Genomic DNA, 288,358 nt, shown 5'->3' with positions numbered 1-288,358 from the left:
ATAACTATATATACACATACACTACAAAGTGTGTCTGTATCATTGGAATTTTGCTTTAATCAGTTTAATGTCAATGCCCACTCTTTATTAACCTTGAGGTTGGGAATAATGTTTTCCTTGAACCAGTTGATTAGCATATGCTGGATGGTTTGGAGGATGCGGGTGTACAAATCACGCTCCTGTATTGTAGATGAGTATCCAAACATGTCGGGTTGGCTAATGATGCATAGCTCAAGTCTGTAGAGCAAAAGGGTCTCAGCATCTGCCCCATCCGCTGTCGTTCTCATGAATTAAAAAAACATTTACTGTGTTGCAAAATGTTACCAATTTGACCGTGCTCTGTTTCAGACCCAGCTGTCCAGTTGCGGCAAACGGTATGAGGTTAAATATCCCCAATAATAAGAAACTTCATAGCAATGCAACACAGTTTACACAAATATGGAGAAGTGCTTATGGGGATTAGAATTTGGATTTGTGTTTTAATTTCAGGGCACAATTAAAATACTTGGCAAAGTGTCTTAGACTCAAGCCTATTTAGAAGAAAAAGTATTTAATTCATGTTTTGTTTTGTTTTGTTTTGTTTTTCCCTGCGTGGTGCTATTGTTCTCCAGTGTGACATATTCTAGCAGCATGGATTGATAAAATCTTGCCAGAGCATTTTGTTGTAACTCTACTTTGCCAATAAACACAGCCAGACTCAGAAAAATGTTGCTATTTTTCAGTTTTAGATTGCAGGAAACATTTTTTTATTTGCCCGTGACACATTACCAGGATAGAGTCTAAACTGATGAGAATAAAAATAACTACTCACAAAATGAAATAAAAGTAACTTGTTTATTTATGTGAAAGCTATTATTACACCACATGTGAAGCAAATCGTTTTCAAAGCTTTTCTTTCAACTGAGGAAATAGAAAAATAATAATATTTGCAGAGATGATTTGGAAACAGTACAAATTACATTGCAATCCACAAACTATGTATCAAGAACCTGAACAGTTAGGAATAATAGTCATTGAACAACAAAACTGATGTTTGTAGACAGTTACCCATATGTAATGGATTGGCTGCCCTGGAATTTTTAGTTTTCACTTGGCCCCTGTGGCAACCTTTAACAGGTGCTTTCAAATTATGACTATGTTGCTTTTTCCTATTTGGCTCCTGGTCGGGCTATGTTCAGAGGTGTTGTAAAATTGAGAATTTCCCTATCGTTTGTTTTGTTTTGTTTTGTTTCAAAGACATAGGAGATCCTAAAAAGAGATGGTTTGTTTCCAAGTATATATTCCTTCTCAGTGGTAATCATGATAACAATGACATTGTCATATGCCGGGGACGCTTCCAAGTGTGAACATATATTGTTTATTTAATGCTCAGAAATATGCTATGAAGTAGCTACTATTATCACCTCCCCTTTAAATATGAGGAAGCTGAGAAACAGAGTGCTTAAGTAACTTGCCAAATACCAGAATGTAATGGCAGGTTGGGGAGTTAAGCCCAGAATATCTAGCTCCCCTCTGTATGCTCTTAACCACTCTGCTGTACCAAGGGATGTAAGCAGTGCTGGGGAGGGGGGATTCTATACTGTGTAAAGGTAACTATTAGATTAAATAAATAAATAAATAAATAAATAAATAAATAAATAAATAAATAAATGTGTGTGTGTGTGTGTATACACACACATACATATATTGTCTGCCACAAAATGAATGTGAGTTTATGCAAAATAGGTGTGTGTGTGTGAGAGAGGAAAGAGATCAGTGCAATGGAGAAGGGAAAGACAAATGGGAAGAAGAAACACACCGACAATCCAGACGACATAAGAGCCCAGTGATTTGTTTTGAAGGGTAGTGTGGACAAGTCCAGGAGCAAGGCTTAGGGAATGTGGAGGAAGTCTTGAATCTGAAATGTCCTGTGGGGTTTCCAGCCCTTCCTGTACTGTTGTCTTCATTGGCTTTTGGTTTCCTGAGGGCTTCATACCTTTGGGATTAGGATACAATGTGTCTGATTGCCTTCCCCATAGAATGAGCAGTTGAACAGTCCTCTTTAGAGGCTAGATGGACAGAGGGGTGGTGACGGAGAATCTGCTGTGATGTAGACTGGTTTGACATGTGTATTTGAAGGATTTACAGATAGTAAGGAAAGTCAACAGAATGAGGAGAGGTGTGATATTCTGCAAATAAAAGATGTGCTGGAGGGGCACCTGGGCGGCTCAGTCGGTTGAGCCTCCAATTTCGGTTTAGGTCATGACCTCATGGTTCACAGTTCGTAGGTTCCAGCCCTGCGTCAGGCTCTGTGCTGACAGCTCAGAGGCTGGAGCCTGCTTCGGATTCTGTGTCTCCTTCTCTCTCTGCCCCTCCCCTGTTCGTGCTGTGTCTCTCTCTCAAAAATAAATAAACACTAAAAAAATTAAAAAAAAAATAAAAAGATGTACGCAAGATAGGCAAGGAGAGCAACTGTGGGACGAAAGGGTGCTGCTCCTCTTTAGGTAAACATTTCAAGCTTCAATATTTCTATCATTTTTGTTGTGCATACTTTCCATTACTTCTATAAATATCTCAGTTATGTAAATGGACACCAGGCACAACCCCTAGCCCTGCCCTTTCAGGATAAAAAGTAAACTTTCCTGTAAACTCAGAGATGTACTTCAATCCAAAGCTAAAAAAAGAAAAAAATTAAAAAAAAAAAAAAAAGGAAATGAGAAAGAGGTCAATGAATCATAGAAACAAATAGACAAATGGGGAAACCAGTCTGCACAGCAAGGTACGTCAAGAGCAGTACAAGGTAGACAAAAGCTTCTGAGAATCAGCAGGAGGGGAGATAGATGATGGCATGAGAAGAGGACCCAGTATGGTCTCTGTACAGCCTGGTCTGTAAGCAATTTTCTGCATACAGTAGGAGGAATTATCCACATATAATTTAGATTGGTATAGTTTTTACTACAGGCACTGTGTAAATGTTTGTTTAATTATTGCCATAACAGAAACTTCTGTTTTATTAAAATAAACAGTTTTTTTCTTGCAGAAGGCTAAAAATCATTTGGATATGGTTAAAGAAATTATGGGGCATTTATATAATACATTATAATGCTATTAAACTTTGCAAATTTTATATTTAATATAAATTTTGTTTATAAACACCATTAAAATGCCATTGAGGATCTGTATTTATTTTCTTGTGGGATGCCCATGATACTACGACCCTGTCCTGATTTATGATTAATTACTATGAAGTGTCAGGTGCTACTGAAGTGTAGCAAGGAGCAGTACTCTTCCCCTGTGGGCTGGGCTACCATCCAGAAATCAGTCCGTTCTGAACTTCAAAGTGTTGGTTTAGGGGAAGTGCTTGATCCCAGATCCCTGTGACCTCAGTGAAGAATTCTAAAACAATAGCTCTTCAGACTCGTCTCCATTCTACTTAGTTTTTTACCGCTGACCCCTGTAGCTCCAAGCTCCTGAGGAGATTGCAGGAAGACCATCTTCCAGCTCCTCACCTTTAAAAAAAAAAAAAGTTTATTTACTGATTTTGAGAGTGTACACACAGGTCGGGGAGGGGCAGATATCGACTCAGAAGGAGAGAGAGCGAATCCAAGGCAGGCTCTGCACTGTCAGTGTGGAGTCCAGTGCGGAGCTCAGACTCAGGAACCCTGAGATCACTGCCTGAGCCAAAGTCAGGTGCTTTACTGACTGAGCCACCCAGGCGCCCCGAGCTCCTCACTTTAGAAGCTGCCCCTGCCGGCTGCCTCAGCAGATCAAATGAGAAAGGCTTTGACTTATCTTCTAGATCTGAGCACCCTAAGAAACAGACCAAGATAAATAAAAACACACTGAAAACAGACTAGAAATATGAGAAAAGACACCAAACAGAACATACATTCAGTCCTATAGAGTTAGAGCAGGATGCAGAGCAACTGAATGACGCGTTTAGGTCAAACATGACAACCATCCAAATGGCGTGTGGAAAAAATGAACTGAGAAAATGTGCAGCATGTGGATTTTGTAAAATTCAAATTTATCTCAACAGATAATTAGAAAAAAATGTTACTTTAAAAATGAACTTGGCAAAAAATTCAGTGACTTGGGATATAAAATTGCAGAATGCTAAGCGAGATTAAGTCAGTCAGAGAAACAAATACTTTATAATTTCACTCATGTGCAACTTAAGAAACAAATTAGATGAACATAGGGGAAGGAAAGAAGAAAGAAACGGAGGCAAACCATAAGAGACTAGTAACTCTAGCAAACAAACTGAGGGTTGCTGGAGGGGAGGTAGGTAGGGGATGGGCTGGATGGGTGATAGATATTGAGGAGGGCACTTGTTATGAGCAGTGGGTGTTATCTGTAAGTGATGAATCACTAAATTCTATGCTGAAACCAACATTGCACTATACATTAACCAATTAGAATTTAAATAAAAACTTGAAACATAAAAAAATAAAATAAATTTTACAAAACCAAATAAAATTGCAGCATGGGTTTATGTCATACCTGATGAAATGTGTTCACTAAGTTCTTAGGAGTGTTGGAAATTTTTATCATAGTATGACATTATTTTTAATTTATTACGTATTATTCTGCTTGAGTTAAATAAATTACATAAACTATTTGCATCAAATTATAATGAGTTAATTTACCTTACTGCATTCAGTGTGTGTGTGTGTGTGTGTGTGTGTGTATAAGCTATGTCTTTCACACTGACAGAAAGAGCTCATGTTTGTGAAGGTGTGAAAAACTTGCAAAAGCACATTAAAAAAGATGAGAACTGTGGACTATTTCAAACTAAGGTGTATTTCAAAGATGTAGAAAAAACAATTCTCAGTCTTTTCTTATATCCTAAATAGACCTCCTGTGAGAGTGTACATTTTGTTTTAAGAATAGGGATTCCACAATTCTATAAACATTATTTATGTTCAATTTTAGGAATGAAAACAATGCAGAAAATGCAAATGGTAAATAATTACTTGAAAATCCTCCATTGAGAAATACTTACCCTGGACTCAGCTGAATATATTTTCAGACACTTCTCTGCATCTATGCAGATGGAAACACTGAGAACTAGGCAGGAAAGATATTCAAATGAAAATTATGTACTATACAAAATGTTTAATACAAAGCCACCAAATTTAGTTTTGCTTTAATTTGTAAGAGAGAAACAGCACAAGTGAAACCAAACTAACTGTTGAATTTCAAATAAAACTTTCTTCATTTTAATGGATTATATTTCCTTGACTATTCCTCTAAGGCAAATTGAAAAGATTACAGAACACATTTATACATTGTAGTCATTTTTTACACACCATGTTTCAAATTTGCAAAGTACTATTTTCCCCCTTCTGTGAACAGTAAACAAATTATTCCTCTATGGTTGATTCCCACCTACTCTCTCCTCATGTTTGAATGTTGATAACATTTTCATTTTAATAAGGTTTATGTATTTCTATTATATAGAATGTTAACAGTTTTCCTCTGAGTTGTGAATATTAATTCTAGATGTAGACTCACTGTATCTTATTGTCATACTTTTTCTCTTCCTGATTTATTTATTTTATTTATCACTAGATTGTCTGGATTTTGAGAAAAAGATTTCTCTCTTCTTCTCTTATTTATTTTTTGAAGAAGAACTCAGGAATGTTGTGTCTTGTTTAGGAATGTCTGTTTCTTGCCTTCAGAGTTGAACCATTCCTTAAGTGAGTGTTTTCTTAAGTCACACTTTATTTTTACTCTGAACTTTGCAGATGGCTCTGTTTTTTGTTTGTTTTTTTAATATATTGAATGTGGAAAAATGAAGGAAAGCACATTCAGGAAGTTAGAAAGCAGGGGGCATAGTTGATTCCATGTAAATCTTAAATGCAGATTTGAGGGTTTGTTATTTCTTTATTTCTGTGCATTGAAAAAAATGAGAGGAATGATGTTTTAACCATTCACTTGTGGCCTCTTTTTACTTCTGTTTAGGAGTCTGGGATCAGCCAATAAATAAATGTTCCTTTATTTGGCTTTTTAAGTGAATCACTTGGCTTCCCTCTATATCAATGGGGGAAATGATTCCAAGACCTTGAAATTGATAAGTTACTACTACTCCACTGTTAAAATCCTTCTGGCTTTGGGAACTTAATGATTCAGTCTTGAACTTTTAGCATTTTAGGTGCTGCTAGAGTATGTTTTGTTGCACTTAGCTCCCCACGTTCCTTAGACTGGCTAACACTCCCCACACTGCACCCCCTTCAGTGAAGTCTTTAAACTCTTAAAAACTGGTTTATCTTCATAGAGCAACTTTGTATACTTCCTGGCAAGGCAAGAAGAATCCTTTCATCTATTTTCCTATCTCATGACTTGGAACGTATGCTACTAAAACATTAGAGACAAGGAAAAAAGGAAACATTTTTTCTGTGTCATTAGAGACACAGAAAAAAGGAAAAGAGAAATTGGGGGGGGGGGAAGAAAGAAAGACTGGAAAAGAGAGAACACAGATAAGTGGTTTCTCAAGCAATGGGTGTGTTCTCCACAGACAACGCACAGCAGCACCGACCGCGTCCACAGACCGCACATGCTTGCTGCACTTAGCAGTGACAAGGCCCTGTGGTATTATTGGCTGTTTGTTACACCAGCAACAAAGCCATATTCCCAGGTCCCTCATTCGACACAAGGAAAACAGTGAAATGCAGTAAAAGCTAATTAAACTTCCCTTAATTGGAATGTGGGCAAACTAATGTTTATTTAGATTTAGTTCCAGAAATTAATAATGCAAACAAGATTACAAAGAAAGTATTTAAAACTTCTTCAGAGAATACACTGTTTTCAAACAACTAAATATGATAAAATAATTTATTTAAAAATAATTGATGTGTTAAATTGAACTTTTTCTCATCTGGTGATTATACAATCACCCTATGGACAGCTACTATGCACAACTTTATTTATTTTGTGTTTAATTGATAAACATTAAATCTTAAAAAAAGTCCCCAAACCCTGAATTTGTAAAGATTTCATGATTTTGAATCTTTATTAGTTCAGACTGGCTTTTTACCCATTTATTCATTTATTCCATTTAATAAATATTTCTTTAACATCTGCTGTGCACAAGCCTCTGTAACAGATTATATAAATTTTAATTAAAGCCTGATTTTATTATACATACAGGTTTTCTTTGTAAAAATAATGAAGAAACTTAAAAACTGCATACCTGGAATTATAGGGAGACAATATGTACAGATATATAGAATGGATTTCCAGCTGCATAGACTAAAGTCTAATAGGCTTCCTGCACTCTCATATACACTCCACATTTCTACATTAATTCTTCACTTGGTAGGACTATAGACATGAATTATCATCTGCACCAAAGTAGATTTTGTTCTTGGAGACTGGTCATGACAAACAAATCCTGAAGAGATTCATGTAGAAATCCCAATTGTCTTTACTGAGTCAAAAGAGATTTATTTACTTGTTTTATATAATTTAATGTTTGTTTATTTTTGAGAGAGACAGAGTGCGAGCAGGGGAGGGTCAGAGAAAGAGGGAGACATAGAATCTGAGGCAGGCTCCAGGCTCTGAGCTGTCAGTACAGAGCCTGACTCGAACCATGAGATCATGACCTGAGCTGAAGTCGGACACTTAACCAACTGAGCCACCCAGGCGCCCCTTAAGACATTTATTTTTAATACCAGAAATATGACTAACTGTGGCTAAATTTTCCTAGACATTTTATTTTGTTTTCATTAGTTTGTACAAGACTGATTGAGAATATTATAGAAGAACCTTAAATATTTAGTTATGTGCTTTGATTTTTTCATAAATGTTATGTTATATGAAGAAATATAGTGCACAAACTATTTTTTTCCCCATAAAACAGTTGTAGTAGATAAAAGCATCTATCACAGTCTACTTTGAATCATTAAGGAAACCAGCCCCACAGTTTCTATTGTTCAAAATATACTTGGGCACCTGGGTGGCTCAGTCGGTTGGGTGGCCAGCTTTCGCTTGGATCATGATCTTGCAGTCCGTAAGTTCGAGTTCTGTGTTGGGCTCTGTGCTGAGAGCTCAGAGCCTGGAGCCTGCTTTGGATTCTGTGTCCCCCCCGCCGCCCCCAACTCTCTGCTCCTCCCCCACTGAGGCTCTTGTCTCTCTCTGTGTCTCAAAAATAAATGTTAAAAAAAATTAAAAATGAAACAAATAAAAAACCAAAATACACTTAAACTTCAAAGAAAACAACACCTGAAAGTAATATAATACTGTACGTTAACTATACTGCGATTAAAATACAACAAGATAAAAACTTCAAAGAAAATATAATTCAACTACTGTGTGAGATTGAGGGAATAATTTTGTTGTGTAGGAGGACTTCAGACTGATTGGAAAAATACTGTCATCAATCATAGACCTAGAGGTCTACCTATGTACATGGACATTTCCCTCCCTTTCTTTTGTTTGTGTTTACAGTCCTTTTGCATGTGTCCAAAAGGGGGATTTCATTTTTTTCCATATTAATTTGTTTGAATTGAATCATTTGAACTAAAAATGGGATTGAGAGAGATATATTATTCACACACCCTTGATGAAACATAGTCATCAAGTGGGGATTTGATGGTAAGTGAAACTGAAGGGCTGAGATATGGGAAAAACTAGCTCTGTGCTAAATATGTCATCCTTCTTATACAGATGAGAAAACCAAGGCATAATTGTATGTAAGTAATTGGCCTATATCGATACTGAAAGTAGGTAGTTGAGTGAAGTTTTGAAACCAAATAACAGTGCTCTAAAATCCAATGATAATCCTGATGTATGCTCCTACATTAAGTAGATGAGGAAAATAAGTTAAGGGGATGTGTCTTATTAGTCCACATAAAAATAATGAAAAAGGCGGGGCACCTGGGTGGCTCAGTTAGTTGAGCGTCCGACTTCGGCTCAGGTCATGATCTCGCAGTCCGTGAGTTCGAGCCCCGCGTTGGGCTCTGTGCTGACAGCTCAGAGCCTGGAGCCTGCTTCGGATTCTGTGTCTCCCTCTCTATATGCCCCTCCCCCGCTCATGCTCTGTCTCTCTCTCTCTCTCTCTCTGTCAAAAATAAACATTAAAAAAATTAATAATAATGAAAAAAGTAATTAATAATAATAATCGTTAAGAATTCATGGAAAAGACAGGACGAGGACGAGGGCGAGGCCTGCTGGGCACCGAGGATGCCACATTTAAGGAAGCACTTACTTTTGGGTTGATGCCGATGCTGCACTCAGACACCCCTGAGAGAGAATGCCTCTGTAACTTTTAAATGACTGTATTTTCATTTTTAAAATGAGAAAGACACTGTTGTTCAGTTTTGGTGACAGCCACCAAGAAAACTGAATACCTAGTAAGCACCTGTTATATGCTTTTTTGTATGTGCACATTTGTAAAATCTCCAAATAAACCCTATGGATTTAGAGTGCATTCCATGACCTGAGAATGACCACATGATGAGCTATATGCTAAGAAAAGCCCTAGGAAGACACCTTTTTTTCCCCTCCCAGCAATAATGAAAAAAAAAAATAAATAAAAGTTAGGGAAAGTAAAAGCAAGCACAAAGTGCAGCCAAAACTATGGATAGGATCCTGGTAATTAAATATGCTGATATGTTTTTATCCACTCAAGTGCATTATGTAGAGTTGACTGTATTTTCTAAAGGAAGAAGTGACTAGTTGTTAGTGGGTGATGGATGATGTAGGAGGGATGCAAAGGAGTCCCTTCAAAGAGAAGTAGAGGGAATCTTTTAGGGGTCATGGTGCTCTTTTCCTCAGACTGTCCCTAAATATAAAGGTAAACTAAATATATAACCATGACAGAAAAACAAACAGATCTTTAGAGCCAAACATGAGTGCACTAAAAAATACCTGAGGAAAGTTAAACTAAAGCCTTGGAGAAGATTCTACTCATACAGTCTTCTTGGAATATGACTATAAAGCAAAACATTTCAGGTTCACCCAAACATGAAACAATTCTACTTTGTTCCACACAATATTCTCTGACTAGAAACTGTCATGTCAAGTAGATTAGTGAGTATCTTAGCCTGGTACCATGATGTTGAAATATTATGTGTTATAGCATATTTATGTAGTGTGTATTACTGTATCAAAAAGACCTTGTACCATAAAAAAACAGAGAAGTTGTCTGAAAAGTGGCATAATTTGAAAGTCCTTATGGCAAAACTCTTTAGCTAAATAGTTGTTATGAGAGAAAAACATGTGCATCTAGAATGTGGCCTCTTTTTTCCATGTCTACTACTATTCCTATGGTCCAAGTCACCATTTGGACCATTTTTCTGTACTATTTCTAAAGTGGTCTCCTTTGCCTGCTAGGGTATCCTCACTGGGGAATCCACAGTGAACCTATTAAAGTTAAGCCTGATCATTTACAACATTCTCCAATGGCTTTCCATTTCCATAACATCCATCTCTTGTGATATAGAAGTTCTTAAATAGCCTACAGGTTCTTCATTAATGCTAGTTCTCTTTCCTCGTTTCATTCCACTCCACCACTCCTGTGGTCTCTCCACACTGGCTTCTTGCTCTTACTCAACTCCTCAACTCGTTTTCAGCATGACAGCCCTTGCATGAGTCATTCTCTCTGGCTGAAAATCTCCTCCCCGCAAACTCACACGGGTTGCTTTCTCATTTCCTGCACATCCCCACTCAAGTGTTACTTTATCGAAGAAGTCTTTTCTGACAACATTTCCCAAATACGGCCTCCAGCTCCACTCGAGGAATTCTTTATCACCCTGTCCCTGCTTTATTTTTTTTCCAGAAACATTTATAACCACCGGACTTAATAAATAACATATTATCAGTTAATTTTCTATCTTCCTCTACTACAATGTGAGATATCAGCAGAGTTTTTTCTGTTTTGTTCATTGTTGAGTTCCCAAAGCCTGAAACATGGCATTGCCCAAAGTAAGAGTACAACAGATGAGTGTTGAGATAGGACTGGCTTTGGGTTTTTAATAGATACTGTTTTCCAGTAAGCAAAAAAGGATCCAAATGGTAAGATAAATGATGTTGAGAGTTGAGGAAAAAGGTTCCTGGTTATGTGGTCTCTGTTTTCAAGAGTCTTTGAGACTCAAATGAATAGAGACTGCCTTGTGGGTTCATTTTTCACCTAAATCTTTCCAATACAGGTTTAATTCATGTAAACCGCTTTCAACAAATGGAACCTGACAAATCTATTTTGTGTTCAGTTTTCTCACTTAATATTAAAAGCTTTTCCTACAAATACACCTATTAGTTCTAGAGATGCCTAGGAGGTAGTAAATCACATTGATTCACTAATGTCTTTTTTGTTTTTTAGAAGATGCTATTCCATAATCAAAAATAAGAAAAAGAGTAGTAGGGAAATAGCACATGGCCACTTGTAAATACTCAGCCTCCCTATTATGAAATAATGGCTCCTCAATTTCCATGTTCTTATCCAGGAGATAGGTACAGTCCTGGGGGATATGTACTTTCAGAATGCTTAACTGTTCCAGGAGGGTCTGCATAGATGGGTCAATGATTATTTTTCTCATCAAACGTAAGGTTAGTGGAAATTACCTTAGTACACAGGATAATTTTTAGTGTACAAGGCCATTAGAGGATACTATTTTTACCTGTCTTTTTAGGTTTTTGTGGTCATACACTGGCAGAATGTTAATTAGTGAATGATACTCTGGCTCAGTATAAAGTAGGAGTAGACCTTTTTAAAGCCAGTAGTGCTGACTTTAATAGGTATCATTTAAAAAATTTCCAAAAAAAATACAGCTTCGGCGTATCACTAAGAAAACAGTTGCTTGTAACACACAGGCAAGTATAAAATGCATAATTTATAGGAGTAGTTTCATTCATTCAGTATAAGAAATTGTGGTTACGAGTTCCTTATTCATATCAGTAAGGTTGTGTTTTATATCTTTAAAAGAGAAGGAAGGCAAGCAGGCAGAAAGGAAGGAGAAATATTTCAAGTGATGTATTGGTTTAGCTAAGATTTGTGATCGTTAATTTATAGCTAAAAATCAGGTTATTTATATGCTTATTGTGATGATTAAGATCATGATAATTATTACTTATATCACAAGAATAAGTAAGACATTTGATTATTCACAGAAATTAGTAAAATATATAGCACCTAGTCAAAATGTAAATGAAAGTATAATCAGAAAAAATCACTGTATCAGTGACCATGGGTTTACCAAATATTATTATTATGTGAAGATATTATATGTCAGAAATGAGCCCATGTGTATGCTGCTAAAAGTTTGCTGCAGAAAAACCTTGGCCTATATGTTTTTTTTAATAAAATGTGAATATTTGGTTGAGATAGTGAAAATTAATATTAAACTGTATAGGAATAATTATAGAGCATACAATTAAAATCCCTTTGGCATACTAAGAAATATATGACATAAAAACCTCACAAAAAGTTTGTTAAAAACTTACAAATTATTGTTATAAATATATTGTCATTCAATTTTGCACAAGCACCATAGATATCCGTTAAAACCGCATTTGCAAATATTAACAGAGACGCAAAATGAAAGTAGCTTAAATACAATGGAAGTTTGTTTTTCTTAACACATAGCATATAATCTAGAGCGGGCCAACCCAAGGCTGGTTAGTATGGGGTTCCATACAAACACCATCGTGCCTGATTACTTGTCTTTGGGTTCTGCCATCTGAAGCTTGTAGATTCCATTCACAAGATGTTTTTGCAGTCAAGGAATAACTGTGCTTAGTTATTAGTACTTATGGGTTTGTTTGAACACATCTTAGCAACTTGGTAGGACTCTAAGCTTCTTCTGACCTAAAACAAGTTGCCTCATCATTGCTGTCTTTGAACTTCTTGGTACTAAATCTACTCTTACCATGTTGACCTTTGAAGCAAAGTTATTGAAAATTATACAACTAGTGAGTTCCTACTATTGTAAGAACTAGTGTTATTTTACTTAAAAGGTGTTTGAAAAACTAAATAGGTGTTTTTCACCTCTAGCTGGTACCTCTCCAGCTAGAGGTAATCAAATAGATTATATAAATGTGTTTTACTCATATTAACCATGGCTTTTTCAGTCTCCACTGAGGCCATCAAAAGAATAAATTCACTTAGAAGAGATTGTTGGACTCCTTGAAAATAAGTTGATAGTTGAGTAGTTTTGTGTGCCTAGTTTGCTCCAGCCACTATGCCTTCTACGTTTTGTTGAAATTTAAAGAGCCGTGGTAGTCACCTCAGAAACTAAGAGATGAAAAGACTGTGGAAATACCACCTCCTTCCCCATTTCCTGAGCCAGAAAAACTCTCATGAGAAAGCACAATGACTCATTTAAAATGAATCAATGACATTTGCCATTGTCTAGTTAGTTTTTGCACAGTAACACCACACTATTTAGTACCAAGTAAGGGTTCTTTCTTATATTCAGTGATCTGTGAGTCAGCTAAGAGGGCTATGCTGAGTGTTGCATGTCTGGGATCAGCTGGAGCAGCTCTGCTTCAGACTCTGGGGCTGTGGGTTGGCTGGAGCAACTCCATCTTACGTCACCATTCTGGGACCCAGGCTGATGGGGCAGCCACTTCACAGAGCATGTTCTTCTCATTCCAACAACAGAGGTACAAGTGGGAAAGTTCAGCTGCACCAATATACTTCACGTCTCTGTTGTTTCATATTGCGAATATCTCATTGACCAAAGCAAGATGCATGGACAGCAACAAGTCCAGTGGTGGGAAGAACATCCTGTCTATGATAAATCTATGGCCAGGGTGTGGATTTATTATACAACTAAAGGAAGTGAACACCGGCATAAATAATTCCATCTACCACACGTATCTATCCTTTCTTTAATTTTGTCTTTGGATTATTTATTGTTACTTAATATTCTTTATATAGTTAGAGTTACAGTTTAGTCTTCCAAAAAAACTAAATGATTTATTGTTAGTTAATACTGGCACAAAAATAAACACATAAATTATCAATGGAGCAGGATAAACAGCACAGAAATAAACCCACACCTATATGGTCAATTAATCTACAACAAAGGAGGCAGGATATACAATGGGGAAAAGACAGTCTTTAAATAATAAGTGATTTTAGGAAAACTGTATAGCTACACGCAAAAGAATGAACTGGACCACTTCCTTACACCATATACAAAAATAAATCATTCTTGATAGCACTTCCAAATCACGGAATGTGTAATGCCTTTTAAGTAACGATCTTCTGGGTTTTGACTACTTTGGATGGAAGTCCCTTGATAATGAGCTATACATTTCCTGGCATTCTTCAACATAGCATACTAAATATAATAAGACCTTTTAAATAAGTGAAGGTCATTATTATTAATATCAGTTACTGTTCTGTGCTCTAATACCTTTCTCATAACTAAGCCTGTGCATTTTGAGTTATGACTTATTTTTGCAGATTTTTTTTCTATTTTTAGCCATTTGAAATCATTTGTAATTAAGTATATAATATTGGAGTAAATGTGACAATTTATTCAATATTTATAAACTTGAAAACCAAATACCTTAACTGTATGTACTTTTATTTGTGATGAGAATAAGTAGTCTCTAAATGAAGGCCAATGGATCTTCATATAATGAAATTACATAAGTTTTAGTGTATATACTTGGTAATTTATAATTTCACGGTTAAGAGTCCATTTTAAATGTTTCCTGGATGCATTCCAAATAATGAAGGTATTGCTTTATTATTCTTTCTTGCTTTGCCTGGCAGAAAATAGTGTCCCTTGATATTATATTGCATACTTGTATGATATTCTGATTCCCACTAGAGCTTGGATAGTGGCTTAAAAGTGGCGAGTTACAATGATATCCATAATTCTCAACATTTTTTAGTCTTATAACCTCTTTGATGTGAACTAGGGTATTTGATAAACCAAGTTAAATTTTACAGTTTTTTTTTCCTTTGTAACACAGAACCTATTTATTATTACTGGAGAAGCGATTTCCATTTAGGTTACAGAATATGTTTAATTCTTTAATTCACATCAGGCATCTCATGGAACATTAACATCTAGGGGAAAACTAAGCACCTTCATTTCAGTGCATCAGTTGTCTAATGAGTGAGGACATTTTTGATATATTGATTTGCAGCTCTTTTCAGTATAAATTAATCTGTTCATGCACTCACCGTGATGATGACACTAGAGGAGCATTTGATTTATATTTACGTTATACTTCTCATGGTGCTTTGAAAGAAAAGCATAGGCACAGCCACGCTGTTAAAATTATAATGGCGATGATTATGCTGCTGCTAATTGTGATAATAATGATGATAATAATAAATAATTATTACTTACTGTATCCTAGGTGATTTTCAAAGCGTTTTACGTGCATTGTGACATTTATTTCTGATACCAAGGCCATGAGGTGTTATTATACCTTCATTTTGTAGTACCTACTAGGCACATTATTCATATCCTCATCTTTTAGATAAGAAATTTGAAGACGAAAAATACATTTTCAAGTCACCCAAAGTCATGCCACAAATGGTGAAGCTATAGTCTGAAGCAGGATATTTCTGTTTTCACAGCTCATGCCCTCAGCGAGCATAGAATACTGCCTCCTAAAGGCATTTTATTTTTTGCGAGACAACAAAATTAACTATGACTCAATTCCTTTGATGGTTTTTACCATTACCAAGGATATATTCCTAATCATTTTTATAAGCCTTAGGTTAAAATTAGCTTCTAATATATTTTATAGCATCATATTTACAGTATAATTGGGTTGATGTTTTATTATCTCTTTTCCATTTCAAAAATAATAAAACATGGCCTTTATAAAAAGAAATATTATGAAAATAATTGAAGTGTAGATGTATATTAATGTAATATTTATAAGGATGTATCTGGTCACTCACACCTGAAGGAGCTTCAATCAATCTGGACCACTTTTATAGACCACATATCTTTGTGACCTCCATGGAATAGGGATGTTAACATTTAAGGTCTGCCAAAAACTAGAGTGGCATATACATAAGGTTTCATATACTTCTCTATATTCTAGGTATTCTGTACTTCCTATCAGGTTTTGGTACTCTATTATTGATTTTATTTGTGCTGATTTTTATTTTTTTTTTATTAGAGAGCGAGAGCATGTGCATGGGTAGGGTAGGGATAGAGGGCAAGAGAGAGAATCTTAAGCAGGCTCCACACTCAGCAGGGAGCCCAATGTGCGGCTCCATCTCACGCCCCTGGGGATCATGACCTGAGCTGAAATCAAGAGTTGGATGCCCAAAAGACTGAGTCACTGAGGCACCCCATCTGTGTACTGATTTTAAATATTTCTACCACAAAATGGTTTAGATAAGCCTTAACTTTATAGAAGAATTAAACCAACTTTGTAGTAGTTTGTGTGGGAAAAAAAAAACAATGAAGATGTATAATGCTACCACAAAATCTTAAAGTCGACTGAAGAGAACTCTTTAGCATGAAGGCTGAAGTTTTTAAACCAATGATAGTTTTTTTTTTTTTTTTTTTTTTTTCCTGGAAAAAGGTAACCTATCTTTGCTGAAACAATTGTGGCTCTGCATCTCTATTAAAGTTAATTTCTTAAGATACTTAATTTTAGTTTGAAAACACATTCACAAGAAAGAGACAATTTTCAAGTTGTTTTTAATTTTGAGGGCGTCGGCATAGCCATTTTGCAAAAGCTTGGTTGCTTAGACCCAATCAGTGATCATTTAATGAGTTAATTATCACTAAGGTTGTTTGGTAAAATGACTCCCTAATGATTATTACAGTTTACAACCCAGCTATACACAGTGTTCTAACATCCTAGCAATGTGCATTCTTCTAACAAATTTGCTGTATTCTCAAGTTTTTTTTCTCAGTACAAAAATGTCAGTAATTATGAGAAAGTTTTTAGTCCTTGTTAGCAAAGCAGTTTAAATGGAAGTTGAACTTTATGTTGTCAGGATAAGGAATTAGTATATAAATCTTAGCTAACATTTTCTTCACTGCCTCACAGAACTTAAATTATAGTTCAAGGCATGTCTTCTGCAAGAACCTGGGTCATCTCTCTTCATTCTTCTTAGATATTGTCAACGACGATTGCTAAAAGAAACTTGTGTGTTTCTTTTGTTTCTAATGTGCAATAAATAAGTAACATGGGGTTTATAATTTTTGTTTCCACATATTTTAGGACACTTGTGATAAACATTCAACTTGAAGAATGTGAAGAAACTATATGAATCATTTTAGTCTATCAGGTTGAACTAAGAGATATTTAAATACATAGTATCATCCAGAGTGTTCTGGAAAACATGAGATTTTTTCAAATTCCATCTACTTTGTGCTTAGCTTTATTAACAATCGTATCACTTTTGTTATATAGCCACTTGATTATTTTTTAATTTTAAAATTGCCAGTTGATTATGGAGGCCTCAGAATATTTTTCCCTTTGATTAAATAAATTCTTAGTTACAATGATTTTGGCCTTAATAATATTAAAATGCATACTAATTGCAGTAATTTTTACTAGAAATCATCCTTCTAATGCTAATTATGAGAAGTTTGTCTGTAACAACATTTCTTTTAAATAAACACAGCAGAGAATCAACGACCAGCAATTTTCCTAAAAATATTCTTTTGTCTTGATCACGATCATCATCTCATCACAATGCATTATGTTGCTCGTCAATTAATAGGGTGGGTTTTTTTTTTAAATTTTTTTTCAACGTTTATTTATTTTTGGGACAGAGAGAGACAGAGCATGAATGGGGGAGGGGCAGAGAGAGAGGGAGACACAGAATCGGAAACAGGCTCCAGGCTCAGAGCCATCAGCCCAGAGCCTGACGCGGGGCTCGAACTCCCGGACCGCGAGATCGTAACCTGGCTGAAGTCGGACGCTTAACCGACTGCGCCACCCAGGCGCCCCTAGGGTGGGTTTTTAATTTACAGACAGATCTCATGTATTATTGTATCATTTGACCTGTACCTCAACTGTGTGGGATTGAATGGACAGGCATTCCTTATTTTCTACAGATGAGAACCTGGCTTCAGAGCAGTTGAGTGGTTTGGATCTGGGAATACAGAAATAAGAGGTAGAAAGACAGCCTGAGCATGTCTAATGGTAATTGCCACGATTGAGCGTTTTACATGTCCTGTTAAGACAGGCATATCCACGTGAAGAAATTAGTCTGCTCAATGTTACATAGTTAGCATGTGGCAGATCCAGGGTGCAAGTTCAGGGGTGTGTAATGCTGTGCAGATTCCCTTCCCATTAAGTCACGTAGACTATAACTTTCAGGCATGTATATTCCTAAGTAAATAAAATGTGCACTCTACTCCCAAATCATTATGCTTTGGAATAATTGCAGTTACAGGGATAGAATCCCTGAAAATTAGTCGAGGTTGGTTTAATCACCCTTACTCACAAGTTTTTTTTTTTTTTTTTTTTTTAATTTTTTAATGTTTATTTTTGAGACAGAGACAGAGAATGAACGGGGGAGGGTCAGAGAGAGAGGGAGACACAGAATCCAAAGCAGGCTCCCGGCTCTGAGCTGTCAGCACAGAGCCCGACGCGGGGCTTGAACTCACAGACCGTGAGATCATGACCCAAGCCAAAGTCGGACGCTCAACCGACTGAGCCACCCAGGCGCCCCATAAAAAGTCATTGTGAATAGTGAAAATGGGAAAAAAATAACTGGAGGCAGTGAAAAGGAATTAGAGTTCTCGGCTATGAAAAGCGACGTGTAGTATATACTATGCTGTGCTCACCCGGCATTCACATCTGGTTACTTTTATCTGGTTGCATTACCACTAGAATAGGCTGCTCTGGAGGAATTATCTTCAAAAAACAAACAATGTGTTTTGAAAGAAATGGAGACTTACTGCCTTAGAATGCTATTTATAGGAAAAGTAGATTCACGTGGAACACAAGAAAACTATCACTGTCATATTCTGTCACAGGAATACAGGGAAGCTGATCAACAAGGGACCGTCATAATCTATGTCCTTACAGAAAGGGAAACAGACATACACTCATACTTCATGGCAGCCCAGGACTTGGGTGATGAGTCATCCACAGGGACAGCTAAAAAATTTTGGATCTACCTGGTGATGCCTAAGAAAATATAGTTTATTGAATTTGTTCCTCCTGGTGAAGTGGTAGTGGCAACTTCATGTTAACTTAAAAAAATAATTTTCACCAGGGAACATCAAAGAGGATGATTCAGATCCTAAAAAGGATCTTCTTGATGAGGCAGCTAATAATCTAGGCAACAACCTGAGGTGGGTTTCCGGGTTTGTAAAGATAAAAATGTCGTTGGGCAGTTAGTCAAGTCAAGAAATCAAGAGTATTTAAGACAGTGATCAATAAATCAAAAGGGTAATAACATATAAAAATCAGTTGTGTTTTTCTACATTAACAATGAACAAACTGAAAAGGAAATTAAGAAAAAAATCCTATTTTCGATAGTATAAAAAAATAATAAAGTACTTAACCCAGAGGCAAAGACTTGTACACTGAAACGAAAACTATTGCTGAAAAAAATTAAAGAAGACCTAGAGAAATGGTAAGATATCCTGTTCATAAGTTGGAAGATTTAATATTTTAAAAATGTCCATGTTACCCAAAGTGTTCTATACATTTAATGCAATACCTATCTAAATCCCAATGGAATTTTTGTGGAAATAGAAAAAAAATCATAAAATCCATATGGAATCTCAACTCACAAATAGCCACAAAATTCTTGAGAAGGAAAAACAAAGTTGCAATCCTCATATTTCCTAATTTCAAAAGTCTTGCAAAGCAACAGTAATCAAAACAGTATGGTACTAGCAAAAAGGCAGAGACATACAGATGAGTCGGACAGAATAGAGAGCCTAGAAATAAACTTTCATATATATGGTCAAGTAATCTTTGACAAGAGCTCCAAGATCATTCAATAGGATAAGGATGGTCTCTTCAACATACTGTGCTTAGAAAACTATCCACATGTAAATAAATAAATAAATAAATAAATAAATAAATAAATAAATAAATAAAATAAAGTTGAATCCTTACCTTATACCATATACAAAAACTAAAAATGGATTAAAGACTTAAACATAAGTCCTGAAACTTTGAAACCCCTAGAAGAAAATGGAAGAGAAACCTTCATAACATTGGTATTGGCAATAATTTCTGGGCTATGGCACTGATAATAAAAACAAAGTAATTACACAAATGGGACTACATCAAACTAAAACAAAGAAACCTGTGTGGCAATGGAAATAAGAGAGTAAATAACAGAGTGAAATAATAACCTGTGCAAAGGTAGAAAATATTTGTGGCCGTATTATCTGATAAGAGATTAATACCCATAACATATAAAGAACTTCAAACTTAATGACAAACCAATTTAAAACAAACTAGTTTAAAAATATGATAAGGACTTGATTAGACATATATTCAAAGAAGATATACAAATGGCCAAAAGGCATATGAAAATGTTCATTAACATCAAAGTCATCAGGGAAATTCTGATTAAAGCCAAAGTGAGATATCACTTTAAATTTGTGAGATTGGCCATTACCAGGAAAATACAGAAAATAACAAGTGTTGGTAAGGATGTGGAGAAATTAGGATCCTCATGCACTGTTGATGGGAATGTAAAATAGAGCAGAAACTATAGAAAACAGTATAGAAGTTACTCAGAAAATTAAAAATAGAATTAACATATGATCCAGCAATTCCAATTCTGGGCATATATCCAAAAGAATTGAAAACAGGATCTGAAAGAGAGATGTTCATTGCAGCATTATTCACAGTAGGCAAGAGGTGAAAACAACTTACATGCTCATCAACAGATGAATGCATACAGAAAATGTAGTAAATGCGTATAATGGAATATTATTCAGCTATGAAAAAAGAAAATCCTATTATATGCTGCAACATAGATGAACTTGTGGAGGATTATGCTTAATGAAATAAGCTAGGCATGAAAAGACTCATACTTCATGATTGCATTTACATGCTGTGTCTGAAGTAGTCAAACTCTTAGAAAGTAGAATGGTAGTTGACAGTGGTAGGAGGAAGAAAGAAAAGGAAATCTGTATTCCATGGTAAGACAGTTTCAGTTTTTCAAGGTTAGAAAGCTCTAGATATCAGTTATACAACAAGGTACATATGGTTAATACTACTGTGCTTTACACTTAAAATTGTTCAGAGGGTAAATTTTATGTGTTTTTTTACCACAACAAAAAAATAAAATAAAACAATCAAATACATAAGGATTAAAAAGGGAGAAAAAATTTAAAGAACAAATCAGAGAGTAAGGAGAGTATTGTGAGAGAACTCAGAATCCCAAATTTGCCAATAAGCAAATTCAGGCAAAAATTTAGCCTCAGTGATTATTGTTAGTAACAATACCAGCATTTACCAACTAGTAGATCTTATTATCCCTTCTTGGAATAACATCATCAGGATGCCAACCTATGATTCTAAACCCAGCAAATAAAATAAAAATGAAAATAAAGATAAATAAAAATGAAAAATAAAAATGAAATTTAAATACAAATAAAAGTGAAGTTAAATGAAAATGAAAAAACAAAAAATGAAAATGAGAAAAAACATTAAAGATTAAAAGGAAATAAGGACATTATCAGAAAGCAAACAAACAAGATAACAAAAAAGAAACCTGTGAGATTGTTGAAAATAGCTTAATACTAACGTAAATTCTACCTAATTTTCAAAAGTTATGTAGAGATTTAGGAACAACCAAAAAAAAGGCAAATAAATGGGTAAATCTAAATTCATATTTAATCCATAAAGTATTATGATTATTTACTGTAAAACAATCAGGCTTCTGGGTGCCTCAGTTGAGCGACCGACTCTTGATTTTGTCTTAGGTCATGATCTCAGGGTTTGTGAGATTGAAGGACCACATCGGGCTCAGTGTTCACAACACTGATACAACTCCATCTCTCTCTCTTTGCCCTTGCCCCACTCATTCTCTCTCTCGAAAAATAAATTAAAAAAAAATAAAGCAACATATTATAAATACTATAAAACTGTCATGATTAAATAAAACAATGTTATTAATACTGTTAACATAATTATTATATTAATGCTAATATTTCCACAATATTATTCCAATGTTGGAATAATGCTATTTCATATAGTATTTGCAACTTTTAAAATATTTTCGCTCAGCTGAAATTTTCTTCCTGTTAACCCATGTTTTCTGCCTTTCCCACAAGATTATTTCACGTATGTATTAGACTTATTTTAAGTTTTATAATTGATCATTCAAACATCTTAGTCATGTGTGGTTTTGGATTTGTTGGCTGGTCCCTCTTGTCAATGGGTTATATAGTGTCACATTTTTCACGTGAGAATGTCTTATTTTTTTATTGAATAGCAGACATCATGTGTAAAAACTACTGAAGTAAATACTATACTATTTACTATACTATACTATACTATACTATACTATACTATACTATACTATACTATTTACTGAAGTAAATACTATATTCTCTTCAAAAATATTGCCTGTGTCCTCTTTTTTCTTTTTTTTAAGGATTACTTTTGAGAGAGAGAGAGAGAGAGAGAGAGAGAGAGAATGAGAATGAATGGTAAAGGGGCAGAAAGAGGGAAGAAGACAAAGCAGGCTCCAGGCTCTGAGCTGTCAGCACAGAGCCCAACTCAGGGTTCAAACTCAGAAACCATGAGGTCATGACCTGAGCCAAAGTGGGAAGCTCAACTGAGGGAGCCACCCAGGCACCCCTCCTGTGTCGTCTTTCATGCTAGTGGAGACCAAGTGGTGGTTTGAGCCTATCAAACCTCTGGTTCTACTGGTCTGAACTTTTCTGTTGCTTTACTTAGAGTCAGTTCGCTATGGTCTGAAACTTGTTTGAGGACAGAATCACAAACTTCCCTTTAGCATATTTGGCACCTAAGAGCATGCCATTCTGTCTCAGTTTTCCTGCCCTGCCCTTAACCATCTGGAGGAACAATGGGCCTTCACCAAATGGATACAAATCTCAAAATTAATTTGCCTTTCCCCAACATCAGCCAAGCGCTGCCTCATGATGACTTTCAGCACTTGACTTTGTCTATTGCTTCGCTTAGTTCTCCTCTGCCTTCTGCCTTCAGCGGGCCCCAAATGCCTATATTTGAGTGGCAGGGAAGGGGATAGTCTTTTGGGATATGTTTCTCTATTTTTAAGCTATGATGTTGTTTTCTATTTTTTATGAATGTTCTAAGTTACTTTTTCCTACTTTTTTCTCTTCTTTTGAATGATTGTTGTTTATTATTTTAGTCTATTACCATTTATTAGTTTAATAGTAATACATTATTTTAATATTATTTTAGTGAATTTTCTATAAATTCTCTCATGGGTCCTTTACTTCTTAGTAACTAATATTAATATTTTTATGACTATTTATGCAGTTTATGGTTCTTAAAACACTTAAATCCACTTCCCCATGTTGCAACTTTTATAGTATTATCAACATAATTATTAGTGTTTATATAGTCAATATTCATATCATAAGAATTTTTTTAAATAGTAACAACTGGAATATTTATATTCATAACATTATTTTATTTTGTCAATTTTTATAACTTTTTTTTCTTTCAGTTAAATTGTTTAGATATCAATTTATTCATATATTTGTCTTCTCTTGCCCTTTATGTCTTCCTGAAGCTCCAAATACTCTTTTCCTTCATCCTGATAGACAGATTTTAATGTTTCTGTCAGTGTTAATCTACTTGGACCATCTCACAGATTTTTGTTAAAACTTTGAAGATTATTATTTCATTGTTGAACTGTGTATGTTGTTGATGGCATATGGCTAGATTTAATTCTATTGTCTTTTAAAAATTTATTCCTTTACAAATTTTCTACTTTACTCTATTTTGAGATGCTTGGCAATTGTGTGTGTGTGTGTGTGTGTGTGTGTGTGTATGAAAGAGAGAGCACACGCACATGTGTGTGCATTATTCTGTGTGGGCTTTTCGTTATTATCATTGTATTTATTTGCTTTAAGTTTATTTATTTATTTTGATAGAGAGAATATGCAAGCAGGGGAGTGGAAGAGAGAGAGGGAGAGAGAGAATCCCAGGCAAGTCCTGCACCGGCATTGCAGAATCTGATGTGGGGCTCGGACTCACAAAGTGTGAGATCGTGGCCCCAGCGAAAACCAAGAATCAGACACTTAACCAATTGAGTCATCCAGTCGCCCCCTCATTGTTATCATTTTAGATATTGCTTCTTCCCATTTTCTTCTTTTGCTTTTCTCAGACTTCGGTTATACACATGCCGTGGCTTCATACCACCCGTTATACTTTCTTACATGGTTTTATTTCTACAGTCTTTATTTTATTTGTTTTTTTGGTGGTCTTCCCTCCAGCTTGCACTCCAATTGTGTATAATCAATCTACTGTTGAAGCCATCAATGGGATTCTTAATTTCAGTTATTGTGTGTTTTATTTCTATACTTTCATATTGCTAATTAAAGGTTCCAGTCCACTGAAATTCTCCACCTCTTATTGCTTCAAAAATATTAAATGTCAGAAGGATTTGTTTTGTTTTTGCCTATGTTTTATGACTCTATTTATTACCTAGACCTCGTATAGATCTGTTTGTACTATCTTCAGTTTCTGTTGGATTTTTTCCTGTTATTATCTTTCTTCCCTTTATGACTGGTTGTTTTTGCATAAGTGGCAGGCATTATTAAAATTTTTAGTAAATTATAAAAATCTGAATGATTTTGTCACTTTTCAGACTGGTTCTTTTTCTATTTGGCTAGAAGCTATGCTAGGGATAATAATATTTCCATATCACTTTAATTTTATTAAAGATTTCTTGATTTGAGGGCCCGAAATTTTTGAGTTCACTCTTGCTCCTAGCATTTCTCCACTCACATTTCTAAATCAGTATCTGGGAGTTTTACCCAGACTACCATTTCCTAGTAAGCCCCGAAATCTAATTTGCATATAAGTCTGTGAATCTGCCAAAAGCTTCCATTAGGTTTTTAGTGTCTAATCAGTCACTCTGGGAATCTACAAATGACTCCATAACATGACTCCAATATTAATATCACCTTTTTGAATTTCCTCTTCTAGATCTTGTATCTAGAAATCTTAAATTCATTGATATTCTCTGATTCTTTCAGAAACAAAATTTTAGGGGCAGCTACATGGCTCAGTCAGTAAAGCACGTGACTTTTGATCTCGGGGTTGTGAGTTCAAGCCCCATGTCGAGTATAGAGCTTACTAAAAAATAAAAACAAAACACAAAAATTTAAGTAAAACTATTTCGTCTGATTTCATTTCTAACAGTCTGCAAGAGGGTTGGCTAAAATGATAGGACTAACATGACTATACTAGTCCTTCCATTGGAATATTTTGAGCAATAAAGTCCCATGATTGAATTATATTTTTAAAGTTTAGATAAATATAGCCGCAGGATGGACTTTATTTAGGGTAAGAGCAGAAAGGAGAAGTACAAGCAGGAAGCTGTGTAGTAATTCAAGCAAGAGATGATGGTGGACCAAGGTGGTCATAGTGGGATTTTGAAAAGTAGGCAGATTGGTATGTAATAGCTTTAATTAGGTATTGACCTGCATTTCGATCAATATGAGTCTTCCAGGTTTTTTCCTTGCTGTTTTATTCTACTGAAATAAAGAAAATGACACATTCCATAAGGTTCAGTTTTGTCACCTACAAAATAAAAAAGTAATATTAGATCACATGAATATTTTCATTGTCAGTTCTTAATGTACGTATATTCTTATTCTAGGAATTTAAATATTTTAAAATATAAAGCTAATTCTGATGCTTAAAATGTTCAAATTAGTGACTAAATAATACTTTGTAACATCCTAAATGACTCCTTTTATAATGAGCCCTAATTATATTACTTTCAGAAGTGAAAAATGGGTTAATCTTACTCAATTCTGAGTTTGTGGTACCTCTTAAATGTTATCAACTATATAAAGTGATAAAGGCTATCATTGATCTTGCACTTCACATGTTGAAAATATTTTATAAAATTATTTATCTCAGGTCCTTCTGTTTCCAGTGAAATCAGATCCTTTCTGTCCCTGGAGCCAGTGGAATGTTTACCTTGATTTTATCATAATGTGTGATGGCAGGTTTGGGAGTGGCGGGTATGGATGATTCAGGAGACAGAGCCAGTTGGGTTGATGGAGGTGGTGGTGATTTAGGAATGGATTTCATCATGGGACTAAACACCATACTAAATTAAAGCAGAAGTACAGCTACATATATTTTATTCACATCATTAGCTTGGGGCATTATACACTATTGGCAATGATATATAATACCTCAACACTCTAGACTGGTGATAGGTTGAATAGTTACTATTATAAGAGTATGACAAATTATGCAGTCAATCTCATTGATTCCCAAGAATAGCATATCAATCAAATATATTAGAGAGTTTGTCATATAGTTAAGATAATAATTTATTGCAGTGTTACCCAAACTTGAGGTGCTACCTGATGTACAGAATATGAAATACAAATACACAAAGAGAAAATATGGAAGTTTTAAATATGACACAAAAGGATTATTAATTCTCAATATTCTACATAGCCCCATTTCATACATACGTACCTACATGCAAAATACGTTAAAGTGATTTTTCTAGTTATTGGGAAATAATAGTAAAATGTGACATATAAGAGTATAGTTTGGCCAGGTGAATTCTATAACTGGTAAACATACAGATGGAAAGAATAAGTTAAAGTATTATTACTTCTTAATTTTATTCGTCATAGATTACAGTGGAATTTAAAGTTCTTTCAGTAATCCTCCAGGCTTTCCAAGCCATATTATAATACCCCTGGGAATTTCAGCTTTGTAAACATCTGGCACATAGCATACGCAGCCAGATAGAGCAGCAACAATTTTAATTGGTTTTTTCAATGAGCATCTTCTCATGTAAAATACTAGGATATGTTTTCAGTCATGTTGATTGGGAATAATCTTTAGAAAACTCAGATATTATAGCATTTGTAATTATGTAATTATGTAGAAGACAAGGAAATGGAACTCCACTTAATTAGCCAAATACACATCAGTACATTGGACGATGCGTATCATTAATATTTTTATATTTAGTATTCATATTCTGTTTGCTGATGTCCATGAAGCTACTCAAAAATTAAATACACAGTTCTCTGACTATTGCACTCGTTTCTTTGTTTCTGTCTGTCATTTTTACCTAAAGTATTATACCACATGCATTTATACTTCTGTATAGAACTAATTTGCTTAGAGTTAGCTGACACAATATCTGTTTAATGAAGTGAATATTATACTTACAGAGAGAGAGAGCTGTCTTGTGTTTCTTCCTCTTACAAGGACATTACTCCTATCAGATTAAAGCTCCACCTTTATGATCTCATTTAACCTTAATTACCTCCTTAAAACCCTATCTCCAAATGCAGTCACATATGGGATTAGATCTTCAACTTGTGAATTTGGGGGGACACAATTCAGTTCATAACAGAAACTGACTCTCAATTTTAATAAGAAAAGTGACAAGAAAGGGGAAAATATATCTTCTGTGTTAGTGTTAAAAAAATTACTATTTTTGTTAAATGAACCACACTTTCATAGGATAAAGATATGAAACAACTTTGGTTTTTTTTCCTTCCAGTTTCTTCAATCCTCTCTGAATGTTAGTTATTCCTCGCGTTAAAAAACAAACACATTTCACAGTTTTCCAAGTTAAACGTTAGTTTAGTCAAAAGAACAGTCTCCTTTAAGAAATTAAGGTATCTAGTCCAGTGAAATAATCACAGTTTTCAAATTCTTTTAAGTGAAAGCTTCTTCCCTATCCTATTTCAGCTTTGTTTCAGGTTTAGACATCCACAGTGGGATGTTTGGCCTCCTCACCTTTCTCTTTCCCTCTCTAAGCTTTCCTTATTTTGTAAAACTCCAGGAAATATATACTTGCAAAAAGATTCCTTGAAACTCCTGCCATTGGCTTAAGGGGAACAGGAGCCCCTGCCACATACACACACATTTCCCAGTGTCCCTCCAGCCTCCACTCATCATCTCTGCACTTGTCATCTTTGTCAAAAATATAAAAATATATTCAAAGACATACACATATATATTCTGGTTAATTTCCTTCCCACTGACTACTACAACTGTTGACATGACCTAAGAGTGGTGATCATTAGTTCTGGGAGAAAATCTTTATCTTTTAGCATATCCCTGGTGGCCTTGAAACTTACTTTAAGATGTGGGGGTGTCTGATGCCAATATAATGATGCTAGCTAGCTCTTATAGCTCATTTTAACCCTAGGGTTACATGTACATTTCTGATAAGTTTAAGTGTGGAATAATAAGGAGCAAACCTTTCTTATGAACTGTGTACATTAGAAAGGATATGCTACAGTACAAAAGTCACTTTTATATTTTTCTTATGTGCACTATTCAGATGCTTACTAATGGAGAGATTGGCAAAGAGATTGGCTCATATGCCTCCCAGAAAGTGTCAAGTTTCTATCATAATACAGTTTGCTTTTATGTATAGGAAAAAACTAGAATGCACACCGAAATTAAGTTTTAATATCATCACCCTTATAACAAAGGGCAATATTGTTATCTTAGAAAAACACTAGATGGTGATCCCAAATCAGCATCTTTAAATTTTCACACACATATATTACATGTAAAATACATATTAGATTTGCAAGTCTTTCCGAATACAAATAATAACAAACTCTATTGTGGCATATCGAGTCCCCCCACCCCCACCTCTGTAGGCACACCCTTCTAATGCACTTTTGCATTTCCTCCCATTAAGAGGTAGAATTTATGTTCCCAACTCTTGAATATGGGTTAGCCTGGTTAGCCACCTTTGCCAATGGAATTCAGAAGATTTTATGGTACCTGTTCTTAACTTACTCTTCAAAAACATTTGCTTGCTTGGACACATTTTTTCAAGTCTTGCAACAAGCTTATTTCCTGGACTAATTTGATGAATAATGAGAGAACGTTGGCCACATCATTCCTGTTACTCAAGCGAACAGCCAGCAACTGCCAGACCGGGGGTAAGACCATCTGAAATCAGCCAGTGCCCAGTTGACTATCTGGTTGGCTATCCAGTTGACTATAGAGTCGTGTCAAGGCTGATTGAGATCTCTACACCCAATCCCCACCTTCCCCCCAAAATTGAGATTTTGATTTTTTAAGCCTGGAGTATAGAAATGACATGTATTTTTTTCTCTCCCCCAGGCCCTAAAGATCTCCAGATATTTCTAATTTTAAGGATCAGCCAGGTTTTTGATGCACTAGCACAGACTTCCTTCAAAGAAACTGACTCTTACTTAGTATCTTTGTTTCCTCTGCTTAGTATCCTTGTTTTTATGCTTGTCAACGTGGAAAACTTCTAGTTTTCCCTCCAAAGCATGATAAAATATCACCTTCTTTGAAAACTCCTTTAAGTTCCTCAATAACTTCATTATTATTTTTTTCTACAGTGAGACTTTAGCTTGAAGAGTTTTCTTTTTCTGTATTATCCCACCATAATGTAATTTTTAACATATATCTTTCCCCTTAGCACATTGCAAAAACATTGAAGAATAAGGTATACATGCCTTTTTATTGCCATTTTCTGGCATAGAATAATAAATATATGTTAAGCCTTGTTATAAGTTCCAGTCCCTAATTGGCTTTAAATAGAGTGTTTATTGAAAAGAGTTAAATGAAGGAAGGGTAGAAGGGAAAAGGGAAGGAGGAAAAGGAAGGAGAGGAATAGTGGTTGACTTCTCACCCTCTACTTAGAACTGTTCCTTCTCAGTCATCTTATTTCTAAGATTTAAGCATATATAAACATGCATTTCCAAGAGAAGTGACCAAAGAAAAAAGCAGCTTAATATCTTATTTCAGAAGTAGCAAAATATCATGATTATTTTTTATCTATATTATAATTGGCATGATGTTTTCCATTTTATGTGGAGAGAAACAAAATTTTACTGCTCTCTATTTGTAATTTATCTGATGCCCAACTTATGTATGCCTTAGGTACAGTCATTTATATTCAGTTAGAGGGGTTAATGAATGGAAAAGCCATGCATGTTATGAGATTTTGATGAGTTTGTTGTTATTTTTTTCAATGAGAAATTTGTGGGGAAAAAGATACAAATGGAGCATAACAATAACACATTAAAGAATTGAGCCTTGGGTCCACAGTTTTAACTTGTGTGTCTCTGTTAAACTAAAACTGCCGGAGTTCCAGGCAGTAAAAGTTTTGAACTACTGAAGGAAGAACTTCATAAACAAAACCCATAGGGAAGAGATGGGGCAGGTTAGTCGCTATAGATCAAATTGTTTTGATTTCTTCTCAATCTCAAAATAGAACTCATGTTAAAGACATGGTATTACGAGTACCTCGTGTGCATATTGGTACAAAATATGAGTTTGAAATAACTAGGATTCTTTCTGGAGGTTGGCCTTAAAAACTCACATAAAAATCATTCTGAAATACTTAATTTTTCAGCATCATTGCCAAGTGACTCAAGAGGCTTCATTTGATACAACTAAAAACACCTACAAATGCTAACTGCTGTGTCATATCTTTAAAAAAATTTTTTTTCTTTACATTTATTTATTTTTGAGAGACAGAAACAGAGCACAAGTTAGGGATGGGCAGAGAGGAGACACAGAATCCAAAGCAGGCTCCAGGCTTCAAGTTGTCCACACAGAGCCAGATACAGGGCTCAAACTCACGAACTCTGAGGTCATGACCTGAGCCGAAGTCGGATGATAACCTACTGAGCCACCCAGGTGCCCCATGCTGTGTCATATCTTTTGTTTTTTAATTTTATTTTGTATTTTTAAAAATTTACTTCCAAATTAGTTAGCATATAGTTCAACAATGATTTCCGGAGTAGATTCCTTAGTGCCCCTTACCCATTTAGCCCATCCCCCCTCCCACAACTCCTCTAGTAACCCTCAGTTTGTTCTCCATATTTATGAGTCTCTTCTGTTTTGTCCCTGTGTGTTGTGTATGTGTATATATATATATATATATATATATATATATATATATATACACACACACATATATATATACACGTATATATATATACGTATATACGTGTATATATATACGTATATACGTACATATATACGTATATACGTATATATATATACACGCAACACACACACCACATCTTCTTTATCCATTCATCCATCGATGGACATTTGGGCTCTTTCCATACTTTGGGTATTGTTGATAGTGCTGCTATAAACATGGGGGTGAATGTGTCCCTTCGAGACAGCACACGTGTATCCCTTGGATCAGTGCCTAGTAGTGCAATTGCTGGGTCATAGAGTAGTTCTATTTTTAGTTTTTTGAGGAACTTCCATACTGTTTTCCAGAGTGGCTGTACCAGCTTGCACTGTCACCAACAATGAAAAAGAGATCTTCTTTCTCCGCATCCTTGCCAACATCTGTTGTTGCCTGAGTTGTTAATGCTAGCCATTGTGACAGGTGTAAGGTGGTATCTCATTGTGGTTTTGATTTGAATTTCCCTGATGATGAGTGTTGTTGAGCATTTTTTCATGTGTTGGTTGGCCATCTGGATGTCTTCTTTGGAGAAGTGTCTATTCGTGTCTTTTGCCCATTTCCTCACTGGATTATTTGTTTTTTTGGGTGCTGAGTTTAAGTTCTTTATAGATTTTGTATACTAACCCTTTATCTGATATGTCATTTGCAAATATCTTCTCCCATTCTGTCGGTTGCCTTTTAGTTTTTTGCTGATTGTTTCCTTCACTGGGCAGAAGCTTCTTATTTTGATGAGGTCCCAGTAGTTCATTTTTGCTTTTGTTTCCCTTGCCTCTGGAGACGTGTTGAGTAAGAAGTTGCTGCAGCCAAGATCAAAGAAGTTTTTGCCTGCTTTCTCCTCAAGGATTTTTTTTTAATTTTTTTTTCAACGTTTATTTATTTTTGGGACAGAGAGAGACAGAGCATGAATGGGGGAGGGGCAGAGAGAGAGGGAGACACAGAATCGGAAACAGGCTCCAGGCTCCGAGCCATCAGCCCAGAGCCTGACGCGGGGCTCGAACTCCGGGACTGCGAGATCGTGACCTGGCTGAAGTCAGACGCTTAACCGACTGCGCCACCCAGGCGCCCCTCTCCTCAAGGATTTTGATGGCTTCCTATTTTACTTTGAGGTCTTTCATCCACTTTGAGTTTATTTTTGTGTAAGGGGTAAGAAAGTGGCCCAGGTTCATTTTTTGCATGTTGCTGTCTAGTTTTCCCAGCACCACGTGCTGAAGAGATTGTCTTTATGCTATTGGATATTCTTTCCTGCTTTGTCAAAGATTAGTTGCCCATGTGTTTATGGGTCCATTTCTGGGTTCTGTATTCTATTCCATTGATCTGAGTGTTCTTGTGCCAGTACCATACTGTCTTGATGATTATTGCTTTGTATTATAGCTTGAAGTCTGGGATTGTGATGCCTCCTACTTTGGTTTTCTTTTTCAAGATTGCTTTGGCTATTCGGGGTCTTTTCTGGTTCCATACAAATTTTAGGATTATTTGTTCTAGCTCTGTGAAGAATGCTGGTGTTACTTTGATAAGGATTGCATTGAATATGTAGATTGCTTTGGGTAGTATCGACATTTTAACAATATCTGTTCTTCCTATCCAGGAGCATGGAATCTTTTTCCATTTTTTTTGTGTCTTCTTCTATTTCTTTCATAAGCTTTCTATAGTTTTCAGTGTATAGATTTTTCACCTCTTTGGTTAGATTTATTCCTAGGTATTTTATGGTGTTTTGTACAACTGTAAATGGGATTGATTGCTTGATTTCTCTTTCCGTCACTTCATTGTTGGTGTATAGGAATGCGACTTACTTTTGTGCATTGATTTTATATCCTGCAACTTTGCTGAATTCATGAATCAGTTCTAGCAGTTTTTTGGTTGAATCTTGTGAGTTTTCCATATAGAGTATGATTTCATCTGTGAAGAGTGAAAGTTTGACCTTCTCCTGGCCGGTTTGGATGCCTTTTATTTCTTTGCATTGTCTGATTGCAGAGGCTAAGACTTCCAATAATATGTTGAATAACAGTGGCGAGAGTGGACATCTCTTTCTTGTTCCTGACCTTAGGGGGAAAACTCTCACCTTTTCTCCATTGAGGATGATATTAGCATTGAGTCGTCATATATGGCATTTATGATCTCAAGGTATGCTCCTTCTATCCCTACTTTCTTGAGGGTTTTTATCAAGAAAGGATGCTGTATTTTGTCAAATGCTTTCTCTGCATCTATCGAGAAGATCATATGGTTCTTGTCCTTTCTTTTATTGATTTGATGAATCACATTAATTGTTTTGCAAATATTGAACCAACCCTGCATCCCAGGTATAAATCCCACTTCGTCGTGGTGAATAATATTTTTCAAGTATTGTTGGATCCGGTTGGCTAATATCTTGTTGAGGATTTTTACATCCATGTTCATCAGGGAAATTGGTCTATAGTTCTCCTTTTAGTGGGGTCACCGTCTGGTTTTGGAATCAAGGTAATTCTGGCTTCGTAGAAAGAGTTTGGAAGTTTTCCTCCCATTCCTATTTTTGGGAACAGTTTCAAGAGAATAGGTACTAACTCTTCCTTAGATGTTTGGTAGAATTCCCCTGGAAAGCCATCTGGTGCTGGACTCTTGTTTTTTGGGAGATTTTTGATTACTAATTCGATTTCCTTACTGGTTATGGGTCTGTTCAAATTGTCTATTTCTTCCTGTTTCAATTTTGGTAGTGTATATGTTTCTAGGAATTTGTCCATTTCTTCCACATTGCCCATTTTATTGGCATATAATTGCTCATAATGTTCTGTTATTATTGTTTTCATTTCTGCTGTGTTGGTTGTGATCTCTCCTCTTTCATCTTGATTTATTTGGGTCATTTCCTTTTTCTTTTTGATCAAATTGGCTAGTAGTTTCTCAATTTTGTTAATTCTTTCAAAGAACCAGCTTCTAGTTTCATTGATCTGTTCTACTGTTTTTGTGGTTTCGAAAGCATCAATTTCTGCTCTAATCTTTATTATTTCCTGTCTTCTGTTTTTTGGGGGGTTTTATTTGCTGTTCTTTTTCCAACTCCTTAAGGCGTAAGGTTAGGTTGTGTATCTGAGATCTTTCTTCCTTCTTTAGGAAGGCCTCGATTGCTATATGTTTTCCTCTTATGACAGCCTTTGGTGCGTCCCAGAGCTTTTGGGTTGTGGTGTTATCATTGTCATTAACTTCCATATACTTTTTAATTTCCTTTTTAACTGCTTGGTTAGACCATTCATTCTTTAGTAGGATTTTCTTCAGTCTCCAAGTATTTGTTACCTTTCCAAATTTTTTCTTGTGGTTGATTTCAAGTTTCATAGCGTTGTGGTTTGAAAATATGCACGGTGTTGGGGCGCCTGGGTGGCGCAGTCGGTTAAGCGTCCGACTTCAGCCAGGTCACGATCTCGCGGTCCATGAGTTCGAGCCCCGCGTCGGGCTCTGGGCTGATGGCTCAGAGCCTGGAGCCTGTTTCCGATTCTGTGTCTCCGTCTCTCTCTGCCCCTCTCCTGTTCATGCTCTGTCTTTCTCTGTCCCAAAAATAAATTTAAAAAAGTTGAAAAAAAAATGTTTTTTAAAAATTTTAAAAAAATTAAAAAAAATATGCACGGTGTGATCTTGATCTTTTTGTACTTACTTAAGGCTGATTTGTGTCCTAGTATATGGTCTATTTTGGAGAACATTCCATGTGCACTGGAGAAGAATGTATATTCTGCTGCTTTAGGATGAAATGTTCTGAATATATCTGTTAAGTCCATCTGGTCCTGTGTGTCATTCAAAGTCATTTTTTCCTTCTTGATTTTTTGATTGGATGCTCTGTCCATTGCTGTGAGTGGGGTGTTGAAGTCTCCTACTATTATGCTATTACTATCAATGAGTTTCCTTATGTTTGTGATTAATTAATTTATATATTTGAGTGCTGTCATATTTGGCGCATAAATATTTACAGTTGTTAGGTCTTCTTGGTGGATAGAGCCCTTGATTACGATATAATGCCCTTCTGCGTCTCTTGATACAGTCTTTATTTTAAAGTCTAGATTGTTTGATATGAGTATGGCTACTCCGGCTTTCTTTTGTTGACCATTAGCATGATAGATGGTTCTCCATCCCCTTATTTTCAATCTGAAGGTGTCTTTAGGTCTAAAGTGGGTCTGTTGTAAACAACATATAGATGGATCTTGTTTTCTTATCCATTTTGTTACCCTATGTCTTTTGATTGAAGCATTGAGTCCACTGACTTTTAGAGTGAGTACTGAAAGATATGAATTTATTGCCATTATGTTGCTTGTAGAGTTGGAGTTTCTGGTGGTGTTCTCTGGTCCTTTCCAATCTTTGTTGCTTTTGGTATTTATATATATATATATATATATATATATATATATATATATATATATATTTTTTTTTTTTTTTTTTTTTTTTTTTTGTTTGTTTCCATCTTCTTTCCTCTCAGAGAATCCCCCTTAAGATTTCTTGTAGGTCTGGTTTCATGGTCATAAACTCCTCTAATTTTTGTCTGGGACACTTTTTATCTCTCCTTCTATTTTGAATGACAGCCTTACTGGATAAAGAATTCTTGGCTGCATATTTTTCTCATTCAAAACACTGAATATATCCTGCCACTCCTTTCTGGCCTGCCAAGTTTCTGTGGCTGGGTCTGATGCAAACCTGATCTGTCTTCCCTTGTATGTTAGGGACTTTTTTTCCCTTGCTGCTTTCATGATTCTCTCTTTGCCTGAGTATTTTGTAAATTTGACTATGATATGCCTTGTTGATGATCAGTTTTTGCTGAATCTAATGGGGGTCCTCTGTGCTTCCTGGATTTTGATGTCTGTGTCTTTCCCCAGGTTAGAAAGTTTTCTGCTATGATTTGCTCACATAACCCTTCTACCCCTATTTCTCTCTCTTCCTCTTCTGGGACCCCTATGATTCTGATGTTGTTCCTTTTTAATGAGTCACTGATTTCTCTAATTCTTAAATCATGCTCTTTTGCTTTAATCTCCCTCTTTTTTTCTGCTTCATTATTCTCTATAAGTTTGTCCTCTGTATCGCTGATTCTCTGTTCCGCCTCATCCGTCCTTGCTGCCACAGCATCCATCCGTGATTGCAGCTCAGTTATAGCATTTTTAATTTCATTCTGGCTATTTTTTACCTCTTTTATCTCTGCAGAAAGGGATTCTAATTTATTTTCGACTCCAGCTAGTATTCTTATTATCATGATTCTAAATTCTGGTTCAGACATCTTGCTTGTATCTGTGTTGGTTAAATCCCTGGCAGTCGTTTCTTCGTGCTCTTTCTTTTGGGGTGAATTCCTTCATTTTGTCATTTTGAAGGGAGAAAAGGATTTAATGAAGTAGAAAAATTGAAATTAAAAAAATTAAAATTAAAAAATATATCAAAATTAAATATTAAATATACAGATACACAAATCAAATAGATGATGCTAGATCCTAGGTGTGTTTTGGTCTGGGTGTTGAAAAAAGTTTGACAGATTAGAGAGAAAAAGCGGGGGGAAGAAAAAAAAAAGAAATCGTTTGAGAATTTAAAAAAATGAATACAGTGAAGTAGACTAAAATGAGATGATGGAGGTAAAATAGAATTTGAAAAAATATACAGAAAAGTAAAGAATATAGTAGAAAAAAACTAAAGAAAAATATTTTTAATAAAAATTAAAAATAAATATGCATTTTTTCTTTTTCTGTATGCTGTGTCATATCTTAAGAATTGTCTTATGATCATGACTATGAATTCATCATCTATTCTTCATTGATAGCCTTACTACTAAAAGGTCATTGTCATGCCCCAATGACAGATAAGAGTATTTGATCTAATAATCACTAGCCTGTTATTCCCTACTGTGTAAGTTGGAGTTAAAAGCCTACTTTTGATGGACAACCTTGGGAAGATGGATGAGTGCTCCTCATTCATGAATGAGCAGAGAGCCCTGATGATGATTGTAGGCAAAGTAGACAGAGATCAGTAAGATGGAAATTTGGTGTGGTTCTACTTTGATGTGATTCCTTGCTTGTTTGAAGAACAAAATACTACTTAAACTTGCTGCTTGTAGACAGTAGTCACACAATCAGGAACCCAATTGTAGTCAAATCACAGTGTAAAGAGATCTGTCACATTTCATTGATCACAGCCAGCTTGAGGTAGAATGCCATGATCTTGTCAATATACTGTATATTGGTAAATTAGGATAGAAGAGAGTGTTTCTACTTTTTTCATTCTCTAAACCAGTATACGTGCACCATTTCCTTTTCTACAAGCCTATCCTTGATTTAGTAATTGATCCATAGAGATAGATCAGAAATGATTTATATAAATTATTTTCTCTTACAGTAAATTCCTTTGGTGACTTAGAAAATTAATATCTTACATTGTAAATAAAACCTTAATTGATTCTAAAAGGTAAAAATTGTATGCATTCTCTGTGTGTAATACAACTAATATTTCATTTAATAAGACAAAGAAAAGCCAAGAAAGAAAAACCCAAAGACTTTAAGCTTCATTTTCAGTGTTTTTTTCCTCAATAATTTTTGGCCATTAATGAAAAAAATACCACTGGAAAAAAATTTAGGATAAGTAAATAAAATTATTAAAATATATGAAATATAAGCATATATTCACTTGGAAAAATCTCCTATAACTCTAAATGTTTTGATTATTATAAAGAACAATTTAAAATACATTTTAAATAATTTAATCAAATACCTTAAAAACAGCAAGGACATAATCTAAAGGTGATATTTATAAATTATATAAAAGCAGGAATTAATGGATTAAAAAGATTAAAATAGTTGCAACTGTAAAGGAAACTCTAAAACTCAATTGCAGAGATTAATAAAGTAATTGTGAATATGATGTGAGGTAGGTTTGTTATAATCCATGTACAGACAATGGATGATCTCCTAGTTAAAAGGATATGTTTTTTTTTAATTAAAAAATATGTTTTTAAATGTTTGTGTTTGAGTGGAAGAGAGAGAGAGAGAGATACAGAGCTCGGGTGGGGAAGGGGCACAGAGAGAGAGGGAGACACAGAATCCGAAGCAGGCTCCAGGCTCTGATCTGTCAGCACAGAGCCCAATGCGGGGCTTGAACTCACCAGCCATGAGATCACAACCTGAGCTAAGTCAGATGCTTAACCGAATGAACCACTCAGATGCCCCAAAGGTGTGTTCTATTTAATGTCCAGTGAACAACCTTTAACGTTCACAAGGTTTCTAGCCATTGTCTCATTTGCAGGTTAAGCTTGAACTGTCACTAAGGCATCCAGTTTATGAAGACTTTGGGGTAAATACAGACTAACCTTAACATAGAATATAGTTCTCACCAATGCCTCAAGCCTCTGCAAACACATGACCTATTGTGTTTAGAGTAACTTATGACCTATTATTCCTGGAACATTGTGTTTATCTGTGACCATTTCTGCTGACACTGATGATCATGATAATCGGATATTTATTAAGTTAATTACAGAATTATGTTGTATAATATGATTAACATAGCTAAATAAGTACTAAATAAGTACTATATAATTAAATAAGATAATTAACTTGATAAAATTATTATGCTTAATTAAATCAATACTTAAGCTACACAATAATAGTCTTCTTTATAATGATATCCCCTATTTTTAAAATTACTTTTAAACTGCTGCTCTAAAAGCTAAATCATCACTTTGTGCCAGACTCAGAAAACTCTTCTGTGGTGGGAAGTTTATATACTGCAAAACAATCTTATTTTTCCATGCCCTAGGAATTCAAGAATTCCTTATTATTAAAATAAGAAATAACTAAATTCTATGCTTTTCTACTCAAAAAGGTAAAAGATGAACCAATCAATAATATGAAGAAAGCTAAAAGGGAAGAAATTTGTAAACATTTTAAAGCATCTTAGAATCATCAATTGAAATTCAAATATCTGGGACACCTGGGTGGCTCATTTGGTTAGGCATCCAACTTGAGCTCAGGTCACGATCCCATGGTTCGTGGGTTTGAGCCCACCCGTTGGGCTCTGTGCTGACAGCTCATAGCCTGGAACCTGCTTTGATTCTGTGTCTCCCTCTCTCTCTGCCCCTCCTCAGCTCATGCTCTGCGTCTCTCTCTCCCTCAAAAATAAATAAACATTAAAAAAACTGAAGAAAAAAAAGAAATTAAAACATCTGACAGAGACAGGTAAAAGGAAAATATCTCTTTTATTCAATAAACGATATTTGTATGGAATCTGCAATTAGAAATACAGTGTGACTGTTATTTGAGTCACTAGATGTACCTACAAATATTGAAATTAAACTTCTATATATTTAATAATTAAGTTTCTGATCACATAAAATGGCTTTCTTTCAGATAGTTATGAATTAAAGCTCATATTTAACAGTTCAAGTGATATTACACTCTGGTGGGACAAAAAAGATATTTATGAATGATGCTACGATTTTTATCTCAGGAGAATGTATGGATTATGATATAATTAAGAGTCAGGTTTTTTTAAAACACACTTTTTTTTAAAAGCAGTTTTAGGATCACAAAAAAATTGAGAAGAAGATACAGAGATTCCCACGTACCTTCCGCCCCTACACAAGCATAGCCTCTTGCATTATCAACATCTTCTACAAGAGTAGTACATGTCTTACAATTGTTGAACTTACAATGACACATCCTAATCATCCAAAGTCCACAGTTTACATTAAGTTTCACTCTTGGTGTTGTACAGTTGATGGGTTTGAACAAATTTATAATGGCATGTATCCACCATTTAGAGCATGTTCACTTTCCTAAAAATCCTCTATGCTCTATTCTTTCTCTCTCCTCCTTAACTCATGGAAAATACTAATGTTTTTCATGTCTCCATTATTCTGCCTTTTCTAGGATGTTATATATCTGGACTCATAGCATATATAATTCCATACTGGCTATTTGCAATTAGTAATATGTTGTTAAGATTCCTCCATACCTTTTCATGGCTTGATAGATCATTTCTTTGTAACACTGAACAATATTCCATTGTCTAGATGTACCACAGTTTATTTACCCATTCACCTACGGAACAACATCTTGGTTGCTTTCCAGTTTGAGCAATTATGAATAAAGTTGCTGTGAACATCTGTGTGTAGCTATTTGTGCCAACATATGTTTTCAACTCTTTTGGGTAAATACCAAAAAGTGTGATTTGGATTGTATAATTAGAGTATGTTTAGTAAGAGTCTGTTTTTAAAAATGATTTTTATTAACATTTACAGGATGTTTACGAGTTGTAGTTTACTTATATAGACAAAGCCATTGATTATTATAAGCTAAGATACTATTATGTAATGCCTACTTTGAAGCCTGAGACTGAAATTAGACATTTCTTATTAGGAAAGTGAGGCCACATTTCAAAGTCTCGGTGTAGTCTGACCCAGAATATAACATGGGTCTTGGATAGGTCTAACAAGAATGGCTTCAGTTCCATAGTAAGGCTTCTTGGAGATCAGATTGTCAGGAGGAAGACAAGATCCTGATACAGGCTCATCAGGGACCATGAAAGGAAGCAGAATAGAAACTTTAACAGTAGGAACAAAAATCATTCAACATGATGGAGAAACCTAATAGACACTACATCTTAAGAACTAAGTAAAAATAGTCTTTCAGGAGAGTTTCAAAAGATGGGAAAGAAAAGTTGCAGAATAATAGGTCACAGCCCCTTTCCTTCTTCCTGTCTCAAGTAAGCATTAACCCTAGAAATTTAGAGATATTGAATTTACCATTGAGTTTGAGTAGACTCAGCTTCGTGGAATGGAATGATAAAGGAACTAGAGGGTCAGGCAAAGCTCAGTGAATGCATGCCAGTTGAGCTGTGACTGGAAATTAAAGCATTTAACCTTGCATTTTATGTAGAATAAAATATATAAAAATCTCTGTATTTAGCCTACTGGATGAAGTTGTTACTGTTAATATAGTTGTCAATGATCTATTGGACCATGTCTTATATGCCTTTGCTGGTAACCAAAATTGTCCGTTTCCCATTGACAGAATGGATTTCTATTACTATTTTAATGTCATCTCTTTAAAGAACATGGAACTTTGAGTTTATTAGCATGCTTAGAACAGTTTCTGTTGATGTTTTCTTATGAAGTCAAATGGTACATAAATTTAGAAGTTAGGGCGAACCTGTTCTGTATGACCTAATTTCTTCCCTGTGATGACTGTGGCACTAAAATATACGCATGTGAAAGAGCTAGTGTCTCGGAGTAATAGAGTATTGCAAATAAAGTGTTTTGGTGATAGTGCCTCCTGCAATCAGTTTCCTATAAGTGTTAAGCAAAATTAACAACAAGGGGATGTTGGTACTTCATACGGGGTTGATATTCCTGTTTAGTGTAAAAATCCTCAGTTTCTCAAACTGTGCTTGTAACATCAGGCAGAAGCTTGGGTAATGAGGATTTCTTACCATAGTTCCCTTTAGACAAACAGAAATGCTCTTCTGGATGAGTAATCGATGGTCAGGACTACTGGTTTTAAAATGACATATCCCACTTGCTTAAAATCCCTGACATGAATGGAAGTAACTGTGCATGATACCAAAGGGGGGAAAAAAAACACCGAATTATTACCAGCAGATGGGTAAAGTTACTACTATTTAACCAGAAATATTAATGGATATCTAGAAGTATGTTATAGGTGGAATTATATTGCAAGATAAACAAATCTGATTGAATATCAGAATAGGTAGGACAAGGGACTATTGAGAAATATGTAAATAGGACACAGTGCTACATTAGTACCACATGCTCAGAGCAGCAGAGGCTCATGGCATCTTCTAGTGTGGAACAAACTGAAGGAATGCTACAGTGACAGAATTGAGCAGCCCACAAAGGCTCAAATATTTACTCTCTTCTTTTTTTTTTTAATGTTTATTTATTTATTTATTTATTTATTTATTTATTTATTTATTTAGAGAGACAGAGACAGAGACAGAGACAGAGCACAAGCAGGGGAGGAGCAGAGAGAGAGGGAGACATAGAATGTGAAGCAGGTTCCAGGCTCCAAACTGTCAGCACAGAGGCCGACGCGGGGCTCGAACTCACAAACCGTGAGATCATGACCTGAGCCGAAGCCGGACCTCAACCAACTGAGCCACCCAGGGGCCCCAATTACTCTCTTCTTTAAACACAGTTTGCCAACTACATACAGACTCATTTTCATACAGTGACCTTGTATCCAAGAATTTTGCTAAATTTATTCATCAGTAGTCATAGTTTTTCTGTAGAGAATTTTGGCTTCTCTCTGTAACACTGATGTCATCTTATGATATTGACAGCTTTACTCTTTGGGTTGAAATTTGCATACTTTTATTTCTTTTTCTTGTTTAACTCTGTAGTTCCTCTAATTGAATTTTGGAGGAGTGATAGTGAATACTCAGGTCCTGTTTTTGAATTTATGGTAGGATAGTTCAGTATTTGGCCAGTAAGTATAAAGTTAGATGTAAGGGTTTTTTTTCTGTTAATGATACATATCTGAATAACAATTTACTTCTCTTGTTCCTACTGAGATGAGAATTTTATTCATTTAAATATGAATACACAGATGCATACATACATGTACATATGATATATCTCCAAGGCATACTGGTTTGTAAAAATACACTGGTTATAATATACAGAGTTTTAATGAAAAATTAGTCTAAATATGATGTACACATTCATGCATGAACATGTATACATACATCTGAATACATTTGTAAGGTATATAAGGGATCTGTGTGGAAGGAGATACAAGAAAATATGTTAGTGGTTATGCCTCTTAAGTGGGATTGAAAATCTTAGTGTGAAGTTAATTTTTCATTTTATACCCTTTTATATGTATGCATGTTATGTGCTGTTCTTTTATTTTTTTCATAAAAATGATTATAATCAGATGTTAAGCCTTTTTGTTAAAAAGTACATGGCCAAACACTATATGTCTCAAGATTATAACTATAAATGAAAACAGATGGACTCTCTTGTTTTGAGCCATAGTAGGTCAAGGTTCTTTGCTGATGGGTAAACCTGAAATGTTCATAAAACTGATGTTGGTGTGTGCAAACTTTTTTCATTAATTTTTGTTTTCAAATATTTTTAAAAGTTCATTTATTTATTTTGAGAGCAACAGAAAGCGTGCATGTGCACACGCAGGAGAGAGGCAAAGAGAGAGAGGGAGAGAGAATCCCAAGGAGGCTCTGTGTTGTTATCGCAGAGGACACAGGCCTCGATCTCACAAACCATGAGATCACAAACTGAACTGATATCAAGACCCAGACACAGAACCAAATGAGCCACCCAGGTGCCACTTTTTTCATTAATTTTTATATAAAGTCTTACAGAGTTTTTATAATATGCCAGCAACTCTTATGGGTGCTTTACACATTATAATTCTTATTCATGGATAAATATTGAAAAGAAACTTCCTCTCAATACTCAGAATGTCTTCTTGCCTGCATTGGAATATGGAAGAATATTTTTATTTCTATATTTTCAAACTATATTTAAAATTATTTTCATTATTAACTTTTAAATTAAGTAAAATTTTAGGAAGTATTGGTTTACTATTATAATTAATATGAATAGTCAATAGGCATATTTCATTTATGCAGATATTTTATGATTTCCATCTTCTAAGTGAGAGGAAGAGTGTGATGGTTGCTTTGCATTGGGGATTTATTTTTAAACTTTGGAATTTGAAGCCATCCGATTTTAGGTTCTAATTGGTCTTGAGTAGATTATGCTGTTATTTGTCGTGGTGGTTATGTGTGTCCACAGGCACCGATTATTTTAGGTCCAATTATCATAGTTGTTCAGAATCTATAAAAAGCGTAGGGTTTTGAGATTGCTTCCTTTTGAGGCAGTTTGCTATGTCTTAGAGAATACCACCATCCATATTTCTCTGGCCCCAACAAAAACAAGATTCACTAAGTAGAGGATATGGATTGATCATTTTAAATACATTTTCAGTTGGTGGGAGGGGTGGAGTGAAATCATTCACTGTGGCTGCCAGTTACTAGGTCAGCTTTCTAATGTATTAAACAGATGCAGCTAAAGCATCCTTTATATAAGCAACTCTCTCATCTAAATTGCACCATGTGATTATAGGTATTTTACGAATGTGTGTATACACACACATATGCTTATACATATATATACATACATGTCATGTGTAAGAAAAAATATTAACCCATTACAACTAGCCAAACTGTCAGATGTTGAAAGTTATGATTTAACAAATAGACTCCAGTTCAGGCTTTTCCTGAAGCTCAGTGAGGTGCCATAGAAAATGTGGAAATATCATGGCCATAGGAAATAGCTCAAACTAATGAGTTCTCTGTCCTTTCATTTTGCCTGAATATTTAAAATTATTTATTCTGTGGAAATGCAAATGTTGTTCTACCACCTGCTTATATCTGCTTTTCTTTAATCTGAGTTGCCGCTGGGTTATTACCACAGAGCTTTACTTGATAATAACCTAGACTTTTTTTGGAGAAAGTGACTTGTACTGGCATTCCTGGAAAAGCCTTTTCCTCTCCTACTTGTCATGTCTTACTGTTGCAAAGCATGTTTTGTTTGATCTTAATTATTGCTTCAGGCAAAACAGGTGGACTCCCTTCCTTGTTTTGAGCCACAGCAGATCAAGGTTCTCCGATGATGGGTAACCCTGAAGCCTTCATAAAGCAGAGGTTGTTGTGTGCAAACTTTTCTCATTTTGCACCTGTCGTTTTTCATCATGGTTCATCATAGCTACCTCATGCTGTGTAGCCACATGGCCATCAAATGACACTTACATTACAAATATGAACACAGTTTGAGGTCTTACCTGCATTTATGGAGAGAGGATGTTTGAGGGAAAACTGAAAAGAAAAACGATTGATTTCGTAACACATGTAAAACTGTTCCGTAGACTTTTATCCTTGTCTCAATATTTAAAATCTTAACCATATGGATGCCGATTTTTAAATATATTTGGGAAAGGAATTTTGACAAGTAATAGTTGGAAGAGTGTATAAAGAATGATTTGGTGACCCGCATCAGTTGCCATTAGGTAGTCTATCCATCTTCTCCGCTGAAAAATAATAAAAAGAAAATAAATGAAAACAAAACAAAAAGTACTTAGGTGACTCAGTAGAAAATTTTATATATCATATTATGTATACTCATGTTCTTTAGAAATCAAAATATTTGTCACACTGTTTCATGCAACTCTATATGGAATTTTTAATATACTTTGGATGGAAGGTTACGAACAATTTGACACATTTCTGTATTTTTCGCATTTTCCACAAAGGCCATATCTTAACTGTCATAACCAAATCTATATTTAAAATCAGGATTATTAGCTTGGATATTTTGTATAGTTCGCTTAAAACACAACAAAGTAGAAAATTAAATGTACATGTACACACATGCAAAAATTGGTAATATGTGTGCCCAACTGTAACAAGGAACAGTTCCAGATAGTTGGGCACTACATAATTTATTTCTTCCATTCAATTTCTCTGGGTTTCCTACATTTTCTATTATAAATATATATTATATAAAATAAGAAAAATAAGTTTATTTGAAAAAGATAAATTTAAACTCAGAGAAATGTGACAAAAGGAATAATGTGAAGTTAATTCAGACTCCGTTAAAGCCAAGAAAATAAATGTAAGATAATCATTTTTGCAGGGAAGTAATTGATCTGTGCGTTTAATTGTTTGAGATTCCTACACACATAAAAGAAGATTGCTATCAAAAGTATAGCCTCAGGGCGCCTGAGTGGCTAAATTGGTTGAGCGTTTGACTCGATTTAGGTTCAGGTCACAATCTCACAGTTCTGTAGGTTTGAGCCCCAATAGGGCTCTGAGTTAACAGTGGAGCCTGCTTGGAATTCTCTTTCTTCCTCTCTCTCTGTTCCTACCTGACTTGTGCTCACTGACTCAGACTATCTGTCTCTCATTCTCTCTCTCTCAAGATAAATAGATAAACATTAAAAAAAAAGTATAGCCTCAAAATTGCAAACAAATTAGAGGTAAAATATAAGAGTCGGGGGCATGAGATCCTGTAAAGAAAAATGATATAAATTTTATGCAGTGAATTCTACTTTAGTATTTTAGATGGTCTCAAATAGAGGAACACAGAAGTTCTAAAAAAAAAAATGCATGTCCTGAGTGAAGTCTATACAATTTTTAATGATTAGACAAAAACGACGGGAAGAAGGACATGTAAATTAAGACATGTAAAAGAAAGGAATATATGTTATTACATAATATCCAGGACCTGTGCTAAATATATTATGAAAATTTATTAAAAATGGACTCACAGACAAAACAATGTAGTGAGTTGGCATTATAGTTCATAAACTGTTTTTCTCTGAGGCTACTAATTAATCAACCTCAGTAAGTTCTGAATGCTTCAATAATGAGAAATCAAGACTTGTAATAATACTAAAATGTAGTCCTAACTCAGAGCTTTCATAAATCTATCACTTTTTAAAAATTTTTAATTATTTTTTAAGTTTATTTTTGAGAGAGAAAGAGACAGAGCATGAGTGGGCAAAGGGCAGAGAGAGAGAGAGAGGGAGCTGCAGAATCCAAAGCAGGCTCCAGTCTCGGAGTTGTCAGCATAGAGCCCAACGCGAGGCTTGAACTCACAGACCATGAGATCGCGCATGACCTGAGCTGAAGCCGGATGCTTAACCAACTGAGCCACCCAGGTGCCTCTCACTTTCCATTCTGTATCTAAAGAAATCCACAGAATCATTTTGTGATAATTCAATTGTATTTTTTCAAGTGAATGCTACAGTCATTGTAATTCATGTTTGATATTAGTAACTTATGCCTAAAATGCAGAGCAGATGTGGATTCATATTGGAGGTTAGTTTCTTATGGTTCTTTTCTTTATGCACTTTTGATCATTGCTAGTATGAGCATGAAAGATATATATCTACTGTATTAATTGGACCATGAGTTTAGAAACTTTGCCATCATAACCATACTCAACATTCCCTTGATGTTCCCAATTCTCTTACACAAGCTGTGCTTAGTAAAAGTTTGTTAAATTGAAGAAACTGAAAATCATTTTTTAGAAAACGAGTTTATAAACACCTGCGTTCACCTTAACAGAGCAAATATTTTAGTTATAAGACCCAGTGACTGCAAAAAAGTACTTAATGGTTTTAAATATTCACATTGCATAGCTGTATGGAATGGCTTATGCACCAGCTTCTGTGTCACAAAGAGCATTAAGAACACCAGATGCAATTAAAAATAAACTACCTGCTGTTGCAGTTGAATTGCCACCAGAAGTAAAAGTGTTTAAGCAGTTTTAGCAATGCAGGTGTACATGTATAATGATGCTCTCTCAGAGCTCTTCTTCAGGAATTATCCAGTTTGAATGGAAAGCAGTAAAATTCCATAGGTAGCAGACTTTTTCTTTTTGCTTAATTTGAATTTTATTTTCAGAGTATTTTTTAAGTGGTGTTATATGGAAGAGTTGACAATTTATACAGCTGTCTGTAGTTTAACATATGTTCTAATTTCTGAGCTGTATAAAATCCCTGCTTTCTCCATGGATTTCCTCTACCAGTAAGGATAGAAGTCAGCTTTATTTTTTTATTTTATTTTTTTTACTTTTTAATATGAAATTTATTGACAAATTGGTTTCCATACAACACCCAGTGCTCATCCCAAAAGGTGCCCTCCTCAATACCCATCACCCACCCTCTCCTCCCTCCCACCCCCCATCAACCCTCAGTTTGCTCTCAGTTTTTAACAGTCTCTTATGCTTTGGCTCTCTCCCACTCTAACCTCTTTTTTTTTTTTCCCTTCCCCTCCCCTATGGGTTCCTGTTGAGTTTCTCAGGATCCACATAAGAGTGAAACCATATGGTATCTGTCTTTCTCTGTATGGCTTATTTCACTTAGCATCACACTCTCCAGTTCCATCCACGTTGCTACAAAAGGCCATATTTCATTTTTTCTCATTGCCACGTAATATTCCATTGTGTATATAAACCACAATTTCTTTATCCATTCATCAGTTGATGGACATTTAGGCTCTTTCCATAATTTGGCTATTGTTGAGAGTGCTGCTATGAACATTGGGGTACAAGTGGCCCTATGCATCAGTACTCCTGTATCCCTTGGATAAATTCCTAGCAGGGCTATTGCTGGGTCATAGGGTAGGTCTATTTTTAATATTCTGAGGACCTCCACACTGCTTTCCAGAGCGGCTGCACCAATTTGCATTCCCACCAACAGGGCAAGAGGGTTCCCGTTTCTCCACATCCTCTCCAGCATCTAGAGTCTCCTGATTTGTTCATTTTGGCCACTCTGACTGGTGTGAGGTGATACCTGAGTGTGGTTTTGATCTGTATTTCCCTGATAAGGAGCGATGCTGAACATCTTTTCATGTGCCTGTTGGCCATCCAGATGTCTTCTTTAGAGAAGTGTCTATGCATGTTTTCTGCCCATTTCTTCACTGGGTTATTTGTTTTTCGGGTGTGGAGTTTGGTGAGCTCTTTATAGATTTTGGATACTAGCCCTTTGTCCGATATGTCGTTTGCGAATATCTTTTCCCATTCCGTTGGTTGCCTTTTAGTTTTGTTGGTTGTTTCCTTTGCTGTGCAGAAGCTTTTTATCTTCATAAGGTCCCAGTAATTCACTTTTGCTTTTAATTCCCTTGCCTTTGGGGATGTGTCGAGTAAGAGATTGCTACGGCTGAGGTCAGAGAGGTCTTTTCCTGCTTTCTGCTCTAAGGTTTTGATGGTTTCCTGTCTCACATTTGGAAGTCAGCTTTAAATAGAAAAATTAGGGGCGCTTGGGTGGCGCAGTCGGTTAAGCGTCCGACTTCGGCCAGGTCACGATCTCACGGTCCGTGAGTTCGAGCCCCTCGTCGGGCTCTGGGCTGATGGCTCAGAGCCCGGAGCCTGCTTCCGACTCTGTGTCTCCCTCTCTCTCTCTGCCCCTCCCCCGTTCATGCTCTGTCTCTCTCTGTCCCAAAAATAAATAAACGTTGAAAAAAAAATTAAAAAAAAAAAAGGAAAATTATACTCCAAGAATACAATTGAAATCAATTTCATCTGTGACTTGGATAGTTTTTATTTTTAAGTTAAAGTACAGTAAATCATTATGCATATTAATTGACTTAATTCACTGAATCTATTTGTTTTTCTGGAATTGATATTTGCTTTTATATAGGATGTTTCACTATCTTTATATAGAAAGCAAACAAAACAAAAGCAACAACAATAAGAAAACAGAGACTAAATACATGTATTGAAGATAGTCTTAATAGACTGTGGATTCTTATTAGGTTTCAGTCAATAAATTTGGGAATGTAGGTCAAACACTTAATATCCCCTTCTTTTCATTTTCATATTTTTTGTAAATTTGTTCTAATACATTCTGTTACTTTATAAATATTACATTTAAAAATAAGAGTGATATTTCATATTTTTTCTATAATTGATGCCTCAAATCTTTCTATATTTAAGACAGATTATCCACTGCTGTGACACAAATGCTTGTAAAGTCAGCCATTCGTTATTATCATTATTTGTTCTAGCGATAGAATTGTGGAAGTTGGAACTTGAAATCTAGTAGTTCATTTATGAAAACATAAGAGTAGAAGAGAGTTGACCAGAAACCTACAAAAAGAAGGTTATTGAATAAAAAATAGCTCAAGACATCTCTATCTGAGTTATTATGTTACATACTCCAGAAAAATTCCATTTTGAATTACAGTGCTCAGCATATACATTTATATACTTTATTTTCATAGTTCTATCAGTATTTGGTTATAAATTTCAGAGGTATATTATGTTATATATTTATAGGTACATAAAGGTAGATATTTGTCCTTGAATTATTCATTTTTCCTCTCTTCATATCCCATTGAAATCTTTTATATTTGTTTTTCAGCTGATACTGCTTTGTTCTTTTTCTTAATTGTCTGATTTTTCTGCCTCTGTTCACATAAGAAAAGATTTAAGTCTTTTTTCTGCCTTTTTTTTGGAAAGGAAAGATTTTCTAACATCTGTAATCGATTAAAAAATATTTGTGAGTCTTTGTTTTCAAAGAATTGTGTTAGGCTTACCTTTACTGTGTTCGCTAAATGTATATTTATGCATATTTATGGGTAAACCTCATTTTTAAATCATTTGTGTTCTTTATAATAATTTATTGACTGTTGTATATTTTCTGCATATGAGTAAATTACACGTTTTACTTACTGTACGTTTCCTCCAACACCTTATCTTCAAAGATATTTTTATTAAGCATCCTATACCTATTTAGTTATCTTAAATATTTAACCAATATTTACATATGTTTTTCATTAATATTTAAAAGTAATTAATAAGTGCACTTTCCCAATGAAGGAAATAATCTTGTTATCAGAACTTGGCTTCTGTTTTAAACTTTCTTTCTACCTCAAACTACTTAATAAAAAATAATTAAAGTTTTAATGCCAAATTGATATTTTAAAATTATTAATCAACAATTATTTACCCTTTCCTGAGTCACCTGGGTGGCTTTATCAGTTGAGAATCCGACTCTTGATTTCAGCTCAGGTTATGATCTTATGATTCATGAATTTGAGCCCTACACAGGGCTCTGTGCTGACAATGCGGAGCCTGCTTGGGATTCTCTCTCTCCCTCTCCCTCTCTGCCCCTCCCATCTTATGCACATGTGTGCACATAAAAATAAACTTAAAAAAATTATGTAGCTTTTAAATCAAGCTTTATTTGTTTTTGTTTCTACCCTTGTTTTAAATCTCAAACCTATCTAATTATCTATTGATCTACCTACCTAACTACATACTACATTTTCAAGAAATTATTTCGGAAATGGTTGTTGCATAGTAACATTTCTGAGTCTTGGCCTGTAAGAAAATGACAATATTTTGCTCCCTTTGACTTGATTTATATTTTGTCCGGATAGCGAATTCCATTTTTCTCCCAAATTTTTATGACCTTACTTCATTATAGTCTAGAATTGTGCTTATTGATGAAAAGTTGTCGGAAATCTAATTCTATTTGTGTGTAGATAAATAATTTGGTGTCTGTTTGTTTTGGTCCTCAACTCCTATAATTTTCTTGAAATTTCTTTTTCTATTAGAGGTTCTACATTTCACTAGATTATGCCTTTTTTTTTTCTTTAGTTTTGGATTTTGTGATACTGTATCTTTATTTCTTCACCATTACTACGGCATTTTCACTTTGGAGAACATTTAGTTTCCAATCTCTTTGTGTCTTTGCTCTGCCTTCTGGGATGGTCCTGGGGCCAGTGGGCCATGTCAATTCTCTTCTTTCCCACCTTGAAATTTTTTTCATGAATATTTATCTGTAAAAACAGAACAAAACAAAGCTAAACAAAACAAAATCCTGAAAATATAACTCCCACTCCTTTTAGTAAAGTTCATGTATCTACATTTGTCTTTCCTTAATTTTTATGTAAGATAAATAGCATATTCAATAAGTTTAAAATTCTTTTTCCATTTCCCTCACCCCTCAAAGGGAATTATTTTCCTAAATTTATATAAATTCTTCCAGTCAGTATTTATTTTTTTACTAATTCTATGTTTCACAACCAATTCATTATATTACATATTAATGTTGTAATATATATACCTGTATATATTTTTGGAAAATTACCATTTTTAAGATTATCTATTCAAAACCTGTCCATATTGATAAACATATATTTTATATGTAACATTTTATATTTTTACAAATTATATTTTTAACTTCCAAAAGTATGTATGCTATTTTATATCATACTCTTTATTTATATAGATGTGATATCATTTTAAGGATGCCTATTTTGCATGTTTTGGTAACCTATTACCGTCTAAAGTAAACCATTCACACAATTAGTGGTTTAAAACAATATTTTTGTCTTCATCAGTTTGCAGTTTGAGCAGGGCTTAGCAGGAACAGCTTCTCTTTGTTCTAGTTGGCTTCTTTTTAATTTTTTTTTTTACTAGATTGCTCAAAGGTTGGAAGCTAAGTCACCTCAAAGTTTGTTAACACATATGGCAATTGATGCTGTCCGTCATCAGAGACCTTGGTAGGGGCTATCTATCTGGATACCTTAATATGACCTCCCCATGAGGCTTAAGCTTCCTTAAGACATGATGTCTAGGTTCCAAAACAACAAGCATCCTAAAAGAGAGGAAGCCCAGTTGAAGCTGAATTGTCTTTCTAACCTGTCCTCACATACAACTCAGTGTCACTGTCACTTCTGCTATATCTTTTCATAATTCAGTTTTCCAAAGCCTTCTACCTGATAGGGAAAAGCTAAGATTCTGGAAGAGAAGGTTGAACTGAAATATTACTATGACCATTATAAAAAATATAATCTTCCACAGTTTGTCTTTTCAACCAAACGGCTCTGATCCCTCCCACATACTAAATACAATCCCCTTGTAGCCCCACTCCCCCCCCCCCCCCCCCCCCCCCCCCCCCCCCGCCATCTCATCCTGTCAGATAATCAGGCTCAGGTTGAGAGTCACTACCTTATCTGATTCAGCTGCTGGTGTGGATGAATTTGTTGGTTTGTGCTGCATCAATTGCAGCTCCGTTGGTTTTCTCTCGTTCTGGAATTCTGTGAACTAATAAGGCAAATTATCTGTTCCCTATATTCAGCATTCAGTACAGAGGCAAACGTAAGATAAGGGCAGTAGACCCTTCCACTCAGAAAGGGGGAAATGGGAGGCGCACAGTAGTCATTCATCCCATCAGTTCTGCAAACCAAACAGTGCCCTTTGCCAGCTGCTTGTTCCCCAATCATAAGTCAGTCTTAATTCTGGTGGATGATTCTCCATTGCTTTTTGCTCTGTCTTCTGAGCTTGGGTTTTTACCTCACGAAGTCATCCTCCCTTTCCTGTAAGAAAATATTTATGTTTACAACTGAGTGGTTTTCTCAGCCTGCTTCTACCCATGGTACTTCAAGGGTCAAACTGCCTCTTTTCATTTTTACTGCCTTTGTCCCTTTCAGTACAAGCTGATAATAATCTGTTTTAAAACTTTGTGGATTTAGGGGTGCCTGGGTGGCTCAGTCAGTTAGGCATCCAGCTCTTGATTTCAGCTCGGGTCATGATCCCAGGGTCGTAGTATCAAGCCCTAAGTCGGGCTCTGCATGGAGCAGGGAGCCTGCTTGAAATTCTGTCTCTGTCTCTCTCTCTCTACCCCTCTCCCCTGCTCGTGTATGTGCATGCTCATTCCCTCTCTCTCTCTCTCTCTCTCTCTGTCTCTCTCAAATAAAAAACAAAGAATACATCAAAGTCAAAATCAGGAGTCTGATGCTTAACTGACTGAGCCACCCAGGCACCCTTATCTACTCATATTGTTGAACAGCTTATTAAATATCTTTTAAAAGTCACTGAGAGGAATCAGTGGAGCTCCAGAGTTGTAAAATAAGAGTGATTCATTTTGAATACTGTAATGCAGTGGAAATCAGCAAGAGAATGAATTATTGTTTATAGTGTAATTGGTATTAGGTCCGTATACTTTATGCTGATATATACTTTTCCTGATGCTATCTGATATAATTCAGTAAGACCATTGGCATATCTCTGGGGAGTCCAAGGCACAATGTTTAAGTAAGCCTAGGTTACCTGGTTAATGGCAGAGCTATGTAGGACAAGGTGTTCGATCTAGAGCCTAGATGACAACTTTGCCATTTCTGTAAGTGCCAGGATGTAAGGGATATTTAAAAAATCCGAGATGCATGGAGAGGCACTAAGGATGAAACAGTGCATTTGAATAGACTGATAGGTGATCAATATTTTAACTATCTAAGACATTTGTATTCAAAATTAATACAGAGGTTCAGATGATGTGATAGCTTCAGCACGAGAAATCAATTCTCTCTTTCTTGACACTAAAACCTTTAGGAGCAATCTCTTCTTCATACCAGTAGCAAACAACACTACTTCATGCTGTATCATATTTTATTTTCCCAGCAAAATTCCTCATGGGTGGTAATTAATATGTAGGATAGGTAAGGTTTTTCAGTTTGTTTTGGGGTACAGTTACCCCAAGGTTTATTTTCTTGCAATCCGCTTTCTACAAAAATGATATACATTTTATACTATGACTAAAAATGTGTATAGAAAAGCAACAGAAGAAGAAAACATCCTCTTTTTACTAACTGGTAATGTTTGAGCTCTGGAAGAGAGAAAGGTGAATAATAAGTTAGATATACTGAACTTGAGGGACAGGTGTTTTTCTGTGTCAAGATTGAAATGTAAGTTGCAAGCATAATTCTGGTTTACTGCACATGTGTAACGAATTTTTAAGGAACAAGAAGTTTATTATGTCAAGGACACCATGAGTCAATGGTTTTAGGGGATTTAATAATAACCATGAAAAATCTGCACTATGATATATTGGCTGTGACATATCTTACAAAGTGTCATGTAGAACTTGCTGAATTGTATCATTGAAGGCTGCAATCCTTAGAGCAGAGAAAGTTCTTTAAATGTAGGTCATTGTGTTCTTTTGTATAATCAGATGGAAGTCGCCAAAGAGCTTTTTATGACGCTCAAACAAGGAAAATGAAGGCCATATTATTAATTCATTTTAAGATACATCCCATAACCGTTACAGCATAAATGACCCTGTTATCTAAATGCTAGCTAATGAAGAGTAAACCTTCAGAGGTCTAAAGGTTCAGTTGTTTATAATAACATATCTGATGTGAAAAAGTGAGCTATTCAGACTAATGCTTGGATTTCTATTTTATCCATTCTAGAAAGTAGTGTGGTCTGAACAAACGAGGTGTGAATGCTGTTGATAGTATTGTGGTGACAGGGGCAGTGGTGATGGCAGTGGTAAAAATAAAAACCACCATTTACCGTGCATTTCGTATGTGCCAATTAAAGATACTTAACGTTGCCTTTAAGAATGTCTGGTGAAGGTAGGGTATGAGTCCGAAGAGACCAGAAGCACACAGAGATTTGTTGGCAGTGTCAGCTTCTTTTTCGAAAGCAAGTTATCAGTGCTTTCAATACCGGCAAGTGACCAAGAACCGTGAGCTTTGGCTGGGCAGAAGACGTTGCTGCTTGACACAGGTTCCAACAGGCCTGGCAGAGCTGGAATATATATAGTAGTGATTTACAGGGCCTCAGATGCACTCCTGATTTTCTTCTCCATTTATTTGTTAAATTACAAAGTCGTGCTGGAAGGAACCTAAAAAGTCTAAGCAGAAAGTATATGAAAAGAGCAATAGTAGTTTTTGCTTTTTGCTTTTGTTTTGTTTTTTTTTTTTCACTGCCAAGGACCCAAAAATTACAGTTCAGGACCCACCAGAGGAAGAGTTTTCATGGAACATATCAAGGTTTCCATGTAAAAAAAAATTGTTTTGTTTTGTTTTGATTCCACATATAAGGGAGATCACGTAGTATTTGTCTTTCTGTCTGGCTTATTTTTCTTGTTTTATTTAGCATAATGCCCTCAAGGTCCATCCAATGTTGTTGCAGGATTTCCTTCTTTCTAATGGATTGTGTATGTGTGTGTGTGTCTATATGTATACATACAGACACACACACACACACACACACACAGAGGGGGAGAATGGTCATTGCCAGGGTTTTATTGCTCTTTATTTTTTCTATCAGTACCTATAGCCTTTTTTCACATGTACTGACTTGTAAGTCAAATGCACTTGAAACCATTTTTATCCACAAATGGGGTTGTATTAATGCCAACTAGACTACCTAGTCTCCTGACCCTTCACTAAAATGATAAAAGTCCTTTTATACCTTGAAAAAAATACAAAAAAATAGGAAAATTACCGACACTTTTATAATTTCACCTATCTGAAAGAAGAAATAGAAAGAAAGTAAGTGAGGTGGAAAAAAGAGTAGATGGGGAAGGAGAGAAAAGCGTCAGAAAACGTGAATGGGAGCCTAAAGAGAAAACCCAAAGATTGCATTAGCCTAGGAGGCACACTTGTGTATTTGTATGTATTCTAGACAGTTCTACAAGCAGGATGGGAAAAACAAAGAATTTGATGTGGTATGATAGATAAAAGAGACATTGAAAAAGACTCGTGCCCAAACAGTTTTTCAGGCTAAAGTTCCCCTACTAGAAGTCATTTATTTAATTCTCTGGGAAGCTTTATGCTGTATCTACTATGAGATGCAATCTACAATGAATAGAATAATTTGGCCCTGTTTTCCAGGGCTTTGTATAATAAAGGCTTCCCTGCTGTCCGCGTTATCACATTAACTTGGATTTGTTCATTTATTCATTATCTGCCAACTGGGAGAGTCTAAGAAAAAGAAAGCAAGTGTGTTTTATTGCTGTGGAAGTCCAGATAAGTTCCATACCTTGAGGTTCTGCCTTAAAGAGGTGATGCCCAGGAGGTGAGGGCAGGAATTTCCACGCACTTTCATAGCCCTGAATGCTTCACAGGGCTGAGGGACAGGGTCTGCAGTAGGCAATTGCAGACACGATGCAGACATTCCAAGACAAAGATGGCTAGCTGAGAATTTGGGCTCTTGGCAGCCCTGATGATGAATATCATGGAAGTCTATAGACATTGTTTTCCTAGAATTAATTTTAACACTTTTGTAGAGGTCGCTCTAAATAGCGAGAGAGTTCCTGGATTGGGGCAGATATAAATTCTTTAGACAGTTTGCTATCTTTGTCTGGCCCAGGCTTTGCTGTAATTTAATGCAGTTATATGCAATTACTTTCCCCCCTTTCATATCAAGTTCTAAAAGCATTATCCCTAAATGGAACTATTTCTTCTCCTGTCTGTGGTTGCAAAAGAATGTGGTTTCAGTATCCCTCCAACTCTGGTGCTAATCAGATACACCTCAAGTATAAATCTATTCTAAGAAGTTGCAGTTACGGCAAAAGAAAATCTTAGTTTGAAATAACCATTTGAAAGTAACCTTGCAAGGATGCTATGGTAAACAAGAAGATTTCTGGATCAGTGCCTCTTTCCCGCATTAAAAAGAATCCAGCCATGATAGAATCTGCAAAACCATGAAAATATGACATGTAGTTTTGAATATATGCCTCTTTACATAACAACCAACAACAATAAATTCATTATGTTGTTACAAACCATTGCAAAGTAGAAATACATGAATTAATTTAGTGTATTATAAATATCAGCTTATGTCTTCAAAAATGTCTGTCATTAGGTTTTAGAAGTATTTAGGCCTATTCTTTTTCCACATTGCCTCCATAAACTTTCTTAAACTCACCCTTCCATGTCTCAGCAACTCCTTCCTTCTAGTGTATGCTTAATCTGTAGTAGAGTCTTCCTAAAAATTCAAGTCAGAGGGAGACAGCCCTCTCTTAAAGATCTAGGATGGTTCGTTATGCGTTCAGATCAAGCACCAACATCTCACCACGGTTTACTGGCTACATGGTTATTCAAGACATCTCCCAGTTTAGTCTGTCCAGGGTCATCTCTCGCCTTATAGATGCTCAACGCATCTTCACCTGTCCTTCTTCCATTTGCCTTTGTTATAAAATGGAAACCTCTATCTACATCAGCTAATGCAAATAGACACTGTAAGTGGAGGGTATCGAGAGAATGGTTCTGTGTTCAACCTAAGTTAAACTGCACTTTGGACTTGGCCAGAATATCCACTGCAAACCTAAAACAAATGAAATGCACAAATTCCTTCCTACACACACACAGAGAAGCATATATATTATTAAAGAAAGGAAAGTAGGTATGTATGTTGTATTCACACAGACTGGCCACTGTGTGGACAGAGACCTCTCTCTATTCACTCATCTTAGTAAAATGCCTGATCACAGAAGGCCCTCAGTGAAAACTTGTTGAATGAGTGAATATAAAAAATTAATGCCAAAAATTGTAGCTCAGTAGATGAGTCTATGACTTACATTTAGTTATGTCAGCATACTCCTCAATGTGTTGTGAAAAGTCCACCTTTCACTATTAATTTTCCTTCTCTCAGTTGGGTTGATTTTATACATTTCTAAGTGGCAAAATGTAAACATTAAAAATACAGAAAACTTCCAACTAACAGCCAGCCTACTAGTTATTTTTCTCAATTTCAAAGTATTCTATTCTTGTCAAATATGTGGTTAAAAATGACAATGAAGCGAGTGCATTTCATATGCTGAATATGAAAATATTACATTGCATGGGCATTGATTTATGAAAGGCATGCTAAATATTTGATATAAAATTGTATCCTACAAATATATATCATTTCAAAGCCACGAAGTATTCTGAACCCCCTTGCCTTACATTATTTGCAATCATATGAAATCCACTTTGTGTAAGTTCCTTTGTTCCTGATGGGAAAGGGCACCGTTTATTTATTAAATTCAAAGATTTTGCCATTCATTTTGGCCTAGAGAAGAGGTCCAGAAAAATCCAGTAATAAAATATTCTTTTTTGATTGTGAATTTTGTCACAGTATATCACATTTATTTAAGTGTTCATTTCTTTTGTTGTGATTCAACCCTTTCATTCTATGTGTGCTATCTTTCTTTGGGGGCATCCCATGACCATGCCCAAAACCTGTCCATCCCTTTTAAGTCTATCAGGATAACTGAACTATCTTACTCAAAGATAGTTGAGTGGACTTTTAGAAGAACCTTTCACATACCCAATTCCTAAGGCTCTTGACCAAAAATCTCATTTTTTTAAAGTAGCAGAACAGATGCTTGACACATATGTGTTCAATACATTTTATGAATGAGGGCAAATGATGATGGTAAAGAGCCTGGGGTGAGATAGATCAGCAGCTGAAAATCAACTTGTTACATTTTAGCTGTGTGCCCTTAAAATTGCTCTCATCTTAAAATGGACACAATTTATTGGGTCATTTGAGCATTATAAAAGATAATGGGTGGTGCATTCACTTTCGAATGTCCCTTCACTGTAAAGAGAGCTTTCCTACCATTCTTCCTTTCTAATCGTATATTCTAATAAACTTTTTCCTGCTGTTCCAACAACAACAAAAAAGATAATGCGCAAAATCCATAGGTTGTCTTATTATTAAAGCACATAATATATGAGATGCATTTAGAACACTGGTACATAGTAGGTTTCATAAATGTTTACTATTTAATAACAAATAGTAAGTTATTACTATTTATTTAATAATAAAAATTTAATAATAAAAATTTAAAATAATAAAATAAAAAAATAATAAATTTAAATAGTAAATTTAATAATAAATAGTAGTGTTATCCACTTTATGTATATATTCAAACCACCTCTTAGGCAACTTTTTTGTTTTCTAAATCATTTATAATGCAAATGATTTGAGAGAGACATGGGATTGTTGAGACCAATAAGACCATGAGAAACCTTTCAGGTCATAGCACGTGAACAGGCACAGACCAGCATTGAACCAAAATGGCTTTGGCTTCAAAGCGTTGCTGCGACTTCTGCTTTGTCTGAACTCCCTGATCATGTCCTGAGCTAAAGACCACAGCTTCTGGATGTCTGGCTGAGCTCCATTTCCAACCTTCATTGATACAAAAACATTTTAGAACTTTTATGTCTATAGTCTAATATATTAAGGCTAGCCCTTTCTCATCATTGGTAGGCACAGATGCCAGGTGCTCATGGGAAACTTCGACAGGAGTAAACTACAACCTGAGTATAAAGGCCAGTTTAGCAGACTAGCTGATCTGCCAAAATTAGAAACCGTAAGAAGAATTTGAGTCTTAACTCCGTTCTAGGAAGTTAGTACCTGCCTAGGAAGAAGTACCTGATGTGTTTTGTATTAAGTCTTGGTGATATTATGTAACATTTCTTAGCCTCAGTTTTTCATCTGAAAGTGTGTGTGTTTCCTTAAAGCTCTAAACTATATAACATTCCGATTATAACATGCCATAAAATCAAACCTCAAATCCAACATAGATAATACAAAAGAAATAATGCAGAAATGTGGAAGAAACAAACAAAAAACCTTGTAATGTACTCATACAATAATGTTCACACTGGATAGGTACAGGGTACTTTGAAATGGGAGAAGATTGTGGGATGAGAAAAGCTGTGGAGAAAAGCCTTTTGGCTGGTGAAACACGAAAGGACCAGATATGAATGTGTCAAAATGCTTTTAACTGTTTCCCTTTAAACAGCACCTCTGGCCTTATTTCTTTGAAATCACCAGAAAGAGAAACTATTCTCTCAAGTTGATTGCAATGCCTGAGGGAAAGTTGGAGAAAGATCTAAAATCTTGACCATGAGCCCCAAGGAATATACATTTTTAATCAAGGGTGAGGTGTTGGTAATGTTACTGCTACTTGAATGCCAAGGTATTTAAGTTTTAAAGCAAAAATATCCCTGGAGACCCGCTGACAGCATCTAGCCCTGATGCTGATCACTTATATGGTTTGTGACTAAGGCTTTTCATCGGTAAACAGAGCCTAAAGTAACATCCTGGGGGGAGACCCCCGCAATAGTCACCTGTGATTAATTGGCTACAAAATGTCACCCTCACACTTTTTAAATAGAGGGGAAAAACATTCTTTTAAGAAGGAAAGCTCTCCTGAAAGGAAACTATGCACAGAGGGTGGTTTACTTATTTAATTGCCACATTCGTGATGACCTGGTTTTTCTGCTTTAGCTGAAAAATTAAAAGGAGCCACAGGTTTGTTTGTTAAAATATTCTTATGCAGCCTTGTTTAAAGATAAATGATATGGAAAATGTTTTTTTCCTGACAATGTTCTCTACTTTTGTTTCAGACGGGAAAGGAGTGAATACTAGGTTAGTAGCACCTGAATTCTTAAGGGGGAAGAATTTACTATATAGTTTGGCATATTTTTATGCCGGTGTGTCTGTGTGTGTGTGTGTGTGTGTGTCTGTGTGTGTGTGTGTGTACACACACACACACTTATTGGAGGCATCCAAAAATTTGACTGATAAACTTGATATTCAAATTCATTTTATAGATTTATTCAGACACTATATTTCCAAGAGGTATACATTTCGAACCTTCTGTCTTCAAATGAAGAGTAAAGAAATAAATCCAAGGTAGCATTATGTCTGCCATATAAAATCATCAATAAAATATCATTCTACTCTCTTCAGATTCTTTAAGAAAATTTTAGATTTCCTTTTAATTTGATGGACTCATGAAAACATTGTAAAATAAGTTGACATACCAGTATTATTGGTATCACATGTCTTTACTAATGATCAGCAGATTCCATAAAAGGCTACATCCCAGTTTAATACTGTTGCTATGGCTGAAGGATGGTTGTTTCTATCAGGATTATTTGGCTTAAGATGTTATGATTATTATAGTAATTGTTGTTCTTTTGTGCTTGCGATTTTTATACATGTTAATTTTTAAATCTAGATTCTGTCCAGCACCCAGCCCAAATAATCAAAACTAGTTCTACAAGAAGGTGACATTGGAAGTGGAGAAGATAAGTCCAAAATATTTGTGAAATACCATACAAACAGATGAACATCTTTTCCAACTCAAGAAAATGCTTTAAATTCTCTAGTCCTATTTTCCTCTCTAAAACATAGGGATATTAACACCTATATTACAGGATTACCATTAATTACCAAAAATAAAAGCTGAAACAAAGAAAATATCAAAAGCAAAACCAAAACAAAGCAAAACAAAAACCAGAAAAAAAGCACATTTGTTGTTAAGTGAGTAAAAATTACATCTGCAGATATAAAGCTGTAAGAGAAAGAAATTGCATAGACAAAATAGAGAATTGCAAATAATAACCTCACTTACAATAAGATGAAATGGTCTCATGATCCAGCCTTCCTATATGTATAGTTAACTAAGACAGAAATTATAGCTCATTTTCCCATAAACCTATACTTTAGGGATATTAAAAGTGTGGTGTCAAAATGGAGTGTCTCTTGTTCAGATGGGGGCCCCAAATCTGGGGTGATGATGAGTGGAAGCTGGTGCAGGGGAGGTGAAATGATTCACCTGAGGCAGAAAGAAGGAGACAGAAGTTTATTGAATATGTCTGGCGGGGGCAGTGGGTAGGACGTAGGAGGAAAGGTTGTCTGCAGCTAGGCAGAGGGTGAGGGCTGCTTTTAAAGGGGGAAGATGAGGAGGTGTGACGACATAGGAATTCCCTCTTTTTTGGTAACAGAACCTGGTTGTAAGTAGCCCATTGGTCCGTTAGGACCTATGGGTATTTTGAGATGGCCCACCTGATGTGCCCATCTGTTTCTGGCCAGGAGGTCCTGTGGGCCCTTTGTATATTCCATTGCTCAAGCCTATTTGCCTAAAAGCAGTCTCTACAAGAAGTACAACAATTTTTTATGATAATGAGATATTTTCACAGTCTTCATTTTAGAGACTGAAACAAACAAACAGAGGCCCCAAGTGGGATCACTTTGAGCCAGTCCAAATCACCAAACCAGGATTTAATATCTAACCTATTTGCAGTTTCAGCCTTCCCCAGAAAGGTAATCTTAACCAGGTCAGCTAAGGAACTTTCTAAGCTGCCTCAGTAAGGTACTCTGTCCTGTGTGCTTTCTCCATCACACCGAGAAAGATGAGATAATCCACCCAATACTTGCCCCTGCCCTTCCTCTGAGGATGATCCTGCCTAAATTACTGTCCTTCTTTTTGCTAATAATTTTCTTGCTCCATCCTCCTTCCTATAAAAACTTTCCATTTTGTGCAACTCCTCTTCCCTCTACTTGCTAGATGGGGTTTGCTGATTCGTGAATTGTTTAATAAAGACATTAGATCTTCAACTTCAAATTTACTCAGTTGAATTTTTTTTAATGGACTGACACACACACACACACACAATTTAAAACTTGCTCTAAACCATAAATAGCACACTTACTAATCTCAAAAGGTACACATTTCAGTATTTTCAAACTAATTGTTTCTCAATATAGTATATCTTTTTAAAAAGCCTATGGATTTTTCATAACTTCCCACTGTTTTATGGTTAAAGAGTCTAATTCTGTCACTTAAATGTGATTTGTCATAGTTAAATTTGGCTAAATAATTGACTATAAACTGAGTACCATGTGCTTGAAATTAAGCAGACTCAGTATTACTTTAGGATCTAGAAAACACTTGCATGTAAATACATTCTAATCTCTAAGAGAAGCCTTCAATAAATAAGCTGCATGTTTTATCAGTATCTGAATGCTTGCTTTTTCTACATAAAAGTAATTGTATATACATTGGCAAGTTCCATTTTTGCCATAATGTTGCTAAATACGTAGTTTTCTTCCTTGAGATTATCCTCTTAAAAAGCAAAGGTTATATCTAAATTTAAAACAAATCCCTTCATTTTAGACCAAATTAAAAATAACAAGTGAAATTCTTCAACATATCTTATAGCCTACCCTCTGAAGGGCTATGTACTTTGAGAATGTTTTATGCAAAGAGTTAAGTTTTGTTGCTTTTATACATGCAAGAGTAACCAACTCAGGATTATTGTGAATAATTATGAATCATTTACTCACAGATCAAGTCTTAAATATTTTCAAAGAACCAAAAGTAAGATAGAAAATAAGATTTTATCGTATTCTTCTAATGATAAATTAGGGAAGCCAGTGATGGATGAATGAGTTTGAATATATTGTTATTATTTCTAGCAAATAGGAAGCAGCATTTGGCCAATGGCTTATCAAATGTAAACAAATCCAGGAATAAGAGAAAACACCTTTGTATCTCTTGCATGTAAAAAATTGCTGAAGCAATAAAAATGATAAGCAGAAACCTGCACCTACAAATGCATTTGTTATTTTTTCTTGTCCAAGAATAGAGAAATCACAATAAATATTATGAAATTAGTACTACCATCATGGTACATACCATGTCTTGAGTGTCCGTGACATTAGCCACTGGGTTTGAACCTTTACGTCCATCTCATTGACTTGACACTACTCATATGTTGCTAAGAAGGATTTCTGGTGAGAAATATCTGGTATCATTTTAGGTATCATGATAACTATATAAAATCATAAAATTCAGAGGCAAAATGTCTTGGGTACTATTATTTCAAATTTTCTATTTTATTGGTGATGAAACTGAGACCTGCAGAGATGATAGGTCTTTCCAGAGTAAAATGTCTACAAAATGAGAGATTCTAGTCAGAGCTCATTTCTTCCGATGCCTGGGTCTATTTCTTTTTTCAACACATTTTTCTTAATTATATTGAAATAGAGACTCATGGTATATGCATCTATGATATTGTGATTCATAACAAGAAATAAGTATTTGGTCTTGGTCCGTTTCCAACAGAGAACTGCTAAAACCCTTGGAATAGCCTATGATGAGAGCTATAAAGGTGTTTTCATTATGTGAATGTTAATGAGATGACTTTGGGACCTCACCTAAAGATGGGGGGGGGTTGGTTGCTGGGAGAACGAACCAAGTGATTAGAGGGTTAGAACTTTCAGTCCCAACCTCCTACCTCCAGGGGGAGGAGACGGGCTGGAGGTTGAATCATCAATTTCCAAAGGACCTGGGTTTAGTCAATCATGCCTACGTGATGAAACCTCCATAAAATCCCAAAATGATGGTATTCAGAGAGCGTCCATGGAGGTGCTGGGAGAGTGGCACACCAAGAGAGAGCGTGGATGCTCTGTATCCCTTTCCCCATAGCTTGCCCTAAGCATCTCTTCCATCTGGCTGTTCATCTGTATTCTTTTATGGTTTGTAATAAAGCAGTAAATTGAAGTGTTCCCCTGAGTTCTGTGAGCTGCCCCAGCAAATTAATCAAACCCAAGGAAGGGTTTGTGGGAACATCTTGTTTACAGCCAGCTTGTCTGGAAGACAGATAACAACCTGAGCTTGAGACTGGCATCTGGGGACAAAGAGGGGGTCATAGGAACCTCCACTCTAAGTGGTCAGTCAGAAGCACAGGCAACAATCTGTACTTGAGAATGGCATTTGATCTGGAGTTGAGGGACAGTCTTGTAGGACTGAACCCTTAAACTGTGGAATCTGACTGTGTATCCAGGTAGATAGTGATTAGAATTCAGGTAAATTGTAGGACACCCAACTGGTGTCATAAAAAAAAATCAGTTGGTGTGGGGAAAAACCTCCACACGTTTGGTGACCAGAAGTGTCAACAGTGTTTTGTGTGTCAACAGTGCTCTCTTCAGAGCTTGAAGAGTGAGATAGACTGAGCGTGTGTGTGAGTGTGCCTCTGTATCTGTGTGAACAGGAATAAACATTCTCACTCCTCAGTAAGAAGCTCTGTGGTGGATGTTAAGGGGCAGAAATTCTCAAAGATGCCTATGACTGAAGACACAAGGGGGTAGCAGGCGTCAAGAATGACTTCTTGTTGCTCCAGCTCTAATGTGGTTTCGCAGTAACTGCTAAGTCCACCCAGATCATTCAGTGTGGATGAAGTTTGAGACAGACAGAATAGTTTGACAATGGATGCTTCTTTAAATTTTCTGATTGGTGAATGGAGACATTTTATTTTAAGACAAAATATAGTCACACTGGTACTTCCACTCAAGACTACAGAGATTTTATTTAACCTCAATCTTGTGACTCTATTCCCTTTTCTCTACACCAAAACCTCCAATTCTCAGTGACCTCAGTAATTACTAGCATAAATTACTTATTTATCCCACAATACACATATGGCAGTGCCAGTGTGAAAATATCAACATTACCACCAACAGGAGAATTCCTGAGAAGAGCTGAAGATTTTTCCTTTAGTTATTTTATCCTTGGGGCACATCCCATTAGATGATGGAATTACTACTATACTGTAAACTCTTAAACTAATGTGAAATAGTCTCACTCTGTGTGGTTATGCCACTAATTTCATACACAGGCTCATTTGTTTAATTTAATTTTCAATAGGGACTGATTTTTTATTTAATTTTGCTGCATAACTGTAGAAAGTATTTACAAGGTTCTGAACTCAAATCTACAAACTACAGTATATGTTTAGAGTGTTAGTTTCTGTCTCTATCTCCCCAGTCCTGGTTCTTTATTCTTCCTCCAATAGGTAACCATTGTTTTTAAATTAAATTTTTGATTTTTTTCTATTAAAAAATAAGCCAATAGGTGCATATATTCATACCCCTTTCTCTCTTTTAGATACACAGTTGTGAATTATATACACTTTTCTCTGACTTTTTTATTTAATATATCCTAGTACAATAATTTAATGAAAGTTTATAGAGAGATTCCTTACTTTAAAAATACTTTATTTTGAGAGAGAAAGAGAGAGAGGAAGCAGGGGAGGGTCAGAGAGAGAGAGAGAGAGAGAGAGAGAGAGAGAGAGAGAGAGAGGGAATCCCAAGCAGGCACCAATCTTAGTGTGAAGCCTGACGCAGGGCTCGATCTCAGTACCCTGAGATCACGACCTGAGCTTGTATCAAGAGTCAGGCACTTAAGTGACAGCCACCCAGGTACCCCATGAGATTCCTTATTGTTGTTTGTTTTAAACAACAGCTTTACTCAGATACAGTTCATATTTTATAAAATCTATTCTTTTATAATGTGTACTTCAGTGGCTTTTCCATATTTAACATCGTTATGCAACCATCACTATTTAATCTCAGAATATTTTCATCATCCCAAAAAGAAATCCATATCCATTAGCAGTCACTCTCTGTATCCCCAAAGCCCCAGTACCTGGCAACCACTAATGTGCTTTTTGTCTCTATGAATTTAATTTGCCCATTTTGAGCATTTAATATAAATTGAATGATGTGTTTTATTGTGACTGGCTTCTTTAATAATCTCTTTGAAGTTCATCTATGTTGTAGCATGTGTCAGTGCCACATTCTTTTTTACTTCCAAATAGTATTCCACTGTATGCCTAAACCACGTTTTGTTTATCCATTCATCACTTGATCGGCATTTAGGTTTCTAATTTTCAGTTATTCTGAATAATACTGCTGTGACACAATGTGCAAATTTATGGGTGGACCTACACTTTCAATTCTCTGGGTATATAGCTAGGGGAGTAGATTTGCTGGATGTTTGACATTTTGAGAAACTGCTAAATGTTTTTACAAAATGGCTGCACAATTTTATAAGTTATAACATTTCAATTTCCCTGCATTTGTTGCTAACACTTGTTATTTTATTTGCCCTTCTGATTATGCCCATCCTAGTGAAATGGTACCCCAGTGTGGTTTTAAATTACATTTAGCTAATAATTAACGATGTTAAACATCTTTGCATGTGCCTTTTGGCCATTCATTGTATTATTTGGAGAAATCTCTATTCAACTCTTTTGATCATTTTATAAAGCAAGTTACGTGTCTTTTTATTATTGAGTAGTAAAATTTCTCTCTCTATATTGAATGCAATGCCCTTGTTAGATGTTTTATTTAAAAATATTTTCTCCCATTCTAGGAGTTACCTTTTCATTTTCTTGATCAAATTTTATAGCTTCACCTCCTACATTTAGCTCTGATATCCAGTCAGCATTAATTTTATTGTACTGTGTGAGGTAGGGGTCCAACTTTGATATTTTGCATGTGTATGCCCATTTGCACCATTTGTTGCAAGACTACTCTTTAACAGTTTTTTAAAAGCTCACTTAGCCTAAGAAATATCCTGAAATGTCTCTGGTGGAATTAGAACTAAACCCATTACTGAGCATAGACTGACATGACAAGTATACTTCTTCCTGATCTGTAGTATTAATTAATTTATTTTTTTACATTTATTTATTTTTGAGAGAGAGAAAGAGACAGAGCACAAGTGGGGGAGGGGCAGAGAGAGAAGGAGACACAGAATCCGAAGCTGGCTCCAGGCTCCAAGCTGACAGCACAGAGCCCGATGCACCGGGCTTGAACTCACAAACCTTGAGATCATGACCCGAGCTGAAGTTGGACGCTCTACTGCCAAAGCACCCAGGTGCCCCTGTAGTACTAATTTATTTTTTAATTTTTGTTATCATGTAAACATACTGTTTTTAATTAAAAATTTTTAATGTTTATTTGTGTGTGTGTGTGTGTGAGAGAGAGAGAGAGAGAGAGAGAGAGAGAGTGCACACATGAGCATGGGAGGGGCAGAGAGCGAGAGGGAGACATAGAATCAGAAGCAGCCTCCAGGCTTTGGGCTGTCAGCACAGAGCTCAACGCAGGGCTGGAACCCATGAACTGTGAGATCGTGACCTGAGGCAAAGTGGGACCCTTAACCGACTGAGCCATCCAGGCCCTGATGATAAGTGTACTCTTTAATCGCCATGACCTATTTTACCCATGCCCCAGAATACCCATAATTTGAGGTTAAATCAGACAGTAGGTGTATATGAAAGGTTTTGCTAAAATATCTCCTGAACACATTGCTACCAAATAAGGCAACTTACTAAATTTGCTTAAAATGTCTCTGATTCCAGAGATATAATTACACACTTTTTTGGAAATTGCAGAGTCACCTTTAAAAACAAGTACACTGTGTTTTTTTCTAAAACCACCTTGATGAGTGGAATACACATTACACAGAAGATTTTAGCATGACAATATAAAATAAACATGATATCCATTTGCCATCTGGTGTGTTGTAAATATATTGTTGTTTACCCTTTTCCAAACCCCTAAATGAACTTCATAATTGCCTCATTATCTGTAATATGTCACACCTCCGTGGCCCTTCTGGTGATGATAATGCATAGCTTCCCAAACAACACAAAAAGCAAAATAAAGAGATAGGTGAAGTCATCTCGTGAACCTGTATGCGTTTGTATATAAAGAAAGATGTCTCTTGAAATAACACTGCGCTGAGGTTCCAGTGCAGCTGTAAGTAATATAACTAATGTCATCTGCTTCAAACCTAAAAGTGCATCACTGAGCATACTTTGCTAAAAATCAAATCAGAGACAGAGCAGAGTTTAGTAATAAAAGATGATTGGTATGTGTCTCCAATGCAATCTTCTTCTATCTGCTGGCCTTAATTCTACCCTCCTGTCTTTTAGAATGTATATGTAAGTGCATGATAAAATGCAGATGATTATTGAGAGAACCACTTTAGCCGTATATTCTCTATGCTTTATGATAGCTGGTAGCTAAATAATAATCTCTTCAATCACATATGCTTGGCAAGAACTTTATATACAACATACTAACTCTCTAATGGACATAGATGCTATTTTGGTGCTTGGAGTCACATATACTCCTAATGAAAACTTTTTGATGATCCCTCAACTAGTTTGTTCCTGATTTCATTAAGATTCTTTTCAGTTAGTAAACATTTAACAGCAGATGTACGTAATGTGCACAGGAATCTTGAAAGAACTCATGATGAGAACTTTTTCCACACTGACTATTTATACAAAGCTCCACAATAACGAGGCGGGGATTACAGGCATTTACCCGTGCATGGATTTATTGTTTGTTCAATACAATTTGTGTGAGTCCATTAGGGATCTTGGGATAAAGACACTTAGTTTTGATCCAGTTTTCTCCTTTATACCTCACTGCTTCCATCATATTTTACTGAAATTTTCTCTTCTGTCATGATTTTTTTAAATCCCCTATCACCTTTGGCCTAGGACCACATCACATCATACCTTTTTTACCAAATTAGTTTCCTAGTAGTTCTTCATGGCTCTAGTTTCTACACTGAAGAGCAAAAGGGAAAGAATCATGTCTTTAGAAAGTTTGTATTCTGGGGCGCCTGGGTGGCGCAGTCGGTTAAGCGTCCGACTTCAGCCAGATCACGATCTCGCGGTCCGGGAGTTCGAGCCCCGCATCAGGCTCTGGGCTGATGGCTCAGAGCCTGGAGCCTGTTTCCGATGCTGTGTCTCCCTCTCTCTCTGCCCCTCGCCCGTTCATGCTCTGTCTCTCTCTGTCCCAAAAATAAATAAACGTTGAAAAAAAATTAAAAAAAAAAGAAAGTTTGTATTTTAAGGTATGGAAGAAGTCACTTGAAAGGGAAAGATAAAAAAGCAAGAGAATGAGAGAATTTTTTTCCAAAGGAAAATATGTGTGTGTGTGTATACATGCATATATGTGTACATGTATATATATGTCAATCAAAAGTAGACAAATCATAAGTGTCCAGCTCAGTGGAATTCTATAGAGTAAGTAAAGCCATATCTGTAATACCTGGACCAAGAGATAATTACTAGTGTGATTTCTGAAGCCATTTCAAAGTATAGTTTGGTGTGGCTCTTTTTGCTCAGGCTTCTCTTTCTGCCCAGCCTTATATTTGTACGATTTGTCGATATTACCATGTGAAGTTGTGGTCCATTTGTTTTAATTTCTGAATAGTATTTCATTAGATATACCATACGTTTTGCAGTATACTGCTGATGGGCATTTTGGATTATTTATGGTTTTCAGATATTAGTAAAAGTCCTGCTATGAATACTTGTATTTTTTTAGATGAGAAAACATATATACCCATTCTCCTGGGTATATATTTACCTGATGTGAAATGCTTTGATCATGAAGCACATTCAGTTTTAGAATATGCCAATTTTACAAAGTGGTTTTAACAGGAGTACATCATTTTCATCATATCATAGATAACATTGGGTATTTTCTTCTTTTTTACATTAGCCATTCTTGTGGATATGTGTTAGTATCCTGCTATACCTTGGTATCTCATTGTGTCTTTAATATTCATTTTACTTAAAAGTTAATAGATTTGATTATTTTTCCTTAAGTTTATTAACCATTTGGATATTCAGTCATATAAAGTATCTGTTGTAGTAGTTAGCTTTATTCTCTGTTTAAGCATCTTTTATTATTGGTTAATAAAAATCATTTACACTTGGCAGGATATGTGTTGTATCTCACTGTGTGACTTGTCTACCATGACAGATTCATGAAAAAGTGAGAAAATATTTGAATAGGCATTTCTCTAAAGGCACACAAATGGCCAATAAGCACGTGAAAGATTGCTCAACATTGGTAATTATTAGAGAAACGGAAATTAAAAATTAAAACACCAAAACACCTCATACCCACTTGGAATGCTAAAAAAAAAAAAAAAACATAAAAAAGCCAATAAGAAATGTTGAGGATGTTGAGAAAGTGGAATATATTGCTGGTGATAATTAAAATGGTGAGGCTGCTTTGGGAAACTATTTTGCCTTTTCCTCACAGTATGAAGCAGAGTTACCAAATGATCCAGCAGTATAAACCCAAGAGAAGTGAGAGCATATGTCCCACAAAAACTTATCCATTAATGTTTACAGTAGTATTACTCATAATAGCCAAAAGGTGGAAACAGCCCAAATGTCCATCAAGTGAGGAATGATAAACCAAATGTGGCATAGATAGAGGTGGCTGGGTGGCTCAGTTGGTTAAGCCTCTGACTCTTGATTTCACCTCAGGTGAAAAGGAGTTCTCATGGTTCCTGAAAAGGAGTCTCTCTGTGGGCTCCGCCCTGACAGCATGGAGCCTGCTTGGGATCCTCTCTCCCTCCCCTTCCCCACTCTTTTTCTCCCCACCCCTCTCAAAATAAATAAACATTAAATAAATGTGGCATAGATATGCAATGAGTATTATTTAGCAATAAAAAAAGAATAAAGTATTGGTACATGCTAAAGTGTGGATGAACCTTGAAAACTTTATGCTAATTTACAGAAGCCGGTCATTAAAGGCCACATTTGTATGATTTCAATTATATGAAATGTCCAGGATAGGCAAATTCACAAAACAGAATCTAGATTAGTGGTTGCCAGGCACATAGCAATGAAAGCAGTGGAGGTCACGTCTAATGAATATGGGATATCTTCTGGATGATGTAAATGCTCTAAAATCATATAGTTGTGATGTTTTTAAAACTCTGGAAAAAAAACAAAAAAACACTTAAGTTGTACACTTTTAAAAGGAATTTTATGATATGTGTCTTATTTCTCAATAAACCTATTTTAAAAAACAACAAACTGGAAATAACCTAAATAACATTAGTGGGAGAATGAATAATTATCGTGATATAACCATATGATGGTATATTTAAACAAGGAATATGCTGGACTTATGTATACTAACAACAATGGATTTCAAAAACAAGGTTGAGAGGAGAATGTAAGTAAGAAACAGATGAGAGTGACAAACACTAAATTCAGGCTTATGGATTTGACTTTTAGGATTAAGTGAAAGAGATTGAGACATGGCACCCAGGAATCTTCACCTGTGTTAGTAATGTTTTTAATTCTTAAAATTATTATGGCTACCTGAGATTTTATTGTAATTTTCTTTATGGCTCTTCTTATATTTAAATATTTTACAATCGAACAGTATAGTGATATTGGAGGACAGGGGACTTAATGGTAAAAATTAAAATCAATTAAATTCAGGGTAACATGTAAAATTATGTTCTTTTGGACTCATTAAGTAGAGCAATTTTCTACACATAAATAATAGCGGTCGATTAACTTTGAGAGCAAAAAAACCTGTAGCTTCATTAACATGAGGATTAAAGTTGAAGACAGTATCTTGCCTAGTACTTTTAAATGTGTCCAGTTGTCTCAGATTTTTAAGGCTGGTACATCAGCCAAGAAGTCCTAGGCAGATAATAGTAACACGTTTTCCAGATAATTGCCCGTGAAAATTCTGTACTTGCTTTGGCTCAGTGATTCTCTACCCTGGCTGCACATTAGAAGCACCTGGGGAAATGTAAAAAAAAAAAAAAAATGTGCCGCTCAAGCCTCACCTGCAGATATTCTGATTTAATTATTTCTGGGAGGAACCTGGGCATCGGCTGCTTTGGAAAGCACTCCAGGCTGTTCTAATGTGAGACTAGGTTTGAGAGCCATTGCTCTAGACCTTGTGCTCTGTACTTATTTCCTGTTCTCTCTCTGATCTGTTGCTCCAAATCCAACTCTTTCTCTTTCTTGGATCATTGGTATTGAGGGCCCTTTTGGATTCCCTCTGGCATGGGTCTTTCTTCTGTCTACATGGTTACTTGATGTCAGCATTCCCCACAGCTGTGAGAGAAAGGCTTTCCTACATCTTGTTTTCTCCAGCCTATCGCTCACCACTCTAGCCACAAAGGGAGTAGTTTTGCAAATGTGCTAATGAATTGCCATGTTGAGAAAGAAAGAGAGAGAGAGAGAGAGAGAGGGAGGGAGGGAGGGAGGGAGGGAGGAAGGAAGGAAGGAAGGAAGGAAGGAAGGAAGGAAGGAAGGAAGGAAGGAAGGAAGGAAGGAAGGGAGAGAGAGAGAAGGAGGGAGGAAGGAAGGAAAGGGAGGAAGGGAGAAAGAAAAAGAAAGAAAGAAAGAAAGAAAGAAAGAAAGAAAGAAAGAAAGAAAGAAAGAAAGAAAGAAAGAAAGAAAGAAAGAGAAAGAAGGAAAGAAAGAGAGAGGGAGGGAGGAAGAGAGAGAGGAAGGAAGGAAAAGAGAAAGAAAGAAGGAAGGAAGGAAGAGGAAGGGAGGAAGGAAGGATCAAATAACTCATTAAAATTGGCTTAGATATAAAATAAGGATTAAAGTTTTACTGGAAGAATATACAAGAATATACAAGACAATATTCTTTGACTGCCACACAGCCAGGCAGTGGTCTTACTAACCTGACAGCATTTCTGATGACTCAAACATTAAGAGACATGATCCTTTTGGCCAGTAATTACTGTACTGTTATTTAATGCAACCTTCAGCTGTTTCCAAGATTTTGGATGCTATTTTCCAGTTTACTGGGTGGCCAGGTTGTGTGGCAATGATTAAAAAATAGATAAGTAAGGGGCGCCTGGGTGGCTCAATTGGTTAAGCATCCAACTCTTGATTATGGCTCAGGTCATGATCTCACAGTTTGTGAGGTCAACTCCCCACATCAGGCTCCTCACTGATATCATGAAGCCTGCTTGGGATTCTTTCTCTCTCTCTCTCTCTCTCTCTCTCTCTCTCTCTCTCTCTGCCTTCCTCTGTGCATGTGCATGCTCTAAACATTAAAAAAAGAGATAAATGAAATTCAGGGAAAACAATTCAAGGTTTCTGAGAATAGACACTGTGCATGTCAGGCTCAAGTGGTACAACATTTACTTATAGCAAGAAGAGAGAGAGGAGGAGTACACAGCCACTTTTCAGTGCTTTGGTCGTTTCAGTGCTTTGGTCGATGGAAAGCAGATCCACTTTGCAGCCAACTGGGGTAATGTAGCTGCACACAGCTCTGCTAGTGCTGCAGTAGAATGACATTGACTCCTCTCTCATAAGGTCTGAAATCCGGAAAGCCTGTGGCATGCCCGAGGGTCACAGATATGCACACGCTTAAGCAGAGCAAGTAGTATACACCACATCTGCAACAGCGAGAGATATTCCCTCACAAAGTGATGAGCCCTGCAAGGCTATGACGGGGTCTTTTCTCCCAGGAAGGAAATGTTCCAGGCCTAAGGTCACTCTTACACGACCATGTTGGAGGCAGGAAGCTGTACATGAGTGCCTTTCCTGAAAGATGGTCATGTTTAAAACACAATAGCCTGGTGCTTAATTTTCTAGGGCTGCTATAACAAAGTAAAACAAACTGGATGACTTAAAATGATAGAAAAATATTTTCCTACAGTTCTAGAAGCTGGGAGCCTCAAAGCGAGGCGTCAACAGGGTAGGTTCCTTCTGAGGGTTGTGGCTGAGGATCTATTCCATAGTTCTCTCCCAGCTTCTGGTAGCTTCAGGTATTCCATGCTTTGAGATGCCATTGTCCCTCTCGTTTCACATTGTCTTCCCCCTGTATGTGTGTCTGTGTCCAAATTTCTACTTTTAATAAGGGCAGACTTATAAGGGTCATACTAGATCAGAACTCACTCTAATGATGTAATTTTAACTTGATTAGCTCCGTAAAGACACTCTATTCAAATAAGGTAATATTCTGAGGTACTGGTGGTTAAGACTCAAATGTATCTGGGATTTTTTGATGGGGGGAGGGGATGAGATACAATTCAACTCATAAAACCTGTATGTTGTATTTATTTCTGAGAGAGAGCGGACAAGCAGGGTAGGGGCAAAGAGAGAGGGGGACAGAGGATCCAAAGTGGGCTCTGCACTGGGAGCAGTGAGTTCAATGTGGGGCTCGAACTTATGAAGTATGAGATCATGACTTGAGTCAAAGTCCATTGCTCAACCCATTGAACCACCCAGGTGCCCCTGATATTTGGAATTTTTAATGTTTACAATTACCTATCCTACAATTTTCATAAGCAATCTATCTTTAAGTAGTGCAGAATTCAGCCTGGTTCTCAACCAGAATCAATACTGAGATTCAGCAACAGTGGAAACAAGTACAAGGATGCTTTTTTGTTTTTGTTTTTCTGTAAACCAGTATTTCCCATTAATCTAAACAACAGGTAGATGTCTTAAAAACTGTTATCCACCATACTCTCTTATGATCCCAACAAATGTTTGAAGGCTTAGGAAAATCAGACTCTCTCTGATATTTAAATATGACCATATGTATTGCTTCTTTAGTCCATACAGACTTGCTTACAAAAAGAAGAGTGCTTTTTAGCCTGTGCTTGAGTTGGCCAGTAAATCACTCGAGGCTGTTTTGAATGGTAACCTTATAGGTTCTTCAAAAGCTATTAAATTGGCCCAACTATTGAAACATTTTGGAGCCATGAGTACACGACTACATGAATGCTCAATTACTTGGTGACTTAGCTGCTCCTTATCTCTGCTTCCATATATATCTATTGATGGTAACTTTTAGGTCAAAAATTTGTCAGTGATACAGTCGACTGTGGATGGGACGTTAAGTCCACGTAATACCAAGAGTGGCAATTCCTGTGAACACAACTCCTTACAGAGAGGATGGGGCTGAAAGCTGCCAGTGATGTAAGGCACTTAGGATTTCCTGGAGACGACAATGTCAGTTGATAAGGCTTGTTGAGAATATTCAAGATGATGGACTATCTCAGAAAGAGCTAAATTATACCACAAGAACCTAGAATTAACTCTATAGTCCTGAGTGAATGAAAGAATAAGGTTGTGAAACACAATCAAGGGTACCTGGGTGGCTCCGTCAGTTAAGCATCCAACTCTTGGTTTCAGCTCACGCCGTGATGTCATGGTTCATGAGACTGAGCCGCATATTAGGCTCTGTGCTGATAGCGTGGGAGCCTGCTTGGGATTCTTTCCTCTCTCTCTCTGCCCCTCCTCCCCTTGCACATGCTTTCTCTCTCAAAATAAATAAACATTTAAAAAAATAAAATAATAAAACACAGTTATATACAAACTGACTTAGTATTAAATAGAACTTACTATAGAGATTAACTTCTCTGTCTTTCTATTAGCTGAAACACTGTCCTTATTGGCAGCTTGCCCTATGTAAAATTTTCAATTGGATCTTGAAGGACAAATGTCAATAATTTAGTGAGATGATTTTAATCATTTTCCAGTAATGCCTTTCACAAATACAGATAAATTATTTAAGGATCAAACATTATCCATTTTGAGATGTTAACCAAACCAGAATATAATCTAGGTTTTTGATGCTAGAGTTCCTGGAAGGAGTTCTTAGATAACTATCCTTCAAGCAATTTTAAAAAATCATTATACAAAGGCAAAATATCTTTTTGGATAACCTAAATAACTTCTAACTTTAATAAAAACCTATATTTCTACCCTGGTCTTTCTTTGGTTGCTTATGAAGTCCTCAGGCCCTGGATAAAAGGAATTTCTACTTTGTTTACACTTCCAATTTTCTACATGGTTTCAGCACTTGATTGAGGATGTGAGTGGAAACATCAAATTTAAGCAAACCACACAAATTTTGGCTCTGTCATTTAGCCTTGGGGCTGTGGATATGTTTCTTAGCTTCTTTAACTGTATGCACAATAAATGGGAGTAATAATGTTAATTCAAAGATTTTTTTGAGGATTAAATAATATATTCCTGAAATCAGCAAAGTGCTTAATAAGAATAGGTCTTTAATGAGTATGACCCCTTTGTGATTTACTTGTTTCCTTCTTTCCCTTTTACAGCCAGTCTACTTTGCCGTCTCTATTGATGATCCACAGGAACTCTCCCACTTAATTAATGTTTCTTTAATCCTTATTTTCAAAAATCGTAAAAGTCATAGTCAGTGCCAGGGTGTTAAACTATTCCTACTTAAGATATTTTTCTTCAGCTAAAAATCAGCTAAAAAGTCAACAGTCCCTGCATTCCATTTCTTTAGAAGCAGGAGAATGGTTTATTAGGCCCTCTAATTACTAAGTTCCCCCAACATTAATCTTGGCCATTCTTGGCCTCTGAACATTTCTATACAAAATGGATAGCCTCAATGACACCTACAACAAACCCACCCCAAATTTGCTGTCGAACTTATTTTAATAATGTATTATCCTGTGTCATTTCCTGTTAATATTCTCTGTTTGCTAAACTTTTTTTTTATATCAGAGAAAAAGGGTGAATCTTTTAAAAACTCTATAATGCCATTCTTACCAGTGGCAAACCTCTATTTGATGACAATGTACAAAACACTTTCATAATCATTATGACCATTTATTCTCACAACAATCCTCCAGCACAGGTATCATTATTTCCATTTTCAATCTCCTGAGTGTGAATTTCAAATAAATTATCACTGATTACACAACGGGCAACCAAAAGAGCTGTCATTCAGTGTAATCCAAGATCAAGTCAAAATTTACACTCTCAGCTTCATAACACAATGTTCATCGATCTGATTCAAATCCCTACAACTGTGCTTTGAAACAGAATTTCTTAGGCTAAATTCAGTAAGATTTTATCGGTTCTCTCCCCTTAATCTTTCATTAGCTGCCAAAGTTGATCAAGTCATTTCACAAAACTTACTTGAATAGTATCAGGCCAGGCTCCACTTCAATGTTTCCATTACTCCAACTTCTAGTCTTCTTCCTACTAACTGCAGGCCCTCCAATGCCTCTTTAACAACTCTCGGTAGTATTTTATTCTGGAGATTTTATTTGCCTGTAGAGTATCATTTCTCAGACCACGTTAATGGCTCTCAAGTCTTTGTCTCAAGTTCTACCTCCTCCCCAAATGCAGGACTCCATGGCTATAATAGGCTGAATAATGGCCCCAAGGATGTTCACATGCTAATAATCCTCAGAACCCGTGCATAGGTTACCTGATATGGCAGAAAAAACTTCGCAGATGTGATTAAGTTAAGGATATTGAGGTGAAAAGAGTATCCTATATTATTCAAGTGGGCTTATGTAATTATAGAGTTCTTATAGAAAAAGAAGCAGAAGGATCAGAGTGAACAGGAGTAGGAGATATGACAACAGAAATAACAGATTGGATTCAACAAGGAAGGGACCATGAGCCAAGGGTTCTCAAGATGACCTCTAGAAGTTGAGAAAGTTACAAAAACATTCTCATAGTCAGCAGAAGGAGCCAGTCTTGCTAACACCTTGAATTTAACCCAATGAGATTGATTGATTTCTGACCTCAAGAACTGTAAGATAATAAATGTGTTTTAAGATACCAAGGTTGTAGAAATATGTTACAAAACAATAGGAAACTGATGTGGTACCTAATCTTGAAGATAATTTCCATCCAGATGATAATTGATAGTTCTAAAATGAAACTTGTGTCTCAAAAACCAAATGTTATATTCAATTCTCTCTTACTAAAGAACACAAAAAGTTCCCCAAGTCTTGCTGCCTTTTTCTTCATCATGCCATTTTCTTTCATTGTCTTGTCTCATGACCCTCATTCAGGCACTAATCAGCTTCTGCTGGAACTACTCTTAACAGAGAATTCTTGTCTGATTCCTCTTCACCAAGCTTTTTCTACTTCAGTCTAACAAGTACATTTACATCAACTATCTTTAGGTTCCACATTTATCTCCTGCTCTCAAATTTTCAAAGCCTACTCATCACTTATCAAGTAAATTACAGATTGTTTAAGTGGCTATTCAAGAATCTCTTTATTTTCCAGTACTCATTTACATATATCCATTCTCTGAAAGGAAAAAATCATCCCTCTTCTGTTTCAAGGCATATAATATTTTTGCATCATATGTGTTACATAATACTTTGTATATCATATCTGTGTTACATAATACTGTGAACTACTGTTTTAAGTATGAAACTGTGAAAATACACGCTAAATTGTAAGACTTTGAAAAAGGAAAAGCAAGACTGTCTTAATAATCTTGGATTTCCCATGCTTCATTCTATAGCATATTGACTGGAATAATATTGAATAATACTGATTGAGCCAAAGAATAATAAAAAAATTAAGGACAAAGTATGGTTATTTAATAAGTATCGACATAATTAATTAATTTTTTGAGAGAAAACCAAAACATTGGAGCTGTGCAAAAAGGACAAGAAGTTTTTGTAATACTTTTCTATATCAAGAAATTATGCCTACTAAACATGAAGGAATGAGTAGAAGGAATGAGTAGATAAAAAATTTTAATATGTGTTGTGTAGTGTTTTATCAGTTTATATACATATATATATATATATATATATATATATGTATGTGAGTTTGTGTGTATACACACACACACGCACAAACTCACGTACATATAATACCAGGTACTGTGCTAAGTACTGTAGAATAAAAAATAAACAAAAAAACCTGTATTTAAGTCAATACTCTGAAGGATCTTATAGTCTAGTGATTGGGGTTCCTGGTTTCAGGAAGCCATCTAAACTAAAGCCATCTAAACTAAACAGCTCCAATTAAAATGATTAATAGTATTTCCCTTCTGTTATACTACACACACACACACACACACACACACACACACACACACATACACACCCCCGTATGAACACAAACACGTACACACACACATTTTTATTTATCATTTAAGGCATATATATCTCATTTTCACAAGATCCAAGTTTCCCATAACATTTTAGTGCTAAAATTGAGATTTTAAAAATGCTTAGTTTGATAGAGTTAAGTTCTAAACCAAGTAAAGCCAAAATAGGACAAAAATATAGAATGATAAGATCACTAGTTGATCTACATGTAACCTGACCTTTCATGCAGGAATTCCTTACATATTTCCACTAAGAATTTGCACAGTCTGTTCTTGAGGACTTCATAAGGGAGGGCACTCAGCCTCCCTGATAACAGTCCATGCCATCCTTAAAAAATACTGAGCTTCCAGATCATACCCTTTGGTAAATTTGGACTCCTTTTATTTAGAGTAAGAGAAGACTCGGATCAATAATGTCAGTATCTTTGAAAAATTATGAGCCTGTCTGGTCCAAGCATTAAAAACTGAAGACTGATGTGTAATATTTATGCATGTAATCTCAACCCACGGGTGTGGAAATGCCTGCTGTAGGAAAATTGATTATGTCCTTTCACAAAGGAGGCCTGACAGCCATAGTCTTTCTCTTCTTTAACCATCTACAAACTCAATATTTCATCCCTTTCCTTACATAAGACTATTTAAAATAACCTTTTTATTTAAATTTGTAGAGATGTTATTCATAGTTTTATATAGCTGGGGTATTGGAATCATATGATCAAAAATATACCTCCTGAATAGCAGGGTCACAGATTTTTCTCATATTATGTTAAGGGTTATAAATACAATGCATCTTTATGTATTTTTTTCTATAAATGATCCCATATTTCTTATAAAACCTTAATCTACATATTAGCTGGGAAATGAAAAGAAATATGTTTGTCCAATTTAGTGAACCCATTCCACCATGATAATTTTTGCAGGCTTTTAGGGATGAATCAGTTTCTCAGGTTTCTCCTATATCTTTTTCTCCCTACTCCAGTCCCAAATGGGAGTAGTCCTAAATGGCCTTATGTCAATGGAATTGAAGTGGTCCCTTGCCCTACTCTGACATCTGTATTCAAGTTTACAGTGACTGGTATCTGTCCAGGTGGGACTGTATTGATCACCCTCCTGAAATTTCTGGTGGTGTCTAATAATGAAAATCATGACTAGCATAATGAATAATGTGTTTCCTCTCTGCCAACCCAGGTAAATTTCCTTTGTATGTGTGGCACTCCCTTACCCGTGTAAACCTCCAGAAATTTGGCTCACAGTTGGAATGGGTAAGGCACATGGGTCCCGTCACCTTCTTCCTCTACCTCATTTTCAAAAGTAATTTTATTTTCACAGATCAATTTTAAAAGGTTTTGATAGGCAGTTAGAGAGAAAGAAAACAATGCCCGTAATCTCATTACACATTGATGATTGTAGATAATATTTTGCTCTATTTCTATATGCGGAAGCAATGCAGAACATCTTGGTGATTAAGTAAATAAATACTTGTTCCACACCAGCGTGGTCACCAGGCTCTGTTTTGTGTGGTAGGAATTTGTCAGTCAGTTACAATGACAATAGCAACAGCGACAGCATCCCCCATCCTTTGGGGGAGTCTACATTCTAGTGATCATCTTTAATGTTCAAATGTGCACTTGGTTTAAAAAATCTCCAATAAGAATTTTCATGTTATTATCTCATTTTATAACAACTATTTTATTTTAATACATGCATTGCATTCCATATAAGGGATATAGGTTAGATTTTTAAAAATCACCTGCTTTCTATCCAATATTGAATGTTATGCATGTCTTTCATAATAAGAAATTGCATTATAAATAACTTGCATATTTGTTCATGAAGTTATTTTATTCTAGATTTGACCCCAAGTTATTACCAGAAGTCGAATTCACTGGGACTAAATGAATATACATTTTGAAGCTCCGACATATTTTGGTAACTTGCTTATTCAAATGTCTCTGTTCGTGTTTCTAATAGCAGCACACGAGGGTGTCCATATCTTTACACTGTTCCGGATAGAGTATTATATAATTTTTCTCCAGTTACCGTAGCTGCAAACTGCTGTGCCAGTATATTCTCTCTCTTCTGCATTTCTATTTTCTCTGTTGAGATCATCATGTCTCCTATTATTTTTTGTTTCATTTAAAATGGCTTATAATTTTTCTTTGTCTAATTAGCTACGGAAGTTGTCTTATTATAAATTTTAAGCTCTAAGGACATACAATGTTAATTGTACACATTTTTGCAGGTTGCTATTTTTCTTTCATTACGACTACCTCTTGATGTGGGGAGATTTATTCTTATTTTTTGTTATGGAGGTACAGTCGACATAGAATGTTATGTTAGTTTCAGGTGTACAACATGGTGATTTGACAGTTCTGTACGTTGCTCAGTGCTCAGCATGGCGAATGTACTCATCTTGTGTCACCATACAGTGTTACTACAGTATAATATATACATATGTTCTATGATTATGGCTGTCACATATATACATATATATGTATATATTTATATATAGTCAATATATTGACTCTATTCCCTATGCTGTCCTTTTCATCTCCATGACTATTTTAGAACTGAAAATTTGTAACTTTCTTAATCTCCCTTTCCTACTATGGAAATAGATAAATGGGAGTTTTATTGTTATTATCATTGTTATCACCAGAACTACCACTAGCACAGGTGGTGTTTTCATGTAGTCAAGTCTGCCAATCTCCCGGGGTGCTGATTTCTAGGCTGGGATGTCATATTTTCTGTTTATGTTCACTGAATATTCTCGGCGTTGAAGCTTTTAAAAATGTATTACATTTATACTAAATCGGGAATCAGCATCAGTGTTAGTATGAGGTATGACTCGAAGAAGTTTTTTTCCCCTTTTCACAATCTAACCAATTCTCCCGGTACTTTTAATTTACTACTTTCTAACTCATCAATTAATATGGCTCTTCTCATGACAAAATTGTTATCTAGTGTAAAGATAGCCCTTTGGAAGCAGACACAAGTCATGTTTTAATATTGCGTATGCTCCTAACGGAATTTTTTTTCTCTGAGTATTTTATTGTCATTGATCCTTTAGTAATAAGTGAGTAAAAGGACACTGTCCAACCATCATGTGAGTTAATGAGCCCTGACAGTTAAGAGTGGAGGTGCCATAACAGCTTTAATAACCCTCACATCTATATCTTAGTATATAAAGAAGACAATTATAAAACATTGAAAGGGTGAGATGTAATCAATTGCATGTAACCATTGAACTCAATGCCAATTTATTTTATTTGTTCATAAATTTTTGTTTAGTGTTTATTTTGAGAGAGAGAGACCAAGTGGGGGAGGAACAGGGAGGGAGAGAGAATCCCAAGCAGGCTCTGTGCTGACAGCCTAGTACAGGGCTCCATCTTGAGAACCGTGAGATCATGACCTGAGCCAAAATCAAGAGTCTGAGGCTTAACCGACTGAGCCACCCAGGGGCCCATTGTTCATAAATTTCTGTAGCTTTTTCCATTCCCAAAGTCTCTTTAGTATCCTTCTTATCACTTGTAATAAAGATTCCCATTCCTTGTGTGACATATGACTGCTGACAGATTTCAGGCCCCACCACTCCCCTTTTCTGTCTGGGCAATATGAAAGAAAGAAAGACTGAGTGTCCCCTCCTAGTAGAAGTAGGAATGCTAAGCCAACCCAGCCCCATCTCAGAAACTAACCAAGCTTGGGTCCCTAGTCACCATAACACGTAACAACACCCCAAGCCAGTTGCCCCTCCCTTGTCTCAAGCCGCGTTTGGACGTGCTTGGGAAAAAAACATTGTCTCTTCCTTCCTTCCTTCCTTTCCTCCCTCCCTGCCTTCCTCTTTCTTTTCTTTCCTTTTCTTTTTTTTCCTTCTCTTTTTCTTTCTTTCTTTCTTTCTTTCTTTCTTTCTTTCTTTCTTTCTTTCTTTCTTTCTTTCTTTCTTTCTTTCCTCCTTCCTTCCTCCCTTCCTCCCTCCCTTTTTCTTTCTTTCTTTTCTTTCTTTCTTTCTTTCTTTCTTTCTTTCTTTCTTTCTTTCTTTCTTTCTTTCTTTCTTTCTTTCTTTCTTTCTTTCTTAATGAGAGAGAGCACACAAGCAGGAGAAAGGGGCAGAGGGAGAGAGAAAGAGAATCTTAAGAAGGCTCCACGGTCAGCATGGAGCCTTATGTGGGGGGTCAATCCCATAATCCTGGGATCATGACCTGAGCTGAAATCAAGAGTCTGACACTCAACAGGCTGAGACATTCAGACACCCTGAAAACATTTTCTTCTCCTCTTAGTGCATGTGTGACATTATCAGTCTCAAAATCCAAGCCAATTTTGGGGTCCATCCTGCCTCTGTGCAGGGAGTACAACACACTCAATTTGATTTCTATTAATAATAACATAGGTTCAATTATGACCCATCGGTCGATATTGCTGATTACTAAATGTAAATCATCACTTTTCCAAGCAGTTGGACTGCTTTCCTTTTTTAAAATTTAAAATGATTTTATTTATTTTGTCTTATTTGTTCTTTTCAGAAGGAGAAAAAGTCTGAGAAATCATTTGGATATTTCTTCTTTTGTACAAGGAAGAGAAGAGTAATAACAAAAATAATAGCAAATAGACATTAATGAGGAGAGAAAATGAGGATTTAAGTGACCCATACACACACTCATACATATGCAGAGAAATCAATACATAAGATGAACTTAGATAATTGCAAAGAATTATTAGTGGTTTTAAAAAAAAGAGAGATTGACAATAATGCGTATTTCATAGAGCCTTTGGGCAAAGAAGGGCACAATAAGAAGAGGCAGCAAAAACATTTTACAGTTGGAATTAAAAAGTCTGGGCATATTACCTGAAGCTAAGCTGGAAATACTTAGCTTTTTTTTTTTTAATTTTTCCTTCTTTTCTTGTTTTTTTCTTCCTTCTTTATTTTCACATGTGTGGCTTTATTCTATGAGTGGCCTGAGTCCACTTACTGGAAAATGCAACAAAATGGTAAGGTTTGCGGTCTTGCTACAATTTCTCTCAAAACTGTGTCTATACTAAGGGATAAGAAATTTCAAAATTTAGAACTGAACCTTAAAACAGCATTTTATTGTCACTTACCATAACACCCTTAGAAAGATGGATGTAATTTCAGTTCAAATCCCAAGACCAATATTCGGAAGCAGAGATCTGAAAATAACCAATCTGATTTCACCCATTCTCTCCTCTTTGAAATTCAAGTATTAGTTCAAGTGTTCTTAGATGCATGTTTCTAGTCCTCATCTTCTATTCAGCCCCAGCCAACATCTTTAACATTTTGTACCGCCTTATGTCCCTTGGAGGAATCGTAGATGTAACTGTATAAATAGACGAACAGTAATTATGTAAGTAAAGAACATCATAACTTGGTCCCTTACTTTTCTTGGTGCCAGTACTTCACATCAGTTAATTTTTAATTGCAAAAGGAGACAGTCTCTTTTTCCTTCTCTTTCTACTCTTCTAAATCTGTTTCCATTAGTTCTAAGGAATAAAGTACTCATGCCTATGGACATATGACTCAAAGCTTAGGTGAAACCCCATGTCCGAAAGCTTTGTTTAGTGTTTGCTTAAAGATTGTAGTTCCTAGGTGTTAAATCAATATATCATACACCTGAAACCAATATTACACTCTATGTTAACTGTAATTTAAATAAGAACTTTAAAAAAGGCTGTGGTTCCTGAAATGTAAATGTGATTGTCTGATTGGTTTAGAAAACTAAGAGGTTGAAGAGAGGTTGGGGTAGGAGATAAATGGGAGAAACCAGTGACTTTATATTAAAATTAATTTTGTCTGGTTACACAGTGGCTTTGCTCTTCAGCCAGGCTGAACTTGACTGATTCCCCTCTACTGTAGAGATCAGATAGTTCTTCATTACGCAAGTTCAAGAAGACTGGTTTGTTGTAACCTTATGTCAGGCATTGTCTATATATGTTTGAATCTTCATATATTATAAAGATGAGATATTGATATATGGATATATAGATATATATTCTAAAAATATTGTTCTATTATTTTCAAATATTTTATGAAGTAAAGTTGTGAAGTTGTCCAGTGGTTTCCACAAGAGAAGATAGTTTTTATTATTGAAAAGTTACTTTTCAAGTTTTGCTTTCTTTTTTAGACCAAATGTAAGATATGGGGAGAGAAGAGGATTGTATTTTCAAACTGTCACTTAGATACTAGTTTGGGAATTGCTGATTTTGTAAAAGAAAAAGTTTGGTTAAATAGTCACATGCTCTGCTTTAGAACATGTTGGAGCCTTAACCTGGGGATTTGAAAAATAATTTTACCAAGGGAAACAAAAGCAAAAATGAACTATTGGGACTTCATCAAGATAAAAATCTTCTGCACAGCAAAGGCAATAATCAACTAAACTAAAAGGCAACCTAAGGAATTGGAGAATATATTTGCAAATGACGTATCAGATGAAGACTTAGTATCTGTAAGTCAAAACCATGATGAGATACCACCTCACACCTGACAGAATGGCTAAAATTAACAACTTCAGAAAATAACATATATTGGCAAGGGTGTGGAGAAAGGGGAACCATCTTACACTGTTGGTGAGAATGCAAACTGGTGTAGCTACTCTAGAAAACAGTATGGATGTTCCTTAAAAAGTTAAAAATAGCACTACCCTCTGATCCATCGATTGCATTACTAGGTATTTATGCAAAAGACACAAAAATACTGATTCAAAGGGGCACATGCATCCTGATGTTTATAGCAGCACTATAAACAATAGCCAAATTATGGAAAAAGCCAGAATGTCCATTGACTGATGAATGAATAAAGAGGATGTGATGTATATTTAATGGAATATTACTCAGCCATCAAAAAGAATGAAATCTTACCACTTGCATTGATATGGGTGGAGCTAGAGAGTGTTATGCCTAGTGAAATAAGTCAGTGAGAGAAAGACATATACCATATGATTTCACTCATATGTGGAAATTAAGAAACAAAGCAAATGAACCTAGGGGACGAGAACAAAAAATGAGAGGCAAGCAAACCATCCGAGTCTCTTAACTATAGAGAACGAACTGAGGGTTGACGGAGTGGAGGGGGGTGGGGGATGGGCTAAATGGATGATGGGCATTAAGGAGGGCATTTGTTGTGATAAGCACTGGGTGTTGTATGTAAGTGATGAATCACTAAGTTCTACTCCTGAAACCAGTTATTACCCTATATGTTAACTCATTAGAATTTAAATAAAAATTTGAAACAAACAATAAAAATTAAAATAAAATTTTATTACTAGTTAAAAAAGTAAGAAAAAATAATTTTACCAGTCTTACCTTGGGACCCTCATTAATTTTCCTTCTCACTACACAATGAGAATTGTTATACCTATACTCTCTCTCCCTCTTTCTAAGAGAAAGAGAAGGGAAGAGAGGGAGGGAGAGAGAGAACCTTAAGCAGGCTCCATGCTCAGTGCTGAGCCTGATGCAGGGCTTGATCTCATGAGCTATGAGAGCTACAGTTAATGTTTGGAGCAGTGGGTAAGATATTTTGGGGTTATTAAAATATTCAAACTCTCATGATGTAGTTTCTAAGAATTGAACTAAAGAATATAGTGAAGGAAAGAAAACTAACAGGGAATATAAACATAATGTTTCTCATATTAAAAAATATTTTTCACTCAAATCACCTGAAATTTAGAATATTGTCATGACATGAAGAAATGAAGCCTCTAAAATTTCACATATGCTACTTAAAATCTACACAAATATCACCCTTTTAGGATAAAGACAGGAAGAGATAAAAAATAAAGAGAATGGCTTGTGAATATGATAGGATTTTAATAAAATCTTTTAACTTTTTCTATATAGTAGTGTTGGTACAATAGTATAGTAGTGTTTGCAAAAGTAAGTTCTTGTATTACTATAATTATGTAAATGAAAAAAATCGTGTCACTCATTTCATTTTGGTGACTGGGAAAGTTATATTAGTGAGGGGTTGTTCCCTGAAGTGACAGGTTTAGGATATTTCTGACCAGCAGGATTGGTTTTCCTTAAGCTCAAAAATTCATGCATGTCCAAATACAGATGTAGTTAAGCATGTGATTAAGAGTGAGCAAGTGGGGCGCCTGGGTGGCGCGGTCGGTTAAGCGTCCGACTTCAGTCAGGTCACGATCTCGCGGTCCGTGAGTTCGAGCCCCGCATCAGGCTCTGGGCTGATGGCTCAGAGCCTGGAGCCTGTTTCCGATTCTGTGTCTCCCTCTCTCTCTGCCCCTCCCCCGTTCATGCTCTGTCTCTCTCTGTCCCAAAAATAAATAAACGTTGAAAAAAAAATTAAAAAAAAAAAAAAGAGTGAGCAAGTGAAAGCATTTCCTTTAAGAAATTGCTCTTTCAGAGGCAGTTGGTTTATGTAAACTTAATCTGGGATGGCAGAACCCTGAGGAGTAACTGATGAGGTAAAGAAAGCTCCAGAACCCTTAGCAATATTCCACCCCCAACTGCCATCTAGAGTAAAGGATGATTGGAAATGGGGGCCCCCATGATGTCTTAGAGGATTGGAAGAGAACTGTGGTCATCCACATATCTGAGCACCATGAACAGACTAGCTACAGGATCAGTGCACCCTGCCGTAAAAAGCCAGCTGCAATGAAACACTTTTGAATGGAGAAGCATCTGGAGGTTGAAGATATCAGAGAAGCTTCCCGCTGGTCTGGAAGTCAGTACTGGGGCATCCTTTCTTGGGCAGAGATGGGGGTGGATTGAGATATGCTTTCAATGAGGAGGAAGAGAGTATGGAAGGAAGACTAAATCACTTAAGTGGAGAAAGGCTAAAGTTATTTTCCTTTCAGAGGAGATCAGTTATGCCTGAGGAAACAAAACCTACAAATAACCAAAGCACTCCCTGGTAGGGGCCTTACGCCCACCACCATTTTTGCGAGGTAACTTTGCCGTGCATTCACTATCTACCTGAGTGATGGCTGCTGTCTTCTATGTTGGTTTATTTTCTGTCTCACCTTTGCTTATCTGTGATGATCTGGAAAGTGGACAGTAGCATGAGAAATCACCTAATCTTAAGAAAGAGGAAAATGCAACCCAGAAAATTATTGCCTAAAGTGAGATTAGAATTTCTTGACTTTTAAAAGACTGGGCTGGAGCAAACCTAGATATCAAGAAAAATTCTCTTCAGTAAGAGCTGATATGATAAAACCTGAAATTATGTATCATGGGGAATAAGTTGTAGGTAGGTTGGTGGTTGGTAGACATAAGGTATACATTTTATTCTAGTTTTGGATCATATCAAGATCATGAGGCTATTTTCTCAGGGGGGAAAACATGTCCTACCTAACAAGTCTCTCTATTAGATGGGGAATGTGATGGAGTAAGGGGAATGGCAAAAGAAAGACATTGATTTGGAGGGGGAGGGGCACTTGCTTGCTGGGCGCAGAGAGGACTGAGTAGTTAACTGTCAGCGGCAAAAATAACTGCCATCCTGGGAGGTGAAAGTGTGGGGAGGGGGACAGAATGGAGCACACATCAGAGCTCCGTGGGCAAAAGCTGCTCTCATGAGGAAGCCACACTGTTTCTGACCCAATCTAAAGAGTGGCCTGGTGAACAAGGCGCTCTGTGCTTTTGGTTCCTACCAGTGATGGCTGGGAATAAAGAAGGTTAGAACAAAAGAAAACATCTTGCTTCCCTGCCAATTCCAGGCTTTCACCAAAGCTGAGGTCTGCATTTGCAAGTCTCTAGCACTGTGCCTGAGAATTTCTAACTATTCAATACCTGTGTGTGTGTGAAAACATAAAATTTTGTTCTCCATTTTTTTCTTCTCAGTTAACCTGGCTATAAGATGATTCCTGTGCTATAGCTGCTGGAGGTAGCCTGATCAAAAAACACCGCAATTGTGGAGATGATTGATTCTTCTTTTTATCACCTGTAATACCCCTATCTTTCCTCCATGTAACCATTAAAGGGAGCAGTTGTGTACAAAATGTATTATACACAGGTCCCACGCAGAGGAGTTAGAGGGAGGATTTAATACACAAGAAAAGAGGTTCCTGGTGTCCTGAGGGGAAGTTCCCTCCCTGCTGGCTACGTGAGTGGGCTAATCTTCAGCCCCCAAATGAGGCCTATATGGAAAAGGATGACATCGAGCAAAGGGCATAGGTGGAAACTCCCTCCCTACAACACATCATCTGCTACTCTCAGCTCAAAGGTTTAAAGAGAGCAAGAAGATTTACTTCAGATGGTCCGTGTCCCTGTCACCATCCCCATCTCCATTTCTGACAGGAGTGTACAGGGAGGTGAAAAGAAGGTGGCTGTCATTGGGAAACAAGGTAAGGGCTTGAGGATTAAGAGGACAGCTTTGAACTGGGCTCAGCAAGCTCACTGCGTCCAATAGAGGTCCTGCCATGTCTTCAGTGGCCAAGTAAAACTCTCAGCTTGCTGTTCTCTGGTTTCCTAGGATACTGGAGTTTTCTCGTGAATTACTGAGGATAATGCAATTTAACCTAAGGAAGAAACATTTGTAGGAACTTATCAAGGTTATGGTGAAACTGGGTTTTACTATTTCCTGTTCTTTACTAGGACCATGTGTGCAAAAGGGACATGCTGTTAAGCAGAAGATATTAAGAAAAGTGGAGGAGAGAGAAAGATACTAGAATGCTTGACAAAGAGAATCAGAAGGCCTGTAGATTACATGGGGGCAGGGGATAAGAAAATATGGCTATGATTTCAAGTGGCACTCTGGATAGATAAATTCTTCAGATAAAAATCTGGGTATCAGAAAGCATGCTGGGATAAACACGGTGAAATGTCACTCAAGAATTAAGTGTAGAGCATCCCCTTGCTTCCCAAACCGTCTTTCAACATGGCCACTTCCTATACATACAATGGCTATGGGGCTTGGGGAAAGTCACTCTAGTTGCTGGTTAGGTTAAATTCTGAAAAATATTCCACCAAAAACAAAAAAGTAGCATGAAGATCAAACATAAAGAGTAAAATAAAATAGAAGAACTTGTTACATAGTGTATACAACCTCACCACTTTTGTAGTCATTATACTTTAGAAACTGAGGATGTCTGAAATTTAACCTAAGAATTTCTTTTAAGTGTGTATCAGCTGAGGATTTTCCCCATTTGTTCTCTGGGTCCTGTCTTGAGAGAACCATTTCTACTCTCACTGTTCCAGGGGCACCTGGACAGAAGTAAATAATAAGGGAACAGATAGTAATTTAACAAGGAGTTAGAACAGTGATGTTCAGGTACAGATGCCCAGGAATCACTCTGTCTGTAACGGAACAGCAAAAATGACAGAAACCACTAAGATAAGTAATGATCAAACAGGAGAAAGAAGGTTCAGAGGACAAAGAAAAGAGAAAGGAAGGGGTGGGATTTCTAGGAAAGAGCATAGCCCCCTCCAGAGGAGAGGTAGGGTTCTAAGGACAGAGCTGAGCTGTCACAGGCTGAAACAGAGGGTGACTGTCAGGCCTTCATGACCTCCTGACGGAAGGGTACTGGGTCTGGTGTGCTGAGCTGAGTCAGGTTGGCCTCTGCTAACACCTTGATAGGAGAAAAGAAAGCAAGCACTATGTCCAAATGGCATTCCTATAGATGAGAAAATCAAAGTAAAAGACATGTTTTCTTTCTCCTCAGAGAATACATACATAGGAAATTAAATGGTAGTGAATGAATAATGCTAAAGGCTAGAAAAAGTTGTAGAGAAGCAAAGAGAGGCCGAGAGCTGAGCCCACCGCAGAGGAGATGCCCACCATTGCTGGATAATTTGTAAGTCCCTCCTAAGTGGGAAATCTAAGCCTACCTAGAAATCTGATTTCAGCCCAGGTGGTGGCTCCTGCCCCTGATTAGAATGCTTATCCCAGCTCAGAGATGTTCCTGGAAAAGTAATGAGGCACTGGCTTCCATACAGATTTTTATATCCAGGAAGAAAATAAAATTAATGGCATACAGAAACTTATAACGACTCAAGGCAATTATTTCTGAGAATATTTAGTCTCAATATTTCTTAAGATCTCAGAATTAAATCAGGTATCCTGGAAATTTCAACTGTCATTGAGTGGGGAGTTATCTTGTTTTAAAAGCTGCTACCCATGTGGAACTCAGGTGTATATGGAAATACATGCAATTGATTGCTTAATCTTAACATTTTTGTCCCAGCTCTCACAGTTCAAGTGTTGTGAGAAACAGTTATTGATTGTAGAAGCCAAAGGACTGGACAGTGTCTTCTCTTTCTATGAGTACTTGACTCTGCAGCGATCTTGAACCCCCTTGAAAGAAAAGGACTTCTCAATTTTCTTGTGCCTCTTGCCAAGAATCTCTGAGGATTTCTGAGATTGATCACTTAGATATTTGCCTGCTTTATGCGTCTTTCCATGTTTACATCCTTAAAGTAATTGAGGCTTAGAGACCAGAATGTGCCTGGCACTCAAGAGCGTGGAAAAGGCAGCCTTGAGTTACAGACTGGCAGAGACTGGCAAAGAACGGAAGGCTCCCCTACCTTGTGGTGTCCCACTGCCTTTGCCCCCAAAGATGAGATTGCCTTTGCTATCAAAAGAAGCAGAAGGGGCTTAGATTTGATATTTCCAAGTCGTGTCTTCGGTTGTCTGGAACCAGGAAGAAAGATGTGTAGTCCCTTCCTTGGGAACAAGGCCATAACGTCCCTAGATGGGAAGAGGGCGACCAAGATGCCTCGGGGTGGGAAGGTCACGGAGCATCCCCCAGCATAATTAGGCTCAGGACTTGAGGTTGTAAACAGGACGTCTTTGAAACAGGTAACTGAGACAGTTGGAAAAGGGGGAAATTTACCTATCTCTAACAGTAGAAATTGTCTGTTACTGGCTTCTGCAGGAACCAAAACTCTTACATGTTACGGATACCTGAGTACTGGTCACAGTAAGAAAGGATCAGATTTGTTAGAGTTCTGCTATTAACCAACCTGCTCTAAAACTGGTTTTCTTAGTAAAATGTTTTATCTTTGCAGATTTTGGAAACAGGGCCGAGAATGGGAATCTGATTTTCTGGCAAAAAACCCTAATCTATAATAAGAGGCTATGTTACCTTAGCCCAACAGAGGTCTATATCCTGAAATCATAAAGGTTCAGAAGACCAGAATACAAGCCCAGTGTTCAGGTCAAGAGAACAAGATCCTTGGAATCAGACACACTGGAATAAAAATTGAAATTCTTTCACTTATTATTAGATCTTATATGATTTCCTTGCTTTCCTATACCTCACTGTTCTCATTTGCAAAACAGGGATAATGAGAGATACAAGTACTTGTAACTGTAAAATGTATCACATATGTACCTAAAATACTTCACTCAGTGTACTGCATACAGTACATTTTCTTTTTTTTTTTTATTAATTTTTTTTTATTTTTGAGAGACAGACCACAAGTGTGGGAGGGGCAGAAAGAGAGTGAGACACAGAACCCAAAGCAGGCTCCAAGCTCCAAGCTCCAAGCTGTCAGCACAGCCCCCCACAGGGTATGAACCGACAAATCGTGAGATCGTGACCTGAGCTGAAGTCAGACACTTAACTGACTGAGCCACCCAGGCGCCCCCGTACAGTACATTTTCTAAACTGTAGCTATTTTATTAGTAGTCCTAAAATGCTCTTCAGAGTATTATTTCCAGAAATGGTTATTATAGGTCATAATTCTTTGATAATGTAAGATGAGATTTTAGGTGGCAAACGGGAATGGTGAGAGATATGGGAACAATCTCTCAGGTGAAACCTGACTGAAGAATCTGGTAATGGTGGGACTTGAGGAAATAGATTCAAGTCTGAAGGCTCTTTGTATGATTGCAGAATCCTATTTTGGAGGATACGTACAGGAACAGAGGAACTTACAAGTAGTCAAATTTTAGTATCCTGTAAAGGAATTCAACAGAATTTGTGATGTGGATGAGCATAATCATTAACATTTTAATTTAGATATGCACTTTACAAATTATAAATAAAATCAGCATGCTCGTAGTTTATGCACACACTTCTAATTCACTGAATATAACATAGATAATATTAAGGGAATTCACTATTATTCATATGAATGACTTTAATGCCTGTATAATATACATACTGTTTAGTGCCTTCTATATACAGTCACCCTCCTAGAACAACACAATCATGGTCCCTGTTCTCAAAGAGCTTACATTCTGTTGTAGAAGACTGACTATACAATTAGTTAAGAAGTAGTCTTTGTTATTAAGGAAATAAAAATCTATTTGGTCATCAGTGGCCCCTTTTCTTACTCAAGTGTATGCTGACTTCCCATTCTCCCTTTGTCCTATTATTTCCTTCATAATCTACTCTGACAAACAATTGATACATTACTCTCTTTTTTGGTAACTTCTAAATATCCCAAGCAAAAAGTTGATCTTGTGTGTGTGTATATATATGCATATATGTTAAACATTGCATATATGCATATATGAATTAGAAAACAAGTATATATGTATATATATATTATACATACATTAAACATATATATGAAACTATATACAACTCACTTGCTGTGTGGGTGTGCGTATCTAGGTTGGTTGAAGACAAGAGATTTTCCTTAGATTCAACTTCCCATTCTAAGAGCTTAACTGTTTTATTCACAATAATAGTTTTTTATTGTTGAATGAAAGCTTTGCGATTCATTATAAATGATCAAATAAAATACAATAATGTTCTGATGTGATAGTATGTAAGTTTTACCTATCTCTACACTTTTAAAAGGTTTTGTGAAGCCAGCTAAAAAAATAAAGCCAGCTAAAAAAATGGTTAGAAAAAAATATATTTTAAAGCAAGAGAGAATATCTCTTATGAACTCAGTAGAGAGCAGAATGCCGTGTCCGCTGCCCAAGGACTTCTTCAAATTTGTTATCTACCTATAAGGTCACACAAAACCAGTTTTAAAAAATCTTGATCTGATATATGCCTATAAAGAAGAAAGGATGACAGTCCTCAGCAGTCACAGCAATAACTTAATTTACTTAAGGGAGAGAGATAAATGACAGGTGGAAAAAATTTCTGTCAAGCTGGGGAGACCTTGAGATAAAAGTGAAACTTTTTTTTTTTGGAATCAAAGGTCAGATCCTTAGTAGTTTTAAGAAGCCCTCCTTGATGGTTTCATTTCTAGGTGTCAAAATGAAATTGGGTGACTCTGGAATTTCCTCTCAGTTTTAATGAAATCAGAATCTCAAATAGAGGAGGCAAAAAGACCAAGAAGTTTGAAAACTGCTAAGCATTAGGTTCAAATTATGGATAATTTTAAAATAAGTTAAATACCTTTGTCTTTACTTTGACGACCTATTGCCAATATTGGGAAATTTCTACAGTCCTTGAACGTATACTAGATTTGGTTAAACTATGTGAAATTATTACAGCATGTTTATTCACTCTAAGCTTGTCATTGGCTATTATGTGTCATTGTGTACCATTCTGGGTCTTAATATTTTAGTGGAATGGAGTAATCATTCAAATCTCAAAAATAATTATGCACTGTGATCAATGTCATGAAGGTTAAACACAGAACACTGTGGACAACAGAATGGGAATAAATGTGTTACTGATTTCAGGAAAATTCTTTTTAAGAAAATGAACCTCAACAAAAATGGATAATATAGCTGGAGCACAGGCAAGAGATTGTTAGGGACCATCTTGGCTCACACTTGTAGGCCATGAAAAGGATTTTATTTTTTATATAATAAATCAGGCAGAATTTTAAGCAGTGCTTTGACTTTTTGACCATGTTTTAATAAAATCTTTATGCATAAAAAAACTAAGACAAACAGGGTAAAAGTCTCATTTGAAGCTCAAGAATTTTACAAAGGAAAACGACACATTAAGCAAAATGAATAATCTGTAAATTACCTCTAATTAAAAACAAAACAAAACAAAAAACTTTGGCTTCTGAATATGTCCATTTCTGCCTATTGAATTTAAACCTCTATAGTGAATAGTAAGAGGTAAAACTAGAGATGCACAATCATCCCAGAAAATAAACGTTGCAGGGAGTAGGAGAGCATAGCGGGAGATCTCCAAGAGTTACAGTCCTGAAATATTAATTATCCAGATAAAATAGACATTCCTTTTTTTCAGTTATTGGTATTTCATTACAGTATTATTTGGAAGAAAAAAAAAGACTTTGGAAACCTATGTTTCTCAACAGAACTAGTAGGCGACTCTCAGTCCTACAACCCCCTCTCAAGTGGGCCATCCAGTGTAGCTTTCAGGCTTCAAGCACTCAAGGGACATTTAAAGATAGTTGGTCATTGGGGCGCCAGGATGGCTCAGTTGGTTGAGCGTCCGACTTCAGCTCAGATCATGATCTTGCAGTTTGTAAGTTGGAGCCCCGTGCGGGGCCTCCATGCTGACAGTTCAGAGCCTTGACCTGCTTTGGATTCTCTGTCTCCCTCTCTGTCTGTCCCTACCACTGCTCACTCTCTCAAAAATAAACATTAAAATCTTTAAAATAGTCACATACTTGACCATTAAGTAAACCTCAACAAAACCAAAGGATTGGTATCATCAAAACACAACAAAATTTGGGAGCGACAACTAAAATCATATGCAATATGTATTATAGAAGCATTTTTAACATTAAGTACTTCTAAATGATTCCTAAGTCAAAATATAATGGGGAATTTAAATATTTTGAATTGACTCACAATAAAAACACTGTCAATTGTGGGATATAGCTAAAGCAAATAAATAGGGAAACTTTTAACTTTAAATATGTAAAAAAAAGTTTAATAATCAGTGAGTTGAGTTTCAACTTAAGGAAAAGAGCAATAGAGCAAATCCAAAAAAATGTAATGTAGAATAGACATTCTTGAAAGTCTTAATCTGTGTCCATAGGATATTGTCATTCCTATTATTTTCTTTCTTTTGAATTTCCATATCATATATTACAATCATAATGTGTTTAATCCATTTCTAATTAAAGGCCATCACTAAAACAGTGAAAGTGTGTTATTAGGAAATGTGAGAGCAGACAAAATTGAACTATCTTAGGCCTTTAACGAAATCACATTTAACTATACCTGTGCTTTGTCACCATATTTCCCTTCTATTACATATGTACTCTTAGTAGCCAGAGAAGAATGCCATGTTTGCAGAACTTGGGGAGTTTCTTATCTACCTTCCCCTTTTGCCCTTACTTTCTTTTTCCCATAAATATTCTGCCCTACCACCAGATCCATTGCCGGGTATAAGGATGTATTTCCACAGGTCAGCCACATTTTCTCAAACAGTTCAGTTAAAATTTCAAATACATGCTTGGAAGATTATAAAATTACATTAGGTATGTGGTTATAGTTTTAATAACATAAAGGAATCAGAAAATAATCATTACCGGCCGCCTGGGTGGCTTAGTTGGTTAAGTGTTCGATTCTTGATTTTGACCTAGATCATGATCTCACACTTAGTGAGTTTGAGCCCCACTTGGACCTGTCAGCGTGAAGCCTGCTTGGGATTCTCTCTCTCTCTCTCTCTCTCTCTCTCTCTCTCTCTCTCTCCCTCTCTCTCTCTCTCTGCCATTCCTGCACTCTCCCTATCTCAAAATGAATAAACTTTAAAAAATAAAAAATAAAAGTATTGTCTCACTTCTAAAAAATAATCATCTTTTTAAAAAAATATCTTGAGAGAGAGAGAGAGAGAGAGAGAGAGAGAGAGAGAGAGAGAGAGAATGAGCGGGGGAGGGGCACACAGAGAGAACGAGGATCAGAAGTGGGCTATGTGCTGACAGCAGAGAGCCAAATGCCAGATACCAGGCTCAAACTCACGAGCTATGAGATCATGACCTGAGCTGAAGTCAGACCCTTAACCAAGTGAGCCATGCACACCCAGTCATCATTACCTTTCAAGACTATACTTTAATACCTATGATAACAACTTTTTTTTGTTGACCAACTGCCATGAGTCAACCTGTGGCATTATGATTTTAATTAACTTTGTGATGTAATACTGCCATTTTTTCCATAAGCAAATGGAGGTCAGGGACTTTATTTTACTTGTCAAACTAGTTATACAGCCTAGATTTGAAGCTAGGTTTGTCTTCTTTCATTGTACCGTTCATCATACCTTTAACTTTCAATTTGGATTACACAATTCCTTTGGATTCCACTCTATTTCCATCCAGCTTATGTCTTTAACTCCATGCCTTTTCTTATTCTCTTATTCATTTTCATCATTGACTGTTTTCTGTTTCTAGACATAGGCATGAGAAGGTCTCCTACACTTAAGCATGCTCTGGCCATGATTTTCATTGTAACTTATGAAACTGTTGCTCTGATTCTTTGCCCATCTCTAACTAGACATAGTCATAGAACTGTATATACCATTAAATAAATGTATCCCCAAAATGTGTTACATAGACCACTACTACTCCAATGAAGTGTTCCTTAAAAATGAGATGTGAAAATTAAATAAGTTTAAAAAATTCTGCTTTATATATACCTTTCTTCATGTCAGTTTATCTCCAGTAAACATTGGCATATTAGATTGTTATAGACATCATATAGTAAAATATTTCACCCATCTTAAAGAAAACTTTGATCATAGAGAAATGTTGCTTATTTGAAAAAAAAAAGTTTCCTAGATTTCTCTCTCTGCTCTCCTTACTGGTACCCCTTGGCAGTATGCTCAGAGTTTATTGAGCTCACATTACTACATGGGTTGGAGAAGGTTAGAAATAGTTATCTGAAAGACATATGTCTTTTTTTATGTGTGTAACCATGGGAAATTAAACATTTAACCTTCATTAGATTTCTATGCATTCACAACCTATTCACCTAGTTAATACAAGTATTTTAGATGTCACAAATGATCTTCAAGTTGCTTTCCCATTTATTTTATCTTTATTTTTTTTCAGTTTACTTTGAGAAAGAGAAGTGGAGGCAGGGGCAGAGAGAGAGAGTGAGAGAGTCAATCTTAAGCAGGCTCCAGGCTATTGGCCAAGAGTCAGATGAGCCATGCAGGTGCCCCTTCCATGATCCTAAATGTGTGTTTTCTGAAGGGGTAGAAAATTGAGGGTTATTTTTGAAATGCGTATGTTATGCTCAAGTTGCTACACAGGAAACATGAAAAATTACAAAATGAACAAGGGGCAGTTATCTCTCTCAAACATATTTGATTTATGACACAAGAGTAATCTGTCCTGGGAGCATTATCAAAATAATTATAATCTTTTTATATTTTTCTTTCGACAATAGCAAAAAAAATGACTCAAAAATCAATAAACAACTAGACCAGCAATCTAGGTGTTGATTGATTTAGAAACTATTTATCTCTACATAATCCTACGCAAACAATTATTGCCTAAATATATGCAAACTCAAATCCAAGATTCCACCAAGAGAATTATTGATTTCTCTGAAAAAAGAGAATATGTGCGGCAGGGCATGACCAACTAGATGTACTTCTTCTGAGCAATTGACAGGTCATGACCCTTCTCTGTGGAGATCTGTGCGAAGCATTCATGTAAATTCTATTGCATTTGTGACTGGTCACCCATAGAAAATAATTATATATGTCTGAATGTGAAGTGATCTCATTATCCTATTAAACATGGCTTGAGAATAAACCATAACTAGTGAAGTTTACTCTACAGCAAGATGCACAAAAATACGCAGGAAGGCTTTTTCACAGTGTTTGAGAGAGAAATATAAATAGTTGAATCTTGCATGAGAAATAATTCACCCAGTCTACAGAAAGGCTCAAGACAAGATACACTTAGACAGTAATGTTTAAGTACTTACTCTTTGGAAACAATGGTCAAAAAGAAATACACTTATTCCAAGAGAAAGGAAAAGACAAAGTTCTCTTAGTGGGTTGAAGTGGGCCTATAGCTGCTTTTAGCCATGTATGTTTAATCCAAGAGAAATGTTCACAAGGGTCTAGAGTAGAGAAACACTGGAGGCAGGGAGGCAGTCTAAGAGGCCAGTAGAGACCACAGCATCTCTTACTATTGTTACAATAAAGGTAACTTTGTATAATCTCTTCCTTGATTTGTACTAAATGTTCTGTTGTTAATTGTATACCATTCATAGGTAGAAACAAAATGGTCAGTGATTGATTTGAGCCAGAGGAGCTCATTTCCGCATATTTGGATTCAGTAGGTCTTCATAATTCATGCATATATTCATATGAATTATTCATATATGTATATAATTTCTTTATATGATATTGATAGTTTGATATAGTATATACTGAGTAATTATTTGAAATAATAGCAAAGTTGCCTGATATAAATGTTATGTTTTTAAGTCTATTATTTGATCACCCTTATAAAAAGATCTTAAAATTGATCCTACATTTTTTTTTAATTAGGCAATATCCTGTATAGTTTTCTCACTACATAAATAGCAATTATTTTATTTATCACTCATGTTATCATCCATGTAGTATTTTTACCTCCTCCTTTTCATATACTCATTAAAAATTTTTTTGCTACTTGCACACAAGATAGCATCTGGTGCTGGGAATTTCCCTTAATCAACTCTCTGCCTAATAGAAGAAATAAAATGTTCATAAATATTTATTTTACAGTATGATAAGTGACATAAAAAATTAATGCACATAGTGCAACTGAAGCAAAATAGATGAATGTCTAAATAAGACAGGGTAAAGTTTTCTAGAAAGCTATAAGCTATATGGAAACCTTAAGCTATAGCTTCAAGCTATAGCTTGAAGCGTAGATAGGAGGTAATGTTATGGAGAGAGAAAACCAGCAAAAGGGTCTGAGACAGCACAGAACGCTTGTTGAAGAAAGGAAGACTCAAGAGTGGCATGCTTGAGAACTGGAAGATACAGCCCTCTGACCAAAGAACAGAGGGGTGAATGATAAGAGAGCGTTACTGTAAGCTCCATAGCACTATGAGAGTTGCAGGTTGAAATCCGTGAAGGAAAAATATAGAAAGCATTTTGTTTGGCTTCATTTCAGCCAAACATTTTTCAAAATTTCCTCTATAACTGAAGTGTTTAGTCCAGGTCGGTCCCCAAGCCTTAACCATATCTGTGTGTTCACATGTGTTTCCTCTGCAGTACTTTTTCACCTCCGTCCACATTTTCATAATCAAATAAATACATACAGAGCAGGGATGCACAAATAAGGCCCATTGGCTCATTTCACTCTACAGTGCTCACTGATTTTTCTGTTTTGTTTCTATAATGAATTTAAGGCTGAAAATCAGGAGACCCTGTCTCTAATTCCAGCCAATTAGAATCTCTAATTCTCCAGCCAAGGCTGGAGACCTTGAGACAAAGTGTCTTCTTTTTGACATTATATAAATATGAACAGGTGGTTATCCAAGGTGTTTGCATTGCAGTCCTTTGTTAAAATAACACACTGCAATCTAATATGTAAAACAGATGAAGCTCAACATCTCTGGTCAAAGCAGCATGGGAAGGTCATAAGCTTTGGGTATCACTTCTGCACTGGATTACTCTTGAGTCACTTTCTCAGGATACATAAAACTCAGATACACACAGATGGAAAACCCTTCGAGCCAACTGCTTCCCAGATTGTTTATTCACCTCCAGTCTGACAGCTCCAGTTAATATTTAATTCTATGTTCTCCATGTCCACAAACTCTTCTCTATTGACTGTGGTCTACAGCACATGTTCTCTCTAGAAAGGACCTCAGGTACCACTGTTTCACCATTGTTTTGCAATGAAAGGAAGTTACATGGCCAAGGTTATAAAAATTATTTTAATATATGTACTTCTCCACGTAAGAGGCTCCACATAGTAGAAGGGAATCAATATTAAGGATTCCTGGTGGAGGAGTAGTCACTCCTGTAATGTTTCTCTGGTTTTTTCTTTTTTTTTTTCTCCATAAAGTTCTCACCTGTTATTCCCCTGATTCTTTGATGTCTGGTATAAATCTTGCACGTCTCCAATGGCACATCCCACAGACAAGTTTCCATAGTTTCTCCATTTGAAACAGATCATTCCCAAATTTGTTAATTATCAAAATCATTACTCAAGTGAATGAAATGTCTTATTTTCCACAGCTTTAACTGCATTGGATATTGTAAAGATATTTAACATTGATTAATCTTATGTGTATAATATTATTTCAGTGCTCTTTTAATTTGCTTTCACATATGACTATTAAAAATGAACAGATTTTCTTACATTTATTGACTATTTAGGCTTTCTCTTTTGTAATTTACTATTCATGTTCTTGGGCTGATTCATCAATACCTTTTGCTTTTTTAAATAAGTATTTTGGATATTTGATTTTGTTATCATTTGCATTGTGGCATTATTTTCGTTTGTATTTATGTCCATGTTATAAGAAAGCAAATTAGTAATTTTAATGTAATTAGATTATGTTCTTATAATGTCTTTTAAAAGTTATATTTGCTTTTCCCATTTTGATGTGGAATAGTCTATTTACCATCTGATGAGATAATTTGTTATATATATATATATATATATATATATATATATATATATAAAATTATATGGTATCACATCTGTTTATGTTTTTGTTATATTCTTTTATCTATTAGTTTAACTGCAGTGTTGAACAGTGTTTATTCATCAATTTTTATTATAAATCTTGATATCTCATAAGGAATTCTCCCCATCCATTCTGAATTTCATGAAAAACCCTGACAAGATTTGAACTGAAATTGTGTTGATTTTACCTAGATTAATTTTTAAAAGAATTGTTATTGTTTAGATACTGAATCTTCTCAATCAGCATGTAACTTCTGCTTATGCATAGGGCTTCTTTATGTTTTTGTTTTGCCTTGTTTTTTAATAATGCTTTGTAATTTTTTCCAGAAGTTCAGAAACATGTTAAAAAAATTTCATTTCTAGGTACCTTAGAGTTATTGTTGCTTTTAGGAAAGGGAATTTTTTTTCTAGTATAACTTAAAATGCTTACATTAATTAATATAATCAGATATTTGATCTGCTATTATATTTTGATATTAATAGACTTTCCAATGTTGAAAGTAATACATTTTGTTTTACATTATTTTTAATTTTTATTTAAAAAATACAGTAATTTCCCAGAAGTTTTCTTCAGACTATCAGTAAACCTCAGAGGCACCTACTCTAACTACAATACTAATTTTTATCATCATATTATCATCATATATTAGCTTTTCTATAGTTAAAAGTATAAATAATCTCTGTGGTTTATTCTGTTTTTCTTCTTTTGTTCAACACGATCCTTTTGGGATTCATCCATTTTATAATATGCATCAGGAGACTTTTTTTTTTAAATTCCAATGTAATTAACATACAGTGTTATATCAGTTTCAAGTGTACAATATAGTGATTCAACAATTCTATACATTATTCAGTGCCCATCGTGACAAGTGTGCTCTTAATTTCCTTCACCTAATTCCTCCATTCCCAGTACTCATCTCCTCTCTGGTGACCACCAGTTTGTTCCCTATATTCAAAAGTGTGTTCTGGGGCTTGTCTCTTTTTTTCTTTGTTTGGTTTATTAAATTCTGCCTATGAATGAAATTATATGGTATTTGTCTTTCTCTGATTGATTTTATTGCATTTACCATTATACCCTCTAGATCCATCCACAATGTTCCAAATGGCAAGATTTCATTCTAGTAGCACAAGTTTCTCATCAGCTCATCAGTCAGTTTTTTACATTTAGCCATTCTGATGGGTGTGTTGTATAATCTCATTGTAATTTTAATTTTCTTTTCCCTGCTGATAAAGATGTTGAATACCTTTTAGTATGCTTATTGATCATTTAGATATATTTATTTGTAAAGTGGTTTTATAAAATTTTGCCCCCTTTTTAAGTTGTAGTTTCTATCTCTTTTCTTGATGTCTAAAGTTCTTCATATACTCTGGATACAAGTCATTTTCAGATGTATTTATCTAGAATATCTTCACAAATTTTGTGGATTGTCATAATTTTATTATTTTCATCCCCAAACATTTTTTAATATCCATTAGAATTTTACTTTGTCGTATGGATTATTTAGTAGTTGCTTAATTAACAAATATTTGGGTGTTTTCTAATTACCTATCATTATTGAGTGTTAATATATTTCTACAAAGGTTGGAAACTATATATTTTATTATTCCTGAACTGGAATTTCTTGAAAATTGCTTTGTGACATACAATATATTTTGTTCAGTGTGTTGTGACTATATGAAAAGAATGTGTATTTTACAGTTATGTTTGTGGTATTCTATATATATCAAATAAGTCCACTTACTTAACAATGTTAATTTTTTTAAATTTACACTTTTCTCCCCTACCGTAAGAAGCATGTTAAATCCCTTTCATCATGATTTTTATTTTGTCTTATTTTTTTATGTTAATTTTTACTTTACATAATTGAAAACTATGCTGTGTGCCTCCAAACTTAGTCATATTGTTCTATTAACTATTTTATTATGGTAAAATATTCTGCTTTATCATTCATAATATTTCTTACCTTAAAGTCTCCCTCACCTGACATTAACAAAGACACCCTGATCTGCTTTTGGTATCTATTTTTCCGTCATTGTACTTTTCTTTATCATTTTGGTTTTGTATTTAAAATGTGTTTTTGAGGACTATTCATATTTTGGCCATTAAAACCTACTTAACGCAATGTTAACATAGTTATATTACCTTATCTTTAGTTTTTGCATGGTATTTTTAGTTTTTGCATGGTATTTTAAAAAATTTTATTTAATTTTCAACCTATCTTTTTAAAGTTGTTTCTTATAAGTAGGATGTCAGGTTTCCCTTCTCTCTCCCTTTCTCTTTATCCCACCCTATCTCTGTCTTTTAGTTGGTCACTTAACTCATTCATATTTAATGTTATTATTCATACAGTTGGGTTTAAGTCTATCATCTTGCTATTTGTTTTCTATTTGTCACATCTGTCCTTCACTCCTTGATTCCTTCTTTCTTAAACTTTTTAATTTTTTTTTTTTATTTTTTTCAACGTTTATTTATTTTTGGGACAGAGAGAGAGAGAGAGAGCATGAGTGGGGGAGGGGCAGAGAGAGAGGGAGACACAGAATCGGAAACAGGCTCCAGGCTCTGAGCCATCAGCCCAGAGCCTGATGCGGGGCTCAAACTCACGGACCGTGAGATCGTGACCTGGCTGAAGTCGGACGCTTAACCGACTGCGCCACCCAGGCACCCCGATTCCTTCTTTCTTATATTCTTATATATTTCCTAGATTCAGGTTTTTATTTAAATTCCAGTTAGTTAACATATAGTGTAGTACTGGTTTCAGGAGTAGAATTTAGTGATTCACCATTTCATATAACATGCAGTGCTTATCACAAGTGTTCTCCTTAATGTCCATCACCCATTTAGCCCATTCCCCACCCACCTCCCCCAGCAACCCTTAGTTCTCTATTTAAGAGTCTGTTTTATGGTTTGCCTCTATTTTTTCCCTATGTTCATCCTTTTCATTTCTGAAATTCCACATGTGAGTTAAATCATACGGTGTTTGTCTTTACCTTGTGATCTAGTAATTATACACCAAGATATTTACCCAAAGGATTAGAAGGGATACATGCACCTTGATGTTTATAGCCGCAACATAAACAATAGCCACGTTATGGGAAGAGCCCAAATGTCCATCTGCTGATGAATGGATAAAGAAGATGTGTGGTGTGTGTGTGTGTGTGTGTGTGTAAACATTTCAGTCATAAAGAAGAATGAAATCTTGCCATTTGCAACAGTGTGGATGGAGCTAGAAGGTATTATGCTACACAAAATAAGTCAGAGAAAGACAAATACCATATGTATTCTTTTATATTAATCAAGTTGCTTTTAGTATTCTATTTGACCATCTCTATTAGCATTTTGGTAATATCTTCATCATTTATTAGTGGTTTATCATATTATTTCAAAATTTGTTAATTTATTGCTGACATCCTAACTACTAGTTTTATCTCATCCCAAACAATAAAAGAAGTTTGTAACAATTGAAATTCATTTATCCCTTTTAAAAATCCCAACTGAATGTGGTAGAAACCTTCAAATATATTGTCATTATGGTTGCTGCATGTATTCTTTTTTATTCAGTTCTCTGCCATTTCTTAAAGTGTAGATTCTAATACTATCTTATTGCATAGATATGAATTCTCATCCAGAATTAGCATTTCTCAACCTAATGAACTGCATTCAATGTTCTCAAAGTTCAACTTACTGACTGCAAGTTTTCTTGACTTTGTTTTCTTATTTTTATTTATTTAGAGAGAGCATGTATACATGAATGGGGGAGGGCAGAGAGAGAGAGGGAGAGAGAGAGAATGCCAAGCAGGCTCCACACTGACATGGGACTCGAACTTATGAACTATGAGATCATGACCTGAGACGAAATCAAGAGTCTGAACACTTAACTCACTGAGCCACCCAGGTGCCTATTGACTTTGTTTTCTTGAGAATATCTTTGTTCACTTTCATGCTTAAAGGAAATATTTCCATCAAGTATGTGTAATACATTGGCAAATTATTTCCCTTAATCTTAATATTTTCAATGTGTTATATTATGGTATATATAGTACTTAAGTGTGAGGAATAAGGTTAGGAATTCCCTGACCTTGCATTGATGGGTTAACAAGGCATAAAGAATTAGAAAGCCATAGGATGAACACACCCAAGTTTGGGTAAACAAGGTTAGGTAAACAGGGCAAAGGCCCCCAGTATAGGACAAAGATATAGGAATAGAAAAGCCTCAGGATGAAAGCATCAAAAATGAGGTAAACAAGATTAAGTATTCGGGGTGGAAATGTCTCCCCAACTTAGCACAAAAGCAGAAAGCTGCTTTCACAGGAAGAAAGGACAAAAACAAGAAAACAGGACTTGAGATCACAGCAGGGCAAAGTTGCCCAGAGTGGAGCTAATTAACAAAAGAAAGGTGCCTTGTTGACCCTGAGGTAGCATGCTCTGTCTTTCTTGTCCCCTAGGCAATGTTAGGTAAACAGAGGTAGTGCCTCTTGGCTGCCATAAACAACCTTCTGCCCAGTACTAGAATTTTGTTTTGTATTGACCCCAAACCCTAACACTGCATACCGCATATCTTCAAAACCCCCTTTCTCCCACACCCATGAGTTAATGATCATGGTTTCATTGTCATTTTGTGCACATCCATCACGCTTGTAAGCCTTCTGATCCTAATAAAAATGGAGCAGGAACCTTTACTTGGGACTCTTGTCTTCTCCCAGATGTTAGCCTCTCTTGCATGTCAATCCTATATCTGCTCTCTTGCTGGACAAGAGAGAACTCCAGACCCAGAGTCTCCGACACTTAAGAAATTGTTTTTTTAATTGTATCCCCATTTTCTAATATATGTACTTTTGTATATGTAGTATAAATTCTAAATTCAATTACATTTGATTGGCAGTGATATGAAGAAAGGTAAAGGTGAAAAAACTGAAGGAAAGAGTTGATATATAAAATATATGTTAAAGATGTGAAACATTTCTTAAATTCATATAAAACATCAGTTAGCAATCTTTGTTGAAAAATATTTTCTTTGTGGCAAGTAGGATTATATCATAAGCAAGCTATAGAATAAGTAGGCAATTGAAATCATTTTGGAAATTTACTCTATAATTATCCTCAAGAAATTTAAACCAGCCCCTGTTCATTTCTTTTTTAAACATATAATTTAATAACGTATAAATTATAGTATGTCACCATAAAAATTAACTGAAATGCATTATCTGAATATTATGAGTGAACAAAATTTGAAGTAGGATAACAATTAAGAAGCAGACATAAATTCCTTTTCAGACACATTAACATGTATTGATTTATTTTCATCTTTACTGACTATATTTATGTTCTCTGGTAAAAATTTTCTCTTTAGTGATGGAAGGTGTCAGATATTGCTACAGAAATTTATGGCAAAGATAGGAAGGTTTAACTAAATGTCATTTTAATCAAGGGAACAGTTTATGTTTAATCAAATTGGATTATTAAACTCACCCATACAGAAATAATTTGGTGTGTGTGGGGGGGGGCGGGAGAGTTATGTAAATTGTATGTAGTATTTCTAAAATACTTCTTAGTAGACTCTAAATAGTAAAATTATTCATTATATGTATTTTGAATTATTCATTGGAATTGTTCATTCTGAAGTTTTGTCTGAAGTTGGAAAAAATGGGGACAAGACTCAACATTAAGAAAAATCACCATTAACTAAAAGTCATTGAAAGAAAGCATAAATGTAAAGACAGGATTTCAAAGCAGTGAGTTTCAGTTCTAGGTCTTCAACTATCCCTATTGCTGATTCCTATCACTTTGTTGTTGTTGTTGGCTTGCTGGGTTTTGTTTTTACCAGTTATCATACTTCAAGGGATTTTTTTAAGTTTATTTATTTACTTTGGGGGGTGATGGGCAGAGAGAGAGGGAGAGAGAGAATCCAAAGAAGGCGCCAAGCTCAGTGCAAAGCCCAATAAGAGCTCTATCCCAGGAATTGTGAAATCGTGAGCTGAGCCAGTATCAAGAGTTAGACGCTTAACTGACAGAGCCACCCAGGTGCCCCTTCAAGGGATATTTTTTTTAACAGACATTTAATGTTTGGTTAGTCCCCCTTTCATCCATATTTCTCACTGTATTTTCTTAATTTTCAGGATAGATTTCTATCACCTTTAAGATCCTCTCTACCTCTCTACAAAATTGTTCATTTCTCATTCTTATACCCTGCTATGACACCACTACTTCCTTTCTTCACTAGCTGATAACAACTCATCCTCCAAAACTCAATCCACAAGCCATCTCTTCTGTCTCTGCCACTCTTACTGGACAATACTTGCTGTGTCTGTGCATCCTGTTCACAGCTCTGTCACAGCTCTGTGAAACTGTCTGAAGAGTTCCAATACCTGTTTGTCTTTCAATTAGTAAGTGAGCAATTTTAGTGTAGGAATTGTGATTATTTATTATAGGAATTTTGAGATATGTATCAATATTTCCAGCTTTTAGGGCATTATTAGTGGATTCCTTAATTTTTTTTTCTTAAATTGACAGCTTTGTTAAGATATAATTCACATGCCACAAAATTCAAACATAGATAAAGCGAATCTCGGTGGCTTTTAGTATATTTACAGGTTTATAAAAACTATCATCACAATCTAATTACAGAACATTACCATCCCCCCCAAAAGAAACCTCATACCCATTAGCATTCATTATCTATTTCTCCCTACTTCTGGGTCCAGGTAATGGATAATCCAATTTCTGTGTCTATGTATAGTAGTCCTCCCCCCGACCCCGCCTCTTACCCATGATTTTGTTTTCCACAGACTCAGTTACCTTCCAGAAGCAGATAATGATCCTCCTTGTGACACATTGTTAGCAGGTCAGTAGAAGCCTAACCCTACATCATAATGTCTGTGTTATTCACCTCACTTCATCTCATCACATGGGCATTTTATCATCTTACATCATCACAAGAAAAGGAAGGGCGAATACAGCACAATAGGATATTTTGAGAGAGACCACATTTACTAAGTTTTATTATAGTATATTCACATATTATGTATATAGTATATATATTGTTCTATTTTACTATTAGTTACTGTTGTTAATCTCATACTGTGCCTAATTTATAAATTAAACTTTACCATAGGTAGGTGCATGTCGGAAAAGACGTAATATATATAGGGTTTGGTAAACGCAGTTACATATTCACTTTGAACTGTCTTGATGGTGTTTTTTGAGATGCAAAAGTTTTTAATTTTATGAATTACAATTTATTTTCTTTTATCATTGGTGCTTTTGGTGTCACATTAAGACATTTAAGAAATGTGTTTTTAATGTTTATTTTTGAGAGAGACAGAAAGAGCATGAGCGGGGGAGGAGCAGAGAGAGAGGGAGACACAGAATCTGAAGCAGGTTCCAGGCTCAGCTCTCAGCCCAGAGCCCTACATGGGGCTCAAACTCATGAACCCTGAGATCATAACCTGAGTTGAAGTCAGACGCTTAACTAAGTAAGCCACCCATGCGCCCCTGATTTTTCTTTAGTGATCTTGCATGTTTTAACCTTGAAGCCCTTTATTTGAATTAGTAAAATTTTTTAGTTGTTTTGTTTTTCTATATACAAGGTGATATTCTCAATGGAAAGAAATAGTTTTAATCTTTGCTTTTATCTGGATGCTTTTTATTACTTGTTTGTGCGTCATTCTTTTGCTACAGCCTCTTGTACGGTATCAAATAGAAAAGACAAGAAGACCTGCATCTTTGTCTTCTTCCTGATCTTGTACACAATTAGGTATCATGTTAGCTGTGGGTTAGTTTGTGTGTTAGTCTGTTGTTGTAGAAGCTCTTTATCAGGCTGAGGGAGTTCCTTCCTATTCCTGCTTTTTCTAGTGTGTTTACTTGGAAGTGTGTTACTTTCATCTAGTGATTTTTCTTCATTTCTTGAGATGATCATGTGGGGTTTTTTGTGCTTATTCTCCTTATATAGTATATTATATTGACTAATTTGAGGATGTCTATACCAAGCTTTCATTCTGGAGATAAATCACACTGTGTAATGTTGTATAAGACTTTTCATACTGTGCTGGTTTGGTTTCTAGTTTGCAGTTTTATTTGTTTTTCTGAGAATTCCTAATCTATATTTATAAAGAATATTGGTCCGCAGTTTTGTTTTGCTTCATTTTTGTGATGTCTTGTTTAGGTATCAGAAGAATAATGGCCTCACACCATGAATTGGGAACTATTTCTACTTTATTTATTTGGATAGTTTCTGAAGAATCGGTGTTAATTCTTTTTTAAAGTTTGATAGAATTCACCAGTTAAGCTGTTTCCAATAAACACAGATCATTTAAAAAAAAGTTAATAATCTGTGAAGCATGCCACAGCCCAACCTGTTATATCACTGTGTTCAGCATCTTCAACTACTGAATGAAGTGACAGATTGGCTGTCGGACTGTCTTCAGTATGTTCCCAGCAAGCGAGTGCTAGAAAAATTACTTGGGTATGAATGGGTCAGAAGAGTTTCAGGCCTTTGTGTTATTAATATGCGGCATTGTGCCCTTAGACATACTGGGACCTTAGGGCATAACTGGGGGCTCGTGGTCGCTAAAGCTGAGGGAATATTCTAGTGTGAATACTGGGGACCAATCATGTTGTAAAGATGACCCACCAGGAATGTGGACAGCCACACAAATTACAGTGTGCAAAAAAACACGTGACATCTGCTCTGCTCTACGACCGCAATACACATATAGATGTAAGAGTTGTGAGAACCGTATCAAAGAGAAATTAGTTTCTTATTTATTAAGAAGTAGATGTATCGTTCAGGGATGACACATGTTAGGGGGCTCTAATTAATGAAGTTGAGAATCAAAAGAACAACTTGGCTGGAAAGGATACTGTAAATATAAGGTGAAGGAGGTCAGTAACATCACGGGCAGGAATGTACTGAGGCAAGATGTAGAGCAGTGTGATTAGGAAATTATGTATGTTGTCAGAGAAAGGAAGTCTGCTTAAAGCACAGAGGATTACTCAATACCCTGATTAAGTCGTTCCCTATTTGCATCAAGGAGGAAAGTTCAAGACTTTTCCTATTTGATTGAAGGAGGATGGACTCCCCAAAATTCATTCTCCTATTTGCCATACACATGAGGCAGCGGTCCTGGTCATTTCAGAGACAATTTTGTCTCATTTGAAAATGAAAGAGTGTACAAGCCAAGGTCTTCAGGACATGAAGAAATCTGAAAACAGTATTTCTATACAATAGATAATTGAATTTCAAAACATACAAATCTGTGGTCAGAATATGAGCTTCTCAGAAACTTCTTTGTTTGTGGTTTAACTGTCAGCTCAGATTTGTAGAGCATTCTTCTTTGATAACATGCTCTTATTTGAATTTTTCTATTCATTCAAACCCTTTTGGTCGTAGAATTGAAATGAGCCTCTATTATGAAAATGAAGTGTCATAATTTTTAATCAGTATGGATCACCTCTGGGGCACATCTAATGAAAGACTATGAAAGGGACGGGAAGGATAACAAAAGAGCAATCGTAAAAATCCAGATAATGTTTTTAGGGCTGCAGTTTAAGCTTTGAATACTCACAATAACCTTTTGATACCTGTCATTCCATATTCCACAAGCATTTGCCTTTGCAAGAGAAGTCAAATTTGCAGCCTTGGCAGTTGAGATAATGGCACGTCAGTAACCAATTAGTTCTACTTATTAATCCTTGTTAGGCAATCCACAATCTAGTGAATGTAGCAGCCACAGTGGTGGTAGGAGTAGTAGTAATAGAAGATAATAGCAAAACTTTCAAGTGATCGCTGAGGGGAAACACAAAGAGAACAGTATATTATCAGTTACTCAGCACCATGTTTCCCTCATACTAAATGGAGAAACACTGTAGTATTTTTATTAAAATAGGAACAAAGAATAGTCACCTAGATGAGTGGTATAAAGCATGGACTTTACAGTCATAAAGGATAAAGTCACACAGGATAAAACTTTAGTACTGTAGCTTTAGAATTTAAAGTTTCTTCAGTGGCCTAATAAACTGTATTTTAAAATGCCTCCTTGGGACACTTGGGTGGGTCAGTCAGTTAAGCGTCTGACTTCAGCTCAGGTCACCATCTCGGGGTTCGTGAGTTCGCAGCCCCTGGTTGAGCTCTGTGCTGACAGCTCGGAGCCTGGAGGTTGCTTTGGATTCTGTGTCTCCCTCTCTCTCTGCCCCTCACCCACTCACACTCTCTCTCTCAAAAATAAATAAACACTTAAAAAAAAATTCAAATGCCTCCTTCACAGATTCGTTATGTGGATTAAGTGACAAATTCACAGAAAGTGCTTAGAAAAGTGACCGATATGGGCTAAATAGGAACTAAATAGGAACTGTTAATGCCATTATGACTGCTCAGATAACTTTAATGAAACAGTCACACTGTCAAATATTACTTAAAATAACGAAAATGATGTTTTATCTTAAATAATTGTAAGATTAAAGTATTAACTTGTAAACTTAGAAATGTCTTGACACAGAGCGTTCAACCCATGGTAGACACTTTATAAATAAAACCAGTATCATTCTTAAATCCGGACCTAATGCCTATTAGATTTTTGGTTGCTTAATTTTTTCCTTAAGTACACATACACACAAAAATTTCAAATCATTTAAGTCATATTTCTGTCATTTAAGCAGGTTAAATTTTCATTCATACCTGTAAGGCAAGAATGTTGCCATGTCATTAAATTCTTATAAGTATGTTCTATGAGGTTTATATAGTATTTTATTTTACATATGTAATATGATACACTTAATAGTTTAAAATGAATATGGCTTATTTATTTATTTATTTTGAAAGAGAGAGCTTGAGTGGGGGAGGGGAGAGAGAGAGAAAGAGAGAATTCCAAGCAAGCTCTGTGCTGTCATCACAGAGCCTGACATGGAGCTTGAACTCATGAACCATGAGATCATGACCAGAGCTGAGATCAAGAGTCCCAGGATGAACTGACTGAGCCACCCAGGCACCCCAAAATGCTCATGGTTTTCAAGAGTGTTTGGGGGGCGCCTGGGTGGCGCAGTCGGTCAAGCGTCCGACTTCAGCCAGTCACGATCTCGCGGTCCGCGAGTTCGAGCCCCGCGTCGGGCTCTGGGCTGATGGCTCAGAGCCTGGAGCCTGTTTCCGATTCTGTGTCTCCCTCTCTCTCTGCCCCTCCCCCGTTCATGCTCTGTCTTTCTCTGTCCCAAAAATAAATAAATGTTGAAAAAAAAAATATTTATTTAAAGAGTGTTTGGACAAAGGAAGTACTCAAGAATTAGCAAAAATATATGGAAAATCTTTATATCTATCTATGTCTATATCTATATCTATATCTATCTATCTATCTATCTATCTAATCTTTTTTTAAGTTTATTTATTTTGAGAGAGAGAGAGAGAGAGAGAGCTCTCACGAGCAGGAGAGGGCCAGAGAGAATTCCAAACAGGCTCCACGCTGTCAGCACGGAGCCAATGTGGGGCTTGAACTCATGAACTGTGAGATCATGACCTGAGCCAAAATCAAGAATCAGATGCTTAACAGACTGAGCCAGGCACCCCTAGAAAATTTTAAATGAGTATCAAAGAAGAACAAAGTGTGGCAATTAGAGCATGAGCCTGAAGAGGATCAAATAGATAAAAAAGAAACTAACCCTTTTTTTCATGAATGATGCAAAGAAAAGCTATTTTTAAAAAAATCTGTGACTACTGAATTTTCAACAGCAGGGAAAATCACAGTATAAGAATACACCGTTATAGTCCAATATGTCATATTAATATCAACAATAAAATCTTATATGAAATATTAACAAAAACAGTACAGCAACATAAGAAAAAATAGTATATTGTAGCCATATGGAATTTGTAGCCACAATTCAACAGTTGTTAAACATTTAGAATCTGCATATATTTTTTGCATTATTTTTTGGTCAAAAGTTAAAAAATGATTTCAACAGGTAACAAGCAGACTTGAGAAAATTTAATACTTTTGATGAAATGTTTACTAAAGTAAAAATACATGTATATATAATGATTTCTGCGACATTTGTTATGCTGAAACATCTGATATGCTCATTATTTGATTACTTGCAAGTGACGTAGTAGTTGACACATGCAAACACCTTGCATTTCTCTCGAGCAGCAGATAAATGGTTATTACTGCGTATCATTGTTCTGGGTCATATAACCAACATAGAACAAGGAAATGGATGACATAAAAATCTGAAATTAATCAAGTAAGTCAATATTTATCAGTGATCATTGTAGAATAACTGGAACACTCACGTGAACTAACAAAACATTATTATGAATAATATGAAAAAATCATTAGTACAATATTAAAATTTTATAATTTTCTTATATAAAAGAAATAACAGCATATTTGCAATGGAAATTTGTTAAATATCTCCCTGTGTTATAAAAACTTTCAGTTCTCCTAAATGTGAATCATGTAAATATGGATGACCGTACTTTGATTTTTGATGGAAAGATTCATTGTTAAAATATTTCACTACTCTAATAGGCAAATTTACTCTTATTGTGGTTTCCTTTGACAGATAACCTGATTATAAAGTCCAGTATGGTTCTGAAAAAGACGAATATTTAGAGAAAAGTAGTTACATACAAGGGAGGAGTGCAACCATAGTGGTCTATGATATAATTTAAAAATATAAACGATATCGGTATAGATGCATCGTAAAAGAGGACAATTAAAGAAAGAGCATAGAAATCCTACTTGGACAAACATACTGAATTTTAATATGAAATTTTCCTGACATTTCAATTTAGAAAGATATTCAACCAGCTAGGTTGGGTCAATATTAGTATAAAAGTATTTTCTAAAAAAATAAAAGATTTGCATTAATCAAATTATTAATATATGGAAATTAAATTGGATAAAATACTTATTATTACATTGGGATGATAAAGAACTTTCTCAGCAAGAATACAAGAATCTTTAAACAGACGGATTGGTACATTTGACTACATAAAAATAAAAACAAATATGAGGACTCTATTTCTGGGATGTAGACATACATTACCTTATTCCTCCTCAAAAATAAAAGAAACACATGGACAGAGACCTGCTCCCAGAATGAGAACATGAAGGGTTCTACGGACCACTTCCCTATGACACTGGTGATGAAAATTTATATATACATGGATCATATCATGTATATATATATATATATATATATATATATATATATATATATATAAAACAACAATTATACATAATTAGAATCTAAAATTACATGTAAACATAATCAAAGTTATCTATACAAATATGTATAATTTTATATAGTCTTACATGTTTACAATATAAACAATATATATAGACAATATATATAATATGTATATAACTAATAGATTATATTTATATAATTTATGTATATATAAAGGCATTTGTAATATATATATAACAAGTTTGTGTGTGTATATGTATGTGCATTTGTACCCTCCGAAAATGCTCCAAAGAGCATACATCAAGTGAATAAATATCTACTCAGGAATATGTATGAAAATCCAGCAAGAAAAGCAAGACTTTGTAGTATCTGGACTAAGCTCAGCAAGACTTCATTCTATTCCAGACTGTTACAGCCAAGAGCAGGAACACAGGCACTCTCTCTCCCTATTCCCTGTCAGGGAAAAATCTTCGCATGAGGATATTTCTCATTTAGCATTTTTCATTCTGTCCCCAGCTGCCTGTGGCCTAGGCTACAATAAATGAGTGCAGTTGAGAGGCAGAGGTTACCTTCTTCTACTCGAGACCCATCTCTATAACAGAGGCTCTATCTTGAACTTGAAACCACTGAGAATATACTCTTGCCCTGGCTGGTTAGTTAGGGTCCCACACCAGGTGAAGCAATCCAAAAAGAATTCAGGCTACTGCCCCTTTCCTCCCAGTGTTCATTCCTAGACTGAATGTGTCAGTCAGAGGCCTGCCATTGTGCCCCTCCCTAGAACCTTGGTCTAGAAATTTTGCATGGAGAGAGAAGCATACAGTACAATGCATAGCTCCTAATCTCTTTGCAAAGGAGCTCAGTTCATTAATGAAAGAGCATGAAAAAGCTAATGTCTGAGGGTGTTCTCAAAAACAGTAGAGACTGTGGTAGGCAGTGGCAATTGAGAAATCTGTAGATTCAGTGAACTGACAAACTACATGTGAAATACATGTTAAATTACAGGGTGGCTACTTTGTTGAAAAGAGCTAGACAGGGGAGAGGATACGAAATATGTTAGACACATAAAAAGCAAGATTTAAAGTGGCAGATATAAATCTAGCTATGTTAACAATAACATAAAATACTAATGAATTAAACAATTCAACAAAAGGCAGAGATTGTCAGATTAGGGGGAAAAAACAAGATCCAAATAAACGCTGTCCATAGGAGACATACTTTAGACATACTTTTTAAGACAAAAAGATTGAACATAAAAGGGTAAAAAAGATATATTATGAAAACAACAATCATAAGAAAGCTGGAATGGAGATACTGATGTTAGACAAAATAAACTTTGAAAGTAAAAAAAAAACATTAAAAGATACAGCGGCTTATTTTATAAAGATAATAGGAAGATAAAATAGTTATTCGTTCTTCACAATAAGCACAATACAGCTTATTTGTTCCTAACAACAAGCACCAAAATACATGAAACCAGTCTGAAAGAAATGGAGAAATATAAAATTCAACAACAGCAATAGGATATGTAAGTAGCCCATTTTCAATTGTGTATACGCCCTAGATTGAAGATTCAACAAGGAAATAGGAGTGTTGAACAATACTATCAACCAACTATAACCAGAGCATGGAACCTTTTCCATAATAAATGACATGCCGAGCCACAAAACAACTTCGATAAATCAAAAAGGATAGAAATAGTAATAGTCTATTTTCCTTTTTTAAAAACTTTTTAAATAATCTTTATTTTTGAGAGAGAGAGAGAGAGAGAGAGAGAGAGAGAGGAACAGAGAGAGAGATGGAGACACAGAATCTGAAGCAAGGCTCCAGGCTCTGAGCTGTCAGCGCAGAGCCCAATGCAGGGCTCGAAGTCATGAACCATGAGATCATGAGCTGAGCTGAAGTTGGACACTTAACCTACTGAGCCACCCAGGCGCTCTAGTGATAGTCTATTTTCTGGCTATATAATGTCAAAAGGTGATATAATTAGAAATAAATAACCAGGAAAAAAACTTAGAAACTCCAAAGTATGTGGGATATTAAATACAGTCTGAAGTCACAAGTGAGTCAAAGAGGATATGAAGAGGGAAATCAGGGGCGCCTGGGTGGCTCAGTTGGTTAAGCATACAGTTTTTGATTTTGGCTCAGGTAATGATCTCACAATTCATGAGATTGATCTCTGCATCAGGCTCTGCGATAACAGTGTAGAGCCTACTTGGGATTCTCTTTCTCCCTCTCTCTCAAAATAAGTAAATAAACTTTAATTTTAAAAAAGAAGGAAATTAGAAAATACTTTGAAATGAAACTTTAAGGGGGGGATGGGCTAAATGGGTAAAGGGCACCAAGGAATCTACTCCTGACATCATTGTTGCACTATATGCTAATTTGGATGTAAATTAAAAAAAAAAAAAAGAAAGAAAGGAAACTTTGAACACTGAAACTCAAGACAAAACATAAAATGTATGGGATAAAACTAAATGAGTACTTAAAGTGAAATTTATAGCTGCAAATGCCTATATTAAAAAGAAAAAGAAATAAACACTATTTCAAATAAGTACTTAAGCTTCTACCTTAAGAGAATGAGAACAGGAAAGCAAAATAAACCTAAATCAGGAAGAAGGGAAAAAATGTAAATATTAGAGTGGTAATTAATGAAATAAAAAAATAGGAAAAAAAATCAGTGACTGTATCCAAATTACCGAGAAAAATGAGAGAAGTCTCAACTGTCAAGTATTGGATACAGAAGAGACATTATAGGGAAATAAAAAGGATTATACAGGCATACTATGAATAATTATATGCCAACAAATTACTTAACTTAGATGAAATGGACAAATTCCTAGAAAGATAAATTTCTCTAAGTCTCTCAATAATAAGAAATAACACAATAAGAAATAAATAATGTGAATAGACCTATAACATGTGAAGAGATTAAAGTAATAGTAAAAATTTTTTTATGATTTGCTATTTGTTTTTTGTTATTAATAATAAAATAATTTTGAAAACTGCTGAATTCCATCAAACTTTTAAATAAGAATGAATACCAGTTTCACAAACTCTTTCAAAACAAGAGGAGGAAATACTTTCCAAATCATTTTGTAAAGCCAATTTTACTCTGATACCAAAACCATCAAAGAGATCACAAGAAAACTACAAATATTTCTTATAAATACAGATGCAAAGATCCTCAACAAAATGTTAGCAAACTAAATCCAGTAACATGTTAAAAAATTATATGCCATGGCCAACTAAAATTTATTCCAAGAATGGTAATCATTTAATGTAATATGTCATATCAATAGAATAAAAACAAAAATTACGTGATCATATGAATAGATATAGAAAAAGCATTGGACAAAAAAATCTAACACATTTTCATGATAAAAACTCAACAAACTAGATGGAAAATTCCTCAATCTGCTAAAAAATCTATGAATGACCCAGAATTAACATTATGCCTAATTATAATAGAATGGATACTCTCGCCCTAAGACCAGGAGCAAGACAAGGATGTCAGCTCTTATCTCTTCAAGTCAACATTGCACTTGAATTTCTAGCTAGAGCAATTGGCAAGAAAAAGAAAGAGAAATCCAGCTAATGTTATACTTAATAGTGAAAGGTTGAATGTTTCCTCCTATAATTGGGAACAGGGCCAGAATGACTGTTAAATATTCACCAAAGTGCTAGAAGTTCTATCTATCCAGTGCAAACAGTCAATAAAAAGGAAATAAAAGGCATGCAAATTAAAAAGTATAAAATTGTTCCTATTTGCAGATAACATGATTGTGTACATAGGAAATCCCAAGAAATCTACAAAACTATTCTTAGAACTAGTGAGTTCATAAAGTTTTTAGGATATAAGATAAACATATAAAATCAATTTTATTTCTCTGTAAGGGTGATGGACATAAGGACACTTAATTTAAAAATATACCATTTAGAGTTACTAAAAAAATAAAATTATTAGGTATAGCTAATGAAATTTGTATAAGATTTATATGTTGAAAACTAAAAATTCAAATTAAAGGAATTGAAAAAGGAACACCTAGCAGAGCCAGAATTTTATTGCCGTAACCTCTATTACATATGTGAACAGATAAAGTTTACTTGTCCAGTTTGTGGATTTTTTTTGATTCACTGCATATTTTAAATAAAAGCACAACGTGAAGACAAGCATATCTTATAGTTCAGATTTTCTTCCAGGTAGAATTGTTCACTCAATTTCATACACTACTACTAAGCAACCTCACGGAGGATCAGTGGGATGGCCCCGTATCAAGTTGCTTGTCTCCCTCTGTGGCAAGGATGGGACTCCAGCAGTGTGGACACACACAGGCCACCAGATGGTATTTGTTGGTCCTATAGCAACCCAGTAGGAAAAAATCCACCAGGAGGCAGGATGCTGGGATTCCAGAACAAATCTGAGTAAATCTGGAAAACTGGTAAATGAATGTGCCATCTTGGGGTCCATTCTACTTGTTCTTAAGGCCAAGATAGTGTATCAGTTTTCTCCTAAATCCTCTTCCATTTTGGCAAATGAACATTTAAAGACCCACGGGATCATCATAAAGCATCTGGTTTACATTAAGACTCTTATTTACCCAACACCAGTAGTGATGAATACTGTTATCTCAAACATTACATGTAATAACATCAAATGCTAAAAACAAAGAAATGAGGGAAGGTCCAAATAGAGCGATATAACCTGCTCATGTATTAAAGACTTGATATAGATAAGATGTTAATTAGCCCCAAAATAATAATAAAAAGCTTCGACAAAATTGCTTTCACAAACCCGGCAATATTTTTTTAGTTAGATAACTTTTCTAAAATATCCTCACAACAGGGAATGTTTTTAAAATATGAAATGTGCCAACACTCATATTTGACTACTCTAAAATTTGTCACGTAAGAGGAATTTCCCACTCTCACCTTCCATTGTTTCTATATTTTTTGTCTAAGGTAGAACTAAGTCAATATTTCCCATGCACTGTAATGGAGTCCATCTGATATGAATATATCAAGTATTTCAATTAGAAATCATTGATAGAGCTAAGGCATGAATACTAGATGACAATATTAAGAAGAAAATTTTAGCAAAAATTGGGAAGCTTTGCCAGAATTACATATGTATATTTTCAAAATATAACAAAACTCTAATATATACACAAATCCACATATAAATTCTAGCATATAACATAAAAACTGTATGCTATTGTTTTAAAAGCTAGGCTAAAACTGTTAGAAATCATATTTAGGTACCAGGAACAATATAAAACAGATACTATTGTGTCAAATTTCAAGATCTAGTTGAATATGATATATATACTCTGCTTTGACAAATACTTATGGCAAAGAGGCAATTTCTGTCAAAATTTTCATAGTTTTTCTATTAATAAGATAATAATTTTTTATTTTCCATCAGTTACGATCTGTTTTAAGACACACAAACAAAAGATTTAAAGGGTCATTTACATTTATTGACATTATTTACATTTATAAGTCCTACCTGATGGATTTGAATTTTTGAAAAATTATGATACTAACTTCACAGGCTATGTAAAATATTATGTTGTATTCTAATATATAAAATTGAAATTATTCCTTTAAAATATTATTAAAATAAGATGAAAAAATCATTGATATAAATTGAAATAATATTTAAAATACAATAAAAATATGGTACAGCAGGATCTGTTATAATATAAAGATGTGAGTGCATACTGTGTTCTTTATTATTTTTATACTCTCCATCATTATATTTGCAACATTAGATTATCTAAATTTAAACTAATTGCAGACTGTTTAAAGAATGCTAAATAGCAATAATTGTTCGTCAAAATCAGTCAGTTCACCAGAGAGACTCAAATAAAGGAAATTGTCAAACTTAATCTGCTTATAAAACCATATCAATGACCATCCTAACAATATTTGTAATGAAGCAATATTTTTGTGTGTTAAATTTCATTTTCATTATTTGGTACATTTTTATCTAAGTATATTTGTTGTATATGAAAAAATATGAGAATATTTGAAATTTTACTAGTCACCTTATAGTTTTTAGTCTCAGATTTTGTTGCATGACTGAGAACTACTTGTTTTGTCCTCAAATATATTTATAGTGGTTATATTTTTGTTTAATTAATTAATTAATTAATTATTAAATCAGGCTCCACACCAGACATGAGGCTGGAACTCACGACCCTGAGATCAAGAGTCACATGCTCTACTGACTGAGCCAGCCAGATGCCCCTATTTATATGTCTTAAAAGTGTATTCAGTAATTTTTGAAATGACACTAACATTATGCAATGATAACAAAAAATATTTCTAGAGGGTAAGATTGCAATTTAGAATTGTTAGGCTCACAATCAGGGAAGACCTGGGTTCCAAATGGTGTCACAAAGGATACTAAGCTCTGGTTCATCTTTTCTAACATGAAGCCATTAATACCTATTTTTTAGGGGTGCTTAAAAATTAAATATGTTTTTGGACCATTTACCAGAATCATAGTAATGAGTCAAAAATTCTAGCTCTTTTGGTATTATTTAAATTGTAGTTGAAAAAATATGTGACAAAACATAAGATATACAGTGTTTAAGATGGAGTAGAGTAAATCCCAAAACTAGTAAAACTGATTCATGAAATCCAAACAGGGAACTGGACGTAGCGTTCAGTAAGGACACAAGTCCTCCAGAGCATCAGGAACCTTTCAATTGTGAGTAGTCTCTTTTTCCTAGTTTCTTCTTCCCATTGTCTCTTACTGTGGTCCAAATCTTCTTCTCATTGTAGACAGTTTGGCCCCAAGGAACCTTGTGATTTATATCTATATCTACTACCATTAAAAAGAAGCTGTTTTCATGCTTTTTGGGGAGAAAAACATTGGTCCTGCCTGATTCATTTTTCCACACTGAGCATGTTTAATTGTAGCTTAGGAAGACTCTTTGAACATCACTATGGATGTCTGGGGTGGTGAGCGTGGGTAGGCAGAAAGATTGCCATTAGAAAAAAAGATTGATATTCACACAGTCCTACAACCGCTCCTTAAAGCTCAATGATGTCACACAGGTAGTCATATAAGGAGAATATAGCAAATATAGCAACATTCCTCTAATTGGTATATAGTGAAATGTTTTTTTCCAGGAAAATAAGCTATCCAATTGAGGATGTGTTGATTATTCATGTTTTATATCCTTCAGTCAAAATTAAACATTACTTTTATATTGCAGACATCTTCTCTTTCCAGTATGATAAAATCTTAGAGACTCAAGTTATTAAGTTCCTTAGATACAAACCGTCTTAACACAAGAGGGAAGTTTACTGATGATACTACAGCTTTTCTGATGTTGTTTTTTTCTTTTTTCATGTTTTTTTCCACACACAGCTTACAACTTGTCATTTCACTGTCACTTCTAATTTCCATCATCCATTCCTACAGACCTGATCTTTTCTTTGTTATTTTCTGAGGCACAGAAGTCTACGTAACACATACAGAGATCATGATAGGATGGCAACTATCTAGCAGTACTCTGGAAATACTTCAGTATTATTTGGATTTATGTCGACAGAGAGACTAAAGGTTTGTGAAAAACTGACCTTGAAAGTTACTGACAGACAGTAACTTTCATCAGCCTCACATTTTGGAAGTCAGTGATGTATTTCTTTTTCTTCATCTGATAGAGATACAGAGCTGACTATCAAATGAGTCAATCACCAAATCGGTGAGCAGAGGGGTTTTGATGGAGGAAAGGTGATAATTAATCACTTTTTCAAAGCGAGCAATTTACGGTAACCTTTGTTACATTTTACTCAATTTGGTGCAAAAGATTCCACCATGACTCCACTACCCCTCTCAAATAAAGTCTTTCTGGAAAAAAATCAGGCTTTAGCCTTACATTTAAAAAGAAATTTTGAAAAATAAGGTAATGGTAAACTTCCAGTACTGTTATTTTTCTGAAGTTTTCTGTGTGACCATATGATGAGAATCTCAGATATAGTAATAGATGAAGAGAAAACACAATAAAGTTTATTTAATATGTTCACTCTAAACTTTATTTTCATGCCAAGTAAAGAGAGCAGTTTACTTGGCCAAAAATGTCACCACTATACTCTTTTCTGTAATTTGATTTGATAATAGAATTACTTACTTCGTTTATTCATTGTAAACATAATGTATGCCAGGCCATGGATTAGGTTTATTAAGCATTTCATAAGAAAATTACAAATTACTCAGGTTTAGCAATCCCTGGGCAGTAATAGGCATTTAAATAAATAAAGTCAATGATCTGTGATGAAACGGAGACAAGCAAAGTAAGGAGTCATTAACCCTACCTGGGATTTTCTCAGAAAATACATTTGGGCTTATATCATGAAAAGTAGAGGTGATCATAGGGCATATAGAAATGGGAATGTTTAGAAATTATGGATGAGAATATAAAGAAGTGGAAGATGATTTTTTTGTGCAATTATGACTAACTTAATGCATCCCAAATTTATCATTCATGAGAGGATGTGTTGGTTGAAGAGGTTAGATATTTAGGCTGGGACCAGAGAAAAAAGGGTTTTTACATAGCACTTAAGTCTTTGGATATAAGCTTTGAATCACCTGAGTACTGTAACAAGACTTAAGGGGAGATGTAATACAACACATTGGATATTATTTTATCTTAAGTAAGGACATAATATTCTTAATGAAATGACTGATTTTGATTTTCCAGAATAAAAATGTTTTTGCCTGTTGATCTCCCTCATGTTAAACATTACTGAGTCATTAACTCTCTTATTGCTTTATATTTTTTATTCAAATTAATAGAAAATAAATCACAAGTGAAAATGGAGAAATTATGACCACCGTAACCTTTTAAAACTAAATATGAATAATTTTTACTGCTTTTTATTGTTGCCAGTTTCCCAAATGACACGTTGTCTTGTTAATTTTGTTTTTATACACTTAGAGGAGAACTCAGAAGTTTTTGTTATTTATGCGATCATTTGTTTATTGCCTTTTTAATGGCACCCCCAAAGGTTGCTTAAACTTTTACCCAACATCAGTTCCACAATATATGGAATTTAATGAACAAAAGGAAAGTTTTAGTACTTTCTTTCTCTTGTTTTGAAGAGTCTAGAGATAGTATGGCAGGGTCTTCTGAGTTTCTACTCATTGGCTAGCCTTAGAAGTTCAATTTTGATTATTAAATTATATTGTGGTTCTCACTGTTTGAAAACCACCGAATAGCAGTGGGCCAGATGTTGTTGCCTGATTAGATACTGAGATATTTTAATTACCAGCTGTAGCATCATAAACCTGCTCTTTTAATACTTCACTTTAAGTTTCCCATCTGCTATTAGCATCTGGTCAGTTCTGTCTACGTTGTCATTTTATTTCCTTTCTTCTTGGACACCCCACACATTTCATGGCTTAAATGGAAATTCTCTATCAGTCTTTATGACCAACCAGATACACCATTATGTTTTACTTAAAAATACACATTATGTAAGTAATAATTGTGGCCATACTCATGTTTTTGTAGAGTTTTCCTTTTTCAACACAAACATAAATGAATCAGTAATATATTACACTTAATAGCACAATATTCAGTAAAGAAACTGTAATTAATCTGACCAATTAAAACAGGGATCCACCTTGCCCTTTTTGAAGGGACGTGTTCATAAAATCACCTTGCCAAAATGTACTTTCACCTTTGTCATATTTTAAGAAATGGGTTTAGAGAGTGCAGTGAAAAGCGATTTTATAATTTGGGTATAAAATCCTGAAAGATAGGAAAAAATATACAGTCATTGGTACTGGATGCCAGAACTGTAATGACTACATCCAATATGGTGTTACTGGGGCCTTGCACAAAGAGACCCCATCATTAATTACTCTTTCCCATCATCTTTTCAAGTCTTGCCTGCTCTGTGGAAATATATGACCTATACCAACCCACATGTCTGTCTCTTTACTAAAATGCTACTGCATCTGTTTCAATAAAACATTGATTTTAATAATTCAAATTAGGGTGTTACTTAACCAATTACGTTAGAAGTCCATTTACAGATGATATCTTCGTTTTACTTATTTGTGTGTCTACTTCACAAAATGATAAACAACTTCTGAATTCATTCATTCAAAAGTATTTTATTGTGTGCCCACTGCATGCCAGTGAAGCCCCCGGAAAACAAAGTGAGCAGCTACATAGTTTATATTCAAATGGACGATGGAAAAGAATTTTTCCAAATAACGTGTCATCAAAATACAGATCATGATATAAAACCTAGGAATTCATAAGACAGCACCTTCGACAGGTGTAAACACACTTTGTAGAATTTTTTGAAGAAAATTCCTTAAGTGTGTGAGGAAAACTGCTGTTTGAGGCTCTAGCACTTGCATGAATTTTGGCAATAGCAAAAGGAGCAACAACAAGAAAAAGAGTTGCTAATGACAAAGTATGAAAGTTGGATTTTGAGCAATTTCTTTTTTTTAATTTTTCTTAATGTTTATTATTTTTGAGAGACAAAGAGACAGAGCATGAGCAGGGGAGGGGCAGAGAGAGAGGGAGACACAGAATCTGAAGCAGGCTCCAGGCTCTGAGCTGTCAGCACAGAGCCCCATGGGGGGTTTGAACCAGGAACTGTAAGATCATGACCTGAGCCGAAGTTGGACGCCTGATCCACTGAGACATCCAGGCACCCCTGATTTTGAGCAATTTCACTTGAGTTGCAATGAATATGTTAATAAAGTGATCACATCAGGATGGACCGGCAAGTATTTCAGAAATATGTCAACAGGTAATGATAAATGAGAAAAACAATTTCATCAGAACTGAAAATTTTTTGCCAGTCATTATTTTTGAAATCTCCCTTTCTTTTTTTTTTTTAAAATTTTTTTTTTCAACATTTATTTATTTTTGGGACAGAGAGAGACAGAGTATGAATGGGGGAGGGGCAGAGAGAGAGGGAGACACAGAATCGGAAACAGGCTCCAGGCTCAGAGCCATCAGCCCAGAGCCTGACGCGGGGCTCGAACTCACGGACCGTGAGATCGTGACCTGGCTGAAGTCGGACGCTTAAGCGACTGCGCCACCCAGGCACCCCTCCCTTTCTTTTTTTTAAATCAAGGACGGGTTTATTCGTTTATCCATTCATCATTTCTTGATTTTAATTGTGGTGAATATAAAAGACAGAAGCCAAATACTAATGTACTTTACTTGCTAAATTATGGATTTAAGATTATAATCTGTGAATTAGGAAGGTTACTTGATTAATCCAGATATTGATTTTAGGAAGGTATCCTTTTAGCATTAGAAATATATGAAGAAAGAATAATGACTATAATGTTCAGTGAGAGGTAAAAATGCAAAAAAAAAACATATGAAAAACACATTCAAGTAACTATAATTGAATTTTGATATTTATCAGGAACTCTTACTAGATTTTATTTAGCTTTTTAGGAAAGTACTAAACATTCTTCTCATTAAAATAGGCCATTTCACACTAGTTGTTGCTTAGAAAGTTCTTGCTACTTTCTACTTTCTTCAACAATGTGTTCTTTAAAAAAATGTGCTGTTTTTATTTTGTTGGTGAAAAATCCACGGTAATCAAACAAAAAACAAAGCTACATTCCAATACTCAAAAATTGATATGACATCAATTATAGATGGGATGATTTTTATAAGTTTTGCAAAATGTGCCCTGTATCAATCTCTTCTATGAAAGTAAATAAATTTGCAAATGCTTAAATTCTCTATTAATAGCCATTACATTTTATCAAGATACTGTGAAATCACTTTTGTGGATCATTTGAATAAATTGAATAAAAATAAATAAGAAACAGTGCAATGTCTGATAATGAGTTCTTTAATCTAAAGTACCTATTATTATTCCTAGGACTAAAATTACTATGTATTTTTATTACATTCCCAGGAACTAAAGGTGATTTGCAAATATAATTTCAAAAAGAAGCAATTTCAATATCAGAAGGTTGTAAGGAAAACAAAAGAGAGATTTGGCTATGTGTAAATATTCTAAGCACAGATAACAAACAGGACCAGCACTCACACATCTAAGAAATCAAACACAGGCTGTTGATGCTACTGCTTTAATTCATAGTGAGCATTATTTTAAGGGCTATTTATTATTATTATTTTTGCACTTGGTTCTTGAATTTCCTATGATTAAGCCAAAACTTACTTCAAGTGGGTGTTTCATAAGTATTTTTATAGGTAGGCGAAGAAATTATTCTTGACTGTCCCATTATATCCTACATGTTCCTTGCAAAACTGAAGAAGGCAGGGAGCTGCTGCTTTTTGAGAGTTCATTAACTCTCAGTGTTACTAGGGATTCAAAAGAGACTTCAGGTAGTTTACCAATTAATCTTCAGGGAATCTGGCACAAGCTGGAAACTAGTGGGATCTGCTGAGATTTGCTGAGGACCTGTGTGGAGGAGACCTCATGTGACAGACAAATATCACAGTTCTTTTAGCTCCGTTTGTAAAAATGGTAACATTTGTTTGTGTGGCATAGGCACACCAAGAGGTTGGTGCTTTTGATTTAGACATTCAGCAAAACAAACTAAAAAATTCAAAAGGCTTGAAGTTATAGAATCCAGGTCAAACTTTTAAAACAACCAGACCTCCTGTCTTGAGTCAATATTTACTTAGCTCTCTTTGCTTTTTTAAAAGGAAGTCGGAATTATGTTTTAAACATTTATTTTGGCAGATTTAAATGTTAATTTTTTAATGTTTATTCATTTTTGAGAGAGAGAGAGAGAGACTGAGACAGAGCACCAGCAGGGGAGGGGCAGAGAGAGAGGGAGACACAGAATCCGAAGCAGGCTCCAGGCTCTGAGCTGTTAGCACAGAGCCCAATGCGGGCTCCAGCACAGAACCGCGAGATCATGACCTGAGCCGAAGTCAGACGCTCAACCAACTGAGCCACCCAGGCATCCATATTTAAATGTTAAAGGAAAAATTTTTCTTAAGACTTACTTGATCCCTTGTGGATCTTCATATCAAAAAAAAGGTGGGGGAACATCTCTTACAGTAATGAAATCATGCAACACTTCCTTAATTTCCTTATAAGAGGTACTTCTTGAGTAGTTATTGTCAGAGGAGAGTTTTCTCTTTGCAATTTTTAGTCATACCCTTGAGAAAAGCTCCCAGAAGGGTATAACTCACAGTTTACAGGGAAAAATATCCAATTGTATGTGTGCGTGTGTGTATGCTTGTTTTCCTTGTCATTCTCCATTACTCACTCCCTTGAGAGACAACAGTGGAATTGGTTCGCTGAAAGCTACACGGCAGCAAAACAAGGGCCTTATCACAACTGCCTTTATCCTCTATAAGGCTGTGGGGAACTCTCATTCAATGGCTTTTGACCATAGACCCCAACTTCCATCTGAGAAAAATATTTTCCCTCCAGTCACATTGTATTCAGTTTTTAAGTTGCCCAAATAGAAAGGACTAGAACTACATAGACTTTGTTTATCAGAAAAACATGGCTTTGCAACACACAGGTTAAGTGTCAGTAGAACAGTAAGCGGACTGGCTGGTCACAGCTGTCATTAGAAAAAGAGACACTAATGGTGTCACATGAGAAGTTACCATCATTGGGTCTGTGGCTTGATAAGAGTGAGTGCTCCAAATAAACTTTCGAAAGTGATTTTATTTTTGCAACGAATGCATTTTTAAAAAAATGATGAAACAAAATGGTGGTGCATGTGGTACCATGTTTCTTCAGGAAGGTAGCAAAGAATTCAGAATAATACTAATGACAATAATAATTTACACATCTAAAGCAGTAGGTGGTAGTCTACAAGAGATAGTTTAGAGATGCTAGTGTCTAGTATTCTATTGAAATTTTAGCATTATCCATGTTTCAAAAAAGGGTAAAAGTTTATGAAACTTTTAGCACTAAAATGTGATAAATTTGCTATGTGTCATATGTATCACCACTTACCTTCCTAATTCCATCTTTATTTAATGTTAAATACCTTTCCCTGGCTGACTTAAAGGTATAGATCAGATTTATTTTTATAATAATTGCATGATATTACATTGAATGTTGTACTACAATTTATCCAGTTCATGACCTGTCCAGTTTTCTATGATTGCATAGTAACTGCATTGAGAAATTGGGGCCTTCTGTACATGGAGAGATAAATTGCTCAACATTTAAAGTGGCCCTGGCTTTTAGTAACAATAGAAAGGACAATTGACATGCTTCTTGGAGTCACATCATCAAAGAAGTGTCTATTACTGGTTGACATTTTTAGATCAAAACTGTTTGAAGTCATTGGTTTACACATTACTCATTATTCTTTTGTCCTTAACATGGTCTCTAGATATCACAAGTGTGGACACAAAGATCAAGAAGCAAATATATTGACTCTTTCATTCAACTACTAGATAATTAATGGAATACACATGTATATACACAAATGTCTGCATGTATAAATTTTTAAATCAAATGCTCTCAGTCAAGGATAAGAACTTATGAAAACAAAAGATACCTTTCATTTTATTTTCCCATTAAATACAAATTCACCATTAATCATGTGTCTTATGTTCAATAGCCCACCAGTTATATGAATTAGATCTTACTAATATTCAATGTACAATGGAAGGGGCTGGCCCTTTTCTGAGAACAAGATGTAAAAAATGATGTAAATATAAACCTGTATGAGTAACTGCTTATCTTGTGCATTGAAGTATTCCCAGTCTGAACCCATTTCCTAGCACATGAATCAGAATAGTCTAAAAGATCGCTAGTTTATACTTTATGATTGTTATCCTCTATGAAACATCCAACACGAGGACTTTGCCATGCCTATTATTGCCTCACAGAAAAGTTGGTCTCAGTGTAGAGGAAAATTCAACTATTAGTTTTGGTGCGTAGTAGAAATGGTTTTCTGAAAGCCAGGCCACTTTTTATTTATAAAAACAATGATGCTTTGAATGGGAAAAGGGGTATTTTATGTGTATTTCCCAGGACAGAATCCTAGAATTTGCTGGCGCTCAAAGAAAGGTGAGATGGGGCACCTGGGTGGTCAGTTAAATACCCAACTCTTGATTTTGGCTCAGGTCATGATCTCATGGTTTGTGAGTTTGAGCCCTGCATCAGGCTCTAGACTCTGTGCTAACAGTGCAGAGCCTGCCTGGGATTCTCTTCTTTCCCTCTCTCTCTCTCTCTCTCTCTCTGCCCCTCCCTCATGTGAGCTCTATGTCTCAAAAATAAGTAACGAAACTTTAAAGAAATAAAAAAGGGGGGCAAATAGGAGGTAGATTATTAATGACAAAATATAGTATTGATGTGGGCAGGATTGTGATTCTCAGAATGCTATAGGGAAAATAGACAAGAGTTGATAGTGTTAAGAAATGTGGCGATCCAAAGATCACCAATAAACTGAATGAAGTCTGTGGTAGATTTGAGTGTTTGGACCTTGAGTCCAGGGGCCGTAAGAGAGACCACTGAACTGATATCGGTGAACCATGGTAATCAGTGCATCATGCCCAAAGGCCAGAAGTTTGAGCTACACCACATTGCAAGGAAGTTACTAGCAGTCAAAGAAAGACCAAGCAGCCTTTCCTGAAGGAAGGCCAGTGAGGCCTGGCCAGTGAGGCCAGGGTACCACTGCTAGCTGCACCAGTGAACTGTGAAGACTTAACACCAGGTTAGTGCTCTGAGCTATTTATTGACAACCTGGTATATCCATTTCGAATCGTAAGCTGGAGGGTAGGTTGATATCCAGAGCTTGTAGTCAAATTTTCTGTGTTTAGCAGCTATTTTTTCACATGGAATATTGGGGCAATGAAAACACAAAAGCAATTGCTTTTTAGCAAACACGGTGTTCTTCAGGCAAGATGCATACCTTATGAAGCAACTCTTCTATATGCTTGTTTCAGTCAGAACAGACGGTGAACCCTCTCTTCACAGATGTCTTTATAACTGTTTGTGGTTTTATTTTTGTCTTTCCACAAAATGTTATGCAAAAAGCAAGACAAAATAATATCAAGGAGTTATATATATATATACATATATATATATATATATATATATAATCTTAAAACTGTGAAGAAACCAAAGATTCAGGAACTTATTAGATACGCTGCCTCAACAAAGTGTTCCTACATTTATCTGAGCAGCTGCCTCTAACACCCCTCAGCACACAGCTCCCTGAAGCAGTGGGTTTAGGATTATGAAAACCTAGACCTTGGAAGCCATGATTGTACATTAACAAATTTTTTTCAGTGTATTTATTTATTTTGAGAGAGTCAGAGACAGCGCAGGTGGGGGAGGGGCAGAGAGAGAAGAGACAAAGGATCCCAAGCAGGCTCTGCGCTTTCAACACGGGGCCTGACCAGGGACCGAACTCATGAAGCCTTGTGATCATGACCTGAGCTGAAACCTAGAGTAAGATGCATAACTGGCTGAGCCACCCAGGTGCCCCACCAAGATTGTACTTTTTAAATTTTGGTATGTAGGGGCGCCTGGGTGGCTCAGTCGGTTAAGCGTCCGACTTCAGCCAGGTCACGATCTCGCGGTCCGTGAGTTCGAGCCCCGCGTCAGGCTCTGGGCTGATGGCTCAGAGCCTGGAGCCTGTTTCCGGTTCTGTGTCTCCCTCTCTCTCTGCCCCTCCCCCGTTCATGCTCTCTCTCTGTCCCCAAAATAAATAAACGTTGAAAAAAAAATTTAAATTTTGGTATGTTACTGGGAATATTCTACAATATTAATGAAACATTGTAAAGGAAAACCCATCCAACCAACATTTTGTAGGTAGAGCTACTCACTTATTTGCCCCACTTTGTCTCTCAGGATACTGAGTGCCTTAGCTTGTCTTTTCCCAGGAAAGCAGAATCTGAGACAGGCTGATATAGAAGTAAGCTTACTCTGCAAAGTTTTCTCAAGAAATAAAAACAAAGGACTAGGAATGATTAAACTAGTAAAGAGGAAAAGCCAATATCAGGGTGCATTTTCCAAGGTTACCTCTGTGAATAACTGTGCCCAATCTTGCCAGATATTCTAAGGATAGTTTGATAGTCTTCTAAGAAGATAGTTGAAATGGTCTGTGCAAGAGAGTGAAAGGGGGGTATTTAAAGGAGTCCTATCTCTTATTATTTATGCAAGGAAGTTCTCTCCCATATCCTTTGCGCCACCACTTCCAGACTGGGTGAGTTTAGAGTTTCCAGAGGCATCCCATTCTGCTGGATCAGAAAGCACAGAACCAGAAAGCGAGTTGTGTGGAACAGCTGAAGAAGAAGCAGACGTGTTCGAGTTGTAGGAAGCTGGTTGCCGCAGCCATGGCCAAAGTAAAGAGTGGGCTGTGAGAAATTTGAGATAGGGCATGAGATGTGTCCAATACATCACCTAACACTGTCTGTGAGAGAGATTCAATTCAAATTACTCCTCTCAGTAAGCCTGAAAAGTTTCATTTTAACCCAAGTCTAGATAAAGATTGAGGAAGACTAATGCACAACATGAAGTGCACTGTTTACTTAAAATAATAGGAATGTGACATGCATTTATGTAGCTGTCTCAGGGCTTACTCTGAGTGACAAATCTTAACACGTGCTCTGACTGTTTTTTGCTAGGTTGTGTTTGGTATTTTAATGTATGTAAGGGTCATGTGAGTAGTCTTCTGGATAACTAATGCAAAGTTGGAGTGAAGTAGTTAAAAGAGATATCATGAAAGAATCTTCCAATTACCTTCTTATATTCCTCACTGCCACCGAATGATAAATGACCCTTTTAATTGCCGGGGATTGTGGTGCATTTGATCCCGAAAATAGCCAATCAAATGAGCTTTATTTATTTATTATTTTTTTTTTTAATTTTTTTTTTCAACGTTTATTTATTTTTGGGACAGAGAGAGACAGAGCATGAACGGGGGAGGGGCAGAGAGAGAGGGAGACACAGAATCGGAAGCAGGCTCCAGGCTCCGAGCCATCAGCCCAGAGCCCGACGCGGGGCTCCAACTCACGGACCGCGAGATCGTGACCTGGCTGAAGTCGGACGCTTAACCGACTGCGCCACCCAGGCGCCCCCAAATGAGCTTTTTTTAAACCAATCCTAGTCACCCCCTTTTTAAATCACTTCTGAGGCAACGTGGGTCTTACACACGGAAGGAATGGAAGTATTGAGGCAGATCTAAATCTGATTGATTGGAGCATTTGTGAGGGAATCAAGAGTCAACCGCATTGGTCTCAGCAAGCTGGCTTTGTATGAGAACTGTATGCCTTCTATGTTTCTTTTCTTTAAATCCGAATTTCATCAGCCCTTGCCATGGGCAGAGTTGTTGCTCCTTTCCAACGAGTCGGTAATTTGCTGTGATATATCCTGAGATTCTCTAACTTGGGAGTTTTGTTTCTTTCCATGTTTATCCAACAAGTTTCCTACTCTTTACATTTGTTCACTAGGTGGTCTTTGTCCCCATTACAGACATTTACTTCACATAGCACAGCAAATTTCTTGTTTCTTCAGTGTGGAGCATTTGTTATTATTTTACTAGGTATCTATATACTCAGTTCGTGTTAGAAATGCAAAATTACATAATTTATTGAGTATTTTCTAGTGCATGCCCACAGGTAACATTCCTCTAATACTAATTGATTTCAGACATAAATATTAGATATAAACAGAAAAGTAATGAGAAGTGTCCAGATGATAACTCATATGAAGCTTTTAGCTCATTACACACACACACACACACACACACACACACACACACTTGTTTAATTAATTAATTAATTAATTAACTTCAGCAAAGTCTGGCAGAAACTACAAATCCCTTTGCCTTAGGTTAGGACTGAAACCTCATTTAAGTTTATGATATGGATGATTTTCTACCTTGGTCACTGTGGTTCTTAATTAATCAATGATGCACTTGATCATTATAAGTTTATTTTTCCCCAACAAAATATGAGTTTCTAAATAGGTCACTTTCAGTTATTGAAGCCAAGTATTTTTATAGTTCACACTTTATAGTGATAGCCATTAGTGTTTCTAAGGTTAAAGGTCTTTCTATTGCTACTTAATAATGTCAAACACGTGAATAATTTGGGGATTATAAGAAGTAAGATTTTCTAAAAGTAATTATCTGCTGTAAAGCTCCTGTTTAAAAAATGCCTTTCTCTATCCTGTAGTAGCTCAGATTAAAAAAGGAAAAACTTCATTGACAAATATTGACTAGAGTCCTTTCCCAATAATAGTTGTTTTATATATTAGCTTTCATTTTAAGTTTAGCCTACTATAAAATATTAGAAGATAAGAAATATGCCTCAATATTTACAATTAAAGATAAGATTAGTGATTTTACTGTAAAGAAAGTATTCCATATAAATGAATGAATTCCAGTCTAAATGAAGCCCACATTACTTGATGTTAGCAATTAGTTCTAACTGATGGATGTGTGTTAAATAACATTAATTGATACATTTAATTTAAAACTTCCATAATTCTATTTTGTAAAAATAATTAATTTTTCAAACTGGTTTTAGTATTATTTTCTATTTTGAATTAGACATTCCTTATTATCTTTGTTTTCTTACAATTCCTATATTCTTTAAGAATGATCTTTTGGGACTACATGGAATTATGATATTCTTTTTCATTCTACATCTACATCCATAACTCTGAATCTATAGTTGATAATTTAGAAATTAATTAAAAAAGTCTCTTAATTAACTCAAAGATCAAAGGATAAATATTAATGAAATTTAAACATATTTATGGCTTACTGAAATTTGACAACTTTTTAAATTTATTTTTTTAATGTTTATTTTTGAGAGAGAGAAAGAGAGAGCACAAGTGGGGAAGGGGCAGAGAGAGAGAGGGAGACACAAAATCTGAAGCAGCTCTGGGCTCTGAGTTGTCAGCATAGAGCCTAATGTGGTGCTCGAACTCACAGACCATGAGATCATGACCTGAGCTGAAGCCAGAGGCTTAACTGACTGAGCCACCCAGGCACACCGAAATTTGACAATTTTTAAAATTAAGATTTCTCACAAGGTTTAATAGATTACTTAGTACAGTAATGCTCCATAAAAAAATGAAATGTATGCCAAGTTACTCAAATTTTTTTGACAAGGGGGCTCCCATCTTTAAGGAATGGATCATATATTTATTGCTTTTCAGAATATACATTGGGTAATACTTCCCTGGAAAAATATATGACAAATAAAGAAGCATAGATATTCACCTTTTTGCATTTTACAAAGCACAGATAATCCATGGCAAACTTGTATGTTACTTTGATATGACTTGATCACAAAAAGAATAAAAACTGCCACATGTAAAAACATGAAAAAGATTTTATGCATATGCAATCTTTGGTACCAACACAGTGATCTAAAATGTTTTGCATTGAAACATCATTTTAAAAATATGTCCCACTTCTGTCCCTCAAGAAGATAAGGATTTGGTTACCCCACAAAGGCCTTCTGAATGAAATTCTTTATTTTATTAAGCTTATGGAACAGTTAGGACACACGCAGTTGTCAATGGCAAAAGCTTCCATTCGAACATCAGAGAACGGAAACAATATCCTTGCGCATCTCATCTCTGGACCTTCTCATGTTCTGCTTAGCAATAACAAAACCTTTCTTGCCTATTGTAAAGGGGTTGCCTGGCTGCCGGGGCTGTTTGTTCCAAGACTCTCTCTTATACATTATCCTTCATGTTTATATCTGAGAGGTGCATGGACTAGAGACTACACCTATCCTGCCCTAACCATGTTCCTTTCAGTGCAAATTCTAGTGTGTGACCACTGTGTGCTGAGATGAATAATCATAGGCACCTATTTATCAGTATCGGAGTCTCCTTTTAAAACCACTCCCTTAAAACTTTTAACAAGCTTCACATCTCCCCGATTTGAGACAATGATGTGTGCTAGAAAACAAAACTAGAAAGATTATCTGATTATAACATTTGAACCTCCAGTCAGGCCTGTGAATTCTGTTATGCAAATAAGCCCCGCCCATGCACTGTACTGTAGCATACCATTCATAATCTCTCTCTTTTTATAAAAGTTTATTTATTTTTCAGAGAGAACACAAGCGGGGAGAGGGCAGAGAGAGAAGGAGAGAAAGACAATCCCAAGGAGGCTCTGCGCTGACAGGGCAGAGCCCAGTGTGGGGCTTGATCCAACACACTGCTAGATGAAGACCTGAGGCTAAATCAAGAGTCCTAACCTACTACTGAGCCACCCAGGCTTCCCCCAAATCTCTCTTAATTCAATACTGTGGATGGGTGTTGCTGCTGACACAGAACCTGCCTTCCGTACACATCCCTGAAGTTATTTTCTCTCTTATCCCTCTCTTCTTCCTTCCCACCCCTCCCTCCCCTCACCCCTCCTCTTTTTAATAGTCAGGTTGAAGCTTTTCAATAACCCTGTGGGTTTGTAGATAGGAGATGATGTCAAATTTCCCTTAGGCTCTGATTGTATTGCCTAACAAATATCCTACCTACCAAAAGCAATCTCGTATAACTTTGCCCTAAGTTTAGTTTTATAGATAGAATTTGGCTTCTCCAACATTTTCTAAAATGTTTAGAATTTGGTCATTCTTTGTTTCAGTCCATAGGCAAAGGAGTTGCTTTCAGCAAAGCTCTATTTTTTTTTTTTTTTCCTGCTTTCAGATGAGCTGATGTCAGAAAAACTTGTATCTTTCAGGACCTTCCTTAAAACTGCAGCATTAGTCAACACACTCAGACATTAGGACATTTTTCTGCCCCAACCCTAATTTTGCAGGCTTATTATAGACAAAATCTGAGTGCTATGTACAGTGATCACAGATTCACAGCTACTTTACCAACACATAAGGATTGCCATCTTGCGTTGTTGAGGAGGGAGAGGCGGGGTCTTTACTACCCTTTGTTCTGCCTCCTTAATTCAGTTAATTTGAATTTCAGGATCTGATACTGTCAATCTTTAATTCCCTGAACTAAATTCTGAATCAATTCAGATACTTTTGCTTGCAAGTTGTGTGGCTCACATAAATAGAGATTTTTTAGTCCTAAGAAACTTAGTAACTTAGTCCTTAGTAACTCCTACACAAAGCCCTGACATTCACTCTTATTGCATTGGTGAAAATCACATTTCCAGCCCCTAAATAAATCACTTTGGCCATGAAAATGGAATTTGTTGACAGACTTAGCCAAATTCACATGGACTAGAATGAGGCGCTTGAGGACACTCAGTTTTTAGATGGAGTCCTGATGAAAATTAGTTACGTCTTGAGAAGGGGAAAGGGCACTTGGAAGCTTAGAATTCAACCAACAGATGTAACTATCCCTATAAATCATTCTGAATCTTATAGATGTTTTTAAATAATATTTGCCTCTTTTCTTTAACATTTAGCTTATGTTTCATACCAGTATTATTAAAAATTAATTCCCTACGGAAACTAGTGACAATAAATGGCCATAGTAAGAACAGATTGTAAGTATTATGTAGCTGCCATACCAAAACTTTTTCTTTAAAAGAAGGGCCACGTTTTCTAGAGACCACGCCAAATAAATTGGCAATTAATTTGTTTTATCTTCTTTTGTATAAGATCTTTGAACTATAGTGTATTTGTAACATGAATAAAACAGAGTACAGTTTTGAACTCATTGAGCTTAGAAAGTGCCTCAAGACCCATCAGGGACCTATTTGTGAAAAGATAGTTATCCCGAAGGAGGTCACTAAGTTGTCATGGCTATAGCTATGAATCCCAGCAACAATTTGGAAGAGAGCACTGACTTTGAAACAAGAGATCTGCGTTCAAAACTCCCAATCCTTATTTTATAATATAAAAACAAGTGTGGCTTAAAACATATTGAATTACGCTACTATAGTTATTAATACTTGGCAAGCAGAGTTGTAAAGACTAATGATAAAACATAGATAAACTTAGCAAACAAACCTGATATGTAAGAAGGTCCTCAAACACTAAGAGCGGTTCAGTTACTTACTTTTGCTAAATACTACTTTTTGTTAATATTAAAAATAAAAAGGGCTAATGGCATCTAAGTAATTCACTGTTTTTCTTATTGCTTCATTGTTTTTTATATATGATTTTTCCAAATCATATAAAAGCTGCTTTTATTGTGTCTGAATCCTCACTCTCATCTGCTACTATGGTGATGGTAGAGAACAAATAACTACCCAATTTAGTCACATTTAAAAACTCTTTTTTGTGGAGAATTTCAAGTTATCATGCATGATACTGCCTTTATAATAGTATTAAATACCCTTACCGTAGCAACCTTGGGTTTTATTAACAACTCATTCATGACTCAACTATCACATTACATTCATACTTTTTATTTTACACCTCAGTATACATATTTTTTTTCAGAACTTAAAACCTCTGTCAGTTTTATATCTCCAGTTCATACCCTAGGGGGAGCCAAAAGATAGTTGCTGCGATCCCAGTGCAGAAGGTTCCCTGTATCACTTCTGCGTGCCTCAGAAAATCACAGAAAAGATAGATTTGCTTTGTCAAAGAAGTCATCTTTGTTTCTGCTTCCAGGCTCAGGAAACTACTCTTCAACAGGCTAGCTCGAGGAACCACTATTATAATAAAACTCCAGAAATAATGAGTAGATTCTTCAAGGTCACTGTTCTTCCTCATGTTTATGTTAACTCTCTTATGGCTTGTGTTTGCTTATTTATTCATTCAAAAGATTTTTATTAAGTGTCTACTCTTTGCCCGAGTATAGGCTAAGTGCTGGAGATACAGTGTTGTTCACACACACCTGATAACTAGTCTTATTGAATTCATGTATGTCAATAGCATCAATCACTTCAAAGAGGCTTTTTGGTATATGAATTTGATTTAATAGCCTGAAAATTTTTAGGAGTTTGACGTTCTGTTAGTTTTTCATGGATCCTTAATATAAATTCTAAAATACTTGCTTTCATTTGTGTAAATGTGGTTAATGAAACATTAATAGGTTTCGTCTTGATAAACACCAATGTATTCAACTAGATGGGCTTCTGATTCTCTATCGGTCGGTTGTTTAGAACCTCCCTCCTAACTCTCATGACAGCACTCGAGTTCCTCCACCAAAACAGCCCTTATATATTCCATGAATATGAAATGACTTAGTTTTGCAAACCTTGAGAGCAATTACTTTCATGTTTTAAAAATACATAAATATGTGAAGGAGCGTTGCATAAAAAAGGATGATTCTGGATCTTCAAAGAAGAAGATATTCAGAGCAGTGGTAATAGCCACCAGAAGGGACTATGTAAATATACATAAGGGTTTTCATAGGTTGAAATCTTTGATTTGTTTCTCTTTCCAGTGTATTTGTTTGATGACCTCAGAAAGTAGGAACTTAAGTCATGTAATCTAGGAGGTGTTTGCTGCATTTTATTTAATTTTTTAATGCTTATTTATTTTTGAGAGAGAGAAAGAGACAGAGAGATAGAAAGTGAGTTGGGGGAGGGGCAGTGAGAGAGGGAGACACAGAATCTGAAGCAGGCTCCAGGCTCTGAGCTGTCAGCTCAGAGGCTGACATAGGGCTCGAACCCACGGACCACAAGATCCAAATCTGACGCTCAACCAACTGAGCCACCCAGGCACCCCTGCCATGTACTATTTAAAAAACAGTGTTGACTTTGTGCTGTGAGAGTCACTGAGTCAAGACCATGCAACTATGCCAATGACGTTTCAATATCTTCCAGGACGTTCTGCCTGAAAAAAAAAAAAGCAGATTTCTGAGGAAGAAACTTGTGTTCTAAAAGTAAGATCAAATGCAATTGGCAGATTCAGTCCTAGTTACTTTTTTGTTTTAAAATGAAGAAGGTATGTTGTTGGTTGAGAACAATGGGTTGCTTGGAAGAAGTGGTAGAACTGACAGGTAAGGTAAGAGGTCATGACTAAAGGAAGCTCCATAATGATAAAATAGTGTATATCTGTTGTTTTGTTTCTATATTAATCATTACCTGCCATAAATTCTCTTCTTTGTTGAATAGTATATTCCTATACCATCCATTCATACAGTTGAGTGGATTTGAGGGGATCATGTCTCTTAACCAAATTAAACCAATTATTTTTTATTCTTGTTTCTATTTGTGCAGTGGGCATTTTTCAGACACTGTCAGTGATCATCTATGGCCATGTGGTCTGGAAAAAAAAAAGTAGTGAGGAAAGAGAGAAGAATAAAGTGGGCGTGCACAGAAAGAAGGAGTCAGGTGATAGAAAGCAAGTTCTCTGCAGACTTGGAGCCATTTCTCATGCCCAGCTATCTTAATTTCTGTAAGACATTTTGATGTCCTTCTAACACTTTCCGAGTTTTTAATATTCTATTTCAAGAGTCTTTGGATCACTTATCATAAGATGTTAAACTTTATATTCACATTATGGAGTGACTTCTTTCAAAATAGGGGGATAACGTTTTTTTATAGCCCTTAATGTTAGTCCTATATAAATATATTCAACTGATCAGAAAATTGTCATGTGATAGTACTTTCAGGCTATAATTTATCCGCATTTTAAGTGAGCAATATGGTCCAGCTGATGATGGTTGGTCTTTAGGAGTTGGTATGATACTATTGTAATATTTCTGTGTGAAATACTTACAAATATGAAACCTCTGAAATCTTAAACAAGATCAGATTTCATGTGGAAATTTTATTGATAGTAGAAAGGTCATTAGAAAATGTAAAAAAAAAGTCTTGTTTTAACCATGTATATATGTTGTTTGTTCAACTGTTCAGTTATACTGACTGTTAACCAAATCCCATAGTAAACGTTCCCTGAATGATTTAAGCCTCCGGTGATTTCAAAATAATACTAAAGCAATACCCATGTGTGAGTGCTGTGGCAAAATCAATTCTCACAAAGCTCCCTGTTCAGTCACATAGGGTTCTGAAACCTTTAGACAAAAGGTAATGGATGTTTCATTTCCTGTGGGTCAGGTTTAGAGGTCAGCAGTATGAAAAACTGTGGGAGGCACATTCAGCAATAGTTTTTCTTTTCTCTTTTAATGTTCAAAAGCAAGTATGGGAGCCACCTACACAACAGGCTTTGTTCATAGGTATTTGATTTGGATCCTTGCTGTGAAGCAACACATTGACTAGCTGTGTGCTGGGGTAGAAAAATTGAGCTTGAGGTTGTGGTGAGCTGTGATTAGAACTGACCACTGAAAATCCAGGTAAACATGAAGGAGAAATTTCCAGTCATTGGTATGAATGCAGATAAGGAGAGAGTGACCCTGTGCAGGCAAAGATAAGATATTTGAGGCCTCTAACCCTAACATTAAATCTGGTGTATGTGCTGGTTAAAGGTTTACTTACAGTTATAAGTAATTTCTGTAGCTGAGATGAATCCAAAGGTTAGTGCTTTCCTGATGTAAGTCTGTAGATTTTCTGACTTAATGGAGTAAGATCACTACAACTGAATTGTGGAGACCACCACACTTTGGCACATCTCCATGAGATAGGAGGTAGAAAATGGTAGCTGGGTCCAACCACCTACATGCTGTTTGTAATTTTGTATCTTTTAGGTGCTTTAAGAGTGAGCCAGAATGAAAACAAATCTGAAACAAAACCAAATTGTCATTCTTCCCTATCCTGTTATACATACTGACTCTGTAGATCTGGCCAAATGCAGAAGTCGGTCAACAGGTTTTATTTTTCTGTTACACACATACATACACACACACACAGAGGCATACAGTACAAATGTACACACACAATTCTCATTGTAATGGCTTTGGAAAGAGGTAGAGGAAAGTATTGCATGTTCCATACTCACCGTCATCCCTTATCTATCAGAAAGAAAATGAAGTAAGTGGGTTTCACTTGAAATCCTTAGATGTGTAACAGAGAGGAGTCTAGGCCACTGGATTGTGCTCACATAGATGTCCTTGGAATTCAAGGTCAAATAGTCTATAAATCACATATAGACCTTCCTTTCTGGCATCAGGAGCACAAAGTGTTCACAGCAGACTCACAAGTAATCATTGCAAAATAATAAGTAAAATCCTTCTTTGCAGCATGTAAGTTAACTTGTTGATTCTTTATTTATTCAAGAAAGACCTACATAAAATGTTAAATAGGTCCAAGTAGTAATAGAGTTAAAATATATATTGAGTACTTAACATCATGTCCTGCTCTAAGTACTTTTTGGTGATTAACTCATTTAGTTACTATGATCCCCAATTTACAAATGAGGAAATTAAGGTCCTAGAGAACACATTTCTTACTTTGATTGCAAAGTTAGAAGTCATTAGAGAAAAGATTTTGACCTGGTGACTTATACAAGCTTCATTACTGTAAAAAGCTTGAACCAGAATTTAACCCAAGGATGTCTGTCTTCAAGGTATGAACTCTTAGGCAGTATTTGATTCTGTCCTTAAATACATATCTTGTTTTCAAGCAAGATATTTTATCTCCCTTTTACAGATAAGGAAACCTGAATCCTAAGAAATTATGTCTTTTTTGTTGTTGTTGGTAAGTTCTTAAATGGTAAAAATGGATTTAAACCCATGTTTGTCTGATTCCAAAGAAAACAGCAGACCTCTGTTAGTTGGGCTAACCAATATAACATACTTATGCTTGTTTAATTATTAAGATACTGTGGGATTTTCCTCAACTTCCTCCTGAAACATGCATGTAATAGTGAACTAATGCAGATAGGTCAGAAAGGTATAGAGGAAAATCACTGCTTAAGCAAAAATGGCACACACCTTGAGTTTAACCATAATAAGTTTAATCACGATGTTAGCGATTTCCTGAAAGACTTCCATATAATGACAGGAAAGAAGAAAAATGATTTGTTCCACTTGATATTATGATGTAACATAAAAAAAAAACAACATAGATTAAAGCTGTGTGGAACTGGAGCAAAATAGGCAAAGAAATCAATGTAAACAAAAAAAAAAATAAGCCTACAAGATTGAAGTCACATTATTTATGGTGCTTTGATATCCAATAAGGCTGACATTGAAATTAATGAAACTCATACAACCTAATAAATGATATGAATTAGTTCATAGGACTAAAAATAACTAATAAGCATATTAAAAGGATCTTATAATTAAGTAAATACAAAATAAATCAGATGACATTTTCTGCTCTCAGATGTGCATATATTTACATGTTTTGTAGTAACAGTGAGCATAAGAGGGAATAGTCATTCTTATATACTGTTGGTCAGAGTGTGCATTATTACAGTTATTTATAAAAGACATTTAGAAAACATCTAACTGAAAAATTCACAATTTCCTTTGATCAACAGTTTCACTTCTAGAGATATTAATACTTATACATATTTGTGATGCATGCTATGAGAGATGAATGAAGTTGCTAACCATAGTGCTTTGAAAACATTTTATGGAGACAAAAAAACATCTTTTTTTTTAATTTTTTTTTTAACATTTATTTTTATTTTTGAGACAGATAGAGAGACAGAGCATGAACGGGGGAGGGGCAGAGAGAGAGGGAGACACAGAATCGGAAACAGGCTCCAGGCTCTGAGCTATCAGCCCAGAGCCCGACGCGGGGCTCGAACTCACGGACCGCGAGATCGTGACCTGGCTGAAGTCGGACGCTTAACCGACTGCGCCACCCAGGCGCCCCGAAAAAAATTTTTATTTCACTTTACTATTTGATTGCATTAGGCAATGCATATATATATTTTTTTTTTCCCTCAATATTTGGAATGTGTATGCGTGTATACCAGGGAAGAGGCAAATGTTAAGTACACAAAAGAGCAGAATTAAAACATCTCAGGAGAAACTCCAGGAAATAGATGAGAATGGATGGATAGGGTACCATCTTAAATATTTTTCATGAATTTTTTAAAGTTCAAAGCAGGACAAAGGGACTAAGAGTTTCTGGTTTGGTATATAAGAACCTTGGAAGTCGATGATCTGTTCTAAACAAACTGAAAAATCGGCAACTCCTCTTAGGTCCCTAAGAGAAGTGAGGTCACAGACAAACAGCTGCTTCCAACTTGGAGAAAACGTCAGGTGAATATAATTACTACTTGCAGGAGTAAAGACCGCATTAGCAGAAACATGAGCAGGAACCAGTGTTATGATTAAAAAAGTCTGAACTCTAACTGGAGATTTCACTGTGGGCATCTTTGAGAGGTAAAAACTCAAGGGAAACTAAGTCATAGAGGGTCTCCAGCCTGAGTTTCATCTCCAAGAAGTAGACCTCACAGTGAATACTAGAGAAAAATTTGTTTCTGTGGTAGGTAGAGGGATAAAGGATAATAAATTAGACAAAGTTATTTCCCAAATATCTATTCAAATAGGTACTATCTTTTGTCATTATATTTTTTCTGGATTTTCACAAGATATTACTCTGAAACTGTTAATATTAATTAATCAATGACATATTTTAAAGAATAACCAGAATTTCAGACATATGACACAGATATATTCCTATTTTGCACTTAAATCATGTTTCTTTCAGCCTTTTACATTAAAAATAAGCCATGAATCTAGGAGCACCTGCATGGCTCAGTCTGTTGAACATCCGACTTCGGCTCAGGTCATGATCTTATGGTTTGTGAGTTCAAGCCTCCATCAGTCTCCTTCCTCCGCTCATGCTCTGTCTCTCTCTCTTAAAAATAAATACAAACATTAAAAAAATATGCCATGAATCTTATTAATATAGCAAATACAAGTAGTTCCAAATAGAACAAATTCATCTTTGATCAGGTTTGAATCTCAAATATTTCAGGACTATTTTTATCTGGCATTATGGGTGAGAACATGACTAGCCAGTAAGGAGAAAAGAATTTTGAAACAGATGCTTTGTGTTAGAAGTATAGATTTTCTATTCACATAGTTTTCATTTAACATGTTAAGAATCTGACCTCATATACTAATTCACGGGCATGGAAAAATAGAACTTGATGAGATAAAAAGAAAAAACACAAATTTAATATAAATAGTGTATCCCCATCTATGTGCAAATTATAATCCTATTACTTAAGTAGCTCTGGCATTATAAATTTTATTTAATGCAAAATGCAACATTGAGTCTAAGAGATTAAAATATTATTTTTAAAAACATTTAATTATTGCATTCCTTAATATTCCATGAATAAATTGCTTCAAATATTGAAAATTAAGGAAATATTTACTGATTAAATAAAAAGGGATGTTATCTTTATGCACCTCAGAGGACACTTATAATAATGATTTCCCCATAGCTGTGCTAAAAATTGTAATGGATGTGCAATAAAGTTAATAGATCATGATATTGCTATTCTTATTATTATTTACAATTTTACTGATATTTTATCATTTTATTGTTGAACTACTGCTAACAGGCCTAAATTAATACCTAGAGATTCAAATTAGAAAATGTTATGGCAGATTGTTTTTCTTTTATTATTTAATTTTTCTTCTTTTCTCTTAATCATTAAGTGGTGGTAATTTTTGGTGTGGGAGGCCATATTAAATAAAATAGTTGGTAATACAAGCTTTTATTCTCTTGAAAGATGCAGGAATTATCCAATTTTGTTTGAGCTAACTATCAAAGAAAAAAGAAACTGCATATAAATGGTTAAGGCCCCCAAAATATTTGAGTTTATCATCGGTATACTTATATGAAATAAATCTAACAAGAATGAGAGGAAAAAAAAGTTTGTAAATGAGCTAGAATGCATTTGCCATGGCATAAAATTCTCTGTCAGGGTCTATTTACTAACTTTTCTATGCCCCTAGCTTGTAATGTAAATGACTGTCTTGGGACACAAATGCAACTAAAAATATAACATTTGAGACTTCAAATCACTTTCCTCCTTTCATATATAAATGTGATTTCTCATTGCTTGTTGATGTGCCCATGTGCAAGAATCATTTATTCACTTACTCATTGCTTACTTGTTCATCTATCAAACATTGGGAGGCAGCTCCTGGGTACCAGGCATTAGAGCAGGGTCTGGGAATGCAAAGAGAAAAAGTTGCTATTTATTAAGATAGAGTGATAACCAGAGCTTTAAATATAGTGGTGGATAACTAGACATGGCATCACAGGAGCTCCAAAGCAAGTATTTGTATAAGGCAAGGATATGAAGGAAAGTATCTTCTAGGGGGTAGTGCTTAAGGTGAATCTTAAAGGATGGCAAAGAATGCTGGAAGCAGCAGAAGGTGGGAGGGCCAATCTACTTAGCATTCAGCATAAGAAGGTAAAGGCCATATAGGCCCATAATAGCATAGTGTGTACAAATACAAATTAATTTAAAGCCATTATTGTTTTAGTATAAAGTATAAGGCAATATGTATTTTTACACATATATACATACATATATTTTATAGTGTGTGTGTGTGTGTGTGTGTGTGTGTGTGTGTGTTACCTTCCATCAGGGTATTTTATAACCACTCTGGTTAAAAGCAATACATTTGGTGGTTTTTTCATAGCATTAGCCTATTTGACTATTAATTAATAGTAATTTGTTTCAGTTAATACCTGAGATTATCTTATTTATTCACACATCAATCTATTTATTGTGTCTATTGATAGCAAATGAAACATGAAAGTAAATTTTTAAAGAGATGATCCCTTTATGTTTTGCTCCCTACTCTATCCAAAGCCTCTAGAATAAGGTCTGGTGCATAAGGGGATTTGATGAATGTCACTGACTTCATGTCATGTTGGTTTTCTAGCAGAGAAATGGGGAGGAGGGAAAGGTGAAAGAGAAAACAAAGGTTGAAAATTTGGTGCCCCTTTGGAGTTCAAAGATAACTCTGTTTGGATATTGTTGCATATAATGTATATTTTGGCTATACCATGTTTTGTTGACTTTATACATTAAGGATAATGTATTTATCATCTATGTTTTAAATATTTTTCTAGAATGCTAATTTTTAAAAGTCATGTTTATGGTATATTTGTTTTGCAGAATTTTTTCCCTCCATTTGTTTCTTTCACTTAGTATTATGCATTTAAGTTTCCTTCATGTCTTTTCAAGGTTTGGTAGCTCTTTTTTACATTTTTTTTAGGCCTGAATAATATTCCATTGTTTGGATGTACCACGGTTTGTTTATCCATTCACCTGCTGAAAGGTTGCTTTTGAGTCTGGGCAGTTATGAATAAAGTTGCTGTAAGTATCCATGTGTAGGTTTTGTGTAGATATAAATTTTCAACTCCTTTAGATAAATACCAAGAAGTGCAATTCCTAGATCATACGGTCAAAAGGATGCACAGAAACCACCAAACTGTCTGTATTATCTTACAATCCCACCAGCAATGAATGAGAATTTCTGTTCCTCCACATCCTCCCCAGCCATTGTTGTTGTCAGTGTTTCAGATATTGGATATTCAAATAGATGTGTAGTGTAATCACACTGTTGTTTTAATCCGTATAAAGTTTTGATTTAGCTGATAGCAGCAACAACAAAAAGAGCCTGCTGTAATTTTGAGAACCATTTTGTTGAATGCTGTGGTCAATTGGGGGAAAATTGTTAGCATAATAATACTGGGTTTTCCACTCTATGAATAGGGAATATCCATCCATTAATGTAAATCATCTTCAATTTCTCTCAGTAATATTTTAGAGTTTTTAGCGTGGAAGTCTTACATTCCTTTTGTTAAACTTATTTTCATATGTGTTACTTTTTGTGTGATTTTGAATTTTCAAATGTATGTTGCTAGTATTTAGGATAAGAAAACTTTTGTTGTTGTTGTTAATTTGGTCCTGAAATCTGAATACTCTCACTTATTTGTTCTACAAGTTATTTGTTATGTAGGTGGGCATGTGTGTTATGTGTGCATATGTGTGTGAATTCCTAGGATTTGGTTTTCTAAATATAGGATATCATGTCTGATGTGAATAAAGAGTGACTTATATCTTCCTTTCAAATGGTATGCTTTTAATTTTTTTTAAACAGATTTTTTTTTTCTTCATTGAACAGAACTATCAAAGGTGTTTGGAAGGACTTTGAGCACATGTGTTGGAATTGAATTAATATAACATGAGAGATACTTTAAACGGTGGTGGCAAAAAAAAAAAGAGAAACAATTACAGTTGCAGTAAGTGACATTAACACTCTGTCATTTTAATCCAAATTGGATTTTCAAAGGTCTTTTAAATGAGCTGTCTACTTAATGGATCTTGATAAAAAATTTCCAAAGGGAATATACACTCAATAAAAACATTTTTAGGTATTTTTACATTTCATGTTCCATTCCTAATCATCCAAGTAGATAAATAATAAGTAGAAGGAGAGGATGAGGGCATGTGTGCTCACTGAAGGTATTCAATCTTCTTCATATCTCCATGAGTCTGGAGGATAGGGGTGGATGTTCTCAGCGCCACAGCTTGTACAGTAGAAGAGAGACATAATGATGGTAGTTTGAGAGCTCGGTAATGATGCTCATACCAGCATGCAGAGCAGCGGCTAGGACATAAGGGTGGCAATTGCTAGTCACATTTGATTTCCACCTTATGTATACTCTGATCCTGAGGTCAAATTTTTGTCTCCACAAAAACTTAAACCACATGAAGAAAAGTTATATCAGATATTTTTCAAGAACAAAGAACTAATCAAAGGATTTCTGTGTCCATGGTAAATCCCTGTTAAAACATATATAATATTCTTTGTATCTTTATGACGATTCCCCCTTTATATGCATGCATAGTATAAGTAGTTATAGTAAGTCATGATAAGCTGAATTTTGTGATAATTTAGAAAATGACATCAAACAACTGCTTATATCATGGATGTCCGTGTCTAATAGGAAACAGATGTCTAGCTGGGCAAAAAATAGATAAATAAATTCTTAATTCAGGTTTTACTTTGGCTCTCCCTCCCCATCCCCTTAAAGGTAATGTTTTTCAATTGAATTGAAAAGGACTAAACAGATAGGTTATCAGGACTTGCTCAGTGAGCACCCAGGGACCCACTGCAAAGGTGGCCCAGAGGACTACAATCTCATGCACAGCACCTACTGTGCCAGCTCTGACACTTGTCCCAGTGTCAGCCAATTCACAGGATGGCAGACGACAAATCACTCAGCAAGCGCAATATTCATGGCTTTTCGGTAAGGTAGATGTTCATATTTTGACTTTAATAAATCAAAAACGAGGGTAAGAATGGTAAAATAGTGCACTGTTACACAAAATGAGAGAGAGAGAGAGAAAACAGGGGAAGGGAGGAAGGAAGGGAGGTAGGAAGGGAAGAAGAGAGAGAGAATGGAGCTTTGCATCAAACAACAATGACAGTATTTGATGCAGAAAAGATTATGACTAATTCAATCCCACAATCCTAGTGTACCAACCAAAAACAAAAGAGAGAACAGGGTTGAGAAAGGAAGAAAGGAAGAATGGAAGGAAGAAAGGAATGAAGGAAGGAAAAGAGTCATAGTCAGTAATATGATAGATTGCCCAGCCTGTAAACATGACTAACAGGAGAGTTTCACCTAAAACAATCTAATTCCAAAATATATATGCAATTCAAAGCATCAAGCTCTAGGCTTGATGAAATGCTTCCAGAACTGCATTTCTTTAAGAAATATTGCTAAGTTTAATTTTCACCACTGCCTCAGAACTTATTTGGTCTCTCTAAATTAGTCCCACAACTGCTTTCATATTCCCTTCCACATTAATCATATTTAATGATGGCCATGCTATATACATGCATTTTTATTTAACTAAAAAAAAATTCCAATAATACTTTCTACTCTTGTGGTGTAACTGAGACTTCAAAAAAAAAAAAAAAGAAAAAAAATAGATGACCCATGCAAACCTCTCACAGAATGTCTACTGAGTTATTCACATGAGAATCAATATACACAAAATGGTAGTTTCTCTGTGGAAAATAAAAACATGGGCCATGTCCTTTATTTCTATTAACAAACACCCTAATTTTATATAAATATACTCCCCTCTGTTCACCAGGAATCATGTCTTTTCTTTGATCATGTATTTTCAGCCGCTAGATTTTTACAAACCCAGAAATGTTATTGTAGGTTTTTAAGAGGCTATTCCTAGCATAATAATGGCATATTATCAGACTGGCAACTTACACTGGCCCGGGTTTCTCCAAGTCTAGAAACTAACCTTCAGGATAAGAGTGTCAGGAAGTATCAGACTAACACATTCAGAAGTTGATTTACTGACTGCATTGTCTAGGTGCTGAGATAGAAATAAAATGAATGAAATTTGCTTGAGCTTTAGGTGGTAATTTGCCTAGGCTCTGTCCGAATAAACCTGACTTAAAAACCATATGAGTTATCGGAATTAGCAGCCTTCTAAAAGAGCATGTTCAGAAGCTAAACACTCTACTTGGCAACGTGGAATAGATTGACTTGTGTAAGACTACGTAGTCCTAGATTTCTGAAATCTAGACCTATTCCTTTCTTAAAGAACTGAATGCAGTCATGGGTGTTGACTTCATTTGCTAACACAGATGACACTGAAGAGGGTTTATTGATTCCAACCCTTCTTTATCACTTCTTTGCCAGTGGAATCTTTCATGATGACATAATTAGCCTAATTTTCCTGTCATTCTTTCTTTATTTAACTCTAGCGTGTATTCTGTTACTAATCCATTGTAACTTGCTGGAGCAAAGAGCTCAGAAGTAGGTTTTCTAGGTCCTATTGTCACCTGAACACTTGTCAGTTTTGAGAACTTAGACACTCCTTCTGTTGTGTCAGCTGCAAGAAATAAATTTTACTATGTATTTACCAATTTGGGATGCAATTTATATTGTTTATGGACAAGAATAACTGTTCAAATTTTGTTCTCAGAACACGTTCACAATTTTAAAAATTATTGAGAGCCCCATGAGGTTTTGTTTATATATATTATGTCTATTATTTACTATAGTCAAAACTGGAAGAAAATTTAAGTATTTGTAATACTTTAAATAACATTATAAACATTATCTATTAATATAAATAACAATTTTTATGAAATATGCTTTAAAAATAAGAAAATTAATAGAGTGGCATTGTTTGATATTTCTTCAATGATCTTTCTTTATTATTTCCACTTCTGCATTCAGTCTGTTGTGATATATAAAGCATCTAGCTTTTGGAAAGTTTATCTATACAGTTGTGGAAGAATGAAAGTAAAAATAGAAGAGTTTTGTCTTATATTTTTGTCTGTATAATTATGTCTGTATAATTATGAAAAACAGATCTGATCTCATTAACACCTTACAAGGGGTCCAAGCCACACTTTGAGAACCACTGAATTGTAGTGTCATCAAATGGAACTTGAAAACTAATAGACATAGAAATATTATCCAGGGAGCCTGGGTACCTCAGTCGGTTGAGTGTCCCATTTTGGCTCAGGTCCTGATCTCATGATTTGGGGGTTCAACCTTTGCGTCTGGCTCACTGCTATCAGCATGGAGCCTACTTTGGATCCTCTGTCCCCTTCTTTCTGTCCCTCCTCTGCTGGCACTCTGTCAAAAGTAAATAAACATTTTTTAAAAAAAGAATATTCTCTAAGTTTGCTTATAATGCTGAAATGGAAGAACTAAAATGAAGAATGTAAACTAAAAAAAATTAACCACACTCATCATTAACTTGATTGACTTTCCATTAGATAAATAATGAAAAACTCTCTGGGTTAAAGAACAGATACCCAAAGATCTCTTTGTGAGCAAAGATACAAGAAGATGATCCTACAAAAAGGTAGTTTTATGATTTTGGTGAACAATTAAAAACTTAAATAAATAAACCATTCTATTAAAGAATTTTTTTTTTAAAGTGTCCAATAAGGAGGCCGAATCTGAGATTCCAACTGGAAGTCCATAATAATTTCAAAGAGGCCAGATGAAGGTGTGAATCAAAGTAAGAGACATAAGAGTGAGTCCTGCAGAGATATCTATTTTGAGAAAATGTGATTAGGAGCATTGTAGGAGGCTAAGACCTTGGAAAATTTTCTAGAAGTGCTAGATTAGAGCGGGAAAGGCTCTGATGTATTGACACTTGAATAGGTAGATTGATGAAATTAACAGAATTAGACACAAAACAATCATTTAACAAAATGCTTTAGAAATTTCTAAAGTGTTATTTTCTTTTTATATTTTTGAAAGCAGGCAGACTAATAATTACATTTGCCAACAACACCACTTTTTAAAAATAAAAACTAGAATGTCATGCCAACTGGCATGATATTCTCAGTGAAAATAAAATTCAAAGAAATGAAGAAAAATTTATCTTCTTAACATGTAATTATTAGCCAGAGGAATCTGTTTGTTCTGTTTTATCCATCTGTCCCAAGTTGATAGAAAATTATTCATTAAACTCCAGAATAAGACTATTGTATTTTAATACCAGAAAGATTTGGCCTTTGATTATTGTCATTGGTATTCAGAAGAAGATTTTGACTAATTCCGTATTTGTCCACAAACATCACAAAAACAAATAATGGGTTTCCTTCAGATAACAAAATGTGTCTAGGAGTATTTCAGAAAGGCTAGAGTTCCTATAAAGCATTAAAATATTCCCAGATAACAACATTTGGCTGCCTACAAAAGATCAGATGTCCTACAATTTATTCTATGGTGAGAAATCTGATTGGCGTTTAAATATTACTGAGAAGAGCTATGTTAGTTTGAGGGTTCTTGTTTAAGACCCCATTTTAGTTGTTGAAGTTGGGAGCGGGGATATGTCCTAAGAATATTATCAGTAAAAGTAAGCATTTATAGAGGATCTACTGTGTGTCAGATGCCACCACTATCCAATACTTATAGGGAAATTGTGTGTGTGTGTGTGTGTGTGTGTGTGTGTGTGTAATGCTTGGGAGGTGTAATATTGTGCTTTATAAGAAATACATAGTTGGTCATTCATATATTTGGTTTCTGGCCACAGTTTCTGACTCACAGCTCCTAAAGCCCTTGGAATTTCCAGTGTTGAGAGTGCTAAAGATATCTTTTGTTATATTAATGAGGTGACTTTGGCCACACCTGAGGATGGGGGTGCTGATTACCATTGGAGACAACCATTTGATTAGAGGGTTGGGATTTTTTAGCCCACCTCCTGCCCTCCCAGGAGGGGAGAGGCACTGGAGATTGAAGCAATTACAAATGGCCAATGATGTAATCAATGATGCCTATGTAATGAAGCTGCCTTGAAAACTCAAAAGGAGTGAGTTCAGACAACTTTTGGGTTGGTGAACACCTGTTGCTGGGAAAATGACACTTCTGGAAGTCAGGGAAGCTCCATTCCCTTGCCCTATATATATTTTCCATATAGCTGTTCTTGACTTCTGTCCTATTTATTTTAAAGATTTTTTATTTTTAAGTAATCTCTACACCCAACATGTGGCTCAAACTCACAATGCTGAGAGCATGATTCATATGCTTTTCTGACTGAGCTAGCCAGGCACACTGACTTTTATAATAAACTGGGATCTAGTAAGTACAATGTTTCTCTGAGTTCTATGAGCTGCTCTAACAAATAAATCAAACGCAAGAAAGAGGTCCTGGAAACCTAATTTATAGCCAGTCTGTCAGAAGTACAGTTAACCACCTGAGCTTGTGACTGGCAACTGTAGTAGGAGGGATCAGTCTTCTTATAGGACTGAACTTTTAAACTATGAAATCTGATGCTATCTGCAGGAGGTAGTGTCAGAATCGATTTGAATTCTAGGAAACCCAGGTAGTGTTTTGAGCATTGCTTGGAGTGGCCAGGGGACAGTCCCACCACCATCACCACCTTTGGAAATTGAGCGTCGGAACACCAAAAAGAGGAGGTATTTGACTCTGGCAAAGAATCAAGAATATATCTGCCTGGGATGGGTTAGACACCTAAAGTGCCCTTATTTTAAAAGCATGGATAAATTTGCATCAATATACCAGGAAAACTTCATTGAGCAACTGCTTCTAAAATTAGGCGTCGAGAATGGGTGAAATTGGATCACAAGGATTCATGATGGAGGAGGGTTGGGTTAGGGCTGTTGTGCTAATTGCAATATAGGCCAGATAAATGGTACAGGTAGAAGCCCTGTGGAGAAAATGAGCAAACCACATGAGAAAGGGAAGAGGTGTTATATAACATAGAATAATCAATATGTGTGTGTTGCTCGGGAGTATAGAGCAGGAAATAAATTTGGATTAGCAGAGAAGAATCTAGATACAGAAATATTGAAATCGACACTGAGGAATCAGAATTGAGCTTAACCATTATAGATTTCTGATCAGGACATTATTATGCAGGAAGTAGTGTTTTAAGAAGATACTGAGTACTAGATGCACAGGAGACTGGGAAAAATTAAAAACAAGAATCAGTCATTTTATAAGATAATTTATAAGTCATCATATAAGATAATTGAGATCAATTATTTTATAACCATGTTACATTCCAATAAGGTGAATGTTTTAATTCTTTAGGTTGCAGAAAGAACTTTAAATTTATTTTATTTCCTTACTTTTAATAATTACCTTTATTTTGAGTATGTGTTACGTGTTACAATTGACCCTTGAGCAACAAAGGTGTGTACTGCATAGGTCAACTTATAAGTGCATTTTTTTTGTTATAAAATTCTTTTATTGACATATAATTGGTGTGTATCTGTATTAGTTTCAGGTGTACCACATAATGATTCCATATTTGTGTGTATTTTGAAATGATCACAATAAGACTGGTTACCATCCATCACCTCACATAGTTAACAAACATTTTTCTCGTGTGATGAGAACTTTTAAGGTCTCTTCTCTTAGCAACTTTCAAATCTACAATACAGCATTATTAACTATAGCCACCATGCTGTATACTACATCCCCATAACTTATTTTATAGCTGGAAGTTTGTACTTTTTAACCCCCTTTATGCAATTCTTAAGAGATTTATTGCTTCTAACCATTGTTTTTAATTTTTTGGTGATGGCAAAGTACTATAAATACAAATGTATTCTCTCTTCCTTATGATTTTCTTTAATTGTTTTTAATTTTTATTTATTTTTTTTTGAGAGAGAGACAGAGTGCGAGTTGGGGAGGGGCAGAGAGTGGGAGACACAGAATCTGAAGCAGGCTCCAGTCTCTGGACTGTCAGCACAGAGTCTGACATGGGGCTTGAACTAGTGAACCATGGGATCATGACCTGAGCCAAAGTCGGCCACTTAACTGACTGAGCCACACAGGCGCCCCTTCCTTATGATTTTCTTAATAACATTTTCTTTTCTGTAGGAACGAATACAGCATATAATACATATACAAAATATGTATTACTAGACTTTATGTTATCAGTAAGGCTTCCAATCAACAGTAGGCTCTTAGTAGTTTTGGAAGTCGGAAGTTATATTCAGATTTTCAGCTGCACAGGGGTTGGTGACCCTAACCTCTGCATTGTTCAAGGGTCAACCTTTATATTTATAAATTATAATTTTATAATCATATTTTATAAATATAAGTACATGAAATGGATGATTAATGAAATATTTAATAATAGTAGTGTGTGATCCTAAAAGTTTGTAGATAACATTTAGATGAAGCCAGGCTAAGGTGGTAGAATTGATACTGAATTAGGGAGCCTAAAAATAAAATCAGGAGCTTGTCTATGACAAATATCATAAAGGGAAGTACAAAAGAATAAGCACCATATTGGGACTAGACAGAAAGGATAGCACAGTGAAAACTGATGCTAAGCTTTTGTGCCTGAAAACTGAGCTTGTGTTGCTGTGTAACAAAATTTTGATCTTTTTTGAGGATGAAATCTGATGGTAAGTGGTCAGTTTGATTTGGAAATTTTGTCTAGCATCCTATATACTGTCACATGGGTACAAAACACCCTACATTTCCTTATTTTATATCAAGTTAAAAAATGTTATGTGAACACTTATTATGTGCTAAATAATGCTGAGAATCCAGAAGAGGATAAAAGAATCTCTGAGCTTCAAGATACAATATTGGGTGAATACACACATAAATGTGTCCGTTTGCCACAGAGCCTAGTTACTGTCATATGTGATTTCTGTGTAAGTTGTTATAGGAATGACGATGTTGGAGCTATTGATTCTGTCTGGGGGGCATCAAAAAAGAGCTGGCATTTGTCCGCAGAATTCAAATCCTTTATATATTTATCATTTGGATACATATTACATTTGACAAAATTTTTTTTTTTAATTTTTTTTAAATTTTTTTTTCAACGTTTATTTATTTTTGGGACAGAGAGAGACAGAGCATGAACGGGGGAGGGGCAGAGAGAGGGAGACACAGAATCGGAAACAGGCTCCAGGCTCTGAGCCATCAGCCCAGAGCCCGACGCGGGGCTCGAACTCACGGACCGCGAGATCGCGACCTGGCTGAAGTGGGACACTTAACCGACTGCGCCACCCAGGCGCCCCTGACAAAATTATTAATAAGAATAATTGCTCCTTGCCTCAAAGAAGTAAAGTACTGTTTTCTATATTCACTAATACTAAACATCGAACTGTTCGTTCATTCTTCCCATCATCACTATGGGTTGTGACCTCAAAAAATGATAGACAATTTTTAAAAACAAGTGATATTACAGAGGTGCATGATACTGCATGTGGTTAAGCAAAGTCAACTAATTAGATGACATTAACAACCCCCGATTTAAAAATATATAGAAAAGAAACCACTGTAACCTTCCAAGCGAAATCATAACACTTTATTAGAGATTCACGATATATTTATAGTTGTTACTAGTAGCACTATAATGCCAAACGTTACCATGAAATGATTCTTGCCACCTTTACAACACCATTACCATCTTCATATGTCACTTACGGACTTAAATAAGAAATCTAGCTATTAAGTATCTTTCTGGCATGCTCTGTATGCAAGAGTGTGTATAAATACATACACAGTACCCAAATATTTATATATTTGAAAAAAATATCTGAAGCTTGTAAATTGAGTCATTTTATGAATTTTTTCCATTACCAATATCAGAATTTCTTTGATTTGCATATTATTTGGAATGTATTTTAACAAACAGATTTTTATAATTTCAGAGCAAAATAGGATGGTTAATGTAAGAATGATAGTTTAAATGGCAATAGAGGTACATACATACCTCTGTCATCTATCTTCTGAGGTGTTGGGTTTGGAATAAAGTATAGAGGTTTCAATCTTCAAATACTTTCTACTAAGTCAGTGGATGACATTTTAACATGTTACAGTCAGAAAGCCAGATTCTATGGATGCACATGATAATATACGTCTTTATACGGTTTTAAGAGTTGTGCAGCAATTCAAATATTATCCAAAAGCCATTTTCTATATGTGAGATAAATGTTTGTTCCTTTAGAGGTGAGTCTAAACACACATCAACTTTGTGTTCTTTTGATTCGTCACATATCACCGGAGATCAAAATTAAGTTTCCAGTTTTGTCTGCATCTTTCTGACATTTGGCTCTTTAACATCTGAATGCTTCTATTATTTAACTGAAAATTCAGTCTTAGATTGAAGATGTAAAGCCAGATATAATAGGCAATAGGCTGAACTACTTGAGATGCCTCTAGAAATAGAGGCAGGAAGAGAATTAATTATCCTGAGAGGTGGAAAAGTCAAAAGTATAAGTAGACTCAAGAAGGACTTAGATACATTTGAGGGTGAGAGATCAAGGGTGAGTTATCAACACATATGCAGGGTTTTGTCCACAGTCCTCAAGAGTATTATCACGTGTAGCATAACAAAGGAGGTCATATTAAGTTTGCTCAGAGGAACTACTAGTTGTTTCCTGGAGCGTACACTGAAGAAAATTACGGGACAGGTTGTAAGTGCAATCGGAATGGGGCTAAGATTAATAAAAACGCCTGCTATGGATGGATGTCGGCGAGTGCTGGCATGGATGCCAGTATTTTGCTACTGTGGATATAATGGGTATCTATTCACTTTCCCATTCAGCATCAAACACTTTTCCCCTGGTAGACGGTATGCAGATCCTTCCGTGGCCACCAACTCAGCCTCCGATTTTAATTCATGAATTTTATGTGGAGTTGACTCTGCTTCCAAACTCCAGGAAGAAACAAGGACCATGGGCTTGTTAAAACATAAATTATTTCCTCTGGCACTAGGTGTTGGATTCAGGGAAGAGCGTTTGACCTACTCAATGATGTAAGACTTAGATTTTTGCTGGATCTTTCAAAAGAGTAGGACCATTGTCTTTTTGGCTAAAGTGAACTTATTAGAACGTAAGCCTGTCGCTACAAAAAAAGATCCTTGGAATCCTAGAATAAAGCCAGGTGGTAAGAGGGGTGAAAACTGAAACAAAACAAATTCCTGATTACATCAATTAAAATAAGCTAAACACAAAGGTAGATACCCCTATAAATCTCAGTCATTTGAGTGCACAAACTCGATTTGACTTAGGTCAGTTTGAGTTGGATTTTCCATCACTTGCAAAACAGTCTTAATATAACTGACATGTCTCATCTGTTTGATCACAACCAGCGTCAGTAACAGTTTTTGTGTTCATTACATACCAGAGAGCTGTTGCTTTAACAGTGGCCTGCATATGGACCCGATGGTGGCAAAGTTTGATAGGTGTATATATTCACAATCTCATGAGTACAGAAGAGGTGAACATGTATTTGGTGTTAGAGGATGAGGCCCTGATACACTCATAAGACAGCACACTCTTGACCAAAGAAGAAGTCACTACAACAATTGGCTGGGCCAAGTGCATTGCCTTGTATATTGTCTGGTTTGGCTTCCTTCCAAATCCACAGATGCTCTTAAATTGTCTCCTTTCAAATTGTATATATTTTGGAATGCTAACAGCTAGTAATCCCTTTCCTCCTAGCAGGAAATAAGTTAATAGCTGCCAGAGAGACAGCTGGAATGGGTGCTGAGTTGAGGGAGGGGGTGTGTGAAGGAATACAAATATGTCTTGTCTTTGAGGGAGTGTGAGAAGTTCATGCTGATCGAATGTTTAATGATGCCCACAATAAGTTGTCTAGATCATAGCTGGCTATAGTTCTGTCATGCTATATTTTCACTTTTGTGGACTATGATGAGCATGTCTTAGATTTCCAGTCCCTGTTTTATACCAAGACTTGCAATTAGCATACATTAATATAATAGAACACAGGTGTACATTACTGAGTAATTATGTGTACACACAGGGACATATATGTGTGAATTTTCTGCTGTGGATTTACAAGGAATAAATGAATACATATTCTTTTCTACCGAATACTTTTCTTCTCCATATTCTTCAACCCTACAGGATGGGATAAGTATCTGTGTGTGTGTATGTGTAAATGTGTGGGTTTCAAAAAGCATGAGGAGAATTTGCTAAATTGGGGGCGGGAGAGGCTGGCAGAGGACACAACCCAGAGATAATTTTTGGACATTTTATATTGAAGTCCATCAAAAGGAGTCGATTAGATTATGCTCAAACACTGTACCCAGTGGACGACAGGTTAAATGAGGGTGGCTGTATCCAAATCTATAAATACTGTTCTTATGTACTAGTGCCTTGAGAGTGGAGTGGCAGTCAGTGAAAGATAAGACTAAGTACCTAGAATACGTAAACGTAGGAGAAAAAGAACCCAAGCCAATATATAGCACACTCTGATCCATACGCTGATATCTCCATGGGCTGAGCACTCCCACCCCAGAAACGCCCAGAGCTGTCACTGCTTGTCCGGGTTATTTCCGTCTCTGATCCTTGTCTCAAAAGACATTCTTGAAAAAAAGACGATAAAAGAGCAACTCCGAGGAAAAAGAACACCATCGCCACACACTTAACTAATTCCACGTAAAGAGGTGTAAACACCAGTTTCTGGGAAAACTGGGAAGCTGAGCCCTAGCTATGTGCATTTCTCCCCATTTCTTCTTTCTCCAAGCAGACTAGCAGCACAAAGAAATGTCTCCTGTTGAAAATTTACTCTTTGATTTGTATTTCCACATTTGATATGCTGCCTGGGGAGATTTTTTTTTTTCAAATTCAGATTTCTAGGTTCCTTGTCTATTATTTTGATTCAGGAAATACAGTTGGGCATTTGAGAAACTGCATTTTTAACAAACCCCTTAGGTTTTGTTTCCTGAAATATGTTTCCTGAAAGAATGCATGGAATTTGAGGTAAAACAAACATAAAAGTGTAAACTCTTCTAGTAAATAAGCCAGTTGGAAATGGAAAGAATGAAGTACAGGAGTCAGAAAAGATAAAGGGAAACTTTTTTTTTTTTAAAGCAGGTTTTTAAGTTTGTTGTTTTTAGAAAAAGAATACGGTTCATCACTTAGGATTATATTTCAGTCTATCAACATGCTTACAAATGCATGTCTTTAAATTCAGCAGTTTTCACTTTTCCAAAATTTTTAAATTCCAGTTAAAAAAAATCACAATCACAATAGGCAAAATAATGGTTGGATTAATTTTTGATATGTCTATATCAAACGTCCATTAGTATTGAATTCATTCCATCTCTGGTATTTTATATCACAATTAGAAAAGACCATAATTTGGGGCGCCTGGGTGGCTCAGTCGGTTACGTGTCCGACTTCGGCTCAGGTCATGATCCCGCGGTTCGTGATTTCAAGCCCCACGAAGGGCTGTGTGCTGACCGCGCAGAGCCTGGAGCCTGATTCAGATTCTGTGCCTCCCCCTCTCTCTGCCCCTCCCCCATTCACACTCTATCTCTCTCAAAAATAAATGAACGGTAGAAAGAAAAAAAAAGACCATAATTTTAATGTGTGTGCTACTGAGATCATCACTGAACCTGTTTTTGTTTGTTTTGTTTAATTGTTAAATTTAGGATCTATAATCTATAGGTTCTGCTCTGGATAATACTGGAACTATCGCTCACAGGACTCTCTCATTTCACTCTATTGTTTCTTTACTTCATAGTCAACTCACAGGTTGGTCCAAATGAATTGGGAGACTAATGAAGACTCTCCTATTCATCATTCTGGTAAGCCTATCACAAGAGACAAAGATTAAAAGCCCCTGTACTATGAGGTTGATAAAAGATAGCTTCCTCTGTTTCTTTGTGATAAGTTTACTTCCTTCTGGGTTTCTATAAAATTATGGAGTCTCTTCTTTTCATGAACATCTCTGTGTTTACTAAGAGACAATAATTCAATCTATGATATATTCATAAAATCTCAGATGCAAGTTATATATCTCTAATGAAGCCACAGGTAAAATAAAAAAAAAATTCAACCATTTTTTGAAATTAAATTTTTGTCATGGATGTTTCTCTTTTGTTCCACATTGAGGCTTTTCATCAGTTGATTGAAGCAGGATTTAAATGGGATTAAAATCGTACGTCCATGCGCCGCAGAGCATTTTACAGTTGAGAAACACTTTCATAAAAATAGATGTTTAAAAGTAAATAACTCTGTATCACCTGAACCCAACCACAAAATCAACCTGAATTAAATTATTCATTGCTAAGTGATTAACAATTACAGGTGAACATTCACGCTGCCGCCTGCAGGTGGTCAAGGCTGCCCTGGGCCGCCTCAACCACCCCCCACCCCCACCCCAGTTCCCCGGACGCCACAGGGTATAAATTTCCCCTCGGGAGACACCTGCGCTCCAGAGGGAGGTAAGTGGGGGAGCGTGGAGGTGTTGCTCCTGCGTTCCAGTGAGGTAGAGAGAGGCCTGAATCTGGCCTCGCTGGGAAAAAGAAACAAAACAACAGCAGACCAACTAAACACCAGCCTGAAACACCTGGAGCTGATAAGCAACAACCACCAAAAGGCGGTGCTGGTGCTGGTGCTGGTGAGGGGAGCAAGGCGGAGCGCCAAGACTGCGCCGCCGGCCAGCAGGCCTGTGGGTGTGTGCCAAGGCCGGAGCTCGGAGCCGGCGGAGGAGCCTCCTTCGCGCGAAGTCTGGACGCCTCTCCATTGGCTGCCTCGGCCCGGGCCCTGGGAAGGGTGAGTCGGGGGCAAGGCCTTTAAGAGCGTTTCTCTGGGTCCATACATCTCTGTGGATCTCCTGGGCTCTATCCCCTGTTGTTCATCAAAGCTGGGTGTTTTGAGCGCTCATCTTTGAGTGGCGGGTCTTAGAAGTTGGGGTGCCCAGTGTGGGGTTCAAGCTCTGCTTTTGAGTTCCCTCCCGATTTGGGGTCGCTGTGCCAGGGCCGAGTTCGTGGACCTGCTTGGATGTGGGCCTTCTCTCCTTTGTCCGGCGTGCGAAAGGCCGTCGGTCAGTTTTCCCAACGGCCTCGTTCGCTCTGCAGCCGACGCACGTTTGGTGGGTCTGTGGGCGGAGCTGAGTTCAGGATTCTCCGTGTTGCTATCTGGAAACCTTAAATTCTTAAATTCTGCCAGCTGTGAATTTCTTCTTCGTTTTTTGAATTTTGTCATTTCAAGAATTCTGTATAAATTGAATCCTACAGTATGTAATCTTTGGAGGTTGGCTTTGCCATGAAGCAGAATTCCCTGGGGATCTGTCACGTCCCTGTGTCCATCTGGGGTTTGCCCTTTTTATTACTCAGTGGTAGTCTGTGTTATGAATGTGCCACACATCAACACTTGTTGCTGTAGGCAAGATTGTTTCCAGCTTTTGACCATTACAATTAAAGCTACTGTAAACACTTATGTACAAGTTTTTGTGTGAACAAGTTTTTATTTCCCTAAGCTAAATGCCCAGGAGAGTATAATTCCTGGGTCATAATGGCAAGCATACCTTATCCTGGGTCCCCCCGCCCCAGGAAGGTGAACATAGTGTGTATCATTGCCAGCGTTTGATTTTGTCACTATTTAGTTTTAGCCATAAGATAGATATGTAGTTATATTTTGTTTTTATTGTCATTCTTATTTCCCTAATGAAAAATACTTTTGGACCTATCTTTTATTGGTTATTTCCCACTTGGATGTACTCTTTTGTGAAATACCTTTTGCCAATCTTCTAACTGGATTTCTTTTTTCTTTTCTTTTCTTTTCTTTTTTTTTTTCTATAGAGTTTGGAGATTTTTTTTTTTTAAGTTTATTTACTGGGAGAGAGACAGATAGTGTAAGTGGGGGGAGAGGCAGAGAGAGATGGAGCCAGAGAGAATCCCAAGCAGCACAGAGACTGATGTGGGGCTCGAACTCAGGAAATCATGAGATCATGATCAGAGCCAAAACCAAGAGTCGGATACTTAACCGACTGAGCCCCAAGAATTCTTTATATATTCTAGATAGCATTCTTTTTTTCAGACAGGTAGTTTAGAAATATTTTCTTTCACTGTTTAGCTTGTATTTTATCCTCAACAGAGTATTTCACGGAGCAAAAGTTTTTAATTTTCATGAAGTGTAATTTATATTTTTTTCATTTCATAGATGGTGCTTTTGGTGTAAATTCAGGAAGCCTTTCGAAAAGAATTTGTCCTATGGATTCTTTCCTAAAATTTTTATTGTTTTATATTTTACATTAATGAGCACGATTTATGGTCTCATTGCTGCCAGCTAGAGCTGAAAGTTCAGGTGTCCCATTCAGTCTCCATTGACAAGATAGATGGGATGGGGCTTGTTACTAACCGACTAAACCTAAGTTCTGACTCCATACTTAGCCTTCTCTGGTTATCTTAGTAGAGAACCTTGAGCTTGCGATAACTAGGTAAAACCTGGCAATTGTGGAAGTCTCAGCCTTTGCTGACATGGGTAGGTTGGGGCCACAGATTTTTCTTTAGTGTTTGGCTAAAATAGAGTAGTTCTTTTCTGTTCGAAACCCATAGTGACTTTTTCTTGGTCTTTTGGGTAGAGAGGAAACTTGCTGTGTCTTTTTTTGATGTGCCATTTATTGTTTCCAGGTTACTGTCTTTTCCAGCAACATGTCTGAGATCTGTGAGGTAAAACAGAACACCTAGGGAACTCACCACTGTGTTGTTCCTTGGGTTCCAAAGTGGTTCCTAGCCAATTTGCCTCTTGACATGTTTACTTATGATTGTCTTATATATAGTATCAAGGGCTTTTAGTTGTATTTAGTGTAGAGTAGACTTTATTAGTCTAAGAATAGTAAAGGCTTTTACTTGTATTTAGGAAGAATAGAGAAAAATATATCTGTGTTCTTGGAAGCTGAGGTCTGTTTTACATTTTAAAACTACTCAGTGGCATATCACACTATTAACATGTTTTCAATTGATTTTCAATGTCAAATATAACAAAAGATATTCAATAATGCTATGTTTTTCACAAATCCTACTTTACATATCAGTGTATTTTAAAATAGTTGAATCAATATTCAATCTCTTAGAAACTTTTAATGTTGAAGAAATCTGTGATTCAATGAAATGTTTTCATAAAAGATGTTTACTTGTTCTTTGGTTGTCCTTGTAAGAATAATAAACTTCATGCAACTGCATACCAACTTATACCAGTGATTTATATAGCAATTTTTGAAATTTATCTTTAAAGTCATAGTTTAAGTTGTCCATAAGCCTCAATAGATTTTAAATTAAAATGATTTATTTCAGTATCATCATAAATCTACTTATCTAATATTATGGTTATTCTTTATTTCTCACTTAATAATAAATGGATGCATTTATGGAATGTATCTAATGCCTCTTGATAAGCTAATTCTCTATTATTTTTTTCTGTAGGAGGATCTTCAACTTACTTAGCAAAACTTTACATAATAATAGGTGGATTTCATTTTAATTTCAGCTTAGTTCCAAGTATACTTTTTCAATCATTTTTAATTCCAACTTGCAGTCTTTGACAGTTCAATATACTTTGTAAAAATAACTACTGGTCTTGAAGTCCAATTATATAAGACATGCAGTGTCTTTTACACATCTCTTAAAATAATATCCAGACCCGTTACAAATATTTCAAACACATACGGTTTTTCTGTGTCTGATCAGGACCTCTTGCTTGACCTGTCTTCTAAGCAGCAGCTAATCTTTGTTGGTAATTCTGACTTGAATGCTTAATCAGAAAATCAAACCAAGGAAGCTTCTAGGGATCTTTGGTAATCAGAAGTGTTCTTTAGAATTTAAGACTTTGCTATTCCTACTGACATGTATGTGGAAGAACACTACAATAATGAAACAGAGTAGGCTATTGGACATAACCGAATCTAGAAGGAATAAGGAGGAATTTTTAAAACATGACAATTGCAGTATATAACATTTTTGTTAATTCTATGGGAAAAGAAGGAGATGTTGGGGGGGATATATGGAGCAGAAGGAGGAATAAGAGATGCTGTGAATAGAAATATTTAATGCCATAATGTCACTTACATTTCCACACATTTGCCAGAACTGTCTGTGTCATTAATGTGCCCCTTTGTTTCCCCAACTTTTATAGTGCATGTACAACTATTGTTAGTCAAGATAATTCTATTTTTAGGAGATTATTACTCTTTCTTCTTGGGACCTTTGTGGTAAAAGAAACTTCTCAAGAACCTTTTAGGGTGATGGAATTCTCAATAAAGTAGAATTTGCTAGAAAATAACATTTGTAAGAAAATACTTTCTATAAGATTTAAGGTTACAATTGTACAAAAGTGTGGCCACATCCGAAACATACAAAGAAATCTTTAAACATTAAGAAAACAACCCAATTTAAAAAAAGAACAAAAGATGTGAACAGGCATCTTAAAAGTAGATACGTAGATGGCACATAAGTATGTGAAGAGAGGGGTGCCTGGGTGGCTCAGTCGGTTGAGTGTCTGACTCTTGATTTTGGTTCTGGTCATGATCCCAGAGTCATGGGATCGAGCCTCGTGTCAGGCTCCACACTGAGCACGGAGCCTGTTTAAGATTCTCTTTTTTCCCCCTATGCCCTACTCTCCCACTCCTCAATTCGTTCTCTCTCTCTAAAAAAACAAGGGAAAAGATACTATGCATTATTGGTCATTAGGAAATAGAAAATTTAAAAAACAGCTATGAGATAACACTATGTATGCTGGATAGCATTAGATTAGATTGTTAAGATTGGCTAAAACAAAAAAATAGTGCCAATGTCAATTTCTGGTGGGTGTACAACAACAGAAGGGCTCTTTCAGTGCTGAGTGGCAGAATGGTACACTTTTGAATAAGGTATGGTAGTATCTGACAAAGCTAAACGTAGTGTTAAAATACCATCTAACAGTCAGGTTTTTTAAATATATACCCAATGGGTTTGAAAACTATCTCCAGACAAAAATATACACATGAATGTTTATAACCGTTTTTTCATCATCATCCAAAACTGGAAGCAACCAAATATCTTTTAGTAAGTGAATGCATAAACAAACTGTGGTAAATCAATAAAATAAAGTATTAGCAATAAAAATAAGTTATTGCATGATGAACATTTTTAGATGGATAATAGGATAATTCTAAGTAAAATAAGTGACTCTAAAGAGACTTGATAATGAATGATTCCAGCGTGTGCCATTTTGGAAATACAAAATGATAGAGACAGAAAAAATAATCAGTGACTACCAGTGGGTCAGGAAGGGAAGACAAGGGTTGAATAGGTGAAGTGGGGGGGATTTTTAGAATGATAAAAATATTCTATTTGATACTACAATTTTGGATATAAAACACAGGTCATTCATTTAAAACTATTGAAGTTCGCAACACGAAGAATAAACCTTACTGTATGCACATTTTATAAAATAATTTGAGCTTTTGGGAATTACAGAATGGAGTGCATAATATGAAAACAATCTAACTGTACTATAAGTGTATCAATCTGGGGGAAAAGGTGTTGATTTTAAAATTTTGGAAAGAAAATGAACATAGGGTATACTCTAGTTACTGAATTTTTTTCTTTCTAATCAATTAAAAGCTTAGAGTAAAAGCCATTGGACCTTCTTGGGGTCATATAAAGAGATCCCAGCATCCCTATAGCTTGAGATCAAGAAAAGTTGAGAGTCAGGTCCAGAGCTATCCATAAGTGTAAAAGGGCTTCAAGAAGCTTTATATACTCAATCTGGACAGGTCTCCAGTGGTGAGGAAAGCACCCTGACTAGGGAAGAAAGGAACTCTGTGCATGAGATCAGGGTATTCGGGTTTATACACCTGAAAGTCTTTAATATCCATATCACTTAAGTCTCTGAGGAAGCAGAAGTGGCCTACTCCTCCTTGGTAAGCTAGCGCTCTTCCTAGCTTTAAGATGATAGAGGAGTTTGTGGTGACAAGGCAGCATTAATCTTTCAAGATCTGTTTCCATCTCTTCTCCTGGCGACAGACCAGTAATTTGGTCTATCCTCCTTGAAATCCTATCTCAAATTTATGAGAGTATACGGATGTTAAGATAAATGAGAATCGGGCTAAGGACCATGTACTGAGCCAGGCAGCACTGTTATTGTAGATCTTATTTATCAAGTGGGGAGTAACCAACCTGATGCTTCTTGAAATCTTTTGTCATGAGCTTATTTTAAGCCTCAGTCCTTCAGCTGATATTTGATCAATTGGGCATTGCAATGCTTCAATCCAGAAATGATTGAGAAAATAATTTTTAAGCAATTTTGTGTGATTTCTTTGATAATTTGATTAAAGTTAGGAATTCTTTTCATCACAAATTTCAGATGCACACATGCACCTGAAATATGTGTCATTTTGAGGTTACAAATGAACATCAAGTAAAAAATACTGATTTAGGGCAACTTAGGTTTAAACATACTTAATATCTCAAATTAATATTTGATCTTTTTAAAGGTTATTCGTAGAAAATCAGAGATGCACTGGAATAGATATGTTGGGGCTCATGCTGATATTCTCTTATTTGGAGGAAGTGTTTCAGCTGTGCATTTTGTTCCTGAGATATTAAAAAGGTGATAATGTCACTGTACTACTACCAGAAAAGATGATTTATTTAATTGGACAATAAGATAATGTGATTAGTGTAATTTTCCAGAAAGGCAAGAGTGGTCCATTTAAGGTTCATTTCCCACACCATCCTTTTATATTTGAATGAGGGTTAATAAAGAAGAGAATAAAAATGAAATATGAGGATTTTTAGCAGTCTGTTAAAAAGAAAAGCATTTGTCATACTGAATTACCAGTTTCTTGATTTTACTATTTTAAGACCCCCAAAGCATTATAGTTCACTAACCTGTGCCTTGACAATATACTCACTGCAGTAAATTTTTCATTGTAAAGACGTTTTATAAAGAACTTGACCCGTATCATTATATGATGTCTTTTCTTAATAATTTAACAAACACTGACTTCCTGGTGTGAAATGAGCCAATTAAAGTCATTTTAAAAATGCATAAGTATCTCTGGGTTGCTTTCAATTTTAAATAAGAGCAGTATATAATATCCTGCAGCTTAGTTTTTCTATTTGAAAATGTAGCTAATCTGACCACAGTTATTGTTCTCTATCACATGTCCCAATTGAATTAACATTTCAGGTCTTCTATGATCTTGTTTTCTAAGTTGGTTTACTAAAGAGATAAGTCCTTCTGAACAATTCCATCTTCCAGTCAACTTGAAAAGCTCTGATCATATATACTCGTGGCTTTTATTCTTTGTTCCTTTCTATTATATTTATCAAGGGAAATATAAACAACATTAGAGCAAATAATCATTTTTAACTTAGTGGGCATAATGTGAAAGAAGATTCCAGCTTCAGTTGATCTCAGAGATTGACCTTGAACTTGGGAATAAAAGTATCCTAAAAAACTGGAAAAAAAATCCATCTGAGGGGCGCCTGGGTGGCGCAGTCGGTTGAGCGTCCGACTTCAGCCAGGTCACGATCTCGCGGTCCGTGAGTTCGAGCCCCGCGTCGGGCTCTGGGCTGATGGCTCGGAGCCTGGAGCCTGTTTCCGATTCTGTGTCTCCCTCTCTCTCTGCCCCTCCCCAGTTCATGCTCTGTCTCTCTCTGTCCCCAAAAAAAAAAAAAAAAAAAAAAAAAAGTTGAAAAAAAATCCATCTGAAAGGAAGTCAGTTGATAAGTGTGGCCTAGTACTCAAACTCTGCTCCTAGAAGGGACATGAGGATTTTTACTAGGGATGCTTGCTTTGGCAGTGCATATGCTAACGTTGGAATGATACAGAGAAGGTTAGCCTGGCCACTGTGCAAAGATGATATGCAAATTTGTGACAGGTTCCACATTAAGTTTTTGTTTTTGTTTTTATTTTATTTTTTTTATGAGTGCAATGAAAATAGGAAGGCCACCTACCTTTGAGACCCTGCCTAAATCCTGGGAACCGTAAATGCTTATGTGTTAAATCTCAAAAGCCCAGGTATCTAATTGTATCATTGCTTCTACTGAAAATATATGAGTAGAGAAAGAGAATGATGAATGGCAGCATACCTAATTCTATGCAGGTTCTTTTCTGGTTCTGCTTCCTTCCTGGAGCTAAATGGGGGCGCGGTGGGGGGGGGGGGAGGGAGGGGAAAGGGGCTCAGTCACATGGTCTAGCCAAGGAGGTAAGTTTAACATAGCTTTTGGATTGAAGTGAAAACTTCAGAATCAAGGTGAGACCCTGTTGTCTTTCTTTATGTCAGCTTCTGCAATGCTTGAAAAAAGCAAGTACAGTATTTTCCTAAAACTGGAAGGCCCTGTGATTCATTTCCAAAGACATTGGAAAGAGCAATTCAGCAGAACCCCTCAGCCTGGCAAATAGTCCCTGATGAGCAGGCAGTAGAGGCAAGCTTTGTCCTTATATGCATGCTTCCTGTTACTGTGTAAATCGGGTCACCTAGTAACATCTAACGCTGATTTACCTCTTGTTTAACTTCCAGTGAATCCGTGTCTGTGTCTTGAGAAGCAGCTAGGATTTATTTGTAAATATAGGAAATGTAGTTTTACTCTGTTGGCTATAGGAAGTTCTATGCTACTCCTTGATAGGAATTAAAACACTGATAGGAAAAGACAGAATTATTTCTCCTCCACTATAGTGCACAGCAGAGTCACAGGAGTGCAAAGATTACAGGGAATCTTTGGCAGAAGCTAAGTGCAAGCAGCAGTGGAGCAGAAAAGATGTTTGGCAGAGGGACCTGGATGAGACAGTAGTGCCTAAGGAAGTAGCATTGCTGAGCATAAATAGTGAGACTTATGTGGATGAAGTGAATTGAGAAACAGTAATAGTACCTTGCAGAAGTATCTGTGTCTGTCAGGAAGTGCAGCATCCGATGAAAGTAACATAGGTGTCCAGCAGTAGGGATGGTGGTAACCAGGGAGTGTGGTGGTATGTTACAGTCTGAAAAGCAGAGGCCATCTGAAGCAGAAATTAGCGTGGGGAGAATATATACCACCACCACCAATAGTAGAGATTTGATATTATACTTCATGAGAATATGATAAGGTGTCTGTGGCATAGGCTCCATAATGTATTGCTTCTGGCTGCTTCCCCGAAGTACAGTTCCTTTTCTCAGTTGAATCCTTCTTAGGTAAAATGAGTACCATGACCCTGTTATTGTTTCCGTTTTATTAAGGAGTCTCTTTAGATTTTGTACATATACTGTGCTATGAAGACTTGTGTCCCCTCCAAATTCACGTGTTGAAATTTTAACCCCCAAAGATGTTGGTAGACATGGGGCTTTTTGGAGCTACTTAAGTCATGAGGGTGGAGTCCTCATTAATGAATTAGGGCCTTTATGAAAGAGAATCTAGTGGAATTGAGTGCCCTTCCACCATGGGAGGACGTGGCAAGATGATAGTATCTAAGAACCAGAAAGTAGGACCTCAATAGACACTGAATCTGCTGATGCCCTCATGTTGAACTCCTGGGATCCAGAACTATGAGAAATAATCTTCTGTTATTTGTAATCTACACAGTTTGTGATTTTTTTTTTATAGTAGCCCAAATGGACTGAGGCAATATAAAAGAGCCCTCAGATGTTAAAAAAACAAAAACAACGAAAGTACACAAAACAAAACAAAACACAGAACAACAACAAAATGAGTGAACTGGATTGGATGGTTCTCCTGAAGGGTGTGGCAACAAATCTCTCTGTGTCTGACTAAAAATTACCCATTTCCTGTTCTCTAAAGTAAAAAGTTATATTTTCTTCCTGATCAACCAGAAGACACTGTTTATAATTTATAAAAAACATGATGGGTTATGTGAATAAAACAAGCAAACTTAAGTGTTAACCTTTAATTTTAGGCTTTTGAGGATCCTCCACTAGGGGCTATAACTAAGTTTTAACATCTTTACTTAACATCTACATCATAGGAAGCACTGAGTGTACATTTTAAGGAAAACTACCAATGATCATGAAATATATTAGTATATTAGTATCCATATTTCATGATTGAGAAAACAAATATTCAAAAACATTGAATGCAGAAATATATATATGTATATGATAATTTGGTACTAATAAATACATCATATTTATAAATTTGAGACAATCATGAGAAATATACAGTGAATGCAGAAATATATATATTTCTCATAATTGTGTCAAATTTTCACTTTGCTTTGATAGCAAAAATTTGGCTTAGCTCAGTTCGTACATGGCTCTGTCTTTTCATTAACTCACCGTTCATTTGGACTTAGCTAAGCCATGTTAGCTGTCATTGATGAGAAAAGAGCTTTATGTGAATTATTCATTAGGATGAGTGGGGAAGCATTCCACTCCTGAAACAGTGTTTTTGCTACCTAATACAGGATTTTATGGCAGCTGTCCACCTCCACAGGTATTTGTGCAATCTGGCTACTGCCAGTTAAAGAGCTTTCTCAAAAATAAAACTAGCTCACTTCTTTATATTTAAATTTTTTCTTTATAATTACTCTTTTGAGAAAGTTGTCCTGTAATTGTATTACTTTGCAGGGCTTTTCTGTGAAATGATGTGGTGGCAACAGTTTGCTTTAATTTTCTGGTGTAAGACTGGTTATGACATTTGATGGTACGTGTGGGTGTGTTTTGTGGGAAGAGTAAGGTGTAATATGGTATACTCACAATATAGTTGGGGCATTGAGTTGGAAGGTATTGCAGATTGGCTTTCTCAGGAAGCTGACTCTGAAATGGCAAGGAACACTCAGGAATATGATTAGGGAGAGTTCTCTTGAGAATGAATAACACCTGTAGAGAGGAGGAGACAGAAGTAGGGTTGAGCAGAAGGTAACTCAGACGGCAATGCAGGATGGAGGCACAATTGAGCTTCAGCTGAGCTGAATGTCCAGCATTGTTCTGGACTGGAGTCAAAGTGCCTGGCCTTTGTATCTGTGCATGGAGTGGGGGCAGGCTGCACCCAGGAAGGTGGTGGGCTTGGGGAGATGTCTTTATCTGAGAGCACGGATCTTCTGACACACGGATCTGAAGTTTAGGAGAATGGTATGATAAAGATTTGAGATTCATCCATATACAGATATAATTGCTCATATGGAATGAATAAAATTAGCTAGGGAGAGTGTTAAGAGAGAGAAAAGGTCATCCCAAAAAAGCAAAGCTAGCATAATTTCATTTGTTGTTACTTACTTTCGAATCAGGGAGATATTTAAAGTCCTGTCTTTATTTTATTCACATGTTCTATTAACAATTTTAGGAGAAAAGGAAACACCATTTGTCAAAAATACCATATAATTCTCAAAGAGAGAGTGCTCAGTAAATATAAATATGAAACAGAGACATGAAGTAATGTAAGTAGTCCAGAAGGGAAGAGCACATTGTCATGAGTGATGATATAGGGTAGTTATGGTATGCAGTGAAAGAACAGTATTGAATATGACTGGTTACTACACGAACAGATCTTCAGACTAGATTCTTGTGTTTGGGATCTTGATTCTGTTGATTGTCTGCAAACTGTTGGAATCATAAGTGAGTTCTCTGTGTTATATTTTTTCTGAATGTTCAGTCTGCTTCATCTCCTGTTTTTATTCATTTGGAAAAAGGACTGTCAGAACAAGATAGGACATTCTCTAAAGCACTTTGGGGTAAAACTGCAATAATTGTGCTAATATTTTTTCTATTTCCTCTTCAATTTCCTTGCTCTTAAGTTTTTTTGACGCTTGTTTTTGTTTTTGTTTTTGTTTTTTTTTTGTATCTCCATAGGCATTTTGAAATTAAACCTTCTGAACTGGATGTTATAATTACTTCTGATTAATACAGCATCTCATTAAGCCTTTAAGTCTTTTCATTTTCTTCTAAAATGATTCAGTTCCCAAACAAATACTGATAAGGTTAAGAGGTCTTTTTATTATGAAAGTTTGAAAATCAGTATTCTAATATACATATATATCTCAACTGTTATGTGCCAGAGGGTAATTTAAATGAAGACTGTTATTTTGATTTTATTCCCCACTCCTATCCTTGGGCAATGTATGTTTTGTGTTTTAAAAAAGAGCTTCTGTGGAAATCTCTCAATGTATTGCAGAAGCATTTGATAGAGTGACTTGTGGTCAGATTTATATTGGTCCAATGCAGTGCACTTCACTTAAATCTTAGTAACTTTAAATCAGGTCAGTAATTTTCTTAATTTAGGGAGATGCTAATATTGAAACTAAAAATGGTTTTTGGCTGAATTAAACAAATTGTTATTACCTGCTAATAATATGCATCAAAGTTAAATGTTTAGTGATAACCTGAGGGCCACATGACATAGGCACAGGTGTCATCAAGGAGACAATATCTGAAAAGATAAATTAGAATAAGACTGTAATTCAAGATAAGAGCATCAGAATTAAACGACACCGTAATATCAGGAGATTTAAAAAAATTAATTATTATCAAAACACTTATTCTAAAACATGTGGATCCCTGGTAAGGTGGGAAAGAAAGAATAGAAAGATTTATCTAAAAGTAAATGTTGTGAGCTGGGAAATACAATGGTCTCCCATAAGGGTAAAATAATTCATAAGCCTGAGGGTGAGAAAATCTGGCAAATTATCTTAGTCACATTGCTTACATATGAGGCCACAATTCCTCTATCAAGTAGGTCACAGAGGAGAGGAAGGCTAAAGCAAATATAAGAGCAGCTAGACAAATGATGGAGCATTTTTGCAAGGGATTCAGCCTGCAAGGGAAATTTGGAGAGACCCCTGTAAGTAGAAATACTGGGATCATGGAAAGGTGAAACTGAATTAACGTTGGTGGCTTCACATTTTGAGCAGGGAAGAATTGGAGTTAAAGGCTTCTCAGCACTCACATTACTTAACATTTAGCTAAGGAGAAGTTTGGCTCCAAAATTAGAGTATTCAAAAAGAATGTATAATATTACTCCATAGAATTGAACAGATTACATTTATATGCATTTACATATATATACACATGTATGCAATAAAACAATTAGCTAAACAACCCCCACCCTCACTACAAAATGGGATATAATGACACCATTGGCAAAAATCTGTGTGCCCCTCCAAATTCTGGATTTTATAGTTCTATTTCTTGTTTTTTGCATATACTTTAACCCTAGATAAGAATAATTTAAAGTAATAAACGTTAGTGGCACCTGGGTGGCTCAGTTGGCTAAGTGGCCAACTTGGGCTTAGGTCATGATCTCACGGTCTGTGAGTTCGAGCCTCACATTGGGCTCTGTGCTGACAGCTCAGATCCTGGAGCCTGCTTCAGATTCTGTATTTACCTCTCTCTCTGCCCCTCCCCCCCTCCCTCTTGTGCTCTGTCTCTCTCTCAAAAATAAATAAACATTAAAAAAATTTAAAGTAATACATGTTAGTTTTGCAATTCGGAGTTCATAAAAATGGTGTTACACCGTGTCTAGTCTCCTGATAGATATATTTTTCTTCATTCAATTTGTATGGCAGCTATTGTTCATTCATTATTACTACAATAATGTCCCATAAATTTGAAAGACATTAACTGTTTTTTTTAATTCTACTTTAATGCACATTGAGGGTTTTTTTTTGTATTTATCTTATTTTTTTTAATGTTTATTTTTTGAGAGTGAGCGAGTGAGAGTGAGTGAGCACAAATGGGCTAGGGACAGAGACAGACACAGACACAGAATCCCAAGCAGGCTCCAGGCTCTGAGTTGTCAGCACAGAGCTCGACCTCATGGACCGCGAGATCATGACTTGAGCTGAAGTCAGACATTTAACCAACTGAGCCACCCAGGTGCCTCAAATTTTTCAATTTTTTAAAGAAAGTTTAGACACTTTAATCTTTATGTTAAATCTCCTGATTTTAAGGCACTTTTAACAATTTTTTCAAAGTTTATTTTTGAGAGAGAGAGACAGAGAGTGTGAGTGGGGGAGGAGCAGAGAGAGACACAGACATAGAATCCCAAGCAGGCTTCAGGCTCTGAGCTGTCAGCACAGAGCCCAACGTGGGGCTCGAACTCACAAGCTGTGAGATCATGACTTGAGCCAAAGTTGGACATTGAAACGACTGAGCCAGTCAAGCACCCTGAACATTGAGGTTTTTAAAAACAGTATTACCAGGAAAACTACTGTTGAGGTTTCCAAGATCATTTCAACCCATTTCTGTTGTGATGTGATGTGATATGATTGACCAATTTACATTTTTACTGGCACTATAGGAGTTTCATTTTATAAAAATTTCAAAATTTTATTCCTCTAGTCAAGGTGGAAGTATTTTATAACCTGTTTTTATGATTTTAATTTTATTTCCCTACTTACTAATGAAGTTAGGTATCTCTTCATATTTTCGTTTTTTTAATCTCTGAAGTTGATGTCCTTTGTCAATGCTTATGTTAGGTTGTTTTCCCTTATTGTGTTGTAGCACTATTTTTAATAGAGTCAGGATTCTAATCCTAATCTTTTTCATTTATATGCGTTTCAAATATATACTTACATTTTGTGGATTTTCCTTTGCCAAGTTCTCTAGCCAAAGGCCACCAGGGATACAACAGTAGTTGAACAGGTTTTCTTGCTCATTGCTCATTAAAGAGAAGCAGAACCCAAACCATGGGAATCATGGACATGTCAGAAAGAGAGTGATAGAAAGGTTGATTGGATTCAACCAGGATTGGATTCTATCAGGAAGTAAGGGTAATTCAGTGATTAGGTAACTGGAGAAATCTTTTTTTTTAATTGTTTTTAACGTTTATTCATTTTTTAGAGACAGAGAGAGACAAAGCATGCGTGGGGAAGGGGCAGAGAAAGGGGGACACAGAATCCGAAGCAGGCTCCAGGCTCTTAGCTGTCAGCACGGAGACTGACATGGGGCTCGAACTCACAAACTGCAGGATCATGACCTGAGCCGAAGTCGGACACTCAACCAACTGAGCCACCCAGGTGCCCCGTAACTGGAGAAATCTTAATCTGGAAGGAAGGAAGATACATGTGAGGCTAAAGCTGTAATTGATAAGAAGCAGCAGTCACTAATATTTCACAGGGGGATGTCAGTCATTTTTGTGATTTGGACAGTATTTGTATTTTGACTATGTTTTCACATGGTTATGGAGTTAGAGTTGGCTTACTAAGCATCCCTGAATATATCTACATTCTGGTCCCTAGAACCTGTGCATGTTCAATGACATGGCAAAAGAGACTTTTCAGATGTGATTAAGTTAAAGATCTTGAGATGAGTATTATAATGGCTATCTGGGTGCATTCTAAGTATAATCACAAGTGTCCTTATAAGAGAGAGGCAGAGGAAGATTTGACTTAGAGAAGAGAAGGTAATGTGGTTACTGATTATTGAAGCGGAGATTGGAGATGTATGGATACAAGCCAAGGAATGTTGGCAGGCACTAGAAACTGGAAGAGGAAAGAAAAGGATTTTCCCCTGGAGCCTTCAGAATGTACCAGCCCTGGATTTTAGCCCTGTGACTCATTTTGGACCAACATACATCATAAATCATTCACTTCCATTTAGTGGTAAAGCAGGTGTTTTAACAAACATCATCATCAGTAGAGTCTAGGTTCATTCCCATGTTTCCAAATGCAGCTGCACAAATGAAAAACCACATGGCTATTTTTGTTCTTTTTGCCTTGATCATTTTCCCTAGTGTTATCTCTGCAAACATGACAGAACTATTTGAGTCATTTCTTTTTTTTAAATTTCACAAGATCTGTTACGATTGTTATCTATTCACTTGTAAATCTAAGGACTTGAATTGTTTTTGATAGTGATATTTTTGACCTGTTATATGCTATTATAATGTTTTGGACCTTAATATCCACTGAAATCTTCAAATGATTAATGTGATGTATAATTGTGGAGACTTACTTGACATGATATACCTGAGCATAGTTCAGCCTTCCCTATAGTCATGGATAACAGAATTTACCTCAAATTAGCAAAGTATAAAGTTAAACTATATCTTCTATGAAATGGAATATGATGTTTACACAATGAATCACCATCTACTAATCATTAGTAATGAAATTAGTTTCAAAAAGGAAAAAAAATCCCTCCGAGAAACGGCTCAATAGTTTTTGGTTCCTCTGTATTGTTGTCAGAACATGAACTAGGAAGAACACTGTGGTAGATTATTACTTTAATGCTTTCAAATGAATCTTGGCTTCTGGTATCCAAGTTTGTATGCAGCTTTCACTCACGTGACTCTGTTCTTTGCTACCTATCTTTGCTTTGGCACGGAGCATCGGAAACCAGGACACAAAAAGAAATTTAATAAGATCCTGAAATGATCAAATTGGGGTTTTCCAACTTGAAACATTCCTGTCTGTAACACTGTAAGGATCCCCTTAAATAGACTACAGTGTGGAGAGACTCTGTGGACAGAGAGCCTACCCGACAGCGTTCACCCAGATCCACACATGGGAGTGAGGGCATCTTAAACCATCTATCCACAGTTGGGATGCTTCAGTGCTCTGTTTTGTCATCAAGAAGAGATTTCATTAGAAAATACAAATATTATGTTGGATACAATAAATATTTAAATGGAAAATAGGTTTTATATTAGCAGCTTTAATTGGGGAAAAAGTCCCTCAGTCACATTCCTTTAAACTCTCTGTTTATCTACTGGTATCCGTCTTAATTGTCTCCATGAAATGGACAAATATCTGGTAAGCAATCCAGTATGTTATTGTCCATGATGTGATCAAATCTTAGCTTTCATTCTCTGCTCTTGTCCTTACCCTCAGAAAAAAAGTAATATATATATTCCTAAATATTTTGCCTTTTTCAGAATAAACCGCCAATAGCCTTAACACGATATATTGGATAACCCAGTATTTTTCACAGTATGATACAAATATCATTACCTATGGCCAAAATTACTTTAGAAGGTATCTACTTTCTTATCAGAAGGCAGTATCTGGGCATAGCCTACATAAAAAAAAAATTAAAGAAAATACTAAAACTATCATTTTAGGAGAAAGTAAAATTCGATCCATTTTCATAGTATACACACATAAATGTCAATATAATAGCTTATAAAAATAATATAAAATTGTATAACAGAGAATGATTGTAGAATCTAGTGTATGGGTAAGGTTGCCTTTACACCTGGCATGAAAACTGAAAGCCTCAATGGTAAATGTTGACAGATTTTATTTTATTGCTGTATAATTCACCATAAATTGATTGAATAGATAGAACATATTTATGACTGTTACATTTCATGCAAAAATAAGGCAATTGCTATGAAAAAAATTTAAGGCTGTAACTTCCTATTTTTATAGGAAACATAAATGACTAATGAACACAAATACTTTATGAATCAGTAAAGTAATAGAAAATTATAACAGTGAAATATCATTTACAAGATTGAAAAATTTAAGCACCGTTATTAATTTTATAGAGGGCACTGATAAACAGATTCTACGGATACAAATGCTAACTGAATAAATTTGTTGAGACAATGTGTCAATAATTATCAAAATTTGAAATAATTGTATATTATGACAACAATCTTACCACCTTACCCTAAGGAGTAAGGATTTGACCAAGTGGTGTGCTGGAGCCAGGTTATAACAGCTCACAAAACCCAACTGTTACTTAAAAAAAATGTTTATTTTTGAGAGAGACAGAGTGCTAGTGGTGGAGGGCCACAGAGAGAGGGAGACACAGAATCCAAAGCGGGCTCCAGGCTCTGAGCTGTCAGCACAGAAGCCTGACGCAGGGTTAGAACCCATCAACTGTGAGATCATGACCTGAGCCAAAGTCTGTGCTTAACTGACCGAGCCACCCAGGCACCCCACAAATTGTTAAATTTTAAGGAACTTTGAGAGCTGACTTATAAAACAAGTCTTTCTTTATTCCTTGCCTCACATCCAATTCAGCAGTAAGTCATGTTTTCTCTAAATACAAAATATTTATCAAATATGACTGCTATAGGGGCACCAGGATGACTCAGTCGGTTGAGTGTCCGACTCTTGGTATTGGCTCAGGTCATGATCCCAGGGTTGTGAGATTGAGCCCCATGTTGGACTCCCCATGCTGAGTGTGGAGCCCACTTAAGATTCTATTTCCCTCTCCCTCTGTCCCTCTACGCTACTTGTGCTCTCTAAGAAAATAAAAAAGACTGGCATAAGCCCACTTCAAATCATTATCAATTTCTTATAACACTATCATGTCCTCCTAATTTCCTAGCCTCTTCTATACCCATTCTGCCTTTTACTCACACTACATGTAGAGAGATGTTTTCAAAGGAAATCTGATGGCTTAATTTCCCTGCTTGAACTATAAACTCTTACTGTAACGTGGAAGGATATCCATGATCTGAAACCTGACTCCCTTGCCAATTTCATGTTCTAGTATCTCTTCGTGCTTCCTTTGCTCTAGCCACTTTGGCCCTCTTCTATTATTAAACCTGCCATCTAGTGCTTGTTTCTACGTCTTTGCTACTGTAGTTTCTACTGTCATTATGGTTCTCAGAGGTCTCTAGGCATCTGATAGTTTTAGATGCTTTAGGTCTCTTTTTCAAATGTTACCCCCGTAAATAGTCCTTCCCTAATAACCCTGTGTAGAACCTTGTTACTCTTCACTGTCTCACCTTTAGTTTTTTTTTTTTTCATTGATTTTATCACCAGTGGAAGTTATATTCCCTATTCATTGATCTCATTTTTAAATCATTTCCCTTCCCCTGAACTGCAATTAAATTTCGTGATAGTGGGTCTCAGTTTTGTTCATGTCTGTACCCCCAGATTCTAGGACAGAGCTTCACACATAGTAAGTGCTTGGTAAGAATTATTCAGCATAGATTTACTATAAATTCCTGTGTCTGTTCCAAGATGCATTGAATAAATGTGTAGGAAGAAACCTTTGAAAACACAAAGTAGAAATTCCCCACTTTCCTTAATTTGTATGTTTCTGTATACAGAACAAATTTTATTTCCTTATTCGTGAAATATTTCTAGAAACCAGGCACACATTTTTTCCCTTTAATTCTATAGCAGGACACCAAAATATAAGGAAGTATTATTGAGGAACATCATTCCCTAATAGCTGTTTGTTCAAAGATGGAATAAAGATATTTAAATGCAGAATCCATCTTGCTCAGAAGGAACTCTCGGCAGATCCATCACAATGGACATTCCATTCACGCATTATAACATATAATAAATTACCAATTATGATATGTGACTCTTCTTGAATCCTTCCTTTTTTTACGTTTGTTTTGGAATTGAGACTGGTTGTGGATACTTACATCAAATATATAATCGTTAATTTATTAAATCCTAACTACTGGCTCAATCTTGATTCCTTTACTTTACAAATACATCCATTCTAGCAGGGCAATATATCTACAAGATAATTCCTGTGCTTGAAGGAAATACTTTTAATCTCTTAAAGCATATAGAGAGACTTTATATCCAGAGAAATTCTTTCTGTGTATCAATCATTCCCAATAAAATTGTCTTAGTGAATTTAAGTAAGTATCTCAAATAAGGCCCTGCGCTTCCCATGTATGTTTAAATTTAAACTTGATACTTTAATGAAATTATTACCACCTTCTGGATTTCCCATGGATGTAATGGTAAGTGGAATAGCTCCCCTTGGCAAGAAAGAAATTGTGTTCTATTTGGGGAAAGTCAAAAGGTTGACCTCCATTACAGGGTGTGTGTCAATGTTAGTCCTCTATGGATTCAGAATTATTCCTCATCTGTACATCCGCTTCCTGAGGGACTATTAAAGCACCAAAGTAGTTTAAGAGAAAATTGGTTCATTATTTCTAAGACAAAGTTATTTTCTCACTAAAGAATTCTATGTAGTTTAGGTCAATAAACTCTTATTTGAGTAAGTTCTTTGTAACAAGAACTGGGTTAAATGCTATGAAACAAAGAAGATAAGGAATGTCTCCTGCTTTTAAGGAATAGAAAATCTATCATGTAGTGGGGGTGTCAGACGTGTCAACATGTAGATTTAGTTCAAAATGATAATTTGTAAGATTAATAAGATACAATATATCCCATTCAAAACCCTTTTCTAGTCAAATCTCTGGAGAGACTTAGAGTAACATAATGAGGACAAGCAGCAATCCAGGTAGCAATGACTTGAGAGATTTTATTATTCTTATGAAGCTGTCTAGAAACAGAGATAAGAACAACTTCAAGCGTTCCTAGAGAGGGTATTATTCACGACAATTTTGTGGATAAGTCCCTGACAATGCACATTTCCCAGTCTTTCCTCACAGATTATTTTCAAATGATTATTTGTTTTTATAAAAATATTATAAATATGAGCAGAAAATATTTTGTGTGTGCAAGTATCGGTTGTAAAAATGGGCATAGAAGCAAGTGGAAACATTTGTTACAGTTTTTCCCCCCAGCACTTGGGAGTTGCCACCATGCAAGCTGCTATCTTCATCTTGCTAACTCTTGACATGCAATGTTTATATTATCCTCAGGCTGCACAGCATCCACATCCCTGTACCCCTTAGGGTGTTAGGGAGGGTAGGTTAGGCAGAGACTGGTGGTAGGAAGAAAAACTCTGATGCTTTACTGTGTGTGTGTGTGTGTGTGTGTGTGTGTGTGTGTGTGCGCGCACGCGAGCGCGCGATTTTGAACACAAGCCAAAATGTGATGTACGCTAATATAGAACTTCTCTCTTTCTCAGTTATCAGTATTTCTCAGTTAACTGTAAATGAAAATCTCTACCTCATAGGGCTATAATGAGGATAAAATCAGATATCCTGTGTGTAGGACGTAACTCATTCATGATGCGTTTTATTAACCTGTCCCATCCCTTGGTTATATCATACGCCTTTGGTGCAAGCACCTCTCACTATTAAGGAATAAATAATGACATATAAAATATGTTGGCATGTTTGAAAATCTACAATATTAAGCTGATAATGACATGATCTAAATGAGAAGAAATACTCTGGTTCCATTTGAAAATAGGATTTAATCGATTTTAAGATTATAGGACGTAATCTTAACACTTCCTTTTTTGGTTAACTTTGTATTTAGAAGAAATATTGAATTTACTTTAAATTTAACATTAATGCCTTATTAAAAAATATTACTAAACCATTGGAACAGATTCAGGATCTGTAAGTGAAAGAAATACAAATCTCTGGGTTGAAAGTGTTGGCTCTGAGTTTGAATGCCATTTCTTCCTCTCAATTTTTATACTCTGGAATTTGGTTTTATCTTTTAAGAGTTTGAATATCTGTGTAGTCCATGGTTTTAATCTAAAATAATGAAGTGAAGTATGTGTAAGAGTATAGCACCTAGCATTTGCAAAATAAATGCTATGTAATTAGTCTTTACATTTAAGCTGTCTACTTTGTTACACAAGAAATTGAAACTTTCTGCATGTATCAGTATTGTTATTCCAAGGTTTTTTTGTTTTTGTTTTTGTTTTTACTTAATCTTTAAATCTTGTACATGAGGAAAAATGGCATGAAAACATAATGCAATCAAAAGCCTTTTATTTAAACTTGAAGTATTAATGCCAATACTGTGTTTGTTCATAATTCTCTCAATTATTATTTTCTGCATGGAGATACTGTATAAAAATATCCTTGCTTTAAAGAAAGACAGACCTGGTTTCACATTCCAGTAGAACTACTTTTAAATTCAGATGGAGCTGCTTTGTGTGTGATCCTGGTTATTGTTGTTGTTTTTCTTTCTTTTTTTTTTTTAAACTTTCTGAACCTTAGCTTCCACATCTGTAGCACATGCCTAAAAATATACATATCATAGGTCATTATGAAGATTTACTGTGGTCATATTAAATTGCTAGCCCATTTCTTAGTAATAATCTGTATTCAACTGCCCGTTTTCATGACTTAGCCCATTCCTTAGAAAATCAGAAAGCAGTACGAAATCACAAGTTAAGTAAGCAGCATTTTCAAAAAATGCCATGTATATATACACATATATATCACATGGGCTATTATAAAAGTAGAAGAGGGTCTTATGGTTCTATTATGGAAATATGTATTACACACAGAAATATGGACAAGGCTAAATAAGAATCAAGTTATAATAAATAAGAAGTAAATGTAGACCATTTTCATTCCATTCATCTACCCAATATAGATCCATTCATCAATCATTCAAACCACATTTATTGGGAAGCTACCACATTTGAGATTACAACTAAATGGAGCACACTAATCTATAGATCCTGATCATAAAACGTGCCCCCAAAGGCTGTTATTTTGGTCAATTATATCCCTTTTCTGAATTTAACTCACATTTCTGCTTACATTCTGTCTGTTACGCATCATGGTTGTTGCTCTCTGTCCCAGTCTGCTGCTGCCAATACTTGTGCTTTCAGTGCTTTTGGGGAATGATACCCAGAAAGCCACCTCAGCCCTCAGAACACTCTGGGACGGGCTAAATACAGGCGAGCCTTGACACACATCCCTGGTTGGCCACGAGACAGGTCAAAATGAACAACTGCATTTCCTTGAAAATAAGGTATAGTTGTTTGCTCCGGTACTAGCAGCATGTACGAGGGTGCGGGCTCTCATCTGATGGCCATTGCGAAATGAGAATTGGGGGATGGCAGGTGGGTTGTTTGAAGTGCCACAACACTTTCTTCCCACAAAGCAGCCAGTTCTTTTGTCACCTAGTCTTTGCTTGGTTGGTGAGAGTTGTTGGCTGACTCTATAATTCTGTAAAAGTTGACTTTTGTTGTTATGCCAGCAGAGTAGTTGAGTCGTGAAGGGCCAAAGCCGTGGAGTTCTCTACTCTGCCATTTTTCATGATGCCTCATTCTCCTGAGTTTTCTTTTAAGCAGGATATGAGAAATAGCAAAGGAAGTTATAGGTCAGTCTTTCCTGTCTGGTCTTCACACTTAGAAGAAAGCAAATATATAACCACATAAACTGTTCCCATGTTGTCATTAAATTAACACTCCTGACCACATGGATTTACCCATTTATCTTCCTTCTTTTCAAAGAGAAAGGCTTTTTCTCTTTGGTGCAATGGGATAAAAGGTTACAGCTTTCCTGCCCTAAGCTACGTTTTCTCTCTCTCAGTCTGGGCTGAATACACGATGGGGGTAATTGCTCTCCCTTCTCTGAGTCTACATGGTAAATTCATTTTAATGGGACTGAGGTCTGTCTGTCTGTTTTCCTGATTACTGGAGCTTGGTGAGCATGGGCCATTATGTCCTTTAGGTGATGGTCTCATCTCTTAGATGACAAGATAATTATATCGTCGGGTGATGTATTGAAACACCCTTCCACAGACAATGGAGACAATGTTAAGAAAACCAGTTGTAATCACAGATTTAATTCCTTTTTATCAATTCAGTTTGTATAATACTGAAGCTAATATGTTGATTTCCCTTTTATGATTATTTGTGTGTGTGCATGCGCGTTTTCCTCCATTAGAACCAGCCATATTAGTGGTTGAAAGGATATGATTAATGATCCGCCACAAATTATGTTTTGTCTAGAATACAATGAAAAATAGAGCGGGACTTACACTTAGTAACTAGAGTGAACAGATTTATTTATTCAGATCAAAGTGTGCCTATTGATGAAAAAGACATTAGGAAGCTCAAGCCTTTCTTTGACAGGATAAAGCCACTATTGCCATGGCTGTTTGCCATCATTCACCAGTATGATGTTTTTAGGCCTTTGTACCTAACAACTGAGTCACAGCTGTTGGCATTGGCCTCCTTAGGAGTGGCACACACTTAAATAGTCGGCAAAGAGTTACGTTTTCATCCATAATGATTGTCTATGTTGTATTGTGGTTTTCCACTTGGATTGTAGGCTAGAAGTTAAACTCCAGAAGGCAGTTAACTTGTATAGGAGATATAGATTAATAGTGTATGTTGTTATATTTAGCTATAACTTTGTAAGGGTAAGCATTCATGGATGGAATTTGAGACTAACAGTCTCAAGTTCTGTCCTCTCTGTTATTTCAAACTCTATCTAGGACTAAGAGAGTTGTCTTGTCTAAGAGAGTATGATTATCTTTTTTCTGAAGGGATGTGGTGGAAGTTGTATGTCCTAAAGTCATTGATTGCCCACTTATAGCTAGCTTATGATGGGTTTATAATATGTAGGTTTTGACATGATTTTGAATTTAAAGGATTCGAAGAAATAAGAAAGGGAAAAATACAATGGCACAATATTTAAAGCTACAGATAGGCAATTAATAGGAGCAGTTGGGGAATTCACCCTTTACATTTTGAAAACCTTGTGAAGTATAGATTAAAAAATGGAGGCAGAATTGAGGGAGCATGTCAGAGCATTATTAATTGAGTTGCAAGGTAACACAGTTACTTCAGGAGGTGATGCTGGCCCAGAGACCCTGACTAAAAACCGTGCGGAGGTGGAATGTTGAGGGAAAACCTGGGATGCTGAGACATGACGGAGGACCCAGAGACCACATTCACACACAAAATCCAGGCTTCCGTGTAATCCGGGTCTGATATGTTTCCTCACTGGTGGCATACAAGGTAGGGGTGTATAGTACATTTGAAAAAATGAGTAATTTTGGTAAACTCTAAACTCTTTGACTTCTAGGAAAGCATGCTACAGAAAACAACAGTCTGGATTATAAATAAAACAAACAAACAAAAAATGTAACCAAGCAAGCACCTAGATCCAATAAATAATAATAGCCCTACACTTAGTTAAAAAGAAAAGGGAGTGAATTATGAAGTTTATGAAATGAAGAAACTCAGCTGTGGGGTGCCTGGGTGGCTCAGTCGGTTAAGCATCTGACTTTGGCTCAGGTCATGATTTCACAGCTTGTGAGTTCAAGCCTGGCGTCGGGCTCTGTGCTGACAGCTCAGAGCTGGAGCCTGGTTCAATTCTGTGTCTCCCTCTCTCTCTGCCCCTACCCTGCTCATGCCCTCTGCCTCTCATAAATGAATAAATGTTAAAAAAAAAAAAAGAAAGAAAAGAAAAGTTCAGCTGAGATTTCCAGAAAGCAATGTGGGTAGAACAGTAGAAGAATAGAACCCTGGAGGACTATGCATTTTGGACAGCAAAATATTTCTGCTGTCACTGAAGTTAGCAAAAGTTACTCATGGGAAAATTGAAAATGAGAAAATTGAAGATCTTAGGGAAACTTTTGGTTCTGGCGGGGGGAGGGGTTGGGGGAGAGGCATGCAGCAGAGATGTTTGTTATCACTAAAAACCCCCCTCCCCTACCTTTAGAAATCCTAAGAGAAGCTTGAGTTCGGGATTCTATGGCAAATATTTCTCCGCCAGAAGGAAATGGGAGCACAATGGCAAAACCATACTAAAGAAGCTTTGAGTTTTTAATATTGAGAATGAAGGGGCACCTGGGTGGCTCAGTCAGTTAAGTACCCGACTTTGGCTCAGGTCATGATCTCACAGTTTGTGGGTTCGAGCCCCTCATCTAGCTCTGTGCTGACAGCTCAGAGCCTGGAGCCTGCTTCAGATTCTGTGTTTCCCCCTCTCTCTGCCTTTCCCACGCTCGTGTTCTGTCTCTCTCTGTCTCTCAATAATAAATAAATGTTAATAAGTTAATTTAAATACTGAGAATGAAGAGGCAGGAAGTAACAAAAACCAATGTCTATAGTACCAAAAAAAAAAAAAAAAAAGTCTGCTCATGAGAGAGAAAGGAAGTGACCTCAAATAAAGGCCACATTTCATGCAGCCTTGGAATATCCAAAAGATGGTTCCAAGGAGGAAGGTGAACAAAAAGATTTTATGTATGTAGCATGGGGAAGATTCCACCCTAAAGCAGTTGACAAAGGGGTTATCATTGTTAATTTCTGGCATTTTGTAAGACAGATGTGTTGGATGTTACTTTCTGCGAAGTAAAGCAGGAAGCAAAAGCAGATTTTCCTGCAACTGTGTTAATCATACTATCATGATCAACCCACGTGACAGGTGATTTCTCACAATTATGTTTAGGTTCATTGATTTTTGAGGATTGCAATACACTAAAATTCCAGTGAGGCTGAATGGAAGAAAATATTTCCTCCAAGATTTTCACTACACCCCTCTGTCTCTTAGAAACTTCTGAGTCTCCCCCTCCCCCGTCTCTCTATTTTTTTTTCTTTCATTTTTTTGACAACTTTAAGCAATGTGAGTCTGGATTATACCACATATTAAGGTATGGGAGTTTTGTTTCTTTCCTGGAGTAATTGTACAGCCTGAGAATTTTCTTGCATATTTATAACTTTGTGAATTATAATAATGCTATATGCATTATCACTTTTTTGGCCTCTTTAAATAGCAACCATATTGAAAGTTCTGAATCAGCTCTACAAATCTTAGGCCAAAAATAACCAAAAAAGCCCACTTATGCCCAGGTAACCTAATGATGGCTGAGATTGATCAGAATTAAGAAAGTAGGTTGGAGGGCGCCTGGGTGGCTCAGTTTGGTTGGGTGTCCAGCTCTTGATTTTGGCTCAGGTCATGATCTCACAGTTGTGGGATCGAGCCCTGCATCAGGCACTGACAGTGAAGAGACTGCTTGAGAGTCTCTCTCCCCCTCTCTCTCCCCCACTTGCTCACTTGTGCTCTCTCTCTCTCTCTCAAAATAAATAAATATAAGTAAATAAATAAATGAATAAAAGTAGGTTGAAAATAAATATAGACATTAATTCATTTTGGTCTTATCCCACAAGGAGAACGCTCATTCTTACTGAACTTCACTGCCACCCTAAGCGTTGATAATAGCAAGGGAGTATTATTGAACAAATTCTATCCAGTTTACATTTCTGATTTTTGTCATTACCTGATGTCTGGGGAGCTGTATTGGACAGTTGAGTGGGGCATAATCTAAAATAAATAATAGAATGGGAAATGAAGCACTGGCCCATAGGGCAGTTAGGCCATAAAGTCAATTTAATTGACATAACGTATCAGAGTCTTCTAGGCCAAAATTTGTCCTGTTTAACAGTGTTTTCTGGAAGATGCATGAAGGAATGATGGCTGGCTTTTGGGAGTGTTCTCAAGAAAATGAGAGCAGGCTTGTATTAAAAATTTCTGTACTCTTCCTCCAAGGGGACAACTTGAGGGTTAACAACAACCTGAACTTCTAAGTCTGATGGGTTAGAGAACCAAGTACAGTCATTCTTAAAAAGAACACTATCCTCTTTCTAATTCTGGGAGGGGTTTTCTGCTTTCAGAGAAAAATATGAGTTAGGTTTTTGGTTCCTTTTCCCATTTCACATAATTAGAAGCAGTTACACTGATCTTGTTCATAATGGAAACAGGGTTGCCTGGGTGGCTCAGTCAGTTAAGTGTCAGACTCTTGGTTTCGGCTCAGGTCATGACCTCACAGCTCATGAGTTTGAGCCCCACATCAGGCTCTGCCCTCACAGTGCAGAGCCTGCTTGGTATTCTCTCTCTCTCCCTCTCTCTCTGCCCCTCCCTCGTCCCTCTCTCTCTAAATTAATTAATTAATTAAAAAAATATTGAAAACAGAGTCTGTGAATATAAAATAGTAATTATTTACTTCTCTTTTTAGGGTAAGCTGCCTACAGGGTAAAAATACCCTGTCCCCTCCTTCTCTGACTTCCATGTAATATGCATACTTGGTGCAGAATGGATTTCCAGACCCATGTCAGGAGATGTATCTCTAACTGATGTACTATTCAGGATAGATGAGGATCAGGTATCAATTCTGGCAACTGATTAGGTTAGAGTCTACTGGGAGACTCTGTCCCCAGCTGGTACTTGGGGTAGGAGGTGTTACGATATGATAGATTAAAACCCAGTTGTAGTCACATATCCAAGAGCCTTTTCAGGAACAAAGCAGGTAATCAATCCCTATGTGTTTGACATTTTTGTGTGCTTTTCAAATCTTCCTAACTGGTGGTATGAACAAACGTGTGGTTACGTACAAATGTAAAACTTTGCTTTTATCTTCCACTGTCCTTTAAATTTCACTCAATGTGAACAACTTTCCCATCCCACAATGAAATTTGAGGCAAACTACATAGATTTTCTGTTTATTTTTATGCATTTGGCACTTCTGTGGTTACTTTCGCCCACTGAATAATTACGAACTAAAATGGAGTATTAGTTTAGCACTGCATGTTCAACAGTACATACATTTTATCCATTTTTTTTTTCTCAGCCATCACTTTCATGCCTTTCACCAGTGACTAAACTGGCTTTTAACACCACATCTATGCTACTTACATGATGCTTTTAGGTTTAAACATGTGGAACCCAGAATTCTTCAACTTAACTCTGTAAGTGGGTTAGATTAACATGCAGAGGAAAGGTTAAAAGAAGAGTCAGCCACAGTGCAGTCACTACGGGCACAGCACGAAAGTCCCGTGTTCCTGATAGACCTAGCAGTAGACTTGAACGTACTGAGCGTCAGAGCGACACATCAGTTTCACTCAAAATCCAAGCATTTCAGAACCACCTTATAAATACCGCCATTTTGGCATGGCACCATAATTATTATTTACTTATATTTTGTAAATGAAGATACGTTTTATCTACATAAATTGCTCTATAACAGAAATTGTATCTTAGTACCGTAGTGAAGAATAAGTTGTTGAGTTTTGCTTTGTGTGTGCATTTTCCAGCTTTTGCCTGTCCAGCAATGAGACGGAATATATCTGGTGCCGTAGAAATCGGAGATTTCTTTCTTTGGCTGTCAAGGATCTGGATAATTGGGGCGCCCGGATTGGATTTCTAATTTGGAGCTCTTTGCTTACAGGCGGATTTCCTTTGAGGCAGTGGCAACAGCGATGGCCAGTGTCTGGGAGCAGCAGTGGCAAAGCTGCCTGCGGGGAGAGTTGAAGTCCAAGCAGGGGGCAGTGTGGTGTACCCTGTGGTTGGTGGTTTAACAGCTGCCGCATCAGAAGCAGAATCCTCGTGGAACTCATTCTCTGGTATGGCTGTGCCCATCATTTTGTCTGACTGGCCTACCTGTGTTCCTTTCATTTTTTCTGAGGTAATTTTCTCAAAATCTTAATCATTCACTGATTTTCCCAATTATTTTTGGTAAGATATCTTTCTACATCAATCAAGCAAAGTACATTTTTGTTGCAGACAACTAAAAGGCTTGCATGGTAGATGGGCAATATGGAATAACAAAGATAAATGCAGCAAAGGCAACCATTGTGTGTTCATTTATATGCACCTGAAAGCCTTTGGTAGTACTTTGGTGGTCCACACACATGTGACTCTTTGCAGAAACTCATCCTCAATATTTTCAAAAAGGAATTTTAAAATGAAAGCTACTTTTACTAGAAATAGAGATAGAGGGGAGCCTGGGTGACTCAGTTGGTTAAGCGTCCAACTTTGGCTCAGGTCATGGTCTCAAGGTTCATGAGTTCGAGCCCTGCGTCAGGCACTGTGCTGACATCTCAGAGCCTGGAGCCTGCTTCAGATTTTGTGTCTTTGTCTCTCTCTCTCTGCCCTTCCCCTGCTGGTGCCCTGTCTCTCTCTCAAAAATAAATAAACATCAAAAAATTAAAACAAACTAGAGATAGAAAGGGATTGGAGAGGAGAGAGGAAGATTATCTGACAACAAAAAGCACAAATACAAGAAAGTTAAGATTTCATGAAAACTTAATCTAAAAGATTGGAGTCTTTTGGCTAAGATAAAATAGGTCTTATGGGTTCTGAGATCTAAAAAATAAATGTGCTCAAAGTTCTTGGATAGTCACATGTATTTTGGGAACGGTAGTCCTGTGCATCTGTCTATAGCCATCTACTTGGATGGGTAAGGGTGTAAAGACCGAAGATGGGACGTAAATATGAACACATGTGGGCTTCCTGAAACCACAAGAGAATAGCAGGTGCTTTTTCCTCACACATTCTGAGTCCTTCATTTATTGCTTCTCTCTGATATTTCATCATATTGTTTTCAACTTCTTTTCTCCATCATCTATAAAGGTCATAGACACAATAGTCATGCGTAGTTTTGTTTGTGTTGGTGTTTATAATAACACCACAGAGTGTTTCTTTTTCACATCAGGAGAAAGGTAAGCAAAGGATTTTATATGAAAAACAAAAGACATGATGGTAGCTACTCATAATTATGCCTACACATTTAATTTACTTCATCATTTTTCTTTGTTGGTTCTTTTTGGTCCTTTTATTTCTCTTAAATATTAGTTTGAATCCTATAAAATTGTTCTTCTGGGGGGGGTGCAAAAGTGTTTTACATCGAATATTGACACTTCCATTGACAGTGATTCAACTTGAAACCGTATGTGAAGGGGCAGCCTAATAATTCTGAATGTTTGGAAAATCTGCTACCTTGGAATTCTGATGTTAATTAGAGGAATAAGTTTTGAGCCAGTGGTTTTGGAGAATACTACACTTGAGGAATAGTTGCCGATAAGAAACTCGAGGATTATTTGGATGGAGAAGTTGAAAATAATTATTATGGCAATAATACATGGACTGAAAATTTTTCTGTTATCTGAAATTGTGGGCAAGGCCAACGGAGGAAAAATATCCTCATGTTTTCAGAAAACAACCAACCAGATGCTAGGATTTTGCATATGGCATTTACTATGCCATGTCTGATATGAATCTCCTCTTTGTATACATACAAGACAAGAGTAGGAGAGATAATTGAATGATTATCTTTGTGGTGAAAGGTTCTGTGATGCAAAGGAAACTAAGAAGAATGTTTTCCCTTCCTAAAGCTAAGCAAGAGAAAGTACTCCAACAAAAGTTGGAGGAGGTACCTGATAAGTGGGTTGGCATTTTTTTTCCTGACTTGAGCATCTAATTAGGCATTCTGTGTGTTAGGATTTTTTGTGTGTTACTGAGAAAACATAGGAGAATTGGAGAGAGGTTGACTGAAAGGAGGAACAATGGTGTTTGTGATATTTCATACTTGGGCTTGTCAAGAATTTGTGAAATTCTGGGGGCACCCGGGTGGCTCAGTTGGTTAAGCATCTGACTTAGCTCAGGTCATAATCTCACAGTTTCTGAGTTCAAGCTCTGCATCAGACTCTGTGCCGACGATTCATAGCCTGGAGCCTGCTTCAGATTCTGTGTCTCCCTCTCTCTCTGCCCCTCCCCTGTCCATGCTTTGTCTCTCTCTGTCTCTGTCTCAAAAATAAATATTCAAAAACAATTTTTTTAAAAAAGAATTTGTGAAACTCTTGTAAATTGAGTGTTCACCATGAAAGATAACCAGGTTTTAGTCATTTTCCAGAGGCTTTCAGCAATAAATATTGCACAATGCGGTATGAATTGTAATTTAGGAGTAGAGGTGTAAGAGATTGATTTTAAGACATACTACCCATTTTAAGACATACTACCCATAGGTTCAAAGATTTAGAGATGTTATCTCAACAAACTAACGTCCTTTTTAAAAACCTACCTCCTTCAAGTGTATTTTGTAATTTTCTACTTTGTTTTGTTTTTGTTTTCATTCCATGGATTTCATGTTCATGGTAGGTATGAAATTTGAATTTGACCACCTTGTCTCCCTAGTACAAAGATAGAGCTTATCAATATTGATCATGATCCTATTTTTAAATTTCAATAAAATGCCAGTATGTCAGACATTTACTAATGGTATTTATTGAATATGTATTGGTTTATTTATTCATCTCTAAGCAAACATGCCAAGTAAATATGAGCTCAGGAAATAAGTGTAGCTGAAGAGCTGCTCTTAGTGTTAGGCTTTCATTTTTACTTTTATATTGAAGTAGAGTGTTGAGCAGCATACACTTGCATTCTGCCTTTAGTGGCACTTACTGTTCCTTGGTAGCTGATAGCCAGGACTTTCATGTTTTATATAATCCCAAATAAACCCACTGACATTTAAATACTGTAGATACAGCTAACACATGGAAATTCACAATATTTTTCTAGCTTGGGAATTAAAGACATCCAGCAGTAATTAAGGTGTTCCATTTAGTTTTGACCTGATGGTTTTGTTTCTTATAATTTATCATATTTAATTCTGATAGAGGTATTTTAAATAACTCTTCAAAGGGCATTGAAACTATTCCAGGGATTTAAAGGATTCAGTGAATTTTTCTGGAAGGATTAATAGGTGACATTTAGAATATCAAGTAGTGTAAATTTGCAAACTGTATTTAGGAATAGCTGATAATTGATCCATTTAATTCTTTGATCAGGTAATAATAAACAATGACGACATATTGAGAAAGATTGAGGTAATGTGTGTGTGTGTGTGTGTGTGTGTATAGAGAGAGTATATACAGATGTACAAATTAAAGTAAAATGTGAACATGCTTGCACTATGCCTTTTTAAAATCTTATAATCATTGCAGTATGGTATTTAATAATTTTTGAGTTGAATATACTGTTTCACTCAAGAGCCTAGACTGATTTACATGGACACCTTAACTAGCCATCAGTTTTGAGCAGAGAACTATATTAAGAAGTTTAATTAGCAGAAGATTTCATATAAGAAACCTGAAGTTGAAAATTCCCTTTTCTTATAAAACCTCAGTCATGTTTAAAATGATCCTCTTGGGGTGCCTGGGTGGCTCAATTGGTTAAGTGTCTGACTTCAGCTCAGGTCATGATCTCACAGCTCATGAGTTTAAACCCTGCATCAGGCTCTGTCCCTGCTCACTCTCTGTCTCTCCCTCTTTCAAAAATAAATAAATGTTAAAAATTTTTTTAAATAATCCTCTTATTTTGAGTAGTTGGAGAGAAATGTACCTTCCAGTTTCTAGGCTTATAATGACTGTGGGCTCATACTTTTAACTGCAATGGATTACTAAAAACATGTTTGAAAGTAAAGCAATGAAATTACATATTATATTAGAGAATTCTATTAATAGAATAGAAATATAAATAGATTTGTAGATATTTAAATATAAATATATAAATATAAAACATAATTTAAAATCTCCTATTCATGCTCTAAAGATGCTGCCTTCCTTTCACCCTGGCAACCCAAGTAAGAAGTATGAGTTTACAAAGCCATGGCTATCTACCAGTGATCTGTTGGGATTGATGTAGACCTTTAGTTAAGTATTGTGCTTTCTGTATCACTGTATTCCTTTTTCCTATTACTCCTTATGGGCTAAGGAAACATAGTCAATCCCAGTTATTAAGGAGTTGGTGTGGTAAAGCAGGTTGAGTTTAGATGAGTCTTAAATCAGAGCCAAGCATAACTGAGCAAGTCCCAAGTTGTCAGGAAGCTTCAAGAGCTCCTTCATCAAACTGGAAAATGGAGTGGGGAGGAAAGGTGAAAGGGATGTAACCTTCCTTCATAGAGAAAAAAAGTTCTCATCATTCATCTCAATAATCTCATGCGTGAAATGTACGCATACTATAATAGGAAAACCTGACTATAGGACAATTAAACATGACATTTGAATGTTGTGTCTATATTTTACTGACACCATTGCTTCTGTTACATTTCCAGTGTCTGTAGAGCCTAAAGATGTTACAGTCTTTGAAAAAAATATTCTGTCATTCTTTTTTTCAATTGCACTGTCATCTACTGGACAAATAGAGACTTACCAGATAGAAAAAGAAAGGCTTCTTTTCATTATTGTCTTTTCTTTTTCATTTTTCTTTTAGATGTTCATACCGTTTTTTTTTATTCACTAGTGTTGTGTTAGCAGAAATAATGTTGCCTAAGACTTTGAGACTTACATACGCATGCAGACTGGTGTATAGTAGAGCAAGATTGTACCAATCTTACCTAATTCAAGAAAGAGTAGGTATGGTAGAAACTCTTGGGTAATTTTTTGTATCCCTTTAATTTACCTGAATATCTAACTCCTCAATTATTTACCTGAAAAACGGCAAGTCCACATCAAGTGATTTGTCTGTCTTTGTGGACACAGATAAATGAAATAGAGTACTGCCGATAAATGTCATCTGTTGGTAAGAAAAAGAAAAATCTTCAATACAAGATCTTCCTGAATGAAAAGAGTGAAAGATGGAAAGTTAAAAATATGTTTCAACTTTATATTAAAATAGTTCTTCACATGGGGTGCCTGGGTGGCTCAGTCAGTTGAGCATCTGATTTGGGTTCAGGTCATGATCTCATGGTTCGTGAGTTCCAGCCCTGTGTCAGGCTCTGTGCTGACAGATCAGAGCCTGGAGCCTGCTTTGGATTATGTGTCCCTCTCTCTCTCTCTCTCTATCCCTCCCCAGCTCATGCTCTGTCTCTGTCTCTCTCAAAAAAATTAAAAAAAATTAAACAGGAAATTTTTATAGCAAGAATTAGAAAATAAAGTTGAAGAAGTGACTGTGATGAAAATGACTAACAATACACAATGACCTTCAAATACAAATAATTAGAAGAATAAGTGATGTAAAACTAAAAAAATAGTCATTAAAAACTACGATGATAAAGTGAGAATATAATTTTATAGTATAGATGGTCATATAATTAATAAGGCTATAGTATAGTGACTTATTTAAGCCTTTTCAAAGGGTTATCTTAAGTTTTATTTCACAAACTGGTCAGTATAATGATTGGTGGTTTAAGAGACTGTACTCAGTCATTCTGACTTCCATACTCTGACCATTGCAAAGAAATGCCACTCTTTTTATCTTCACCTTTGCATTTTATCCTTGTGAATTTCCCACCTATTTGTCTTTGATTTATTAATTTTGCCTTGAAGATTATTGGAGCAAACACTAAAATAAATCAGAAAAATCTTCATTTTTTTATTTTGTTAAAATGTGTTTATAGTCATATGCTATAACTGGAATTTGAGCTATTGCAGAATTAGCCAGAGAAGAGTGATGACTTGGAAATGGTTGTCTGGTCAGGCTACAAGTTATGATAGAAGCAATGACCTGAGTTACAGGCAAGCATTAGAGATAAATCACCCACCAGCAGATTGGCGTACTTGCAAATATGTTTCCACTCTACAGAATTCTCTGTTTTTTTCCAAGCATGGGAAATGCTGACAATTGTTAATATCCTATAAACGCCCCTAACCAGATGTATCCTACTAGTGTGTCTCTCCCTTGAGTCTACTAGGTGACATTTGACAAAATCTGCTCTCTGCCTCTTACTAGATCAGGTATTCTCCAACGCTCCACCTCCCAACTCCATCTGTTCTCTCATATATCCATATCTGCAGACCTTTGCACAGACCCTTTCTCCCTGAGCCCATCTTTCCTTGGGAAGTAGACTTTGATTTCTCCTTTGCCTTAGCCCCGTAGCTCAAGGCAGCCTGCACGTTCCAATTCTTATACCCTGTCAGAACTCTCGATCAGCAATTAACCTCACCTCTTTGAGGATAATAGTCCAGTCTTCTAAAAGCAGTTGGTAATGTTCCAAGTAACTGGCAAACTGCATGGGTTTTGGGAAATTGGAGGAAACTGTGAGGATTTCTCCAATCTCAGGAGCACAATAGCTCCGTGACAGACTTTAGGTTTCTGAGAAGACAAATAGAAAAGCAGGTAGGTACACTAACACTAAAGAGTGAGACAGAACTCTGTCGAGGAGAAAGAGCCCAGGGAGGTTGGTACAAGGCTAGAGTAGTAACTCCCACAGAGAAGCAGATCAATGCCCCATTTATTTGGGACTTCGAAGTCCGAAAGAGAGTGCTTCCAGCAGCAACAGTGGAATCTTGATTCTTGTCCCGTAGGATGTGATGTCTGGTTATGATACCAGAAAAAAATGGTCTTAGTTATTATAAAGCAGCATGCTTTTAAGTTTTAATAAACCAAGAACCGACTTTTGTCACCTCTGTTAGAAATTTTCTTTTTCCTTTGTCTTGGCCCAGTCTGAAAATTGGAAGTTTAAATTACTTAAGCAATAATGGCTTTCTATTATAAACTGGAAATGGAGAATTCTGCCATTCTGAGAAGCAATGATGTCCACTCCTCCATTGCATTAAAGAGCAGAGTGCTTGATAACTGTTGGCATCTTGCATCGTACCCTACCAACTTATATGCTCCTTTCTGTGTCACAGGGTTGGAAAAGTCAAAGTTGCATTTTCCTGATACGCTGACATCAGGTTCCACTTTAGATTTCTTTCTGTCAAGCATTTCTCAAGAAGGAAAATGGAAGCTGTGTTTTCTCTGGCAGCATGGGGCAGGGGCACAGCCCTAGAGGATACCTGGCCAGCCTCACTGCTTTGGAGCTCCAAACAGCTGAAGACAGGGTGTCTGAGACTTCTAAGACCTCCTGTCCCTCAGTCTTTTCATCAGGTTTCCAAGTAATTTATTTCCAGCATTAAATCCCTTTCCTTGATTTTCCTCCCAACTACAGGCAAGAGGAGGTCTCTTAGGAAGGCAGGTTGGAGAAACAAGTCCTCTCTTAATTTTCCTTAAATCGTATCTCTACACTGTATTTTTAATTTTGTAAACTAAATTTTCCATGTATTAGAACCACCAATAATGAGATAGATGTCTATACGTAGATCTGTAGATATCTATCTCTATCTCATTTATCTACTTCTCTATTTTACTACTGGTGGTTTTAATATATGGAGCCTACTCATATGTACTGTAATATATGCATGCATATTCATTTCCACTGTTTTTCTTTATTTTTTTATTTTTATTTTTTAATTTTTTTTTCAACGTTTATTCATTTTTGGGACAGAGACAGAGCATGAACGGGGGAGGGGCAGAGAGAGAGGGAGACACAGAATCGGAAACAGGCTCCAGGCTCTGAGCCATCAGCCCAGAGCCTGACGCGGGGCTCGAACTCACGGAACTTGAGATCGTGACCTGGCTGAAGTTGGAGGCTTAACCGATTGCGCCACCCAGGTGCCCCTCCACTGTTTTTCTTTAAAAATAATAAAGGCTTTTAGATGACTTCTTTAAAATTTTTTTTTTAAATATTTAATGTTTATTTTTTTATTTTTATTTATTTTTTTTTGTGAGACAGTGAGTGAGCAAGCAGGGAGGTGGGGCAGAGAGAGAGGGAGACACACAATCTGAAGCTGGCTGCAGGCTCTGAGCTGTCAGCGCAGAGCCTGACGCGGGGCTCGAACTCATGAACTGTGAGATGATGACCTGAGCCGAAGTCAGACACTCAACCTACTGAACCACCTAGGTGCCCTGTAAAAAAATTTTTTTTAGCATTTATTCTTTTAAGAGAGAGAGACAGAGTGAGAGAGTACGCAGGAGAGGGGCAGAGAGAGGGAGACACAGCCTGCCTGAAGCAGGCTCTAGTGTCTGAGCTTTCAGAATAGAGCCCGATGCAGGTCTCAAACACACAACCATGACCTGGACTGAAGTTGGAAGCTTAACAGACTGAGCCACCCATCCTCAGCCCCTAGATAGTTTCTTAATGTATAATTAATAGTATTATTTTAGCTTTTAATGTCAAAAGAATATGCTTATCTGGCTTCATATATGTGAAAATCCTAATTTTGAAAAATACTTTTCTCAGTCTCTTTTCAGTCTTTATATTTTCATTGTAAACTTTCTAAACAGTATTTCTCCCTACCAATATTTTTCTTCCGTTAATAACTGAACAATTAGAACTTTGAAAATCTTGTGGATTAGCAGTTTTATGACCTTTGATAATTTTATTACAACTCTTTAGACCTTAAAAAGTACATAACATTTCCAAGTTTACATACAATGATTAATTTATTAATTTAGAATTTAATAAGGCAAGACGCTAAAAATGCTTTGAATTATTTACATTATTTATTCTATGGGTACAATTGATTTCCTTTATGTAAAACATAAAAGTTAGTAAATAGTATTTTGATAGGGGTTTTGTTGAATTTATAGATTTCTTTGGGTAGTATGGATGTTTTAATAAAATATTCTTCCAATTCATGAACATGGGGTATATTTTTGTTCCATCTGTTTTTGATCATTGCTTTATGGTTTTTGAGTTTACCTCCTTGACTAAGTTCATTCCTAAGTATTTCATTCTTGTTGGCACAATTGTAAGTGGAATTGTTTTCTTAATGTCTCTTTCTGCTACTTCATTTTTAGCATATAGAAATGCAGAAGGTTTCTGTATATTACTTTTGAATCCCACAGCATTACTGAATTCATTTATTACTTCTGATATTTTTTTGGTGGAGTCTTTAGGGTTTTCTTTGTATAGTATTAGGTCATCTGCAGATATTGACAAGGATAGAAAATACAGCACAGGAATATAATCAATGGTATTGTAAATAGTGTGGTATAGTGACAAATGCTAGTAGCTACACTTCAGGTGAGCATAGTGAAACAGAGTTGTCAAATCACTGTGTTGTCAAATGACATATGTTAAAAGTACATATTTTGTTGCCTATGAGAAAAAGGCTCAATAGTCAGTATCCTACTGTGTAATTGCCATGTAACTTTAAACAGATAATTCATTTAAAAATTTTATCCTTCAATCTCCAGGTATGAAATAAGGTTTCAATATCTGCTTCTCACCTGAGAGAAATATTCTGAAGGTCCTGAAAATGATTCAGAAATGCTTTGCAATGCTCAAGTGTGTGAGACCAGACTGTAAGAGTGAGTTATATCTTACAGACATCAAATATTTAATTTTGAGAAACATATGAGCTAGGCAAAGTTGGTGGTGGTGTGCAATTACTTTAGAGAAGTGTGGAGCCCTTCCTTAGCCCTTTGGCAAAGCACTCAGTACACGGGGTTTGTTCTCACATTTCTCTTGATACATACATGACACCTTGTAGTGGTGTCTGCAAGTTACATAATTTCCAGGTCTCTTGGCTGTGGTTGTCTCATTAAATTTAATTTCCATTGTATCATTTTTATTTGTATCACAGTTGATGAAGTTTTATATAAGAAAATCACTGCATATTGACCTAGTACCCAAATGAAATTAACCTTTCAGGATATGGAAAAACCCACATATTTACATACGCTTCAACCACAGTAGCACATATGTGTTTTAAATAATATGGTGGAAAAGGTTGGGTAAGTGGTACAATTTATTTTGAAGGACCCTTGGGAACTCCACTCTGGAACTTTCCTTCACTAGTAATATGTGTAGAATTCCATGAGGAATAATGAAGAGGATATTCACAGTGCTATTTCCTAAGACACTTATTTCATTTATTATAAAGCGAAGAGATTGTTTCATGTATTCAAATCTTTGCCAATTAACATTTCCTACATAAACCTTTAGCATTTAAAGTGCCCTCGTGTTAGTCAAACCCGTGTAAGCTAAAATACTGTGAGTTTCCTTCAGTTGCATAGATAAAATCTGTCTACTGTAAAAGTGAATTTGAGTAATTTTTATAAAGTGTATGAAATAGTTAGCCAGTGTTAATTTGATAAAATTGTTGTTCTCTAATACCTGTTCTTTTATGATGCTCCCTTCTGGAGTTTGATCACTAGAATAGGTTTTCTTTTCCTTTAAGATGAAGAAGGTACATATGAAGAAATAAAACTGAAATGATACACTTTCCCACTTCTAAACAGCTCCCTGCATCCTTCTCTTCACGCAAACACTTCTGCTGTCACAAAGTATGTCTCAAGGAATTGCTAGTTTTAACATAATATATAAAGCAGAGGCAAGAGAGACCCAGCGCATAAATATAAGGTGTTGATGAAATTCAAGAAAGGCCTAAAATTAGGGTGAAATAGATAATTTATTATCTAAAGTGGTCACTTTAAAGACTGAAAAAGGATGTTATTGAGAACTACACTAGTACAGCAGTCATAAAACCCGTTGTCAAACACCCTCCTTATTGCCATTGACTATGAGAGTTTAATGCAAGATACTGTTGGGTGTGTTTGTGATTTAGTAGGGTTTTCAATATTTTGCAGATTTAAGGCTTGTTTTGTCATATTGTTTTCTGTTAATCATCTATTTGGCTTAATAGTAGATGTTTGCTATGGTGTGAAAATAGCTTTCCAGTACGATATATTTTCCACATTTGCTGATTCAATGATCATACTAATTAAAGTATAATACCCAGACCTGCACACGTGCACACACTCAATACATAATTCTAGGATTATATGTCACATAAAGCAAATGATACTATTTATCTTACCTTCAATTTTTTTTTTCTTACTAGTACAATTAATACCTCATGATGTAAACTATTCACCTAACAACAGATAGATTTAAAGCATAGATTTGCTTCCTAACCCATCTATCTCTAGCGTTTGCAATATTCCCGGGAATAGCAACTTAGTTTTGAAAGTGACTGGCATTCTACTTAAAGTTATGCAAACCCAGAAATTAGTGATTTGGAAAAATATATAGTACATATATTGTGTATTATTTGGTAATGTTTTTTAAAAATCACATCCTGATGATGTGTGTGATTTCTTTGTATGGTCTCTCATACGTGTATTTTCCATCTCTATTCTTCTCTCATCCCTAAAATGCTTTATCCCCCAAATACATTCTTTTGGATTATTTTAATTGGATTTTTATTGTGCCCTTCCCTGCAATCTCACACTCTCAAAATTCACCCCTGATCTTCTTACCATAGTCATCTAGATAAAACACAAATGTAATCATGCCACGCTCATGTTAGTAATTCAAAACTTTCTCACCATCTATGAGGGCACATCCAAACTACCTATTGTAACGCATCAGGATCCCGTGTGTCTTGCCCCTCTCTGACATCTTTCATTTTCATTTTTTTAAGTTTATATTTTTATCATCTCTACACCCAGTGTGGGGCTAGAACTCACAACCCTGAGATCAAGAGTTGCATATTCTTCAGCTGAGCCAGCCAGATGCCCCACATTCCGTGTCCCTTCCATGCCTTTGCTCATTCCATTCCCGCTTAAATTCCTTCCCCCCGCCCCCCAACTGGACAGCATCTGCTAGTTTTGCAAAATTCAGTTCAAGTTGATTTCTCCATATGATGTTTGCTGATCCCTTTCATCCAACTAAATGTAATCATCAGTTCCTTTTTAAAAAATTCAGCTGTGCTGTGTACACATTTCTTTGGTATATTACTTAGACTATTTTATTTCATGCAGGTATCTGAAAATCAGCGGGTATATTTTTATTTTCAATTTCCAACACATAACGAAGCACCTGATAAAAAGTAAGCATTAAGTATGTTGCTTCATATGTGAATAAATGTCTTACTATAGCCATTTCTTTCTAAAAATTAATTATATTATTTTAGCTGTTTGGACTATAAGACCATTTTTGATATGGCAGCTAAAATAATTATTCAGATTTTACTGTCCTTTCCAGTTGTAATGCACTATGTCCCAGCCTAAGCAGGCCAGTTAAAGAAGTGAAATTCTAAGCTGATTCTCTCTAGATCTTTTGAATAAATCAGCACTATATAGTACATGGAAAGACATTGTCTACCTTTTACTGTAATCCTGGATATCACATTTTTTTCATGTACCAAATGACTGATGAATCTAAAAACTGTAGACCCTTAGAGTAAATCCATCAAAAGCAGAGAGATGGATTGCTCTTCTCTACCTGATGATTTGAGTCATCAATCAAAATATCCCAGGCCATGCTATAGAGTTTTACTATAAAACCTTGAAATTATAGAATGTTATGCATCATATTTTAAAAAGAGGTTTTTGGGGTAAAGGAATATCTTTTTCATCTCTCTTAGAGAGTTGTTTCAGTTCACTTTAAAATACAAGCCAAAGAAAATGTTAAAGCCACTATTTCTAGATGTTTGCAAAGAATATATCTAAAACTGCTAATAGGGGGGTGCCTGGGTGGCTCTGTCGGTTAAGCGTCCGACTTAGACTCAGGTGATGATCTCACAGTCCGTGAGTTCGAGCCCTGCGTCGGGCTCTGTGCTGACAGCTCAGAGCCTGGAGCCTGTTTCAGATTCTGTGTCTCCCTCTCTCTCTGACCCTCCCCCATTCATGCTCTGTCTCTCTCTCTGTCTCAAAAATAAATAAACGTTAAAAAAATTTTTAAACTGCTAATAAGAAGGTTGGCTATTTTAAATATTTCCTTTTCTATTGAAAATGGAAGTTAAATTTATACCAGTTATGGATCAGATCATAGTTTTATGTGTATATTTCTCTTTTCCCTTCCACATAGCCATGTCTAATTCTCCCATTTTTCTACCTCTCAGTGTCCCTTATTTTCTCTCTCACCCATTTTTTTGGGGGGGGGGTAGTTCTTTTCCTTTTCTGCATTGTCTGTGCCCCTCTTCATTTTCTTCATTTTAGCTTTTATTGACTGTTGCCCTTTTTCCTAATATTTGTAAGAGTAGACTTCAAGATATCTGATGTTTATTTTGTATATAAATTTAAGTAGCACTTTGTTTTTAAGCCATTTATACTTAATGCAATTACTAATGTACTTAAGTTTAAATCTGTTATTTTGCTCTTTGTTTTATGTTTGTTTCACTGTATGAGTTTCACTTCTCTCTCTCTCTCTCTCTCTCTTTTTGATGCTTATTTATTTTGAGAGAGAAAGCATCCATATGGGAAGGGCAGGGATGGGGGGGAGAGAGAGAGAGAGAGAGAGAGGGAGAGGGAGAGAGAGAGAGAGAATATGAATCTCAAGCAGGCTCCATGCTGTCAGCATAGTGCTCTATGTGGGGCTCACACTCATGAACTGTGATTTATGACCTAAGCTGAACAAAGAGTAGGATGCTTAACCGACCCGGCCACACAGCCACTCCTATTTTCACTTCAAGTTATTTTAAAATTCCTTTTTCTCCTCCATTAACTTACTTGTTACTTATTTCTTCAGCATTTTATACGTATCATAGAAATTAGAGCATGCATCATTAAATACTTAAAATCTATCATAAATTATTCTATGCATTTTCTAACATTTTAAATTCATTTACTTCCTCTTAGCATCTGTTACTATTGCTATGTATTTTGATTATATTTTAAATCATACATATCATCATTGTTACTGTGTATATTTGATATTCATTTAGATTTTTTTAAATGTTTACTCTTTGCTTTTCATTTCTTATGTTTCACCATGTTTCCACCTTGGATCCTTTTTCTTCTTCCTGAAAATCAGTCTTTAGCAATTCTTTTGATTTTAGCATATGAGTAATGGATTCTCTCAGTTTTGTTTGTCTAAAATTATCTTTGTTTCTTTTTGCCATTTTTAAAGAATATTTTCATTTGACATATATTAAGAGGTTGACAGCAATTTTTCTGGCATTTGTTTGGGGGGGTATCTATTTTTTGTTTCTCTTAACCCTTTGGGTTTTAGTATTCTGGAGGTATTAGCTCAAAGTCTGAGGCCCTTACCAGTAGCCCTTTCCTCAGAAGACTCTGAAATCAAAATATTTTTTCATGTCTGTAAGATGATCTAATTATCCTCTTATGTCCTCAGTTTTTAAGCTTTCTCTTTGTTTGCAGCCTCTCAGTCTGTCAATTTCACAAGTGTAAAAGCTATACCAAGTTAAATTCTCTTCTATGGGCCTCCCTTATTTCTAGGATCTTGACCCTCAAATTCCTGACTGATTTGGAACCTCCCAGCATCTTTCGTACACTTGTTTTTATTTCCCTTATTTTTTTTTCAAACTTCTTTGCTTGAACTTTATGGAAGAGATGTTTTGAAATAAGCTATTCCACCATTTCCAGTCACTTTGGAAGACAGAAGAAATTTCCTCAAACCTTTCATTGGGTTTAGCTTTACTTATAATTTTTTCCATTAATGAGTACAATAACTCTATTAGCCTTTATTGGTATATGAGATATAATAACTTTTAAAGACTTGACTGAGTCCATTACTCAATATCCATGGAAAATTTGATCATAATTTATCCACTTTTAAGTTATAACCTTCATGTATTCCTTGTTTAATTTTACAAGCATTAAAAGTGAAGTTTGGGTCACCTAGGTAATTAGTTACTTTCTACATGTTATTAAAAGACCTATCTTTCTTTTTGCTTAAACACATATTACAAATATAGCATTTTAAAATAACATCTAGAACAATTAGTAGATGATCAATTGATTTATTACTAATATTATTTAATTTCTTATAAACTCTACCTCCTTTTCTCTTTACGTTGATTCATATATAAATACTTCTTATGCCACCTAATGTAGAAAACATTACCAGTATGTAAAGTTATGATGTAATATGTTGTCCCATTGCTAAATGAATTTAATAGTATTTTCCTGAATCTTGAAAGAGGAAACTATAAATCCATAGATATTTTTCAGGCTGACTGTTCTGTGCTAGTTAGATATTGTATGAATCACAGGAATTAAAAAGATAGACAGTAAATGCTCCTTGTTCCTATAGAATGTTATTTTCTATCTCTTATGTTAGGGTCTCTTTGAGAGGGCACCTGCTGTTTTTAATTCAGGAGAGAATTACTGAGCTCACCAAGAACTGAGCTACATGCTGTAGCATAGCACTTAACATTGAAATGTTTGAAATGGATACAAGAATTTATGATACACTTTAAGTAGTTGATGATGCATGTTGTAATTTCTATGATACAAGTATAAAATGCTAAATAAATAATCAAAGGTCTTATAGTATGACTGAGTCCTGAGTAGTGCCTAATTTCTAGTTGCTAAAAAAAATACAATAAAGTAAAAAAATCTATGTCAGAAGACTTGACATTTATGTATATGTGTGTGTATATATATATACACACACATACATATATGTATATGTATATATATACACATACACACATATATATGTATATATATGGAATCCTTTAATCTTAGCACATGGAGAAATGGAAGAAAAAAGATTAACATTGTATTGGTATTCTAGAGTTAGATTCACAGGACAGTTTATTTAGGATGTTTAACATTAGAAAAGGTACAAAAAATACTCTAAGTTTGCTAAGTCATTGAGTTTACTGCTGTATTTTACAATATTTAAATAAAAATTAAATCATCATGCTCATGGAGAGGTGTTTTAAAAGGGTGGTTTAGTTTTATGACTTTTAAAAATTTATGTTATTAAGTGACCATTTTCTACCCTTTCTGGTAGAGAAGTACATATAGATCATTAGGAATGAGGCTTATGCTCTAAATTGAATTATTTTGTTTTTCTCTTTTAGATTGAAACAGAAGTATAACTTTCCCCCACTATCTTTATGGTTAACAGAGCACATTCCCATATTTTTAGGTTTGTCGAGAGGCATTTTATAGGTAGGAACATTGAAGGCATCAGAGCTAAAGGGATAATAAAAGCTCAGTATTATGACTTTGATATCAGTAGCTTTATGGTGCAACTAAGCGAGCTTGTCCCGAGTAGTGCCTAATTTCCAGGTGCCAGAAAAATTATAGAATAAAAAAAATTGCATGTTAGAGACTTGACCATGGAATAGTAGCAGAGAAGAGCTGATCTGGTGTCTTTCTTACCTTTGAGAATAAGTTCCTTGTCTATATATATGAAATCAGCTCATGATATGGTTTATTTTTTGAAAGAAGATAATAACAAATCAGTGTCATTCCTTCATTTTTTGCATGGAAACCCAAATTAATAATATACCTTCAAATTTCTTTTCATACACTACTATGTATTATTCCTCCTTTTCCTTCCTAGAAATACTTCCTTTCCTCGCCAGCCAGATTTCAACTTGGCTCTGCACTTCTGATATCATTCATATTTTTAAAACCAGGTCCTTAGAGTATCAACAAGGTCTTCATTACAGGATTAGTGTGAAAAATCTACAAATTAGAAATGTGCTGTGTACTGTGATAGTGTATTAATACACAAATATATTACAGAGGTTGAGGGTCATTAAGAAAATATATTCACTATGGAGAAAAGAATTACAAGAATTAATCATGATTTGCAATTGTCAGTAAATCTCTGAACGTGTAAATATTACCTCCATTTACCATGAGTGAGTCCTGCTGGGGGTTGAGCACTGGGTCAGGCATTGCTTTTCCAATTCTTGCTGTTGGTAATTTTTATAAGATGTTTTCTACCTATGGATGAATCATAAAATTGTAACAGAAGAAATATCAGATAGTCTTAGAAAATGTTCACAGTATGTGGCCATGTAAGCTTTTGTTTGTTTTTGGTGTATGGTATAGATTATGTTTTCATCTTTATATATATTTTTAATCTTTACATAGTTAGACTAGAGAGAAATTCTAACTAAAGACAGAATTTTTGGATAGGATTGCTGTGATGTACAATACCATGTTGAGGGTAAAATTGTTTTCTGGAAAAAGTGCTAGGACATCATGATACAATGCATGAATGCATGTTTGGATATAACTTCTTCCATTTTAATCTCCTTTCTTGGAGTTACTTCAGAGATCAGTGAATTTACAACTTAGGAAACAATATATTTTCATTTATTTTGCATTCATTCCATTCAAAATAGCACTAGACAAAAAACAGATGACTTTTTAATACTACAACAATTTTATTAGCTACCTTGGTTTTGATCTTTTTAAAGTTTATTTATTTATTTTGAGAGAGACAGAAACTTAATGAGTGTGGCAGGGAATAAGAGACGGGGGAGAGAGAATCCCAAGCAAGCTGCGTGCTGCCAGTGCAGAGCCCAATGCGGGGCTCGAACTTACGAAACCGTGAGATCATGACCCGAGCCAAAACCAACTGAGCCACCTAGGCACTCCTAACTATCTTGGTTTTGAATAGTACATTATTATGTATTGTTCTCTCCAATATGAAGAGAGTCTTTTTTGGTTTATAACTCTTTCCTCATGATGAAAAGCTATTTTACTCTCTATCTGTATGATTTACTCTCATTCTTCAGGTGTGTGCTCAGCTAGTACTTTATCAGTGAGGCTTTTCTTGGCCATCCTATCGAAAATGGCATTCATAACAACATGGCATTGCTTATTCTCCTTCTCTGCTTTATTATTCTCTATAATTAATTGTTACTGTTTGTGTATCTCTGCTGAAATACACGTTCATTGCATTCAGAGATGTACATCTCATTCAGATCAATGTGTCTAGCAATAGAATTGGACCTGGTGAACAGTAGGCACCCAATGAACATTTGCAGAATGAGTGACTGAATAGATGCATTTTAAATGAGTATTCAATGACATCTACTTTATTACAGCCTGTAAACTCCTTAAAGGCAGGAATGTTGTCATGTTTTAAAATTGTTTTTTTCATACCTGTAACACATTGATTTGATGTAGTTATGTTAATGATATAAATTGGTTAAATGACTAATTGGATGAATCCCAACATAAAATTCTCAAGTTATGGAACAACCTCAATCCACTATGACCTCAGAACTGGAAGCTTCTAACTGCAGGATTTAAAGTCATCGTCTTTCTGTCAGGAGAAAAAAAAATTTTTTTAAATATCTTTTTCTACAATCACATCCCATCCTTCTATGTAGAAGGCATGAATTGGACTTTGGTATGATTAAAGGGAAGAGAGACAATAAATAAGTCATGAGAATATATAAAACAGGATGTTGAGTGTTAAATGATAGAGGAGAGTAAATCAAGAGAAGGGGATAGAGAATAATTGATGAGGCAAGAGATGATCGTATCAGCTTAGACTAGATGCTAGGGGTGGGGCTATTGGGTTGAATTAAAAATCTCCAAACTTCTGTTTTTTGCAATTAAAATATTAAGATTATAATTGTAACTGATAGAGAGGGTGATTGTTAGACTTAAATATAATAATACATGTAAAACACTTAGCCTGATATCTGGAATGTAATAAAGACTCTGCTGTTAAACACAGTGTTTTGGGCTAAGATAAACATGTGGCAAATAGTTGTTTTATCAAATGTATGGAATAGATTTATGAGTATATGGATACAGTCCTGTACTCAAGTGCTTTGGTAGTGTAAATTACTACAAAAGGCAGGAGTCTCCCCTGATTATAGAGGAAAAATAGGTTTGGAAAAACCACTGAGATCACAGGATGTCCAAAGATTTGTTAACAGGGAGTAGCTTTTGGTTTCTAATACTGCCTATGTCTGGCTTTTATTAGAAGACTGACTGAAATGTCTAGAGTAAGGAAACATTCTAAACTGTTTCCTCAATTGTGTTTTTTTTTCCTTGAATCTTTCCTTAGTCTGTATATCTGGACCACTTGCTTACACAGCCCAAAAGCCTTTCATATTCCAATCTTCTGCATCACTAGTGTCAATAAATTGTGAGTTGATTACTTCAAAATACCATTTGTATATATAAAAAATGATCGCACTGATTTTACTTAACTCATCAAGTGTTATTCTTTAAGCATCCAGTTTCCGTCTTTTTTTTCCTATGAACATATTTCTCTCTAGTCTAACTATGTTGGCACTGGAATGAAAAAACTGTGAGTAACATGGAACTATCTTGATATATATAATATGACAACTCTTGAGATATACACTTCTCAACATAACATCAGAACGTGTGTTTAATATGCCATCACCCCCATGAGGGCTTCATAACATCAACTGCAACAGAAACAAATAATGAAATGCTTCAGTCTTGTGCATGCATGAGATATGTTCAAGCTTGCAAAGTGCAAAACCATACTTTTTAAATTTCTTGTATTTGTAGTATAGCTAAATCCTGAACCGGTTCCACAATGATGTGTGCACTTACTACCTCAAATTAGATGTTTATTTATCACATATTAAATACTGGGCACTGTGTTAAGGGGGAATGGGGACTTCAGAAAGTATTTAATTACAGCCTATAATTCCAGCCTGCAGGAATCTAAAGTTAATTCCATCTTCTCAATTACATAGAAGATGCATTGGATATATTTGTTTAAAATAGTCACGTGTGAAATCCTCAATATCAGGAGTATCTGTGTGGCCTGTGAATCTTACATCAAGATGAAGAAAGTAGAGACACAGGAATTTTGTTGATAAGATGGGATGAAACATATTCCTTGTCTCCTCTTTATTTAGTGATTTTACAAACTTCATCAGATTAGGTGACGCAGATACTCTATCATTCCTGTCCCAGTTAGTAGGAAAATTTTTTCCCTACTAAAGCTAAATCTTTTCTTCCTATTTGTTGGTAGACTTGCTTTATCCTGACCTAGGCTGTTACAGTGGTTTCTCCATGCCTCCAGACCTCGTTTTCTTTTTCCCCCTGATCACATTTTTTTGTTTTTGTTTTTGTTTTTTTCCCATTCTGCAGGAGGCCTTAAAAGATTAAGAGGCCCCAGGAGATTGAAATATCACTACGGAATACAGGGAGACTTGAGTTTAGTAAGACAGAATACCTGGCCTCGGGCACCTGAAGCCAGATCCCTAGGTTGAAATGTTGACTCCACTGCGAATTCATTGTACGAATGTGATCGGAGTGCAAGGAAGCTTTTTGCCCATTCATGTCTTTTCCCTTTAAACAAGGGTAATGATAGCATTTACTACCTGGGAATGTTGTGACAAACTATGTTACATCGTTTCTCCTCCTCTCAGGAAAAGTCGCAACTCCTCTTTACAACAGCAGAAACCTTAAGAACTATAGAGAGTCATGTCCAGTTCTGCATGAGTTGAAAAATAAAGGAACTTACTTGAAGAAATGGCTCAAAGAACATAAATCAAAAGAACTTTGATGTGAATTAATCACCAGTCAGGTGTGTTTTTCCCAAGACGGTGGGGACAGTGACAAGCAAAATGTTTCTGACTTTGCATTCTTTGAGGATTTCAGTGAATAGTGGATGTACCATAAGAAACAAATCACAATGATTTAGTGTTAGAGACTGGTTAGGATCAGCAGGTGACCATACTAAGAGAATGTGGAACAATCCCCTAAAGGGTGAGTGAGGAAACACTTGACATTTATGGGATGTGAACGTAAACTTAGATTTCAGTTTCTTCATATCTCAGTGTAAATCAGTACTGTATTCACAGGCTAGTATTTTCAAAGTCTTGTTTACCGAATTTAAAAAGATAGAATTTGTGAAATAAACGTGTTTGCCGAAACTTTACTGGTGATGCGATACCTCTTGCCAGAGTAAAAAGGCTGAGGAAAGATAAATAACTAAGGATGAGGGAAGTTGAGGATAACCCTAAACTCCACAACACTGAAGGAAGAAATGGAAGAAGGTAAGTGTGTCTTATTCATCCTTTTGTTTCTAGTGCCTAGTATAATACCTGGAACATAGCAAAAATGCAGCAAGTATTTCTGCATTGATACATACATTAGAAGTGGTAAATTTCTTCACAGTCATTTCTCAGTGTGTTTGTATTATGGTATAAGAAGTGAATTTATTATGGTACATATTCATATTTCTACTGCAGATAAAACTTGAATCATTATATTACTATATCAGAAATGCTATTGTTGAATACATTAAGCTGAAGTACTTACATTCCTAGTAACTTAGGCTTGTTCTTAGTTGCCTCAGTGTTCTCCAGTTTGAGCTGATAGGGAAGGTAGATGTGCGGTTTGCAATCTGAAAATAGGGCTGTCACAGTGGATGTCTCCAACACGCATTTTAATCTTCAAAGAACAGTTTTTGTAAGTACAAACAATAAATTTGAGAGCACTGAGTCTGGAAGACTAGGGTACAGAAGTTTCCAGTAAGCCATAGAGTAGGAAGGTTGGTGCCGTTCTGACTCCAGGAAAGAAATGAGATCCCCTTCTGAGATCATAAGGGGCCTAGCAGGAGAGGTGGATAGAGACAGGACTGTGGTACAGAAGCTGGCCAACAGCCACCACACCTTGTTGCCCTGCGCCAAGTGCCCTGAATGAGGGCCTCGTAGAAACCCTCTGATAGGATAGATGTGGTCTGTTCTGAGATGATACCGATGTCCTCCCTCCTTTACATATATGTCAATATAGATATTGATATAAATTTGGAATTTGGTTATAATTTTCAATTTCTCTTTGGCAGTGTGTGTGTGTGTGTGTGTGTGTGTGTGTGTACATTTTACATTCTTACTCCTTTGCATTTTTTCTCCTTTTCCCCTTCTCTAATTCTTGTTTCTTTTCTCTTATACAAAGTAATGTCTTTGAATAGATCTACTTCCAGTTCCATTTTATAATACTACTCATCTTTGGAAGTAGTGGGATTTCCCTGGACCAGGTAGTTCAGGGAGGTCCCATGGTAGCAGATTTCACTTAATGATCTAGTTATTGACAGTTTGTGTTTTTCACTTCTTTTGTCTCCCCAGCAAACTAAAAATGGCAAGGTTAGTAAAAATGCAGTGTTTTCTTTCTACATGAATACACAGAGAGTTTGCTTTCTGTAAGAATGACTTCTGCGGGTGCTTCCATTCTACCGGCCTTTCCAGATTTGCTGATTGCGGTCTATGGAGGTCATGGCTGCACAGCCCTGGCCTTGGGTTCCATTGTTAAAAATAAGGAGTTGGTTTGGCCCACAGGATGTACTGTTCATGATGAAATCCTGACTTTATTAGGAGACCTATAATCATGAATATCCTTAGCTGTCTTCACTAAATCAGTCTTTCCTTATTTATTAGACTTGGTTGTATGGATATGTCAGACTTTTGTTAAAGATGATTTTTTTTGTTTGTTTTTTTAATGTTGAGTTTTCAAAAAGAGAGATAGCTTGGAGGGTGGGCGCTGCAGAGAGAGGGAGAGACACAGAATCCGAAGCAGGCTCCAGCCTCTGAGCTGTTAGCACAGAGCCCAACATGGAGCTCGAACTTAGGAGCCATGAGATCATGACCTGATTGAAGTCAGGGGCTTAACCCACTGAGCCACCCAGGTGCCCCAAAGATGATGATTTTTAGTCATTGTTTCTCCTTGTTGATTTTGTGTAAAATCCAGGAGGAAATGGGGTATATCATTTTTTCTTCTATAACTGCCATTTTAAAATTGGAACAATGAGACTAAGCTTAAACTTGTACATAGCAAAATGCCTTACATGGAACCTTTTTTTCCCTTCAGAAAATGAATAGAGAGATGATAAACACTGTCCATTTGCAGTAATTGCTGCTATATTTTTGCTTATCAGTGGTATTATGTAAATTTTGATTTCTTATTATGATTATAAGTATATGTTCAATAAAAGATGGTATGATTGAAAATATTCAAACTGGTGAGAAGCTCTATCTTATCTAAGGAAACATGTCTAACGAGTCTTACTAGGTCATAGTTAATTGATTAATCCTACAAGCTTTACATATAGGCATGATATCTGCAGATTATATTTCATATTAGCTTGTGAGAATCAAGCTTATCTTATGTATAGTGTAATAGATATATCTGTTACTTCACTAAACTCTCCTTCATTGAAATCCTGGCTTTTGATCTTTTGGGGACTTAATATTGTCCTTCTCTGAAGAGCATTTTTCTGCTTTAATTATTCACAATATTTTACTTTAGTTTATTTCTTCATTAAGTTCTTATTTCCTGTTTCTTTTTTTAAACATCATTATGATGCAGTTTTCCTGCTCCATTTTATTTATTTATTTATTTATTTATTTATTTATTTATTTATTTATTTATTATGAAATTTATTGTCAAATTGGTTTCCATACAACACCCAGTGCTCATCCAAAAAGGTGCCCTCCTCAGTACCCATCACCCACTCTCCCCTCCCTCCCACCCCCCATCAACCATCAGTTTGTTCTCAGTTTTTAACAGTCTCTTATGCTTTGTCTCTCTTCCACTCTAACCTCTTTTTTTCCTTCCCCTCCCCCATGGGTTTCTGTTAAGTTTCTCAGGATCCACATAAGAGTGAAACCATATGGTATCTGTCTTTCTCTGTATGGCTTATTTCACTTAGCATAACACTCTCCACTTCAATCCATGTTGCTACAAAGGGCCATATTTCATTTTTTCTCATTGCCACGTAGTACTCCATTGTGTATATAAACCACAATTTCTTTATCCATTCATCAGTTGATGGACATTTCGGCTCTTTCCATAATTTGGCTATTGTTGGAGTGCTGCTATAAACATTGGGGTACAAGTGCCCCTATGCATCAGCACTTCTGTATCCCTTGGGTAAATTCTTAGCAGTACTATTGCTGGGTCATAGGGTAGGTCTGTTTTTAATTTTTTGAGGAACCTCCACACTGTTTTCCAGAGTGGCTGCACCAGTTTGCATTCCCACCAACAGGGCAAGAGGGTTCCCATTTCTCCACATCCTCTCCAGCATCTATAGTCTCCTGATTTGTTCATTTTGGCCACTCTGCCTGGCGTGAGGTGATATCTGAGTGTGGTTTTGATTTGTAATTCCCTGATGAGGAGCGACATTGAGCATCTTTTCATGTGTCTGTTGGCCATCTGGATGTCTTATTTAGAGAAGTGTCTATTTATGTTTTCTGCCCATTTCTTCACTGGATTATTTGTTTTTCATGTGTGGAGTTTGGTGAGCTCTTTATAGATTTTGGATACTTGCCCTTTGTCTGATATGTCCTTTGCAAATATCTTTTCCCATTCCATTGGTTGCCTTTTAGTTTTGTTGATTGTTTCCTTTGCTGTGCAGAAGCTTTTTATCTTCATGAGGTCCCAGTAGTTCATGTTTGCTTTTAATCCCCTTGCCCTTGGGGATGTGTCAAGCAAGTAATTTCTGCAGCTGAGGTCAGAGAGGTATTTTCCTGCTTTCTCCTCTAGTGTTTTGATGGTTTCCTGTCCCACATTGAGGTCCTTTATCCATTTTGAGTTTGTTTTTGTGAATTGTGTAAGAAAGTGGTCTAGTTTCATCCTTCTGCATGTTGCTGTCTAGTTCCTCCAGCACCATTTGTTAAAGAGACTGTCTTTTTTCCATTGGATATTCTTTCCTGCTTTGTCAAAGATTAGTTGGCCATATGTTTGTCGGTCTAGTTCTGGGGTTTCTATTCTATTCCATTGGTCTATGTGTCTCTTTTTGTGCCAATACCATGCTGTCTTGATGATTACAGCTTTGTAGTAGAAGCTAAAGTCTGGGATTGTGATGCCTCCTGCTTTGGTCTTCTTCTTCAAAATTACTTCGTTATTTGGGGCCTTTTGTGGTTCCATACAAATTTTAGGATTGCTTGTTCTAGCTTCGAGAAGAATGCTGGTGCAATTTTGATTGGGATTGCATTGAATGTGTAGATAGCTATGGGTAGTATTGACATTTTGACAATATTTATTCTTCCAATCCATGAGGAGGGAATGTCTTTCCATTTCTTTATATCTTCTTCAATTACCTTCATAAGCTTTCTATAGTTTTCAGCATACAGATCTTTTCCATCTTTGGTTAGGTTTATTCTTAGGTATTTTATGCTTCTTGGTGCAATTGTGAATGGGATCAGTTTCTTTATTTGTCTTTCTGTTGCTTCATTATTAGTGTATAAGAATGCAACTGATTTCTGTACATTGATTTTGTATCCTGCGACTTTGCTGAATTCATGTATCAGTTCTAGCAGACTTCTGGTGGAGTCTATCGGATTTCATGTATAATATGTCATCTGCAAAAGGTGAAAGCTTGACTTCATCTTTGCCAGTTTGGATGCCTTTGATTTCCTTTTGTTGTCTGATTTCTGATGCTAGAACTTCCAACACTATGTTAAACAACAGCGGTGAGAGTGGCCATCCCTGTCGCGTTCCTGATCCCAGGGAGAAAGCTCTCAGTTCTTCCCCACTGAAGATGATATTAGCTGTGGGCTTTTCATAAATGGCTTTTATGATGTTTAAGTATGTTCCTTCTATCCCGACTTTCTCGAGGGTTTTTATTAATAAAGGATGCTGAATTTTGTCAAATGCTTTTTCTGCATCGATTGACAGGATCATATAGTTCTTAACTTTTCTTTTATTAATGTGATGTATCACATTGATTTCCAAATGTTGAACCTGCCCTGTAGCCCAGGAATGAATCCCACTTGATCATGGTAAATGATTTTTTATATGCTGTTGAATTCGATTTGCTAGTATCTTATTGAGAATTTTTGCATCCATATTCATCAGGGGTATTGGCCTGTAGTTCTCTTTTTTACTGGGTCTCTGTCTGGTTTAGGTATCAAAGGATTTCTGGCTTTATAGAATGAGTCTGGGAGTTTTCCTTCCCTTTCTATTTTTTGGAATAGCTTGAGAAGGATAGGTATTATCTCTGCTTTAAACGTCTGGTAGGATTCCCCTGGGAAGCCATCTGGTCCTGGACTCTTATTTATTGGGAGATTTTTGATAACTGATTCAGTTTCTCTGCTGGCTATGGGTCTGTTCAAGCTTTCTATTTCTTCTGTTTGAGTTTTGGGAGTGTGTGGGTGTTTAGGAATTGTCCATTTCTTCCATGTTGTCCAGTTTGTTGGCATATAATTTTTCATAGTATTCCCTGATAATTGCTTGTATCTCTGAGGGATTGGTTGTAATAATTGCATTTTCATTCCTGATTTTATCTATTTGGGTCATCTCCCTTTTCTTTTTGAGAAGCCTGGTTAGAGGCTTATCACTTTTCTTTATTTTTCAAAAACCAGCTCTTGGTTTCATTGATCTGCTCTACAGTTTTTAGATTCCATATTGTTTATTTCGGCTCTGATCTTTATTATTTCTCTTCTTCTGCTGGGTTTAGGCTGTCTTTGCTGTTCTGCTTCTAGTTCCTTTAGGTGTGCTGTTAGATTTTGTATTTGGGATTTTTCTTGTTTCTTGAGATAGGCCTGGATTGCAATGTATTTTCCTCTCAGGACTGCCTTTGCTGCATCTCAAAGCGTTTGGATTGTTGTATTTTCATTCTCATTTGTTTCCATATATTTTTTAATTTCTTCTCTAAGTGCCTCGTTGACCCATTCATTCTTTAGTAGGGTGTTCTTTAATCTCCATGCTTTTTGAGGTTCTCCAGACTTTTTCCTGGGGTTGATTTCAAGCTTCATAGCATTGTGGTCTGAAAGTATGCATGGTATGATTTCAATTCTTGTATACTTATGAAGGGCTGCTTTGTGACCCAGTATGTGATCTGTCTTGGAGAATGTTCCATGTGCACTTGAGAAGAAAGTATATTCTGTTGCTGTGGGATGCAGAGTTCTAAATATATCTGCCAAGTCCATCTGATCCAATGTATCATTCAGGGCCCTTGTTTCTTTATTGATCCTGTGTCTAGATGATCTATCCATTGTTTTAAGTGGGGTATTAAAGTCCCCTGCAATTACCACATTCTTATCAATAATGTTGCTTATGTTTGTGAGTAATTGTTTTATATATTTGGGGGCTCCTGTAATTGGCACATAGACATTTATAATTGTTAGCTCTTCCTGTGATAGATCCTGTGATTATTACACAATGCCCTTCTTCATCTCTTGTTACAGCCTTTAATTTAAAGTCTAGTTTGTCTAAGTGTGGCTACTCCAGCTTTCTTTTGATTTCCAGTAGCATGATAAATAGTTCTCCATCCCCTCACTTTCAATCTGAAGGTATCCTCAGGTCTAAAATGAGTCTCTTGTAGACAGCAAATAGATGGGTCTTGTTTTTTTATCCATTCTGATACCCTATGTCTTTTGGTTGGAGCATTTAGTCCATTTACATTCAGTGTTTTTATAGAAAGATACGGGTTGAGAGTCATTGTGATGTCTGTAGGTTTCATGCTTGTAGTGATCTCTGGTACCTTGTCTCACAGGATCCCCCTTAGGAGCTCTTGTAGGGCTGGTTTAGTGGTGACGAATTCCTTCAGTTTTTGTGTGTTTGGGAAGACCTTTTTCTCTCCTTCTATTCTAAATGACAGAGTTGCTGGATAAAGGATTCTCAGCTGCATTTTTTTTCTGCTCATCACATTGAAGATTTCCTGCCATTCCTTTCTGGCCTGCCAAGTTTCAGTAGATAAATCCATCACTAGTCTTATATTTCTCCCTTTATATGTTAGAGCATGTTTATCCCTAGCTGCTTTCAGAATTTTCTCTTTATCCTTGTATTTTGCCAGTTTGACTATGATATGTAGCGCAGAAGATCGATTCAAGTTACATCTGAAGGGAGTTGTCTGTGCCTCTTGGATTTCAATGCCTTTTTCCTTCCCCAGATCAGGGAAGTTCTCAGCTATGATTTCTTCAAGTACACCTTCAGCACCTTTCCCTCTTTCTTCCACCTCTGGAATCCCAATTATGCGTATGTTACTATGTTTAATTATGTCACTTAGTTCTCTAATTCTCCCCTCATACTCCTGGATTTTTTTCTCTCTCTTTTTTTCAGCTTTCTCTTTTTCCATAATTTTATCTTCTAATTCACCTATTCTGTCCTCTGCCTATTCAATCCTAGCTTTGGTCACCTCCATTTTATTTTGCACCTCATTTATAACATTTTTTAGCTCCTCCTGACTGTTTCTTAGTCCCTTGATCTCTGAAGTAATAGATTCTCTGCTGTCCTCTATACTTTTTTCAAGCCCAGTGAACAATTTTATGACTATTGTTTTAAATTCATTTTCTGTTACATTTCTTAAATCGTTTTTGATCGGTTCGTTAGCTGTCACTACTTCCTGGAATTTATTTTGAGGAGAATTCTTCCCTTTCCTCATTTTGGATAGTCACTGGAGTGGCATGGAACTGCAGGGCTCTTTGTCTTTGCTGTCTGGAGTAACTTGCATTGGTGGGCAGGGCCGCAGTCAGACCTGATGTCTGCCCCCAGCCCACTGCTGGGGCCACAGTCAGACTGGTATGTACCTTATCTTCCCCTCTCCCAGGGACAGGACTCACTGTGGAGTGGTATGGCCTCTGTCTGGGCTACTTGCACACTGCCAGGCTTGTGGTGCTGCTTCCATGGGATCTGGTGTATTATCTGGGGTGGATCTGAAAGGTGTATGGGGGTGGGAGGGGCAGAGTCAGCTGGCTTTGCCTTAGGTGGTCCACTTAGGGAAGGGCTTGCGGCACCAGGAGGGAGGCAGACCAGTCAGAGGGATGATCCGCGGAAGCACAGTGTTGGGTATTTGCACAGTGCAAGCAAGTACCGTGACAGGAACTGGTTCCCTTTGAGATTTTGGCTGGGGGATGGGCGAGGGAGATGGTGCTGGCAAGTGCCTTTGTTCCCCGCCAAGCTGAGCTCTGTCCTCTGGGGATCCACAACTCTCCCTCCCGTTGTCCTCTAGCCCTCCCGTTCTCCAAGCAGAGCTGTTCACTTATAACCTTCCAGATATTAAGTCCCACTTGCTGTCAGAACACACTCTGTCCGGCCCCTCCGCTTTTGCAAGCCAGACTCGGGGGCTCTGCCTTGCAGGGCGGGCTGCCCCTCCACTGCCCCGGCTCCCTCCCGCCAGTCCGTGTAGCACGCACTGCCTCTCCACCCTTCCTACCCTCTTCCCTGGACCTTTTGTCTACGCTTGGCTCTGAAGAATCCATTCTGCTAGTCTTCTGGTGATTTTCTGGGTAATTTAGGCAGGTGTGGGTGGAATCTAAGTGATCCCCAGGACGTGGTGAGCCCAGCGTCCTCCTACACCGCCATCTTCCTCTCCCTTTTTTGTTGCTTCTCCTTTCATTTAAAAGACACTGACCCTATGGTAGACCAGTCTTTGTGAGAGAGTGAGTGGGCTGCCACATGGTATATGAGGCGTTTCTATGGGCCTCTACATAGGAAATGGACATATATTCCATTCAAGGGCATAGCTCTTTTTTGTTTGTCATAATTGTAATAGCAGAAATGTGAGAAAACAGGTTCTAAAGGGAGCATGACTCCTAAGAGGGCGAGGCAGACAGACACTTTGCAGCAATGAAGCAGCAGATAAGAAGATATCTTCCACAGGAAACGAGAGGCTTGGGTAAGTGCATGGGCTTCGGGGAGTCCAGCCACTTGCTTTCTGTCTGAATAGGTGACTGAGTGCAGTTTCTATTCATTAGGTGCTTCCGAGTGTCCTGATGTGCTAGTCCTTCCACGTCATGACAGGATGGTATAATGATGTATTTGCTCTCTACTCCTGTCCCTCTGTATTTCACTCTCTAATTCTTCTTGTCATTTAAATAATTAGGTAATTATGCTCTTCATTTAACATTAATTGGACACCTATTCTGTTCAAGGCATAATATTGGAGTAAAGAAAATACATGTTCCTCAGTAGCTCACGGTTTGTTGGGAAGAAACACCTATAGATAAACAATTATAGACTTGATTTTTAAGTGTTTCATTGGATGCATATATGTGTGTTTCATCATAGAACAACTAGAACAGTGTAATCACCGTGATAGCTGGTGTTTGTAGTTATGAAAGCAAAGACCACCTGGAGGTCTTTGTAAAAAGTGATGTGACAGGAACAAAGTCAGCCTGTTGTTGCCTTGGTGGTGTGAGGCTTTTCTTTTTGCACAACAGCAGCCTGCCTGTTGGCTCAAGTGGCCACAAGCGTCTTTATATCTGAAAAGGTCCAAACACCTTGAGAATCAGCTTTACAGTGTGTGGATAAGAAGATGTTAACGGTGGTAATTTTGTAAACTCCAGAATGATAAACTTTCCCTATTTTCTCTCCCGCCCTTTTTTTGTGGGGGGAGGGAGAATGATTAGTAAGGCAAAAGAGGTAGAAGAAAAAATTGTCAAACAAAATTAAAACCTAAACCAGACAGTGAGAGCATATTTACCATAAATACGGATAGCTTCACAGCATAGAATGCTGTATAAACCAGAAAATAATTGGAACCTTAAGTCTAATAAAATGCAAGAAGTAAAAGTAAGAAACAGAATGCAAATGACCAGTAGCCATTAGACATAAAAGCTAATTTAATAATGACAATTTTAAACTGAGATACAATTTTCACATATGTAATTACAATTTTTTTAACCTGGATATGGCTGACATAGTGAGAGAAGCTATGCTGTATTTGAGAATTGATATTGGCACAGCACTAAAGAATTAATTTCAGGTGTTATTTAAATAGAAAAGCTAAAAACAAGTAGTGGGTGCTTTTGGAATGGTTACGTATGATAGTACAACATTCATAAGACAGTAGAACTCTGCATAAATCATCACCTATTACTACTTTGTTTTATTTGGTTTCATTTCATTTCATTTCATTTCATTTCATTTCATTTCATTTCATTTCATTTCATATAGTTAGCACATGATGTTAAATTCATTTCAAGCATACCACATAGCGATGCAATGTCTATACATGTTTCAGTGTTTGTTACAAGTGTCGCTGTCATCTGTTAACCATGTAGCCTATTAAGACAACTACCAACTATCTCCCCTATGCTGTATCTTTTACCCCTGTGATTTGTTCATTCCGTAACTGGAAGCCTATATCTTCCCTCTCCTTCACCCATGTTGCATAAAGTATTAGTATTAATATCACATAGAAACTTTATTAGAAATAAGGCTCTGATGACTATGGCAAATATAGAAAAAGCTAAGCAAGAAAATGCTACAAAAGTATATATCAGTGACTATATGAACATTAAAAGAAAAATTAGTTCTTTAAAAGAAATGTAATAAAAACATCCATAGTGGATTTTGGTGACCAGCAGTCCTTTGGGCGATGTGTTTCATACGTTAGAAGTTTGTATTTTTCTGTGAAAAAGAATTTTGAAATCAAAATGAAATCAATATACACATATGATCAGAGCTTATCTTCTGAGTTTGGCACTAGCCTGATTATAAGAAATGAGGATTTCAATTAAGTAATATCAGACACTTCAGTGACTGCAGATATGATTCTGTGTTCTGGTGAAAATGGCAGCAAGCTAAATGTAGAGAGACGTAGAACACTGCTGGCAGGGACACTCTGGGATTCTGGGCCAAAATTTGCCTGGTAGCCTCAGGCTTTCTGCTATATACTAAGAAAACAAATCATTCCTTGCCTGACAGTGAGGAGGTTCGTTTTGAAATTAAGTGAGTCAAGTGTTTGATTTCAATGTCTGATGCTGTTTCTATGACTTAGTTAACCCAATTATATTATTACATTCTCACTAAAGCCCTGGGCAACATGAAGTCCATTCTGATTTGGATGTTTCCCCCTTTTTGGAAAGGGTTCCTTTACTTGCTGATTTCTACTAATGGATTTTTTCCCCACTATTGACATCAACCCTTTTTCAATTTTACTCTCCTTCTCTGTTTTTTTTAAGTTTATTCATTTTGAGAAAGAGAGATAGCAAGCACAAGTGGGGGGGGGACGAGAGAGAGAGAGAGAGAGAGAGAGAGAGAGAGAGAGAGAGAGAGAGAATATCTCAAGCAGGCTCCATGCTGTCAGTGCAGAGCCCAATGTGGGGCTCGAACTCATGACCTTGTGGGATCATGACCTGAGCCGAAATGAAGAGTCCAATATTTAACTGACTGACTCACCCAGGGTCCCCTCTGTCTTTCTTCTTATGGTAACTATTGTATTTTATTTTATTTTTTAATGTATTTATTTATTCTTAGAGAGCAGGGGAGGGACAGAAAGATACGGAGAGAGAGAATCCCAGTGCAGGGGCCAATGTGGGGCTCAAGCCCATGAACTGTGAGATCATGACCTGAGTGGAAATCAAGAGACAGACGCTCAACCGACTCAGCCACCCAGGTGCCCCTATAGTAGACTAAAATTGATTACAACTTTGAAAGGTGAATTAAAAATCAACTAAAGATTTATCTACAATATGATGCCTGGAAAAATAAAGACCTGCTTATAAGATACTGATGATGTTTTTCATAACATTTGCTAAATTGCTTAGATGGTTATTTAAAGATGAAAATTAAATAATTTGTATTCACAGAAGCTTAATTGAAAAGACAGCCATGTTCATTGATTTCCTTTGGCCACCAACAGTGCTTGTGCTTTTCAGTTTTTGTGAAATTTATCAGAGAGTTGTCATTGTCCTTTTATCATTAAAACACAACTGGCTTACAGGTATCAATTATAGCTTTATTAAAACACAGCAGCAGAACAATTCTTTTGGTCGTGCAGCTTATTTTTGTTCTAAATGAAATTGATGTTTTAAGAGAGATGTCCTTGAAAAAATAAATTATTACATTTTACCACATGGTCAAAATGCATCATTTTGATGAAACCATTTGTTCCTATGTCCTAGAAAGAGACAAAAAACTGAAAGCCTCTAACTAGCTCTCTTTGCTCTCGAAAAGCAAATCAAATTCCTGTGCTGCCAAAGCTCCAGTAAACACCCTGGCAATGGAGCGTGTCCTGAGTTCATTACTCTTCTATACTGACTGCCAGTTCTCGCCATGCCAGGGTGTAAAGAATGCTTTCCCATTTACATTTTCTTCTCCAGCTTGAGGGAAAAGAGTGCAAACATCACAACAATCACAATGGAAAAGATTATTTTAACATCTTGGCAACTTCTCCCTGAAACGTTGTTGAAATCCCTCTTGCCATGGCATTCCCACCTTGGGTCATGTGCGCATCATCTTTGGGGAATGGGAGCCACAAAAAGACAACTGAAATAGCTCCCAGCCAGGGAGCTATAAGCATCTGCTTGAGAAGCTAAAAGAATGATAGATTTGGGCTTTGTTTCTGACCTCACTTTCACGGTGTCTCCATATTTACATAGCTGAAGTGAGCACAGGGAGAGGAATGCTGTCAAAGAGCATTTCTTTTATCCCACATGTCAACCGTGGAAAGAAAGAAAAGACAACTTTGATCTAATAGCTAGTCAGGACCCAGAGCAGAAGGTGCATTCTCTGCTTCCTTCCCTTTTGCTTCCTGTGACTTGTGAGACACTGGATGAGTCAGCGGTAGTTTCTACATGTATCAGAATACATGTATTCTCTAAACTATTCATCGTTGGTGGTGCTGTGATTTAAGGCGTCTGGAAGAAAAGTTGTTGGATACAAGTTACAGAGATGAATTACATCATTGTGAAAACAGTTATTTATTCAAACTGGAAGACAGTACAGTAACAGAACATTGGTTTTTAAGTGGGGTATTATCTCATTTCCTCTAGGCAGAGATGTTCTGGTATCTAGTTAATTTTCCTATATAATGATGAGCCATCTCTTTCTCTGACTTGGGTTGCAGCACATCCTTTAAAAAGGAAATGTTTGGCTACTTCCTGAGTGCAAAAAGAGAAGGGAGAATCAAAGTGATTGTTTGTATTATAATAAAAGGTAGGCTAGCCTAAAGTATTAGATCTGGAAGCGTACTAAAAGGCCAATTCATCTAACTTCTCATTATCAAGATGAATAGACAGAGGCATAGGATATTTGAATGTTTTGCTCAAGGGCATTGAGATAGTTTGCATGGGCTGACACTGTGTTAGCCACAATACCGAGAATCTTACATGTATAGAATTCTAGGCTTCTGCTGCCATCCGTTTATTATCTCACACCACCTTTATTGTCACTAAATCTGTACTGGAAAATCCATAAATGATATCTCCTACATTGCACTTTCTCTGGGAAAATTTCGTTTTCACCCTTGATGCAGTGTTTAGTTTGTACTATAGAAGAACATTAGAGGAAGAATCCATTAGAGAGCAAAGCTGTTGCCTTGGAACTTACATGTAGTAATAATGGCCAAAGGAGACTGTGGGCTGAGGTAAAGGTTTTATTTATGAATTTACTATCTTTATTACTTAAAATGTGTTCTATTTACTTGGAATAATTTGAACAAATGTAAATAGTAACACACATCTGAAATATATTTCTTGGTTCCTGAATCTCCTATTTATACAAATATGCACATACTAGATATTAAAACAATATTGGGGTATGATGTTGCATTTTTACTCTTTTATAGCTTAGTTTTGAAATGTGCTTTAAAAAACTGAAATAGCATTCCAGATTCAATGTAGGCATTAGAATATGTAAAATGGAATGCACACAGATTATCACTCAATAGTTAACTGAGTACCTGGTTATAATTTCTTAAATGTTGCATTAGGGTATAATTACTACCTAGTTTTATATTAAAGTCTGCATTACAAAGGTGTCAACACTGGCACAATAGCCTTGGTTTTCCACAAACAAATAACTTGTTTCCTTACAGTCCGTAGATGATGGAAATGATGGGTTTGTGAGTAACTCCATGCTTGACATCGTAGAATAACATATATGGCATTGGTTTCCAAAATCTGATCAAATTAATAGGATGTCCTCTTTTAAAGATCTGTTAGAGACGTATTCCATTTCCTCACAGTCCTGTGCCTGTAAAATTTTAGAATTTGGAGGTATCAATGTTGGAATACTCATTTGAATGTCTATCCCTGGATTCTTCTTATTTGCAAATTAGTCTTCATAGTATCTACGAACTACAAGTCTCAACATGAGCTCATGTGTTCTTAGTCTACTCAAGGCAGGTGTGTGATGGGGGAGGTACAGAGGAAATATCTGGTCGTGCAAAGCACCTGTAGGTCGGAGTATACTGGGGCATTAGTAAACCTGCTGTGACTAGCTAGAGTTGGTGACTGCCATAAAATATGTCAGTAGAAATTATTTCTACTTGCTGTGATAATAACAGTTATATGAAGTTAATGGTACAAGTGCTGCTAAGCAAACACAGATGTTTTGCATTTAAATAAATAGGAAAATAAATTACCTATTGCTTAATCAATGCTGATTAGTAGAATAATCTTTCATGATAGCTCAGTAAGAGATATTAAAGGATGGCTTTTGGCAAATCAGGAATTACAGCTTTAAACCTTTTTTTTTTTTTCTTTTCTAATATGTGAGCCAGAGAGCGTACGTTTCTGTCACAGGATTGTCAAATCAGAAAATGGGTAAATGCATAATTAGGACCCGTTTTATACTTGCACTGAAGGTTGATTCTTAATCCACATAAAATAATATGCCTCAGTTACGATTATTATTTGTGTGTATATATGCATGTGTGAAATCTCAAAGCAAAACCTAGTGTATAATTCAGGGCTTCATGTGCAAAAATGGCAATTAATCTTGATTAGTTAATATATATTCTTTAGCGGCCAGAGTGCTATATGAATTTTAATTTCAAATTTGATCACTGACATTTTTTCTCATCATATATATCTGCTTTTTCTCCACAACTAGTTCCTAATTTACCTACATGTTTAAAAATGAATTTCTTAATCCAAGATTCATATAGGAGTCACTTCCTATATATTGATTCATTCACTCAGTCACTAAATACAAGAGGTGAATTCAGTGCTAAGTAAATAAAAGCAGAGTGTTTCTTAATTTTATTTATTTACTTATTTATTTATGTATTTATTTATTTATTTACCGAGTGTGCTCTAGTGGGGAAGGGGCAGAGAGAGAGAGGGAGACAGAGAATCTGAAACAGGCTCCATGCTGTCAGCACAAAGCCTGGTACGGGGCTCGAACCCACTAATTGTGAGATCCTGACCTGAATAGAAGTCAGATGCTTAACCGACTGAGCCACTCAGGTGCCCCAACAGTGTGCTTTTTAAGATGCTCACAGTCTAATAAATTAAGCGACTAAGGATTATGACTGAACTAATTGTGTGATAAATAATCCACACTAATAAATAATTAATAAATAAGTAATAACTAAGTCAGGGCCCAGTTATGCATATTTCTTGGCCTAGCATCAGACTGTGATAAGGCAGCAATGCTTGAAGCCCTGAGTGCTTCATTTTCAAGAAAGTATAACACCTTTCAGCAATGATGCTTGTAATGTTTAAGTATTACCCATTATTTAATAATCCTTATATTTTCACCCCAGTTAATTTGAATTTTTTTAAGAATTAGTCCTAAATTATGACATGCTGTTACCAAAAACACGAAATGTTTTTAATTTCAGTTTTAAGCTGTAATCTGATAACACTTTGGGAATAATTTTCTAGGCTCTGGGTAGAACATTACAGGTTGTTTGCTTTTCTTAGAAACGGTACCACTTGAATATTGCCAGAGGGAATGATGAACAAAAGATGTCACATAAAAGAACTTTTTCTACATCGTTTTCTATCTCCCTTCCAAAATCCCAGGGCTCAGGAAAGTAATGTCTTGAGATGCTACCAAACATTAAACAGTGTCCAGTTTTCAGGCTAATGAACGTCTGAAATAGATGTTTTTCTTTTCTGCTTGAATGTGGCATACAGTTTTCTCTGATGAAGGCTACTGAGTTACTTTAGAACAATTCTGGTCTAAATTTAATATTCGTTAGACATCAAGTTAAACACTGACTCTGATAGAATTATGGGCCAGCTAGCTCCTTTATTTTCAAGAATGTATTGTTAATTATAGTTTCCATGCTGTACGTGAGTTACAAATGCCACTGTGTAGTTTACTGTACAAATAAGAACTTTGTGCAAAAGTACACAGTAACGGAGAGATCCTAGATTTGAAGACATTTCTGGAATGGCTAAGTCTGCCTTCTCTGTAATATACGATATTTTTGATCTTTGAGAAACTTCCCCGCAAAATAGTTCCCGTGACCTATGATTCATATATAATTCACTTACAATTGGGGAAGTTGATTGGAAGAAAAATAATGTTTTTTCCTAAACAATCTTCTTTCTCTTCCATAAATAGCACATCACTATTTTACTTCTAATTCAGTGATTCCTAAGCACTAATAGATACTAACAAGCGAGCACCTCATAATGATCCTGGCCACAGTCATTATTATCTTCATGTTCTAGCTGAGAACACCAGGACCTGGAGATGTTAAGTGATCTGTGCAAGGGCACACACATTGTTTTTAGTTAAAAATATTTTTTTTTCACTTCAAAAGATTCTAAGATCTTGAGGTCTTGGAATAATTTATGTCACTTCATATTTTATGTACGTCCATTGGGGCTCATCTACTTGACCAGCTATGATACAAGGTGACCAGAGGATCTTACACCAATCTCACATAAATCGTGTACGTGTGCTGTGTGACATAATCTCAGCTATGCCCTCATCCTTGTTCTTCCGGAACCTACCACTCCCTCTTCCTTCGTAGTTACACTCCCCTAGAGAGACCACCTTGATCCTCCTGGTTTTTTACATCCTCTTTTATCTTTCTCTGTTTTCTTTTCCATGAGAATCTGGAGTTCATGATGTTCTACTTTTACAGATGATGTACTCATTGACTGGACCTACCTCACTGGATCTTCTCTGTAAAGAAAACATGAAAGTGCACAATTCTGAGCTGAATGTATATTCAGAACTCAGTGGAAATGGTGCAATTATGGTTAGGTAGTACCTGGGAATTCCTTAGTGTGACATAAATAAGAAAAAAAGCTTACTAGTAATGAGTATTAATTGAGCTATTCAGCAAGTTTACTAGAGAGAAAGTTAAACATTATTTATACCTATGGGCAACTATATAAATGCCATAAATAATAAATTAAGTGTTCAGACTCTTTTTCTTTTTGGAATACTATTATATTTTATGGTGTCAGATTCATAGCTGAGATAGCATTTAGCAAATGATTATGTTTATTAAGGACTGACCATATTCTATTTGGTAAAAATAATATCTTCCCTCTGTTTACTGCTTCATAACATGTAATACAATTTCACTAACATGTCACATTTGATCCTCAAAGCGTTCCTGAGAGGAAAGAAAGGAAGAAAATTCTACAGGGTGTGCTTTATAAATCTTCTTAACCTGCCCCCATCGGCATAATCATCTTTTCCAAACCTCTCTCACCCTCCCTTTTTATGTCTTTCACAGTTTGCTAAGTTACAATCACAAACTTTAGATAAATAGATGCCATATGCTTTAATGAAAATGTCATTTCAATTCACAGATAAAATGTAAAAAGAGAAAATTTCAAGTTTTCAGCTGGTATGGGGACCCTGTGTTATACCTGATTCAATCTCCATGCTGATCCATACAAAAAAAATCCCAAAATTTGTGTCTACAGCTCCAACAGGAGTCTGTCTTAAATTTAACAGCTATCGTGTTGGAATGTATCTCAGAAATCACAACAAAAGAACACTGCAGTCCTACAGCAGATGAGGGATGGTTTTAGATTCATTAATGGGGAAATTTGGGACAAGCAAAGGGACAGGGCACCGTTCTGCCGGAATCGCTGGGGAAACAGTAAGTAAGAGCAACGTACTGCTTTGCTACAGATCATATTTGTGTGGTAGAGATTTCACTGCCCTGAAACAGGTTATATTACAGTCCATTTATTTGTCAGCGTAGGATTTTATTAGCAACCAGTTCCAGGCCTTGCATGAGAATGAATCTTCTCACAGCCTGAGCATAAAAGACTAATGGAGTTCAAAATCAACACGGCATCTGAAAGCCTTCACCCAGGATCAGTGAGGTGAGGAGGTTGAAGTTAATGTTCCATCCTGTTCTGCTCAGATGAAGCTGATAACAAACACTACATGGGTGTATGTGTTTTCATCTTGATCTGTTGGTGTTGAGCATTAGCTCTGGATCTATTTTAGCTTATCCACATGTTTGTGCTGATGGAAAATCAAAGTTGTAGCACAGACATGAAAGGAAAATTGTGACTTCAGCCATTTTAGAAAGGGGAAAAAATGATGGGGTTAGGCGTTTGTTATAAAACACCGGAATTGTGCAAAGGCTTGTGAAGGCACTTACAGCTAATTCAAACTCTCAAGGCCACTGGAGGGTCAGTTGGCAAAAGAAAGACTTCATGTAAAGTTTGATCAGATTACACATCGGGAGCATTTGGCATCTGTATATTAATGTTTTAGTGGTACCCTGTTTTTTAAGAGTAGCAAACATCACTAAAATGGCTTTAAAAATTATTCTAGGTTAGAAACAACAGTCTACTTATTTTATAAGACCATCTAAGTAAGGGTATCTACAGAAGCCGGAAAAAAGAAAACATCCTCTTTTACTCACACAGAATGTTTAAGAATGTCTCAATAGTTGTCTGTCCAAATTTCTTGTACAGCTCCAGGGATCCAATGGTGAAGAACATGAGTCCCATTCATATACAGCCTAATACACCTGATATTTTGAGTTGTATATTTTATCTCAGGGATGGAGTGCTGGAAGGTAGTGTCTGGAGAGGGGTAAAGGAGAATGCAAGCGTTGTGGGAAATGGTGCTGGCAGGGTTGATAGATCGGCAGCAGCCCTGAGAGTGGTGGATGAGCTGTGGTCACTGGTACCGTGTAGCATTGCATTTGAGTACATCCTAATAGAATGCCACACCAATTATCACCTTTTCTTAAATACCTGCTTATTGGGAGGAGGAGAGGACTATGCGTTAAAACAACAAGAGAAAGGACTGTTGCTAAGTCTTCAGTGCCTTGGATGCAGTACTCTGCGTCCCCCAACACTTAAAAAAAAACAAACAAAACAAAAAAAAACAACAAAGTTGTAGTCTAGAAAAGAGAGATAATTGCCTGCAGGAGAAAAAAGGAATGACTTACAAAGCGTCAGAAAACTTGAGAAGCACCAACCAGGAAAACAGTTGAAGGAAAAGTGGCGATCTCATTTGGTGGTTGAGTTGAGCATTGCTCACATTTTCAGAGCTGAGATATGAAAGCCAGAAACAAAGGCAGCAAACACAAATGATCACAGAACAATGGTGGCCCTCATGATCAGCTGCTTTGTGAGACAAATCACCACCCACCTTGAAGACTGTTGAGAGAATTACCTAAGTGGGTAGAAAGTAACGTCTACCTCTTTTGAGTTTGGAGTTATTAATGCATAGGATGAATGTCCCACCGTTTAAAGTGATCTTCTTTGAGACCCTCAGACCAGTGGGTTCTTGAACCTTACTGATGGTACTTCCCCTTTGTAGGCAGACAGTCTCTTGATTGATCGCAGTAACAAAATCACCCAGATGCCTGCCTTCATCTTGAAAGAACATAACCTGACAGATTTGGAAGGCTAGCCACAAGGGATCTTTCCACACACATAATAATATTCTTTTAGTGAACAGTCTGGAAAATCATATGTTTTTAACCATAATTTCAAAACTCCTCAATTTCAGCTTTCTCTATGGATGTTTCTTTTATCTCTTTGCCTTAATAAAAGCCAGTTTTTACCTGAGGAGTTGATTCTCATCACGCCCTCTCTAAAAAGTAGTTGTGTATTCATAGCCCTTAGATCTCAGGGTCAGAATATGGAACTGGCATCCGTCTTCTTACCACACTTCACTTCCCAGTCGTTATTTTATGACTGTCTTTTAAAATGTTTGGTGTTTGGTTTATTGAATAATCTCTGTCCTTCCTTACCCTACCATCTGTCAACCACCCTGCCATTCATCTTGATTCAGTAAATATTTTGGTACCTGACTCACCACATTTTCCTAAACCTGGCATCATGCTGGATGATTTTAGTATCCATTTTAATATCCAAATAAGGTAGTCATTCTTCTTTATCTCCACACACTTTTGGACCCTCTATGTTAGCTACCTACTTACCTGCCCACATTCTATACATGATGATTACACATTTCTAAGCCATTTCTAAAAATCTCTCTGTCAAGTTTTACACCCAGCTATTATAACCTTTTATTTTTCCAGTTGGCTTGGCCAGTTATTCCCACCTCAGTCTTTGACAGCTTCATTGAGACTTTCAGTCTAACATCCTTCTACCTGTTGCAAATATGTCATTCAAGTCTTTATTTTATGTCCCATCTTACCCACATTACTTACAGTCTTATTATGTGCTTCTCCATTTCAGAAAATGTCATAGCACACTGTTAAGAGCATGGATGCCGTGGGCACAAAATCTGGGTTCAGATCTAATCCCTGACATTTTCCAGATGGTTAACTCTGTGCTTGGATTTCTTTTCCTTAGTGTTCTCAATATTAGTACCTCTTTCGTAGGATTGTTGTGAGGATGAAATGACTTATATCTGTAAACTACTTAAATCTTAATTGGTAGAAATTAGCATTAAAGTACATGTAGTGTATACATGAGTGTTTATTATAAATTATACAGCTTGTCTAATAGGTATGTAAGTATTAGTACTTATTTGCATGTATTATAAGTGATATTTTTACTAATTTATTTTAATTTTTGTATTAATTTATCTAAAATTATACATTATTGAGAAAACTATAGGCTCCTTTGTTCATTCATTTTTACACACCCTCTCTGGCAAATCTCAAAACATAACTGAAACCAAATGATTCATTGATTTTTTTTAAGTTTATTCATTTATTTTTGAGAGAGACAGAGACAGTGTGAGTGTGAGAGGGGGAGAGAGAATCCCAAGTAGCATCCACACTGTCAGCACAGAGCCCGATGTGGGGCTCAAACTCAAAAAACTGAGAGTTCATGACCTGAGCCAAAACCAAGAGTTGGAAGCTCAACCCATTGAGCCCAATCAGGTGCCCCAGGATTCATTCTAATCATACCTCTATCTAAGTAGTTGACTCTTGCTGGAAAGAGTTCTCTATTTTGTGCCACTATAGCTTGATGGTCACAAAATGCAAGGCCTTATTATTCTCTGGTTGTTCTATTATTTCTCTCTTTTTCAACACACTCTCATTCTCTCTACTACAACTAGTTATTCTTCCCTCTCCCCAAATTCCTAAAATGCCTAAAAATTTCCCCCATATCATAGTGAAGTGATAGTATCTTCTACAAAAAAAAAATACACAAAGCAATAGGCCAGTAAGCCTGAATTTTGTTAATGTCCTTCACTAAACAAACTAACCTATTTCTAATTGTACCTTTCCTCATTCTCACTTTTTGCAATAGAAGCAATGCCTTACTATCTAAAATTAATCCTGCCACCTACGTTTTGGTTCATTGCTCTTGCCACCTTAGAAAGGTATACAGGTTTTTTTTTTTTCTGTTTGTGTGTTATTCTCACTTGTATCTTACACATTCTTGTAACTTTGTTACAAGTACACATTGCTTCTCACTTGTATCTTACACATTGCTTCTTTTTTGTATAAAGAAACAGCAAACAAGCCTGTATCTCAAACTCCCAGACTCCAATCCCTCTTTCTTTTGTTCCTTTCAGAAAACTTCTGATAAGAATTGCCTTTGCCTCTGGGGCTCCGTTAAGCATCTTGATTTTGGCTCAGGTCATGATCTCATAGACCATGAAATCTGGCAGCACAGAGCCTGCTTGGGATTCTCTCTCTCCCTCTCTTTCTCTCCCCCACCCCGGACTTGCACACATGATGTCTCTCTCCAAATAAATAAACACTAAAAAAAAAAAAAAGAGACTGGGGGATAAATAAAAAGGGAATTGCTTGCTGTTCAATGGATACAAAGTTTCAGTTACACAAAATGAGTAATTTCTAGAGATCTGTACCACATAGTGCCTATAGTTAACAAGACAGTGCAGTGTAGTGTCCTCAAGGTTCATTATGTTGTCATCTATTGCATTATTTCCCTGATAACACTGAATAGTATTCTATTGTATGTACAGATGACATTTTCCTTATCCACTCATCAGTGGACATTTAAATTATTTTTTCCCCTTGGCTATTGTTCCTCAGTGAGCATGGGAATGCAGATATCTCTTTGACATATTGATTTCGGTGATTTTGGATTGATACCCAGAAGTGAGATTGGCAGATTATATGGTAGTTCCATTTTTCATTGTTTGAGGAACCTCCATACTGTTTTCCATAAAAGCTGTACCATTTTACATTGGCCACCAACAGTGTGCAAGAGTTCCAATTTCTCCATGTGCTTGCCAACTCTTACGTGTCATAGACTCTAAGTCTAAAGTTCTCTTTTGGCCAGCAAAAGAGCGGATGCAGGATTAAAATGAGACACGGCTAATGTCTGGGAAAAAGACTAGAGCCCCGAATAAGCGTCCTTGCCCCATATTTATTCAGATCAGAAGGCTTACAAACATGATGGGCGTGTACAAAGAGACAAACTGTGAACATTAACTTGTGGACGTGGGGGGAAAGGGAGGTTTTGAAGATATACAGTATTTGGGGTTTGGGTCAATATAAAACAAAATGTAGGCACCAGGCAGATGGGTACATGGTTGTTAACAGCAGACAGGAGACTCCGTGCCTGTTTAACTTAGCTATCCTAGGGGATGAGGCAGATAGGGAGAATAACCTCAGGGTTAATAAGGCACCTTTTCTTTTGTTAACCATCTGCTCTCTGGGCTGCTTTGCCTGCAGTGCAGCAGTCCATAGTCCAACTCACCAATTTACCTAACCTGGCCCTATTCTCCTGTGAAAGCAGCTTTTCTGCTAGAGTCCTAAACTGGGGGTGCTTCCACCCTGAATATCTAATCTTGTTATTCCTATGTATTGGGCTCCTTTGTGCCATTTCTATTTCAGGCCTTTGCCTCTCCCTCTCTCTTTTGAGGGCTCTGCACCCTGCATTTTGGGGTGCCTTTGCACCTCCCTATTTCTGGCAACTTTGCACCTCCTATTCTTGGGGTGTCTTTGCACCCCCTTATTTTTGGAGTGCCAATCTGGTTTACCCAAACTCAGGTGTGAGCATTTTATGACTTTGTATTTCTTTATTCGTTGTTAACCCATTGGTGTAAGCCCTGGGGATTCCTAAGCTTATCCCCTACACTTAGCTTTTTTTTTTTCTTGTGGTAATCACTAACAGGTGTGAGGTAATATCTCATGGTGGTTTTGAATTGTATTTCCTTGATGACTAGTGGTATTTAGCATCTTTTCATACACCACATAATTTTGTTGTAACAAGAAAACCACAGAATTAAAAACAATTTTTTTTTGCATTAAGTATTGTGATTCACTATTTTCAGTTGTGGAATGTCAACATGTAACTCATATAATTATGTATAAGTCTATGAAAATATTTAGATTTTGCATTAGTTAAAATTAATATCTAATTAGGAGAAATGGCATCATATTGACTTCAACTTGATGAAAGTCCAATTAGAATTTTAAATGTAATCCATATTTTAAAATGCATATAATGGCATTTATTTTTCTTTCTGGCATAAATCTTCTGTCACATTTTAGAAATGTCATACAACTTAATTGCAATGTAAAGGATTATATAGACAATTAACATTATTGAAAATCTTTGCACTTATGTATAAATCATTTAGTTCAAAGAAAACTTCATAAAATATAAAACAATTTATTAAGTGAAAAAAATTATAACGAATTTACAAATGGGCTGTTTTTTTACAAATGGCAGCTTGTTTGTGAATATGGTTTGGTTCCCCAAATGCTTTCATATATGAAAAATGGCTCAGAATTGGACAGATATCCTTTCAAACAGCAGTTCTGCTGCGGACTCCACAAAGTGTATCAGGCAACATACATAAAACTAGGGACTCTAGTTCCCTCTCTATAAAGAAGGAAGAGTAATACCTGCCTCACTGAGATGTTCAAAGGATTGTACTTAATATACTTAATAATGACTTCAAGCATTATGCATTGCCTTAGCCCACTAAGTGCTAGAATGCATAATTATTATTCAACCCCACATGATCTCTACTTTGCCAGGATTATACACTGAGCACAAGAATCACTTAATAAGCACAATGCCATGCTTGGCTGCTCAATAGATGTTTTCATAATTTAGTGGCTAATCGGTAAGGAGAATATGTTAAAACTTTTTTGTATATGATATTTAGATTTCTCAAGCAAAGAACAGTAGAGTACCTATCTGATGAGACCCGAATCAGCTTTGTAAGAGAAAGATGTTGCCATGTATGACATGAAGCTTTTATAATGTCTTACATTGTTTCCAAAGTTTGGAAGGAGGAATGATAAACTCCAATTGTGTTAAACCAAACTTGGAAACTGTCACTCCCTGACCTCTCATAAGTCTTTAATTAATTAGGTGATCACATTGGATTTGTCCATGTGGCAGAAAGATGGGCAGTATATAAAGTTGCTCAAGTCCATGTCCAAGATCATGTGCATGGCAAGACTATCCTGACTGGTGACTTTGATTGTAAAGCTGTAGTCAGAATTCCTGAGCAAGAATCTGTCACCTCCATATGCATATGCAATTTAGCTTTTTCACCCACAATTTACTTTGCTCTGTTTTCTCCCTAACTCAAATTTTTCTCTGTTATTTGTAGTGTAATGACTGTCCATAATGTTACACTTGTATTAGGTTTTAATTTTTGTCATGCAGATTTATATATATATAATTTAACTCGAATCACAGAAGAACTTCATGATTAGCAGAATTTTGGAAATACAAAAAGTAAGATTTAATACCTTTCTGAGAAATGGTTCTCGAGATCCTGCTTGGAAGTTCTAGCTAATTTCTTACTTTAACCAATTCTTGCTTAAAGAACCAATCTTAATCTGGGAAGACTGGCCGCTTTGTCAGCGAATGCATATTAACAATTGAGGCATAAAAGGTAAAAGTACTTAGCTGTCAGTGTGTCAGATGTCAGAACAACCTCAGCTTCACAGCTAATTGTAAAAGTTGGGAGATTTTTCTCAATGTGATACAACTGATAAGCTGAAAATCAGCTTGACAATTAAAGTAGTCTGTACCCTGGTTTGCCCTAAAATAATACCCATTGCCTAGAATTGTGGGAAGTGCTAAGTGTATTTATGGAACAAGCTTTACATGATGCCTCTTGCATTGTAGAGGGTCTGTAAATATAATCTCCCTTAAGGTCGAGGCAGCTCCAACTGAGAAGTTCTATTTGTTTATACAATGTGTTCCTAGAAGTTCATCACTGTGTCAAAGCCTGAAAAAATATTGGGCATTGCTGCCCCAGAGCAAAGAGAAGAATCTAAGACATTATGCTGTGGCATGTCACACAGCAGGCAATTTAAGATTGTAGGTTCTGAAATTCATCTCTTGAAATAGTTCCTAGAATAGATATAGGACATTTATTTTGAGAAATTCAAAACCAATCTTTTACCCTATGGCATTCATCCTCACTACACACCATGAGAAATGAGAAGGTCAAATAAAACCAACCCCAGATTTTTGATATGTAGATCTGATAAGTGCTTTATTTAGAAACATAACATTTAATAGATCTCAAGCTTCTAGTTCCCAAGGCTTTGCAGTGTTTACTGATGTAATGAATTAACTATTTGTGTGTGCTTGTGTGTGTGTGTGTGTGTGTGTGTGTGTGTGTGTGTGTGAGTGAGTGAAGAGGGCAATGATTAGTTCCTATTTTTTTCTGGACCTTATGGATGCAGTGGTTGGAAAACTTGGTTGTTTATCTGGAATGTGTTCACAATCTTGGTCACCCAGGGTCTTTTTAGGATTGGTCAAATAAACGGCACAGATTCCTGAAGTCAGCCTTTGCATTTCCAGGTTTAAATCACTTTGTTCAAGTTCGTTTCACAGGACATGTGGACTGAAACTAACACTGTCATGTTAGTGGAGAAGATGTGTGAGGTTTCCTTCTTTATGGACTCTGTAGGTGCAGAAGTATAACCACCATTGCCCAGAATCGTCACTCAAATGAATAATAAGGGAAAACTTAAAAATAAGATTTTAAATAATACAGCCCTGCATTGTGTGGAAAGAGTAGTCTCACTCACCCTCTTTAGAATGGCATTTATTATCCGCAAGGATATCAGCAATTCTTGCTGACCAATGTAAACCATCACTAACACAATCTCCTTCAGGTGATTGGTAGAACAGCTTAAAATGAAATGAGGAAGTTAATATTTTAGTGTGGAGAGACATCCTTGTCTTTCTAAGGAAGTTAAATACCTAATCAAACTCTGAAGTAGAATGCAAAAATTAGCAGATCACAAAGCTTAGCAGGCATAACGTTTGAAAATATGTCTAAACAGCCAAAGTAAATCATATTAGAAAAAATCCTTCTGAGGAAGAGAGCTAAGTTTTGGAAAGATTGTTTGGCATTAAAAGGTAGGGAACTATTTTAGTCACGGTCTAGAGGGAAATCCAAAGAGATAGCTAATGTAATTTCCATTGCAAATAAATAGTAATTTACGAGAGGAAAAGAGGGAATAAAGGAGAAGAAGGACCTAGGGAATGTTAGTTATTGGAAAGCATCTGAAACCTGTGTGAAAGGTGGAGTTAGGAATTTCTAGGGTCACTGATATAACGGAAGAAATTGTAGGAAAAGTTGCTTAATACAGTTTGTTACATCATTGATGTGAATTATTGATGTAAGATTCCTCTCCTTGCAGGATATGTATGCATGAGTGTGTATATAAAAGGGACAATCAGGGGCGCCTGGGTGGCGCAGTCGGTTAAGCGTCCGACTTCAGCCAGGTCACGATCTCGCGGTCTGTGAGTTCGAGCCCCGCGTCGGGCTCTGGGTTGATGGCTCAGAGCCTGGAGCCTGTTTCCGATTCTGTGTCTCCCTCTCTCTCTGCCCCTCCCCCGTTCATGCTCTGTCTCTCTCTGTCCCAAAAATAAATAAACGTTGAAAAAAAAAATTAAAAAAAAAAATAAAATAAAAGGGACAATCAATTGAGAAAGGCTCAAACAAAAAGAATCACAGATAGGTGAGGATTAATTGGGATGGAAAGTTACAAGGAATTAGAATCATGAAGCCAGAAGCCATAAAATATGAAAATCATGAAAATACAAGTCCTGAGGTCCTAGAAACTGTAAAATACTTAGGAATCTTGGGAACAATATGTAACATACACCTTTAATTGTCGTCTGGACAAAACTGGTATCAGTTGAAATTTTCTTTTTTTGCCAATTCTATGTGAGACATTTTTTTTCCATTTTCAAAGTAAGTTCAGTTGGGATTTCATTCTCGTAGTTTGAGCCGCTTGAAAAACAATGATTTCTGTTGCATATCTTTTAATAACATGTTGCTGGACTTTGTTTTGTTGACCAACGAAAGACAAAACTGCAAGCCACAAAATAAAATCTATGCGTTTATTTGGGCTGTTAGGGATTACAATCCAGGAGTCACATATTTGATAAAATCAAAAGTGTGTTTTGGGCAGACAAAGGAGGTTAGAGTTATTCAAGAGGAAAGAGGGAATTTGAATAAACTATTTTGAAAAATATAATAGGTCTGCTATAGCTATAGTTACACTAAGCTGTACATGATAGGTTCTAGGTTTGGGAGAAATCCATTTATGTCCAGCCTAATATGTAGCATATGTCTTAACTTTTAGCTCAGTTCAGCAATAATTTTAAGAATTTGAGACAATAGACTTGCATAAGCCCCAATTCCTCAAGGTCCTCTGGGTAGGATTTTAAATAACTATTTTAGCAATGCTTACTCCACTTTATTCTCTTTGTTACCAGTTTTCTGGAGTTATTTTTGCACATCCCTCCCCCTCACATATGTGACTCTGCTTCTTAAGGACAGCTCAGAATCTTTGGTTTTAGCCGTCATCACACCCTTGTTTATTATTTTCCTATTTTTGCTATCCTTACACTCTATGCCTTTGCCCATGATGCTACCAGCTATCCTTCTTAAAATTTTAAATAATATTTCTCTTTTTAAGTAACTGTGATAGCCACACTTTGTGGCAGAAGACTTGGACCTTTTCATTTTTACACTCAAGGGCACTTTGAGGCCACTGTTTAACCCTTTATTTCATCTGTGGTCTGTTACTGGTGGGGAGAGTTACAGTATCCTGTGCAAAGCGATAAGGTGACTGCTGAATAGAGTGAGTGGTAGAACACATGCAATCTGGTCAATAAAGTTGAAGGTAATTTTCCATATTTTCTCATTGGTTAAAAGGGAAGAAGTACTTGCTACCTAACCAGAATGAATATGACTGGCACTTGTCTTTAATATAAAGTAATAATAATAATAATAATAATAATAATAATAATAATAATAAAAGTGGCCAAAACTTCTCATTGTGAAATGGGTTTGGAAATATTTTTACCCGCAGACATCAGACATGGTACACAAACACACATGCGTGCAGATTTACAGTGGCAGAGGCTATAAGGGATAAAATTTTAAAGTGAAAAAAACCAAAATGATGTAAAAATAAATTATATTTAAAGAAAATAATACATTTCAAAATGTTAATTAGAATAAATGAAAATATAATAGATGAAACTTGGCTTAATATATTTAAAAAAATATTTTTAACGTTTATTCATTTTTGAGAGACAGAGACAGAGCATGAGCGGGGTAGGGGCAGAGAGAGGGAGATACAGAAACTGAACCAGGCTCTGAGCTGTCAGCACACAGCCCGACGCGGGGCTCGAACTCACGAACTACAAGTTTATGACCTGAGTCGAAGTCGGATGCTCAACTGACTGAGCCACCCAGGTGCCATAGCTTAATATATTTTTAATAGAGATTAATTAGTGTTAATATATTTTTAAGTATTAAACATTGTTTTTAAAAATGTGTTACTAAAATGCTGTCAGGATGAAAATGGTGTGTCTAAATATCTGATCATTCATTCCTTATTGCTTAAAGGGCTGCTTAAAATATAGAATTCAAATTACTTTGCCCACTAGGCTCAGCCACCTTCCCAAGCTATATTTCCTAATTTCTTTCCAATTTCTTAAAATAATCCTGAGAACACACTGCTTTGATCCTGTTGAGGATCGTAGTTGTATTTTTACAGTCTCATGATTTTTAGTCCTGAAACATTTTCTCACAACCCCTTCTTCATCTTCCACCATATTTTCTACCTGGCAAATACTTATCCCTAAAGGCTCACCTCCTTCATCACAGACAGGATTGACCACTTCCACCTTAAGAGCTTACTACTGACATGGTAGTAGTCACATTAAATACATATCTTTTCTCAACAGACTCCATCCACCACTAATTTTGAAATCAATAAAGGCCAAGAACCAAGAGCCAAATTTTATACGCTTGTATATTTCTTCAACGTTTTGCAAACACGTTGTACATATTTGAAAAACTGTTCTAAATAACGAAAAATTAACCTAATATTTATTTTTTATCTTTAAAGTTTATTTATTTATTTTGAGAGAGAGAGAGAGAGAGAGAGAGAGAGAGAGAGAGAGAGAGAGAGAGAGAACACAAGCAAGGGAGGAAGACAGAATCCCCAGCAGGCTCTGCACTAACAGCATGGAGCCTGATGCGGGGGCTTGAACTCATGAACTGTGAGATCAGAACCTGAGCTGAAAGCAAGAGTTGGACACTTAACCAACTGAGCCACCCAGGCACCCCCTAACCTAGTATTAATTTAGAGCAGAGTGGCTTATAGTAGATTGCTTTTAGAGGTTCATAATGAATGTGCCCTTTTAGAATTATTTTAAACTTTGTGTCTTAGGATTCTGTTTTGTTTTGCTTTTCTCATCTTTAATGGTGACTAAATTAATATATGCATGAATGGATACAAAGGACTTAGAGCTGTAGTTCATAAAAAGTAAGTATTCCATAAATTTCATCTAACATTTTTAAATTAACTTTATGTCTTGAATATTTATATGGGTTTAATCAGAAGTAAGAATACAGAGAAAGTTCATGAACTACCTACCGGCTCTGAGATTTCCTATGGCTACTGAGTAAAAGGCTAGACATGCAAGAATTGTTTTGCTGTTGTTTACACATTGCGATGCATTATGCAATGTAACTGGGATTTGAAAGTCCATGTAAATTATAACTATAACTTCTGTATGACGGACCATAGCATTAACAATTACAGAATTCAATTTAAAGGAATTACATTAGTGTTGGCTGTTTTCAATGAGCTACTTTAAAAGTTAATTATTTTTTCATTTAATGGTTTTAACAAGGAAGTAGCTCTTCAAGAAGGTTGAAAAGCATGATTTCTCTGACTCTTCTTTTTTTTTTTTAATGTTTACTTATTTTGAAAGAGAGAGAGTACAAGCAGAGGAGGAGCTGAAAGAGAGGGAGAGAGAATCCCAAGCAGGCTCTGTGCTGCCAGCTCAGAGCCCCATGTTGGACTTGAACCTATGAACTGTGATATCATGACCTGACCCGAAACCAAGAGTTGGCCTCTTAACCAAATGAGCCACCCAGGTGCTCCCTTTGACTATTCTTTTTTTTTTCTTAAGTTTATTTACTTATTTTGAGAAAGAGAGCGGGGGAGAGGCAGAGAGAGAGAAGGAGGGAGACAATCTGAAGCAGGCTCCATGCTATCAGCGTGGAGCTCAAAGGAGGGCTTCATCTCAAGAACTGTGAGCTCATACCTGAACTGAAACCAAGAGTTGGATGCTTAGTTGACTGAGCTACCCAGGCGCCCCTGACTATTCTTCATCAAAATGTTTTACTGTTCAGTCACTGTCTGATCTCTTAAAATAAGTATTGAATCATATGATGGATGCAGGACTTTGAGTAACTCAGAGGAGTTCTTTGCAAACAAGCAAATTAAAAAAAATTCAGAGACAATCATAAGGCTTGATTTCTACTATATAATGGCTCTAGCATTTGACAGTTTCTCTTTTTTTAAAGTTTTATTTATTTTGAGAGAGAAAGAAAGAGCAAGCATGAGTGGGGGAAGGGCAGAGAAAGAGAGGGAGAAAATCCCAGGCAAGTTCTGCACTGTCAATACAAAGCCCGATATGGGGCCTGAACCCACAAACTATGAAATCATGACCTGAGCTGAAATCAATGAGTCAGACATTTAACTGACTGAGCCACCCAGGTGCCTGACAGTTTGTTTCTTAACATCAAACTACAAGCAGACATTTTTAGTGATTACTTAGTGTGATAAGAAAGGAGAACTTCTTCTTAATTCTTACCTTTTAAAACTATACACCTTGGGGCGTCTGGGTGGCTCAGTGAGTTAAGTGTCCAACTTTAGCTCAGGTCATGATTTAGCAATCTGTGAGTTTGAGCCCCACTTTGGGCTCTGTGCTGACAGCTCAGAGTCTGGAGCCTCTTTTGGATTCTGTGTTTCCCTCTCTCTCTGCCCCTCCCCACTTGTGCTCTGTCTGCCTGCCTGTCTCTCTCTCTCTCTCTTTCAAAAATAAACATTAAACAAAATATTTAGGACTATACCTGCATGGATCTCAGCTTTTGGTAAGGGAAACCATCATGGTCGACTTTAAGGTTGCTCTCCATACCTGGTTAGTAGTTGTTCTGGAGAGAGGAAAGGGAGAATATATCTTCTGTGAGTAAGAGAGATTTTTGTAGGTATTCACTTTTATTGAGGAAAAAAAAATGTTTGGACTTCCTTAGCATTTTGAACATCAGCTATAACAATACTAAACCAGAAAAGAACATTATTCAGGCAACACAAGCACATTCATTTCTGATAAGGAAGGTAGTACAAGTACCCACCCTTAGGGAATAACTATAGTGGTATCAGTTATGGTCTAAACAGCGGTATACATGGTTGTATTATTTCCAAAATAGTAGGCCTCAGCTTTTTTTTTTTTTTTTTTGAGGATAACAATGTTAGTTTATGACATAGCTTGTGAACATGTGCTGACACAAGTGGTTTTGTAAAGACATTTATTTGAACACTCATTCATTCAGCAATCTGTTCTATAAGAAGGGGTGGCAGATATAAATCTTAGGAAACATAACGACCCCAAAACTGCACAGGGGTTGCGTGTGGCTAATTTTTCAATTTTCCTGGACTATAAAAACAATGAGCTTTGAAGTTTTATTAGTGTTTTGGAAAATTATTCGGCCTCTTGGCATTTTCCAAAGTCCTCATAGGCATGGGGAATTTCACATGCGTCCTGTACCCCCAGGCAGAGGCCTAACTTGCTTCCTCTTCTTTTTTGAGGCTAGGTACCCGGAATATGGCTTGTCTGCCACTCAGATGTAAATATGGCATGAATTCAGAATACATCAATATGTAGGCAGCACCTACATATGTAGGGTATTTATTTATGGTGTCATGGCACCCAGAAATCTGGCTTTCAGAAGTAACAGTAACACTGGAGATTGTTCTGTACAATGCTTAGTATGAGCAGGGTAAAGAGTGCATGTCTAACAAAGGGCAAGATGGTCGTTGATAGTACTCCAATGATAGTCGGATACTATCAACAAGTCTGAGAACTTTTAAATATCTTCCAAATAAATCTTTCTTCTCAAACTAGTAACAGGAACTTAAACTGTAGTTTTCCCAATTTCTAGAATACAGAAATAGTAATGACCACTAACTTGAATTAAAGAACTATGTAATACTTGAATATGGACTTCAGAATTACCTTATTTTAAGGCCCTATAGAGTAAGTAGTTTTTGTTTGTTTCTTCCCCTTTGAACAAATCAAAACTTGAATGACTCTCTGAGGGTAGAATTTTTATTTTAAAGTATCAATGCTAATAGCTTCCTAAACTAATAGTTGTGAAGTTAAAAAGCTGCTTCCTGAGGGTATGGCTTCTGATAAGCATGAAACTAGGTGCTGATTGAGATCCCTCCCTTTAGAATATTGGCATGTCTTGGCACACCCTCAACAACTGGGACCTATCAGGATTAAATCAGGCTTCTCACACAATCTCAAAGATGCAAGAGGCAACTAAGACCTAGGAGAAAGTTGAATGATAAGGCTTATCTCCTATACAAGGCCAACTCTTGAAGAATGGGATAGATAGCTGTGTCACCTAATACACAGAAACAACACAAAGAGCCAAACAAAATGAGCAAACAGAGCAATATATTCCAAATGAAAAAGGAATACAAAGCCTCAGAAAAAGACTTTAATGAAACAGAGATGAGTAATCTACCTGAAGGAGAGTTTGAAGTAATGATCATAAAGATACTCACCAAACTCAGGAGAGGAATGGGTGAGCACAGTGAGAACTTTAAAAAAGAGACAGAGGGGCGCCTGGGTGGCTCAGTGGGTTAAGTGTCTGACTTCGACTCAGGTAATGATCTCATGATCTGTGAGTTCGAGCGAGCCCCGTGTCAGGCTCTGTGCTGACAGCTCAGAGCCTGGAGCCTGTTTCAGATTCTGTGTCTCCCTCTCTCTCTGACCCTCCCCTGTTCATGCTCTGTCTCTCTCTGTCTCAAAAATAAACGTTAAAAAATATTTAAAAGAATTTAAAAAAAGACAGAAAATATAAGAAAGTAGAAACGGAAGTCACAGAGCTGAAAAATAAAATAATTGAATTGAAAAATACACTAGAGCATTTCAATTGAAGATTAGATGAAGCAGAAAAATGGGTCAATTACTTGGAATACGGGTGGAACTCACCCAAACAGCAGTGAAAAGAAAAAAAAGAATTTTAAAGAGTGAAGATAGCTTAAGGGATCTATGGACAACATCAAGTGGAATAATATTTGCATTACAGGTGTCCCAGAAAGAGAAGAGAGACAGAGAAAGGGGCAGAAAACTGATTAGAAGAAATAATGGCTTAATCTTCTTTAACTTAGGGAAGGAAACATACACTCAGGTCCAGGAAGCACAGAGATTTCCAAATAAGATGAACCCCAAGACATCCACACCAAGACACATTATAATTATAATGTCAAAATTAAAGAATCTTAAAAGCAGTGAGAAAAACAACTTGTTATGTAAAAGGGAAGATGATAAGCTGATTTCTCATTAGAAACTCTGTAGACCAGAAAGTAGTGGCATAAAATATTCAAAGTGCTGAAAGGAAAAAAATTTCCAACCAAGAATACTCTACTCTGAAAGATGATCATTCAGAATTGAAATGGAGATGAAGAATTTCCAGATCAGAAAAAGCTTACAGAGTTCATCACCACTAAACCAGCCTTAAGGAAATGTTAAAGGAATGTCTTTAGACTGAAAAGAAAAGGCAATAATTAAAACAAAACGGGGGTGCCTGGGTGGTTTAGTCAGTTGAGCATGTGACTCTTGGTTTCAGCTCAGGTCATGGGATCTCACAGTCCTGGGTTTGATCCCTGTGCAGAGCCTGCTTGGGATTCTCTCTCTTCCTCTCTCTCTCTCTGCCTCTCCCCTGCTCACATGCTCCTGCGCTCTCTTTTTCTCAAAATAAATAGTTGGAAAATTTAAAAAAATAAAGACAAGAAAACATGGAAGTAGCAATCTCACTGGCAAAAGCAAATATTTAGTAGATAGTTGATTATTAACCAAGCTAGTATGAAAGTAAAAAAAAAAACAAAAACAAAAGTAGTAGAATTAATTGTAACTACAGAGATAGTTAAGAGATATACAAGGAATACTTATGGGGTAATTTAAAGGATACACAAAATATAAAGATGTAAAAAAAGACATAAAAGATGAGAGCAGGAGAGCAAAAATATAGACTCTTTAGAATGTATTCAAATTTGAGTCACTATCACCTTAAAAGAGAATTTATCTGATTAAAACATGGGCAGAGGATCTAAATAGACATTTTCTAAAGAAGACATAGAGATTGACAACAAACACATGAAAAGATGTTCAGTCGCACTAACCATCAGGAAAATGAAAACCCAAACCACAATGAGATATCATCTAATGCCTTTCAGAATGGCTATTATCAAAAAGACAAGAAATAACAAGTGTTGGAGAAGATGTGGAGAAAAGGGATCACTGGTACATTGCTGATGGGAAGGTAAATCAGAGCAATCACTATGGAAAACAGTATGGAGGTTCCTCAAAAAAATTAAAAGTAGAAGAGCTCTATAATCCAGCTATTGCACTTCTGAGTATTTATGTGAAGAAAACAAAAATACTAATTTGGAAAGATAGATGCACCCTTTTGTTCATTGCAGCATTATTTACAATGGCAGAGGTATGGAAACAACCAAAGTGTCCATTGATGGATAAATAAAGAAGTTCTGGTGTATACACACACACACACACACACACACACACACACACACACACACACACAGTACTTAAGGGAAAAAAAAAAGGAAATCTTAGCATTTGCAACACCATGGATGAAACTTGTGGGTGTTACGCTAAGTGAAGTAAGTCAGATTGAGAAAGACAAATTCCATAATACTTCACTTATATTTGGAATTTGAAAAACAAACAGACAAAACAAAACTCATAGATACAGAGAATAGATTGGTGGTTATCAGAGGAGAAAGGGGTTGTGGGGTGGCCAAAAAGGGTGATGGAGGTCAGTTGTGTGGTGATGGATGGCAACTAGATTTACGGTAATCCCTTTGTAGTGTATACAAATACCAAATTATTATGTTGTAACCTGAAACTGATATAATGCTATATACCAATTATATCTCAAGAAAAAAAGCATTGTTGATACTTCTCCAAAACCTATGTTCCCCGTACCATCCAATATTATCTATCAAAATCAAAGTCTGACAAACACAAAGGTATGGCATAGTCTTACATTTTTGACATGTGTCATTTTATTTAATTATCACAACAAACCAAAAAAAGACATGTTCTGTCCAAAAATTATATGAAAACGGGCACATGGTAAAGCCGGGAACTGCAGCTAACCATTGCTTCTTGGTCTTTTGGCTAAGATCAAGTGGAACTGAAGCTAACCAGTCTGACTTTTGAATATGTATTATTAAGAAATGCTAATTAATAATCTCTAATTTGCTGTGGTTAAGAACTCTGACTGGAGTCAGTATAACCCAGATTGTTGTATGTGATCATTAAGACATGACAATATGTGAACATGTGCTGTGTTTAAGGGGTTTGTTTTTGCTCTGTATTTGGGGGGATCTTTTTGTTTGTTAAGTGGACATTAAACCTCTCTGTTTCCTGGTTTTTAGTGACAATCTTCTACATTCTTTTTAAATTGAAGTATAGTTGCTCCAGTGTTTCAAGTGTACAACATAGTGTTTGGACAAGTCTTTCAGTTGCACTTTGCTCACCTCAAATGCAGTTATCCTCTATCATCATAAAACGCTATTTGCAATACTATTGACTAAATTCCAAACAAAATACTGATGGGGCAAGGAAGAGCTCTAGGGGGGATATGTATGTTCCCTGCAGTAATGGAAAAGATAATAGTCTATGAGAGACTGGAGCAGTGGGCAGTGTTTTTCTGATTCTTGACAATGCTCAAGGCAGACAGTTAAACCTCGATAATAATGGCTGTGTGGGGAAACAAGAATTAAAAATCCTCAGCCTCACAAAAAATCCCCCAAGTTCACAGTTCAGGCTTGGCAAGGACGTAGTGGAGTATCACTTATGGATGTGAATTATAATTTATATATAATGCATAGGGAAAACAATAATTCTCTCCTATGGGTATGGGTGTGTGTGTGTGTGTGTGTGTGTGTGTGTGTGTGTGTGTGAGAAGTGACATACAGTCTATGGAAGGAAGAGCGCAGTGCCTGGCAATGTCAATCATTTAAAAAATTCTAATGATTTTTATTGATATTTTTATCATGAATTATTTGTTTTTTTAAATAATGAACGGGTCATTATTAAAATGCTGAGGATAAATTCTTTTAATTTAAAATCGTAACATTACAGATGTCTGTACTCCTTATATTTCTGTATATCTTATATTTATCACTAAATTTGACTGGTCTTCCTCTCCCTTTGTTTTCCCTAGAATGTAATTATCACTCTAAGTACAACCTAAATTTTGGGGAAAAAATAGCACCTAGGTTAATAGGTAGAAAAACGTTTTGAGCTATAGTTAAAAAGTAATTTTTAAGTTATTCTTGATGCTTCATACTAAGTTGATGTATGAATATATGGTGGCAATAAACTCACTTTTTTAGTAGTACAGTTTCTGTCCAATTAAAATATGCTTATTAGCATTTGTTTGAGTTATGTATGAATAAATGCATACAAATCTTCCATTTGTGTACTTGTAGCAGATGAAACTAATAGGAGTACCTAAAACAGATGAGATATAGTCTGGCTGCAGTTCAACTGCAGAGCACATAAGTCTTCCCTTGTGTTAAAGCCTTCATACCATTAAACTGTTATTTATTGATCCTGCTGACAAGGGCAGCAAAGCAGAGTAATTTTACATCTCAAAATGAAAAAAAAAATAAATTAAAAAATCCCTTTTCTGATAGATTGTGCATATCCAGTGCTAAGCATTCCATATTTATATTTTTCCAGTCCTTGATTTCCTTATATGCCCAGGAATAATATCGCCATAAATGAAATTAATGTGTGGAAGTATCATCTCTGCTTTTTTAATTGATAGTATCTTGTGTTTAATTCATTCATCAAAAATATTACTATAAGGAAGGGAGAAAATCTAGTAAGACAAATGCCACATTAAAATGTAATAAAATTCTTAACCTTATCTTTTAGTATCAATTGGCTAGGTTTACTAAGGTTTTTCAAAAAAGAGAAAATTACTAATAGGAAATATAGTAATTATGGTAATGATTAAAGTAATGTTTATCTTTTTATGTTTTTAGTTTTGTCTTTTTCCTCTATTCTTTTTTTTCTACTTGTGGAATCTACAGAGAGACAGCAGTGAACAGCTGTGCTAACTAATTCCCTATCAATTTGGAAAGGGGGGGAATTTATTCTAAAACTGAGCAATTATGACCTATGATTTGGAATATAATATTTAAATGTGAATTGTATATGTTGGGTTTTATTTAGTTAATTATTTAATTAATTTTAGTATTCCTTACTATTATTTTATGTGCCAATTTTTAACAGGGTTTTCATTTAGAATACTGAATTTTCTACTAACTTACAACATAGTGCTGCTATACTGCACTGTTATCTTTTTTCCCTCTGTACTCATTTATGTATTGAGAGTGATGAAAATTTGATGTATCGGTTCAACATTATATCATTGAATTTGCCACAAATGTGGGCGGCGGCGGCTCTTCCTCCTCCTCCTCCTCCTCCTCCTCCTCCTCCTCCTCCTCCTCCTCCTCCTCTTCTTCTTCTTCTTCTTCTTCTTCTTCTTCTTCTTCTTCTTCTTCTTCAACTATAGAATAATGGATGGTTTCTGTGTTTTTCTTGGCTTAATCAATCTCTTCAGTGATGGATCCAGAAGAAGCAAGTCCAGATGAAAGATCTCTGCCCCAGGAATGCACCTAAATATTTTTTCTGGTATGCTTCCTTATCTTGGTACAGCTTGGTGATGATGGGGATGTAGATTTTCTCTAACTCTTTCTGCTGATATGCAAAGTCTCATTTACTGCAATGTGATTCTTATGGAGCCAGTTGATGATTTCATTGTACCTGTCAAAACTTCTCTATTTGTCCTCATCATTGGTAATGCTTTTGATGTTTTTTGTGTTGAAGGTGTAGGATTTAGAAGAACAGTTAGAAGGCACCTTTGTCTGCTTTTGAGTTCAGTTTTGTGGTTCTTAGTGTCCTGAATTGTATCTTCAAAATGTCTTCCCTGCTCAAAGGACTCTTGTCTTTTATGATGGCAATCTTGTTCTTTTGTTCTGCATTGTTATCACAGACTGTAATCTGAGATACATCATGGAAAACAAAAGTATGGCCATGAATTAAAACTTGCCAAGCAGGTTGCCATGGCACATTCACCTTTATGAACTAGAGTAAGTTCACTAAGCTGGTTGTCTGGTTAAGTAGTGAAGGTCTGTGTCTGTTTTGGGGCATTTTGATATACTGTGTTTGATCATGGCACTTATGACCCAAGCATGACTTTAAAAGCAGCGGAAAACGTAGGGATAGCCAAAAGCCACAAATGTTGAACATGGTCAGTTTATCCCTACATAAGGTCGTTACCTGCACAGGTGATTTGTAAACAATAGCCTTATAGAGGTTCTGTCCTTATCAGTTGTTTTCCATTGAAGATAATGGAGGTACAGAAGTCAACACTTTCTTGGCGACATCTTGCTTAGAGATATGAGTGCCAGCCTGTTTTGTGGTATTCTGAACTCTCCAAGAAATTCTGTCAGGATAAGGACTTGTGTCTGTGACTTACCTAATTTGGCATTGGGAAGGACTTTCTCTGAAGAATCCAGAATGCCACAAAACAGGCTAGCATTCAATTTTTCAAACTGGCACAGGTAATGGAGTGTGCAAGTCAACACTTTCTTGAAGAGAATCAATATCAATTTTGCCTTTTTTAAAAAGTATTTTGAGCATGTTCAGAGTAGTACAGTCAGAACAGATTATAAAATATCTCAGTCCTCATAATACCTCCAACACTAGATTTTAGCTGCACATTTTAAACTTTATCAATCTGATGGTTGAAAAAGTATACCTCATCATTTTACTTTGCCTCTATTTTAATACATAACTGCTTTTTCTGTTATTTTGGTCATTTGAATTCTCCCTTCTGTGAATCACATGTGTATGCACTGTGACTATTTTTCTACTTGGAAGATGAACTTTTTCTAATTAATCTGTAGTTGATCGACTTAATATTTGTAGTTACTTAACTGTTTTTCTCACCATAAGATTTGTTTTTGCTCATTCTTTGCACACTGGGCTTGACCATGGGTTTTGCTTTGGCCGGGAAATGGGAGTACATGTGATAACCAGTGATGTGGAGCGCAGCTCAGGGTGTCTGCAATGGTCCCACTATTCCTCTTTATCTCTCTGCCACAGGAGCCTTTTCTCCTAAAGAGACTTTTCTGCTGACTTGCAATATAACGTGAGAGCAAAAATGTTTGATTTTGGCCAGTGAGATTTTGGGGATTGCTTTTTAATGCAGTGACCAAGCCTAAGCTGATTGGTAAACATTTATTTTAAAATATATTTGTGCACTTAAGGGCAATCAATCACTCAGTTGCTATGATTGGGTTTTATTTATTTTTGTTTTTATTTTTTTTTATTTTTTATTTGAGAGAGAGCATGCACATGAGTGAGTGAGCATGAGCGGGGTAGGGGCAGAGAGAGAGAATTCCAAACAGGCTCTGTGCTTGCAGCTTAGAGCCCAATGCGGGGCTCAAACTCACAAACCGTGAGCCTCATGACCTGAGCCGAAACCAGGAGTCAGAGGCTTAGCAGACTGAGCCAGCCAGGCACCACTGGGTTTTGTTTATATACAGCATTTGCTTCCAACAAACTTGACTACCAATGTAGAATTAAAATACCTATGAATATAAACTTTCAGTATTTCAGTCTTCATTTTTGGATTAATACAAAGTCTAGATTTTTGCTCTATAAGCATAGGCTGTTTAGATTTCTAAAAATCCTTAGATGAGTTTATAGTCATATGGGCGTTGTGTCTAATGTGTACATATTCATGTTTTTCTTTAAAAACTACAAATGAAGTGACACCAAAAGGAAAAATCAATGGAAGACTCTACATTATGTAATATCACTGGTAGTTTGCTACTATAGTCAGGATTCCAAGTGAATTGATAAAAGCCTATTAGACCTAGCTCTTTTGTGATCATTAAGCAGTGATCATATAGAAAAATTATAATTGATTTTACCTCAGTGTAGAGGACTGAATGAAGATACTTAGGATGAAGTTTTCAGGAGACATAATTGACTTTAAAAAATCTACAGATTCGGGGCACCTGGGTGGCTCAATCGGTTAAGTGTCCAACTTTGGCTCAGGTCATGATCTCACAGTTTGTGAGTTCGAGCTCCGTGTCGGACTCTGTGCTGACAGCTCAGAGCCTGGAGCCTGCTTCGGATTCTGTGTCTCCCTCTCTTTCTGTCCCTCTCCTGCTTGTGCACTCTCTATCTCTCTCAAAAATAAACAAACATTAAAAAATTTTAAAAAATCTATAGATTCAATCTATATGTATAATAAAAGTCTTTGCCAAATAGTGAGTTCTCAGAGAAAATTTTTAAAGAAGTGGTTATGTATGTTTTGGAAATTTCAAAGAGTGCATTACTATTTTGGTTTTCCCTTTATGTATGCATTTGTGTTTCCTGGGACTTGTGGTTTCAAATAACACAAGTAATTTAGCTACATCAAACAAAGTGGGAGAAGGCATGTTACATTAATAAGAAATATCCACTGAGGTGAAATACAAGGATCTGACTGGACCATAAGAATGAACTAGAATGAGGTTCTCAACGTTTATTTATTTTTGGGACAGAGAGAGACAGAGCATGAACGGGGGAGGGGCAGAGAGAGAGGGAGACACAGAATCGGAAACAGGCTCCAGGCTCCGAGCCATCAGCCCAGAGCCCGACGCGGGGCTCGAACTCACGGACCGCGAGATCGTGACCTGGCTGAAGTCGGACGCTTAACCGACTGCGCCACCCAGGCGCCCCTAGAATGAGGTTCTCAGATGAACATTGGAATATTCTTCAGCTCCTCACTACTTGACTGCATTTACATTAATTTTCTTTCTTGTTAGTAACTATGTGCTTCTGCTTATTTAGTCCATGGGTGGGGAGGAATAGATTTTTGTTGTTGTTGTTTTTTAACAGCTCGTATTTTATGATTTTGTTTAGCCCCTTTAGATGAAATAGAATTTACCTTCTTATGAGATCAGGTATCTCACTAGGATCCATCAACCACCAACAAAAGGTCAGGGTCTAGATAATGGTAGGTAGTAGGCCCAGTATCTGGGTGAAGTATCTATATAGTCTGGGTGGGTCATGGCCCATGAGTGGTCTTTTAGTCCTAACCATAGGCAGTTAAAATGGTTTCACCTGGCAGTGCCTCTTTGGAAAAAGCTGACTCACAGTACACTTGGCGCACACCTGTTATTTTGGTCTCCGAAGGGAGTGACAGTCAAGGACTGAGGCACCTGTGAATGTTGGTGCTTTTATACCCATCTGTACTCCTAGCCTAGGCACCTCCATTGGGAAGTGTCCTGGTAGGAGGCGAGCTTGAACATACTTTTCTCCACTCAAACTCAATACCTTTTCCTTCTAGCCCTTTCCCTCTCCACCTTCCATGGCTCCCCATCCCTAATATGGCAGAAACCTATTATTTGAGACTACCTCTGCAGTGAGGGGATCCCATATCTGTGCTAATCCACCTGACACCTGGCCAGTGCAGTTCTATGGGAAAAAAATGAAAGAGTGGAGGAACAGTGGAGATGTTCCTTTTCCTAATTTAGCTTCTTGTTTGTACTGTAGCAGTAAGTGATTCAAGGCTTGGCTGTTACTTTCGTTTTGGCTTTAGTTTTAGTAGACTCCTTCGACACATGGCAGACCAGCTCTGCTCTTCACCGTATGTACTCCTATCAAAGAAAGATACTAAAGGGATAAGCTGGTTGTATAAATATGGCTACTCACAGTACAGGCATAAAACTGAACTTTGGAAAGACTCACCCCTAAAAATGTACATAATATCACCCAGTCCTAGTATTCTACAAGTTATGTTGCCTCTGGGGGAGAAAATCTTTCAAATTGTCTAAATATAATTATCACTATGAAGATGTGAAATACATATCCAGTAGAGGGAAACAAACGATGAGCAGTAGTGGGCATTTTCTAAGCCTACTCAGAAGGGTATGCAAGATATTTATTACAGCAATATTATCTATCTACTGGAAGATTGATAACATTAAATCAGTAACACAGGTGATTAAATTGAGAGCTTAGCTCTGAAGACTGTAATATCCTGCAAACTGTGTATGCTGTGAAGATCTGTGATCTGATGTTACCTTGACATTTTCAGTTGTCAAACTGAATAAAATTGCCTTGAACTCCTATATATGTATCCTGTGAGAAATCTAATACACAAGATGTCTACTAGTGGCTTACTTTCTCATTTCCAAGGTCCTCTCTTATCAAATCTCGTTTTATTTTTATAATAATTGTATTACAACAAGGCCTATAACCTTCTCTGCGCCATAAGTTTAGCCAATGTGAAACCCATCTGCACTTACAAAATTTGTTAAAAATACTGAGCATATTTTTTAGGACAGTTTTAGACTTGAGAGACAATACAAACCACAGCGTATCAGTAAAAATATAAAATATTCTCCATTCTTCAAAAAATCTTCAGCCATATATTCCCACAGACATTTTCTGCGAACTTGCTTTTCTCCTTTGCTGCTTCTCTCTCTCCATCCATACTTACTTTTCATTCCAGCCCATTCAAACCAAGCCTGGAAGGTGTTGTTCCTGTTCTTACCCATATTCACTGGACATTTTTCTAAACAAAGGTAGTTCTTTCTATTAGGAAGGTAGTTCTCTCTCTGCAGCTCTTTTAATTATTCACTTCCTGTCATGCTATTAGGGCATTCTCAAGCAAGAGCCACAATTAACTAATGTAATTCATTTAATAAAGGTTACATTTGAGGTACACAACAAATGCTTCAATATGTCAGGTAGTGGGAGAGTATAGACAGGAAGATGTGTATCTATATAACCTGAAAGATATTAGAGACTGTGGCAGGAATCCACTGATAAATAGAAAAGCTAATAGTTATATTCATCAGTTTGGTGTGCCAGACAGGGTGAGACATCATCTATTTTATTTCTTTTAACCTTTACAACCACATTCTCTGTTAATATTGCTATCTCTATGAACAGTTTTGTGAAAACTGATACCCCAGGAGATTAAATTGCCCATGGTCCTGTACCCCTCTTTGTAAGTCACATCACAGAGTGAAGAATTGAAAAAGTATGTATTCTGATTACTGAGCCCATATTTCTATCCAAAGATCAGTATTTGGGGCATGTGTGTGTATGAAAATACTTCATTAAGATGGAAATGCTTTTAACAGTGTAGTTCACCGGAATCCAAAATAATTACGTAAGGTACAAGTTTTCAAGAGAAAATTCATAGTACTTTTAAATCGATATCAACTATTTGTATAACATAATCTGTCCTGGCCTGTAAAGTCAGTAAACAACCTTCCAATTCTTTTATATGCGGGAAGTAATTGTTTTGCTTACTCCACAATGAAATATTCAAAGTCTTAAGTAAGGTATTTACTAGTTAATTGAGTAATGAAGGTATAGTAACAAGAAACATGTTAAAAGTACCCAGAATATTTTATCTTACACATTTTTATTCCCTGTCTTTGCTCTCATACACTTTATTATGAGCCCTCCAGCTTCTAAATAAGATTGATTGGTGATTCGATTACAGGGGTGCCTGAGCACAGATTGTGGGAAGTCTCAGTGTGACTCAGTATACCATAAATCAAACAGCAGGTGAGTGTTTGGGAAACATAGTTCCCTGACTCACAAAATGATGAAAAAAAATAAGTAAATATCCTATATTCACTTATTTAAAATAACCAATATCGGTAATAACTTTGGTAATATATGGAATATAGTTATAGACACATAGTCTTTTTATTTACAATCTAAAAACGTTTATAGTATGTGTGTTACTACACAAACAGCTCAGAGATATCAGTGTGCAAACCAACAAGGTACTTACAATGCATGGCCATTAAGTATTGGAAATGAAATACATCACGAAAGCATAGCATAGAAATTAACAGCAAATGTTGATTGTCATTTGGAAGAGAAGAAATTTATGTTCCCTGGGGTACTGATTTGAAGAATAGAGAAAGATTCTTAGAAGGTGTTCTGTGCTTACATCCTATGATGAAAAAGGAATGGCATTCAAAGTGGAAATAGCTATGTGGGCCTGGTTCCTCCTATTTTCACAGCAGAGGCACTTAAAGAAAAGCACTCTTCAGTTCCTTACTCTTTAATCAGTACCTATGTAAGTTAGGCATCTATTGCTATGAATTCCCTTTTCTTTAATTCCCTCTTTCCTTTTTTTAAGTTGAAGTACAGTTAATATACAATGCTACATTTGTTTCAGGTATACCATTTTTTTTGTTTGTTTGGTTTTCATTTTTTGATGCCGTAGTATGCGCCAGTCACTACAATAAGCCCTGGGAATGAAGGAGAGTAAGAAAAATGTTCAATGTCTTCCCCATGTCAGAAATGCCTACAGATTTTCCCTTTCTGTCCCATTTTGTAGTCACTGCTGTAGTATTAACATCACGTGTTTATAGAATTATTTTGACTAGCAGTTTTTTAGACTTTCCCCACTTTATTTTTTTAGTGTTTATTTATTTATTTTGAAAGAGAGAGAAAGGAGAGCAGATTTCAACTCAGGTCATGATCACATGGTTTGAGCCCTGCATCAGGCTCTGTGCTGACAGCTCAGAGACTGGAGCCTGCTTTGGATTCTGTGTCTCCCTCTCTCTCTGCCCCTCCCACTCTCATGCTCTGTCTCCCTCTCAAAAATGAATAAAAAAAAAATATTAAAAAAAAGAGTTGGGCACGTAACCGATTGTACCACCGAGGTGCCCCTAGACTTTTCCCACTTAAAACCAAAGTGCACATTGTTGTGAATCATCTTAGGCTCACTCTGTTGGTAGGAGTAGAAATCAAGCAAGATTACTGAAGTCAGGATATCACCAAAAAATGAACCAAAATGTAGACAACAGTTATGTACATAAATGAATAATGGAATATGTGCAAAAATATCCATGCTATAATGGTCATCTCAGAACTGTTTATAATAGGGGCGCCTGGGTGGCGCAGTCGGTTAAGCGTCCGACTTCAGCCAGGTCACGATCTCGCGGTCCGTGAGTTCGAGCCCCGTGTCAGGCTCTGGGCTGATGGCTCGGAGCCTGGAGCCTGTTTCCGATTCTGTGTCTCCCTCTCTCTCTGCCCCTCCCCCGTTCATGCTCTGTCTCTCTCTGTCCCAAAAATAAATAATAAAAAACGTTGAAAAAAAATAAAAAAAAAGAACTGTTTGTAATAGTGAAACAAAAGACATTAAGTCTCTATCGATATTATGGCAATACAATAAACAGTATATATTATTCAAAATGATGTATCTAGGGGCGCCTGGGTGGCGCAGTCGGTTAAAGCGTCCGACTTCAGCCAGGTCACGATCTCGCGGTCCGGGAGTTCGAGCCCCGCGTCGGGCTCTGGGCTGATGACTCAGAGCCTGGAGTCTGTTTCCGATTCTGTGTCTCCCTCTCTCTCTGCCCCTCCCCCGTTCATGCTCTGTCTCTCTCTGTCCCAAAAATAAGTAAACGTTGAAAAAAAAAATGATGTATCTATAATTTCTGACCTTTGTGCGTGTGTGTGTATGTGTGCGTGAGACAGAGAGAGAGACAGAACCCTGAAGAGATATGTATCAAACTGCTCAGATTGATTATTTCTGTGTTGAAGAATTATGGTCAGCAACTGAAAATTTTTTCCCAAGATCGTTGATTATAAAATTTATCAAAATCCTAATATAAATACATCTATGATTACAATTTAAATACAAATGAATAAGCTCGTATTGTAAAATGGGGTTTTAACATAAATGAAAACATTACTATTTGGTATAGTCAACAATATAAAAATGGATGTTATGAATATCTAGGAACATATACTTAGCAGTTTTCCCATTGACATGTCTGTTTTATAAAATAAAATTTTTCTGCCACTGTTTTTCATTAGGTTATCATGATTTCACATTAAACTTTTAACACAGAGATGGCACAAAGTACCCAACAATTTGTAGGCATTATTTAGTCAGGAAATCCACTAGGTGTAGAAAATACATTTGTTGGACAAGTTTATAATTTTGTGTGAGTGAATTTACCTTTTACCATTCCTTCAACTAAAAAAAAATGAGTTATTACATTTTAAGCTCTTAACTGTGAAGATCTCTTTATTTTTTCTAAGTGTCTTATAAATATTTAGAGAAAGAAAGTCTCTTTAATATAACTGATGAATTTGGTATAATATTTGAAAAAAAATTTACATGATAACATTTTTCTGACAGTAATATTAGGTTGCATATAACCATGGTGAAAAATTAGTGTTCATCAGAAGTGTAGGCAATAATATGGGATCTGTCTGAATATCCCTACGGATGATTTTTCTGAATTGTTATATTTTATACAGGTCCTTTTATCACAGAGCTTAAAAGTCTCATTTGCAAAGAAATCATCATGAAGTATTGGGAGGCTTAAAGAATCAAAACTCTGATATAGGAAAGAACCAAACAAGATCTATATGAATTTGTATCAATCCTCCCATCCTCTTTGTAAATTGTTGGATGTTTTGTTATTTTTGCCTTGTTTGATTCACCTGAACTCTGGGGTGTGTTTGGGCTTACGATTTTTCTACTGGTTAGGTTCTTATTCAACAGAATTAAAGTTTTCTTTCACATCTTCCTTCTCCTTACAACCCATCAGTTTCCAAGTTCAATTGTCTTTCATAACAGCCCCCTTCCTTTCTTTTATGATGTTTGCCTCTGTCATAACAAAACTCCTCTCTTTTCTTTCCTTTAGGGACTCCAGTTTCCCATGTTAGATCACTTGAAGTTGTCTTACAGTTCAGTACATTTCTTTTTTTCCTTTCTGTGTGTCACTTTAAATCATTTGAATTTTATTTTCAACTTTAGTAATCTTTTTTTCTCTGCAGTGTCTAATTACATTTTTTAACATATGGAACACAGTTACAATAATTGTTTTAATGTCCTTGTCTACTAATCTAATACCTGTGTCAGTCCTAGATTGGGTTTAATTGATTGCTGGTGTCTTCATTATGGTTGTAATTATGGGTAAAATAGGGAATATATTCTTCCAAATAAATCTGAACCTTGGATAAATGAAGACATGTGTTGGATTGGTAGAGCATTAAAGAATACAATTCCATGAAAGACATATCAGGAGTTCTGTGTAATCTTGGAGTAGTTGAGGAAGACTTTTTGATTGAAGGAAGATGAGTTGGTTCTTAAAGTTCGGAGTACTTACTTACCTTGATGATAGGGCATGTACCATTTGCAGAAAAAAGCAGAAGGAAATGTTTACTTCCCTGTCAGATTTTTAGGACCATAAAAACTTGAGGGGAGAGGCAGAACAATATTCATTTAAAATCATCAAAACAATAAAAAGTTAATTTCTAGCTAAAATAGAACTGAATTATATGCATAAAGATAATTGTAATATTGCAGTTCCTTGGCAGGTGAGAAAAGGAAAGGACTTCATACTTTCTGAAGAAGTGTCCATCATTTGTCTTTGCACATTTATTTCTTACCTGCATGTTGCCGACAGAATGCATCAGGGATATAATCATCTTTCTGGTGTTTGCTCTGATGTTAACCTTACCAACAGAAATGGTGGTGTATGTTTCTGTGTAAAACAGGCCAAAGGTGGTCCAGAAATGAGTTCATGTTGTGCTTTCACTTACCTCATCTGACAAGATTCTTATGATAACTAAGGCATAAGCACTGATGTGGACTTATTATGTCCGTTTTATGATTGTTGGATATAAAGTTTAGAAAGGTTAAGTGTTCACAGTCATAAGTCTATGAAGCATTCACAGAAAACCTCACATTTTCTGGTTTTATATCCATTACTCTGCCCTCTGCCTCAAATGCATTTAAGCTTGTGGTTAGAGGCAGTAGAAATTTTGCTGTTTTAGATAGCATCTGTGAAATATCATAATTTACACCTAATTATGTTTAAGGTACAAAGAAACTTTATTCTACTTTCATGTTTTTTAACTAAAAACTTGAGCTTGAATATTTCATTTAAAGAATGTTCATAGAAAATTTAGAGAAAATTAAAGTCTTTACTTGCAGAATACAAATCTGCATTTGCTTTGACAACTAATTAATTTACATATGTAAAGTAAGTACCTTTCTGTACAGTATATAATTAAGATGCAAGGCTAAGATAGCAATGACTATTTAATTAAGGCAATTAGGTTGTTAGTGGGTCATGGCACAATTTACCTTAAGCGGTGTGAGCAGAATACATCATAGATGATGATACAATAATCATTGAGTTCAAACTACTTCCCATGCAGTAAAACAAAGGATATTTGAGTGCTTTGTTTCATTCATTCTTAACACTGTAGATACATTAAGGTGAAGAGAGAACTTTACAGCTTTCCTGCTTTTCAAGACTTGGTACACATCGTGTTAAAGGACTTACATACACTATGACCTATTATTCAAGGCAATGGAGTCCCTTGTAGAAAGCACTTGTTTGCCTGGTGTGTACTCTAAATTATCTGTATTAGGAATCTTAACCAGTAATTGGTAGCTGGCTAAGGGTACAGAGAGATTAACCCTGCCTGTGTTTCTGTCTTTCCATTAGAGAACTATGGAGAAGAGTGGTGACATTATCATGGGCTTTGAAATGACTTAATCCTGGATTCAAATTCCAGCCTCAGTCATTATTTCCTGGTAAATTGGCTTTGGATGCATAATTTTTTTTTTGTCTCAGTAATGATACTGTTATATCTGCTTCATAGATAGAGACAGATCCAGGTTTTGTGGGACCTAAAGTTACACTTCTGGGAGTACTTTTTAAGGGAAAGTATACAAAATAAAGGTGATTGTGAACATTTATTTAAAATTAAAGAGGTCACAGTGAAATTTAAATTCGAAGAACCTGACAAATTACACACACATGAGCAAACTAAACTATTTCAGTAAACTGATACACGCTTTATTATACTTTTTCTTTGGTTGTGTATTCTCTGATAACTTCTTTATATTGTAACAGGTTTGAATTATTCTTTAGTGAAAATGGAAATAATTTCATCTTTCCACCGGCATGGTTGATTATTTTTAAACTAATAATGACAATTTAAAAGGATTCTTTCAGTTCACAAATAAGGATTGATTATGTAATGTGGATTTTGAAGATTATTTTCAAACTTGGGAACTCGCATTGAGTTTCTTTTGTATACAAAATGTTTCAGATATACTTTCTATAGTACTGATCCAGGTCTGTGTCCTGTCAACACAGCAATTTTAATAAATACTATTTCATGTATTTATTCTCATTTTTTAGAATGCATGATGCCTTTATAGTCCAAAAGGCCTGATTGAGTTATATGCCTGACTGACTATATGCCTGACAAATTTCTTGTGATTGGGTGCTGATGAGAACGGAATACTCCTCTTCCAATTTTACACTTAACACTGCAAGAATATTCCAACAACAACAAAAAAACCACGTTTGAGCCTTGTACTTTCATGCCTCCATTATTTGCATATATCTGTTGACAAATTTATATACTATCATACATGGCCTTAAGCCTTGGTGACATGATGATTGGGTGACTCAACACAGTGGCCCTTCAGAGTATCCACCATTCTTATACAGTGTATTCAAAATGTCTTAACCATACATGAAAGGGATTTCATCTACTAAATACACATTTTATGTACCCCCAACTCAACTTCTGCTAGCCAGATGACAAAATTGCCCATGGCTGCTCCAATTTTCCCTGATAGAAGAAGAGATATGACAGATATGAGGTTTCTTATTTAAAGAGACTATCAGTCTTAACTAACTGTGGTTAAAATATTTAAATTGTATAGACTTAACATAATTATAGGGCCATGTGAAGCAATTGCTAGTGTCTCACATTTGGAAGAAGCTCTGTAAGCAAATGACCCTGGGCTTAAGGTTCATTACATATATGGCATAATTGCTTCTGTTTAATGTTTACTGAATGTATAAATAAAAGAGTATATTTAACTTTACATATTTTTGATTTTATCCCCACAAAACTTACTGACATATAATACCTTAGAAAGAAAACCACCTATTATTTTCTATTTCAAATTCAGACATTCTTATGCATTCTAGATAATATCTCAGTAAGATGTTTTTGGTCCTTATCAATGAAGAGTTAATAAAATACTTCCAGTTTAATTTTTGTAAGTAAGCAAGTAGCACTTTATTAAAATACCACACTGTGTATTTTAATTACAAACCTCCAACTAATCATTGATTAAAATACACAAACATTTTGGTAAAATTAAGTACTTTCCTACTTATATTGAAATTTCTTTTTTACAATTTTGATTATTTTACATGATATAAAGACTGATTTAATAAAAATATTAGGACATTGTTAAATTTTTTATTGTCCTATCATAATCCCTTAATAATAAAAATGTCCTCTTTAGAAGAATCTGTTGTTGTTCTCATTTTTAAAAGGCTTATCTCTGCTGGTTAATAGTTTTGCATGTAATTCTGGAAGTTCTCCAACATTTTTGTCAGTTTCCTGAAATCCTGTATGTTAGAATTTGCCATGTCACTTGATAATCAAGTTTCACTTCTTTTCCATTATATTTTGTGGTATGGAACATACAGTAAAAATTAGACAGGCTAAGCAGGCAGGGATACACATTACTACAAACTAGAGATGGCTGATTTGGGGAAGACTATATTAGTCTGCTTAGGCTGCCATGACAGGATACCACCAACTGGGTCGTTGAAACAACAGAAATGCATTTTGTCACAGTTTTAGAGGTTGAAGGTCCAAGATCAAGTGACAGCAGAGTTGGTTTCTGGCGAGACTTTTCTTCCTGACATTTAGATAGATAACTACCTTCTTATTGGGCCGTCCCATGGCTTTTTCTCTGTGCATGCATGGAGAGAAAGAGAGAGAGGTCTTTGGTGTCCCTTCCTCTATAAGGTGGCAGTCCTATCATATCAGGGACCCACTTTTATGACTTCAGTTAATGCTAATTATTTAAAGGTCTTACCTCCAAATACAGTCACATTGAGGGTTAAGGCACCAACATATGAATTTTGAGAAAATAGGTCAGTCTACAACAGGAACTAACATTATGAATGCTCATATTATTAATAAACATGTTCATGTCGTGATTATTTTTGCTTCTTAGTTCTGCATAATGAATACTTAGAAAAGAAATACCCATTGTTTCAACATTGGGTAGCATTAACGTTTGTTTCAACACCTGATTTCACTCTGCTGTCTTTTTGTTTTCATGTGTTCTGAAGAGAAATCCAGTAAAACTCATCTTTGTTCCCCCATAAGCATGGTTCTATTTTTTGTTTTTGATTTATCCTCTGCCTTATTTTAATATTTTTCACTTTTAAATTTTCTGTTATTTGATCATGATATGCCCAGGTGTATGTTCTTCTTGGTATTTATCCTGCTTGGTGTCTTTGAACTTTTTGGAACTATGGTTTTAGAAAGATCTCTGTCATTATTACTTCAAATATTTCATCTTCTCCTTCTCATTGTCTTCTTTTAGTACTTCCATTACGTATATATTATATTTATTGACATTGGCTTAGAGTTCTCACAAATCCTGTTTTGTTTTTGGTTTTATTTTTGTTTTGAGAGAGAAAGAGAGCAGCTCTGTGTGCGTGAGGGGGGGCAGGGGCAGAGGGAGAGGGACTGGGAGAATCTTAAGCAGACTCCATGCCCAGCACATGGGGAAGGAGGGAGCCTGACGAGGGGCTTGATCTCAGGACTGTGAGATCCTGACCTGAGCCCAAATCAAGAGTCCGGTGGTCAATAGACTGAGTGACAGAGGTGCCCTCAAATTCTGTTTTTGTTTTTTATTCTTTTCTCTTTGCATTTCACTTTTTTTAATGTTTATTTGTTTTTGCGGGGGGTGGGCCGAAAGAGAGGGAGACAGAGAATCCGAAGCAGGCTCCAGGCTCCGAGCTGTCAGCACAGAGACTGACGCGCGGCTCAAACTCACAGACCATGAGATCATGACCTGAGCCAAAATGGGACACTTAACTGAGCCACCCGGCGCCCAAGGACTTATTTCCAGGGTTACTTTTCCCCTGCCCAGCCAGCATCTTTAGGAGATCTTTCTTGGTTATTTACTTTGAGAATCTGTTGGAGTCAGAGGTAAAAGGCGGGACTAAGTGGGGCCCTCCTTCAATCCCCAGGGGTTTCTCACTTTCCAGTCTGTGTACACTAATCTCTAGCAATTCATTAAAATTGCTATTCACGTATTCCTACCAGCTTATGACTCCAGGAGCTTCTCCTCTGGTAAACAGACCTTTGCTGTGACTCTGTCGATTTCCAGGCCTCTCCAGTTTTCAGGGAAGCCCTCTGCTCTGTGACCTCAGTTCTCTGATGAGTCCAGGAAAACATTGAATTTCAGGGACTTTTTCTTTTTCGTCGTGTCTTACTGTAAGGGTAGGACTGATGATGACTTCTAAGCTCTTTACATCAATGTTGGAGCTGAAACTAGTAGCTGTGTTGAAATTTGACTTCTCTAAAAGTTATACCAAATTAAACATCATAGTGTATTAATTTTTTTAAATTTTTTTTAACGTTTATTTTATGTTTGAGACAGACAGAGACAGAGCATGAACGGGGGAGGGGCAGAGAAAGAGGGAGACACAGAATCGGAAGCAGGCTCCAGGCTCTGAGCCGTCAGCCCAGAGCCCAACGCGGGGCTCAAACTCACCGACCGCGAGATCATTACCTGAGCTGAAGTCGGACGCTTAACCGACTGAGCCACGCAGGCGCCCCTATTAATTTTTAATAATAATGGATATCACTTGAGAGCATACTTTGTAAGAATCATTGTGCTAAGCAATCTTATGTCCAATTTGATAGAAGTAACAAGCATAGTAGATGCAGATACCTAGTTTGGAGTTAGACTAACTGCATTTACATCAGGCTATATCACTTATTACAGGATCTTGGAAAGTTATTTAACTTTTCTAAGTCTCAATTTTATCATCTTTTCATGGGAACAATAATAAAACCTACCTCATAGAGTTGCTGTGAGGTTTTAATGAAGTAACACACCAACAGTGCATGACACATTATGAGTGTTATGTGTTCGCTACTATTATATCATGTAAGCGTATGATAATCCCCTGAAATAGGTATTCTTTTCACAGAGGGGGAAGTCATAGATAGTTTAAAAAACTTGACTAAATGCTATTAAATGACCAGTACAGTTTCCTAAATTATACTGGTGACTTGGAGATAATATAGAAGAAAAGTCTCCCATCCTAATTCCCACAATTGGCCACACAAGTTTTATAACTTAATGTAATACTCTTAGCCTGTGGTAATGGGGGAATGCTATTTAGAAATTAACTTTTATGTATGTGTAACCTAAATATTGTGGGTTAATTACATGTATCTTAGGGCCTGGCTTTACTCTGCACATGTTTTGCTTCATAAAAATAGGGTTTTATGTAAAAAAGAAAATCTGAAAGACTCCTGCAGAGTCTCCATAATTTTCATTACCTGGTTAAGTATCCGGTTTTCACAAGGGCACTCATCACATATCGATAGGATGTTTTCAACTAGCAAGATCATGCAGGCTTAGAGGGCTAAGCATTCTCTAGTCCCTCCATGCACCCCTTTTCAGTTCCCTGGAGAACCAAAATGTGTATTGTTCTCTGAGTTATCTCTTTTTCATTGTGATTTTCTTTGCCATTTAAAAAAAAAAAAAAACCTTTCTATTTGGGTAAAGACAGTCCTTCAGTTAAGTCACGTGTCTTTTTAATGTTTGCTTATACCAGCACTGAGGGCAAGAGTCACCAATAGGGTTTATACAGTGTGTATAAGTAATCAGTGTCTGTACCACAAAAAGCTTCTGGCTTTCTGATGTCGTTGTTATTGACATAATGCCTCTTTACCAATTTTTGTGCTTGTTGGAAGATTTTGCACATCGCTCCACTTTCCCCAATACAGCAGAAGCTGAAAAGTATGGTTTTCATTCTCAGGCAAACTGTAAAACCTACTGTAAGGGAAAATGAAACGGCCAAACTCTTCTGAGGGGGATTCCCACGTGGTGAATCTTTAAAAGCCCATAAATCCAGAATTATATTGCCTTTGATGCAGTTGTCTTTCAGGGGATTCACCACCTTCCTCAGTCTGTTAAGTATTGTATTAACCTTCTCAGATATACTGCACCCTAGTAGGATTTCACTGAACTTTGGTAAAATCCCACCATATTAATAGCTCTTTTATTTCAGTGGGTATTCAGACCTCCTTCCTGAGCATTCACTTCATCAGAATGGGGCCTCCAATCTATTACTGGCTTCAATATATGTTTCATAATAACTTGAAGGAGACATAGCACTTAAGCAGTTTTACCTTCCTGCTTTTTTTTTTTCTTCCAGAAAGCATTACTACCATTCAAAAAAAAAAAAAAAAAAAAAAGAAAGAAAGAAAAAACTAACTTAAATAAAAAATTAGAGGGGCGCCTGGGTGGCTCAATTGGTTAAGCATCCCACTTCGGCTCAGGTCATGATGTCCCGGTTTGTGAGTTTGAGCCCTGAGTCAGGCTCTGTGCTGACAGCTCAGAGCCTGGAGCCTGCTTCAGATACTGTGTCTCCCTCTCTCTCTGCCCCTCCCCCCGCTTGCACTCGGTCTCTTTCTGTCTCTCAAAAATAAACATTTAAAAACTTTTAAAAATGAGATACTGTAGTGTGTGTGGAAGGTGGGATCCACGTACTTTCAAGAGCACACACACACACACACACACACACACACACACACGTGTGTGTGTGTGCACCAAACTCGATATTTTAGCTGAGCAGAGGAATGAGGCTTTTATTTCATTGGTGTGTTGAGTTAGGTACCATCCTTCTACCAATTTGTCAGTTTGAGTCAGAGATTTTGTTAAAGCTAATGTGTCACAAGGCAACACATTTTTCCTAGATAGGCATTTGAATTCATTGGTTCCTATAGTGGGTCATGGAACTCCCCAGGGAGTAAAGGGTCTTAAACCTTTGTCTGGTAACATTAAAACTTATGCAAAGAAATAAAAATGCTTGCTATGGACAAAGGAAGGTAGGTGGAGTTGTGGGTGGAGTTGATGGATGTTTCCTTGAAGAAAATGACAGTGAGATTTCCTGAGAGTGAACCCAGCATATTCTAAGGGAAGGTAGCTCCTGGGAGTAAACAGGATTCAGCATTAGGACTTCAGTGTCACGTATAACCAAACTCAAAGGGTTTGCTGCTTGGGATGCATCAAATTGAACATAACCCAAGGAAATTTTGAAAGCAAAGGATTTTTTTGTTACTTGTTATAAGGAGACAGATAACTCTCAAAGTACTGTCTCCCCATAGGGTCAGTGCAAAAGGCTTTTATTCAGTGTATTAAGGGGTGGGGCAGGGAGCTTATAGAGCTACTTTTGGTGCAGTTGCACATGACCTAACCTGTCAACAGGCTAGGGCATACATTGTATCACCAAGAAATGATGGAAAACCCTGCCCACAGGAGGAGATCTTAGTATTATGAGCTAAAGGTCACTTGAGGACAACTTGGGTCCATGTCCTCAGTTCCAGTCTGGCTCAAACTGGCTCATATAAGGGGCTGTCAGGCAAGACCACCTAGCAAGGGGCTATTAGGTGAAACACCTAGTTGGTCGTATCCCTGGCTAGAACAGTTGGTTCTGCAAGACAAAACATATCCCTTTTCTGCTTTGGTCGATTCCCCTTCTCCCTTCTGCTGGTATAGCTTTTTTAACTCTCTTATTTGAGTAACTTCCTACTGCAACCTAGCTAACAAAAGGTTGGGTTTATTGTTGTTTGTTTTTTGCTACCATAACTGTTTCTTTTGTGACCTGGTCACTGGGAAGACGTGTGTGTGTGTGTTTGTGTGTGTATGTGTGTGAATTAAAAGAGCACAGTGGGACATTTTTAGAGGTTGAACTGGTATCTTAAGTGATGGTGGTGATGGCTACCCACTTCCCTCAGTATCGAATGGTATATATTTCGATGTATCAATTCTTTACCTTTGAATTTGTTTGGCACTTGAATGTACCCTTAGGAATTCTTTCAAAATATGTGAAGATGGGTATTTCAAAAAAAATAGAGAGTGTGGGATAACCAATTAGGAGAGAAGCCTAGAGCAATTGGAAATGGAAGTTTTAATGAAGAGGTAATCTCAAGTTTATGCCTGGAGTTATGAAGCCTTTTCAAAGCAGTTGTATACTGGTAATATTTGAAACTATCATCAAAAGTGCCATTGCAAGAAAAAAATTGAGTTCAGAATTATAGATGTCACGTTTCTGTTTGCTCTAGCTGACTCCTAGCAATGTAGTAAATCCATTGGGTGTATTTTTGTATATAAGTTCACTGATACCACTGTCATACAAGCAGTGACAACTGGACAGTTTATTCTTTTGTCATTGTTGCTGGAAAGTAATTCCTTTATCTACAAGAGATTATAATTCAGAAAGTCATCTCTCTCATCTTCAGCCTTGGCTTGTGTTGTCAAAGTACCCGTTTTCATGTCAACCAGACTTGAATTTAAATCTATGTACTAGTTCAGCAATTGGATATGTTATGGAACGTTTCTGGCATGCCTGTTTATTTATCCATATATAAAGATCATAGTGGGATAAAAATTTCTAGAATGCAAGGTTATCATTGAAGAACGAGTTTTAGTAAATTGTGATGCAGTGATTGGAATATGATGCTATTTAAATTACTTGCCTCTCTCTTGTATACACCATTCCCAAGGGTTATGAAGTGACATCTTCTAGCGACACTCTGAGTCTTAATAAAACAAAGCTGTCTTGGCTGCATATTGGTCATTGAAATAGGGCACCAGGAAGATTTTTTTGTTCATTTATGAAAATAGATAAATCGTTTTACTTTAGAGTTTTTTGGACATACTGGAACATTTTAGCATTAACTCTACATACTCTGATAGCTTGTACATCATTTGGGTCCTCCTTATTTTTCTGCTATATCGTTTAGAAAATGTTGAAACTGGCTTCATTCAACCACAGATGAATTGGCCAGAACTGCCAGGGATCTGATGTGTGGGGGCATATAATACAAGTATGACAAAGAAACCATAAAATTCATATAGGTAATGAGAGTTAAAAAATAGAATTCATCAGTTAAGGTGTTTCATAGAATAATCGGGATATGAAATACTGTATCAACTGATGAATTACTTTGAGCTATCATTTAATGAGAGTAATTTTTCATAAGGATTACAGTTATGAAGAGATTTACGTAAACAGGGTTTCAAATAATGAACTATTTGGATGTTTCATAGTATCATTTTACTAATTGAACTTCCTTTTTTTTTTTTTTTCTGAGAACGATTCCTTAGATGTAGAGGCTGTAGTGATAGTTACTTTTTAACACATGATATTGATCTTTATTTGCTCCCTGGTACTTACTAAACACTAGGTGAATACAAAGCAAATCTACTAGATATTGGTTGATGATCTAAAAAGATAATAATATAAGTTAGATTTTATTTATTTAATGTTTATTTTTGAGAGAGAGAGAGACGGGTTAGATTTTAATTTGTGATATGAAAGTGACTGTGAACTTGGCAGTGGCCAAGTTTGGACTATGGATCGACTGTGGAATTATAAATTGTAAACTTGCACCATCATATACTACAATTTTGATATGGGAAAGAATATAATGAGAATTAGATTTTGCTACATGCTTTTAAAAAATGATAGAGGCTTAAATGAAAGCAGTTGATTTTTGTCATGCCTAAAATATTGTTGGTCAAGAGTTGTTATGGTAGTTGGGATATCATCAGGGACTATGGTTTCTTTCTTTCTGTTCCTTAGTCATAACTGACACATGGCTTCAATTCTCCAAAGTTACTATCAAAAGAGGGGTCGCTGTATATAGGCCCATAGGTCAAATCTTCTGTTTACCATATTTTTGTATAGAAAGTTGTTTTGTAGCATAGATACTCCCATTAGTATGTGTTATCAAGGGCTCCTCTCATGCTACACTGACAGCTGGCATAGTTATGACAGAGACTATAGGCCTGATAAAACCAAATAGGTTTGCTATCTGGCCCTTTATAAAAACACAGTTTGGTGACTCATGGTCTAAGAAAGTTTTATCCATTAGAAATATAATGTGAGTCACGTGTAAATTTTCTAGTAGCCACATTAAAAAGTAAAAAAATAAAAAGAAAATTCAACTTTAATGAGATTCATTTAAGCCTTTAAAAATTATTTCAATGTGTAATAAATTTAGAAAATGAGATATTTTACTTTTTTGCAAAGTCTTTGATATTTGGAATATATTTTTATTTGAATTTCTCTCACTTCAGTATTCACATGGCCACATGTCTCAAGTGGCTACCATATAGAACAGGAGAGAAATAGTATGTCAAAATGAGTACAATTTGGGGCGACTGGGTGGCTCAATCAGTTAAGCTTCCAACTTTGGCTCAGGTCATGATCTCCCAGTTTGTGGGTTCGAGCCCCTGCATGGGTCTCTGTGCTGACAGCTCAGAGCCTAGAGCCTGCTTCAGATTCTGTGTCTCTGTGTCTCTATGCCCCTCCCCTGCTTGCGCGTTGTTCCTCTCTGTCTCTCAAAAATAAACATTAAAAAATTTTAAACAATGAGTACTACCTATATCCTTTGTGTTATTGATAGTAAGAAGGAGGAAGGGGAGAAATTGGGAGAAGAACAAATAAGGTAAATATAAACCAAGTAATATTATATATTAGTTATATATATATTATATAATATAGTAATATTATATATATAATAACAGAATCATTAATATTAACATTGAAAGTACATGATTTAAAGATATCAGTTAAAAGGCAGAGGTTGTCCAGTGCGTAAAAAGGAAGAACAAACTATATACTGCTAAAAGGAAAACAACTTTAAATCAAAACACACAAATAGGTTATAAGTAAAAGAAGGGAAAAGATAGTATTCTGCTAACACTATTCAAAGAAGGCTGGAGTGAGTATATTATATCAGACAAAATAGATTTCATAGCAAAAATATTACCAAGTATAAAGAGGTACATTTAATTTTGATGAGCCAGGTTTTATCATGAGAATATAATAATGATAAATGTTTTGTTATCTAATAACAGTATTTTGACCTTTGTAGGTACTCCATCTGATAACAACAGAACAAACTCTTCTGTTGGTTGTATACAAAAGAAAGTTTACCAAGATGGATAATTTCCTGGATCATAAAAGCAAATCTAAATAAAGCTCCATGCAGTCTAATCACAGGAAGGATGTTCTAACACCATAAAAGTAATAATTTTAAATGAATAACAAATAAATTTGAAAAATGCTCAAATATTTGTAAATAATACAATTTTAAATGTATTGGTCAGAATAGCAATCATAATGGTGATTAGAATATATTTTTTTAACTGAAAGAAAGTATAAATAAAAGGTACCATAATGTATAGGATGCAGGTAAAGCATTACTTTGAGGTAAATTTATAGCATTGAATGCCTGTATAAGAGAATACTGAATACAATAGAAAACAGAAAAATAATAAGTAAATCGATAAAACCCAAAGTGTGTTCTTCCAGAAAAGGATTTAAATTAATGAACCTATCATTAGACTAACCAGGAAAAATGAGAGAAGACACGTTACTAACATGAAAAACAAGAAAAGTGACATTGCTGCAAATCTACTGATAATAAAAAGATACAAATAGAATATTGTCGATAACTTTATGTCAACAAAGTTGACAATTGTATAAAATGGACAGATTTTTCAAAAATGACAATCCCAAAGCTCACTTAAAAATAGATCAGCTGAGGGGCGCCTGGGTGGCTCAGTCGGTTAAGCGGCCGACTTCAGCTCGGGTCATGATCTCGTGGTCCGTGAGTTCGAGCCCTGCCTCGGGCTCTGTGCTGACAGCTCAGAGCCTGGAGCCTGTTTCAGATTCTGTGTCTCCCTCTCTCTGACCCTCCCCCGTTCATGCTCTGTCTCTGTCTCAAAAATAAATAAACATTAAAAAAAATTAAAAAAAATAGATCAGCTGAGGGGTGCCTGGGTGGCTCAGTTGGTTAAGCGTCCAAGTTCGGCTCAGGGCATGAACTTACAGTCCGTGAGTTCGAGCCCTGCATCAGGCTTTGTGCTGTCATTTCAGAGCCTGGAGCCTGCTTTGGATTCTGTGTCTTCCCCTTTCTCTGCCCTTGGCCCATGCACACTCTCTCTCCCCCTCTCTCTCTCTGTCTCTCAAACAGTGAATAAATGTTAAAAGACATTAAAAAAATAGATCAGCTGAATAAACCACTCTATATTAAATAAGTCATATGTGTGTTTAAAAATATAGGTCCAGATGGGTTCACTTGTGACATCCATGACATTTTAAAGAAGAATTAGCATCAATTCTGTATAAACTTTCCCAGATAATTGAAGAGGAAAAAATAATTCCCAACTTTTTCCATGAAGTCACCAGTTCTCAGATAAGACAAACTTTTCCACAATTGCTGGACCAAATATAGGTAGACAGACAAATATATAGATTGATACATACATCCATATATACATGCATACATACAGAGATAAATAACTTTTGATCCATGCTGTGTATCATATGCAAACTCTTAACATAGGGCTAAGTGCAAAACCTAAAACTTTGAAACTTCTAGAAGATGATATAGAGGAATATTTTTGTAATATTTGTGAATATTTTGTGATATTTGTAAGGCTAAAAATTCTTGGATACAGTATCATGAGCATGATTCCTCAAAAATTATAATTTGAATTTCATCAAAATGAATAATGCCTGCTCTTCCAGAGATATGTTTTAAAAAATGAAATGGCCAGGCATAGACCGGAAGAAAATACTTGTGAATCCAATGTCTGAAAAATGACTTCTATTTGGCAAAATCACTAAAAATAAAGACTTAAACGTACATTATATAGGAGAAGATATGTACATAATAAAGTACATGATAATATCTGCATCAGTATAGTATTTAGGGAAATGCAAATTAAAACTACAAAAAGATACTACAGCACACCTAATAGATTGTCTAAAATTGAAAACCATTGAGTGTATGGAGTGTTAGAGGTGTATATGGTACAAGTATTTGGAAAAGGCGTTTAATATTTCTTTAAAAGTTATATATGCCTTCCATACTACTTAACAGTTACACTCCTAAATATCAACTAAGGGACATGAAGGCATATATTCACATAAATATTTATATACAAAAGTTCATAGCATCTGTATTTGCTAAAAAAAAATGCTACAACAAATGTCTATCAATAGGTGAATTGATAATTAAATTGTGGTATGACTATGAGTGAAAAACTACTGAAGAATAAAAAGGAATGAACTAAGGTGCTACTGAGAATAATGGATGAGGTTCTGAATAATTTTATTTACTGAAAAGAGGCCAGACCCCCCCAAAAAAGTATATCCTCTGATTATATTTGTATAAAATTTTATAAAATGCATCTATACTGACAGAAAGAAGATTAGCCGTTGTCTTGGGGTGAGAAAGGACAGAAATGATACAGAGCCATGAGAAAGAAGTTAAGGGTGATATATATATATATTAATTATGATGTTTGTGATGATGGTTTCTCAGGGATATATATACACACATGGATATGTTAAAACTTACTAGATGGCCCACTAAAACTGCTGAGAAAATATACAGTCTCTTTGACTCCACTATTCTAAATGAAATGCATTTGAAATGAAACATTTCCCATGTAAAATGTCTTGATCCTTCTTTCAAAATATATCTTTAAGCCTCCAATCCACTTTTCTCCCTCCCTGCCCCATAAAGCCTAGTTGAGATCACAGCCTAACCTAGCAACCCTGCTAAGTCTCCTCCAAATTTTCCCTTCTTGTGTACTCACCTCCACCTAGAATCCTTTTCCCCCTGGCAGCTTCAGAGATCTTTTTAAAAGAAAAGAGATCATATCACTCCTCTAGTTTCAATCTGGCAATAGATACCACCTTAAATAAAGTGTTTGTAAGTTATTCTGTGCAATGAGTGTCTAGGAAGTAGGAAGACAAGATAGAAAAACGAAGCAAATTGGGCAACCAAATAATAACCCCTTACAATTAAACCTGGGTTTACTGATGTGACAAATAGATCAACTACAATATATAAACAGGATGCGTCTCTTTTTAATGCTTCTTGGACAGCTAGCATGTTGATCACGAGACCTATTCATTTGTATTCTTATCTGAAATATTTACCAGAAAAAAGGAGAGAGTAGAAAAAGAAAGAAAACATTGCTGAACCGGTTTCCCTGAATGGCGTTAAGCTCTCATTGCGTGTGGTGTGTGAATCTGACATAGCTGATTAGAGGATCAGTGCAGTTGCTTCATGCAGGCTAGCAGGAAAACCTGGCTTGTATGCTGACATGGCTGAAAGCGTTGATATGAAGGAAAAGCCAAGCACTCCCTGGTGTAATACACACCATGATGTGTGGGAACAAGGAAGCTTGGCTGCACACAACTGGGAACAAGAGAGCAAAATCTTTTACCCGTGACTTTATGCAGATGCTTTGTTTTGCAACACCTTTTTCACTTTGCCTCTAGAAAGGTTCTAAGATTTCCACACAGCGTGCAGTGAGTAAAACAGTAACTTCTAGAGGGACATGTTTTGGGGTGAGTCAAATGGGTTGGTTCAGCACAGGGATGTCTCAGGATACTCTATTGGCTCGACCTGCATTTAAGGGTCTGGGATCAAGAATCAGATTAGAAAGCTGTATTCTTTTTTTAATGTTTTATTTATTTTTGAGAGAGAGAGCAAGGAGGGGACAGAGAGAGGGAGAGAGACACAGAATCTGAAGCAGGCTCTAGGCTATGAGCTGTCAGCCCAGAGCCCAACATGGGGCTCAACTCACAAACGGTGAGATCATGACCTGAGCCGAAGTCTGATGCTCAACTGACTGAGGCACCCACACGCCCCTGTTCTTTGTTTTCTAACTGATGGGGCTGGAGAGTAGGAAAAGGAAATGAACAATTTTGAGAAGAGTAGGAGACCAGGAGGTTAGCTAGAGACCTTAGTATGGCAGGCCTTATCAGAGAAACTTACCAAACTCTTAATTTTATGTTGTCGAGTATGTTGTAGTTATAGTGTGCATTGATGTATATCTCTTCATCTTTGCTTTTCTGATTTGCAGTTAATGTATGATTTAAGCATTATAATTACATAATCAAATGTCTTTCATTAGGTTAATAGGAAAAAAGTAACTTTAAGAAATGAACATGCAGGGGCGCCTGGGTGGCGCAGTCGGTTAAGCATCCGACTTCAGCCAGGTCACGATCTCGCGGTCCGGGAGTTCGAGCCCCGCGTCGGGCTCTGGGCTGATGGCTCGGAGCCTGGAGCCTGTTTCCGATTCTGTGTCTCCCTCTCTCTCTGCCCCTCCCCCGTTCATGCTCTGTCTCTCTCTGTCCCAAAAATAAATAAACGTTGAAAAAAAAATTAAAAAAAAAAAAAAAAGAAATGAACATGCAGTTAGCTGTGTCTTCTTTGTAGTTTAGTTCAATTATTTGTACATATTTTTGTACAGTATAGTGATCTCTGAATTTCATGCTTACTGTCTCTGCTCTCACATTGCTTTACTAGACTGCTTGTATTTTGCTATTGGTCTCTTTTCCATTTCCTCTGCTAAAAACGCATGAACAAATATTAGTTGCTTGCATGTGGTACATGTGTATCAATAAGTCAGGGGAGGAAAACTACATGTATACTTTGGAGAAATGAAATCATTTCAACAAACCCTGCATTACTTATGATTCTAGTCAGATGTACTCAGTCACAGCACCGCCTGATACTTTTTCTACTTGCACAGAGTAAGGTCTGTGACCAGTGATGTATAACTCATAGAGAAAGGAGGCAGAACTGATGTGAATGGAAATTCGGAATGGCCCAATTCTGATTCAGCCTCCTTAAATTAGGCAGCCATGCTGATCAGTTTCTAATATTACTAGTGACGTTACAGAAATAGCCAGTGTTGTTAAATTCTTAAGACATACACTTCATGCAACCGCAGTCCCGTAATCACCTAGCTCCCACAGGACACAGAAAATAGGCAATCTTTCAGACCCAACCTTTCAGTTAAGGAGATGGGAGGACCTGTCGTATGAAACAATCAAAAGGGATAAAGAGAATATGTTTTAAAGTGAAATAAAGTGGCTAAAAGGCATGGCCACTTGTGTCAAATTCAATCTCTTAACTGCAAATTTGATTGGTGTCATATTGTGGGATAGAGTTCTAGGTGGGGGATGAGGACCTCAGAGGCAGTGCAGAACCAAGTGAACTGAGACAAGCTTCTTCATCTATGAGAGAGAAATTACACATCTTTTTAGTTTGGTAAGGTTAAAAGGAGAAAATCTATATGAAAGATCTGAAACACAGTAGAGTGCTAAATAGAACACAGTTTCCTCTCTCTTCTTTTTAGCTCAAGATTCCTTCCTAGTAACTGGTAACAAATTATTCTTAAGTGTGGGGAATAAGTTTAGGAATTCCCTGAACCTACACAGAGGGGTTAACCAGGCATAAAGAATTAGAAAGCCTTAGGATGCTCACACCCAAGTTTGGGTAAACAAGATTAGGTAAATAGGTATAGAGAAGGTGGGGCACAGGCCCCAGGATAGCACAAAGATACATGAGGTAAACAAGATTGGTTATTCAGGGTGGAAGGTGGAAACACCCCCCAACTTAGTACTGTAGCAGAAAGCTGCTTTCACAGGAAGAAGGAAGGACTGAATTAGGTAAACAGGTGAATAGGGCTATAGACCCCTGCAGGGCGAAGTTGCCTAGAGGGAGCTAATTAGCCAAAGAAAGGTGCCTTGTTGACCCTGAGGTCATGTGGTCTGTCTTTCTTGCCCCTAGACCAGTTTAGGTAAATGGAGATGGTGCCTCACGGCTGCTGTAAACACCTTCTACCAGGCACCAGAATTTTGTTTTGTATTAACCGAAACCCCTAACTCCACATATCTTCAAAACCCCTTTCCCTCACGTCAGTGAGCTAGTGTTCACAGTTTCATTGTCCCTTTGTGCACATCCATCACCATGTTTGTAAGCCTTCTAATCCTAATAAAAATCCTTAATCAGGGCTCTTGTCTTCTCCCAGACACTAGCCATCTCTTACATTTAATCCTGCGTCCCGTCCCTCTCTCTTATTAGACAAGAGAGAACTTTAGATCCAGAGTCTATGACACTTAAGGACTCTGGAACGATTCACTAACAGTTTCTATTTAATTAAGTAGCTATGTAATTTACAGACACTAAATCCACCATAAGATGCAGGGAAGGAACAATGTGATAGAATTTCCATTGTCCAAAGTAATTTTGCATTGACAATAACCAAAATAGAGTCTATAATTTATACAATGAAATGGAGACATATTTTGTTTTGGAGTCTCTAAATAGGTTAAAAGATAAGATTGAAAATTGTCCAGAAAGTGATTATTGTTGATGTAAAAATGTGCATTTTCATAAGTGGGGAAACTGAAATAGTCTGTAGGGAGGGGAAAAAAAAAAAAACAACTTCTAATAGGGTTAGATGAAAGTAGAGAAATTCTTAAGAGCTGAGGTAATTTTCATAAAGGAATAGCACCTAATATAATTGGCAAAGTGAAACACTGTTCCACAATAAACACTCAAGAAGGTTAGCAGGATAAAAAAGTTCCAGGATTTTCAACAGCAGAGAAGCAGAAAGTTTAGTTCATTATAATTCAAAAAACATGTATTATTTATCAAATGGCAAATACTGCCCCGACCATGAAATAGTCATAAGATGTTTTCAGCCCCTGTCCTACAGAAGCTAATATTTCAGTGAGGAAGAAGGGCAAGTCAGCAGGTATTTCCAGTACTATCTCATTTTAAGAGTTTGCTAAGTAAAGCCCCAGAGTGTAAGCTCTGTGAAGGCAGAAATTTTGACATTTTACTTTTATTTTGTTTGCTTTGTTTTATCTTAACTGACACACCTACGTTAACTCAGTTTATATAATTGGTACTTAGTAGGTTTACATATTGACTGAAAGATTGAGTAATCAAATGGAAAAGGAAACAACGTTTTGCCAAAATGGAAAGAATTTTAAATTTGTCATGGAAATGTTTTCCAAACTTTACGCTATCCACTTCATTAGTAAAAATGTGTTCATGAACATCCCCACCCCAGTCATATGAACATTCTCCATTAAGAATATGAGAGAAAGTAAACTAAATAGAGATGAAAATAAGATACAAATAAATGGAAATAGAAGATCTAATACTTTTTCCACATTCACTTGTAAATCTTTTTAGTGTGTTTTTTGGGATGCATGAAATGAGTTTGTTTTATTTGGTTTTGTCTTGAAGGAAGAAATATGGGAGTAAAAATGTTATCTGATGGTTCTATGACACCAGGTAAATTTAGGGTGTTCCATACGTTTTCAATATATATAATCCTGAAAGAACTAAAAGAATACATGCTCTTTAGTTGGTAAAACCGAGTAAATGATCCAGTACATTTCACTTGGGCAATGTCAGTGAAGAGAAGAATATGTGAAATGACAGTTATAATGGTATTGATTGCCTCCTTGAGTGAGTTGATTCCCAGTTTGTGAGTAAAGGAAAACTCTGCCTGAATAATAGAAAAAGGTTCCTGGTAAAACGTATCAGATTGTTTAACCTTTGAACATAGTTAAACAGTTTTCTCTTTTACTGCAGATTTCTCAGATTCCAATTAAGTAACTAATACTGAAGGCAATACAGGAAACAAAAAAAATGCATTAAAATAAGTAGAATTTAGCAGCATACATAAAACTATGCTTGATTAGATTTAAATTTGTATTGCAATTTTTTGTAAAAAATTGGTTACCTCTTTCATGATTTTTTTTCCAGGGTGGTGTGATTGATAGAATGTGGCCAACATAACCCAGGGAAATGGATATGACTTACTTGAGTGTAGATAAAAGATGTAGTGAAAGATACAATTACTAATCACCAATTAGCAGGCTTCAAGATCCTGCCTGAAAAGTTGTTACTCTTTTATGGGCATTGTTCGACCCTACTGGTCTCTGTTATCTGTTTTGGAGATTATGTTTCCCTTTTTAACTATGTGTGCTGGTTATCATAATACCTTTAGGAATTGTTATCAGCCAGGTCTGAATGTGGACTAGCTGGAGTTATGGCAGCCTGGGGAAACTGACATTGGACTCTTCCTAACAGAGAGCACTCAGAATATCCAGAGCAAGTAATAGGAACAAGCCCAGCACATTTCAAGTATCCTCTGCATGGAGGAGTCTGACATCAGTTTCCCAGGTGCACCATCACTCCAGCCAGCCTACTCTTAGCCTGGCTGAAATGTATTCCTAAGCTGTTAGGATACTGGTGCATATTAGTAAATTTAGTCTTAGGAATCTATGACAATAGAATAGGTGGGGTTTCCCAGATGGATCTAGAGACACAAAGGGTGTTCATCCATAGGATCCCGTCTCATTTCTGGCGGTGGTTTTCTTTTTACGGGCATTATCACCAGCTACCATGGTAGCCCCCGCACAGTGGTGATTCTACCACCTTTATCATGAATAGTCTCAGGAGATAGTCTCATTGCAATAATTTCATGAAAGCCCATTATTGAGGTATAGAAGATGAGATTAGGTCGTATGTGCATCTTTGAGTAACCACGGTGGCCAATGAAATACACTGCTCTTATTAGCAAGATACTATTTCCAACACTGAATGTGTAGCAGCAGTTTAATCTACCCAAACCACACGTGCTATAATGATTTAGGGAGAGCTATTTTCCGTTGAAAAATTAGTGCCTCTTATCTGAAGTCAAAATAGATGAGGGGTAATTAAAATGATCAGATTTCTTCTATAAAGTAAAATCCTAAGACATTTCTCTCTTCAGGGAACTATCATCTGAATGGCATTCACTTTTATTATAATGTCACTCTTCATGGGGAAGATATCTTGATGTAGCCTGGTCTGAGTTAGTTTCCACCCTTTGTAAGTAGAAGAGTTTTTTTCCTAAATGTCCCCTTAAAATATTTGTCACATAGCTACCAGCTGTCTTAAAGCACACCTATTTTTCAAATGCAGTGGCAAATTTACTTTTATACAATTAGTGATTTCATTATTACATAAAGCCTAACAATTGATATAATTAAGAAATTGAATTGAGACTATCCCAGTAGCAGAAAAACTTATGAACATGTAATAGAGGCTTTTGTTTTGTTTTGTTTCCCTACCCAAGTCATTTTTCCTCAAAGGTCATCCTTTTGAACTGGGAATTAGCAAATCATTAATGCTTTATGGCAGTATATGCTTCTGAAATTCAGAGATCACAGATGTTAAAGAAGAAAAGCCCTTTAAAATGACAACTAAGTCAAGCTTATGACTTTCTGTCACAGCAGGAAATAAAGAATTACTGATCTTTATTGTAAAATATATATATATATATATATGTGTGTGTGTGTGTGTGTGTGTGTTCTGTTAAAGTTGTAATGTAGTGTTGTAATAAAATCACTCTCAATTGCTGATAAAGACAACATTTTTCAACATTTTTAATTGAAAAATGTTTGCATTTTACCGTGATGTTTTAGTATGTATTTTCTTTCCACTTAGTTTAAAGATACAATTTGAATTATGAAGAACCATTTACTTAATAGCAGAAATAAAAAAAACTTGATGGGATTTCAAGCAGTTACAAATATGTTAAATATATGTATATACATATATATGTGTATATATATAATTGTGTGTATGTAGGTATAGATGAACTTATATGCTTGTACATATTTAGAGCATATGTATAGGACTGTGAGAGGAAATATAACTAGATAGTATCTTTGGATTTAATTGATATTAAACTATTATTTTGAATTTTCTAGATTTTTGGGCTATTGATACTTTGTAGGATAGGTTTTTCTTTGATTTTCTTCCAGGAATAAAGTTAATAATTTCAATTTTATTTACCTTTATATATATGTGTGTGTGTATATATATGTGTATATATATGTGTGTGTGTGTGTGTATATATGTATATACATATATACCAACTGTATTAAATCAAACCATAGAAGCCCAGAAAATTAGGTTATCATTAGCAATATTATTTTTTGTTTCTGAAAAGTTATATTTAATTTTTATATTTGAAACAATTCTCTAAGTTATGAAAGTATTGGTCAAGCAGCATGTTGCTCATTTGGATAAGTGAATGTTATTTCAGAAAGCATAATTGTATTATCAAGACAGTGTTTTTTTCTCTTTCATGTTCATCCTCCATCACACATTATCATAAAACTGACTTCAACATGAACTCAATAAAACTCACTTGTCTAAAATTTGTAATTTTTGAAACTCTAGTATTCTCAAAATTAGGTCAATAAATCTACAGAAACTATATTATAAAATGAGTTTTTAGAAAGCCCTTTAAGTTACTTGAGACCCATTTACTAATGTTTTATAAAGATACTAACAAGTTTATCTATTTTCAGTGCACAACTTCACTGAAATGTGTGTGTGTGTGTGTGTGTGTGTGTGTGTGTGTATTATTAGTCTGCTAGGGCTATCATACCATTGCGCTACAAAATGGGTAACTGGTTGCTTAAAATATGAGAAACGTATTGTCTCACAATTCTGGAGTCTAGAAGTCCCAAATGAAGGCATCAGAAGGCCATGCTGCCTCTGAGACTTTGGGTAGAATTCTTCCTTGCCTCTTCTTAAATCCTCGTAATTCTTGATGTTCCTTGGCTTATACCTGTTTCAGTGTAATGTCTGTCTCTGTCATCACATGGTCATCTCCACATCATGTTCCCTTTGTCCATGTTTGTTTCTGTGTTCAAATTTCTCCTTTTTGTCAGGCCACCAATCAGTTCAGGGCCTATACTAATGATCTCATTTTATCTTGGTTACCTCTGTGAAGATCCTATTTCCAAATAAGATCATGCTGTGGGAATATTGGAACTTAGACTCCAACATACCTTTTTTAGGGGAGATAATTCCATCCGCAACAGGGAATGACAGAGGACCATGTAGTGATATCAAAAAGAAGAAAATAGAGATAACTTGGTAACAAATAAATCTAGAGTTTGAGAACAATACAACTTTAACCATTAGGGGCAAAAAAAATAAGGAAAGAAAAGATTAGAATACGAACGGAAAACAAAACTTTAAGCATAAATGAAGTGGAAAAATGCCCTATGAATCTCAATGGGGCATAATAGAATAACTGATATTAGAATTAATATTTGATGTCCATAGTGATTCTAAGCTATCAATAAAGAACTGACTTTCAATACAGTTTGTTTAGAGAGATAGTAAAGTTTATGATACATATTTGGGGGAAAAAGCCCTCTATTTTTTTTTAATGTATACAATCCCTTGTTTTTAGGTTACCCGGAAAGTATAGTGAAAATCATATTTCCCATTGGTCCTAAATATATGTAACAAAGCATTATTATGATTCCATTTTAATTTTTGTTTTGTCAACACAATATGAAATTCTATCATCTAACTTAATATTTTTTTAAGTTTATTTACTTATTTTGAGAGAAACAGAGACAGTGCAAGTGGGGGAGGGGCGGAGAGTGAGGGAGACAGAGTCCCAAAAGGGCTCTGCACTGTCAGCATGGAGCTTTATGTGGGGCTCAAACGCAGGAACCTCAACATCATGACCTGAGCTGAAACCGAGTTGGACGCCCAACCAACTGAACCACCCAGGCGCCCCTCTATCAAACTTTAAAACAAAGGAAAGAAAAATTTAAAGCATACTGATAAAAATAATGTAAAAATACAGGATACATAAAAAAGGAAATCATTAGAATATATTTAAATCATTTGAAAAGTTTCTCAAAGTAACATTGTAAAATGGAGACTTGAGCTCAATATAGTGTTCTTTCGTGTCCTAAAATATACATTCTTATGAAAAATAAGACCATTAAAAAAAACTTTTTTTTCTCATTAGTCACCAAGTATGAATAAGGGATTAAAAAAGTATTTTAATGATAAAATCTAGAAGCATTTTTAAAATCCTCAGTGCAGTCACAAATGCCATTACCCATTTAGTTCTGATTACCTTATCATATCTGAGATTTTTCTGGATAAATTGAATGTAAGAGAAAGCATTCTAATATTTTTTTCAAATATCATTTTTGAAGATCTGAGGCTTTGAAAATGTGCCACTTCTTCTAAAGGATCTCAAGATAAATTGCAACCCTGATTCATTTGATCTATTGTCATGATCTAGATTTGTTTTTAATCTACAAGTACAAGTGATTTTAATTTTTAAAGTCATGATTATATAAGCCATTTATTTTCCCAATAACTAGACAAAAAATGAAAAGCATTTAAAAAATCTGAACCTCCAATCAGCTCTCTGGGATTCTTTCACTTTGCACTCTAAAAGATTGATGCAAAATAATGATTATATTTCATCATAGTATTTATTTGGAATGGTATGCATTACATATTTCAGCAAAAGTACATATCTCAACATAATGCAACCTTAAATGGTATTTTACACAGAGTTGGGTGGATTCAAAAGATGATACTTAAGATGTTTAAAAAACCAAAACTTTGTAAGACCTATTATCATTTTTTCTCTTCAATATCAAATTTTGGAATATGACTCACACCAAAGCTGACATAAGAAGTTCTAAAATAATAATCCCCATGTCTGTAGAGTGAGTAGCTCAGTAGAAGTCACTTGCACAATATTTCATGTTATCCTTATGGTACCATCTCATATGCATTTTGTATACATTGGCAATAACGTTTATGATAGTTATGTTAAAAAATTTAGGTAATATGGTTGTGATGTAGCAGTGCCATTATACCAAATATTCCTCATCGCCTACATTTTTTTGCGAGAGGATTAGGTTATCCCTTTCTCTTTGATGGCACTCTTGCCTATACAAATGAATTTCGCCAGTAAGATCGTAAGCATGAGTGATGGTTATGTCTTTTCTGAGCCGATGTTTTCAGAGTTACCGTAAAGCCTGTCACATTACTTTTTCTATTACACCAAGACAAGGAACATTCCAGATAGAGGCTGCTACAGCACTGTGTATTCTGGAGAGATCGCATGAACCAGAGATGCAGTTGACCACTTGAGATTTGTCCTTCATGTAGCTGTGTAAACTTTAACTCATTACTTAACCTCTCTGACCTTCAGTTTTCTTACTTAGAGACATGAGTGTTGATATCTTTTCATGTCACTTTTATGTACAGTTAAATGAATATGAGTAAGCCTGCTAAGTACCTGGAAATTAGTATAGAAACAATGAATGGTAGAAATCTGTTATTAAAAAAAAAAGAAATCTGTTATTAATCTTTGAAATTTAGCTGGAAGAAAGTTACTCTAGGTTTTCCTTTAATATTATTATATGAATTTTTAACATTAAGAAAAAAATGGAAAATAATATAAAGAAGCCTTAGATACGCATTCAACAAGTATCAGTGCTTATTACTGATTAAAACAATTAAAATTATAATTTTATTTCAATAAGTAATTATTAATTAGTAATATATTGCATTTTTCTATTCCACCCATATCTAAAAACAAATTGCAAAATCATATCATTTCATTCCTAAATAGTATGTGTTTCTAAAATTAAGGATGTCCCCAAAACAGTGCAGTTGTTATACTTATCAAATTAATGATTTCTAGATTCAGTTAATATTTTATGGATTTTTGAATTTTGCTAATTGTTTATAAAATAGTTGTAAATTTGGTTTGTTAGGAGTAGGATTTAAAGAGGTTTTTATATTACCTTATGTTTCTCTAGTTTGTGTGTGTGTGTGTGTGTGTGTGTGTGTGTGTGTGTGTGTGTGTGTGTGTGTGTGAAAGTTTTTGGGAAACTTTTCATGTATAAAGAAAAGTAGAAACAGGTAGTACAATAAACATCTGTGTACCTGGCATCTAGATTCAATTGCTAACATGTTGCTATATTTAATAAATCTACCTACCTAATCATCCAACTATATTGATAAACTATTTTAAAGTCGATTGCAAAAGTCCTAACGTACCCCCAAAACTCATAATACATCATTAAAAAAATAGTATCCAACATGTTTTATACCACAAACACTTGAAATCATTATCACTTATGTCTAATACCCAGTTCATTTTAATATTTCTAAGGTGTTTCACATTGCTGGGATGAAATGGCAGAGAGGTATATGATGAATACTGAGTGATGAAAGAAACAAACAAAAACAAACTCTCAAGGGAGTTGGCCTTCAGCCCTGGCTACCAACAGCACCCACGTGTACACTATCATGTCCTGATGTGAGGCAAACCCCCTAAAAGCAGCTTGGGAAGGAGGTGTATAATAAATGCACATCATGCAGGCCATGAGACCAGAATGACAAGGTAAAAGACACCCATGATTGGCAGGAAACTGGTAAAATACTGAAAGTAGACATTAAACTCCGCAGGAGAGAGTGAATAGAAATAGAGAGGCAGTTGTTGACTGAAGAGTGGGTTAGCATAAGATGGGAAAGTCTAGTGACATGTACGGAAGGGGAACCATTTGTATAAATGTATGCCCGTGGCCTTAGAAAGTTTTTATTTTCTGAGAATCTTCTATAGAATACCAGAAACTGTGTAAAATAGCCTGGTAAGAATGAGTCCAGTCACATCAAGTCATATTAGAGAAAATCCAACTTGGATGCTCATCCCTTGTCCCTCATGGGCCTTCTTGTTGCAGAATCGAGGGCTACCCCCATCTGCAAACTTAGAGAATAAAGGTGTGATACAAAGGCAGTTTCTTAGATGCTGTAGCTCATGGATTAATTTCTGGATAAGGTACGATAAGGAGTTGAAGGAGAAGTTAATAAATATTGAGAAGACATGGGAAAAAGTGGGTTTCTAAAGACACTTTAATAATAAAATTAATCCATTATGCTCATGTTTAGGCAGGGTGTTCTTTTCTGCCTGGCAGATGGTAGCACAATAGAATTCCTTAAACAATGTTGGAAGTGGCAGTGATTGCTGATGGCTGCTGATGTATTACACTAATACTTTTTTAGAGTGACAGCACTCTTCGTGATGAATTATAGTAATGCTGTAGTTTATCACATGAGCAGTACTCTGATGATGCATTACAGCAATATATCATCAAAGCAGTTGTGTTTATTTTCTCTCTCACTAATCTAAGTCAAGTCACAAATTCTGTTAAAAGGGTAAATCTTTGAGTCCAGTATGGCTTTCAATCTGTTGGGGGTAAAATCTTTGAAAAAGAGTATGGCACTTGTAGTTACTATTAAAAAAAAATGCAGACAACTGCAAAAAACTCAATTGCATCCTATAAGCTTGCTTTGAAAAATCATAGTAGATATTTTTTTCTTTGTATTGGCAGAACAAATTTTATATCCACTGTATCTATAATAACTTGCATGTTCTGCTAGAAAACACTGAAGGCTAAGGACTGAAACAATAATTGAGGGACTGTGATAAATGAAATGAGGTCAATTTTTTTGTATTAATTGCCTTAATTTAAGAAAACTAAGAACTACCGTTGTGTAAGGAGGAATTAGCACCTGAAAATACATCATTTTCTCCAGTCACCAGCAGATTTTGATAAGGATGACCATGTGATTAAGAGATCCAGAAAGAGTGACTTAATTCAGGATATTGGGGAGATACTATGGTTTATTGGTTGGGTGGGCATTGGAGAGAGGGCAGGAGAGGAAAAAGAGAAGATTAGAGAAGATTTGAAACCTCAATTAGCAGGAAGTTTAGGCCCATCAATTATGGCACCAAAGACAGATTTGCTCTGAAGTTTAACATTCATTTTCAAGGAAACTCCAACCATAAAATGTATATATATAAATGAAAATTACCAAAATGACTCTTGCCTGAGCACTAGTCAGTGCACAGAGGTGATGGGTGGAAACTTAATCTCGATGTACAGAGAGTGAAGATCAATCTTTAGAACACTCTTGACTGATAACCTCTCACCCACACTCAGGTTAGGGAAAAAAAATGTTTTGTTGGTTACAATGCATATTGTTTATGTCCCTGCTAAGAGGAAGATCATCAGGATACAGACCATGTAGGATAATTTGTAAATTAAATGATTTAAATGAGAAAAGAGGGCTGACACTTCAAGAGTAAATAATTGTTTAATTCTTTTTTTTTTAAATTTTTTTTCAATGTTTTTTTTTTTAATTTTTTTCAACGTTTATTTATTTATTTTTGGGACAGAGAGAGACAGAGCATGAACGGGGGAGGGGCAGAGAGAGAGAGAGACACAGAATTGGAAACAGGCTCCAGGCTCTGAGCCATCAGCCCAGAGCCCGACGCGGGGCTCGAACTCACGGACCGCGAGATCGTGACCTGGCTGAAGTCGGACGCTTAACCGACTGCGCCACCCAGGCACCCCTTTTTAAATTTTTTTTAAGGTTTATTCATTTTTCAGAGACAGAGAGACAGAGCGGGGGAGAGGCAGAGAAAGAGGGAGACAGAATCTGAAACAGGCTCCAGGCTCTGAGCTGTCAGCACAGAGCCCGACGTGGGGCTCAAACTCACAAACCATGAGATCATGACCTGGGCCAAAGTCGGCCTCTTAACTGACTGAGCCACCCAAGCATCCCTCTTTGTGTGTTTTCTGAAACAAGTAGAGACCTCTGTGAGCTCACTGGCTATGTGAATTTAGGGAATGCTTCTTAGATGAGAGGTATTTCCCATCTTTTCTAAGAATCATGGTAGTGATTAGTGATTAAAGTTTTCCTTTCTTTTTGTACATAAAACCTGACTTTCTTCATGAGAATGAAAAAGAAACAGTTACAGTGATGTGTTCTCCCAGTTGGAATGGAACCCAAGTCTTGGAGTTGAAGATGGAGAGGTGGCAGGATTGGTGTGAAGGGAAGTAGAGTTTCTGTAAAAAGAGAAAGATGTATTCAGTTTCTAAAGGGATTCACACATAGTATGCTGGAATCGACTTCCCCCAGATGATTCTTGAAGGGAGGAAGTGGTAGGAATAAGCCCTAAGAATTATGGGTTTGGGGTGTCTTTTTAGAAGACGAAGAGACACAAGGCTTTGAAGTGTCCACCGTCCCATGTATTCATGTGACATTTGAGGATGAGCAATGACCCATGTGAACTGCAGAGCAGGGCACTTACCCTATTTCCTCTGAACTATATATTTGTGTGTGTGCATGTGTGTGTATGCATGTGTGTGTATAAAATCACATACGTAACTGCGCAGAAGGAGGAGTATAGGAAGCCCAGATAAACACTGAGATTAAATACCCCATCTAGTAGGATTTAAAGCAAACTACATTAGAATTGGTAAACAAGTTTGTTTTTTTATAGAGAGCCTGGGTACCTTGATTGTAGCACAAAATCAATTGCCAGTTTGGCTGATGTCAAATACCTGTATGTTGGGGCATAAGCATGGGCGAATTATTTAAATTTTACGTGCTTCAGTATGCTTATCCATATGATAATATTAGCTAGTGCTTCAGTATGCTTATCCATATGATAATATTAGCTATGAGGAATATAGATCTGTTGTGAGAATGTAGCAGAATTCTATCTAGCACAGTTGTGACACTGAGGCTTTCCTTTCCAGGAAGCAACTTTATTCGTGTCGGCACTGCTCGGTTGGGTTCGTACCCAAGAACTGAGCCCTGAATGCCGTGTGGCATAGTTTTTATGTCTTTTCTACTTCGTTGTCTCTCATATATGTAGTAACACACACAAACATGCAGTCTGATTAAGTGATCTCATGTCACAAGGTCATGAGGGATGTCGTCATGTACGCGCTTAGTTTCTAGTCACTGTATACCTCTATAAAACTAAATTCTGCTTCTATTACTTAATAAAAACAACTACAAACCAGACTGAAATAT

At 36.1% G+C, this 288,358-nt stretch overlaps 1 protein-coding gene, 2 long non-coding RNA genes and 1 other non-coding gene across 7 annotated transcripts; 3 read left to right on the top strand and 1 right to left on the bottom strand.

The window, feature by feature from the left end:
* Positions 1-83,716: 83,716 nt before the first annotated feature.
* Positions 83,717-87,787, bottom strand: LOC123381578. The gene is made up of 3 exons (XR_006588750.1): positions 86,922-87,787; positions 84,705-84,940; positions 83,717-84,573 (listed from the first exon to the last, which is right to left on the bottom strand). It is a non-coding gene; the product is annotated as an uncharacterized LOC123381578 (long non-coding RNA).
* Positions 87,788-87,925: 138 nt separating this feature from the next.
* LOC102899218 lies at positions 87,926-92,791 on the top strand. Of its 4 annotated transcripts, none has more exons than XR_006588871.1 (4): positions 87,926-88,299; positions 88,433-89,917; positions 91,235-91,366; positions 92,580-92,791. It is a non-coding gene; the product is annotated as an uncharacterized LOC102899218 (long non-coding RNA). The 4 variants fall into 4 exon arrangements; XR_441706.5 differs by having other exon boundaries at positions 87,952-89,308; positions 89,415-89,917; XR_441705.4 differs by having other exon boundaries at positions 87,963-88,299; positions 89,415-89,917.
* A 56,382-nt stretch (positions 92,792-149,173) lies between these two features.
* Positions 149,174-271,397, top strand: LOC123381504. Its single transcript, XM_045042717.1, has 5 exons — positions 149,174-149,221; positions 160,958-161,021; positions 161,550-161,991; positions 189,901-190,075; positions 270,671-271,397. Exons 1-4 carry the CDS (start codon positions 149,174-149,176, stop codon positions 190,028-190,030), a joined length of 684 nt encoding a protein of 227 aa, XP_044898652.1. The 3' UTR covers positions 190,031-190,075; positions 270,671-271,397.
* LOC111557641 lies at positions 168,993-169,097 on the top strand. Its single transcript, XR_002737879.1, has one exon. It is a non-coding gene; the product is annotated as a U6 spliceosomal RNA (small nuclear RNA).
* Positions 271,398-288,358: the final 16,961 nt, after the last annotated feature.

The sequence above is a fragment of the Felis catus genome, chromosome D4, assembly GCF_018350175.1.
Source record: "Felis catus isolate Fca126 chromosome D4, F.catus_Fca126_mat1.0, whole genome shotgun sequence".
Classification (NCBI taxonomy): Eukaryota; Metazoa; Chordata; class Mammalia; order Carnivora; family Felidae; genus Felis; species Felis catus.
Note: the sequence above shows the minus strand (reverse complement) of the source record. Positions and strands in the feature narration are given on the sequence as shown.

What these genes read in the sequence shown, in the direction of transcription:
- LOC123381504 (XM_045042717.1), top strand. Translation starts at nt 149,174, where the DNA reads ATGGCAGACGACAAATCACTCAGCAAGCGCAATATTCATGGCTTTTCG. An exon ending in GCAATATTCATGGCTTTTCG is followed by an intron (nt 149,222 to 160,957) that starts GTAAGGTAGATG and finishes TTTACTTCATAG; the next exon opens with TCAACTCACAGGTTGGTCCA. An exon ending in CTCTCCTATTCATCATTCTG is followed by an intron (nt 161,022 to 161,549) that starts GTAAGCCTATCA and finishes TGCCGCCTGCAG; the next exon opens with GTGGTCAAGGCTGCCCTGGG.